This window comes from Mobula birostris, chromosome 11, assembly GCF_030028105.1.
Source record: "Mobula birostris isolate sMobBir1 chromosome 11, sMobBir1.hap1, whole genome shotgun sequence".
NCBI classification, from domain to species: Eukaryota; Metazoa; Chordata; class Chondrichthyes; order Myliobatiformes; family Myliobatidae; genus Mobula; species Mobula birostris.
This window is the reverse complement of record NC_092380.1, coordinates 60,781,098-61,006,603: the sequence shown is the minus strand read 5'-3', so window position 1 is coordinate 61,006,603 and position 225,506 is coordinate 60,781,098. Positions and strand designations below refer to the sequence as shown.

General features: G+C 42.6%; 3 protein-coding genes across 3 annotated transcripts; 1 reads left to right on the top strand and 2 right to left on the bottom strand.

Moving 5' to 3' along the window:
* Nucleotides 1-40,160: 40,160 nt before the first annotated feature.
* tssc4 (tumor suppressing subtransferable candidate 4) lies at nucleotides 40,161-60,485 on the bottom strand. Its single transcript, XM_072273125.1, has 3 exons — nucleotides 60,103-60,485; nucleotides 53,783-53,855; nucleotides 40,161-41,752 (listed from the first exon to the last, which is right to left on the bottom strand). Exon 3 carries the CDS (start codon nucleotides 41,671-41,673, stop codon nucleotides 40,621-40,623), a length of 1,053 nt encoding a protein of 350 aa, XP_072129226.1. The 5' UTR covers nucleotides 41,674-41,752; nucleotides 53,783-53,855; nucleotides 60,103-60,485; the 3' UTR covers nucleotides 40,161-40,620.
* A 168-nt stretch (nucleotides 60,486-60,653) lies between these two features.
* slc22a18 (solute carrier family 22 member 18) lies at nucleotides 60,654-220,569 on the top strand. Its single transcript, XM_072272304.1, has 10 exons — nucleotides 60,654-61,000; nucleotides 103,871-103,968; nucleotides 124,995-125,140; nucleotides 125,232-125,364; nucleotides 171,778-171,887; nucleotides 173,869-173,979; nucleotides 181,713-181,813; nucleotides 213,548-213,649; nucleotides 214,620-214,740; nucleotides 216,981-220,569. Exons 1-10 carry the CDS (start codon nucleotides 60,890-60,892, stop codon nucleotides 217,145-217,147), a joined length of 1,200 nt encoding a protein of 399 aa, XP_072128405.1. The 5' UTR covers nucleotides 60,654-60,889; the 3' UTR covers nucleotides 217,148-220,569.
* Nucleotides 220,570-223,286: 2,717 nt separating this feature from the next.
* Nucleotides 223,287-225,101, bottom strand: phlda2 (pleckstrin homology-like domain, family A, member 2). Its single transcript, XM_072273124.1, has 2 exons — nucleotides 224,528-225,101; nucleotides 223,287-223,610 (listed from the first exon to the last, which is right to left on the bottom strand). The coding sequence occupies exon 1, from the start codon at nucleotides 225,084-225,086 to the stop codon at nucleotides 224,541-224,543; it is 546 nt and encodes a 181-aa protein (XP_072129225.1). The 5' UTR covers nucleotides 225,087-225,101; the 3' UTR covers nucleotides 223,287-223,610; nucleotides 224,528-224,540.
* Between the last annotated feature and the right edge of the window lie 405 nt (nucleotides 225,102-225,506).

The following is a 225,506-nucleotide window of genomic DNA, read 5'->3' as shown; positions in this document are numbered from 1 at the left end:
AACCTGACGGGTAACTTTTTATACAGAAAGAGGCGAGTACCTGGAATGAACAGGCAGGTACAATTGCAATTTTTAAGAGGGATTTGGATAAGTGCTTGGAGGGGAGGATCTTGGTGGTTTATGGTCTGAATGTGGGCAACTTGGACTAGCGGGGAGGATGCAGTTGTCGGCATGGCCTATCTGTACTGAAGGGCCTGTTTCTGTGCTGTATAACTATGATAGGGAGCAAGATAGAAGTTCACATAATGCATGTAGAAACCAGTCAAACTATCGGTCTATTAAAATTGCTCAGTCAATACTCTCAAATAAATCCTCAAAAATAGATTTGTTGATCCACAAAATATTTGTTAGGTGTAGGAGATATAAATATCAAGTGTTTAGTAAGTTACTCTGGAGCTCTGAAAGCATATAACCTTAAAGGCCAATTTAGTCATATAACCACGCCCAGGTCTTCCTGCCACACCCAGGTTTCATCACCTTAGAAGCACAGGTATTGTTGTACTGTTTATTTTTGAACTTGTATCATAAATACACCTCATTATTTGTTAATTCATTTGTGGTAATATTACTTTGTGTGTGTGAGTTATATGTACTGTGTTGTGAACCTTAGTTTGGAGGAACATTGTTTCTGTGGTGGTATACATGCATACGGTTGAACAACAATGAACTGAAGTTGATAACAAAAAAATCTGCAGATGATGGAAATCCAAAGCAACTTAGACAAAGTCCTGGAGGAGCTCAGCAGGGCAGGCAGCATCCATGGAAGTGAACAAGCAGTCCATATTTTGATTCTTCAGGACTGGAAAGGAAGGGAGAAGACACCAGCATAAAAGGGTTGGGGAGGGGAAAGAGGATAACTATAAGACAATAAATGAAGCTAGGTGGATAGGAAAGGTAAAGGGCTGGAGAGGAAGGAATCTGATAGGAGAGAGGAACATAGGAGAGACGATAGGAGGAGAGGCACTGTGGGGTGTGATAGGCAGGTGAGAAGACGTAAGAGGCCAGAGTGGGAAATAGAAGAAGGGAGGAGGAGGGAAATTTTTTTTTAACCAGAACGAAAAAGCAATATTCATGCCATCAGGTTGAAGGCTACCAGACGGAATATAAGATGTTCCCCCACCCTTGGGGTAGCTACATCATAGAACAAGAGGAGGCCATAGGCCAACATGTCATAATAGAAATGGGAATCTGAATTGAAATGCTTGGCTACTGGAAAGTTCCACTTTTGGCAGAGGGAGTGGAGGTACTCGTCGATGCAGTCCCCCAATTTACAACAGGTCTCACCGATGTAGAGAAGGCCACATCAGGAGTACCAGACACAAGACAACTGCAGCAGGTTTGCAGGTGAAGTGTTGCCTCACCTGGAAAACATAAGTTTCATATAAGGTTAAATTAAATGCTAGATTATATCACCTCAAATCTGAGGGGAAATCTGTCTGTTTTGCATGTTTTCTAAAATTTAAGGACAGGAAATTTGGGCCTGGAGTACTACTCAGTATCGTGGATAAAGAATTAATTAAATGTCAGAAAACAGAGCAGGAATATGCTGGTCTTCCTTACTCCTGCAGGAGGTTGTGTGGTTAGACTTTAATTTGCCTTGTGGAAACTAAATGTAATGTTTACCTACTTTAACTGATCTTCAATAGAAATCCAATGGTTGTAAAGTGCTATAGGTTGTTACGTGAGATGGGTTCTTCCTTCTGTCACTTACTGATGCCACAGTGCACTGATGGCGGAGAGACTAAATAGTTAGGGGAGTGTGACAGGATGCCGGCAAGCAAATGCCATTCTCCTAAGTATCGCTGCAGTTGCATATATCTAAGCAAATACAGTATTCTATCACATTCCTGACTTACAGGCAGACGAAAGGCTTTGTTGTTCATTACTGAACAACAGCTTTGACCTGCTCTTGTAACCACAGTATTTATTTACCTTAGTCCAGTTGAGTTTTTGGTCAGAGCTGTTGATAGCAGAGGACTCGGGAATGGTACCAGCATTGAATGCCAAGGTTAGATTATCTTTTAAATGGAATTTATATGTCACAAGCCAGGCCAGCAATTATTGCTTGTACTTGGACACCACATTGATGCAGTTGGGTAGAGTGGTACAGTGGTGCAATGGTGCTGCTGATAGAGCCACTGTCCTAAGAACCATATAGCAATCCAGCATGGAAGCAGCTCCCACAGCCCTTGCAGTCTACACTGACTAGAGAATCCTCCCTGTTGTCTATATTCAGCCCATAACTCTCCAAGCCCTTCCCTCCATGTACCTACAGTATCTTTCCAGGTACTCATGTTACGTACCCCATAACTGGGTTGCCAAACCAGCAGAAATGGACCACTCGTTGGAGTCTGGACTACTGGGCACTAAAAGTTTTATTAAAGAAATAAGTAACACAGTACTCTAATCATAAGGATATAAATGCAACTGGTTAGCAATGATAATACACATACGTACACAGAACTAGGGTAATAGGAATCAACCAAGCTCTATCGCTGTCTAGGGGTAAAATGATCAGGTCTTAAGTGACGCAGAGTTCAGTTCAGCTTAGCACAGTTCGCAGTAATCGCTGTTGTGCCGTTGAGGAGAGAGACAGGGAGGGGGATGCAATTTGATTCAGGCAGACCTTTGATGTCTTCGCAGTTGGTTTTGGGCGGACCCTTTTATGTCTTCTATCCCGCTGTGGTCACCGACTGTGACCCCTCCGTTCCGGGTACGATCGTTCTTCTGTGGTGAACCCGGCACCCAGGCAAGGACAGACACACACACCAGGTTCCCACCAATCGTACCCTTACACCCTGTGAGCCTATGGTCGGTTCCCCCAAACCAGACCTCCAAACTTCCACCAACTTGTGGGGGCACACCGCTCTTTCCCAGGGTCTCGTGATCTCATGGTGTGTTGAGTGCCTAGCGAACCTGCTGTTTTTATCCCCCTACTGGGGTATCGCCTGTCCATCAAACTTCAAACAGTTCAGGTTCGAGGCAACCGGTCTGTCAATATTCTGAATTGTGTTTCTTTTCCATTAATCCCTCTCTCCTCTCTCATCAGCATTTTGAACATTTCTCCATTGTCTCTCGTATCTCTCTCATTAGTATCAATTGCCCGATAACTTGGTTTGGCGTCACACTCACGACAACCATAAAGAAGTTACCTCTCAACACTCTTTTAAATCCTTCCCCTCTCGTCTTGCATCTGCGCCCTCTCGTTTTGGACTCCCTGACCCTGGAGTACCTCCTGGTTACCGAGGTTCAGTTCAGTCCTCTGTTGCTGTCTGTGTGGAGTTTGTCTGCATGGGTTTCCTCCAGCTGCTCCAGTTTCGTCTCACATCCCAAAGGTATGCAGATTGGTAGATTAACTGGCCACTGTAAATCGCTCCTAGTGTGCGGGTAAGCAATAGAGCCTGGGGTGAGTTGATGGGAGTGTGAGGAGAATAAAATGGGATTTATGTAAGGTCAGTGTATATGAATGTTTTGTGATCAGCATAGACTCAATGGGCTGAAAAGCCGGTTTCTGTGACCCTGTTGCACTTAAGAAGATGACATTATCTGCCCTCTTGAACCACTACAGTCTTTATAGTGAAAGCACTCTCATGGTGTTGGGGAGAGGGATACAGGATTTAGATTTGCTGATGATCAAGGAAGCTCAATAACATCCAGGTCAGAACGGTGCAGCCTAGAAGGAAATCTGAAGCGGGTGGTTCTCCATGTGTCCCTCTCATTTGTTGGTGGTAAAGGCTGTGAACTTAGGAGGAGCCTAAGTCAGTGTCTGCAATTGTAATAGATAGATAGATAGTCATACGTTATTGATCTCATGGGAAATTGGGTTTCGTTACAGTTGCACCAACCAAGAATAGGCTATAAATATAGCAATATAAAACTATAAATAAATAGTAATATGTAAATTATGCCAGATGAAAATAAGTCCAGGACCAGCCTATTGGCTCAGGGTGTCTGACCCTCCAAGGGAGGAGTTGTAAAGTTTGATAGCCACAGGCAGGAATGACTTCCTATGATGCTCAGCATTGCATCTCAGTGGAATGAGTCTCTGGCTGAATGTACTCCTGTGCCCACCCAGTACATTATGTAGTGGATGGGAAACATTGTAATCTGCAAGTGTAAAGGTGGTGTTTGAGCAGCTTTGTCCTATATGGTGTCAATTCCCTGAAGTGCCGTTGGAGCTACATTCGCCCAGGTAAGTGGAAAACATCCCATTAAAGTCCTAATTGCTGCATTGTAATTGGTCAGGAGGTAAGTCACTCACTGCAGGATAAACAATCTCCGAACTATTCTTGTAGCCACAATATTTATGTATCCAGTCCATTTAATGCTAGGATTGTGGCAATCACAGGACATTGATAGTAAGCCAAAGGTAGGTAGACTTATTTCATTGCCTGGCAGGTTTGTGAAATGGATGATATTTGCTACTTGTCATTCTAAGCCTGAATGTTGTCTAGCTCTAGGTCGAGGTATAGATTGATTTAATTGCTGAAGAATTGCAAATGAAATTGGGCATGATGTAATATATCCCTTTTTAACCTTCTGATGTTTGGGAGGTCATAGATGAAGCAACTGAATATGGTTGGGCTAGGACACTGCCCTGAGGAACCTCTACTGTGATTTCCTGGGTCTAAAATGATTGATTTTCAACAACCACACCTGCCCTTCTTTGTGGGAGGTATATCTCTGAAAGACTTTGACGTCTTTTTCCCTTGATGCCCACTGACTTTAATTTTACTTGGGCTCTTTGATGCCACTCTTGGTCAGTTGATTCATAGCTGTCAATCTCAATTCACATCAGGAATTCAGTTGTTACTATGAAAATATCTAGAACTGAGTGATCTTACTAAAACTGGTTATTAGAAAGTAATGCCACTTGATAGCACTACAGTTATCCCTTTCCATCGGTAATCCCTTTCCATCATCAGGCTGATAATTGAGAATAGGTTGATTGAGCGGTAATTAACTGGATTGGATTTGCTGTACTCTTTGTGGTTAATATAGGCAAGTTTCCATATTGTAAGGTAGGAGCCAGTGCTGTAACAGAACTGGCACAGCTTGGGTAAAGTTACAATGAAATCTGGAGAGAAGACCCTCCGCACAACAACTAGGATGTTGTCTGTATCCGTGTCAGACAAATGTTGTGGAAAAGCTGGGCCATGCATATGTTTATATTAGGGAGTAGCATGTCATACTTTTGTTCCAATGTCTAGGCCTAAATGCTCAGGTACTCCTGATTTTTTTTGGATGTAGGCATAACTGGCAAGATCAGCTTTTATTATAAATTGTTAATGTCTTTAGGAAGTTCTAGAATTAGAATTTTATTTATTACATCCATCTCACAACATGAGGGAGTAAAGAATCTTCATGTTGCATCTCTGTCGCAATGTTCAAGCAATAAGGAAGGGAAATGTGGAGGATATTACCCAAACACTAAGATTGTATACATACAGTGGCATGCAGAAGTTTGGGCACCCCGGTCAAAATTTCTGTTACTGTGAATAGCTAAGCAAATAAAAGATGACCTGATTTCCAAAAGGCATAAAGTTAAAGATGACACATTTCATTAATATTTTCAAAATTACTTTTTTATTTCCTCCTTCTACAGTTTCAAAATAACAAAAAAGGAAAAGAGCCCGAAGCAAAAGTTTGGGCACCACGCATGGTCGGTACTTAGCAACACCCCTTTTGGCAAGTATCACAGCTTGTAAACACTTTCTGTAGCCAATTAAGAGTCTTTCAATTCTTGTTTGGAAGATTTTCACCCATTCTTCCTTGCAAAAGGTTTCTAGTTCTGTGAGACTCTTGGGCTGTCTTGCATGCACTGCTCTTTTGAGGTCTATCCACAGATTTTTGATGACGTTTAGGTCGGGGGGACTGTGAGGACCATGGCAAATCCTTCAGCTTGCGCCTCTCGAGGTAGTCCATTGTGGATTTTGAGGTGTGTTTAGGATCATAATCCTGTTGTAGAAGCCATCCTCTTTTCACCTTCAGCTTTTTTTTACAGATGGTGTGATGTTTGCTTCCTGAATTTGCTGGTATTTAATTGAATTCATTCTTCCCTCTACCAGTAAATGTTCCCCTTGCCACTGGCTGCAACACAAGCCCAAAGCATGATCGATCCACCCCCATGATTAACAGTTGGAGAGGTGTTCTTTTCATGAAATTCAACACCCTTTTTTTATTTCTCCAAACATACCTTTGCTCATTGTGGCCAAAAAGTTCTATTTTAACTTTATCAGTCCACAGGACTTGTTTCTAAAATGCATCGGGTTTGTTTAGATGTTCCTTTGCAAACTTCTGACGCTGAATTTTGTGGTGAGGAAGCTGGAAAGGTTTTCTTCTGATGACTGTTCCATGAAGATCATACTTGTGCAGGTGTCGCTCCACAGTAGAACAGTACACCACCACTCCAGAGTCTGCTAAATCTTCCTGAAGGTCTTTTGCAGTCAAACGGGGCTTTTGATTTGCCTTTCTAGCAATCCTACGAGCAATTCTCTTGGAAAGTTTTCTTGGTCTTCCAGACCTCAGCTTGACCTCCACCATTCCTGTTAACTGCCATTTCTTAATTACATTATGAACTGAGGAAACGGCTACCTGAAAACACTTTGTTATCTTCTTATAGCCTTCTCCTGCTTTGTGGGCATCATTTATTTTAATTTTCAGAGTGCTAGGCAGCTGCTTAGAGGAGCCCATGGCTGCTGATTGTTGGGACAAGGTTTGAGGAGTCAGGGTATTTATAAAGCTTTGAAATTTGCATCGTCTGTCCTTTCCTAACGATGATTGTGAACAAACCATAGCCCTAACAAGCTGAGACCTTGGTAAAAGTTATCTGAGAGCTCAAAGCTCTTGGGGTGCCCAAACTTTTGCATGGTGCTGCTTTCCCTTTTTTTTTCACTCTAAAATTGTACAAAACAAAAATAATACTCTAATCTTGCTTAAAATGTTGAAAATAATGTTTAATCTTTAACTTTGACTTTTGGAGATCAGTTCATCTTCTACTCACTTAACTATTCACAGTAACAGAAATTTTGACCGGGGTGCCCAAACTTTTGCATGCCACTGTAATTGTTTTGTATACATGTACGCCGTCCGATACAACGTACAGGCAGATATGCAATCAGAGAAATGTGTATTGATAAATCTGATGGCCTGGTGAAAGTAACTGCCCCGTGGCCTATTGGTCCTCGTCTTAACGCTGCGATACCGTTTGCCAGACAGTAGCAGCTGAAACAGTTTGTGTTTGGGGTGGCTGGAGTCCCTGATGATCCTCTGGGCCCTTTTTACACACTTGCTGCTGTAAATGTCCTGAATATAGGAAAATTCACATCCACAGATGCGCTGGGCTGTCTGCCCCACTCTCTGCAGTGCCCTGCGATGAAGGGTGATGCAGTTCCTGTACCAAGCAGTGTCATAGCCAGTCAGTATACTCTCGATAATGCCCCTGTAGAAAATCATGAGGGTTTGGAGACTCATCCCAAACTTGTTCAGCTGCCTGAGGTGCTTTTTCACCACACAGCTGATATGTACAGTCCAGGTGAGATCCTCAGTGATGTGTACACTGAGGAAACTACTCACCCGCTCAACTACAGTTCCATTGATGTCAATAGGGGCTAGCCTATCTCCATTCCGCCTGTCATCTGATCAACTCCTTCATTTTCTCAACATTGAGTTAGTCCTTATAAAGAAGGTATCCCCATAATGTTACTTGTAAGGAGTTCCATTATTTAGATTAGGCAACAATGAAGGAAGAGTGACATATTTGCAAATCAGGATAGTTTGAACTCCTGCCTTCTCTGTGCTGCTCTAAAATTCTTCTTGCTAACCTATCCTAATGATGCATCAGCTTCCCTCACAACCGGAACAGTGAGATCATTTGTGAACATTCAAGTCAATGAAGGAAAATCATGATAGTAATATCTTGAAGTGAATTCTGCCCAATTTATGTACATAATTTGGAGAGGAAATTGCAGTTGTGTCATGGTCCGGCCTGTGAAGTCCACATTCTGGTTCACGGTCCGGTCCATCGTTCCCTATTCCAGGTTTTCTCATTTTCCCCAGTTTCTGTTGAGGCAGCTGATTCTCATTTGGGCTGGCTTCATAAATAGCTTCAGGATTCAGCCTCTGGCCGCTGGACTATTCTCTTCCCTTCTGTATCCCTGTCAGTTGTCGTGGCAAGTTATCTTGGCAAGTAACCTTGGCGGTTACCACGGCAAGTAACCTGGGCGGTTACCACGGCAAGTTCCCTCGGCAGCCACCCCCACCCTGCGTTCAAGATAAGAGCCCGGCCCTGCGTCCTGGAAAGCATCCTGGCCCTGTGTCCTAGAAGGGTTCCGGTGGCTCTGAACCCCAAGAGGGAGTCCCTGCTCCAGGCCCAGTCCAAGTTCCCAAGAGCCCAGCCAGGCCCAGTCCAAGTACCCAAGAGCCCAGCCAAGCCCAGTCCAAGGGTCCCTGTCTGGTCTCTGGCTCGGAGTCCTAGTCCAGGCTTCTTGTTTCAAGTTCCTCGTCCAGGTACTATGCTCCCAGTCCAAGTCCTAGCCCAGGCCCAGTGTCCTTATCTCATCCAGGGTCTGTGTCCATGTCCAGCATTGTTTCCTCCTGACTTCCCTTGCCTTCTTGACACTCCTAGTCCGGTTCCTAGTATGTCAGTGTCTGTGCTTTGCATTTTGGTCTGCCACCAGTGCCCCCTTATGACAAGTTGATGACATTCCTGTCTACCTGCTACCTTTTTGTTTCCCAATGATCATGGTTTGAGTTTTGAAGAGTCTTTGAAACCTCAGCCATCTATTAATGTGCATAAATGCTGCCCTATAACAAGTTGATGACAACTGCCATAATTCTGATGATGATTGAAAGTTGCCGGTTTTCAAAAATCACATTGTTTTCACTTCTCTGCTTTCTCCTTCCTCTATGACCTCATTCAGCCTCTATCTGCCCCAGATCTCCACACCTTTCTAGTTTTGGTTTCTGGCCCATCCCCAAATTTAATCACTCCACTGCTATCTTTCCAGTATATTGATGGCTATACTTGCGCTTTTTCCTGCTCTCATACAGAACTCAAAACTAACTGCTTTCACTTTCTCTTGGTTCATCTCCAAAAGCCAACTCCAAGAAGACCACTATCTCTAAGGCCAGGTTAATGATTAACACCCATTACAAACCCACAGACTACTGCAATGATCTTAACTACACTTTCCCCTGTCCTTCATCTTGCAGTAACTCCATATTACTTCTCCTTATTTCTCACTCTGACTTGCTGAGTATTTCCTGCTTCTGTTTTAAGTAATACTGATTTCAGCCATGAATGGAGCTAACCAAGCAATCTGCAAGGTACAATGAATTCCAGATCTCTAATGTGCTTCCTTCTTCTCTTCTGAACTCTGAGCAGTGTTACACATTCAATAAACATAAGAATGGAAAGAATAACCTTCCTGCAAACAATTAACCTTAAATGGAAATTATCATGAATCTAACTCGGTTTATTGCAATTCAAGTTCAAAGTAAAATTTATTATCAGATAAATAATTACAGTTACTGTTTTATAGATTTGCTAAGTACGCCCACATGCAGCTCTGAGTTTCTTTTTCTGTGGGCATACTTAGCAAATCTATAAAACAGTAACTGTAAGCTGTAAACATCAGAATTTAAGCACCAGCGTTTTGTGGCATTCTATCACCAATACAAATTGCCAAGATCAGAGAACAACTCACTCCAACTGTGCATACCTTATACAGCCTTGAGAATCGTCTCCTTACAGGCAGCCATGGAACAAAGAAACCCAGCAGGACCCATTTAAAAATAAAAAGACCATCGAATACCCAATATTCAGAGGGGGGAAAAAACAAATTATGCAACCATGAAAGTAAGCAAATAGCATTCAGAATCAAAGTTTATGTAAGTGAATCCACAGACACAAAACAAGGCATCCCTGCAGCTGATTCAGGAGCAGGCCACAGCCTCAGTTCAGCGCTGAGCCGAATAAACATCATGGAGCTGCGAGCTGAACTGGCTCGTCCCTTGCTTCTGGCCCCAACACCCTGACTTTTTCAACCTAATCTGCTGCTTAGGTCATCTAAACCTCGAGTTGTTCGTTGTTCTTGAACCCAGGCCCTGCCGCTTCAATATACTGGTGCCCCGCTGCCTCAAATCGACCTGTACCCAACCTTTCCAATTTGGCCCTGCGCTTAAATTGATCAAACGTCAAGCTTTTCCTTGCTCCCGGGCCCAGGCTCTGCATCGACTCTTCCCCTCCTCAGTTCTGCCGCATCAAATCACCTCCAAGTCTGCTCCAGCAATGGCTAAACATTGACTCATTCCTTCCTCTCAGGGCCGGGCCCCACCACCTAAATTTGGCCCACCATGTCGTAACTGTAACGCACCTTCAAAACAAAAATGCTAAGTTGAGCAAGCTATTCAAGAGCTCAACTCTGAAAGGGAAATTACAGCGATCATTTACCAGAAAAAGTGTCATTAATAAAGCATTTAGTTGTTTCCTTTGTTTTGTTCTGACTAAAAGTGAATAACCAAAATCAGGAGGGGTGCATCCAGCATTATCAACTCAAGTTGAATTTAGGGTTGCTATGGCAATAAGCTGTTCACAAAGCATTCTGATATGGGCTATTACCGAGAAAGGAAAGAAGTGTAGTATTGAAAACCTGTGAAACTTGTGGTTGGTGCTGTACGAAACATTCAGCAGATCAGATAGCAGAGGGTGAAACAAATTAAATTCTCAACAGAACTAGGAATGGTTAAATGTTTCGAACTACTGAGAAGGGAAAGAAAAGGGAACAAAGGTAATGTCAATGCACTTTGGTGAGAGAAACCAAAAGCCAGACTATTACCTAAATAGAAAGGACCTGCCAGGAATTGAAGTGTAGAGGGGTCTAGGTGTTCTTGTACATGAGCCACAAGCTTGGCAGTGGTTAAGAAGCAAATGACATATTGGCTTTTATTACAAAAGCGTTACAATTTAGAAACATGAAAATTTTATTACAATTGTACAAAGCATTGGTGAGGCCACACCTAGAGTACTGTGCATACTTCAGTGTAGTCTCCCAGAACTCAAAGAACATTTGCAAGATCCAGTTTACCACATTATCATCCATATTATTAATATAAATGACAAGCAACGGACCTAGCAGTGATCACTGCACACCACCAGTTACAGGCCTCCACTCAGAGGCAATCATCTTCTACCATTCTATGGCTTCTCCTGGTAAGTCAATGTTAAATCCAAATTACTATTTCATCCTGAATGCCAGGTGATTTAACAATCTGGACTACCTTCCTATGTGGGACTTTATCAATGGCCTTGCTAAAGTCCATTTTAACAGCATCCACTGCCTTTCCATCATCAGCTTCCTGGTAACCTCATCGGAAAACAGGTTGGATCGTTAGGTTGGTTAGGCATGATCTACCATGCACAAACCCATGCTGACTAATCCTATTCCAACCCTGTCTATCCAAACACTTGTATGTCCTGTTCCTTTAACACCTTCAAATAATTTACCCACCAGTAACATCAGAATCTCTGGCCTATAATTTCCTGGCTTATTCTTAGAGCGTTTCATCAATGACGAAACAACATTAGCTATCCTCCAATCCTCTGGTACCTCACTTGTGGCTAAGGACATATCAATACTTGTGCTAGGGCCCCTGCAATTTCTGCACTAGCTTCCCACAAGGACCGAGGGGACACTTTGTTAGGCCCTGGGGACTTATCCACCCTAACTTGCCTCAAGGCAGCAAGCACTCCCACTTCTATTATCTGGATATGGTCCATCACTTCACTTTTTTTTAAAGTTGGCTGGTCTGTTGAGTAAATACGGATGGAAAAAATCCACTTAAGATCACTCTCCTTTCTGTCAGCTCCATACTTAGATGACCATGCTGATCTTCAAGTGGACTAATGTTGATCCTTGCTACCCTTTTGCTCTTGATAGATCTGAAGAAACCCTCAGTATTCTGTCTTCACCTTGTGTGCCAGAGCAACCTCGTGCTTTCTTTTTGCTTCCTGATTTCCTCCTTAAGTGTTCTGTTGCATCACTTATACTGCTCAAGCACCTCATTTGTTGCTTGCCGCCTATATCTGCTATACACCTCCTTCTTAACCAGGGCCTCAATATTCCTCAAAAACATAGGTTTCCTAAACCTGTAAGCCTTGTATTTTATTCTAATAGGAACATACAATCTCTGTACACTCAATATTTCACTTTTGAAGGCCTCCCACTTACCAAGCATCCGTTTGCCAGAAAACAACCTCTCCCAATCCACATTCTTTCTGCCAGGTCTTTTCTGATGCCTGCAAAATTGGCCTACCTCCAATTTTGAATCTCAATCCAAGGGTCAGGCATATCTTTCTCCATAACTATTGTGAAATTATGATCACTAGATGCGAAGTGTTCCCCTACACACTCTTCTGTCATGTGTCCTCTCTCTTCCCATAATAGGAAATCCAGTATTGCACTGTTTCTAGTTGGGACCTCTATATATCAAGTAAGGAAACTTTCTTGAACATATTTGACAAACTCTATCCCATCTAATTCTTTTACAGTATGAGAGTCCCAGTCAATATGTGGAAAGTTAAAATCACCATTTCTCTAAAGGTTATTCTGCTATCTCTCTACAAATTTTGTTCTCTAAATCTTGCTGACTACTTAGAGCTCTATAATATAAGCCCAATAATGTGGACATCCCTTTCTTATTCCTAATTTCCACCTATACAGTTTCTGTAGATGAACTCTGCAGTCTATCCTGCCTGAGAACTGCCATGACATTTTCCCTGACAAATAATGCCTCCTCTATAATGTCTAAAACAATGAAACCCTGGAACATTGAGCTGCCAGTCCTGCCCCTCCTGCAAACCATCTTGCTAATGGCTACAATATCATAATTTCACATGTTGAACCACACTCTAAGCTCATCTGCAATACACAAGAGACACAACCCAGAAGATTAGTCCCACCATGCTCACCTTTGTCTGCAGGCTTAACATCTACTTTTCTCACAACCACTCCACTAGCTGCCCTAGCACTCTAGTTTAAAGCTCCCCACTACACCCCACCCCTACCCTAAGTAGCACAGGCAAACCTTCCTGCAAGAATATCAGTCCCCTTCCAGTTCAGCTGCAAACAGTTCCATGTGTACAGGTCCATCATTCCCAAGAAGAGAACCCAATGATCCAAAAATCTGAAGCCCTCTTTTCTGCACAACTCCTTAGACACATGTTAAACTATATTCCTATTTCTAGCCCCATTTGGAGATGATTATGGGCAGCAATTGTGAGATCACCACCCTTAAGGTTCTATCCTTTAATTTCGCACCTAACTCTAGGAAAACACTTTGCAAGACCCCATTACCCTTCCTGACTATGTCATTTATATCAACGTGGACTACAACCTCTGGCTCCTCCCCCTCCCCTTAAGAATGTTGTGGACGTGATCCAAGTTGTACTTAAACTTCCATCTGGAAGGAAACATACTGTTCAGTAATCTTGTTCTTTTCCATATGATCTTCTGTCTGTTTGTTTCCCTGGTTGTCAAGCTGGTGGGTAGTGGGGACAAGCTCCCACTATCTGAAAGTGCTCCTCACGGCATGTGCCTCAAATAGCCTCTGACAACTAAGTCCAGCTCCTGGCCTTCTCGTGTGGCTGAGCCTCTAAGCCCGGCGAAACTGTTTCTACTGACAGGAGAAGGGGCGAAGGCGGATCCTGGCGCCTTAAAACCAGTGCTTTGGGTAGATGGAGCTCATCAGCCTGGGAAGGCAGGCCGTCTAAGAGAGGAAAAACTCTGATTTCAAACCTCTGCTGCCTTGTGGCCATACCCACTCATGGGAAAGGCTTCGGGAGTCATGGGAAAGGCTTCGGGAGCAAACCCTGAGGACAAATCCGGAGCTGGAGTCCCTAAGGCAGTCCGACGTTGCCTTCAACCTCGTTCCGGCAACTCCTGCGACAACACTGGTGCCAAGCTGTATCGGCCCTTGCCCTTCCCTTGGACAACATCGGTGTCATGGAGAGGGGAGATTTGCAGCATAGGCAACCACCAGTCTTCCATACAACCTTGCCCAGGCCTGCACCCTGAAGAGGACACTCCAGCGTCGCCTCACCATGACGGCACAACACGGAAAGCAGCAGTCTACCAGTTGTAAGCCTGCGCTCGATTGGCATAGAGCAAGGCACCAGGGGTTGCTTTCGACGGAGGGAGAGACCATCACGTCTCACTGGACAGCTACCGCCTGCCTGAAGCTGGGCAGCCCTCAGCCGATTAGGTGCTGCCCCTCCACGGTCCGCTCGCTCCACTGGGTGCGTGAGGCTTAGGGATACAAGTAGCCCGAACTGTGGACTGTAAATACTGCACCAGTCACAACAAGAAGACAAAGAAAGAAGCCAGCATTCAGACTAGGATGCTGGAATATACGGATCATGACAACTGGTATATCAGGTGACCTTCGGGAGATCAGTGACACACACAAGACAGCAGTGATTAACAATGAACTGTCGAGACTCCAAGTGGACATCACAACGCTCCAAGAGACACGTCTCGCAGAATCGAGAACTCCACGTGAGGGAGACTACACCTTCTGGCAGGGGAAGGGCTCAGACGAGACCAGAGAGCATGGTGTCGGCTTTGCCGCAAAGAACTCACTGCTGAAGATGGTAGAGCCTAGCGAGAAAGAGACGGAGCGGATTTTCTCGCTTCGACTCCACACATCCGACGGGCCTGTCAAACTTGTCAGCGTCTATGCCCCAACCCTATACTCTACACAAGACACAAAGAACAAGTTCTACAACCAGCTGTCAGTGATGATACAGGAGATCCCAAGTCAGGAACAGTTGCTGCTACTTGGTGACTTCAATGCCAGAGTGGGCGCTGACCACGACTCCTGGCCAAGCTGCCTGGGGCGGTATGGGATTGGCAGCATGAATGACAACGGGCAACGACTGCTTGAGCTTTGCACGCTCCATGAATTGTGTGTCACCAACACCTACTTCCAGACCAAAGTTCAGCACAGTGTCTTGGCTACATCCCCGCTCCAAACACTGGCACCAGCTAGACCTGATAATCACAAGACGCTGTCACCTGAGAAACGTGCTCACGACTCGCTCCTTTCAGAGTGCCAACTGTGACACGGATCACTCTCTGGCTTGCTGCAAGATCAGACTTCGGCTGAAGAAGATGCACTGTGCCAAGCCTCCAGGCAAGCAGCGCATCGATGCCAGTAAGACACAACACCCGGACAAAGCTGCGGAGTTCATCAAGTCACTGGAGGATGCTCTCCTTGCAGACCCACCAGAAGGAGATGCTCAGCAGAGATGGGACTCCCTCAGGGACTCCATCCACAGTACTGCACTCAAGGCCTTCGGGAAGAAACGGGGCAAGACACAGGACTAGTTTGAAGTGAGCTCAAGTAAGCTCACCGCTGACATTAAGGTGAAGCGTGTTGCACTACTAGAGCATAAACGCCACCCCACCCAGGCAACACTGCAAGTGCTAAGGACAGCAAGAAGCAAGGCCCAGGAAACAGCCAGACGCTGTGCAAATGACTACTGGCTACAACTACGCGAAAGCATTCAGTCATCATTTGACGCAGGCAACATCCGTGGAGTGTACGAGGGGATCAAGAAAGCCATCAGGCCAACCCAGGGCAAGACAGCACCATTGAAAACCATAACAGGAGAGACCATCAATGACAAAGGCAAGCGGATGGAGAAATGGGTGGAGCATTACTCTGAACTTTTCTCCAGAGAAAACACCATCTTGGACAGCGCGCTAGACGCTGTGGAATGCCTGCCTGTCATGGAGGAACTTGATGCATTGCCGACTGCCGAAGAGCTGAGTAAAGCCATCGACAGCCTGCCCACTGGGAAGGCACCAGGATTGGATGGCATTCCACCAGAGGCCATCAAATGCACAAAGGGCGACCTGCTAAACCACCTGCACGAACTACTGTGCCAGTGCTGGATAGAGGAGCAGTGCCGCAAGACATGGGAGACTGCAACATTGTCACCATATATATAAGAACAAAGGGGACAGAAGTGACTGTAACAACTACAGGGGAATCTCCTTGCTGAGCATCGTTGGGAAGGTCTTCGCCCACGTGGTCCTGAACAGACTGCAGAAAATAGCCGAAAGGGTATATCCTGAGTCTCAGTGTGGTTTCAGGTCAGAACACTCCACAATTGACATGATCTTCTCCCTTCGACAGCTACAAAAGAAATGCAGAGAGCAAAGACAACCACTCTATGTCACTTTCATTGACTTTACGGAGGCTTTCGACCTCATGAGCAGACACGGCCTGTTCAAAATCCTCACCAGGATTGGGTGTTCCCCGAGGCTCCTCAGGATAGTTCAGTCATTCCACACAGACATGAAGGGCGTCGTTCAGTTCGACGGCTCTTTTTCGGAGGCTTTCAGCATCCGCAGCAGTGTGAAGCAGGGCTGTGTGCTTGCCCCCACCCTGTACAGCATCTTCTTTGTAGTCATGCTGAAGCACGCCTTTGGAACATCAACTGATGGTGTCTAGCTCCACACCAGATCGGATGGGAGGCTGTTCAGACTGTCCCGGCTGAGGACGAAAACCAAGGTTCGTGAAGTACTCATCAAGGACATGTTGTTTGCAGACGATGTGGCACTGGCAACACACTCTGAAGAGCAACTGCAACGCCTCATGGACAGCTTCTCAAGAGCCTGCCAGGACTTCAGCTTGACCATCAGCCTGAAGAAGACCAACGTGTTGGGCCAAGGTGTTGAGCAACCCCCTGCCATTACCATCAACAACTACGAGCTGGAGGTAGTTCACAATTTTATGTACCTCGGCTCCATCATCACAAACAGCCTCTCCCTAGACCCCGAGGTCAACAGACAGATCGGACGAGCAGCCTCAACATTCGCAAGGCTGACAGAGTCTGGGAGAACAGAAAGTTGATGACACACACCAAGGTTGCAGTCTACAAGGCCTGTGTCCTCAGCACACTGCTTTACGGCAGCGAGACCTGGAGCCGCTACTCCAGACAAGAGCGGCGTCTCAATGCCTTCCACCTTCGCAGCCTGAGACGCATCCTGGACATCAAATGGGTTGACTGAGTCACCAACAATGAGGTCCTGGCCCGCGCCCAGATACCCAGCCTCTTCACCCTGCTCCAACAACGCCGTCTCCACTGGCTGGGCCACGTACACCGCATGTCAGATGGGAGGATCCCGAAAGCCCTGCTGTACGGGGAACTGGCCTCTGGCAAGAGAGCACAAGGGCAGCCCCATCTTCGTTTCAAAGATGTCTGCAAGAGACATGAAGTCGCTGAACATGAACATTGAGAGATGGAGGACATCACAAGCAATCGCTCTCACTGGAGGCTGGAACTACACAGAGGCCTAAAAAGAGGAGAAGAGAAGCAGAGGCTTGCTGCTGAAGAAAAGCGCACTCGTCGGAAAAACAGTACCAAGATGACACTGGAGGACAGTGCCTTCAAGTGCAGTCGCTGCAGCCGAGACTGTCACTCCTGTGTGGGCCTCTACAGCCACAACAGATGCTGCTCTATCAACACAGACTGAGGCAAGACTTTCCAGGCACAGATCCATGGTCTTGCGAGACTAACAGATGCCACAATGACACAATGACTATGAATCCCCTATCACTACTGGTTAGGGGAAAAAATAGACAGAAGGTCATATGGAAGAGAATCAAATTCCAAGGTTGTATGTTTCTTTCCAGGTAGAGCTTGTCAGCCAAGGTTGACAGCTCATCTGGGAGAAAGAAAACTTTGATACCAAACCTCCACTGCCATGCTGCTATACCCACTCTTAAGAAAGCCTCGGGAGTAAACCTGAGGAAAAATCTGGAGTTGGTGTCCCTCAAGCAGTGCTACATTGAGTTCAATGCTGACTGGCAGCTCCTGCGACGCCACTGGTGTAAAACTATATTGGTCTCTGCCGTTCCTCTGGGTGGAGAGCGGGAGCCTGCCACATGAGTAACAGCTTGCTCTTCATTTGGTCCTTCCCTGGGTTGCATACTAGCTTGTGTATCACATAGACAGCTAGGGCACAACATCCATGGCCAACCCCGACTAATGGAGGGCTTGGGACTGCTTGCCTCTTCTCTCCCCACCCCCTGAGTCAGACTCAGTGCCACAGAATGGACTGCTGTGGCTTTCCTTTGCTAGGTCACTCTCCCCAGCAGTATCCAAGACAATATAATTGTTATTGAGGGGAACAGCCAGAGGGGTACCCTACACTGGCTACCTATTCTCTTTCCCTCTCCTGACAGTCACCCAGTTTCTAATGTCCTGCACCTTAAATGTAACGAGATCCCTGTATCTTCTGTCAATCACCATTTCAGCCTCCCCGATGATCCAGAGCTCATCCAGCTCCAACTCCAGTTCTTTAACACGGTCTATAGGAAGCTGCCAATGGAAGCATTTCTTGCAAATATAATCAGGCATGCTGAAGGTCTCTCTCTCTTCCTGCTGTCCAATCATTCCCACTGCTCTGACTATGCATAAGAAAAAAAGAAAGAAGGAAGGAAAGAACAAACAAAAAAGGAGAGAATGAAGTAAATAAGGAAGGAAAGAAAGAAATCCAAAACTTAGCCACCTCCTCTCCTCGCTGAAGCCTCTTGAGCCAAAGCTTCACCTTCCCACTCTAACTGTGGCCCCTTCCAACAATCGCTGATCTGCTTAAACCAAATGTTTCAATGCCCCAGTCAAATGTCCAATAACCCAAATATCCCAAGCTCCAAAGAAAGTTCCCAACGTGATCTGCTTGCTTTCTTAAATCTGACACTTACTCACCACAAACAATAGCTCAAGTGATCTCAAACTCTACTCTGCATTCTAATTGGAAATAGAGGCCTAATGTACTCAATCTGTCCTCATTCCACAAAACTGTCATTCCAGAATGAGAAGTAACTTTTCTCGAAGTAACATATTGTACTATTATTTAAAACAGCTTTAATGTTGAAGCATTCTTATTCATGCATTATGCACATGACTTTTTTCAAAGTTTAGGCTTAAGTATAAATATTACATGTGTATTTGTGCTCCCAAAATGGATTTTCATCTCATGGCATTGAAAATGGCTAACAGACAAACACTTATGTCAGAATTCTGTTCATCGACTATAGCTCAGCATTTAACACTGTTATTTCCACAATCCTTATTGATAAGTTACAGAACCTGGGCCTCTGTGCCTCCCTCTGCAATTGTATCCTCAACTTCCTAACCCGAAGATCACAATCTGTGTGGATTGGTGATAATATCTCCTCCTCACTGATGATCAACACTGGTGCCCCTCAGGGGTGTGTGCTTAGCCCACTGCTCTACTCTCTATATACCCATGACTGTGTGGCTAGGCATAGCTCAAATACCACATATAAATTTGCTGATGATACAACCATTGTTGATAGAATCTCAGATGGAGATGAGAGGGCGTACAGGAGTGAGATATGCCAACTGATGGAATGGTATCGTGACAACAACCTTGCACTCATCATCAGTAAGATGAAAGAGCTGATTGTCAGTAAGACTAAAGGAAGGGTAAAACGAAGGAACACATACCAATCCTCATAGGGGGATCAGAAGTGGAAAGAGTGAGCAGTTTCATGTTCCTGGGTATCAAAATCTCTGAGGACCTAACCTGGTCCCAATATACCGATGCAGCTATAAAGAAGGCAAGATAGCAACTATACTTCATTAGGAGCTTGAAGAGATTTGGTATGTTAACAAATACACTCAAAAACTCCTATAGATGTACCGTGGAGAGCATTCTGACAGGCTGCATCACTGTCTGGTATGGAGGTGAGGGGCTACTGCACGAGACCGAAAAAAGCTGCAGAGGGTCATAAATTTAGTTAGCTCTGTCTTGGGTACTAGCCTACAAAGTACCCAGGACATCTTCAAGGAGTAGTGTCTCACAAGAATAGTATCCATTATTAAGGTACCCCAGCACACAGGGCATGCCCTTTTCTCATTGTTACCATCAAGTAGGAAGCTGTTCCTGAATCACTGAAGGCACACACTCAGTGATTCAGGAACAGCTTCTTTCCCCTCTGGACATTGAACCCATGAACACTACCTCACTTTTTTAATATATGTTATTTCTGTTTTTGCATGATCTTTAGTCTATTCAATATACATATACTGTTATTGATTTACTTATTTATTTTTACTTTTTTCCTTCTATATTATGTATTGCATTGAACTGCTGTTGCTAAGTTAATAAATTTCACAACACACGCAGTTGATAATAAAGCTGATTCAGTGTATTCATACTTGCAAGGGAAGATTGCTGCAACAAATTAAGCTAAAAGCATGTTGATAAAAGCTTAAAATACTTTTGGCTGATCCATGCTTGGCAGTTTTCATTGTGTTGATATAGGGCAGGGACTCTAGTGAAGCATAAGTAAGGAGAAGTGCATAATGAAAAAAACTGCAGATGCTTGAAATCTGAAAGAAGAAATGATAGATATAACCGATAATTACTATCTTTACTCGGTTACTTCCCGATCTTGAAGATAAACTGGGAAAGAGTGCGGATGTGGGCGGAAAGAGGGCACTGAGTATTCTGAAAAGAAGAATATGATTTTAAAATTTGAATCATTGCTAATTCATGAACCAAGTAAGCAATAGGGAAATGGGATGTGATGTAAATTAAGATATAGTCAGCAGAGTTTTGGATGAGCTGAAATTTATGGTGGTAAGGTAATAAACTATGGAACATTATAACAGCCAGTAACACAAGCCATTTATATCCAAGGTGCATCGGCACTAAAGGTGCATACTGTGACATAGACTTTAGCATGAAATGTTAAATAATTTTATGTTATTTATAACTGTGGAAATGTGCCATTTAACACATTTATATGATTTTCCTGGTTTAGTAAAATAGTGTTTCAGCAAGCCTGTCCTTTCAACGTTTCCACGTCTGATTAGTCTGAAGGAAAAAATATTAAACACATTTAAGATTATCTTTTGCTGCTGCAAATAGGTTAATTTCTCTCCATGCATGTGTTAATGTATTTTAAAGTGTGCTATGTGAAATATAATGCTAAATGCAAAGGAAATTTAAATGTCAACAATCCAATTGTTTGTCCAGGAATGGAAATTAGGGTTAAGACTTTGGGATCAGATGTGTTTTTATAAACTAAATCTTTGTCTGATTTAGCTGCAAAATTTACCCTCTTGTTAATGTAAGGAAACATTATAACATAGACTGAGAGGACTGTAGGTCTTTTGATTCTTAGGATTTATCCCAATTCCTGGATAACTGGGGTATTTAAATTTTAAAATATCGTTGCTTTGCTGGAGTACTCAACGAATGATCACATCAGCCAATTTTGTTTCACTTTCATTGGGTCAGCATCCTCAGCACTGTAGCTTGCTTTCCTGATGATAATTTCATCCTCTATGATCTATCCTAAATGTGCATAGTAAAGATCATTTTTGATCCATGTCTTATACATCTGCTTATACCTTATCAACCTTACATTCTATGCATAATTTGTGCTTACAAAATATTTACTTCTAACTGCCAATTCTTTTGAAGTAATGCTTGTTTACTTGTCATATTGTGAATTATTCCAACCATGGACTCTATTTGATTTGCACAAATATCAATAAAATAAATGCAATAATTTATATAAAATCCATTTCAGATGTTAATTAAGGGAGATATATTGGTCAGGCTAGGGAAAGAAGATGAGCGTACCTTGGAATATATGATGGCTTCTGACAATATAGTATTACCTTCATACTGCACTGATGGATCAAGTCTCTAGAGTAGATGTTGACTTTTTAGTCTAGGTGACCACACAGCCCTTCTATCAATAGATAATTTCAGTATTTGACAACCATACAACATTTCATATAAGGCCAGTCTACAATCCACAAGAACAGTTGCTCAGATCATATTGTTGGCTCAAGCAGCTATACCTTAATCCACCTAAAAGATTTACCTTGAAATTTCTTCCCAAGATCATTTTAACTCTTGACCTCTTTATAAAATACTCTTAAAACGTATCTCCCTGGCATACCACAGTGCAGAGGTTGCAATGCGTCACCTCTGGATACCCACCCGCTGTATACTGGCTAGGGAAGCTGATGAATATCAAGCTTTTGGAAATGTATCTAGAAGGAAAAAATCTCTCCCAGGTGGTACTCCATTTGTCCTCAGTGCAAAAGTGTTTGGAAAATCAGTACTACTTAGTAAGTTTAATAATTTCTTCAAAATGGATGTAAATGAGGGTGTTCGGACAGAAATTCTCCCAACATTTTGTCAATTAAGCACCATTTAGAAGAGAATGTTTTTAAAAATCCTGGCTATTTCCCGTTCCCCAATGATACCCTTGCACTCCTTGACATTTCCACCTCTCCCACCCCTACCCAAATTAACCCCCTGGCAAGCCCCTGTTTTTTTCTTATAAAACAGAAAACGTTGGCATGTGGGTACAATCTTCAGCTGGGTGTAATGCAACTATCATGATATCTGGTGTGGTTGCAGGTGCTTAGCTTGGACCATGTGTGGATTGGATCCAGTGTTCAGGCTCCCCAGATACATCCACTTGGGCAGAAGAACCTGCTTTTGATGTCACCCTATGTAAATTATCGGCTCTCTTTCATTGTTCTTTCTGCAGGTCAGAGTAGTTCAATTGACTGGTATCCCATCAACCAAGCTAAACATGAATTCCCTCAACTATCAGTGTGTACCATTTGCAAGATGTACTGCAATTACTGGCCTGGCAGTTCCAACAACATCACCTCTATCACCAACAGAGACAGGGACTTAGAACATAAGACGTATGAGCACAAAGAGGCCATTTGGCCCATTGAGTTGGCTCCAGCATTCAGTCATGTTTTACTCTCCTCAGCCCCACTCCCTGGCCTTCTCCTTGTAACCTTGGATGCCATGTTCAGTCAAGAACCTATCAAGCTCTGTGTTAAATGCACCTGACAACCTGGCCTCCACAGTTGCCAGTGGTAATAATTTCCACAAATTCACCACTCTCTAGCTAAAGAAGTTGCAGAGCCTGGGCCGCTGTAGCTCGCTCTGTAATTGGATTCTCGACTTCCTAACCAGAAGAACACAGTCTGTGCATATCCTCTTCACTGACAATCAACACTGGCTCACCTCAGTGGTGTGTGCTTAGCCCACTGCTCTACTCTCTATATACACATAACTGTGTGGCTAGGCATAGCTCAAACACCAGCTAACGATACAACCATTGTTAGTAGAATCTCAGGTAGTGACGAGAGGGCGTACAGGAGTGAGATATGTGAACTAGTGGAATAGTGCTGCAGCAAAACCTGGCACTTAACGTCAGTAAGACGAAAGAGCTGATTGTGGACTTCAGGAAAGGTAAGATGAAAGAACATGTACCAATCCTTATGGAGGGATCTGAAGTAGAGAGAGTGAGCAGCTTCAAGTTCCTGGGTGTCAAGGCCTCTGAGGATCTAACCTGGTCCCAGCTTATTGATGTAGTCATAAAGAAGGCAAGACAGCGGCTCTACTTTATTATAGTTATTATAGTTTGAAGAGATTTGACATGTCAACAAATACGTTCAAAAACTTCTATAGTTGTACCATGGAGAGCATTCTGACAGGCTGCATCACTGTCTGGTATGGAGGGGCTACCGCACAGGACCAAAAGAAGCTGCAGAAGGTCGTAAATCTAGTCAGCTCCATCTTGGGTACTAGCCTACAAAGTACCGAGGACACCTTAAGGGAGCGGTGATTTGGAAAGGCAGCGTCCATTATTAAAGACCTCCAGCACCCAGGGCATGCACTTTTCTCACTGTTACTATCAGGTCGGAGATACAGAAGCCTGAAGGCACACACTCAGCGATTCAAGAAAAGCTTCTTCCCCTCTGCCATCTGATTCCTAAATTGACTTTGAAGCTTTGGACACTACCTCAGTTTTTTTAATATACAGTACTGTACTTCTGTTTTTGCACTTTTTATTTATTCAATATAGGTAATTGATTTACTTAAGAAATTGAATATTCCAAAATTATCATCTAATGAACGTTCAAAGCCAGATGTACCTATTACAGTAGAGGAAATAAAGAATGCTATTTTTTCAATGAACTCAGGTAAAGCACCTGGCCCAGACAGATTTACAGTAGAATTTTTTAATTTTTTCTCTACTACACTGACTCCTTGGCTATGTTGTGTTTTTAGGAATGCAGTATCTATAGGTAAGTTACTACAATCTTTTTATCGAGTTTCTATTTCCCTAATTCTTAAAAAAGTTAAGGACCCCATTGAATGTGCATCTTATAGGCCTATATCTTTGCTGAATGTGGATTCTAAGATTTTTCTAAAATATTGGCAATAAAATTGGAGAATGTATTACCTCAAGTTATTTCTGCTGATCAGACTGGATTTATTAAAAATCATTACTCTTTTTTAATATTAGGAGATTAATGAATATTGTTTATATGCCTTCACCCAAAATTCCAGAATGTGTTATTTCATTGGATGCTGAGAAAGCTTTTGACAGAGCTGAATGGACATATTTATTTAATAGCCTTGAGAAATTTAATTTTAGTTTGATATTTATATCTTGGATTATACTGATATATCTTACCCCTTTGGCTTTGGTATTTACTAACAACCAAAAATCCCCTCTTTTTCATCTATTCCGTGGTACTAGGCAGGGCTGTCCTCTTAGTCCACTACTATTTGATATTGCTTTGGAACCGCTAGCTATTGACTCCCCTAATATATTAGGCATTACCCATGGAAATGAGACTCATAAATTATCACCATATGCAGATGATCTACTGTTATATATTTCTAACCCAGGAAAATCTATTCCAGCAGTATTAACTTTGCTTGCTCAGCTTAGTAGTCTTTCTGGTTATAATTTGAACCTAGGTAAGAGTGAATTTTTTCCATTAAATATGCAGATTCCCACTTACAAAAACTCTCTATTTGGAGTGACTACTTACTATTTTACTTACTGAGGAGTTAAAATTACTAAGAGACATAAGGATCTCTTCAATTTTAACCTTTTACCATTAATTAATCAGGTTAAACAACTGATTACTAAGTGGTCCCCATTGTCTCTATCATTGATTGGCCGAATCAATGCTGTTAAAATGATCATTTTACCTAAATTTTTATATTTATTTCAAATGATACCAATTTTTATTCCTAAGTCCTTCTTTGATACTATTGATTCTAAAATTTCCTCTTAAATGTGGCAAAATAAAAATCCCAGATTAAGTAAAAAATACTTACAGAAATCTAAGAAAGAAGGTGGTTTGGCATTGCCTAACCTAAGATTTTATCATTGGGCAATTAGTATTCGATATTTAATATTTTGGATGCAAGATTGGAATATAATTCCAAGCCCATATTGGGTAAACCTTGAAGGGCAATCTGTACAAGGGTTTTCTTTAGCTTCCATTTTAGGAACTTCACTTCCTGTTGTACTATCCAAATTGAACAAACAAACATTTAACCCTATAGTTAAACATACATTGCGAATATGGTTTCAATTTTGTAAATTTTTTGGCCTGAATGAATTTGTGTTATCAAGTCCTATTATATCTAATTTCTTTTTTCAACCCTCGGTAATGGACCAAGCCTTTTTGATATGGAAAATGAAAGGTATAATATGTTTTTGTGATTTATTTCTGGATAACTGTTTTATGTCTTTTGAGTAATTATCTAAGACTTTATCTAAGATTTGCCTAGATCTCATTTTTTTAGATATTTACAAATAAGAAATTTTTTAAATACTACGTTGCCTACCTTTCCGACTTCAAAACCTACAGGCATTATTGATAAAATTTTAGGTTTAAATCCTTTTCAGAAGGGATTGATAGCAATTATTTATGATATAATTATGAAATTACAGCCAGATATATCTGATAAAATTAAAAACGAATGGGAAAGGGAACTTCAACTTTCTCTACCTATAGAGAAATAGGATAAAATTTTCCAATTAGTTAGTACTTCTTCTATATGTGCTAAACATACATTAATACAATTTAAAGTAGTACATAGAGCCCATATGTCCAAAGATAAACTAGCTCGTTTTTATTCCCATATAAACCCTACTTGTGATAGATGTCACTCTGAGGTGGATTCTTTAACTCATATGTTTTGGTCCTGTCCTCTTTTGGAAAAATATTGGAAAGACATTTTTGATATTATTTCAACAGTTCTATGTTTTGATTTAAAACCCCATCCTATTACGGCAATTTTTGGATTGCCAATGGTAGAACACAGATCTTTGTCTTCTTCAGCCTGTCGGATGATAGCATTTGTTACTTTAATGGCTAGAAGATCTATTTTGTTGAACTGGAAGGAAATCAATCCTCCTACTACATTCCAATGGTTTTCTCAAACCATATTAAGTTTAAATTTAGAAAAAATTAGAAGTGATATTTTTGACCCTTTGGTTAAATTTGAAGAAACTTGGAAACCTTTTATGCAACGTTTTCATATGATGTAATCTGACCTTTCCGAATTTTTTTCTAACTTAAATTATATGAATAGAGGAGCAGAGTTGACGACATTACTGAATGTGTCTGATTCAAAATATTGGTCTAGCCCTGTTTTGTTCTGTTTTTTTGGGGGGGTTTTTCTCTTTTTCTTTTGGGGATTTTTTTTGTTTATATATACAAATGCTTGCATTTGTTCTTTTTATTTCTTTATTAATGACTAATTTCATTGAGTTTGGGAGTCTATTATTCCTATGTTGCTTAAAATCCTTTTTGTATATGCTGATGAAGATTATTCCAATCTCTTTGTACCAACTTTGTTATTGTGTTTATAATTTTGAAAATTAATTAAGAGATTTAAAAAGAAAGATTTACTTGTTTATTTACTATTATGTTTTATTTTATTTTTTTTTCTCTCTGCTAGATTATGTATTGCATTGAACTGCTGCTGCTAAGTTAACAAATTTCACGTCACATGCCGGTGATAATAATTCTTGTTCTGAAAGAAGTTTCTCTGCTTCTCTGTTTTCAGTGAATGCCCCTCTATCCTGAGGTTGTGCCCTCTTGTCCTAGACTCCCTCACCACAGGAAATATCCTTTCCACATCTACTCTGTCTAGGCCTTTCAGCATTCGAAAGTTTTCAAAGAGATCTCCCCTCATTCTTCTAAATTCCAGCGAGTACAGACTCAGAGCTATCAAATGTTCCTCATATGTTAACCCTTTCATTCCTGGAATAATCCTTATGAACCTCCTCAGGACCCTCTCCAATGCCATCACATCTTTTCTTAGATGTGAAACTCAAAACTGCTCACAATACTCAAGGTGAGTGTTGCCTTATAAAGCCTCAGCATCACACCCCTGCTCTTGTATTCAATTCCTCTTGAAATGAATGCTAACATCGCATTTGCCTTCCTCACCACTGACTTGACCTGCAAGTTAACCTTTAGGATGTTCTGCACTTCATGCTCCTCATCAGTCTACCATCCTTCCCTCCGTGCAATACAGCATTCACTAATTATCAACAGCCTCCCCTATCTCGCATCAAAAACTGAGAATGGACTCAACCAAATAAACAGGGTCCATGTGCGTACTGTCATACTGTGCAAAGGGATGTCTAATGAGATTGCTAACAGGGCTGCTCGGTCACTACCCACCACTGCGAGTGCTACATCACGCATTGTGTGACGTTCAAAAGATAATTTTTATAAAATCACAATCCCTTACAAAACCCCTTGCGCTGTCTCATGGAACCTCAGGTTTCCGTGGAACCCCGGTTGAGAAACCCTGCTATAGATGATAAAGTACTGTATTCAGACATCCCACCTCTCCCGGAAGTTCCAGGAGTCTCCTGCACATTGATAGCGGTTCCCTGACGCCCGCAAATTATATACAATATCCCAGAAATCGATTTTTTTGAGAGCGAGCAAGCGAGAGGGGGAGAGGGGGGGAGAGAGAGAGAGAGAGAGAGACGTAGTGAGAGAGTGACAGAGAGAGCATTCTGATTGGTCTCTCTTTGCTAAGTAGAACTATCAGCTTTCTCTGTGTGCGGGCTTTATAGTTGACCTCTCGCTCTCTCTTTCATTGTCCATCAGTTCAGTTTAGTTCCTGCAGTGCCATGGCAGAGTGTTCCAAAAAAAGAAAATATAAAACATACTTCACCCCAGACTAAAGTGTATCCCTGTCTAATAGGGGTCAAAAATAATGACAGTGTTGCTCACTGCACTATTTGTAGCAGTGACTTTTCTGTTGCCCATGGTGGGTTAAATGACTGTAAAAGACATGTTGAGGTGAGTTTAACAGGTGTCATTTGTTTATTAGCATAGCTAATGTTATTTAAACTAGCTGGCTGGCTGCTAAGGAGCTACTTTATTGATGTCTTACGTGTTGAGGCCAAACTCCCTGTAGTCTTGCTTAAAGTTGTAATAGAATTAAAAAAACTTCTCCATAATAATATAATACAATATAATTGTGAATCTTGTGAATCTGATGTCTTGCAAAATTAACAAGTTCATTGACACAGACTACTATGAGGTTGAGGATTCTGGCAAAATGCTCAAATCTGCCAAGCAAGCCACATCACAGTACAACAAAAGTTTGCAAAAGAAATAGAAAAGCTATTTGCATTAGCATTTAGCTATTAGCATTGAGACTGCCAACAAAATACTCAACAAGGAATATATATATATATATATATATATATATATATATATAATATGTGTGTGAGAATACTTTCAATGTGTGATCAAATAAATTGTTGTGTTCTTTCACAATCAAATGTCCTGTATACATACACTCTTGGAGGTCGATTGGGGGGGGGGGGTGCTACCTCCCTGAAATGAGTTGTTGCAGGGTGGGATGTCTGAGTATTACTCTTAATAATATTTCCTACCATCTCCACCCAGTTTAGTGTCTTTTTTTCTCTTCCAGTGGCTCATCCACTAGGATCTGCTGAGAGAGTACTCCACCTAGTGGCTAGAGTCCAATGAAATCAGGGACTCACTTTCCAAATGCCACCTATGATAACAATTAAGTAATCCTTTGGCTGCATGTCATTTTGTTAAAGAAGGGAGATTTTGTTGAAGTCATGCCAGTCACTCCTATGTTCTATTTTTGACTTACTGGAAAGTTGTTCTAGCCTGGTGTTTGCCACTCCCTTTTCAGTAGTGCTGCCAGGGGTTGAAAGAAGGCAGTCTAATTACAACACACATTTGTGAATGGACTTGAGCATTTCCTGAGTGCCACCCCACAGGCTCAAAGCTAAAAAAAAGTAGATTTGTTTTGGGAAATTGGAGGTGGGGCAGATTTAATGGAGAGGAATTGATTCCAAAGTGAAGATGGCTGGGAGTTTGAACAAGTGGCATAAGAGAGAGTTTGGGGAAATCAGTATTTGTAGTGGGTGGTAGTTGCATTGTCTAATCAGATTTTATTTGTAGAAAACCTGACCTGATATGTCTGCAGCGCTCGGGGGAGTACTGAGGAATGAGCAAAATCTAGATGTATAGATAATCAATGTACAGAGGGTAGAGAAGATGCAACACTGGGCCTCCTCTTAAGAGAATGAGGTAGGGCAAGTGATTGATGTATCAGTGGAGGAGCACATTGCTACCAGTCATCATAATAGTTCTAATAATTTTTAAATAGTTATGCAGAAATATAGGAATTTAACAGCTTAAATTGGAGCAGGGATACTTTTGGAGGCATTAGGTGGAGGTCAATTAGGTGAGAATATTGTAGGCAAAGGGACGTCTGCAATGTGGAAAGTTTTTTTAAAGTATGATATCCAGAGTCAGGGACAGCATGTTCCTGTTAGAGTGAAGGGTAAGGCTGGCAAGGGAATCTTGGCAGACAAGAGATATCAAGACTCTTGACAGAAAAAGGAGGAGGTATACATCAGATTTAGGGGTTAGGATCAAGTGAATACCTTGATTAGAAATATAGGAATACACTTAACAGGGAAATCAGGAGGGCAGGAAGAGGGCATGAGAAGCATCTATGGGCAAGTTTAAGGAAAATCCCAAGAGATGCTACAGGTATACTGCATGGATAGATAAGGATTGATTAGCGAGTCAGCATGGAATTGTGCATGGAAAATTGAGTCTCACAAATCTATTAAAGCTTGTTTAAAAATAAACAAGAAGCTTGATTAGGGAAAAGTATTGGACGCTGTCTTTGTGGACTTTAGCAAGGTCTTGTTGGAAAGACTAGTCTGGAAGGTTGGATCACATGGGATCCAGGGAGAGCCATAATTGACCTGATGGTAGGAGGCAGAGGGTGATGGTGGTAGGTTGTTTTTTTTTGGCCTGTGTCTGGTGTGGTACCATGGGGCTTCAGTGCCTATTGTTGTTTGAAATTTATCTAAATGATTTGGCTGAGAATATACAAAGCACGGTTACTAACTTTGCAGATGACACTAAAACAGGTGGCACCATAGACAGTGAAGGTGGTTACCAAAACTTACAGCAGATCAGGGAAGCAAGTGGGCTGAGAAAAGGCAAATGGCATTCAATTCAGATAAAGGCAAGGAGTCTAATTTTGGGAAGCCATGACAAGTTAGGACATTTACAGTGAACGGTTGTGCCTTGGGGAGTGTTGCAGAACAGAAGGACCTCCAAGTACAACCACATAGTTCCCTAAAAGTGGCAACACAGATAGATGAGGTGGTGAAAAAGCCATCAGGCATGCTGACCTTCATTAGTTAGGATGTGATGTGGCAGTCGTATAAGGTGTTGGTGAGTTCTTCCCTGGAGTATCATTTATTGTTTTAGTTGCCTTTTTATAGGAAAGGCACCATTAAGCTGGAAAGTGAGCAAGGAAAATTTACAAGAATTTTTGCCAGAAATTGAGGGGCAGGGAGGGGGTGGGCAGGCTTGGACTTCATTTCTCTGAGCATGGGAGACTGAGTTTATAGGGAAGTATAAAAACATGAGGGGCATAGGTAGGGTGAAAGCACACTGTCTTTTTCTCGGGAAAATAGAATCAAAATCTAGAGGGCACAGGATTAAGGTGGGAGGAGAAAGATTTAAAAGGGACTTTAGGTGTCGTTTCTCCACTCAAAGCGTGCAGAGGGAGGAAGTAATTGAGGTAGATACAATTACAACATTTAAAAGACATTTGGACAGGTACATGGATAGGTAAAGTTTAGAGGGATACATGCCAAACACAGAAAAATAGGGCTAACTTTGAAGGATATCTTGGTTGAACTGGACCAGACGGCCAATTTCCATGTTGTATTACTCAATGAGTCTATTTAGCACTCGTTCAACCTGTTTAGTGAGTGCATTATGACAATGCATGATCTGAAACAAGCTGAAACAGGAATCAGATTGTAGGATTATAGTAAAGATGATCCAAGATATAGAGACTGTACTGGCCTATTGCTTGAGAAATCTTAAATAAAAATTATTTGCTAAAAAGACTCAACAGTCCAAGCATTAGCTGTGGAAAGAAACGCAGATTTAATGTTTCAGGTCAAGAACCTTTCATCAGAATTAGGAAGGTGAGATAAGGATCAGTTTAATGTTGCAGACAGGTGGTGGTTGGAAGTACAAAGAGATTATCACTGATAAACTGAGGCCAGCTGGCATATTTACTATCACATGAAAACATTTACATGCTCTTCACCTTATTCTGCAACAACACCAGCATAGATCATCGTAAAAATGACTTAGTCTGCAGTTTTTTTTATCCTTTGCCATACTCAGAGTTGCATGGAAACCCTGACCCCACCATGTCAGAATAATCCCTCTTTACCCTCTTAGCCACATGAGCCATCCACCTTTTTGCAGCTACCATTGGACAGGAGGTACAGAAGCCTTCCATATCACCAGCTTCAGGAACAGCTACTTCTCTCCAACCATTCTGTTCTAGAACCCACCTGTACAATTCTAATCACTCGCTCAATAATATCAACACTATGACCACTTTGCACTACAATTGAATTTTTGTTCTAATTGTGTTCTATCCTGTATAATTTATGTTCAATTTATATAATTTTTGTAAATGTTATGCCTTTACATTTCCCTGTGAATCAGGTCCTCAAGTCCCAGCAGCATCCATATAAACTTTCTCTGCACTCTTTCAAGTTTGTTGATATCTTTTATGTAGGTGACCAGAAATGCACACAACACCGACCAACATCTTTTTCCTCCAAAAATAATTTATTCAGAAATATTACAAAATAAAATTGTTTACATAGAAAAAAAGATTCGTTGACTCTGAGTCCTTATTTAATAAATAGTTATTTACAATAAAATTATGTGTTGACTCAGTCCATATTCAAATGAAAGATGTTTACAATAAATCATTTGTTGACTCTCAAACCTTAGTCAAGAATTAAAACATTTACAATAAAAAATTATTAACAATAAAAAACCAGGCATTGACTCTAATTCCTTTACCAAAGTTCTTTAATGGTCTACACAATTTCAGCCACTCCTGGGGCACCAAGTTGATTCATCTATCCACACCACTGATGAGGGGTATCCTCCTCCCCAGCCAACCCCTCTCACTTCCGTGGGTGACAAACCTTAAACTGTGGTCCTTCCCCACCGGGCCTTTGCGGTGGCTGCATCAAGCTTGAGTGTATCCCTCAGCACATACTCCTGCAGGCGAGAATGAGCTAGTCGGCAGCATTCAGTCGCGGACATCTCCATGTGCTGGTAGACCACCAAGTTTCGGGCAGACCAAAGAATATCCTTCACCGAATTGATGATCTGCCAGCAACACTGGATGTTTGTCTGTGTGTGTGTCCCCGGGAACAGCCCGTAGATCACAGAGTGTTCGGTTACGCAGCTGCTGGGCATGAATCTTGACACCGTCCCTTCCATCCTCCTCCAAACCTTCTTCGTGAACCCACAGTGTGCAAAGAGGTGAGTCACCGACTCCACCTCATTACAGGCCTCCCGTGGGCAGCGAGGTGTGGAGACGACATTCCGGGCGTACAGGAGGGATCTGACTGGGAGGGCCCCTCTCACTGCCAGCCAGGCGAGGTCTTTGTGCCTGTTGGTGAGGTCTGGCGATGAGGCATTTTGCCAGATGTACTGGACAGTCTGCTCAGGGAACCACTCCACTGAGTCCATCTCGTCCTTCTCCTGCAGTGCCTGCAGGACATTAAGTGCCGACCACTGTCTAATTGCCTTGTGGTCAAAGGCCTTGGCCTGGCAGAACTTTTCTATGAAGGACAGGTATGGAGGCAACGACCAGCTGATGGGGGTGTTGCGCAGGGAAGGGGCCAGACCCATCCTTTATAGCCAGGGCGACAGGTAGAACCTGGGCACATAGTGGTACTTTGTGCCCACATATCTGGGATCCATGCACAACCTAATGCAGCCACACATGAAGCTGGCCATCAAGGTGAGGGCAACACCGGGGACGTACTTGCCCCCATTGTCTAGGGACTTGTGCATGACCGTCCATCTGACGCGCTCCATCTTGGATCCCCAGACGAATCTGAAGACAGCTCAGGTGATCCTGATTCAACTTCAACATAATATCCCAACTCCTGATTTATGAAGATCAATAGGCTGCAGTTCTCTTTATGACCCCATCTGTCTGTGATGTCACTTTCAAGGAATTCTGAATCTGTATTCTCAGGTCCCTCTGTTCCACAACTACTCACTGCTTAAATTTTACATTCTTTAAGGTTGTCGTAGCCAGGGGAGGTGGTGGGGGATAAGCTCCCACTACCTTTTAAATGCTCCTATTGAAGTGCATCTCAAATAGCCTCTGACAACCAAGTCCAGCTCCTGGCTTTAATTTGTAGCTTAGCTACTAAGCCCATTTCTACAGACAGGAGAAGGGGCAAAGATGGGTTACTGGCACCTGAAAACAAGTCGCTTCGGACCAATGGGGCTTTTCAACTGTTTTTAGTACCTCATCTAAGAGAAAGAAAACTCTGATCTCAAACCTCTGTTGCCTTGTAGCTATTAGCACTCATGGGGAAGACTTTGGGAGGAAACCCAAGGAAAAATCTGGAGATGGAGTCCCTAAGTCAGTACTAGGTTGAGCTCAATGCCAGCTAGCAACCCCTATAATGCTGCTGGTGCCAAATGGTATTGATCCCTGCCATTCATTTAGATTCATCAGCTGTATACCCTGCTGCATAGGCAACAACATACTCTCTAAAGTGTACTGGCATGGTTTGCATATCATGTAGCCATCTAAGATGCAATATCCATGGTCAACCCTGACCAATGAGGGGCCTCATAAGTCTTACAAAGACTTTTGTACTCCAAAGTGTAACACCTCATATTTGTCCGGATAGCCTCCAACCTAATGGCATGAACATTGATTTCTCAAACTTCCATTATTTTCTCTCCCTGCCCCTTCTCTTTTTCCTTTCCTGATTGAGTCCCATCTCACCCCTTCTCCCTCTGGTGCACTTCCACTTTCCCTTTCTTCCATGGTCCTCTGTCCTATCCACTCAGATTCTTTCTTCTTCAGCCTCCCCACTCCTCCACCCACCCATCTTCCTCCTCACTTAATTTCACCTATCACCTGCTAGCCTGTACTCCTATCCCTCACTCCACTTTCTTCTAGTCCTAATGAAGGGTCTTAAACTGAACCGTCAACTATTTATTTTCCTCCAGCATTGAGATTCTGCAGATGCTGGAAAACACCCGTTTTAAATTCCATCTGCCATTTTTACCCCACTTTCCCAGCTGTTCCATATCACTTTGCAAGCTTTGATTACCTTCCTCACTGTCCACTATGCCTCCAGTCTTGGTGTCATCTGCAAATTTGCTGATCCAGTTTACCACAGTATCATCTAGATTATTAAAGTAGAGGATAAACAACAGATCCAGAACCAAACCCTATGGCAAACCACTAGTCACAGACTTTCAGTAAGAAAAAAAACATATTCAGGCTGATCTAAAATGATTAGGGCCGGAAGTGTTTCAGATTTTGGAGTAAACAATGAGATAGCTTGGGATCACCATCATTTCCAACTCTGAATTTTGTCTTACACTTGATCATTAGCGGGGGCGACTGAGGTGACTTTAAACTAGAATGGTTGGGGGGTGGGAATCAAATTAAAGAGGCTAGGCGTGAGGAGGTTAGTTCACTACAGGGGGATGGGAACCAGTGCAGAGAGGCAGAGGGGTGTAAAGTGAGGGTAGAAACAAAAAGTACTATGGAGAAAAGTAAAAGTGGCAGGCCGACAAATCCAGGGCAAGCATTAAAAAGGGCCACTTTTCAGCATAATTGTATAAGGGCTAAGAGAGTTGTAAAAGAGCGCCTGAAGGCTTTGTGTGTCAATGCAAGGAGCATTCGTAATAAGGTGGATGAATTGAAAGTGCAGATTGTTATTAATGATTATGATATAGTTGGGATCACAGAGACATGGCTCCAGGGTGACCAGGGATGGGAGCTCGACGTTCAGGGATATTCAATATTCAGGAGGAATAGACATGAAGGAAGGGGAGGTGGGGTGGCGTTGCTGGTTAAAGAAGAGATTAACGCAATAGAAAGGAAGGACATAAGCCGGGAAGATGTGGAATCGATATGGGTGGAGCTGCGTAACACTAAGGGGCAGAAGACGCTGGTGGGAGTTGTGTACAGGCCACCTAACAGTAATAGTGAGGTCGGAGATGGTATTAAACAGGAAATTAGAAATGTGTGCAATAAAGGAACAGCAGTTATAATGGGTGACTTCAATCTACATGTAGATTGGGTGAACCAAATTGGTAAAGGTGCTAAGGAAGAGGATTTCTTGGAATGTATGCAGGATGGTTTTTTGAACCAACATGTCGAGGAACCAACTAGAGAGCAGGCTATTCTGGACTGGGTTTTGAGCAATGAGGAAGGGTTAATTAGCGATCTTGTCGTGAGAGGCCCCTTGGGTAAGAGTGACCATAATATGGTGGAATTCTTCATTAAGATGGAGAGTGACAGAGTTAATTCAGAAACAAAGGTTCTGAACTTAAAGAAGGGTAACTTTGAAGGTATGAGACGTGAATTAGCTAAGATAGACTGGCAAATGACACTTAAAGGATTGACGGTGGATATGCAATGGCAAGCATTTAAAGGTTGCATGGATGAACTGCAACAAATGTTCATCCCAGTTTGGCAAAAGAATAAATCAAGGAAGGTAGTGCACCCGTGGCTGACAAGAGAAATTAGGGATAGTATCAATTCCAAAGAAGCAGTATACAAATTAGCCAGAGAAAGTGGCTTACCTGAGGACTGGGAGAAATTCAGAGTTCAGCAGAGGAGGACAAAGGGCTTAATTAGGAAGGGGAAAAAAGATTATGAGAGAAAACTGGCAGGTAACATAAAAACGGACTGTAAAAGCTTTTATAGGTATGTAAAAAGGAAAAGACTGGTAAAGACAAATGTAGGTCCCCTGCAGGCAGAAACAGGTGAGTTGATTATGGGGAGCAAGGACATGGCAGACCAATTGAATAATTACTTTGGTTCTGTCTTCACTAAGGAGGACATAAATAATCTTCCAGAAATAGTAGGGGACAGAGGGTCCAGTGAGATGGAGGAACTGAGCGAAATACATGTTAGTAGGGAAGTGGTGTTAGGTAAATTGAAGGGATTGAAGGCAGATAAATCCCCAGGGCCAGATGGTCTGCATCCCAGGGTGCTTAAGGAAGTAGCCCAAGAAATAGTGGATGCATTAGTGATAATTTTTCAAAACTCGTTAGATTCTGGACTAGTTCCTGAGGATTGGAGGGTGGCTAATGTAACTCCACTTTTTAAAAAAGGAGGGAGAGAGAAACCAGGGAATTATAGACCGGTTAGCCTAACGTCGGTGGTGGGGAAACTGCTGGAGTCAGTTATCAAGGATGTGATAACAGCACATTTGGAAAGTGGTGAAATGATCGGACAAAGTCAGCATGGATTTGTGAAAGGAAAATCATGTCTGACGAATCTCATAGAATTTTTTGAGGATGTAACTAGTAGAGTGGATAGGGGAGAACCAGTGGATGTGGTATATTTGGATTTTCAGAAGGCTTTTGACAAGGTCCCACACAGGAGATTAGTGTGCAAACTTAAAGCACACGGTATTGGGGGTAAGGTATTGGTGTGGGTGGAGAGTTGGTTAGCAGACAGGAAGCAAAGAGTGGGAATAAACGGGACCTTTTCAGAATGGCAGGCGGTGACTAGTGGGGTACCCCAAGGCTCAGTGCTGGGACCCCAGTTGTTTACAATATATATTAATGACTTGGATGAGGGAATTAAATGCAGCATCTCCAAGTTTGCAGATGACACGAAGCTGGGTGGCAGTGTTAGCTGTGAGGAGGATGCTAAGAGGATGCAGGGTGACTTGGATAGGTTGGGTGAGTGGGCAAATTCATGGCAGATGCAATTTAATGTGGATAAATGTGAAGTTATCCACCTTGGTGGCAAAAATAGGAAAACAGATTATTATCTTAATGGTGGCCGATTAGGAAAAGGGGAGGTGCAACATGACCTGGATGTCATTATACACCAGTCATTGAAAGTGGGCATGCAGGTACAGCAGGCGGTGAAAAAGGCGAATGGTATGCTGGCATTTATAGCGAGAGGATTTGAGTACAGGAGCAGGGAGGTACTACTGCAGTTGTACAAGGCCTTGGTGAGACCACACCTGGAGTATTGTGTGCAGTTTTGGTCTCCTAATCTGAGGAAAGACATCCTTGCCATAGAGGGAGTACAAAGAAGGTTCACCAGATTGATTCCTGGGATGGCAGGACTTTCATATGAAGAAAGAATGGATGAACTGGGCTTGTACTCGTTGGAATTTAGAAGATTGAGGGGGGATCTGATTGAAACGTATAAGACCCTTAAGGGATTGGACAGGCTAGATGTAGGAAGATTGTTCCCGATGTTGGGGAAGTCCAGAACGAGGGGTCACAGTTTGAGGATAGAGGGGAAGCCTTTTAGGACCGAGATTAGGAAAAACTTCTTCACACAGAGAGTGGTGAATCTGTGGAATTCTCTGTCACAGGAAACAGTTGAGGCCAGTTCATTGGCTATATTTGAGTTAGATATGGCCCTTGTGGCTACGGGGGTCAGGGGGTATGGAGGGAAGGCTGGGGCGGTGTTCTGAGTTGGATGATCAGCCATGATCATAATAAATGGCGGTGCAGGCTCAAAGGGCCAAATGGCCCACTCCTGCACCTATTTTCTATGTTTCTATCACATATGCAGTGAAAATTATGACATACCATTAATATGATGAAAATATATCATCTGCAGGGTAACAAAAGCAGCACAGCATCAGGAGAATCCCTAAATCAGTTGTTGAACAACAAACAATAGGCTTTCAGTCTCCACCTACGATGTCATGCTTTGATTAAAAGGTTACATTACACTGTATTGGTATTTCACTTTTTTTTAGGTTTTATGTAAGGTATAAAAACCAGCAGAATTGTAGACTTGTTCTGGTGCTAGATTTTCATGAGCAATGATCTTTGTAAATTTATCAATACTTTGTGACTCATAAATGCTTTATCTTTAATTTTTTTTAAATCATGACAGATCTTTGCTTGTTCCATGATCAGCATACTGTTAAGTGGCATATATTCACTCCTGTGTTAATGAATGTATTCTTTCAATGCATGATCAAGATCTTCATTTTTTGCGTAATGCAGTGTTTTTCTTTTTTCCATTAACTTCTGTTCATTGCATATGTGAGGTTACTTCTCAGAACTGTCTGTGATGCAGAGACCTGAGCATTGTCAGGGAACCTTCCCAGTGCCTTGTGGTATTTTCCATTTGTGACGTCATATCAGCACTCAAAAAAAAATAAATCAGATTTTGGAGTTTCACATAGGGGGTACTCAACCTGTTCTACCACTGTCTTCTTCTGCTACGTCAAATTTACTATTACATCCTGAATGCCAAGTACTTGAACTTTCTACACCAGCCTCCCATGCGGGACTTTGTCAAAGCTCTTGCTTAAGTCAATGTAGACAACATCCACCATCTTCCCTTTATTAACATTCTTAGTAACCTCCTTGAAGACCTCTATAAGAATGGTTAGACATGATCTTTTCACAAAGCCATGTTGACTATCCCTAATCAGGTTGTCTATCCAAATATTTATATATCCAGTCCCTTATACCTTCCAATAATCTAGCCACAAATGACAACAGGCTCACTAGCTTATAATTTCCCGGTTTATTCCTAGAGCCCTTTTTAAACAACAGAACATTAGCTATCCTCCAGTCCTGCGGCACTTCACCTGTGGCTAAGACATTTTAAGTATCTCTGCCAGGGTTCTTGCAATTTCTGCATAAGCCTCCACAAGGTCAGAGCGGACATCTTGTTAGACCCTGGGGATTTATCCACCCTAACATGTCTCAAGAGACCAAGCACCTCCTCTTCAATAATTCAAATAAAATACATGAACCGACCATTGTTTTGCCTCAGTTCTATAGACTGGGTTTGTCACTCGAGTAAATAAAGATGCAAAAAATTCATTTTAGACCTCCCCCATCTCTTTCAGCTCCATGCATTGATGACCATGCTGATCTTCAAGTGGTCCAATTTTGTTCCTTGATATCATTTTGCTCTTACTATAGCTATAGAAGCCCATGGGATTCTTTATCATCTTGTCTGACAGAGCAATCCCATGTTCACTTTGTGCCCTCCTGATTTCTCTCTCGTGTTCTCTTGCACTCAAAGCATATCATTAAAGGTCCTAATGATTGCCCTATTCAGTAAGCTGCTTATTCATTGTTTAATTTTAGTTTTGTCAGACCCAATCAGCTCTAAATATCATTTATCTAAACATGGGGAAAGAGCTGAATTCCAGAGATGAGGTAATAATGACTTCTTCACAGTGCATTCAATCAAAAGCTACCTTCATGGTGTCTAGTAAAACTGAAATCGAACTACATCAGTGTGGAGAAATTCTCCAATAGGTGGATTCATAGGACAGCTTAGTACAAAGAAATATAAGATTGTTTGAGGCCACTCACAATCCCAGAACAATGGCATAGTGGTTCCTGAGGACAGCGCCTTGCTAATTCTACCCCCTTCATCAAAAATCATCAGCTGGGGGAAGTGGTGGAGGTTGAAAGATAGGAGGAGCACCATTGATTAACAATTTAATTGGATAAACTGTATATGAACTATGGTAAACTATCTCAAACCCTTTTATTGTCTACAGGTAAAAGTCAGTGTGATGGAAAACCCAAGTGAATTCTAAGCTCAGCACTTCTCAAGCATTACTGACTGCTTGATTAGAACCAAAAGCAATGAGAGGTGGACAATAAAAGTTGGTCATGTCACAAATACCTACTTGTGGATTAATTTTATTTGAAATTTTATCTACTAATAATTGATAAACAACAGAATCTCATGTTAGGACTTCATTCTTTTCGTCTGGGTTTCAAAATAACACTGCAGTTCTTGTCACTTGAAGCATAAAGTGTTTATACATAGTGTACATTTTACTTTTACTACAGTTCAGGATCATACATCATTTCCCTCCTTTCCATCACAAACCTGATCCATTTAGAACTTCTCCTGCCTCTCCCTCCCTCACCACCTCTACATCACACTCCAAACCCTCCCCAACCCCACAACATACACCTGTGAACACAAACATTAGTTAATTGTACAAAATTAATACTACCTTACTGGGAAACTTGGAGCATGGCCTAAAAGGTGACAGCCCTGTCAAAGGAATATTTAACTAAATATTGATTTTAAGATAATCCATTTAAAATCAAACATGTGGTTATTAGTCATCCTCGCTGTCTTTATTCAATTTCATTCGAATATTCTTCCGATTTCTCTTTCTTACATTGTGAAATATGACTGATTTTTGCTCCTTCTCTTCTGTTGGCATCTGTTTCCTGTCCTTTGACAGCTCAGCTGCATCTTTATCGTGCCACCAAGCTTCTGCATCCTGGACTTCACTGCAATCTGAAAGTGCTAGTTCTACTGAACTGAGTTCACCTCTCTTTTCTCTCTTCTTGATCACATCAACCTTTTTGCCAGGACTATCCCATTCTGTTACCTTTGGTTTTGATGGCTTTCTGAAAAGGATTTTACCAACACCACTGTCAGATTTTTGATTGAAACAGGAACTGGAGCTTTCATTGAAGTCTGTTAGGTCTTCAATTAGGTCTTGCTGCATGTCTGTATTTTTTTCTTTTTTTCGTTTTTTCAGAACACCCATGAACTCAAACGCCACTGCTGTATTTTTCTTATTGCTCATTTCTGGAACATCTTCCAAGCTGTATTTTGTCCAGCGTTCTGGATGCAGAAGAAAGTCTGGGACAGAGTGTGGCTTTTTACACAAGACAGTAGTCTGCTTTGCTCTGGCTGGTACCGTGACTATCATGCTCTCTGAAGGAGAACCTTCTGTCATCTTTCCCTGAGGAGCTTGATATGGTGGACGTTTGAATTCTCCTTCAATGATCTTCTTGTCCTTGGACTGAGAAGCATCAAATTTTACTGCATTCTCCAAGCCACTGAATATTCTGTGACTGCGTGAAGTGAACCCAGAACTAGTTCCCCGTAACTGAAACAGCTGCAATGGTGGACTATTTCCAGTGGTCAGAGAATAATCTGGCACGTAATCACATTGCGGTTCAACAAGTGAGTCATCCAGCTCCCAGACACCTGGATCAGATTCATCAACATGTGACATAGAATTAAGTGACTGTGGGTTATTTTCTGAATCAGTTTCACCAATGGATATTACATCATTGAACAATCTGGTTTCATAGTTCGGGTCTGTTAGAGGCAGGAGATCTGTGGAAACCAAATTGGTCTCCTCATCTGCCATTTTATTGCAACAATGGACTGTTGTCTTCTGTAGACACTGCAGCAAACAGGTGCTTCCAGATTTCCAGGGAGCTCAAAGCCTGGTAAGGAAAGAATACGGTATTGTAGATCAGTAGACGGATACTTTAAATACTGTTTACTAAGTACATACTTATGTATTAAAAATACAAATAATCAATTTTAAATCAAAGTATTAATTTAGTTGAAGCAGTGATCAATATTTATGTTTCAGATTTGTCTGATACATTCAATGTCAACAATCCCTCTAATTTTTTCACAGCTGCACTAACAAACCATTGCTCTGTGCAAGAATTTTTTACATGGCCTGCAAACTGTGTGGAACTTTAAATGCGGAGTATTTTTTTTGTCAGTCATGCAACATTCTCTTTTCCAAATTCAAAAATTGTTGCAACAACAACAGGGTCAAAAGCTTGCCATTCTCTTATCGTCAAGAAATCTATTACCCAAGTGATTACATACACGTTAAATAAATTGAATAATAAGGCGCAGTATCGGCATCAGAACTTATAGAGGCAAGCAGTTTGTCACTCCAATAGACAGCATCGCCAAGATACTGTGACCATAACTTGTTAACTTTTGCTTCCTCATACTGCAATGCTTCAATTATATTCAAATAGCTTTCTGAAGTAATTTACAAATAGTTGCCTGATCTTCTAAAACATCATTAAGGACAGTTAACAACAGGAATTCTGCAGATGCTGGAAATTCAAGCAACACACATCCAAGTTGCTGGTGAACGCAGCAGGCCAGGCAGCATCTCTAGGAAGAGGTACAGTCGACGTTTCAGGCCGAGACCCTTCGTCAGGACTAACTGAAGGAAGAGCTAGTAAGAGATTTGAAAGTGGGAGGGGGAGGAGGAGATCCAAAATGATAGGAGAAGGCAGGAGGGGGAGTGATGGAGCCAAGAGCTGGACAGGTGATAGGCAAAAGGGATACGAGAGGATCATGGGACAGGAGGTCCGGGGAGAAAGACAAGTGGGGGGGAACCCAGAGGATGGGCAAGGGGTATAGTCAGAGGGACAGAGGGAGAAAAAGGAGAGTGAGAGAAAGAATGTGTGTATAAAAATAAATAACGGATTGGGTACGAGGGGGAGGTGGGGCATTAGCGGAAGTTAGAGAAGTCGATGTTCATGCCATCAGGTTGGAGGCTACCCAGACGGAATATAAGGTGTTGTTCCTCCAACCTGAGTGTGGCTTCATCTTTACAGTAGAGGAGGCCGTGGATAGACATGTCAGAATGGGAATGGGATGTGGAATTAAAATGTGTGGTCTCTGGGAGATCCTGCTTTCTCTGGCGGACAGAGCATAGGTGTTCAGCAAAGCGGCCTCCCAGTCTGCGTCAGGTCTCGCCAATATATAGAAGGCCACATCGGGAGCACCGTACGCAGTATATCACCCCAGCCGACTCACAGGTGAAGTGTCACCTCACCTGGAAGGACTGTCTGGGGCCCTGAATGGTGGTAAGGGAGGAAGTGTAAGGGCATGTGTAGCACTTGTTCCGCTTACAAGGATAAGTGCCAGGAAGGAGATCAGTGGGGAGGGATGGGGGGGACGAATGGACAAGGGAGTTGCGTAGGGAGCGATCACTGCAGAAAGCGGAGGGGGGGGGAGGGAAAGATGTGCTTAGTGGTGGGATCCTGTTGGAGGTGGCGGAAGTTACGGAGAATAATATGTTGGACCCAGAGGCTGGTGGGATGGTAGATGAGGACCAGGGGAATCCTATTCCTAGTGGGGTGGTGGGAGGATGGAGTGAGAGCAGATGTACGTGAAATGGGGGAGGTGTGTTTGAGAGCAGAGTTGATAGTGGAGGAAGGGAAGCCCCTTTCTTTAAAAAAGGACATCTCCCTCGTCCTGGAATGAAAAGCCTCATCTTGAGAGCAGATGCGGCAGAGTCAGAGGAATTGTGAGAAGGGGATGGCATTTTTGCAAGAGACAGGGTGAGAAGAGGAATAGTCCAGATAGCTGTGAGAGTCAGTAAGCTTATAGTAGACATCAGTGGATCAGCTGTCTCCAAAGACAGAGACAGAAAGATCTAGAAAGGGGAGGGAGGTGTTGGAAATGGACCAGGTAAACTTGAGGGCAGGGTGAAAGTTGGAGGCAAAGTTAATAAAGTCAACAGCTCAGCATGCGTGCAGGAAGCAGCGCCAATGCAGTCGTCGATGTAGCGAAGGAAAAGTGGGGGACAGATACCAGAATAGGCACGGAACATAGATTGTTCCACAAAGCCAACAAAAAGGCAGGCATAGGTAGGACCCATACGGGTGCCCATAGCTACATCTTTAGTTTGGAGGAAGTGGGAGGAGCCAAAGGAGAAATTATTAACAGTAAGGACTAATTCCGCTAGACGGAGCAGAGTGGTGGTAGAGGGGAACTGATTAGGTCTGGAATCCAAAAAGAAGTGGAGAGCTTTGAGACCATCCTTGTAAGTGGAACAAGTGCTACACATTATCCTTGTAAGCGGAACAAGTGCTACACATGCCCTTACACTTCCTCCTTAACCACCATTCAAGGCCCCAGACAGTCCTTCCAGGTGAGGCGACACTTCACCTGTGAGTCGGCTGGGGTGATATACTGCATCCGGTGCTCCCGATGTGGCCTTCTATACATTGGCGAGTCCCGACGCAGACTGGGAGACTGCTTTGCTGAACACCTACGCTCTGTCCGCCAGAGAAAGCAGGATCTCCCAGTGGCCACACATTTTAATTCCACATCCCATTCCCATTGACATGTCTATCCACGGCCTCCTCTACTGTAAAGATGAAGCCACACTCAGGTTGGAGGAACACCACCTTATATTCCGTCTAGGTAGCCTCCAACCTGATGGCATGAACATTGACTTCTCTAACTTCCGCTAATGCCCCACCTCCCCCCCGTACCCCATCCGTTATTTATTTTTATACACACATTCTTTCTCTCACTCTCCTTTTTCTCCCTCTGTCCCTCTGACTATACCCCTTGCCCATCCTCTGGGTTCCCCCCCCATTTGTCTTTCTCCCCAGACCTCCTGTCCCATGATCCTCTCATATCCCCTTTGCCAATCACCTGTCCAGCTCTTGGCTCCATCCTCCCCCTCCTGTCTTCTCCTATCATTTTGGATCTCCCCCTCCCTCACCCACTTTCAAATCTCTTACAACTCTTCCTTCAGTTAGTCCTGACGAAGGGTCTCGGCCTGAAACGTCGACTGTACCTCTTCCTAGAGATTAAGGACAGTTAACTCTATTCGAGCAGTAGTTGCTGCTTGGAAGGTTACACTCATTAAATTGCTCTTTGCAATACTGGATCAAAACTTTAATTCCTCATTAAAGCAGTAATGGCAAATGTCTTGACAGCCATCTTACTTTGTTTATTGGTGAAAATGATACAGCGTCATATCCTGTGACATTATTAATTCTTCTAGCTTTCCTTTTCTAACAGATGGCCTGCTGAACATTGTATACACTGTTTGTAGCAGTGTTTCTACATCCTGCATAATAGATACTTTTTTTCCATACATTGTCTAATCCCGGGTCTTCTCTATTGCAATGCAATGTTGCTCAGACAAATGCTTTACTTCTCAAAGAATCGCAGCCACGCTGTTATTCCTTGCAAGCATTTCATTTAACCCGTCTCACATAATCATCACCATCTCTTGAAAATCAAGATTGTTGTTTATTTTTTAAATTACTTCAACAATGGTGATACTGTCACATGTAGTTTCAAAGTATCCATAAGCATAGTCTTATATATCTGGTCAAAACTTAAAATAAAAAATTAACATTTTCTCGGCTGAAATGTCTGTGCTTTCATCAGCAATTAGGGTAGGGAAAGCAGATTTCTGCAATCCTTCCATTATATGTTTCTGAAGCACAAAGCTGATATACCGAACAAATTAAAACACAACTGACAGACACAATGGCAAAAGTAAAATGTTTTGATGAGATGGCGTCAGCGTTCAGTGGGCCAGCAGCTTATCAACAATGAGCTACCGACTTCTATTCTGTGTTTATTGTTACAATTTGTATCTATGTTGTAACTGGAAACACTGTCAATTTAAAAATATGTTGAAGCCCTAAAATATTTCAAAGTAAAGGTTGTGGTACATTTATAATTTAGAAAGTTTATGGATTATATTCATTAACACATTAGTTACAGGTTATTTCATAATTATATGAGCATAATTTCAAAATTATATTAACATTCCAGCAACAAGGTTGTGTGTCCAGGGATACTTCAGTCGTGCAGCTGTTCACCCACACAGCTTAGAGGGAACAGTGGTGGGTGCCCACTATTTTGTCTCAATAAAGATCAGCAGACTGATAGCAATTTAGTGTAATAATATTAAATATAAGCCTGACCAATCATTAATTTGCCATTAACTTTACTCAAAGTATAACAAACTCACTTTCAATCTGAACAAATTGCAGTGAATCATTTGACTGTGATTCCAATTGAATATGGATAATTTACTTTTGAAAAGTAAAAATAATTTAGTATATTTGTATAAAAAAACTGTTTACAGATTGATGTACTAATCTGATTACCCAAATTTGATAGTACATACAAAAGTAATATCCATAATTTGGTTGTTAAACTTCCCCTATCCTCCAAGTCATTACTGTTATTTCAAAGAAGCCACGAATTTTTGCATGGGCTGAATTTTGATTTTCCCAGCCAAAGGCACTAGACAATTGTAACATACTGGCTGAGGTTACTAGCTCTCCATAAACTTGGGTGCAACATTGTTGTTTATAATCAGTGGTGTATGTTTATAAATTGTCAGGCAGTTAAAAAATTAAAGTTTTGTGAGTAAAAGTGTCTACTTATATGTTTCAGAGTTATCAATGTAACTGTTTAGGCTTGTTTCAGGGACACTGCAGATGCTAGAATGTGGAGCAACGAATACTCTGCTGGAGGAACTTAGTGAGTATCTCTAAGGGGAAAGGAATTGCTGGCATTTGGGTCAAAACTCTTCATTTCGACTCACATTTCAGTAAAAATTGAATATTGTGACCAGATTTTACTTTGCATATTGCTAGTTGTGGTTCCAGCATCAACAATAGAAACGTTTTTTTCAGGAAGGTAAGTAATGGTGAGAATTGAACATGTTCAAACTTAGCATAATTCTGGTACCAAGTATAAAACAACAGATGAAAGGTGTAATCTGTATTCCAACAACCTCATGAGCAACTTCTATTGCACACAATGCTTTAATCGCCTTGGATGAGATTCTTCTTCATTGCTTTTTGGTGAAAACAACCTACGACATGTAGGTTTACCATTAACTTGGTAAATAAAACAGATAAAATTGCACATTCTTCATGAATGAGACCTTCCTTTGGAGGATCAGCAGAGTTACATCAATATGCTGCACATAGCATCTCTAAGCCTTAAAGACAAGGTGAAGGAGAATCCCAGAAGATTATACAGCTACGTTAAGAGAAAAAGGATTGCAAGGGACAAAAGTGGTCCTCTGGAAGATCGGAATAGTAATCCGTATGCAGAGCCAATTAAGATGGGAGAGATCTTGAATGAATTTTTTGCATCTTTATTTACTCAGGAGACAGACACAGAGTCTATAGAAGTGAGGCAACACAGCATCAACTTCATGGACCCTATACAGAGTACAAAGGAGGTGTTTGCTGTCTTGAGGCAAATTAGGGTGACTAAATTGCTAGGGCCTGACAAGGTGTTCTCTCAGACCTGTGGGAGGCATGTGCAGAAATTGCTTGGGCCCTAGCAGAGGTATTTAAATCATCCTTAGCAACAAGTGAAGTACCAGAGGAATAGCCAATATTGTTCTGCTGTTTAAAGAAGGCTCTAAAAATAAACCAGGAAATTATAGGCTGGTGAGTCTGTCATCAGAAGTGGGAAAGTTACTGGAAGGTATTCTAAGGCATGGGTCCCCAACCTTTTTTGCATTGCTGACTGGTTTAATATTGACAATATTCTTGCAGACCGGCCGACCAGGGGGGTGGGGGGGGGGTAGGGTTGCCAACGGACAAGAGTAGCAGTCAAATGCGTTGTTTACCCAGAAAGACTACAATGACCATGAAGCCTTGCACGGGCACCAGTGTGCATGCACGTCGTGACCTGCCGATACCCACGCCCCCAGCAAATCCTTTTTGGCGATTCTGTTCGTGGGGGTGGGTGTTAATCACTACTGGAATATAGGCGATAATGGGGTAATACACTCAATTTTGTTTCTAAAAGGGTTTATCTAACGAATTTAATATTAAACACACAGCGCATATTTTCCTCGCATGAATACAGTGATAAGTCAATTATCAGGGGAGGACAGGGGAGCTTGAAGTAAGTGTTGAACGAACTTCCAGTAGAAGTGGTAGAGGCAGGTTCGATATTATCATTTAAAGAAAAATTGGATGGGTATATGAACAGGAAAGGAATGGAAGGTTATGGGCTGTGTGCAGGTCGGCGGGACTAGGTGAGAGTAGTGTTCGGCATGGACTAGAAGGGCCGAGATGGCCTGTTTCCGTGCTGTAATTGTTATACGGTCACTTATAAGTCAATAGCATCATAACATTTTAAGTAACATTTGGATATTAAACACACAGCGATATTTTCCCTGTATAAATATATAAAATCATTGCAACACACCAATATCGCTGAATCAGTGGGAGCCCTGGGCTTGTTTCCCTGCAACAACATGGTCCTATTGAGGGGTGATGGGAGACAGCAATACTCGAAGGGAGTTCCTTATGTCCAGTCTATTCCGCAGTTTAGTTTTCGTTGTATTCATTGCAGAAAACTCTGCTTCGCAGAAAAATGTCGGAAATGAAAGCAACGTTTTCAGTGCTTTCGTGGCTACCTCAGGATATTTAGCCTTGACTTTGATCCAAAATGCCGACAGCGATGTCAAACATACTTTTCAGCCCCTCATCATTTGCAAGCTCGAGGAGTTGATCTCCTTCCCACCCTGACACGGATGACGCGCGGGTCATGACCTTGCATGCGTAATGGCTGATCAGTGGCCGTGACAGGGAATGAGGAAAGGTGCGGTTGACTCATATCGTCAAATCACATCACTTCCTCGTGGCCCGGTAGCGCATGCTCTGCGGCCTGGTACCAGTCCACAGCCCGGTGGTTGGGGACCGCTGTTCTAAGGGACTGGATAAATGAGTATTTGGCTAGAAATGGACTGATTAAGGATAGTCAGCATGGCTTTGTGCGTGGTACATCATGTCTAACCAATCTTAATAGAGTTTTTTAAGGAAGTTACCAGGAAAGTGGATGAAGGCAAGGAGGTGGATGTTGCCTACATGGACTTTAGCAAGGAAATTGACAATTTCCCGCATGGGAGGTTGGTCAAGGAGGTTCAGTCCTCAGCATTCAGGATGAGGTAGTAAATTGGCTTTGACATTGGCTTTGTGGAAGAAGTCAGAGTAGTAGTAGTAGATGGTTGCCTCTCTGACTGGAGGCCTGTGACTAGTGGAGTGCCACAGGGATCAGTACTGGGTCTACATCAACGATCTGGATGATAATGTGGTTAACTGGATCAGCAAATTTGCAGATGACACCAAGGTTGGGGGTGTAGTGGACAGTAAGAAAGGTGATCATGGCTTGCAAAGGGATCTGGATCAAATGGAAAAATGGGTAGAAAAATGGCAGATGGAACTTGATGCAGACAAGTGTGAGATGTTGTACTGTAGGACCAACCAGGGTAGGTCTTACACAGTGAATGGTAGGACACTGAGGAGTGCTGTAGAGCAAAGGGATCTGAGAATACAGATCTATAATTCATTGAAAATGGTGTCACAAGTAGACAAGATCATAAAGAGGGCTTTTGGCACATTGGCCTTCATAAATCAAGCAAATATTGAGGATAGGAGATGGGATGTTATGCTGAAGTTGTATAAGACATTGGTGAGGCCTAATCTGGAGTATTGTGACAGTTTTGGTCACCTTTCTACAGGAAAGATGGAAATAAGACTGGAAGTGTACAGGGAAACTTTACAAGGGTGGTGCAGGGTCTGGAGGATTGAGTCATAAGGAAAGATTGAATTCATTAGAACTTCATTCCTTGGAGCGTAGAAGATTAAGGGGAAATTTGATAGAGGTATATAAAATTATGAGGAGTAAAGATAGGGTAAATGCAAGCAGGCTTTTTCCATGGAGGTTGGATGAGACTACCAGAGGTCAAAGGTTAAGGGTGAAAGGTTTAAGGGAATATGAGGGGGAAACATCTTCACTCTGAGGGTGGTGAGTGTGTGGAATGAGCTGCCTGCACAAGTGGTGCATGCAAACTTGATTTCAACATTTAAGATAAGTGTGGATAGGTACATGAATGATAGGGGTATGGCATGATATGGTCCCAATGCTGGTCACTGGGAGTAGGTAGCTTAAATGGTTCGCCGCAGACTAGAAGGGTCTGTTTCTGTGCTGTTCCTTTCTATGACTCTATTACAATGGCCAACATAGTAAATAATTCACTGTAATGACCCTCACTGACTATGAAAACTATCTGCAACCCATTGTGACTTGCATATAGGGATTAATCACCTGTTCATCAGCTTGGAGCCTCCTGAAATAAAGGAATCAATCTAGCCAGTGCAACACAAAATTGCACGAACCATGGAGATCTTGCAGAGAACTTATAAAACTTCTTAATACGTTTCTCCTGAATAACTCTGACTGCAATGTGCAGCCTGAAATTTCCCATTAAGTAATGTACTTTTGGACCGTCTTACTGAACATTTCACAATCTTCTGAAGCACTGGGTAGACTTAACACTCAAGCATGCAGGTACAGCACCTTTACGTGGACAAAGGTATATTGCCCCAGACAAAAGAGCAGGAGAAGGGGAGGACTCCAAGCCAGGCTAAAACACCAAAGCATCAAACAACTTCTACCTGTATCTTGTTAGCAAACATACAGTCACCGGAGAACAAAACTGAGAACCTAAGGGCAAGATTGCTGAACTGGAGGGAAAAGAGAAATTGCTGCGCTCTCTGTATCGTGGAAACATGGCTCACTCTGGACATGCTGGATATGTCAGTAAGACCCAAGGGCTTCTGATAAAACAGGATAGACCAGTCTGCTGATTCGGAGAAGGCAAAAAGTGGGGGTTCATGTCTGTGATTCATAATAACCTCTTTGTGGTGCTCAGATGCAGTGGTCTTATGGTGCTTTTGCTCCCCCAACCTGGAACATTTAACAATCAAGTGCCGACTAGTTTAATTATCAAGGGAGTTCTCTGTGATCCTGACCATAGTTTACATACCACCAACAGCCAACATTAAGCAGGTACTCAAGCAAACAAGAAACAACTTACCCCAATGCCTTTCAAACATTGTCAGGAACTTCAATCAGGCCTCTGAAATCTCTGCCCAAGACACTCGACCACTGCTATAGTATGATTAGGAATGCCTATTGTTGCATGCCTAAACCGTATTTTGGGAAATCGGATCACTTGGCAGTCCTCCTACCTGCATACAGGCAGAGGCTAAAGAGCAAGGCACCAGAGATAGGTTAACAAATACCTGGTCGCAGGAGGCATAGGAGCGGCAATGGGATTGCTTGGAATTGGTGAACTGGACAATGTTCAAGGACACAAAGGATCTGAATGAATACACCACAGTTGTCATGGACTTTATAAAAACTGTTGTAGACAAAATCATTTGGAGTCTTCCCCAACCAGAAATCCTGGATGAACCATGAGATCCAAAATCTGCAGAGGGCCAGGTCAGTGACATTCAGGTCTGGTGACCAAGTAAAATAAATACGAGAATTCTAGGTACAATCTCCAGAAAGCAATCTCATGTGTGAAGAAGCAATCCTGGACCAAACATGAATCACTAAAGGATGCTAGACAGCTGAGGCAGACCTTCAATGCTATCACTTCTTACATAGTGAAACCAAGTGACTTAGGTGACTAAAAAGTTTTGCTCCCAGATAAACTCAATGCCTTTTATGCTCACTTTGGTTGGCAAAACATGGAGGCACCTTCACAAACTCCCCACAACCCCTGATAACCCTGTGATTTCAGTCTCTAAGGCCATTGTGAGAGTATCTTTCAGGAGGGTGAACCCAAAGAAACCATTTGGCCAAGACAGGGTACCTGGTTGAGTACTAAAGACCTGTGCTGATCAACTGGCTGAGTGTTCACTGATATTTTTAACCAGTCTGATGTACCCACCTGCTTCAAGCAGACTTCAAAGATACTAATGTCCAAGAAGAATGTGGTAACCTGCCTCAATGACTATCATCCAGTAGCACTTATAACCACTGTAATGAGGTGTTTTGAGAGGTTGGTGATAAAACACATCAACTCCTAGCTGAGAAGTGCCTTGGATCTGCTCCAATTTGCCTACTGTTACAACAGGTTAACAGCATATGCCATTTTATTAGCTCTTCATTCAACCCTGGAACATCTGGACAACGAAGATACATATATCAGGATGCTCTTCAGCGACTAAAGGCTCTGCGTTCAACACTATTATACTCTCAAAACTAACCAATAAGCTTCAAGATCTTGCTTTCAATACCTCCTTGCACAACTGGATCCTCAATTTCCTCATTTGCAGACTCCAGTCAGTTCAGTGGCACAACAACATCTACTCCACAATCTCCATCAGTACAGAGGCACCACAAGGCTGTGTGCTTAGCCCCCTGCCTTGCTTGCTTTATACTTACAACTGTGAGGCTAAGCACAGCTCCAATGACCTATTTAAGTTTGCTGACAATGCCGCTGTTGTTGCTGAGTCAAATGTGGTGACAAGACAGCATATAGGAAGGAGATTGAAAATCTCCGTGAGTGGTGCCACAACAGCAACTCCTAACTCAATGTCAGCAAGACAAAGAGACTGATTATTGACTTCAGGAGGAGGAAAGCTGAGGTCCATGAGCCAGTCCTCACTGGGGGATCAGAGATAGATGGTCAGCAACTTTAAATTCCTCGGTGTTATCATCTCAGAGGATGTGTCCTGGGTCCAGCACGCAAGTGCAATTACAAAGAAAGTACAGCAGTGCCTCTACTTTCTTAGAAGTTTGAGATGATTTGGCATGTCATCGGAAACTTTAACAAACTTCTATACAGTAGATGTATGGTGGAGAGTATATTGACTGGTTGCATCACAGCCTGGTATGGAAACACCAATGTCCTTGAAGGAAAAAAACTACAAAAAGTAGTGGCTACGGCCTAATCCATCACAGGTAAAGCCCTGCCCACTACTGAGCACATCTACACGAAGTGCTGTTGCAGGAAAGTAGAATCCATCATCAGGGACTCCCAGCATCCAGGCCATGCTCTCTTCTCACTGCTACCATCAGGAAGGTACAGCAGCCTCAGGACTCACACCACCAGGTTCAGGAACAGTCATTACCCCTCAACCATCAGGCTCTTGAACCAGAGTAACTTCATTCGCCCCTTCAATGAACCGTTTCGATAACCTTTGGACTCACTTTCAAGGACTCTTCATCTCATGTTCTCAAAATTTATTATTTATTTATGATTATTATTTTTTATTTATCTTTGCATTTATATAAATCTGTTGTCTTTTGCATACTGGTTGTCGCCCTATTAGTGCAGTTTTTCATTGATTCCATTATGGTCATTGGATTTAATGACTATGTCTGCAAGAAAATGAATCTCAGGGTTGTATATGGTGACATGTATGTACTTTAATAATAAACTTACTTTTAACTTTGAGAATGGTGGCAAAGCAGGTTGGAGAATATGGTCTCCCATCCATGGCCTCACCTGTCTTGGTAGCCTGACCATCATGGTAGGTGTTACTGCCACTGACTGCAGCTGCCATAGGGGCAGCAATACACAAGGCAATGATATAACAAATGCAAGTTCTGCATTAACACTCTCTAAATCATCAAGGTCAGATTTTAGTGCCAAATAGAGTGGAGTAGCTTAATCATCAAACATATTATGTAAGTATGAAAGATGAAGCAATTCACACTGCATCAGAAAATTTTGCATTAGAGTCCCAATAAATGAATCTTCAAATATATCATTTATTGGAACGAAGTTGCCATTTTTGCCTGATGTTAAACAAAATATTTAAATCCATCAATTACCCTTTGGATATACAGTATTACAGCATTCTCCCCTCCAACATCCATCATTGGAGAGATCTACTTACCTTGTTCTGAGACTGGGCTAGTTTCCCTTCTTCTCGGTCTGTCAAAGCTACCAGGGTCGTGAGCTCACACACACTGCAAAAACAATGTCAGCAGCAATAAATCAATAATTTTTATTTGCTAATTTCCCTAAGACATAATTTGGACTGGCAAATATCCAAATAAATGTAAAGACATGAAAAAGGATCTAGTGCTTTCCCGGTATATATGACCCTTACAATTTGATTGTAAATAAGGTGGGAGAGTGGAAACCTGATTGGATGAGGACTAACCAATCAGGAGGGTCGGGCTATAGGGGTATAAATACCACCAGACATGCCTGGGCATCATCCTTGATGAAGATGGCACAGTTTGTTGTCATCGAAACGTTAGTTATAATCCATATCTGCCCAAGAAGAGTTTAAATGTAAAGACATGTTAAGTTTGAAACTGTTATTTACCACGGTGGTTTACGATGATATTTCACAACATCCATATTAATTATTTTTATAGATGAACTACATATGAGCATTAAACTCTTCCAGAACATGATTCCAAATGGCAAAGAGATCCTCAGTGTCTGGGCCTACCTTCCCCCCCCCCCCCCCCAATAAACATGATTAAAATTGATTCACCACTCTTAAGCTATTCCAATGTAATGTGGTGACCCACTTTCCAGCACACTCGAACCAGCTCACAAAACAGCGCGCACCAGCCCCAAAAAGGGCGCCAGGCCATCTTCACCAGCAGGGGGAAAAACCCGTGCGCGGAAAGGGTCTGCAAATATGCATTCCCTACAGCAGTCCTGCCCGGGGAGGGCAGGAACGGGAAGGCTTTAAAGGAGGCCGCAAAATTTGAATAAATCTCTTTTTTTGCAACTACAACTCACCAACTACGTGTCGTTATTCTAGCGCTGTGTGTAGCACACCATTAGTTGGTGACCCCGACGGCCCAAACGATATTTGGACCAGAGATGACTGACGCCGCATCTGCTTATGCAGTTTCATTAAAACTGCCAAGCTTCTGGACGCAGCGACCTTGCCTATGGTTCGAACAAGCAGAAGCCCAATTCCACATTCGGCAGATAACCTCGGATTCCACTTGTTACTACTACGTAGTGAGCTCCCTCGACCAGAAGACAGCTGCACAAGTTGAGGAGTTTATATAGTCGCCCCTGGAGGACGACAAATACACAGCATTCAAAGCCCTGCTCATAAGGACTTTTGGACTCTCACGGCATGAGCGAGCTGCCTGCTTACTGCACCTGGATGGTTTGGGAGACAGGCCGCCGTCAGAATTAATGAACGAAATGCTGGCCCTGGCTGAAGGACACAAACCCTGCCTCATGTTTGAGCAGGCGTTCCTAGAGCAACTGCCCGAGGACATATGCCTGCTGCTGTCCGACGCAGATTTCAGCGACCCCCGGGAGGTGGCGGCCTGGGCAGATGTGCCGTGGAGGCCAAGAAGGCATCCGTTGCACAGATCACCAAGCCGCGTGCCCAATGGCAGACCAGACCAGGCCCGGCAGCAGAGCCCACAAAACCCAGCGACGGGACTGAGGAGCCCAGCGAACAATGGTGCTTCTACCACCAGCGGTGGGGCACAGAGGCCCGTCGCTGTAGACTGCCCTGCAGATTCCCGGGAAACGCCAGGGCCAGCCGCCGCTGATGGTTACGGCAGCTGGCCATCAGGACAGCCTCCTGTATGTCTGGGACAAGCAGTCGAGACGCCACTTTTTGGTCGACACCGGAGCGGAGATCAGCGTTTTACCTCCAACGAGTTACGACACCCGCAACAGAGAACCGGGACCCACACTGAGGGCCGCAAATGGCAGCACAATACAGACCTACGGCACCCGCACGGTGCAGCTACAGTTCAGCTCCAGCCGGTTCACGTGGGACTTCACACTGGCTGCCGTAGCCCAACCACCCCTGGGGGCGGATCTTCTGCGAGCTCACAGCCTGCTGGTCAACCTGCAAGGGAAGTGAATAGTCCACGCCAAGACTTTTCAAGCGTTCTCCCTGGGTGAAGCCAAGTTGCCAGCCCCACACCTGGACTCCAGCACGCCGTCCGACGATGAACTCACCAGGGTCCTGGCAGATTTCCCATCAGTTCTGACACCGCAGTTCACGGCAGCCATGCCCAGACACGGAGTACAGCACCACATCTCGACGCAGGGACCACCCTTCCACACCCGTGCTCGAAGGCTCCCCCCGGACAAGCTTCGACTGGCGAAGGAGGAGTTCAAGAAGATGGAGGAATTGGGAATCATACGACAGTCCGACAGCCCACGGGCCTCCCCCCTGCACATGGTGCCCAAGGCAACGGGGGGGGCTGGAGACCACACAGCGACTACCGCAGGCTGAACGAGGCTACAACGCCAGACCGCTACCCTGTGCCGCATATTCAAGACTTTGCAGCAAACCTACATGGCGCAAGGATCTTTTCCAAGGTAGAACTCGTCTGGGGATACCATCAAATCCCGGTACATCCGGACGACATCCCCAAAACAGCACTCATCACCCCGTTCGGCCTTTTCGAATTCCTCCGAATGCCATTCCGCCTAAAGAATGTCGCACAGACGTACCAGCAGCTAATGGACGCGGTGGGACGCGACCTGGACTTTGCATTCACCTATTTGGACGACATCCTCATAGCCAGCAGTAGTCGTCAGGAGCATCTGTCCCACCTCCGTCAACTCTTCGCCCAACTGAGCGAATTCGGCCTTACAATCAACCCAGCCAAATGCCAGTTCGGATTTGACACCATCGACCTCCTGGGCCACAGGATTACTAAAGACGGGGCAACCCCTCTGCCCGCCAAGGTAGACGCGGTCTGCCACTTCCTCCGACCCAACACAACCAAAGGCCTGCAGGAATTCGTGGGTATGGTGAATTTCTACCACCGTTTCCACCCCTCAGCCGCCTGAATCATGCACCCCCTGTTCACCCTGATGTTGGATAAGGGCAAGGACAGTACCTGGGACGAAGAGGCCGCAGCCGCTTTCATTAAAACCAAAGACGCCTTGGCAAATGCCGCGATGCTAGTGCACCCCAGAACGGACATTCCTACTGCCCTCACGGTGCACACATCCAACACAGCAGTCGGTGGAGTGCTGAAACAACTCATTGAGGGTCGCTGGCAACCCCTGGCATTCTTCAACAAACACCTACGACCACCCGAACTCAAATACAGTGCTTTCGACCGGGAGCTATTGGCACTATACCCGGCAATCCGGCATTTCAGAAACATCTTAGAAGGTAGGCCCTTCACCGTGTTCACAGACCACAAACCGCTTACCTTTGCGTTCACTAAGGTATCCGACCCCTGGTCGTCCTGCCAGCAGCCACATCTGTCCTACATCTCCGAGTACACGACGGACATCCGGCGTGTCTCTGGAAAGGACAACGTCGTGGCGGACGCACTATCCAGACCTACCATACAGGCCCTGTCCCAGGGGGTGGACTATGCAGCACTGGCAGAGGCACAGCAGGCAGAAGCTGAGATCCCCAGTTACAGGACTGCAGTCTCTGGTTTGCAGCTCCAAGACCTCCCCGTAGGCCCAGGTGAGAGGACCATACTGTGTAACGTAGCTAGCGGCCAACCCGCCCTATCGTCCCGGCAGTCTGGCGGCAGAGAGTTTTCGAGTCCATTCACAACTTAGCACACCCCTCCATCAGGACAACCATCCAGCTGGTCCCCAACAGGTTTGTGTGGCATGGACTTCGTAAACAGGTCAGTGAATGGGCCAAAACATGCATGCAGTGCCAAATGGCCAAGGTGCAGCGGCACACCAAGGCTCCGCCGCAGCGGTTCGAACCCACCTGCCGGAGGTTCGACCACATTCATGTGGATATCGTGGGGCCCCTGCCAGTGTCACGTGGAGCGCGGTACCTCCTAACTATGATAGACCGGTTCACCAGATGGCCAGAGGCAGTCCCGCTCACCGACACCATCTCCGAATCCTGCGCCCGAGCACTGATCGCAACCTGGGTAGCCCGCTTCAGGGTACCGGCCCACATTACCTCCGACGGGCGCCCAGTTCACCTCCAGCCTGTGGTCGGCTACGGCCAGCCTTTTAGGAACACAGCTACACCACACAACTACCTACCACCCACCGTCGAACGGACTAGTGGAGCATTTCCACCGTCACCTGAAGTCGGCTCTCATGGCCCGCCTGGAGGGGCCTAACTGGGTGAACGAACTCCCTGGGTCCTGCTCGGAATCCGCACGGCACCCAAGAAGGATCTGCACACCTCGTCGGCCAAGTTGGTGTACGGTGCACCCCTGGTAGTCCCAGGAGAGTTCATACCAGCCCCAAGGGGGCAAGAGGAAGAACCCGCAGCAGCCCTGGACAGACTACGGGAGAGGCTCGGTAACCTGGCCTCCATACCCACTTCACAGCACGGACAGAGCCCGATCTGCGTACCCAAAGATCTGCAGAACTGTAAGTTTCTTTTTGTACGATGGGGCGGACACCGGGCACCGCTACAGTGGCCCTACAAGGGGCCGTTTAAGGTGATCAGGTACAACGGGTCCACGTTCGTGCTGGACATTGTGGGGAGAGAGGAGGTTTTCACGGTGGACCGACTCAAACCGGCCCACGTGGACTTGGCGCAGCCGGTCCGGGCTCAGGCACCGCGGCGCAGGGGCAGACCTCCCAAACAGAGGCCGATCCAGACTGTGGACACTGGGGGATGTATTGCCGGTTCTGGGGGTGGGGGGGATTATGTGGTGACCCACTTTCCAGCGCACTCGAACCGGCTCACAAAACAGCGTGCGCCAGCATAGTCTGCGAATATGCATTCCCCACAGCAGTCCCGCCCGGGGAGGGCAGGAACGGGAAAGCTTTAAAGGAGGCCGCAAAGTTTGAATAAGTCTCTTTTTTCGCAACTACAACTCACCGACTACGTGTTGTTATTCTAGTGCCATCTGTAGCACACCGCTACAATAGTTTACTTTACATCAAATGCTTTTAGATGGATTAAGTAATTTCTTCATTATTTTATCTAAGGTCAGACAATTCAGGTAACCCTTCCTATGTCAAATGGTGATGAGTGTACACAACTATTCTTTCAGCATATTAGGCACTATCAATGGTCTCAATACCTGCTTTCCTCACAGCCCCAGTAGTATTGCTGAATATTTGTATAATGTTTGATATCAATCAGATCACCTACAACACCAGAATTTAAATTGCTTATTGATCCCAAATTCCTAAGTGTTCAACTTAAGGCTTAGAGATTTGATTTATTGGTAGTACTATGTGTTACAAAGAACTGATAGATTTCCTGCCAGTTTCTGTAATGTTGTACTTCAGGTATTTAGCATACTTCATGATCTGTTTCTTTAACCCTCCACCCCCTCCCCTACCAAGATCATCAGGGGTTTGGAAATAATCTGAATTTGATGTCTTTATAAGGGATCAGCATGGGCTAAGGATCTTATCCACTGAACCTGCACCTGCTAAAAACTGTGAACTTTACTCAGTAGACTACTAAAGCTGGTTAATTAGATATCGTAATAGTAGGAAAATAATGTGTCAATGGCAAGGAGTAGGCAAAGCATTTGTATGAGAGAGTCACTCCAGAAAGATCAAGTTCTTTACTCAGTTAATAGACAGAGTTAAATTGTCAATGTTAACAGAATCTTTTCCTGTTACCCTTTCTTGCTTCATTTCCAGCTCTTCACTCTCCCCATACTCAGTCATGCAACATTTCATTTTCACTCTCCTGGATATATACTATCCCAATTTCACTTTAGTACTCCAACCATGTGCTTTGTTTATATGAGTTCAAAGCTATGTTGGCATTTTCCGAAGGAATAATTCATCTATTTGCAAAGCATTATAAACAAAAGCCAAACCGTTCCACATCTTTCTCATCAACTTTTAGCCCAAAATATAAGCCGAGGGCTAACCTCACAGGTATCATCGTCTATATATATGTACTTTTCTCCAAATTGTCTATTTGTTCACAAATTAATATATTAACAGGGAGAGGCGAACTGAAAGAATGCAGATTTGGGACTGAGTTGAACAAATAGAGAAAAGTACATATAGATGATAACTGTTGCCTGTGGGTGAGGTGAGGTTAGTCCTCGGCATATGCTTGGGGCTAGATGTTGATGAGAGGCGATAAGTGGAATGAGGAGTCTGATAGGAGGGGGGAAAGGGATGAAGGAGGGAAAGTGATGGGCAGATGAGGAGAAGGGAAGGGGTACGCGGGGAACCCGAATGGGGAATAGAAAAACAGAGAGCATGTAAAATGACGTTTGGTGACCCGTTTCTGGCGCCATTCCCTCTCCACCGCCCCACCGTCCCCCCCCCCCCCGCCAGACTCACAGATTCCGAGTGGTGGACAGGATGCTATTTAACTCTAAAAGGACTGCGGTTCTCTGTTCATTAAGTTGTGACTCCGGGTCCATGTCCCTCTGGTTTCAGTGTAGGCCGGGTTCCCAAGTACGGCTCAGCACCTTCCGTTACGGATCCTTCACCCGCGCTCACCGGAAACGACGGATCAGAGCGGCCAATTGCCTCTTAGCAACGGCGCTTTGGGAGTTGTAGTCCTATCCCTTCAGTCTCTAGCTCCTTACATCCATGTAACTGCAGCTCCCGTAATCCCTCTCCGACAGTCTTAAGGTCTCTCGGAACTCCGACGCTGTCATAACTTTGCTTTGTGGCGGGTCACGGCATTTGATGATATTGCCGACCCAGGACGGTTCCGTGGCTTTGACCTGGCGGTCAGTATTCCCTACCCAGCCAAATTGATAGATATTGACAGCTACCTGGACCAGTCAGAGCCAAGAAGCAAGATGGTGACCAATCAGAGCGGCGGTCTTTCTGAGTGGGCTCCGCCCCCTCCCGCAGAGCAGCAAGCGTTTGTTTGGTTCCGCCTCTGGCACCCAGCTTCGTGATTGGAGCTCGTCGGGGCGACTGAGGGGGCTAGCCAGCGGGCAACTGAGGGGGGTAGCCAGCGGCGCCACTGCATTTAAATCACAGAGAGCTGATTCTGGATTGCACTTTGATTCAGTGTCTCTTCGTTATGGGCGTGTGTCAGTGAGACCGCTAATAGAGTTGTGAAGTTGCCTGATTTTAATTCTATACTGTGCAGAGAGTCTGTGCCTTGGGGATGATGACCACTCCTGAGAAAGATGCCGGGGTGGGCTTCGTCATTCGTATAACTAACTTCAACATGGCTCTTTATTCCACTTGTTTATGGATTCAGAACGGAGTCATGCCGGTGAGTTATAAACTGAGGAAGAGTTTTTCTGATAAGTGATCTGTGATTAGCTGCAATACGGTGAATTGCGTTTCCTCGTTGCACAAAACGTGAGCCGGGACTGAAAATTCCTTATGCAAATTTATACTGTAACTAAAGTAATTTCAGTTTCATAAATTGGTCTCTTTTGACCCATTTCCAGAGTAAAAGCACATTGTATTCCGTCTGCTGTCTCTTGTTTCCGTTTCAAACGGCTAAGGTTGCACAGTTTGGAAAGGAAGCAGTACCTCAACTTTTCTACTTATTGTAAAGTACATAAGCATACCTTTTGTATTTAATCCCATTTAATTTGTCTTTACTGTGGTAGTTACAGATTCGTCTCCATGAGGACGGTTGCAAACCACTCATTTTTATTGTTTATTCTCATTGCTAGGTAGTGTAAGCATCTCCCTTGTAATGAATAAAACCAATCAGGTATTGTGGTGGAACGTTAATTATTCTAGATATAAGCTATTTATGCATATCAAAGGTTCATTATGTTTTCAAAGTGTGTTTGCAGAATACAACTCTTCTCCATATAGCCATAAAATACAGAAAACTGCGCTGTTGTGTAGGAGAGAAGGAGGGTGAAGAGAAATGCGGTAGTCGTGGGGGATTCCATAGTCAGGGGAACAGACAGGAGATTCTGTGAGCCTGACAGAGATACCCGCATGGTGTGTTGCCTCCCAGGTGCCAGGGTACGGGATGTCTCGGATCGGGTCCTGAATATTCTAAAGGGGGAGGGTGAGCAGCCAGTTCTCTTGGTACATGTTGGTACCAATGACATAGATAGGACAAAGGAGGAGGTCCTGAAGAGGGATTTTCAGGAGTTAGGAAGGAAGCTGAGAAGCAGGACCTCCAGGGTAGTAATCTCAGGATTGCTACCGGTGCCACGTGCTAGCGAGGGCAAGAGTAGTCGGATCAGGCAGATGAATGCGTGGCTGAGAGACTGGTGTAGGGGGCAGGGCTTCAGATTCTTGGATAATTGGGATCTCTTCTGGGGGAAGTATGACCTGTTCAAAAAGGACAGGTTACACCTGAACCCGAAGGGGACCAATATCCTGGCTGGAAAGTTTAATAGAGCTGTTAGGGAGGGTTTAAACTAATTTGGCAGGGGGATAGGAACCGGAATGATAGAGCGGAGGAAGGGGAAAACAGAAATAAATCTAAGATAGTGAGCAGTAAAGATGTCAGGAAAGATAGGCAGGTGATGGGGCAAATTTGTAGCCATTGGGATGAGTTGCAGTGCAATAAAGTTGCAGTGAAGTCAAAGCGAAAAGTATCAAATACTGGTCTTAAGGTGTTGTACTTAAATGCACGCAGCATAAGAAATAAGGTGGATGATCTTGTTGTACAGCTACTGATTGGCAGGTATGATATTGTGGCCATCACTGAGACCTGGCTAAAGGATGCATGTCTCTGGGAGCTGAACATCCAAGGATACACGGTGTATCGGAAGGATAGGAAAGTAGGCAGAGGGGGAGGCATGGCTTTATTGGTAAGAAATGATATTAAATCATTAGAAAGAGGTGATATAGGATCGGAAGGTGCAGAATCTTTATGGGTTGAGCTAAGGAATAGCAGGGGTAAAAGGACCCTGATGGCAGTTATTTCTAGGCCTCCAAACAGCTGCAGGGATGTGGACTACAAATTACAACTGGAAATAGAAAAGGCTTGTCAGAAGGGCAGTGTTATGATAATTGTGGGGGATTTTAACATGCGAGTAGATTGGAAAAATCAGGTTGGCACTGGATCTCAAGAGAGAGAATTTGTAGAATGTCTGCGAGATGGCTTTTTAGAACAGCTTGTTGTTGAGCCCACTAGGGGATCGGCTGTACTGGATTGGGTATTGTGTAATGAACCGGAGGTGATTAGAGAGATTGAGGTGAAGTAACCCTTAGGAGACAGTGATCATAACATGATTGAGTTCACTGTGAAATTTGAAAAAGAGAAGCCAAAATCTGATGTGTCAGTATTTCAGTGGAGTAAACGAAATTACAGTGGCATGAGAGAGGAACTGGCCAAAGTTGACTGGAAAGGGACACTGGCGGGAAAGATGGCAGAGCAGCAGTGGCTGGAGTTTATGCGAGAAATGAGGAATGTGCAAGACAGGTATATTCCAAAAAAGAAGAAATTTTCGAGTGGAAAAAGGATGCAACCGTGGTTGACAAGAGAAGTCAAAGCCAAAGTTAAAGCTAAGGAGAGGGCATACAAGGAAGCAAAAATTAGTGGGAAGACAGAGGATTGGGAAGTCTTTAAAACCTTACAAAAGGAAACCAAGAAGGTCATTAAGAGAGAAAAGATTAACTATGAAAGGAAACTAGCAAATAATATCGAAGAGGATACTAAAAGCTCTTTCAAGTATATAAAGAGTAAAAGACAGGTGAGAGTAGATATAGGACCGATAGAAAATGATACTGGAGAAATTGTAATGGGAGATGAGGAGATGGCAGAGGAACTGAACAAGTATTTTGCATCAGTCTTCACTGAGGAAGACAGCAGGATACCGGACACTCAAGGGTGGCAGGGAAGAGAAGTGTGCGCAGTCACAATTACGACAGAGAAAGTACTCAGGAAGCTGAATAGGCTAAAGGTCGATAAATCTCCTGGAACAGATGGAATGCACCCTCGTGTTCTGAAGGAAGTAGCTGTGGAGATTGCGGAGGCATTAGCGATGATCTTTCAAAAGTTGATAGATTCTGGCATGGTTCCAGAGGACTGGAAGATTGCAAATGTCACTCTGCTATTTAAGAAGGGGGCAAGGAAGCAAAAAGGAAATTATAGACTTGTTAGCTTGACGTCGGTGGTTGGGAAGTTGTTGGGTCGATTGTCAAGGATGAGGTTACAGAGTACCTGGAGGCATATGACAAGATAGGCAGAACTCAGCATGGATTCCTTCAAGGAAAATCCTGCCTGACAAACCTATTACAATTTTTTGAGGAAATTACCAGTAGGCTAGACAAGGGAGATGCAGTGGATGTTGTATGTTTGGATTTTCAGAAGGCCTTTGACAAGGTGCCACACGTGAGGCTGCTTAACAAGATAAGAGCCCGTGGAATTACAGGAAAGTTACATACGTGGATAGAGCGTTGGCTGATTGGCAGGAAACAGAGAGTGGGAATAAAGGGATCCTATTCTGGTTGGCTGCCGGTTACCAGTGGTGTTCCACAGGGATCAGTGTTGGGGCCGCTTCTTTTTACATTGTACATCAACGATTTGGATTATGGAATAGATGGCTTTGTGGCTAAGTTTGCTGATGATACGAAGATAGGTAGAGGGGCCGGTAGTGCTGAGGAAACGGAGAGTCTGCAGAGAGACTTGGATAGATTGGAAGAATGGGCAGAGAAGTGGCAAATGAAGTACAATGTTGGAAAGTGTATGGTTATGCACTTTGGCAGAAAAAATAAACGGGCAGACTATTATTTAAATGGGGAAAGAATTCAAAGTTCTGAGATGCAACGGGACTTGGGAGTCCTCGTACAGAATTCCCTTAAAGTTAACCTCCAGGTTGAGTCGGTAGTGAAGAAGGCAAATGCAATGTTGGCATTCATTTCTAGAGGAATAGAGTATAGGAGCAGGGATGTGATGTTGAGGCTGTATAAGGCGCTGGTGAGACCTCACTTGGAGTACTGTGGGCGGTTTTGGTCTCCTTATTTAAGAAAGGATGTGCTGACGTTGGAGAGGGTACAGAGAAGATTCACTAGAATGATTCCGGGAATGAGAGGGTTAACATATGAGGAACGTTTGTCCGCTCTTGGACTGTATTCTTTGGAATTTAGAAGAATGAGGGGAGACCTCATAGAAACATTTCGAATGTTAAAAGACATGGACAGAGTGCATGTGGCAAAGTTGTTTCCCATGATGGGGGAGTCTAGTACGAGAGGGCAGGACTTAAGGATTGAAGGGACAGAAATGCGAAAAAAGTTTTTTAGTCAGAGGGTGGTGAATCTATGGAATTTGTTGCCACGGGCAGCAGTGGAGGCCAAGTCATTGGGTGTCTTTAAGGCAGAGATTGATAGGTATCTGAGTAGCCAGGACATCAAAGGTTTTGGTGAGAAGGCGGGGCAGTGGGACTAAATAGGATAAAATGGATCAGCTCATGATAAAATGGCGGAGCAGACTCGATGGGCCGAATGGCCTACTTCTGCTCCTTTGTCTTATGGTCTTATGGTCTAAAACCATAGAAGTAACATGCACAAAATGCTGGAGGAACTCAGCAGGCCAAGCAGCAGTCAATGTTTTGGACTGAGACCCTTCATCGGGGGAGGAAGAAACAGAAAGTGAAAGGTGCAAGCGAGAGAAGGGAAGGAGTGAAGTAAAGAACTGGGAAGGTGACGGGTGAAAGAAATAAAGGGCTGGAGAAGGGGAATCTGACAGGAGCAGGTAGAAGACCATGGAAGAAAAGGAAAGGGGAGGAGCACCAGATGGACAGGTAAGGAGATGAGGTGAGAGAGGGAAACAGGAATGGTGAAAGGGAGGCAATTACCGGAAGTTTGAGAAATTGATGTTCATGCCATCAGTTTGGAGTCTACCCATTTGGAATATAAGGTATTGCTCCTCCAATCCAAGTGCGGCCTCATCGTGACAGTAGAGGAGGCCGTGGACTGACATGTCGGAATGGGAAGTAGAATTGATGGGTGAGCACCAGGCGCTCCTGTTTTTTTTGGCAGATGGAGCATAGGTGCTTGGTGAAGTAGTCTCCCAATCTATATTGGGTCTTACTGGTATAAGGAGGCCACACCGGGAGCATCAGATAGCATAGATGACCCCAACAGAATCATAAGTGAAATATCGCCTCATCTGGAAAGACTGTTTGGGGCCCTGAATAGTAGTGAGGGAGGAGGTGTAGGGACATCTGTAACACAAATTTTGCTTGCAAGGATAAGTGCCAGGAGGGGGATGAGTGGACAAGGGAATCTCGTGGGGAGTGATCCAAGTGGAATGTGGAGGGAGGGAAAGATGTACTTGCTGGTGGGATCCCGTTGGAGATTGTGGAAGTTAGGGAGAGTTATGTGATGGACGCGCAGGCTACTGGGGTGGTAAGTGAGGGCAAGAGGTACCCTATCCCTGGTGTGGTGGTGGGAGGATGCGGTGAGGGCAAACATGTGTGAAATGGAAAAGATGTGGGTGAGGGCAGCGTTGATGGTGGAGGAAAGAAACCTTATTTCTTTGGGGAAGGAGAACATCTCATTAGTTCTGGAAAGAAAAGTCTCATCCTGAGAGCAGATACAGTGAAGACAGAGGAACTGAGAGGAGGGGACGGCGTTTTTTTCACAAATGACAGAGTGAAAACAGGTATAGTCCAGAAAGCTATGAGAGTCAGTGGGTTTGTAAAAGATATCAGTAGATAAATTGTCTCCAGAGATAGACAGAGAGATCAAGAAAGAGGAGGGAGCTGTCAGAAATGGACTAGGTAAATTTGAGGGCAGGGTGGAAGTTGGAGGAAAAGTTGATGAAGTTGACTAACTCTGCATGGGTGCAGGAAGCAGCACTAATGCAGTCGTTGATGTAGCATAGAAAAAGTTGGGAAGCAATACTGGTATAGGCTTGGAACATAGACTATTCCACATAGCCAACAAAAAGGCAGGCATAGCTGGGATCAATGCGAGTGCTCATGGCTACACCTTTGGTTTGAAGGAAGTGGGAGGAGATGAAGGAGAAATTATTGAGAGGGAGGACCAGTTCCACCAGACGGAGGAGAGTGGTGGTGGACGGGAACAGGCTGTATCTGCTGTTCAGAAAAAAGCAGAGAGCTTTAAAGCCCTCATATAGGGAATATATAGAAACCTGATATCCCAAACTGTAGGATCGTATTGGGAAATGAAAGCCTGAAACGTTCATAACTTCAAGTACCTTGGATCATGGGTAACATCTGATGGCAAAGGTGAAACAGACATAGAAGCAAGAATAGCAATGGCAAGAACAGCATTTCGAGAAATGAGAAACATCCTCACGAACAAGAAAATAGCAACTGACATCCACCTTAGAACCCTCAGCTGCTACATTCTTCCTATATTGATGTATGGCTGCAAGTCATGGACCATCACAAATGCAATGGAGAAAAGAATCAATGCAGCAGAAATGTGGTTCCTCAGAAGAATGCTATGCATATCATATACGGACAGGATAATCGAGGAAGAAGTTCTACAGAGAGTGAAAACAAAACGTACATTACTTTAAAAAAATCAGAAAACAGCAATCAAAATTCTTTGGACACATCATGCAAAGAGAGACGTTAGAACATTTAGTTACAACCAGAAAGCTGGAAGGGAAAAGAAGCAGAGGCAGACAGAGAATGAAAATGATAGATGGAATAACATCATGGTTAGAAACAGGGAAGGCAACAACTACAATTCAGAGAGTCGGGGACCATGATGGATGGAGAGACATGATCGCCCATGCTGAATGGCAAGGCATCTGCATGATAGGGAATAGATGTCCATGGTGAAAATGAGCCAATTGAGGCCAGAGACGTTGAAGTCACTGAAAAGATCTAAAACATGTGAAGTGTCATGGATTTAGGTAGGAAGGGGCTGAACCGGGGAGATAATAGGAGTTGAGGTATGCAGATGCAAGTTTGGTGGGGCAGAAACAATGGGCCTACCTGGACAGATAGGTTTATGGATCTTGAGCCATAGAAGTAGTTGAAAGAAAGACATCAGTTTCTCTTCTCTTCCCCCCCCCCCACATGAAAAGAAACAAAATTATGCTGACCCCAACCCTTTCCTCTTACAAAAAACAACAGGGCACCCGCATGGAGAAACAATACAAGAGCATCAAGCCCCAAACCATCAGCCAATTGGCAACAAGGAAGAATGGGTGAGAATATGGGGAAAAAAAACATAGAATTGAAAAAGGTCAATATGGACTGCAGTTAGATTGAACTACAGTCCAATCCATCAATCTCAGAATTTCGATAACATTTCTGAGGGCATTTGTAAATCTATCTGCATTTTGCCTTGTTGCTTTTTGCGTATTTCTAAAGTAATTTCAACTGACAATGCTGGAGTCTGAAACATAAATAGAAATGCTGGAAATATTAATTTGTCTAGCAGCATATGTGGAAATAGAAAATGGTTAATGTTTCAGGTCAATCTCCTCAGAACTGAGAAGAATGGTGGGGGAAATGCAGACTCTGGTTGTGAGTGCAGTTTCCCTTTAAGAATAAGGAAGCGAGGAAAGCATGCTGGGCTGTAGGTAAAATTGAACCAGAGAGGCTTTAGACCCCTCCACCCCCGCCCCCCCCCCCACTCCTGATTATCATTCTGGTGAGCGTACAATCTCTGGAAAATAAAGCTGAAGACCTCCAAGCAAGATTGCTGCACCAGAGGGACATCAGGGACTTCTGTGTACTTTGCTTCATGAAAACTTTGCTACCTCCTACCATTTTGGATGCAGCACTGCAGCTGGATGGTTTCACCAATCACCATAAAGACAGGATAGCTCCGTCTTTTAAGGGCAGAGGGGGTGGAGTATGCTTTATAATTAACTCATCGTGGTTCACATACGTGGTGGTTCTGTCTTAATCCAGTTCACCTGACCTGGAACACCTAGTGGTCACATGTCATCTTTTTTTATCTGCCAAGGGAGTTTTCCACCACCATTCTGGTACCGGTGTACATTCCACCTCAGGCCAATGCCTAGCGGGCAATAGAAAAGCTGAACTCCATAATCTGCAGGCACAAAACTATGCACCCTGATTCCTTCACTATTATTGTGGGGGATTTCAGCCATGCCAGCCTGCAGTCTCTAAACAGCTACCACCAGCATATCACCTGTGGAACCAGAGGAGCTACCGCTCTGGAACACTATTTTATCATCACCAAGAATGCTTACTTTGCCATCCTTCACCCAGACTTTGTAAAGTCTGATCACCTGGCTGTACTTGTGCTCCCAGCCTATAGAGAGACTAAAGACTGAAGCACCAGAGGTGAGGACCAAGGAGGTATGGGCAAGGGAGGTGGAGGAGCAATTACAGGACTGGAGAATATTCAGGGATTCATCTTTGAGTCTGAATCAATACACCACAGTTGTCACTGACTTCTTCAACAGCTGTGTGGATGAGTGTGTGGTTTCAAGAACACATTGGACATACCCAAATCAAAAGCCATAGATGAACCATGAAATTTGTAGTTTGCTGAGGGCTAGATGTGTGGCTTTCAAGACTGGTGATCCAGAACTATACAAGAAGTCCAGATACAACCTACGGAAGGCTACCTTAGGAATGAAAAAAAGCAATTCTGATTGAGACTAGATGAGATCAGATGCAGGTCAGCTCTGGCAAGCCATTTCCTACAAAGCGAAACCAAACATTATAAATCGTGGTGACTGTTTACTCACTAATGAGCTCAACGCTTTTTATGCTTGCTTTGAAAGGGAGAATAAAACTACATTTATGCAAATCCCTACTGCATCTAATGACCCTGTGATCTCTGTCTCAGAGGCCGATGTCAGAGCATCTTTCAAGCAGGTGAATGCTTGCAAAGCATCGGGCCCTGGTAATGTACCTGGTAAGGCTCTGAAAATCTGTACCAACCAATATCATCTTCAATCTCTTATGCTGCAGTCAGAGGTTCCCACCAGCTTCAAAAGGGCGACAATCATACCAGTGCCCAAGAAGAACAAGGTGAGCTGCCTCAACAACTGTCACCCAGTGGCACTCAAGTCTGCTATGATGAAGCACTTTGAGAGGTTGGTCATGGCTAGTATCAGTTCCTGCCTAAGCAGGGACCTGGACCTATTGCAATTTGTGCAATTTGCCTATCACCACAACAGGTCTACAGCGAATACAATCTCACTGGCTCTCCACTTGGCTTTGGATCACCTATACAATAGTAATACTTAGATTAGCCTGCTGTTTATTGAATACAGCTGAGTGTTCAACACCATGATACATAGAACATAGAAAACATGCAGCATAATACAGGCCTTTTGGCTCACAATATTGTGCCAAAGATGTACTCACTTCAGAAATCTAAAAAGAGGGAATAAGATATACTTACACATTTATGTATTGGATTTACTAGGTTGAATAATCCCAAGAGATTCTGTAGATGCTGGAAATCCAGAGCATCTCACATACAAAATGCTGGGGGAACTCAGCAGTTCTGACAGCATCTATGGAAGTGACTAAACAGTCGATGTTTCAGCCTGAAACCCTTTATTAGGACTGGAAAGGAAGAGGGCAGATGCCAGAATAAGAAGGTAGAGGGAGAGAAAGGAGGACTAGCAAGAAAGTGATAGGTGAATCTAGGTGGGTAGGAAAGGTAAAGGGCTGGAGAAGGAGTCTGATAGGAGAGGAGAAAGGGAAGGAGGAGGGGAAATAGGGGGAGATGATAGGCAGGTGAGAAGTGGTAAGAGGCCAGACTGGTGAATAGAAGGAGAGGGGAAGAGAAAATTACAGGAAGGAGAAATCAATGTTAATGCCATCAATTTGAAGGCTACTCAGAATATATATTTTGCTTCTTCACCCTGAGAGTGACCTCATCATGGTAAAAGTGAAGGCCATAGACTGATATGTTGGAGTGGGAATGTGGTTAGGAATTAAAATGGTTGGTCCCTGGGAAATCCTACTTCTGGCAGATGGAGCAGAGGTATTTGACAGAGTGGTCTCACCAATATAGAATGTGGAATAATTGCTTGTTCAGAATTAATAAGCATAATAATAAGGACATTTATAGGGTGTGCACTTGTCAAGAAACAATACCGCATATATTGTTTGAATGTATGATACCCTCAGTTCTAATCAAAGAGCTCCAAAATCTGGCCGTCTTTACCCCTCCCTCTGCAACTGGATCCTTGACTTCTTCACTGGAAGACCACAGTCAGTGCCCAACCGAAATAACATTTCCACTTTGCTGGCAATCAACACTGGCACACCTCAAGGATGCGTGCTGCTCTACTCTCCCTACACCCACAATTGTGTGGCTTGGCACAGGCCAAACACTATCTGTAAACTTGCTGATGACAACTGTTGTTGGCTGAATTTCAGATAGTGATGAGGAGATGTACAGGAGCAAGATAGATCAGCTGGTTCAGTGGTGTTGCTTCAACAACCTTGCACAGTATGACCAGGGACCTCGGGGAAGGGTAAGCCAAGGGAATACACAGCAGTCCTGATAGAGGAATCAGAAGTGGAAAGGGTGAACAGTTTCAAGTTCCTGGGTGTCAACATCTCTACAACACTTTGATGCAATTACAAAGAAGGCAGACAGCAACTAAATTCCATTAGGAGTTTCAGGAGAATTAGTATGTTGCCAAACACACTTGAAAATTTCTACAGATGTGCTATGGAGAATATTCTAACTGGTTTCTTCACTGTCTGGTATGAAGGGGGCCACTACCCAGGACCGGAAAAGGCTGTAGAAGGTTGTAGACTCAGCCAGCATGGGCACTAGCCTCCCCAACATTCGGGACGTCTTCAAAAGGCAATGCCTCAGAAAGGTGGCAACCATCATTAAGGACCCCCATCACCTAGGACATACCCTCTTCTCATTGCTACCATCAAGGAGGTATAGGAGCCTGAAGAAAGACACACAACATTTCGAGAACAGCTACTTCACTCTGCCATCAGATTTCTGAATGGACAATGAACCCCTGAACAATTCCTCAGTATTTCCCCCTCTCTTTTTCACTACTTATTTAATTTATTTTTGTATATATTTCTTATTGTAATTTATAGGTTTCTTTAATTACTTGTGCATCACAATGTACTGCTGCCACAAACCAACAAATTTCAGAATGTGCCGGTGCTGTTAAACCTGATTCTGGTTCTGATCATTCTGAATGCCATGCACATTCTGATCTGTCTGCTTGCAGCCTCCCCCATTGTCATAATGAAGCCCACCATAAATTAGAAGAACAACATCTCATTAACTGTCCAGGCACTTTGCAACCTTAGGAATACAAATTGACTTTTTAATCTTGAGGTAAACAGTTTTCCCATTAATACGTTTAAATCCCTTTCTCTTTAAAATGTCTTGCTAACAGTCAGTACTCATGCGCTTTATCATCTGGTCTGTCTTAACCTATCTCCATATAAACTTTTGTCTTGCACCTCACTCCTTTCCTCCAAATTTGCTTTGTAAACTGTAAATCTTCCACTGTCTTCTCAATTCTAAGCAAGGATCTCTGGAACAAAATGTCCCTGTTTTTTCTTTCCTCAGATGCTGCTAGTTTGACTACTTTATTCTACCATTTTGATTTTTGTTACAAGTTTTCCCCAGGTTACTGGGTTGAGGCAAGTTCTAAATCTTCTGTGCATCAAGTGTGGAGTAATTCTAAGTGAGAACAAAAGGTTTGTTAACCAGAAATTCAACATGTAGCTCATTATTGTCCATATAGTATCAAATCATGCTTGACTAATCTTCTGGAATTTTTTGAGGATGTAACTGTGAAAATGGACATGGGAAAGCCAGTGGATGTAGTGTATCTGGACTTTCAGAAAGCCTTTGATAAGGTCCCACATAGGAGGTTAGTGTGCAAAATTAGAGCGAATGGTATTAGGGTTAGGGTACTGACATGGATAGAAAATTGGTTGACAGACAGGAAACAAAGAGTAGGGATTAATGGGGCCTTTTCAGAATGGCAGGCAGTGACTAGTGGGGTACCGCAAGGCTCGATGCTGGGACCGCAGCTATTTACGATATACATTAATGATTTAGATGAAGGGATTAAAAGTAACATTAGCAAATTTGCAGATGACACAAAGCTGGGTGGCAGTGTGAAATGTGTGGAGGGTGTTGAGATAATGCAGGGTGACTTGGACAGGCTGGGTGAGTGGGCAGAATCATGGCAGATGCAGTGTAATGTGGATAAGCGTGAGGTTAACCACTTTGGTGGCAAGAACAAGAAGGCAGATTACTATCTGAATGGTGTCAAGTTAGGAAAAGGGGAAGTACAACGAGATCTAGGTGTCCTTGTTCATCAGTCGCTGAAAGCAAGCATGCAGGTACAGCAGGCAGTGAAGAAAGCTAATGGCATGTTGGCCTTCATAACAAGGGGAGTTGAGTATAGGAGCAAAGAGGTCCTTCTGCAGTTGTACAGGGCCCTGGTGAGACCACACCTGGAGTATTGTGTACAGTTTTGGTCTCCAAATTTGAGGAAGGACATTCTTGCTATTGAGGGAGTGCAGCATAGGTTCACGAGGTTAATTCCCGGGATGACGGGACTGTCATATGTTGAAAGATTGGAGCAACTGTCCTTATATACACTGGAATTTAGAAGGATGAGAGGGGATCTGATTGAAACCTGTAAGATTATTAAGGGATTGGACACACTAGAGGCAGGAAACATGTTCCTGATGTTGGGGGAGTCCAGAACCAGAGGCCACAGTTTAAGAATAAGGGGTAGACCATTTAGAACGGAGTTGAGGAAAAACTTTTTCACACAGAGGGTTGTGGATCTGTGGAATGCTCTTCCTCAGAAGGCAGTGGAGGCCAGTTCTCTGGATTCTTTCAAGAAAGAGTTAGATAGAGCTCTTAAAGATAGCAGAGTCAAGGGATATGGGGAGAAGGCAGGAAAAGGGTACTGATTGTCCATGATCACAGTGAATGGCAGTGCTGGCTCGAAGGGCTGAATGGCCTACTCCTGCACCTATTGTCTATTGTCTAATTGTACTGTTTTAAGTATTTTCTTATGTACTCTTACTACTTTTTCAGCTGCTCTATTTGACACTGGGTGATGTGGTGGGGTGAGAATATGCTAACCATGGTCATTATGCTATAAGTGTTCAAACTTGTGTTGACAAACTGGTCCACTGTTGGATTTCAAGTATTTTGCTATGCCGTGGATGGCGAATATGAGTCAGGAGTAATCAATAATGCTGAGTCATAGCACAGCTGCCAACCTGTTTGATTTACAGCTGTTTGGAATGGAAGCCTTTCAAAACTTTTTTTGGGAAAGAAATCCCTTTTTGATGGTAATCTCTTTGGAAAGGCTTGGTTGGTCATTTTCAGAATTGAATCAATGTTGACTCCAATATAGATGTACACTGTTATAAAATTTTCTAAGCTGCTGTCTAGGCAAGACCAGCACACAGAGTCTGTGGCTGTTCCTTAAACATTCATGACTCTAAAATAAGGGTTATCCATATTTTTTGTTTCATAACAATGGGGATAATGTCTGGATAGTGCCAGGTCAAACACCATTGAACCACTGAAAGGTGAACTCGCTTCTGACAAAGTGTTGTAATTCTGGATGGCAGTGATAATTTTCCATTGGTCATTTACATAAAGTGTATTCATACACTTGCTTAGGTATGGTGTCCTTCTGTACAGACAACATCTGTTTCTGTAACAACAAAATTTCATCCTTGATTTGAACATTAAATTACATGCAGTTCATGCCTGATTCCTCGTATGTTAAGCATGGTAAATGCATCACTCATTTGTGAACAAGTTTCCTCAATGTTGCTATTTTATTATAACAGTAAAATTGGCCTACACTGCATTTTGGAAAAGGTGAACAGTTAGGGTCAGTGAGTTATTGATTGGCTTTATCTCAAATAATAATGAGGCAGCCCACAGAGAAGAAGTCATCACCCTAACACAGTAGTGTCAAGGAAGCAACCTCTTCCTCAAAGTTACAAAAACAAAGGAGCTGGCTGTGATGGAGATGGGCTAACCCCTATTGGCAACAATGGATCTAGGGCTGAGAGGGTGAACAGCTTTAAATTCCTTGGTATACACATCACCAAGGACTTCATTGGTCTGTAAATACTGGCTGTGTGGTGAAAAAAGCACAACAGTGCCTCTTTCACTTCAGATATTTGAAGAAGTTTGGCATGAGTCCCCAAATCTTAAGGATTTTCTACAGGGGCACAATTGAAAGCATCCTGACTGGCTGCATCACTGCTTGGTATGGGAACTGTACTTCCCTCAACCGCAGGACTCTGCAGAGAGTGGTGTGGACAGCCCAGCGCGTCTGTAGCTGTGAACTTCCCACTATTCGGGACAGCTCTGAGCACCTTTGTTCTCGGACAATTGACTCTGCTCCCCTCAACTGATTGATGCAAGATGACGCAATCTCCACTGTGTAGGAAAGGGGTCTAGTTCTGTCCTTCATCTTTATTAATTCTGTAAATACTGAGGCAAAACTGTTCTTCTAGGTGACCAGTTTTCCCTTGAATATCTATGATTTGGAGAAAAGATCAGGGATCTTTCCTCCAAATCATCAAGGGCTGCCATGATGTCAAGAGCAGCTGTTAATTCAAATGAGTAACTCAAATTCTTTCGCCCACAGTTTTACGCAATTCAAGTTTTGATTCTTATCTGTTGAGTTATGCATGCCTGATATTTGTGCTGCTTAAAGTACTAAACGGATATCTAAATTCATAATGAGGTATAATGGAATGTATAATGAATACTGAGGGAATTCCAGGTTTATTTTTCTCTAACATAGATACTGACATTTAATGGCCAGCTTGCTTTCCCTTTTCACTAATAAAACATGTCATTAGGAAATTGAAATAGATTCAGCATTTACTGATGAGTTGAATGAAATGTTATCCAATAATGTCAAAAGATAATTTGCAGTGGAATTCAATAGAGTGATTATGCAGAAATGTTTTGCCTCATGTTCATGTTGATAGCATCAGTGATAGTCTTTTGCTGCCTGGAAGCATTTGCATGAGATGAGCTTCAGTAAGTTTGAATACTTTTTGGCTCAGGTGTCCTAGGTAGTAGATTCAGCCTAGTACATCACAGGTGAAGCCCTCCCAACTGTTGAGCACATCTACATGAAACACTGTCATAGGAAAGCAGCAACCATCATCAGAGATCCCCACCACCCAGGTCCTGCTCTTTTCTTGCTGCTGCCATCAGGTAGAAGCTACAAGAGCCCCTGGACTCGCACCACCGGGTTCAAGAACAGTTACTACCCCTTAACCATCAGGCCCTTGAATAAAAGGGGATAACTACACTCACTTGCCCCATCATCAAAATGTTCCTACACAAATTATCTCTCCTTAAGGGCTCTTTATCTCATGTTCTCATTATTTATTGCTATTTATTTATATATGCATGTACACAGTTTGTCTTCTGCACTCTGGTTGGTCTATCAGCTGATCCTTAAAATCTTGAGAATTTTTGGTGGTATTGTTCCAGGGCTTTCGGATGCCTACTCCAGGTGGTTCATTATTCAGCTCCATATTCTAATGTAGGAAGGACAGCTGCTCCATAGACCAAAAGATTGAGGTGCATCAGTGTTGATTGTCAGTGAGGAGGAGATGCTATTTTCAATGAGGAAGTCAAGGACTCAGTGGCAGCTCACCCTGCTCTTCTTGGGCACTGGTATGATTGTCGCCTTTTTGAAGTAGGTGGTAAATTCTGACTGCAACAGTGAGAGATTGAAGATGTCCTTGAACACTTGTGGGTGGGTTTACACAGGTTTCAGTGCCCTACCAGGTACACCGTTGGGGCCTGACATCTTGTAAGAGTTTACCCTCGTGAAATATGTTCTGACAGTGGCCTCTGAGATGGAGATCACAGGTCACAAATGCAACAGGATTTGCACAGGTGTAGATTTATTCTCCCTTTCAAAGCGTACATAAAAGGTATTGAGCTAATCTGGAAGTGAAGCATCACAGCCATTCATGAATTTAGGTTTCCCCTTGTATGGAAATAATGGCCTGCAAACCTTGCCAGAGCTGACATACCTCCTATTCTGTCTCTGACCTCAATTGGAATTGTTATTTTGCTCATAAAGTAGCCTTCCATAGGTCATACCAGTACTACTTGTATAGTTCTGGATCACCAGTCTTGAATGACACAGATTCAGCCCTCAGCAGACGACAAATCTCCGGGTTCATCCATGACTTTTGGTTTGGCTTTGTCTGGTATGTTTTCGAAGGCACACACTCACCCACACAGATGTTGATGAAGTCGGTGACGACAGTGGCATAATCGTACAAATTCGAAGATCAATTCCTGAATATTGATCATACCTTAACCATACTTTTGTGATCCTCACTTCTTGCCTGTGTGCCAGAAGTAGAACAGCCATGTGATTGGACTTGCCAAGTTGCAGGCTTGGGATGCATGGTAAATGTTCTAGATGGTGGTGTAATAGCGGTAAAGTGTGTTTGCGTATGGGATATGTTGATAGTTGGTAGTTTCTTCAAGCTTGCCTGGTTGAAATCCCCAGCAGTGATCGGGAAGGCATCAGGGTGTGCTTTATCGTGACGGCTGATTATTGCTTAACTGCTCTAGTGTCTGCCAGACATTGGCCGGGGGTGCAGTGTACACTGCTGCCAGGATGACGGTGGAAAATGCCCTCAACAGATAAAATGAAGGACACATAACAATGAAATGTTCCAAGTCGGGCGTAGTTTCAAGTGACCACAAAATGTATGTGATACTCAAACTACTTTCCTTTCTGTGTCCCATTGGGTACGTATTAGGATTAGGAATTTAAGAGGCAAGGCAGAGCAAGCTTGTGGAGCTCACATTTAATAAGATCCTGGCTGATCTGATTGTAACCACAGCAATGCGTTCCCAACATTACAGAAGCATACCTTCTGACCATTGCATTCCATTCTCTTGGCAATAAAAATTTTGTTAGCTTACCTAATTACCTAATTACTTGCAGTACCTGTAAATCACGTACTGGGGGGAGGAGACTCAACTCTGCAGTCTCTCCCCATTTTGACAATCTCCCATTTTCCCACATTATACTTCAATTGACAGATCTTTGCCCATGCAATTTATTTCCTCATCCCTTCTGTAGCCTTCTTGCATCTTCACAACTTAATTTTCTATTTAGCTTTGTGTCATCTACAACCTTAGCAGTCATGCCATAAGATATAAGAGAATTAGACCATTTGGCTCATCGAGTCTGCTCCGCAACTGATAAGGTTCCGAAGTGTCCACTCTCCCACAATTTTAGTGGTATGACTGCTGCCCCAGAAAAGCATAGGACATGGACTTTCTTACTGCACTAACAGTAGCAATTTTCTGTCAGTATACAATAGGTTTCAATAGGTACATTTACTGTCCAAGAAATGTATACAATATACATCCTGAAATTATTTTTCTTCGCAAACATCCATGAGAAGTGTGTCCCAAAGAATGAATAACAGTAAGCAGTCACTTCAGCCATGCAGTACAGATAAATATGCAGATATTGCTAACGAGGCATGGAAACCAGAAATTCAGGACAGCTGAAGGCAGGTTAAATTTAAAAAAAATAAAAGATGAGTACACCAGAGGTCATTAGAAATTAGTAGTTAGTAGAAGTAGGAAGCAACTGGAAATGTAAGTTGAATTCAAAATATTCAGCATATAAATCATGCAATCATCCTAGTACAGAGGAATCTTCAGAGTGAACAGCAAATACTTTCTATTTTGAATTTGGTATAGAGTAAATGACCCATAATACCATTAAAATAACTTAACGCTTGAAGACTCGTACAGCCAGATTTGGAAACAGCTTCTTTCCATCTGTGATAAGACTGCTGAACGGATCCTGACCCAGATCTGGGCCATACCCTCAAAATATCCAGACCTGCCTCTCGGTTTTTTTGCACTACCTTACTTTCCATTTTTCTATTTTCTATTTGTGATTTATAATTTAAGTTTTTAATATTTACTATCGATTTGTAATCCAGGGAGCGGGAAGTGCAGAATCAAATATCGCTGTGATGATTGTACGTTCTAGTAGCAATTGTTTGGTGACAATAAAGTATAATGTATAATCCCCAATTCATTTTAGGCACTTGACAAACAAAACACAATGCCTGAGTTGAAATGTAACTATGCTTACTTCAAGTTACTAATTAAATGATAGTGAACTGAGTGTAATGTTATTAGATTGAATACCCATGGGTATCAATAATAATATTAATAAAATAATGTAAAATAAAATGCTACTGTGTGCCTACTGCCCTCGCAGTGCATAAGTACAAAACCATGCAGCAAGTCAAATACCTTCTGAAAAATCACCTGAGTCTGAAGCTTTCTTCAGGGTTTTTAATGAGATCTTACTTGTGAAAAAAAACTGCTGTTTCAAGGGCATATAAAGCAAGGATGGAGATGTGTGGCTTCCCACCATGAGCTTCAGATTGAATCCAAATTAACCCGTGCAGGAAATGATACATTTGTTTTAAAAAAACAGCTTATGTACAGGATGTGATGCTCATACAAGACAAACTTGCATACAAAATGAACAGCGCTTCTGGAAGCCAGAAAACTCCCTGCCTGGTGTCCATAGGATGTCAAGCTTAACTACTGAAACTAAAAGTCAAATGATAATATCGTTAAGTCTTTGGCAAAAGAAGGATAGTCTTGGAGACTGGCCATGAAAACAGTCTTGGTACACAGTCTTTAACGTCGGTGGTACACAGTTTCACTTTGAAAATACTGGCCTTTGGTGACATTCCTGGTGGAGATCAGCAAGAATGCTGGGCCATTTAACCATGAGGAGAGTGTGAGCTGATTGGCTTGGTACCCTCATGTGGCATGATCAGCCAGGTTGAGATCAGTGGGATCTTAGTTCTATTGGCTGTTCTGGGTTGTGGATATTGGCTTACATTGGTCAAGGATATTATGTTGCAGTTGTATAAGTCATTAGTGCAGTTGTACTTGGAATACTGTGCATGATTTTGGGTCCTGCAGATGAAGACATGGGTGAAATGGAAAGAGTGCAGAGTAAATTTGAGGATTCTACTAGGACTAGAGGCCCTGACTAATAGTGAAAGGTTGGTGAGGCATACCTTTACTCCTTTGAACACAGGAGAATGAGAACATAGAACATAGGCCCTTCGGCCCACAATGCTGTGCCGACCCTCAAACCCTGCCTCCCATATAACCCCCCACCTTAAATTCTTCCATATACCTGTCTAGTAGTCTCTTAAACTTCACTAGTGTATCTGCCTCCACCACTGACTCAGGCAGTGCATTCCACGCACCAACCACTCGTGAGTAAAGAAAAAACCTTCCTCTAATATCCCCCTTGAACTTCCCACCCCTTACCTTAAAGCCGTGTCCTCTTGTATTGAGCAGTGGTGCTCTGGGGAAGAGGCGCTGGCTATCCACTCTATCTATTCCTCTTATTATCTTGTACACCTCTATCATGTCTCCTCTCATCCTACTTCTCTCCAAAGAGTAAAGCCCTAGCTCCCTTAATCTCTGATCATAATGGAAACTCCCTAAACCAGGCAGCATTCTGGTAAATTTCCTCTGTACCCTTTCCAATGCTTCCACATCCTTCCTATATTGAGACGACCAGAACGGGACACAGTACTCCAAGTGTGGCCTAACCAGAGTTTTATAGAGCTGCATCATTACATCGCGACTCTTAAACTCTATCCCTTGACTTATGAAAGCTAACACCCCATAAGCTTTCTTAACTACCCTATCCACCTGTGAGGCAACTTTCAGGGATCTGTGGACATGTACCCCCAGATCCCTCTGCTCCTCCACACTACCAAGTATCCTGCCATTTACTTTGTACCCTGCCTTGGAGTTTGTCCTTCCAAAGTGTACCACCTCACACTTCTCCGGGTTGAACTCCATCTGCTACGTCTCAGCCCATTTCTGCATCCTAGCAACGTCTCTCTGCAATCTTTGACAATCCTCTACACTATCCACAACACCACCAACCTTTGTGTTGTCTGCAAACTTGCCAACCCACCCTTCTATCCCCACATCCAGGTTGTTAATAAAAATCACAAAAAGTAGAGGTCCCAGAACAGATCCTTGTGGGACACCACTAGTCACAATCCTCCAATCTGAATGTACTCCCACCACCATGACCCTCTGCCTTCTGCAGGCAAGCCAATTCTGAATCCACCTGGCCAAACTTCCCTGTATCCCATGCCTTCTGACTTTCTGAATAAGCCTACTGTGTGGAACCTTGTCAAATGCCTTACTAAAATCCATATAGATCACATCCACTGCACTACCCTCATCTATATGCCTGGTCACCTCCTCAAAGAACTCTATCAGGCTTGTTAGACACGATCTGCCCTTCACAAAGCCATGCTGACTGTCCCTGATCAGACCATGATTCTGTAAATGCCCAGAGATCCTATCTCTAAGAATCTTTTCCAACAGCTTTCCCACCACAGACGTAAGGTTCACTGGTCTATAATTACCCGGACTATCCCTACTACCTTCTTTGAATAAGGGGACAACATTCACCTCCCTCCAATCCTCCGGTACTATTCCCGTGGACAACGAGGACATAAGGATCTTAGCCAGAGGCTCAGCAATCTTTTCCCTTGCCTCGTGGAGCAGCCTGGGGAATATTCCGTCAGGCCCTGGGGCCTTATCTGTCCTAATGTATTTTAACAACTTCAACACCTCCTCTCCCTTAATATCAACATGCTCCAGAACATCAACCTCACTCATATTGGCCTCACCATCATCAAGTTCCCTCTCATTGGTGAATACCGAAGAGAAGTATTCATTGAGGACCTCGCTCACTTCCACAGCCTCGAGGCACATCTTCCCACCTTCATCTCTAATCAGTCCTACCTTCACTCCTGTCATCCTTTTTTTCTTCACATAATTGAAGAATGCCTTGGGGTTTTCCTTTACCCTACTCGCCAAGGCCTTCTCATGCCCCCTTCTTGCTCTTCTCAGCCCCTTCTTAAGCTCCTTTCTTGCTTCCCTATATTCCTTAATAGACCCATCTGATCCTTGCTTCCTAAACCTCACGTATGCTGCCTTCTTCCACCTGACTAGATTTTCCATCTCACTTGTCACCCATGGTTCCTTCACCCTACCATTCTTTATCTTCCTCACCAGGACAAATTTATCCCTAACATACTGCAAGAGATCTCTAAACATCGACCACATGTCATAGTACATTTTCCTGCAAAAACATCATCCCAATTCACACCCGCAATTTCTAGCCTTATAGCCTCATAATTTGCCCTTCCCCAATTAAAAAATTTTCCTATCCTCTCTGATTCTGTCCTTTTCCATGATAATGCTAAAGGCCAGGGAGCGGTGGTCACTGTCCCCCAGATGCTCACCCACTGAGAGATCTGTGACCTGACCTGGTTCATTACCAAGTACTAGATCTAGTACGGCATTCCCCCTAGGTGGCCTGTCCACATACTGTGACAGGAATCCGTCCTGGACACACTTAACAAACTCTGCCCTGTCTAAACCGTTGGAACTAATCAGGTGCCAATCAATATTAGGGAAGTTAAAGTCACCCATGATAACAACCCTGTTATTTTTACACCTTTCAAAATCTGCCTCCCAATCTGCTCCTCTGTATCTCTGCTGCTACCAGGGGGCCTATAGAATACCCCCAGTAGAGTAACTGCTCCCTTCCTGTTCCTGACTTCCACCCATACTGACTCAAAAGAGGATCCTGCTACATTACCCACCCTTTCTGTAGCTGTAATAGTATCCCTGACCAGTAATGCCACCCCTCCTCTCCTTTTTCCGCCCTCTCTATCCCTCTTAAAGCACTGAAATCCAGGAATATTGAGAATCCATTCCTGCCCTGGTGCCAGCCAAGTCTCTGTAATGGCCACTACATCACAATTCCATGTATGTATCCAAGCTCTCAGTTCATCACCTTTGTTCCTGATGCTTCTTGCATTGAGGTACACACACTTCAGCCCTTCTACCTTACTGTCTTTACACCGTTTATTCTGCTTCTCTTTCCTCAAAGCCTCTCTATATGTTAGATCTGGCTTTACTCCATGCACTTCTTTCACTGCTCTATCGCTCTGGGTCCCATCCCCCTTGCAAATTAGTTTAAACCCTCCCGAACCATGGTAGCAAACCTACCTGCAAGGATATTGCTCCCCCTCGAGTTCAGGTGCAACCCATCCAATCTGTACAGGTCCCACCTTCCCCAGAAGAGATCCCAATGATCCAAAATTCTAATACCCTGTTCCCTGCACCAACTCCTCAGCCACGCATTCAACTGCCATCTCCTCCAATTCTTACCATCACTGTCACGTAGCACTGGCAGCAATCCTGAGAATGCCACCTTGAGGTCCTGTTCTTCAGCCTTCTGCCTAGTTCCCGAAACTCACAATTCAGGACCTCATTCCTCTTCCTGCCTATGTCGTTGGTCCCTACATGTATCACGACTTCTGGTTGCTTTCCCTCTCGTACCAGGATGTCGTGCACCCGGTCAGAGACATCCCGGACCCTGGCACCCGGGAGGCAACAAACCATGCGGGTGTCCTTCTCACGTCCACAAAATCTCCTGTCTGCTCCCCTGACTATAGAGTCTCCAATGACGACAGCTCTCCTCTTCTCCGTCCCACCCTTCTACACCATCGGGTCAGACTCAGTGCTGGAGGCCCTGCCACCGTGGCTCACACCTGGTCGGTCATCCCCACCAACAGTATCCAGGACGGTAAACTTATTATTCAGGGGAATGGCTACAGGGGTGCTCTGCACTACCTGTCTGCTCACCTTCGTTTTCCCCCCTCTGACTGTCACCCAACGACCTGCTTCCGACAGCCTAGGTGTGACTACCTCCCTGTAGCTCTCATCTATGACTACCTCATTCTCCCTTATGAGTCGAAGGTCATCCAGCTCCTTCTCTAGATTCCTTACACGGTGTTCCAGATCGCCCAGCCGTATGCACTTCTGGGAGATGTGACTCTGCGGGAGAGGGGAGTTCCCCCAAGACTGCCACATCTCACATGAGAGGCACATCACCGTCTCAGGAGACATTGTAAAAACTAACTGCGAGCAAGCTTGTCCTCTGCCTCTTCTCGTCAAAGCCTCTTGAGTCAAAGCTCCACTCCTTCACTGGCCACTTTCCACAGGCCGCTTCGCTTGAGCTATCCCTCTATTTATCTGTTTGAGCTTTTCAAAATGCTTGGTCACCTGACCTCGACTGCCCAATCAGCCGCTTTCTGCTGAGTCAACCTTATAAAATGTTTAAAAGTTTGGGAGGCATTGACAAAGTTTCTCTTCCCCAGATTCAAGATTCAAATGTACATTGAAACCTACAGTATAATGTGTTATTTCCATTGTCAACCAACACACCTGAGGGTGTGCTAGGGGTGGCATGCAAGTGTCACCACGCGTTTCAGTATAGCCTGCCCGCAATGCTCAGAACAACAACACAGAATGTAACAAGAGCAAAACCAGCCCCGTTCCTTCCCCCTCACCCATGCACATACACAGTCTTCCAACCCCAAGACAGATCAGTTTCAACCTCCAGTGGAGTGAGGAGTCCGAAACTAGTGGGTATAGATAAGGGGCAAGAGAGGAAAGAGGTAAAGGGGACTTGACTGGCAGCTTTTTCATGCAGAGGATGGTGAAAATATGAAACAAGCCTCCAGAGTAAGTGATTGAGGCAGTGTCATTTAAGAAGCCCCCCCCAGATATGTACATGGAGGGGAGGGGCCAGGAAAGATGTGGGCTGAATGCAGGAAATTGGGACTAGCTAGGTGAAGAATATGGTCAGCATGGACTTGTACAGGCCCTTCGGTCCAACAGGGTGTTGTTCTATAACTCTATTTAGCAAGAATTGTCCCTTTAACTCTGTACCCAATAATTATTTTTAAAAAACAATAACAAACATCCTTTAATTTTATAAGATTGAAGTGCAATATGGTAGTTTTAATATTCTTTATTACTTAGAGTACCCTGGATTTTGCCGCCATCAATGAAGGAACAATGTTATTGGTGTCTCTCAGTCTCTTGGGAAGCTGTGACAATCCACTGTTTATACACAGTATATCTTGTGGTCTGGTGCCCTCTACAGTGGATCTGTAGCATGTACAAAATGACAGAAAACTGGCTTTTGCAATTAATCTATCCTACATTCTAGCAGAGCCACCTCTGTAGCTGGAGAGGAGTAAAACATTTTTGTCATTCCCTCTTATAATACAACACTACCAGACTTACTTTTCAAGTGCCAAGACTGATTTGCTTTCAAGACACTTTTTGTAGTCCACTTTCATGAAATCATCTCTCAGCTTCCAGCCTTAGCCAAATTTAAAACCTATATTTTAATCTTTTGAACTTTCCAAAAATGTGCTGAAACAAACGTAACCAGAAAAGTGGTACTAATGTTCTCTGTCCTGCTTCATTCCCTAAATGCAAACCTGAATTGCTTTGCACTCCTGTTGGGCTTGCTAACTGCTGGCTGAAACATTCTGCTAAATGCAATTGTGTGATTCTGTGTCCTCTGTACAAATGTCTCTGTCAATATAAAAAAAAGTTGAAATTCACTATTACTATCCTAGTTCAACTTTTTTTCAGAAATTTGTTTACACGTTTGGCTCCTGCCTCTCTTAGACTGTTGAGCCCAATAGTACACTCCTACTGTGTAACTGCCGCAGTTTTTTCATGTCAATCTATTTCTTCACTTGATGAACCTTCCAACATAATGTATCATACCGCCAAGCAGTGACTGTTTCACCAATATTGCCACTCTGTATCTTGTCTGTAAACCGCATACATGAAAAGTTTAAGGACATTTCCATAATAGCTGTAACAAACTTCCACATAACGTATCAGTGTCCTCAGTGCATTTGCCTTATTCATTAAGACTTGCATTTAGATGTCTGCCATTAAAAGCAAAGGAATACTTAATTTCCTAATCTTATTCCTATAGGTCTCTAAAAATCTCAAGGTTGCATACAGTATACATACAGTACTTTGAACTTTGAAATCTTGTAAGTTTTCTACTCTACCAGTTTCTGCCCCTGCTTTTCTTAAATTTTGCTCATTTTCCACCCCCTCCTAACTACCACCTGCCACAGCACTAACAAATCTACCTTGGGACTATTGTTTCTGGCCTTTTAGGGTATAACCTGGTCAGCCTCTACAATTGCCACTTTCTCCAGATCCATACTGTTTTGATGCTCTCAATAGTCTGTTCTTCTGTCTGGTAGTTGCTTGGTCCTCCTCTGGCTGCATAAACAAGCTATAGGATGAGCATTTTCTGAAATGTCCAAATCTTCAAAGTTTGAGTTCCTCTAGCTCGCACCACTTCCTTGACCCCACGTTATCCAGGATACTGACCAGCTCAGGAGTACCTACGTACCATAGGTTTATGTGTTCCACAAGTCCAAGGTGCTATGCCATTCATCTGTTTATTATTAGGTTAAATCACAAAGTGGAAATCAGAACATCACCTCTTTTCTGTGATTACACTGAAAAGTCTCACTCACCAGATTGCCATGTTTCGTACTCTTGACAGATCTGTGCTATTTGCAAAAATGATAGTGCGTCTAGAGGAAAAAAAAATCTGTAGCGAAAGGGAATAGAAATAGTGCAAATAAAACTAGTGATAGTAAAATTCTTTAAGAATATGACCCCACATTTAGAAAATTAACTTTTTGTTCAAGAAAGGTTAGCTTGCACTACCCCATCCCCACTTTTTCTTAAGTTAGTAAACAACTCATGGACAGCTCTAAAATTTCACTTGTTAAATGTATCATGGTGAAAGTCATAAACCAGAACAAACTGGACAGTAACCTACAGGCTTCCATATTCAATTACACATATAGAAACTACAGGAACTTGTAGTTTATTGTACTGCATAAAATGCAATATAACCCCAAAACTGAGCCAATGTTTCAAATGAATAAATTGTTGTTTTTCTGTTTGCTCATCTACCAATAAATAAAGTGGCTAAATAGAATTGCCTGCCATCTGTTCACCTTTAATAAAGAATTGGAGAAGCACAGAAGAAGTGCATGAGAACAGCACAAGTATCCAGTACAGATTACAAATTTGCTTTTGCTGTATCCAGTGTTGTCATTTGTTTCCTTCTGACATGTGGAATAAATGAAGTTGGCTGAGCAGTGGCTTCTGTAACAGTGGGAAAGACCAAAGGAAGCCATGCCGGATCATCAGCCCAACACTTCTGAGTGAACATGGTGTGAATACTTCAGTCTTTTTATTCTGGTGCTCCCCATAAATGTCTCGCTGTTGCGAGGATGAAGAAGCTGATGTACTCTCCTCCCGTTAGCTGTGGAATTATCAGCCACTATTGAAGACTGTTTATGGAAAGCTGTAGAACTCTGTCTTGCCTGCTGATAGTGAGATCCCATGCTGTGTATGTTGCAGGCCGTTTGGCCTGCTTAACGTACATGCTTCACAAGGCCAGCACGTAATTTTTGGGTATGGTTCGTGCTGCTTCCAGCATGGCCTTCTGCTGTAATTATTCAACCTGACTTGATTATCTGGCTTGGCGATGATGTTAGAGTGTGGAGTACGCCGGATTATGTCGTTACAGAACAGAATGGAAATATTTCTTCTACTGTGATGGTCCACAGTGATCAGTTTTGATCTGGCAAATTTGTTCATGAGAAAAGAAGTAGTAACTGCACCTCCTGAGACAATTGTAGATTGAAGCTTCGTTATAAAATTTGAGCATATAATGTGGGTTAATACCTTTCTGTTGCATTACAAGAGGATTCCTCATTTCAATGGAATATTAGATCAAGTTTACCAATAAAATATCCTGAGGAAGTGAAAAGCTTTGCTTAATAACAAGTAATTACCTAACAGACCTTGTTTTAATCTGTGGTTCTATTTTATTTCTAGTCTTGTGCAAATATGAGCACTCAATAAAAAAAAAAGCTGTCATTTAAGCCGCACCAAGTTCTTCCTTTTGGTCCCAGATAAACTTTCAATGGTCTCAGTTAGCACCATATGGCCACACTTGTGCCTTCTGTCCCATTCCCCTGGGGTTGTTCACATCTCAGCACACCTCTGCCTGCTATGGAATTGCTTTTCCCTGATTCTGGTGAAAATGATTAATCTGGGGCATTAATCTGAGTCTCTTTCAGGAGGTGCTATCTGACCTGCTATGTATTTCCTGCATTTTCTACTTTTATTTTGTAGTTAATGCATGATCTAGGAACGTTCAGGACATTCTTAGACAAACTTAGACAAGGAATTGGGAAGGTTGAAAGTGAGTCTGGTGCTGCAGCTGGATAACAGCGTGTAGTTTTCCTTTCCAAGGGCCTATTCAAATCCGTCCCCATGTATTCATAATGAGTGCCTCCTAATGGATCTCCTGACTACCACCTTGAGTAGTTTCTGACTACCTTTTGCTAACCCAAATCTTTCATCTTATGCACTTGCCTGTTTCAAAATGTTAGAGAAGTTAACTTCATTGCATTGTTGAACTAGCATCTTATTCAGTTATCATCAGTCTTTCTTGTCTGAATGCTTTCTACTTACTAGACTGTGTTGGGTGGACTAGGAAGTGGGTAAAGAGAGGAAAATCTTTAAACTGACAGGAAGGAGTGAGAAATTGTGAGCTGGGCTAAAAGAGTAGAAAATGAGAGACTTGAAGGCTCAATCAGTTAGTGTTCATGGGTTTAATGTCCATTCAGAACTGGGATGGCAAAGGGGAAGAAGCTGTTCCCGAACTGTTAGGTGTGTCTTCTGTGTCTGCTTCCTGATGGTAGCAATGAGAGCAAGGCATGACCTGCATGATGGGGGTCCTTAATGATAGACGCCACCTTTTTGAGGCATCACTCCTTGATACTACGGAGGCTAGTGCTCACGATGGGGCTTTCTAAGTTTAAAACTCTCTGCAGAATATTTCAATTCTGTGCAGGAGCAACCTCCTCCACTCCCTCCCAATACCAGACGGTGATGCAGCCAGTTAGAATGCTCTCCACAATACATTTGTAGGAATTTGCAAGTGTTTTTGGCGATATACCAAATTTCCTCAATATAGCCGCTGTTGTGCCGCCTTTGTAGCTGCATTGATATGTTGGGTCTAGGTTAGATCTTCAGATATTGACACCCATGAATTTGAAATTGCTCACTCTTTCCACTTCTGAGGACTGGTGTGTATTCCTTCGTCTTAGCCTTCCTGAAGCCCACAATCAGTTATTTGGTCTGACTGACGTTGAGTGCAAGGTTGTTTCTGTGATACCATTCAATTAGCTGATATATCTTTCTCCTGTGTGTCCTCTCATTACCATCTGAAATTCTGCCAACAATAGTTGTACCATCAACAAATTTACAGATGGCATTTGAGTTGAGCCTAGCCGCAGAGTCACAGTCAAATTTTGTGAGAAGCTTCCCTTCGATTTCCAGCTGGCCTCCAAGTATCTCTCACTAGTGAAGGCAAAAAATGGTTTGACTTGGCTACAGAAGCTCAGAAATTTATCGATGGCCTCCCTGTTACTTCGAGTCCCTCAGATTCGGCCTGATTACTTCTACTGGAGGAGAAGTACCTTTTTTGTTTTTTTTTCCTGATCTTTCTTTCTTAGGTCAGTAAATTTTTTTTCTCATGGTTCTTGCAGGTAGGTCACTGGATAAATTCTGTTTACTTGTTTTTATATTTTTTCTTAAACACTAGTTCATATCTTTTATTTTGGATTGTTGCCTTGAGTTAAGCTTAATAAATTTTGGTGGAATTGTTTTTCTTTTCACTATGTGTAACTTTAGTTTGCAGTGCTAAAAGTTTTTTGGTTTTTAATTCGTACAAGATGGAGCTGATGATGATGTTGAGAGACAGGAAGTTGGGTTATGAGACTTTTTTTGAAGAGCTTGCTGCTGTTTTTCAGTAGCTTTCTTGTCGTGCGGTCTGCGGGGGTGGGGAGGGAACCCTAATGCCAATATTATTCATAGAACCTTTTAGATATTTGTATTATTCAGGACGTAATTCTGTCCTGTTTCTCTTGTTTTATACTTTTGCCCCAGAGCTGTTACTCGAATTTCTGACAATGCTTATGCTTACTATCCTCTGTCTTTTTTTTAAAAGGACAGTGGTTAGTCCGTTGAATTTTGTAAGCTGGAATATTAAGGGATTGAATCATCCTGTTAAAAGAAGGAAGGTGTTTTCACATCTTAGACAGCTTAATGCAGCAATTGCTTTTTTGCAAGAAACACACATTCGTAGTTCGGCTAACCTTTGTCTCATGTCAAGATGGGTGGGGCAGCACTTCATTCTGCTTTTCATGCTAAAGCCAGGGGGTCTCAAATTTTATAAATCAAAATGTTCCCTTTGAGCTTCATAACAAAGTATCTGATACAAATGGTCGTTTTATTATTGTCTCGGGGAAATTATATAACACACTGGTAGTCTTGGCTAACGTATACACTCCCAATTCAGATGATGTGGAGTTTTTTTGATTTTTTTTTTCTCTTTGTTGCCTGAGCTGAGTTCATATTCTCTTATATTGGGCGGTGATTTTAATTGTCGGATAGATCCAGTTTTGGATCGATCATCTTCTATTCCTAGACTACCAAGTAAATCTGCTTTATCAATTCAGTCTTTCCTTTCCAATTATGGTATCTCCGATGTATGGCGTTTTCTTTATCCAAATGAGAGAGATTACTCTTTTTTTTCACATGTTCATCACACTTTTACTAGAATTGATTATTTTAATTGATAATCAGCTGATTCCATCTGTTCGCTTTTGTGACTATCAGAGTATATTGATTTCAGATCTCGCCCCAGTCACGCTGTCTATAATTCTTCCTGGTTTCCCCCAAATGAATAAGCATTGGCGCTTTAATCTGACCCTGCTGTCGGATAATGATTTTGTAAAATTTATTGAGGACTAGATAGTATTTTTTCTAAAATACTAACACATCATCTGAAACCTCAAGTCAGGTTGTTTGGCGCGCTATGAAAGCATATTTAAGGGGTCAAATAATTTCATACACTGTGAATTTAAAAAGAATGACCCATAAAGAGCAATTAGATCTGGTCAATCAAATTAATGCAACAGATCAACTATATGCCCAGACCAAAAATCTGGAGTTGTATGAGAAACGAGTGGAACTTCAAACTCAGTTTAACCTTATTTCCATTCACCTAACTGTACACCAACTTTTGGAAAGTAAGAGCCGGTTTTATGTCCATGGTGATAAATCCGGTAAATTTTTAGTTAACCAACTAAGACGCTCTAAAGCTAAACAACATATTACAAAAATTCAAATGGGAAATGAGAACATTACATTGAATCATTCTGAAATTAATGACACATTCAAGAATTACTATTCTCAACTCTATACTTCTGAATCTTTAAATGATAATATTTCTGTCGAGCATTTTTTAAATAGTTTAAATATTCCTATGCTTTCTCCTGATTTCAAAGCAAAATTGAATGAGCCATTATCATTGGAGGAAATATCCTCAGCTATTTCTGCATTGCAGTCTGGTAAATCTCCTGGACCTGATGAGTTTTCAGCAGAATTTTATAAATCATTTTCCTCACTGCTTTTGCCTCAACTAATTTTAGTTTTATCTGACTTGTTTAAACAAGGTGAGTTTCTAGCTTCACTTAATAAGGCATGTATCATTCTTTTAGTGAAAAAAGGTAAAAATCCATCAGAGTGTTCTTCGTACGGGTGGATTTCTTTGCTAAATTTTGATGTTAAAATTTTGGCTAAAGTTTTGGCCCGTAGATTGGAGAACATTCTACCCTCAATTATTTCTGAAGACCAAACTGGTTTTATTAAAAATAATCTCCCTTTTTTTAAAATACGGCATCTATTTAATATCTTATACTCACCTTCAGCTGGGATTCCTGAATGTGTCATTTCTCTAGACGTGGAGAAAGCATTCGATCGTGCGGAGTGGTATTATATTTTTGCGGTTTTAGAAAAATTTGATTTTGGACGAAGTTTTATTACGTGGATTAAATTATTATATTCACACCCCACTGCTTCTGTCTTGGCCAACTCTCAGCAATCCCAACCTTTCAACCTTAAACATGGCACCTGGCAAGGGTGCCCTTTAAGTCCCTTATTTTTTGATCTGGCCATAGATCCATTGGCGATTGCATTTTGTGGCTGTGCTGAATTGATGGGGATGGGGGGGGGGTTGGTGTTGAGCACAAAGTCTCTCTTTATGCTGATGATCTTTTACTTTTTATATCAAATCTGACTACCTCCTTATCCCCAATGTTTTCACTCCTTAATAAATTTAGCCAGTTTTCCAGATACAAACTTAATTTAGATAGGAGTGAACTCTTTCCAATAAACAGAGAAGCACAAATATTAGAATTTCATAACCTCCCTTTTAAAGTAATAAATAATCAATTTACTTACCTTGGCATTACAATAACAAGGAATTATAAACGTCTTTTTGGATAAAATTTCACTAATCTTTTAAATCATACAAAACAAAGTCTAATACTGTGATCACCCCTGTCCATGTCTCTAATAGGTCGAATTAATGTTAAAATGTACTAACGTTTGTACATCCTTCCTAAATTTTTATACTTATTTCAATCTTTACTAATTTTTATTTCTAAAGGTTTTTTTGACTCGTTAGATTCTATTATTTCATCCTATCTATGGAAGGGCAAACGTCCCAGACTAAATAAAGGTCACCTTTAAAAACTTAAAAGGGTAAATGGTATGGCCTTGCCCAATTTTCATTTATATTACTGGGCAGCCAACAAATGTTGTTTCATCTTTTGGTCTTACTTTTATAATCAGTGTAACTGCCTAATATGGGTGGCAATGGAGTTGAACTCTTATAAGAATCTCTCCATTCCCTCTCTTTTTGAATCCGTACTTCCTTGCCATCTGCCTAAATCAATTGTTAATCCTGTCATCAGACACACTCTGAGAATATGGGCTCAGTTCAGAAAATATAATGGTCTTCGCGGTTTCTCTCTCTAGTCCTACTCTACATAATCATTTTTTTTCAGCCTTCTCTGCAAGATTTCACATTTCAAGACTGGCACAAAAAGGGCATTAGGTGCTTTGAAGATCTTTAATTTATAGACAATCACTTTGCAACTTTTGAACAACTGTCTGTAAAGTTCAATCTACCTAACACTCATTTCTTTAGATACCTCCAAAATATCAACCCTTTAATACCAAACTTTCCTGAGGTACCCGATTTAAAAAATGTTGTGGATTTGTTTCTTCATATGAACCCATTGGGTAAAGGTTTAATATCCACTATTCGAGATATGTTTGCGATTTTGAGGCAAGCCGCTTTTGACAAAATTAAAACTGCCTGGAAGCATGATTTAAATCTTTCTCTGTCTGACGAGGTTTGGGATTCAATTCTCAAGTCAGTTAATTCAACTTCTTTATGTGCTCACCACTGCCTTTTACAGTTCAAAGTTGTACATGGGGCTCATATGTCTAAAACTAAATTATCGCGGTTCTATCCTGATATTAGTCCCTGTTGTGACAAGTGTAAAGGGGGCGAGGCTTCGCTTATTCATATGTACTGGGTTTGTCCTAACTTGGAGAAATTCTGGAGAGATTTTTTAAACTTTATCCCATATACTTAATTGGTATTTGGATCCTAACCCTCTGATTGCTCTTTTCAGTACCTCGGGAGAAGTTGATACGCATCTGAGTCCGGCTAAGTGTTGTACATTGTCTTTTGCCTCTCCTTTGGCCAAACGTGCAGTCCTTAGGTGGAGAGATGTTGCCCCACCAACTCATGCTCAATGGCTCAGAGACATTGTGTCCCGTTTAGACCTTGAAAAGATTCATTATTCACTTCTTAATTTGGACATAAAGTTCCAAAAGGTGTGGGGACCTTTTCTTGAATATTTTCATAATTCCCATTTAGATTAAGGGTTTATCCCTTTTTTTTTGCATTTAAATCCCTTACTTCCAGCTTTTTTCGGTTAAGACTTACGGTTTTTTTTAATGTCTAAACATATTATAGGTCAGGTAGTAGGCAATATACATTTTAATAAATACAGCTCTGTGGTGATAAAAGTTCTGATTAACTTTTCTACATATCGTAAGGTTGGCTTGGAGTTGGGTAGTGGGAGGATGGGGTGGTTACTAACTTTATACGTTTCTACTATCGGTGCTTTTTCTTAACTGTTGTGAACTGTACATTTGATATGTTTGCTTTGCACTGTATAAATCTTTTTTACTTTGCATTGTAAAAACTTATTTTAAAAAATTAATTTAAAAAAATTTGTGAGAAGAAGGTAAGTAAAGGAAAAGACAAGAGGAAACGTATTCAGACAAATGCACAAAGAAAATAAAAATTAAAATGGAGGCACAGGAACAAACATGTCAATGGGAATTTACAGTAATTCTAAAGTTGAGGAAGGACTTGGGAGGAAACATCCTGAAACAAACTAAACAGCAGTTTTGGAGTGCTGCCACAATTAGCGAGCCTGTTTATTCTCCTACACAATTTGCAACCAATGGTTCACATTCTTTGTGCTAAGAGTGCATAATTTCCCCATATGGTACCGTTATAGTGCTCGGCTTTCAGTGCAAACAGATTTTTAGCCCCTGGTTCCTGTAGTTTGTTAACCAGGTCAGCAGTTCAAGTGCTGCATGTGGTCCAAGTTGAGGGAAACCTAAACATAGACAAGAATTCCCTGATTTTGTAGCTTCTGAAATGATATAATCTAAACTTGCATATAAAGAATGAGTGCAAATTTGAGTCAACGCTTCAAAGAAACCAGATAAACCATAACTAAAATTCTTTTGGTTTTCATCTTTAATGCTGGTGTGAGGTAGAATAGAGTTAGCTAAGTTCATCCTGATATCACAAAGCTGTTTCACTCCAGCAAATGATCTGAAAACTCCGATGAGAGCAAGAAGTCAAACAAAGCAAATGCTGGGGGAGGAGATTGTGCAGAAGATTAGCTTGAAGAATATGTGGAACACACAGAGCTTTTTGCGAGGCATGTTTTTAATCACTTTCAATCTCCACCAGACCTCATCCCACTACCTAACGCAGCAGAATCACAGAACGGTTTCACCATGGAATGATGCCATTTAGCCCAAATAATTAATGCCAAATATGTGAAGGGGCAATCTTGCTCATATGTCCGCACCCCGGTTCTCTCCTTGCAGTTTTGTAAATTATTTCTTGTCAGATACTTACCTAGTTCTCTTTTGAATCTACCTCCAAAACTGCCCCTGCCAGTATATTCCAGAACCCAATCACTCATTGCATGAATACATTTTGTCATAATCTTGCTTTTGGGTTCTTTAGTCAATCACCATTCTACAGTACTGTGCAAAAGTCTTAGGCACATATATATTGCTAGGGAGCCTAAAACTTTTGCACAGTACTGTAGTAATTTTATGTATTGCACTGTACTGTTGTTGCCAAAAATGTTCATGACATATATGAGTGAAGATATGGGTCTCTGTTATGCACTGCTGAGAGTGGGAAGTGGACAGGGAGAGGGTAATCGTGGTTGGGAAAAGGGGAAGGGAAAGGGGAGAGAACAGGAAACACCAAAGAGACATTCTGTAATGATCAATAAGCCAATTGTTTGGAATCAAATGACCTTGTTTGGTGTCTCGGGGCTAGGTGTATATGTGCCCAGCCCCTCCTCCTCAGCTTGCTGTCCAACTTCACTCCAGTGGTGCTCCATCCTCACCACTCCCAACACTCTTTGTTCCTGCCAAATTTATGTACACACTCTCCGCTCCACAGTGACAAGTATGGTACTGTGCAAAAATCTTGGGCACCCGAGTACTTATTAGTTTCTTTCTACTTGGTGTCTATATCCTGGTGATTTTAAATACCATGACCACTTTCTCTTACCGCCTCTTCATTACAACAATCCCAGCTTCCCTGGTCTATCCACATTACCAATGTCTTCCATCCCAAAATCATTTTGATAAACATCTTCTGAACTTCCAGTAATAGCTCCCCCCCCTTCACCATTCCCCATCCTCATTTTCCTTTCTCACCTTATCTCCTTGCCTCCGCCCATCTCATCACCTCCCTCTGGTGCTTCTCACCCTTCCCTTTCTTCCATGGCATTCTGTCCTCTCCTATCAGATTCTCCCTTCAAAAGCCCTTTATCTCTTTCACCAATCGACTTCCCTCCCCCTCCCCTGGTTTCACCTGTCACCTACTACTATGTCCTCCCCTTCCCCCATCCTCTTACTCTGACTTCTAATCTCTTTTCTCCAGTCCTGCTGAAGGGTCTCAACCTGAAACGTCAACTCTCTGCTCTTTTCCATTGATGCTGCCTGGCCTGCTGAGTTCCTCCAGCATTTTGTGTGTGTTACTTTGATTTCCAGCATCTGCAGATTTTCTCTTGTTTGTGAAACATCTTTGTAAATACCTTACTGTTTTTGTAAAATGCGGCACCCAGAGCTGGTCACTATATTTAATTTGTGGCCAGACCAATGTTTAATAAAAGTTCATTATACATTTTTTCTTTTGTACTCTATGGCTTTATTTGGCTTTATTTATAAAGACTGACTCTATTTGTATATTGTGTTATCAATGTAAACTTGCATTCCTCTTCATACTCATTCATTCTTATCCTGATTCCTCATAAGTTTGAGTATGTTTCTGCTCAACAATTGCTCAATAAATTTATTACTGGAAGTCCTATTCTTTATGCCTCTCAGTTTGGGACATACCTAGAAGCAGAACATTTGCTCTAAATTACTCAATTCATTATTTTAAATACCCCCTCCATTCATTTTTTTAAATAGATCTATCAAGTCACTTCTCAATCTTTTCAGGGAGATGTTTCGCAATTGTCTTATTAAGAGTTGACAGAGCAGAGAGAACAGGAACAGAATGGGGGGGGGTCTCTGCTACTTGAAAAGAGAGGAACGAAAGACGGCATTTAGCATAAAACAGCTACTGTTATACACAAAAGATGAGAAAATTCCATAGATAAGGGGCAGCCAATTAGAAAATACTATTTAATACTGTGGTAAAATTAGCCAATGAGAAAATACTAGCCACTTAATGAAAGAACAAAGCTTCCAGAATTATATTTGGAATAGCTACTAGAGGCATATTAAACTTTCATATATAAAGGTTGCTTAAAATAGAAGCAGATGATTGATTGTAAAACTGCAAAGAAAATAACAACTAAAATTAAACAGTCTGAACCAGCAATCCCCCCCTCCACCTTTAATTCTAAATCACGCGTTTAGAATCATTACATCTGAAAATTCAGAGGCAGAAAATCTTTTAGTATTCATGTTACAAAATTGTCAAATAAAAACTACTTGGGTTATGCAATAGCATAGAGTATATATTCTTCAAAGTATTCATAAGATTGTCATAGTTAGGCAGATTAGTAGGCACACTTCCACAAGTTTGAACTATTTTATTAATGATTGCTTTTAAAGAAGTAAAAAAAGATGTAAATTATGATAAGACTTATTGATATGATTAATATGAGTAACGACAGCTTCCATGAATTGAATAAATCCTATCATAGAAATCTTATCCATCAAGTTGATGTATTTTAGTTGCTTCTTTACAAATATAATCAGCCAAATTAGTGATGACTTCTGACTTGGGTATGTAAGTACAATGCCTATAATCGCACATGTTCTTCCCCCACCCTTAACTGCTAAGAGAACATCTAATGCCGTATGATTTTGAAGAACCATTTTATACTGCCAGATAGCAACCATTTCTATTGTTACCTTTCCCAAGGCTTCAGCAGTGTCATTGGTTACCCTTTCTGAAGGCTGATTTATACTTCTGCATTAACTCGACGCCGTAACCTACGCAAGTGACCTACGCGCGTTGTGAGCATTTATACTTGTGCATTGGTGTGTCTGCGTCACTCTGCAATTCGCGCACTTCACGCATGCGCACCCACCTGCCCATGCAAGGCTTCATGGTCATGGTAGTCTTTCTGGGGTAAACAAGTTTAAAGCGAGCGTCTTTTTTTGTAAAAGCGAAATGTGTCCTCCATAATTTCGGAGGTCTGTAAAGCTTTATGGAAAGCATTGCAGCCAGAGTTCCTTCCCTGCCCTTAAGTCACCCAATGGGAAGCTATTGCAGCGTAGGAGGAAATACGATGCTCCCAGGCGGACCAGTACCAGCTGTTGTGTTCTGCGTTGCCGCGACGCATAGTTACATTTTGGGGGAGGTGCGTGTCAGGCTACAGCGCAGGGTTCTGCGTAGGCTCTACGTAGGGTTCGCGGCGACGCCATACCTATGGCGTCGAGTTGATGCAGAAGTATAAATCAGCCTTAAGGCTGCAGCAACAGTTTTAATCTCTCTTTCAGTCCATAAAATGGGAAGACAATTGATGCAAAATGATGTCCTTTTGAAATGTGTCATTTACTTCTAGACTCATTGGAGATAAAGGTAAGGTGTGTGTATGTTTCATGGCAGGAGAAACGTACCCTAAATAGCAAGATCCTAACCAATTGCATGGAAGAGGGGAGTAGGTTCAATTTCTGCACATAAAGTACATATTGTTCTATGAATGTAGACCATTTCGTATTACTTGGCAGGAGCTTTGTTGGATTGTGATATTTTTGCTCATCAATAATACAAGTATACATTATGAATCAACTCAACTGGCAGATTATGATTAGGGGAAATTGAAAAAAAAGCAAATAATAATACAATAAACTTCACAATGTCCAGTAGTTGTCAACTTGCCTGAAATCTACTGGCTGGTTAGTGATTTGTTTACTGTAGCTCAGCAGCATAAGCAGTGTGACAGAGGTTACTGACACATTAACCACTGCACTATTGTCTTTGTCAGGTACCACTTAATAGCTCACTTGCAACGACTGACAAGTATCCACTTTTACCTTCCACTTGCACTGCTGAGTTGATAATTAACAGCCCTTGATAAGGACCTTCCTGTCGAGTTCACAGTGGTTCCTTATGCAGTTTCTTAATCAGGTCCCACTTGCCAAGAATCAGGGTATGTCCTCCTTCTGCCTGGTGTTCCCAAGCAGCAGAAAGCTGTTGAGAAGCAAACTGTACAGCTTGGGTTAATTTCACACAACAGTTGACCAAACTCTCTGCCATAATGTGTATATCACCCTCTGTGAGGTCGAGGACTACCAGCAGTGAGATAGAATGCACTGTTACCATCTTGAATAGACTTGGTTAAGTTTTATTGGTTGGGTGCTCTGATGCTACCTAAGACTGTAGGAAGAGCCTAGGCCATGGTACACCTTCCTCATGATACTTAGTCAGTTGTTATTTGATTATCAGTTGGCATAAATCCAGATAAACATTCCCAGGGAAATGTATTTCTGGGTGAGAGTTGAAGTGACATAGCATTCCCCATCTAGGGATATAGTCCTTGATCAGAGTTTTTGCTGTGTGTGTGTTGCTGTCACTTTCCTTGCTGGAATAGTTTACACCCATCTTGAAAACTTGTCCATTATTACCAGTACATCTGAGTATCCTTGGCACTTTGGTAAAGAAATGTAGTCTACTTATAAATGTAAAACTGGACCAACCGGGTCAGGAGCACCTAATTGGTGTAGCTTTCCACTACTCCAGGATCTATTTTCTGGAATGTCATGCATCTTTAAACATTTGTGGAGCTTGTGTCCTGAATTTTGGGTTTCACCATATTGGGTGAATGTCAATCATCTTTTGCAATGCAATGTGTCCTAGGGTGTGTGTTTGCTGTGCCAGATAAGGAAGCAACTTATTTGGAACTACTAGGCTCTGACTAGTGCCATATGTACATACTCCATCATTGTTTAACTTCTCCCCATTCTCCATCCACTGCCATTTTTCCTCTGGAGAGCATTAAACCTGGATATCTTGTATGCTTGTGATACAAAGCTCAACTTTGTTTCCATAAATTCAGTTGTCTGGTTCACTGTATATATTCTTGGTGTTCCTTTTATTTTTTTTTGTGCTGCCTTTTTTGCAATTTCATCTCCACAGCTTTCCATTGAAGTCATCTTGGAGTGACTTTTTATTTTAATACAGCAACTTCTGATGGTAGTTGTATAGCATCCATAAGTTCTGGTACTAGTTGGCCATTCTTGACTAGGAGTCCTTACTGCTGTAAGAAATCCTCTGTCTTCATAGGTTTCCAAAATCATGAAAAAAATCCAAAAGCATATCAAGAATCAGTGTAGATATTAGCTGATCTTCCTTCCGCCAACTTACAGGCTTCAGTCAAATCAGTGTATAGAATCAGATCTTTGGCAGAGTAATAGCCAACAAGATATTGTCATTCTCCATGTTCTTCAGTTAAAACTGCCGTCATGTGTTTCTCATTGATATACAGGGTAAATGACTTGCCTATATCAGGTATTCTTAGAAGCACGCTATGTCATCTTTAAAGTTTGAAACGCTTTCAGTTGCTCTTCATTAAGAGTCACAGGGTCATTCGAGCAGTTGCTGTCCTTCAGCAGATTGAATAGTTGTGCAATAGTTGATGGATATGCCACTAGCTTATCAATACATTGACAACAATGGTGCTATCTTTAGTCCTGTGTGTCTTCACGCCTTTGGTCTTTATTGGAGCAATCAGTAACATAGCTGTTAATCTTTTTGTTTCATCACTGTCATCCCCACCTGAGTCGCGAGCGACTGCTATACAGTCCATGCCATGTCCATCCAGTAGCTCCTTGGAGTTCAGGTAATGTCGCTGTTCTGGGAGTCTGCCCAATATAGGCCGTAATTCTCCCAAGTTCCGATGGTGGCACTTTATAGGGAAACTTGTCAATGTGAGATGTAATATGGAACTTCAGAAGTAGGTGTTTGCCTGGGCGGAGCATCAACAGTTGTGTCACTAGTGGGACTGCACACTTGAATTCACAGTTGTGCTTTCTTGTATTGCTTCATTGTGTTCCTAAGCCCCAAATAATGCATTTTGATTGAATTAAAAACACAAGATTCTGTAGATGTTTGAAATCCAGAGCAACACATACAAACAAGTTTCTCCAATATTTTGTGTGTGTGACTTCAATTGAATTACCGTCTTGTTCTTTCGCTCGTTCAGTTAAAGCAAATTTCCCTCTTTGGACTTTTTACCATCACTGTCATGCTGTTTTGTAGTTTGTTGCAAGTTTCACGTGTTTTTTTTTGACTAGTAAAAGACATTACTCATCACGTTAACTCTTTCACTCACACACATTTGATCAAACCGGCCACACAGTCTTATCTCTAAGTCAGATGCAACCATTTTCTGGATCCTAACACATGCTTTCTTATTCTTAATAAACTTAACATTATTGGTATCTTTCAGATTTTTTCATTAGTTTTATCAAACAGATGTTTCATTCTGGTAAGAATTCTTAGGACTTTTCACAACTTTGGCCATCATTTTGATTTTGATCTTAAACCATGCGTACTTCTTATTACTTTGACCGTGATCTCGAAATATCAATAGTTTGCAGCGAAAATTTTAACAGGTTGTTGTGAAACTCAAATTAAATTCTTTTTTTCCCCAAGCTCCGCTGGCTTGCACGTATTTAAGTTGTTTTACGCACTCTACTAGCTTATAGAAATTTTTTTATTAATCTGTGCTCCTCTGCTTACGCAAATTTAGTTTTTGATGCTCTACCAGTTTGTATATTTAGTATGTGCTCTCCCGGTTTTGCATATAGCTCTACCGGGTTATGTTTCTATTTTACAGATACTGTATGCTTTTTTACACAGCAGCAGAGCGATCCTCAATCATGATTTCCATCCAATGATGTAGAAGCCAAAATTAGTTTTCTCTCAGACAATTTGGGATATAAAGAGGAAGTTCTTGCCCCTTTTGTTTAGGTGTGATTCCTCCAAGCTCTAAATCTTTGCAATCATGTTAGCTGGCTAGGCCAATTGTTGGTTTCTGCTTTAAATCCAAGTTTCTTGGATGAGTCATAAAACATGTTGCTTCATTATCATTTTATTAAGAGTTGATAGAATAAAGAGAATAGGAACAGAACAGTGTCAGGGGGTCACTGCTACCTGAAAAGAGAGGAACTAAAGATGACGATTAACATGAAACAGCTACTTTTATACCCAAAAGGTAAGAAAATTCCGTAGATGAAAGACAACCAATTAGAAAATGCTTATTTGATTGACTAATGAGAAAATGTTAAACAAGAGAAATCCAAGCATCACACACAAAATGCTGGAGGAACTTAGCAGGCCAGGCAGCATCTATGGAAAAGAGTAAACCATCGATGTTTCGGACTGAGAACCTTAATCAGGTCTGGAGAAGATGAGAAGTCAGAGTAAGAAGGTGGGGGGAGGGGAGGAAGAAATAGAAGGTGATAGGTGAAACTAAGAGAGGGGGAGAGGTGAAGTAAAGAGCTAGGAAGTCGCTTTGTGAAAGAGATAGAAGGCTAGAGAAGGGGGAATCTTACAGGAGAGGACAGAAAACCATGGAAGAAAGAAAAGGAGGAGAGGAGCACCAGAGGGAGGTGATGGGCAGGTAAGGAAATGAGGTGAGAGAGAGAATGGGAATAGTAAAGGAGAAGTGGTGGGGGGGCATTACCAGAGTTCAAAAAATCGATGTTCATGCCATTGTGTACCCAGACTGAATATAAGGTGTTGCTCTTCCAACCTGAGTGTGGCTTCATCGCAGCAGTAGAAGAGGCCTTGAACTGACATCTCAGAATGAGAATGGGAAGTGGAATTAAAATGGGTGTCCACGAGGAGATCCCACTTTTTCTGGCCTACAGAGAACAGGTGCTCTATGACAATCTACGTCTGATCTCACCAATATACAGGAGGCCACATCGGAGCACTGGATACAGCAGGTGACCCCAACAGACTCTCAGGTGAAGTCCTGTTGAAAGGTCTCGGCCTGAAATGTTGACTGTACCTCTTCCTAGAGATCCTACCTGGCCTGCTGCGTTCACCAGCAACTTTGATGTATGTTGCTATCACCTGGAAGGACTGTTTGGGGCCCTGTATGGTAGTGAGGGAGGAGGTGTAGGGGCAGGTGTGGCACTTGTTCTGCTTACAAGGATAAGTGCCGGGAGGGAGATCCGTGTGGAGAGAAAATACTCGCCACTTAATGAAAGAGCAAAGCTTCCAGAATTATTATTTGTGTAGCAACTAGAGGCATATTAAACTGTTACGTATACAAAGACTACTTAAATACAAGCAGATAATTAACTGTTAAACAACAAAGAAAATGACAATTAAAGTTAAACAGTCAGACCCAACAATGCCGATATTAAATTTCATTTTCTGTTTATATGCCAATTATCTAGATTAGATATCTACAGTAACAGATGCCTCTGAGTGTTCAAACACCTTTGTCACAAAGTAATTCACACAAATAGTCTAAAAGCTTCTGGGGGCAGAAATCTCAGACACCTAAAGTTAATGTTGTCAGGGCTGTCTCTGAGTACACGATTATTGTAAATACACAAACTATTGATTGCTTATATCTTTAACCATGTTTGATGTGCTAAGTGACAATGTCTGTCTGGTCTGCCAGCTGCATCTCGGTCACAATGCTGCAAATAACTTAGTCATGTTGCCTGGTTTGATGGAAGCCGATTAACACAACACCATTGCCTTAAAGTTTGGCTATTGCATATGCAATTTCTTAGTCTGGGAAGCAGCCTGTACTTTTAACTTCAATTTACTGCTTGCAATTTACACAAAGAAATTAAGGCTAATTGCAAGCTTTGTGAACTTATTTACATTTACTTTAAGAACTGAAGCCTGGTTCTCATTTGCTATATTCACATTACTCTAGAATACTCTCTAACACTTATATTAAAATTCATTTGCTGTTTATATGCCAATGATCCAGATCTATTTGTCATTTTGTATTTTGTCCCTTTTTTAACTACAAGCCCCAATTTAGTCAATTGAAAATTTTAGCATTGTACTTCTGATTCCTGGTGTCAAATTATTTAAACAAATGAATTTACTGCAAGGCACTATATTCCACGCAACACACTTAAAAGTTGCTGGTGAATGCAGCAGGCCAGGCAGCATCTCTAGGAAGAGGTACAGTCGACGTTTTGGGCCGAGACCCTTCGTCCACTCCTGTTTGGTATCAATTATTGGTACTGTCTGATACTTTTAAAGTACTGCTGTGTGTTCTGCTGTTAATTGCATCCTGAATTTAAAGAATTTTCTTTATGTTGGATGTGGCAGAGATAATTTGATGGATTTACCTCCACTTTCAGTGATCAATATTACACTGGCAGCAATGTTTCTATTTAAAAAATGTGGAGGGAACAGCGTCTATCAGAGCTCTTGTCTGTTTCAAACAGTACACAGTATTATCCCAGATTCTAACAGTTAATGTTTTGTCCCCAGTATTTGTCGAAGAAGTTGGGGATGGATGCGATCATGTTTGGTTATCTACAGACAGCGTTTGCTATTATCCAGCTTCTGGGTGGACCTCTGTTTGGCAGGTAAGTATTTTGGTCCAGGAAGTGAGGTTGTCCAGGGTAAATTTCAGCTTAGCTGCTATTCCGCAAGAATTTAAAGAGAACAATGCTCATTAACTCCAACTTCAAAGGCACATAAAGATATAGAAGTACAACACGGAAACAGGCCCTTTGTCACATCTAGTCCATGCCAAACCATTTAAACTGCTTAGTTCCACTGAACTCCACCCGGACCATAGCTGTCCATACCCTTCCCATTTGTATACCTATCCAAACATCTCTTAAACATTGAAATTGAGCTTGCACGTACCACTTGCAATGGCAACACATTCCATACTCTAACAACCCTTTGAGTGAAGAAGTTCCCCATCATGTTCTGCTTAAACATTTCACCTTCCACCCTTAACCTATGACCTCTAGTTGTAGTCCCACCTACCCTTGATAGAAAAAGCATGCTTGTATTTACCCTATCTCTATCCCTCATAATCTTGTATATCTCTGTCAAACCTCCCCTCAATCTTCTATGTTCTAAGGAATAAAGTCCTAACCTAGTCAGTCTTTCCTTATAATTCAGATCCATCAGACCAAGCACCATTCTTGTGAATTTTCTCTGTATTCTATCAGCCTTATTTACATTTTTCCTGTAGGCAGGTGACCAAAACTGTCCACAATACTCCAAGTTAGACCTCACCAGTATCTTGTACAACTTGAACATAACATCTCAGTACTTTGATTTATGAAGCCCAATGTGCCAAAAGCTATCTTTACAACCCAACCTACGTGCGTCGCCACATCTGATGAATTATGGACCTGTATTCCCAAATCCTTCTGTTCCACTGCATTCCACAGTCCCTAACTGTTCAGTGCATAAGGCCTACCCTACTTGATCCGACCGAAGTGCAACACCTTGCATTAAATTCCATCTGCCATTTTTCAGCCCACTTTTCCAGCTGGTGCAGATCCCGCTGCAAGCTCTGGTAGTCTTCCTCACTGTCCACTGCATCCCCAATCGTGGTGATATCCGCATTATCATCCAGATCATTGATATAGATGACAAATAACAGCAGACCTAGCACCAATCCCTGCGACACTCCACTCCACGGGCCTCCAGTCAAAGAGGTAATCATCTACTACCGCTCTCTGGTTTCTCCCACAAGGCTAACGTCTAGTCCAATTTACTACCTCATCTTGAATGCCAAGTGACTAAACCTTTCTGATGAAACTCCCATGCAGGACCTTGCCAAAGTCCATGCAGACAACATCCACTGCCTTGCCTCCATCTACTTTCCTGGTAACTTCCTCAAAAAAACTCTGTAAGATTTGATAGACATGACCTACCATGCATGAAGCAATGCTGACTATTCCTAATCAGGCTGCCTGTCAAAATACTCATATATTGGGTCCCTAAGATACCTTCCAATAACTTTCCCAATACTATAGGCTCACTGGCCTATAGCTTCCTGGTTTATTTTTTAGAGGACTTTCTTAAACAGCAGAAAACTTGTTCATGTTGCCTTTTATTCTGACAAGCACATTAAAACTTTGTACTCGAAATTTCTCTTCTGAAGGTCTCCCACCTACCAAGTACACCTTTGCCTGAAAACAGTCTGTTCCAATCCACACTTGCAGTCCCTTTCTGATACCACCAAAATTGGCCTTTCTCCAATTTAGGTCTGGTATGCAGGTTGAGATTCTATCTTTTTCCATATTTACTTTGAAACTAATGGCATTATGATCACTAGATGCAGAGTGTTCCACTACACAAACTTCTGTCACCTGCCCTGTCTCATTCCCTAATAGGAGATCAAGTATTGAACCCTCTCTCATTGGTACTTCTATGAACTGATTAAGGAAATATGGGAATTCAATATGCATGTAGATTGGGTAAATCAGGTTGGTGCTGCACTACAGGAGGTGGAATTTCTTGTGTGCCTACGAGATCTATAGAGCAGCTCGTGGCTGAACCCACTAGAGGATCAGCTATTCTGGAATGGTTGTTGTGTAATCAACCATAATTGATTAGAGAGCTTAAGGTAAAAGAGCCCTGAGAACAAGTAATCATAATATGACTGAATTTGCCCTGAAATTTGAGAAGCTAAAGTCAGATGTATCAGTACTACAGTGGAGTAAAGGCAATTACAGAGGCCTGAGGGAGGAGTTGGCCAGAATTGATTGGAAAAGAACACTAGCAAAGATGACGGCAGAGCAGCAATTGCTGGAATTTCTGGAAGCAATTTGGAAGGCATAGGATATACTGTACATCTCAAAGAGAAAGAAATATTCTGAAGGGAAGATGACACAGCCATAGCTAACAAGAGAAGTCAAAGCCAACGTAAAAGCCAAAGTGAGGGCATATAATAAAGCAAAAATTAGTGGGAAGTTTGAGGATTGGGAAACTTTTAAAAACCAACAGAAGGCAACTAAAAAAGTCATTAAGAAGGTAAAGTTAGCCAATAATATTAAAAAGGATAACCAAAGTTTCTTCAGATACATAAAATGTTAAAGAGAGGCGAGAGTAGATATTGGACCGCTGGGAAATGATGCTGGGGAGATAGTAATGGGGGCAAAGAAAAGGCCAATGAACTGAATCAGTATTTTGTATCAGTCTTCACTGTGGAAGACATTAGCAGTGGTGGAAGTTCCAGAAGTGAAGGTTTATGAAGTGTGTGAAGTTACCGTAACTAAAGAGAAGGTTCATAGGAAATTGGAATGTCTGAAGGTAAAAAGGTCACCTAGACTAGATGGTATGCACCCCAGAGTTTTGAAAAAGGTGGCTGAGGAGATCATGGTGGCATTACTGATGATGTTTCAAAAATCATTAGATTCTGGAATGGTTCCAGAAGACTGTCACCCCACTCTTCATGAAGGGAGAGAGGCAGAAGAAAGGAAACTATAGGCCAGTTAGTCTGACCTCAGTGGTTGGGAATATGTTGGAGTTGATTATTAAGGATGAGGTCTCAGGGTACTTGGAAGCACATGATAAAATAGGCCGTAGTCAGCAGATTTCCTCAAGGGAAAAATCTTGCCTGTCAAATCTGTTGGAATTTTTTGAAGAAATGACATGTAGGATAGACAAAGGAGAATTGGTTGATGAGGTATACTTTGATTTTCAGAAGGCCCAAGGTTCCACACCTGAACCTGTTTAACAAGCTACGAGCCCATGGTATTACAGGAAAGATTCTAGCATGGATAAATCAGTGTCTGATTGGCAGGAGGCAAGAAGTGAGAATAAAGGGAGCCTTTTCTGGTTGGCTACCAGAGACTAGTGGTGTTCCACAGGGGTCTGTGTTGGGACAGATTCTTTTTGTGTTATATGTCAATGATTTGGATGATGGAATTGATAGCTTTATTGCAACGTTTGCACATGATATGAAGATAGGTGGAGGAGTAGGTAGTTTTGAGGAAGTAGGCTACAGAAGGACTTGGACAGATTAGGAGAATGGGCAAAGAAATGGCAGGTGGAATATAGTGTTGGGAAGTGCATGGTCATGCACTTTGGTTGAAGAAATGAAAGGACTGAATATTTTCTAAATGGAGAGAAATACAAAATGAGATGCAAAGGGACTTGGGAATCCCTGTGCAGGATTCCCTTACAGTTAGTTTGCAGGTTGGGTCTGTGGTAAGGAGCCAAATGAAACGTTAGCATTAATTTCAAGAGGGCTAGAACATAAAAGCAAGGATGTAATGTTGAAGCTTTATAAAGCACCGATGAGGCCTCACTTGGAGTATTGTGAGCAGATATGGGCCCCTTAGAAAGGATGTGCTGAAACTAGAGAGGGTTCAAAGGAGGTCCATGAAAATGATTCCAAGATTGAATAATGATATGAAGAGTGTCAGATGGCTCTTGGGTCTGTATTTACTAGAATTCAGAAGAATGAGGAGTGACATTGAAACCTATTGAATGGTGAAAGACCTTGATAGAGTGCATGTGGAGAAGATGTTTCCTCTGGTGGGAGAGTTTAAGACCAGAGGACACAGCCTCAGAGTAGTTGGGCATCTTTTTAGGACGGAGATGAGGAGGAATTTCTTTAGCCAGAGAATGAATGTGGAATTCTTTGCCATAGGCTTCTGTAGAGGCCAAATCTTTATGTATATTTAAGGCAGAAGTAGATAGAGACTTGATTGGTCAGAGCATGAAGGAATATGGGGAGATGGCAGGAGATTGAGGCTGAGAGGAAATTGTAGAGCAGAGACAATGGGCCAAATGGCCTAATTCTGCTCCTATATCTTATGGTCTCATGGAAACTTTCCTGAACAGATTTGACAAACTCTGTCCCATCTAGTCCTTTTACAGTGTGGAAGTCTTAGTCAAAATGTGGATAGTTAAGATCACCTACTGTAACAACCTTGTGTTTCTTGCAACAGTCTGCGATCTCTACAAATTTGTCCTCTTCTTATTCCTCAGTTCCACCCATACAACCTCAATAGATGAGTTCTCCAGTCTGTCCTAACTGAGCACTGTCGTGACTAGTACCTCCACCCTTTCCCCTTTAATCCCTTTCACTCTGTCACACCTAAAACAACGGAACCCCAGAATATTGAGCTGCCCGTCCTGCCACTTCTGCAACCAAGTCTCACTAATGGCTACAATAACATAATTTCATGTGTTGATCCATGCTCCTAAGCTCATCTGTCTTTCCTACAATACTTCTTGCAGCTCTGAACACTAGTCTCACCATGCTGAACCTTTATAATCCTGACTTTGCCTGAGGTCTTAACAACATCTGTCTCCACAACTTCTTTACTATCTGTTCTGGGACTCTAGTTCCCATCACCCTGCAATCCCCACCTTGCAGCACCGACAAAACTTCCCGCTAGCATATTAGACCCCTTCCAGGTCAGGTTCAACCCATCCCTTCTGTACAGGTTGCACCTTACCTTGATTCCAATGATCCAAAAGTCTGTCACCCTCTCTCCTACACCATCTCCTTAACCATGTGTATGATCTTCCTGTTTCTGGCTTCATTAGCACATGGCACGAGTAACAGTCCTGAGATCACAACCCTAGATATCCTGTCCTTTAACTTTGCATCTAACTCCCTGAACTGACTTTGAAGAACCTCGACACTCTTCATACCTATGTCATTGGTACCTATGGTACAAAAATTCAAAACCCAGAGGTACAAAGGGATTTGGGAGGCCTTGTGCAGAGTTCCCTAGGTTAATCTGCAGGTTTAATGGGGTGGTGAGGAAGGGTAATGCAATGTTAGCATTCATTTGATGACGGCTAGAATGTAGAGGACTAGGATGTAAAGCTGAGGCTGTATAAGGCCTAGTGAGATAAGGGGCCCAAATCTGCTCACAACACTCCAAGTGAGGCCTCACCATTGCTTAATAAAGTCTCGACATTACATCCTTGCTTTTGAATTCTAGTCCTCTTGAAATGAATGCTAATATTTGCCTTCCTCACCACAGACTTGACCTGCAAATTAATCTGTAGGGAATCCTGCACAAAGACTCACAAGTCCCTTTGTGCCTCAGCTTTTTGTACTCTTTTCCATTTTGAAAATGGTCAGCCCTTTTATTTCTTCTACTGAAGTGCATGACCATACACTTCCTGACACTGTATTCCATCTGCCATTTCTTTGTCCATTCTCCTAATCTGTCTGTCCTTCTGTAGCATACTTCTTCAAAACTTCCCTTCCACTATCTTCATATCGTCTGCAAACTTTGCAACAAATCCATCAATCCCATCATCCAAATCATTGACATATAATGTAAAAAGAATCGGTCCCAACAGAGACCCCTGTGGAACACTACTAGTTACCGGCAGCCAACCAGAAAGGGCTCCCTTTATTCCCACTCTTGCCTCCTGCCACTCAGCCAGTGCTTTATCCATGCTAGGATCTTTTCTGTAATACCATAGGCTCATAGCTTGTTAAACAGCCTCATGTAGCACCTTGTCAAAGGCCTTCTGAAAATCCAAGTACACAACATCAGCCAATTCTCCTTCGTCTATCCTGCTTGTTATTTCTTCAAAGAATTCCAACAGATTTGTCGAACAAGATCCTCCCTTAAGAAAACCATGCTGATTATGGCCTATTTTTATCATGTGCCTCCATGTACCCTGAGACCTCATCCTTAATAATCGACTCCAGCATCTTCCCAACCACTGGGGTCAGACTAACTGGCCTATAATTTCCTTTCTTCTGTCTCTCTCCCTTGTAGATTGGAGTGACATTTGCAATTTTCCAGTCTTTCAGACCATTCCAGAATCTAATGATTCTTGAAAGATTTACTTATGGCAACTTCACACATTTCATGACACCTGACTCTTGGAACTTCTACTATACTGCTGGTGTCTTCCACAGTGAAGTCTGATGCAAAATACTTATTCAGTCTGTCCACCATTTCCTTGCCCCCATTACTACCTCCCCAGTATTGATTTTCAGCAGTCCTGTATCCACTCACACTTCTCTTTTACACTTCATGTAACTGAAGAAACTTTTGGTATCCTCTTTAACATTATCAGCTAGCTTACTTTCATATTCCAGCTTTATCTTTTTAATGACTTTTTTAGTTGCCTTCTGTTGGTTTTTAAAAGCTTCACAATCCTCTAACTTCCCACTAATTTTTGCTCTATTATATTCCCTCACTTTGGTTTTTATGCTGGCCTTGACTTCTCTTGTTAGCCATGTCATCTTCCTGTTAGAATATTTCTTCCTGTTTGGGATGTATATATCCTGTGCCTTCCAAATTGCTTCTAGAAATTCCAGCCATTACTGCTCTGCCGTCGTCCCTACCAGTGTTCTTTTCCGATCATTTCTGGCCAACTCCTCTCTCATGCCTCTGTAATTCCCTTTACTCCACTGTAGTACTGATACATCTGACTTTAGCTTCTCATTCTCAAATTTCAGGGTGAATTCAATCATATTATGATCACTTCTCCTAAAGGTTCTTTTACTTTAAACTCTCTAATCAATTCTGGTTTGTTGCATAACACCCAATCCAGAATAGCTAGTGGGCTCAACCATGAGCTGCTCCGATAAGCTATCTCATAGGCACTCGAGAAATTCCCTCTTAGAAATTAGCTCTATCCATAATGATTCAACACCTTATGACCCATGTCACCTCTTTCTAATGACTTGATTTCGTTTTTTTTATCAACAGAACAACACCAACCCCTCTGCCTGCCTGTCCTTTCGATACAATGTGTATCCTTGGACATTATGCTCCCAGCTATAAGCTTCTTTCAGCCATGATTCAGTGATGCCTACAACATCATACAACAATGCTACCTTATTCCAGATACTGCGTTCATTCAAATGTAACACCTTCAGTCCTGTATTCACCCCTTTCAGCTGTGTCCACCTTTTACATTGGAACTCATCCTCTGACTGCAGTTTTGCCTTATCAACAGCCACTCCTCACTACACATGGCCTCTGTTTGTAAACCAACTACTTCATCTTCAGCACTACTATCTGCCTTTCCTATGATATTTCTTGCTTTGAAATGTACGCAGCTCAGGACACTGGTTGTACATGCTCAACCTTTTGATTCCTGACTTTGCCTGAGGTCTTATCAACATCTGCTTCCGCAACCTCTCCACTAACTGTTCTGGAAATCTGGTTCCCATCCCCCTGCAGCCCTGGTTTAAACCCCACTGTGCAGCATTAATAAACCTTCCCACTAGGATATTAGTCCCCCTCCAGTTCAGGTGCAAACTGTCCCTTCTGTACAGGTCCCACCTTCCCTGGAAGAGAGCCCAATGATCCAAAAATCTTATGCCCTCCTTCCTACACCAACTTCTTAGCCACATACTAAACTGTATAATCTTCCTGGTTCTGGCCTCACTTGCACGTGGCACGAGTAGCAATCCTGAGATCACAATCCTGGAGATCCACTCCTTTAACTTGGCACATAACTCTGTGAACTCCATCTGCAGAACTTTGTCACTCGACTTGCCCATGCCATTTGTACCTATATGGATCATGACTCCTGGCTGTTCACCCTCCTACTTAAGAATTTTGAGGACTCGATTCAAGATAACCTGGACCCTGGCACTCAGGAGGCTACATACCATCTGGGAAGCTCGTTCTCGCCCAAAGAAGCTCCTGTCCGTTCCCCTAACTAACGAATCCCCTATCACCACAGCATTCCTCTTCTGCCCCTTTCCCTTCTGAGTTAGAGGCTGACACAGTGCTAGAGACCCAACCACTGTGACTTTCCCCTGCTAGGTCATCCCCCCGACAGTATCCAGAGTGATATACCTATTGTTCAGGGGGATGGCCACAGGGGTACTCTACGCTGGCAGCTTAACCCCTTTCCCCTTCCTGGCCCAGTTTCCTGTGTCCTGCACTTTGGATGCAAGTAACTACCTCTCTTTATGTCCTATCTATCACCCCCTCAGCCTCACGAATGAATCAGAGTTCAACCAATTCCAGTTCCAACCCCCTCTCACAGTTGTAGTCATCAGGGACACTGGACACTGCCTTCCCACATCCAGCAAGAGGAGCATTCATCTATACTGCCTGGCACCTCTACTATCCTAGCTGAGCAGGTATAAAGATGGGAAGGAAAAAAACTTAGGCTTTTTTTTTCCTTTTGCTTTCCCTGATTGAAGCTTCTCTTCACTAAATCCTCAAAGCTAAAGCCTCAAGATCACCACTCTGACTCTGTCCTGTCAGAAGATAGCCACTGGTGAGGCCTCACTTGGAGTATTGTGAGCAGTTCTGGACCCCTTATTTAAGAAAGGATGTGCTGACATTGGATAGGGTTTAGTGGAGGTTCTGAAAAATGATTCCGGGAATGAAAGGGTTATCATATGCCTTTAGAATACTTCCTCTTTTTTGGGATGTACCTATCCTGTTCCTTCCAAATTGCTCCCAGAAACTCCAACCATTGCTACTCTGCCATCATCCCTGCTAGTGTCCCATTCCAATCAACTTTGGCCAGCACCTCTCTCATGCCCCTTTAATTCCCCTTATTCCACTGTAGTGCTGATACATCTGATTTTAGCTTCCCTCTCTCAAATTGCTGGGTGAATTCTATCAAGTTATGATCACTGTTTCCTAAGGGTTCCATTACCTTCAGCTCCCTAATCAAATCCAATTTATTATACAACATCCAATCCAGATCTATTGGGCTCAAACACAAACAAGAGAAAATCTGCAGATACAGAAAATCCGAAAAACACAGACAAAATGCTGGAGGATCTCAGGAGGCCAGGCAGCATCTATGGAAAAGAGTACAGTCGACTTTTCGGGCAGAGACTGGTACTCCTCATTTTTTTTTTCTCCAGTCCTGATGAAGGGTCTTGGCCTGAAATGTCAACTGTATTCTTTTCCATAGTTACTGCCTGGCCTGCTGATTTCCTCCAGTATTTTCCTGTGGGCTCAAACCCAAGCTGCTCCAAAAAGCCATCTCGGCTGTATTCCACAGATTCTCTCTCTTGAGATCCAATATCAACTTGATTTTTCCAATCTATCTGCATATTGAAACTCCACATGACCAAGGTAACATTGCCTTTTTGACATGCTTTTTCTCTCTCCAGGAGTAGTTTGAAGAGCACATCCTGACTACTGTTAGGAGGCCTGTAAATAACTCCTATCCGTGTCGTCTTAACCCTGCAGTTTCTTAACTCAACCAACAAGGATTCTGCATCGTCTGATCCTATCTCACCTCTTCCTGAAGATTTTATTTCATTTTTTTTACCAGCAGAGCCATTCCTCCTCCTCTGCCTGCCTACCTGCCTGTCCTTTCAATAGATTGTGTATCCTTGGCTATTAAACTCTGAACTAAGATGGTCTTTCAGCCATGACATGTCCTTGTGACAGTTCCTTTCACCTCTAAGAACATTAGCACCTAAACAAATAGACATCTATGTAGTAGCAGGAGGATTTGGAATAGCCTCTTTCATCTCAATGAAGGCAAGCTCACCGGCTTCTCCGATATTTACCTGCCTTGTTACTGTAATTAATCAAGGTTGTTGCTATTTTTGATACGACCACAAAATATGACACCCTCTGGCATTCTGATTTTCAGTTTAATGCTGTTGGCCCCTTATATTTTAATGTGACCTTAAATGACTGTCCCTCTACAAGAACTAGTGCTTTTACCTCTTCTCCCCATCCAACCCAAATACAGAGAAGTACAAACTAAGCAGACTTCATGAAAAAACAGTGCAGTCCAACAATTTAGCCACCAGGCATTTGCTTCCTTTCTAACTTCCATGGGATTTGATTTTTCCAAACCCTTGATTTTTACATTTTGATTCTATTTTGAACAGTCTGCACAAGAAGCAATTATCACATCACCTCTGATTCTTCCTTTAGTTCGCTAGCTTATACAGGGAGATACTTGTTTGATTTGCTGGTGCAGTTCTACTAGTATCTACGTGCTAGTGATGAGATCTAGAATCATAGAAACATGTAGCACAGAAAAGACCTCACTTTAAGGAATCTTTAATGATTTTGTAAAAGGCTGTATCTGATGTATTAGATTTTCCTCCTTGGCTTCATCAGAGGCTCAGTAAAGAGTTGGAACATGAGTGGTTTTAGAGCAGTAGTAATCCATCAGCTCCTTATGCAGGATGCCAGGTCAGCTGTCTGACTTGTATTTTGATACCTGTCTGCCCATGCTAATGAAAGCTGTGTCTCAGCTAACATTCATGTCCTTCAGCCCGGCTCTGCATCCTGTCAATGTACCACTGCAACCTACAACAACCCTGTACGCTATCCACAACTCCAAATACCTTCGTGTCATCAGCAAATTTTAAAAAATCATGAAGAGCAGGGGATCCAGAACAGATCCCTGTGGAACACCACTGGCAGCCGACCTCCAGGCAGAATATTCTCTGCTTACCACCACCTTTTGCCTTCTATGGGCAAGCCAGTTCTGCACCCACATAGCCAGGTCTCCGTGGATGCCTGGCCTCCTGACTTTCTGAATGAGCTTACCATGGGGAATCGTCAATCCATATACGCCACATTTACTTCTCTGCCTTCGTCAATGTCACATTTGTCACATCCGAAAATAGTTCATTCAGGCTCATGAAGCATGACCTTCCCCTGACGATGCCATGCTGACCAGCCCTCATGAGACTGCTTTTCCATATACTTGTAAATTCTGTCTCTAAGAATCTGCTCCAATTATTTTCCCACCACTGAAGTAATATTCACTGGTATATAATTCCCAGGGTTGCTCCTATTCCTTTTTTGAACAAAGGAGTAATACTTGCCACCCTCCAATCATCTGGTATTACATCTGTGGCCAATGAGGATGCAAAGATCATTGTCAAGGGTACAGCAATCTCTTCCCTTACTTCCTTTAGTAACCTGGGATATGTCCCATCTGACCCCGGAGATTTATATATCCCAATGTTTTTCAAAAGTTCTAGCACATTCTCCTTATCATCAACATGTTCAAGCAAGTCAGCCTGTCCTCACAATTGTCAAAGTCCCTCTCGCTGGTGAATACTGAAGAAAAGTATTAAGGACCTCACCTTTTGGTCATAATTCTAGTCCATCAACCTTTCCTGGATTTAACTGCTCCATCACTGTGTGCTTGCCTTGGGATATCAAGCTAACATTTCCTTGTTTTCCTTCCTTTTCCCCAGTTGTGGAATTTTCTGTTTTCAGCACCCTGTCGCGCTGACCTGACACAGATCTTGGGGTTAAACTTCTGACATCCTCTTGTGTAGGGACATACAATTTATTGCACAGAATGAGTCATTCATTAATGATATGTGGTTTGTAAAATTCCCTGTGATGATGGTTTCTTCATCACAGGTTAGTTAGAAAAACCTGAACTAAAACGTGGTTACTGTTGCCATGTGAACAAAGTCACCAGAGAGACATAGTTGGTACATATGAAAAGTAGCCTTTTATTTGATACACACATTCACAAATAAGCTAGCAGACTTTTGGAGGAGGAGAGGGAGAGTGACTGACTGACTGACTTTCAGAGCAAGGGATCTGCCTGACCCAACACTATACGGTATTTTATATTCTAGATCAAAGAGCAATTCAGGCTAAAGTCAAAAGACAATTCCATATTTACAATGCTTCCTTTGAACTAAATGTAACAGTTTCAACTGTCTGGATCTTCCCACCATCATGTTCACAACTATATTACAGACCCCCAGATACACAAGTAACAATTTTAAATCAGCATTGTCTGTTCTTACAATTAACTTGGTTCATGGTTCTTAGGAGCCCATTGTTCAAAGCTGCATTTATTCCACAATTCATATTCGAATCTGAAGACTAGTGACTGGAGTCAGCTAAGTTAGTTGTTACATGTGCTAACCCCAAAAGTTACTCTAACAGTTATGATTTTTGTTTTAACTTGTTTTGCATTACTACTGAAAGAAACAATCCATTTACACTAATCACATACAGCATGTGTTACCTTCAAATTGTATCATAAAGATTGAAATTTCTCATTGGTAACCAATGAGAGTTTCAAATTTTTATTTTTGCCACCGTTTCATCCATCACCTTTCTACCCCCCCCCCCCAATAAAAAGAGAATGCATTTGATTCACAATAGAGGAGCTAGGGAGAGGAGTGGGAATTAAACAGTACAATTAAAATAGGTAAAGATGAGGCTGTAAATAGGAAAGAGCAAAAATCGATTAAGTCTAGATAAAGCTGGAGTGTAGAGAAAGCAAAAACTCTGACCACATTATTGTATAACTCCTTGGAAGTGTGGGTGCTGATTAATGGCTAGAAAATTGAGCAAAGCAAAAATCTGATAACAAAAATCAGATGTCAGTGGGGTGAGAAGTGCAGGGGGTAGGTACAATGGAGCATTGTCAAGATGAAAATGTCAAGATGAATATGAATATTTTTCTCAGAGTTAATAAGGAATGATCAGGAAGGGTTTGTTAAAAGCAAATCAAATCTTGTTTTTCTCATTGAATTGTAAATACGAAATTCCAAGAAGTCTGTAATAAAGTACTGTACTAGGAAACAATGTACTGTCAAAGAGAGAGTGGCATACTATAGAAATAAGATATTGGCTACTTATAACTGAGGTGATAAGTCCAGATTACCTCCAGAAAGCCATGACTGCAAATATAATCAAGGGCAAAGTCAATACACTACTGTATTAGACTCTTATTTCCTAAACAATCCGTGAAAACAGAATTATGTGAGAAAGTGTTGTAGAGATTTTAATTAGAGGAGCAGGTTTGAGGTGCCTTACTCTTGCTTCTATTTCTTATACATAATTTCTCAAGGAGAACCATTCAGAAAATTAGTAGATGATCTCCCTCTTTTTCTCCCTCTGTCCCTCTGAATATTTCCCTTGCCCATCCTCTGGGTTCCCCCCTCCCCTGTCTTTCATCCCGGACCTCCTGTCCCATGATCCTCTCGTATCCCTTTTGCCAATCACCTATCCAGCTCTTGGCTCCATCCCTCCCCCTCCTGTCTTCTCCTATCATTTTGGATCTCCCCCTCCCCCTCTCACTATCAAATCTCTTACTAGCTCTTCCTTCAGTTAGTCCTGACGAAGGGTCTCGGCCCGAAACGTCGACTGCACCTCTTCCTAGAGACGCTGCCTGGCCTGCTGCGTTCGCCAACAACTTTGATGTGTGTTGCTTGAATTTCCAGCATCTGCAGAATTCCTGTTGTTTTAGTAGATGATCTTGTGAGTGAAGATATGTATTTAGTCTGTTCCCTCAACAATTAGCATCAGCTTTGATTTTGCTGAGTGGAGCCTGCTGGATGCAATCACTGCTAAAACATTCAATTATACTGCGCTGACTTAAGGACAAATCTGGACTGAGGAATGCGAGGTCAAGAGCTTCTTGCATGATGTCAGGGCCTAGTGATGGAATCAGGTCATGTGGGCAGACTAGGCCAGAGCAAGGTGTCCCTTAAACCAGTTTAGAAAAAGGTTCCCCTTTTTCCCCACCTTCCCTTTGTACCCCATCCGTTATTTATTTATTTATTTATATTATTTTTATTTTTAAATTTTCTCTCTCTCTCTCTTTTTCTCCCTCTGTCCCTTTCAGTATACTCCTCGCCCATCCTCTGGGCTTCCCTCCCCCTTTCTTTCTCCCTTGGCCTCCCGTCCCATGGTCCTCTCCCTTCCCCAGCCTCGTATCCTTTTTGCCAATCAACTTTCCAGCTCTTAGCTCCATCCGACCCCCTCCTGTCTTCTCCATATCATTTTGGATTTCCCTCTCTCCCTCCCACTTTCAAATCTCTTACTATCTCTTCTTTCAGTTAGTCCTGATGAAGGATCTTGGCCCGAAACATCGACTGTACCTCTTCCTATGGATGCTGCCTGGCCTGCTGTGTTTACCAGCATTTTTTGTGTGTGTTGCTTGAATTTCCAGCATCTGCAGATTTCCTCGTGTTTGCATTAGAAAAAGGTCTATTAGATGGCAAATCCACATCCCAACTTTGCCATGTACCAAACTCACAATTTTTTTCAATAGTTCTGAATGACCCTGACATCTGGGATTTGGTCCTAATCTTTGTTGATGTGCTTGTGGAGTTTGGGCATTCTCTCCATGACCACTGGGTGCTTCACTTTACATGTTGGGAGGTTAGTAGATGGCTGTAAATCAGGGGTCCCCAACCTTTTTTGCACCGCGGACCAGTTTAATATTGACAATATTCTTGCGGACCAGTCGACCGGGGTGGGTGTTCAAGTAGGGTTAAACTCACCTCAACATGTCTTTTACAGTTAGGGTTGCCAACTTTCTCACTCCCAAATAAGGGACAAAAGTAGCAGTCAAATCCTGGGACACTTGTGTTTACCCCGAGTAAGACTACCATGACCACAAAGCTTTACGCAGGCACCTGTGTGCACATGCGTGACGTGTGCATGTGTGTACGTGCCAATTTTTTTTCCACAGATCTGTTTTGGCTTAATCTTCCCGACTATACTGTACATACATTATTTCTACTTTATATAGGCTGTGTATTTATCATATCATTCCTGCTTTTACTATATGTTAGTGTTATTTTAGGTTTTATGTTATTTGGTATGATTTGGTAGGCTTTTTTGGGGTCTGGGAACACAAAAGTTTTTCCCATATAAATTAATGGTAATTGCTTCTTCGCTTTACGCCATTTCCGCACAAAAGGTTTCAAAGGAAAGCTCTACCTTAGCGGGGGAGATATGAAACAAGGGCTGTCCCTATTGGAACAAACCAATTTAGCCCAATATATGGGATGTCCTGGCAAATATGGGACAGTTGGCAACCCTATGTCCAAGTTCAACAGTGCGTGACAGGGAATGAGGAAAGGTGCAGCTGACTCATATCATTTCCTCGCAGCCCGGTAGCACATGCTTTGCGGCCCAGTGGTTGGGGACCACTGCTGTAAGTTACACCTTGTGTAAAGTGGCAAAAGAATTGAATGGGATGTGAAAGAGCCAGATGGGTATCATGGTAATGTAGCGGTTATCTTAACCTGGTAAAGGACTGCAAGTTAAAAAGAAACCAGTATTAGATTTCAGGTTTACTCTGAGTCTGTTTTTAATATTTTGTTTATGGGCAAAGGAACTTTGCGGAAGGAAGGAACTTTATGTCTGGTATTTAATAACATTTAATATATTATTTACAATGTCCAGCTGATACAATATAGTCCAATTTGCACTACCATTCAACACATTTCTGGTTTGTTATGAATGGAAATTGGTACCTACTGTACATGAAATAGAATGCAGGGAATGAACAATATTGAACTCTCCACCCTGATGGATGCTCATCAAGTTTTCCTTTGAAAGAAAGGTGTATTATGTTCTCGCTAGAGTGTATCTGTTGAAACTAATGGTGAAAAGTATTCAACAGAATTGAGTATGCACACTGAGCCAAAGTATTAGGTACTCTGCACACCGAAGTATTTCAAAGCAAAAGACATGACACAGTTTAAAGTTCTTGCAGAGTTTATCAAAAAGTTCTGACTTAAGTCTTTGAAGGCACTTATACAGGAGGTGCCGTTGTATGGCTTCTTAATTCCTTATCTGGAGAGAGAAAAAAAAGTAAAGAAATGAGGTAAATCTCTTACTAGCCCTTCTTTCAATTAGTCCTGACGAAGGGTCTCGGCCCGAAATGTCGACTGTACCTCTTCCTAGAGATGCTGCCTGGCCTGCTGCGTTCACCAGCAACTTTGATGTATGTTGCTTAAAGAAATGAGGTTATGGGGTTGTCTTTGGGCACATGATTGCCAGTACTTTGATGTTAAAGCAATTGCATTTGATGCTAAGATTATTGTTTTTCTCTCAAAAATCTGATAATTTAGATATTAACCTCTTTTAATGCTTGGGTGGTTAAGATGCCATTTGTAGCTCCTTGGTGTTCAAGTGGTTCTTTAGCCTGTGATATTTACTGTAAATTCACACTATAACTTCACTTGATTGGCATGATCTGGAGTTGATCTTTTGGATATCCATCCTGATGGTTTGATTCTTGCAGAAACATTGCTGTAATTTTTTTCAGGTAGAAAAGACATTCATTTTAAATATTTTCATAGTGATGGAAAATTACAGCTTTATTTAAATGTTGCGCTTTTGTTGCATCTGGAATGTGCTTATATTTCAGCTACATTGTTAACCACAGATATCAGGTGATTTGTACAACTGCTGTACACAGTGTTTTCCCTGGTTGTCCATTGGTTATCGATGGTGTCTTAATTTGTAGCCAGAAAGGAATCTTTTTTTTTCTCTCTCTTGCTTCTGCATTTAACTCTACACCGTGACTCTGTCTTGCCTCCCTTTGCCCAGTCCCTTCTACCTACATCCATGATACCACCCATGCCCGGCACCATTTTGATGGGCAGAGGAGCAGCTATGGGATTGCTTCGAGCAGGTGGACCGGGCCATGTTCAAGGACTCATCAGAGGACCTGAATGAATATGCCACAGTTGTCACGGACTTTATCGAAACCTCATGGATAAGTATGTCCCCACAAAATCATTCAGTCTTCTCCAACCAGAAGCCTGGATAAATCAAGAGATTTGAAATCTGCTGAGGGCTAGATTAATGGAGCTCAGGACTAGTGATCCAGGAAAGTACAAGAGGTTCAGATATGTCCTCCAGAAAGCCATCTCACATGCAAAGTGGCAATTCCAGACTAAACTTTCTTTTCAAATCTTCTTATTGTTATTATTATCCAAAATTAACAAGAGTACATCGAAATAGGCAGCACTTACAATGTCTCAAGAGAAAAAAAACATTATTTTAAAGATTGAAAAAAATTTTGGTGATTATATAAAAAAAAAGAAAAAAAATCCCTACTAAAGCAAAGAAAAGTGAGGGGGGAAAAAACCCATTAGGTGTTCAACCCCGGCGCCATTCATCATACAAAAAGCTTCTAAAGGTAAACATCAAACCGCCAGCAAGAAAAAAAAATGTACCAAAGATTTACAATTAGATTATGGAAGAAATCTATCAATTAACTCAAATGATTGTAACCAGCAAATTAACCCTATCTTTTCTCAAAATCAAACATAGGTTCAATGGTTTGACTTCTAATTTTCTCCAAACTAAGACATAGCATCACTTGAGAGCACCATTGTGACAAAATGGGAGCCAACGTATCCTTCCACTTCAACAAAATGGCCCTTTCCAGACTAAACTTGAACCTCAGAGAGGCGCTCAACAACTGTGGTGGGGCTTGAATGCCATCACCTCCGACAGAGCAAAACCAAGCAACATAAATGACAATGGGATTTTGCTCCTAGGTTAGCTCAATGCCTTTTGTTTGACTGATAGAACATGGAGGCACCTTCATAAAACACATAGCCCCCAACTACTCTGTATCTCAGTCTCTGAGGCTGATGTAAGAGCATCCTTCAGCAGAGCAAATCCACATCTGGCCCAGGTGGCTTAGCTGGTCAAGTGGCTGGAAAGTTTACGGACATCTTCAGCCTCTCACTTCAAAACTTTTCACTAAACTCCAATACCTGGGCCTTAATACTTCCCTGTGCAGCTGAATTCTCTATCTCCACACTGTCAGACCCCAGTTAGGACAGTTTGGCAACAACTAACTATCAACATGGGTGCACCACAAGGCTGTGTGCTTAGCCTTCTGCTTTATAGTTCAAGTTTAATTGTCATTCGACCATGTGTGTACAGTATACCCATGAATACTGCCAAATGAAACAATGTTACTCTGGGACCAAGGTGTAAAATGCAGTACCAACAGTCACACAGCACAAAGCACCTATAAGATATCAGTCAATACGGTCACACAAAAAATATAATCCAAGACCCTGAGTCCATGAATGTTGCAGAAATTTGCCACCGAACCCAATACAGCTTGTCTTCTGTAGAGTGAACACTGGGGGGGCAGCACTGAGTCCAGCTTGGATGCCACACTACACTGCCTCTGGTGGAGTGCACCATCTCTGACACCTCTCTCCTGGGCAACTTTAAACAGCTGCCACCGCACTTCGAGGCCTGGTCCTCGCTATAACCGAGGCCACGCAGTTGTCCTACCATCCACCAGGAAATTAGTGAATCAGACTTTCAGCATTCCACATTAACAATGTCCAACAGGGGCTTGCGATCACAAGAAAAATGACTTAAGATGATCACTCGCTGTTAGACTGCACACCTCCTTTGTGTACCGACACCTCGCTGATGCAGGCAGCAGCACAATCCGCACCATCCAACTCCTTGAGTTTCTCTGCCAACGAGCAACTCGCTGATGGGGTACATCCGCAGAACTTTAAGTTCTTAATGTCCAACAGGATCTTGCCATCATAAAAAGTGCGTTTTTTAAAAAAAAAACTTGACCCCGTAGAAGCTGCTGCGATTGAATGCACTGCCATCTTACCATAGGATCTCGTCTTACAGGATCTTACTGATTGTGTGGCTGAGTACAGCTCCAATGCTGCATTTAAGTTTGCTGATGACACCACTGTTGTTGGCCAAATCAAAGGTGGTGACAAATCTGCATAAGGGAGGGAGATTGAAAATCTGGTTGGGTGTTACCACAACAACAACCTCTCACTCAATGTTGGCAAAACCAAGGAGCTGATTTTTGACTGCAGGTGGAAGCAGCTGGAGGTTCATGAGCCAGTCCTCATCAGGGGATTGGAGGTGGAAAGGGTCAGTAGCTTTTAATTCCTTGGTGTTATCATATCAGAAGGTCTGTCCTGGGACCAGTATTTAAGTGCCATTACAAAGAAGGCATGACAGATCCTCCACTTTCTTAGAAGTTTGCAATCATTCAGCATGTCAGCAAAAACTTCTGTATGTGGAGAGTATCCTCACTGGTTGTATCACAGCCTGGTATGGAAACACCAGTGCCCAGGAGCGGGAAAGATTGTAGAACAGCTCCTCACAGGCAAAACCCTCTCCACCACTGAGCACAGTTACAGGGAGTGCTGCCACAGGAAAGCAGCATCCGTCATCAAGGACAAATGACGATAGGAGCGGTATGGTGTTCCATCTTCCGGTGCCGTCTATAAGGAGTTGGTGTGTTCCCCACGTAACCACGTGGGTTTCCAGAGATGTACGGGTTAATAAGTTATTTAGTCACATGTGTTTTAACGGGTGGTGGAGCTGAAAGGGCCTGTTACCATGCTCTATCTCTAAATAATTAAAATACTCCCACGCTCCAGGCCACCTCCTCGTTTCAGTACTACCATCGTGCAGGAGGTACAGGTGCCTCAACTCTCACACCACCAGCAGCATTATTATTTTTTCATTTTTATTTTGGAGATCAAAGCACAGAACAGGCCCTTCTGGCCCAGCAACCCACCTGTCAACACTAGCCTGAAAACAGGACAATTTACAATGGCCAATTAACCTACTAACCGGTTCATCTTTGGACTGTGTGAGTAAGCCAGACCACCCAAAGGAAACCCACTCGTTCAAGCGGCGGGTACACAACTCCTTACAGACAGCATTGAATTTGAAATCCAGTGTCCCGAGCAGTGAAAGCATCACACTAATCACCATGTTACTGTGGCACCCTCCTGAACCAGCGTAGATAACTTCACTCACCACAACTCTGGACTGATTTGAGGGACTACAAATTCACTTTCAAGGAGTATTTACAACTCCTGTTCTCATTATTCTTTTATTTATACAATTTGTCTTTTGCACATTGCTTGTTTTTCAGTCTTTGTTTATGTATAGTTTTTTCATAAATTCTATTGTATTTACTTACATATAAATACCTGCAAGAAAATTAGTCTCAAGGTAGTATTCAGTAACAAATACATACATTGATCATAAATTTACTTTGACCTTACAGTTTCCTAGCCCCAACTGCCTCATCTTCACCATCTAGTCTTTATACACCTCCATTCACCATCAGGAAAACTTTAGGATGCTCTGGTTCTTTCTCAGAGAAAGACTCAAGAAGTGCCCCTCCAGTAACCCACATTCACCAGTCCTGATGCAGAGTCTTGACGCAAAACATCCACCATCCTTTGCCTCCATGGATGCTACATAACCCACTGAGTTCCTGTAGTGAATTTTTTTTTTTTTGCCTCAGATTCCAGCATCTCCTCTGGATGCTAAATAAATTTGGCTTGTCACGATCGCCCATTTCTATTGATGCACCATGGAACACTTTCTATTTGGATACAAAACAGCTTAGTATTAAAACTGGTCTGCAAGTGACTGCAAAGAGCTGTGTACAGTCATGGAGACCAGCTTCCCCTCCATGGACTCTGTGTTTCTCACTACCTCAGTAAAGCAGCCAACATAATCAAAAACCCCGACTACCCTCTCTTCTCCCCTCTTCCATTGGGCAGAAGATACAAAAGCCTGAAAGCACATACTTCCAGGCTTAAGGACAGCTTCTACCCTGCTATTATTAGATATTGTACCTCTGTACAATTTTTGTACCCTATTATAATAAGATGGACTCTTGACCTCACAACGTACTTTGTTATGATCTTGCATCTTATTGTTTACCTGCACTTCACTTTCTCTACAGCTGTTACACGTTATTCTGCATTATTATTGTTTACTTATTCTAGTTCAGTGTCCTGTGCAATGACTTGATCTGCATGAACAGTATACAAGACAAGCTTTTCACAGTATCTCGATATGTGTGACAATATTATTCCAATTCCAATCTTGCGTTCCCAGCAATCTTTGAAATTGTATTTCGATTCTTCTATCGACAGATTTGGTGACTTGTTTGGAGCCCGAGCTGCCCTCTCACTGGCATACCTCTCCTCTGGCCTTACCAGCATGATAATGGGACTTTCAACAAATGTGTCGCTGCTTTTCCTATCTCGATTGCCCTCCGTATTCATGCATGGAATGCAAGGTACAGTGTGGTATGTTTTTCCTCCCATTTTTCTGCTCAACTCTCTAGTGCCCAATTTTAAAATGTATTCTTTCCTTTTAACCCCTCCCAGCTGCTCAGATGGTTGTGACTGACCTCTCCTCAGAGTCGGAAAGGACTGGAAAACTGGGGAAGCTTGGTCTCTCGTATGGTGTGGGAATGATCGTTGGTTCTTCAGCTGGTGGCTTTCTGATATCTAAATTTGGGTAAGAACATACTCAGGGTCTCCAGGCCTCCCACAAAAGTCAACCTAACAGGCAAAATTCAAAGTGAAGTTTATTATCAGAGTACGTACGTGTCAACACATACAGCTCTGAGAATCTTTTTCTGCGGGTATACTTATGTACTTGGGTAATCATCATTACTCTTTTCAGCAAACTAGCAAAGAGCTCCTCTATTGGCTAACTGGATGGGTGTTCCAAGTTGTGCCGAGTTAACAGAATAAAAGGTTTTATCTCCTGCATCCTACTGGAACCTGCAAAAATGCAAATCAGGTACATTTAGTTGTACAGTGCACGCAAACTGTGCTTGGCCACTCATTATGTACCTGAGGAGAATGACCTTGTAGTGACGATCTCCTGGGGGAAAAAATACTTGCCTCGACTAGGACTGCTATTCAGCATGACACAGCTGCTTGAGAAGGGAACGGAAAAAATTTGGAGGTCAACCTTGACTTTTTAAAAATAAAGCTGAAGATTGCGTCTCTATTTTAATGAAGCAGTGGTTAAATTTTAGCACGTACTGTTGTAGCTGTACTAACTTGATGGGAAATTTCCAACTTCAATTGCAAATCATTCACTATAACTGATTGTTGACTTTTTGATGGGATGCATTTCATGAATAATTGTGCCAACGTGCACTTTAGCCTGAATCATGTTTGTTAGCTGATTTTCTGAATGAGGACAAATTAGCAGTGGAAGAGTCACAACACCTGGCTCCCTCCTTAACTGGTGTGCACACATTGGAGTAGACCAGATAACAGCCATGTTGATCCAACTCTTTTCTGTATCCACTAAATTCACCTTCTAATGAGCCATAACTGGAGATTACACATGACATGCTTGCTCTATACATAAGCATTTTAGTTTTCAGTTATAAAAACTTTGCCCAAGTTAATAAATTCGCTCATTTTGGTTGAACTGCCTTTTTAACGAATCCAATCTTACATAATACTTTTGTATCTTAAACAATTTAATTTTTTGTTACAAAGCACTTCTAACACATTTAAATGTACAAATTGGTTAAATAGAACATAGAATAGTACAGCGCAGTACAGGCCCTTTGGCCCACAATGTTGTGCCGACCCTCAAACCCTGCCTCCCATATAACCCCCCACCTTAAATTCCTCCATATACCTGTCTAGTAGTCCCTTAAACTTCACGAGTGTATCTGCCTCCACCACTGACTCAGGCAGTGCATTCCATGCACCAACCACTCTCTGAGTAAAAAACCTTCCTCTAATATCCCCCTTGAACTTCCCACCCCTTACCTTAAAGCCATGTCCTCTTGTATGAGCAGTGGTGCCCTGGGGAAGAGGCGCTGGCTATCCACTCTATCTATTCCTCTTAATATCTTGTACACTTCTATCATGTCTCTTCTCATCCTCCTTCTCTCCAAAGAGTAAAGCCCTAGCTCCCTTAATCTCTAATCATAATGCATACTCTCTAAACCAGGTAGCATCCTGGTAAAGCTCCTGTGTACCCTTTCCAATGCTTCCACATCCTTCCTATAGTGAGGTGACCAGAACTGGACACAGTACTCCAAGTGTCGCCTAACCAGAGTTTTATAGGACTGCATCATTACATCGTGACTCTTAAACTCTATCCCTGGACTTATGAAAGCTAACCCCTCATAAGCTTTCTTAACTACCCTATCTACCTGAGAGGCAACTTTCAGGGATCTGTGGGCAGGTACCCCCAGATCCCTCTGCTCCTCCACACTACCAAGTATCCTGCCATTTACTTTCTACTCTGCCTTGGAGTTTGTCCTTCCAAAGTGTACCACCTCACACTTCTCCGGGTTGAACTCCATCTGCCACTTCTCAGCCCACTTCTGCATCCTATCAATGTCCCTCTGCAATCTTTGACAATCCCCTGCACTATCTACAACACCACCAGCTTTTGTGTCATCTGCAAACTTACCAACCCACCCTTCTACCCCCACATCCAGGTCATTAATAAAAATCACAAAAAGTAGAGGTCCCAGAACAGATCCTTGTGGGACACCACTAGTCACAATCCTCCAATCCGAATGTACTCCCTCCACCACGACCCTCTGCTTTCTGCAGGCAAGCCGATTCTGAATCCACCTGGCCAAACTTCCCTGGATCCCATGCCTTCTGACTTTCTGAATAAGCCTACCGTGTGGAACCTTGTCGAATGCCTTACTAAAATCCACATAGATCACATCCACTGCACTACCCTCATCTATATGCCTGGTCACCTCCTCAAAGAACTCTATCAGGCTTGTTAGACACGATCTGCCCTTCACAAAGCCATGCTGACTGTCCCTGATCAGACCATGATACTCTAAATGCCCATAGATCCAATCTCTAAGAATCTTTTCCAACAGCTTTCCCACCACAGGTGTAAGGCTCACTGGTCTATAATTACCTGGACTATCCCTACTACCTTTTTTGAACAAGGGGACAACATTCACCTCCCTCCAATCCTCTGGTACCATTCCCGTGGACAACGAGGACATAAAGATCCTAGCCAGGGGCTCAGCAATCTCTTCCCTCGCCTCATGGAGCAGCCTGGGGAATATTCTGTCAGGTCCTGGGGACTTACCCGTCCTAATGTATTTTAACAACTCCAACACCTCTCCCTTAATATCAACATACTCCGGAACATCAACCTCACTCATATTGTCCTCACCATCATCAAGTTCCCTCTCATTGGTGAATACCGAAGAGAAGTATTCATTGAGGACCTCGCTCACTTCCACAGCCTCCAGGCACATCTTCCCACCTTTATCTCTAATCGGTCCTACCTTCACTCCTGTCATCCTTCACATAATTGAAGAATGCCTTGGGTTTTTCCTTTACCCTACTCGCCAAGGCCTTCTCATGCCCTCTTCTTGCTCTTCTCAGCCCCTTCTTAAGCTCCTTTCTTGCTTCCCTATGTTCCTCAATAGACCCATCTGATCCTTGCTTCCTAAACCTCATGTATGCTGCCTTCTTCCACCTGACTAGATTCTCCACCTCACTTGTCACCCATGGTTCCTTCACTCTACCATTCTTTATCTTCCTCACCGGGACAAATTTATCCCTAACATCCCACAAGAGATCTCTAAACATCGACCACATGTCCATAGTACATTTCCCTGCAAAAACATCATCCCAATTCACACCCGCAAGTTCTAGCCTTATAGCCTTATAATTTGCCCTTCCTCAATTAAAAATTTTCCTATCCCCTCTGATTCTATCCTTTACCATGGTAATGCTAAAGGCCAGGGAGCAGTGGTCACTGTCCCCCAGATGCTCACCCACTGAGAGATCTGTGACCTGACCCGGTTCATTACCAAGTACTAGAACTAGTACGGCATTCCCCCTAGTCGGCCTGTCCACATACTGTGACAGGAATCCGTCCTGGACACACTTAACAAACTCTGCCCCATCTAAACCCTTGGAATTAATCAGGTGCCAATCAATATTAGGGAAGTTAAAGTCACCCATGATAACAACCCTGTTATTTTTGCACCTTTCCAAAATCTGCCTCCCAATCTGCTCCTCTGTATCTCTGCTGCTACCTGGGGGCCTATAGAATACCCCCAACAAAGTAACTGCTCCCTTCCTGTTCCTGACTTCCACCCATACTAACTCAAAAGAGGATCCTGCTGCATTACCCATCCTTTCTGTAGCTGTAATAGTATCCGTGACCAGAAATGCCACCCCTCCTCCCCTTTTGCCCCCTGTCTATCCCTTTTAAAGCACTGAAATCCAGGAATATTGAGAATCCATTCCTGCCCTGGCGCCAGCCAAGTCTCTGTAATGGCCATTACATCATAATTCCATGTATGTATCCAAGCTCTCAGTTCATCACCTTTGTTCCTGATGCTTCTTGCATTGAGATACACACACTTCAGCTCTTCTACCTTACTACCTTTACACCGTTTATTCTGCTTCTCTTTCCTCAAAGCCTCTCTATATGTTGGATCTGGCTTTACTCCATGCATTTCTTTCACTGCTCTATTGCTCCGGGTCCCATCCCCCTTGCAAACTAGTTTAAAACCTCCCAAACCATGCTAGCAAACCTACCTGCAAGGATATTGCTCCCCCTCGAGTTCAGGTGCAACCCATCCAATCTGTACAGGCCCCACCTTCCCCAGAAGAGATCCCAATGATCCAAAAATCTAAAACCCTGCTCCCTGCACCAACTCCTCAGCCACGCATTCAACTGCCATCTCCTCCAATTCTTACCATCACTGTCACGTAGCACTGACAGCAATCTTGAGAACGCCACCCTTGAGGTCCTGTTCTTCAGCCTTCTGCCTAGTTCTCAAAACTCACACTTCAGGACCTCATCCCTTTTCCTGCCTATGTCATTGCTACCAACATGTATCACAACTTCTGGTTGCTTTCCCTCTCGTATCAGGATGTCGTGCACCCGGTCAGAGACATCCCGGACCCTGGCACCCGGGAGGCAACAAACCATGTGGGTGCCCTTCTCACGTCCACAAAATCTCCTGTCTGCTCGCCTGACTATAGCGTCTCCAATGACAACAGCTCTTGTCTTCTCTGTCCCACCCTTCTGCACCACCGGGTCAGACTCGGTGCTGGAGGCCCTGCCACCGTGGCTCACACCTGGTCGGTCATCCCCACCAACAGTATCCAGGATGGCAAACTTATTAAGCTAATAAACATTCAGATTTAAACTACAGTGGATTCCGGTTAACTGGGACACATCAGGACAAGTACATTTTGGCCTAATTAAGCAGCTGCCCCAATTACCCGAAGTTTCATGGAAATAATTTAAAAGATACTTCAAAAACCACAGTTTACCTGAGTAACAAATTATGTACTTATATGAAATACAGAACAAATTAGAACACTACCAAAACAACTACAGTACTATAAAACTGTATTAGTTCCTAATAGTTGTTGACAGATGAATTAATTTTTGTATGCTGAGATGTTCTTTTGATTGGCTGTAATTGAAGAAAATTAGCGCAGACACTTTTTGCCATTAGTGGACTGCTTTTATACAATTATTTTGTCAATTGCATCCTCCAAATCTTCATTTTCATTGTTACATTTAAGATGATTGTTGATACCTTCATACTCTTCGTTGCTCCTAACTTGTTGAAGTAGTGAAATCATTTCTGGCATATCCAAGCCTGAATGCTTGAAACTGCAGTGGCCAAAACGGTTCTGAATCGTCTTGCTGCTTATTACTCACCTACTAGTGACAAAAAAAACATTGCATTTTGAACACAAGCATTATATTTTTAAAGATTAAAAAAGATTTAAAAACAAAGTGCTGATGACAAAACAGCAGAGAAATTCATTGGATAAGTTTGTGATAAGTTTGTCACTGATGAAAATCTAATACCAGAACAAGTCTACAATGCTGATGGGTTTTATACCTCACATAAAAGTTATAAAAAGTAAAATACAAATACAGTGTACTATAACCTTTTAATCAAAACATGGTATTATAGGCCGAGACTGAAAGCCTGTCGTTGTTTGTTGTTGTTCAACAGCTGATTCAGGTATTCTCCCAATTCTACTGTGCTGCTTTTGTTTCCCCGCATGCATTATATTTTCATTATATTAATGGTACATAATAATTATTACTAGTAAGTTCATATGTGTGATGAACATGTATAAGACAAAGATTCCTTACTGGTACTACATAAATTCAGAGTCAGAAATGATGGCGATACCAAGCTATCTCATTATATATTCGGAAATCCAAAACAAATCTGAAACACTTCTGGCCCCAAGCATTTTGGATAAAGTGCACTCAACCTGTATATTATATTTCTTACGTGAAAATATTGTACCTTTGTTACTCAGAATGGTCCAGTTTAAGACAAAAAGTACATCAATGTTGAAAAACCGTGTTGAATAGAGATAGTTATCTCTCCTGTGCTCCCAATTACTATTGCACTGGTAGTCGACCACTTTGATCAGTTATCTTCCTCGGTCACTATGTTTGAATTTTACTGTGTGCTGTACTCATTTTTTTGATGAATAATTTTATTTCAAGGTTCTTACAATGTCGGTGATGATGTTCTGAGTTTGGTACTTTCAAGGATACGGTCCTGGCTAGTACCTTATTTTTATCTTGCAATGTATGTGTGAAACAGCAGAGGGCAGCAAAGGGCTAACAGTAGATGGGGGAGACAAATGAGCCAGAGCTATGGATCACCCTTTGTGCCTGGCTGAACTCCAAGGCAGGGGAAGAGAGTGAGCCTACGTCTTCTCAGATTAGCTAGATCAGCCTTGAAGTTTAACACCTGTTCATGGCTGCTTCTTTGTTCTGTACTACACCAGAATTACTACTTAGTTCAAAAGAAGTCTGTTGAGTTGATTTTGGAAAAAGCATTTGAAATTTACGGAATGTTTTTCTTAACCTCAAGAAGTCCAACAGCACTTTAACTATGTGCTTTTAACATACAATTGGTATACATCTGTTTTAATGATGCTTAGGGATAGATTTTGACAAAGACTAGTGCCAAGATCAGGGACATCTCCTGAAGGTCACAGTTCCCTTAAAGTTGCCTCACAGGTAGATAGGGTAGTTAAAAAAGCTTATGGGGTGTTAGCTTTCATAAATTGAGGGATAGAGTTTATTAAGAGTCGCGAGGTAATGATGCAGCTCTATAAAACTCTGGTTAGGCCACACTTGGAGTACTGTGTCCAACTCTGGTCACCTCACTATAGGAAGGATGTGGAAGCATTGGAAAGGGTACAGAAGACATTTACTAGGATGCTGCCCGGTTTAGAGAGTACGGATTATGATCAGAGATTAAGGGAGCTAGGGCTTTACTCTTTGGAGAGAAGGAGGATGAGAGGAGACATGATAGAGGTGTACAAGATAATAAGAGGAATAGATAGAGTGGATAGCCAGCGCCTCTTCCCCAGGGCACCACTGCTCAATACAAGAGGACATGGCTTTAAGGTAAAGGGTGGGAAGTTCAAGGGGGATATTAGAGGAAGGTTTTTTACTCAGACAGTGATTGGTGCGTGGAATGCACTGCCTGAGTCAGTGGTGGAGGCAGATAAACTAGTAAAATTTAAGAGACTACTAGACAGGTATATGGAGGAATTTAAGGTGGGGAGTTATATGGGAAGCAGGGTTTGAGGGTCGGCATAACAATGTGGGCCGAAGGGCCTGTACAGTGCTGTACTATTCTCTGTTCTAAGGGAGAATATAAGGAGCGAGATAGAAAGTTGAAAAGCAAGACCTCAAGGGTTGTAATCTCTGGATTGCTTCCTGTGCATGCACCGTTGAGGTTAAGAAGAAGATTATTTGGCAGGTGAATGCGTGGCTAAAGAATTGGTGCTGGAGTTGGGGCTTCAGATTTGTAGATCATTGGGATATCTTCTGGGGAAGGTATAACATGTCAAAAAAGCAAGGGTTACACCTGAATTTGAGGGATGGGGCGGAATTTGTTAGGTGTGTCTAGAAAGGATTCTCGACTCAATATGTAGACAAACCAATTAGATTTGATGATTGGCAATGAACTAGGCCAGGTTCAGATCTGTCAGTGGGAGAACATTTCAGAGACAGTGGCCACAGCTCCCTGGCCTTTACTATAGCCTTGCAGATATATAGGAGCAAATGGTATGGGGGAAATATTGAATTGCAGAAGGACGAATTATAATGCTATTTGGCAGGAACTGGGCAACCGATATACTCAGGGAAATGCACAACAAAAATGTGGATGCTGTCTGGGGAGAACTTGCTTGGGGTTCTGGATAGGGTTGTCCCATTGAAGCAGGGAAAGAATCATGGGGTGAAGGAACCATGGTTGAATGAGATACGGAACATCTAGTCAAGAGTAAAAAAAGAAGCTTATTTAAGATTTAGGAAATAAGGATCATACTAAAGAGTTACAGAGTAGCCAGGAAGGAGTTGAAGATTGGACAGGAGGGCTATAAGGAAGCATGAGAAGGTCTTGGTGAGTAGGATTAAAAAAAAAACCCAAGGGGTTCTACATGTATGTGAGGAACAGGAGGATGGCCAGAGTGAGGGTAGGATCCATTAGGGGTAGTTGTAGCAATGTGCCTGGAGATGAAGGATGAAGGGGAGATCCTGAATGAATGCCTTGTTTTATTATTCACCAGTGAGATGGACTTTGATGATTGTGAGGACAGCATAAAAACAGGCTGATATGCTTGAATATGTTGATATTCAGAAAGAGAATGTGTTGGAACTTTTGGAAAACATTAGTATAGATACCTGGGTCCAGACAGGATATACCCCAGGTTACAACAGGAAGTCAGAGAAGAGATTGCTGCACCCTTGGCAATGATCTTTGTATCCTCACTGGCTTCAGGAGGAGATGATGGTTAGTGGCCAATGTTATTCCTTTGTTCAAGAAAGGGAGTAGGGATAACCCGGGGAATTATAGACCAGTGAGTCTTCATTGGTGGGCAAATTATTGGTGAGGGTTCTTAGATCCAGGATTTATGAGTATTTAGGGAAACATAGTCTGATTAGGGATAGTAAGGGTGACATTGTGAGGGCAGGTCATGCCTCACAAGCCTGATTGATTACTTTTGAGGATGTGACAAAGCATGTTGATGAAGATAGAGCTGTGGATATGGTATGTATGACTTTTAGTTAGGCGTTTATAAGGTTCCCCATCATAGGCTCATTCAGAAAATGAGGAAGTATGGGTTCCAGGGAAGCGTCGCTGTGCGGATATCGAATCGGCTTGCCCATAGAAGGCAGAGGATGGTTGCAGACGGAGCATACTCTGCTGGAGGTTGGTGACAAATGGTGTTCCAATGGGATCTGTTCTGAGACCCCCCACTCTTTGTGATGTTATAAATGACTTGGACGAGGAAGTGGAAGGGTGGATTAGTACGTTTGCAGATAACAGAGGTTGTGGATAGTCTGCAGGGTTGTAGGTTGCAACGTGACATTGACATGATGCAGAACTGGGTTGAGAAGTGGCAGATGGAGTTCAACCCTGAAAAGTGTGAAGTGATTCATTTTGGAAGTTTAAAAGTCAAGGTAGAATACAGGGTTAATAGCAGGATACCTGGCAGTGTGGAGAATGGAAAGATCTTGGGGTCCACATGCATAGATCCCTCAAAGTTGCTGCACCATTTAAGAATTGTGTTGGCTTTCATTTGTTGTGGAATTAAGTTCAAGAGCAGTGATGTCATGTTAAAGCTCAAAAGTACCCTGGTTAGACCACACTGAACTGTCCCCACAACCTGTGGACTCACATTCAAGGACTTTTCCTCTCATTTTGTCAATATTTATTGCTTATTTATTTATTACTTTCTTTTGTAATTGCTCAGTATATGGGCTTTTGCACACTGGTTGTTTGTTCGTACTGCTGGGTGTGGTCCTTCGTTGATACTATCGTGTTTCTTGGATATACTGGCTGTGCCCAGAAGAAAAAGAATTTCAGGGTTGTATATAGTGACATGTATGTATTTTGATAATAAATTTACTTTATGCTTTGAACTTAGAATATGGTGTTCAGTTCTGGTTGCTTTATGATAGGAAAGATGTGGAAGCTTTAGGGTGCAGAGGAGATTTACGTTGCCTGCACAGGGCAAGTCTTATGAAGACAGGTTGAACAAGCTAGGGTTTTTCTCCTTGGAACGAAGGAGGAAGACGGGTGATTTGCTAGAGGTGTACAAGATGATAAGATGCACCGAAGAAGTGGAAAATCAGAGATATTTTCCCAGGGCAGAAATGGCTCATACAAGATGGCATAATTTTAAGGTGATTTGAGGAAAGTATAGAGGGGACATCAGAGGCAAGTTCTTTATACAGAGAGTGGTGGGTGCATACAATGCCCTCCCAGGGCTGATGCTAGAGGGAGATACACTAGATGCATTTAAGAATCTCTTAGATAAGCACTTGGATGATAGAAAAATTGAAGTTTATATAGGTCAAGGGTAGATTAATTTTAGAATAGACTAAAAGGTCAGCACAACATCATGGGCCAAAGGGTCTGTATTGTGCTGCAATGTTCTATTTTCTCAAAAGGAGCAGAATTAGGCCATTCAGCCCATTGAGTCTGTTCTGCCATTCCGTCATCGCTGATTTATTATCCCTTTCAACCCCATTCTCCTGCCTTTGCCTCATTACCTTTGATACCTTGACTAATCAAGAACCTATCAACCTCTGGTTTAAACATACCCATTGACTTGGTCTCCACAGCAGTCTATGGCAGCAAATTCCACAGATTCACCGCCCTCTGGCTAAAGAAATTCTTCCACATTTCTGTTCCAATGGGACGTCCTTCTACTTTGAGGCTGTGTCCCCTGCTCCTAGACTCCCTCACTATAGGAAACCTCTCCGTCCATTCTATCTAGATCTTCCAGTATTCGATAGGATTCAATGAGACCTCTCCCCCCATTCTTCTAAACTCCAGCAAACACAGGCCCAGAGCCATCAACCTCTCCTCGTACGTTATCCCTGCCATTCCCGGGATCATTCTCATGAACCGACCCTGGGCCGTCTCCAATATCAGCAAATCCTTTAGGGACCCAAACCTGCTCACAATACTCTTAAGTGTAGTCTGACCAATCAGTGCCGTGTAAAGCCTCAGCATTACACCCTTACTTTTATATTCTAGTCCTCTCAAAATGAATGCCAACAATGTATTTGCCTTCCTTACCACCGACTCGACCTACAAATTAAGTTTCAGGGAATTCTGCACGAGGACGCCCAAGTCCCTATGCACCTCTGATTTCTGAATTTGCCCTGTTTGGAAAGTAGTCTATCCTTTATTCCTTCTATCAAAGTGCATGACCATACACTTCCCTACACTGTATTCCGTCTGACTTTTTTTGCTGATTCTCCTACTCTGTCTATCTCCTTCTGCAGACGCCCTGCTTCCTCAGTATGACCTACCTCTCCACCTATCCTTGTATCATCCACGAACTTAGTTATAAATCCATCAATTTCATCATCCAAATCATTGACATACAGTATAGTCATCATAGTCATAGTCATACTTTATTGATCCTGGGGGAAATTGGTTTTCGTTACAGTTGCACCATAAATAATAAATAGTAATAGAACCATAAATAGTTAAATAGTAATATGTAAATTATGCCAGTAAATTATGAAATAAGTCCAGGACCAGCTTATTGGCTCAAGGTGTCTGACCCTCCAAGGCAGGAGTTGTAAAGTGTGATGGCATAGGCAGGAATGACTTCCTATGACGCTCTGTGCTGCGTCTCGGTGGAATGAGTCTCTGGCTGAATGTACTCCTGTGCCCACCCAGTACATTATGTAGTGGATGGGAGACATTGACCAAGATGGCATGCAACTTAGACAGCATCCTCTTTTCAGACACCACCATGAGAGAGTCCATTTCCATCCCTACAACATCACTGGCCTTACGAATGAGTTTGTTGATTCTGTTGGTGTCTGCTACCCTCAGCCTGCTGCCCCAGCACACAACAGCAAACATGATAGCACTGGCCACCACAGACTCGTAGAACATCCTCAGCATCGTCCGGCAGATGTTAAAGGACCTCAGTTTCCTCAGGAAATTGAGATGGCTCTGACCCTTCTTGTAGACAGCCTCAGTGTTCTTTGACCAGTCCAGTTTATTGTCAATTCGTATCCCCAGGTATTTGTAATCCTCCACCATGTCCACACTGACCCCCTGGATGGAAACAGGGGTCACCGGTACCTTAGCTCTCCTCAGGTCTACCACCAGCTCCTTAGTCTTTTTCACATTAAACTGCAGATAATTCTGCTCACACCATGTGACAAAGTTTCCTACCGTAGACCTGTACTCAACCTCACCTCCCTTGTTGATGCATCCAACTATGGCAGAGTCAGCAGAAAACTTCTGAAGATGACAAGACTCTGTGCAGTAGTTGAAGTCTGAGGTGTAAATGGTGAAGAGAAAGGGAGACAAGACAGTCCCCTGTGGAGCCCCAGTGCTGCTGATCACTCTGTCGGACACATAGTGTTGCAAGCACACGTACTGTGTGATCTGCCAGTCAGGTAATCAAGAATCCATGACACCAGGGAAACATCCACCTGCATTGCTGTCAGCTTCTCCCCCAGCAGAGCAGGGTGGATGGTTTTGAACGCACTGGAGAAGTCAAAAAACATGACCCTCACAGTGCTCGCTGGCTTGTCCAGGTGGGCATAGACACGGTTCAGCAGGTAGACGATGGCATCCTCTACTCCTAGTCGGGGCTGGTAGGCGAACTGGAGGGGATCTAAGTGTGGCCTGACCATAGGCCGGGGCAGCTCCAGAACAAGTCTCTCCAGGGTCTTCATGATGTGGGAGGTCAATGCCACCGGTCTGTAGTCATTGAGGCCGCTGGGGCGCGGCGTCTTCGGCACAGGTACAAGGCAGGACGTCTTCCACAGTACAGGAACCCTCCGGAGCCTCAGGCTCATGTTGAATACATGGCGAAGTACTCCACATAGCTGAAGGGCACAGGCTTTGAGCACCCTGGTACTGACACCATCCGGTCCTGCAGCCTTGCTTGGGTTGAGACGTTTCAGCTGTCTTCTCACCTGTTCAGCTGTGAAGCCCACCATGGTGGTTTCATGTGGGGGAGGGGTATAGTCATGAGAGCAGGGTGGGGGACTGTGAGGAGGGGTAGGAGGAGAGAGTGGAATATGTGTTGTTTGGGGGCCGACAACAGATGACTCGTGGAGGATGGGCAGGGGTCACAATGTCAAATCTGTTAAAGAACAGGTTAAGTTCGTTGGCCCTGTCCACAATGCCTTCATCTCCTCTGCTAGTTTGCCGAAACCCAGTGATGGTCCTCATCCCACTCCAGACCTCTCTCATGTTGTTCTGCTGGAGTTTCCGCTCAAGCTTCCTCCTGTACCTGTCTTAACCTCCCTGATCCTGGCTTTCAGGTCCCTCTGTATTGCCCTCAGCTCCTCTCTGTTTCCATCTCTAAACGCCCTCTTTTTAGCGTTCAGGATGTCCTTAATGTCCTTTGTCACCCATGGCTTGTTATTTGAATAACAAAGGACAGTTCTTGTCTTAACATTGCAGTCCACACAGAAGTTAATGTAATCAGTGATGCACTCTGTGAGCCCATCAATATCCTCTCCACGTGGCTCACAGAGTGCCTGCCAGTCTGTCACCTCAAAACAACCCTGGAGCGCCTCGTAGACCTCCTCCGACCATTTCCTCACTGTCCTCGAGGTTGCAGGTTTACTCTTCACCGAGGCACGTAGCAGGGTTTTAGATGCACCAGGTTGTGATCTGACCTTCCCAGTGGGGGGAGGGGAGAGGAGCTGTATGCATCCTTAAAGTTAGCGTACATCAAATCCAGAGTCCTCTCCCCTCTGGTTGTACAGCTCACATACTGCGTGAAGTTGGGCAGTGTTCTAGCCATGGTAACCTGGTTGAAGTCACCCGAGATGGTAATGAGGGCACTCTGGTGCTGGGTTTGTAATCTAGCTATGACGGTGTAAATGATGTTACACACAGACGTCGGGTTGGCAGAGGGAGGGATGTACACAACAACCACAATTGCATGCGAGATTTCCCTTGGCAAATAATATGGCTGGAGTCCAACAGCAAAAAGTTCAATATCCGGGCTACAGACATGTTCCTTGATCGTAATATGCCCAGGATTGCCCCATCTGTTGTTTACCAGAACCGCCAGCCCCCTCCTTTGCGAAATGAAGTGACTCCAACCCCGAGCCCTGTGGAGCATCATTATACACCGGCAGCCAACTAGAAAAGGCCCCCTTTATTCCCACTCGGTGCATCCGATTGTCTATCCATGCTCCCTAGCAATAGTAACTACACTCATTTCTGGTCCATGACACACTCAAATTTCTGGTGTCTTCCACAGTGAAGACTGATGCAAAATACCTATTAAGTTTGTCTGCCATTTCTTTGTCCCCATTATTATCACTGCAGTGAAATTTTCCAGCAGTCCAATATCCACTCTCACCATTCATTTATTCTTTATATATCTGGAAAAAAAACTTTTGGTATCATCTTTTATATTATTTGCTAGCTTCCTTCATATTTCACCTTTCATCTCCTTGTTTCTTTTTTTGTAGTTTCCTTCTGTTGATTTTTTTAAAGCTTCCCAATCCTCTACTTCCTGCTAATTTTTGCTATATTATATGCTCTCTCTTTTCCTTTTCATCTGTCTTTGACATTCCTAGTGTCCTCTTCTAATCAATTTAGCCAGCTCCTCTCTCATGCATCTGTAGTTCCCTTTACTCCACTGTAATAATGATACATCTGATTTTTAGCTTCTCCCTCTCAAACTGCAGGGTAAATCCTATCATATTATCATCCCTGCTTCCTAAGGGTTCCGTATCTTATCAAACCTGGTTCATTACATAATATCCAATCCAAAATTGCTTTTTCCCTAGTGGGTTCAACCACAAGCTGCTCCAAAAAGCTATCTTATGCTAAAATTCCTTCTCCTGGGATCCATCATCAACCTGATTTCCCCACTGTATCAATTTGCCGATGACACAACTATTGTTGGCAGAATTCCAGGTGGTGATGAGACGCACAGGAGCGAGGTAGGTCAGCTGGTCGAGTGGTGCTGCAGCAACAATCTTGCACTTAACATCCGAAAGACAAAAGTCAAGGGAACACACGCTAGTCCTCATCGAGGGATCAGAAGTGGCAAGAGTGAGCAGTTTCAAGTTCCTGGGTATCAACATCTCTGAGGATCTATCCTGGGCCCAATATATTGATGCAATTACAAAGAAGGCATGATAGCGGCTAATTTTCAACAGGAGTTTGAGGAGAATTGGTATGTCACCAAAGTCACATGCAACTTTCTACAGATGTACTGTGGAGAGCATTCTAACTGGTTGCATTACCACCTGATGGGGGGGGGGTGGTGGGGAGCAATGCATAAGATCAGAGCTGTAAGCTCAGTCAGCCCCATCATGGACACTAGCCTCCCTAGCATCCAGGACAGCTTCAAAAGGTGAAGCCTCAGAAAGGTGGCATCCATCATTAAGGTCCCCATCATCCAGTACATGGGCTCTTCTCTTTGCTACCATCAGGGAGGAAGTACAGGAGCCTGAAGACACACACTCAACATTTCAGGAACAACCTCTTCTCCTGGCATCAGATTCCCGAATGGACAATGTACCCATGAACAAATACCTCAGTATTTTTTCTTCTCTTTTTCCACTACTTATTTTTTTTGTTGTTTTCATTATGCATTGCAATGTACTGCTGCTGCAAAACAACAAATTTCACGACATATGCCAGCGATATTAAACTGAATTCTGATTCTATCTGCACATTGAAATCTCCCTGACTATCATAGTATTGTCCTTTACACATGCCTTTTCCATCTTCTTTTGCAATTTGTACCCCACATTCTGGCTGCTGTTTGCATTAGGGTCACAGAGTCATAGAACACAACAGCACAGAAACAGGCCCTTCAGCCCATCTAGTCCATGCCAACCTATTTGCCTAGTCCTATCAACCTGCACCTGGACCATAGCCCTCCAAACCTCCCATCCATGTACCTACCCAAACTTTCCTGAAATGTTGAAATAGAACCCACATCCACCACTTCAGCTGGCAACTTGTTCCACACTCTCACCATCCTCTGAGTGAAGAAGTACCCCATCATGTTCCCCTTAAATGATTCACCTTTCACCCTGAAATCATGACATTTAGGTTTAGTCTCGCTCAACTTCAGTGGAAAAAGCCTGCTTGCATTTATGCTATCTATACCCCTCATAATTTTGTATACTTCTATCACATCATTCGTCTAGGCTCTAGGAAATAGTCCTAACCTATTCAACCTTTCCCTATGACTCAGGTCCGTAAGTCCTGACAACAGCCTTGTAAATCCTCTCTGCATGCTTTTGATCTTATTGACATCTTTCCTGTAAGTAGGTAACCAAAACAGCACAAAATACTCAAAATCAGACCTCACCAACATATTACACAACTTCAACATAACATCCCAAGCCTGCACTCAATACTTTGATTTATGAAGGCCAATGTACCAAATGTTTTCTTTATAACCCTATTTACCTTTGATGCCACTTTCAAGGAATTGTGGATCTGTATTCCCAGATCCCTCTGTTCTATTGCGCTCATCAGTGCCTTACTGTTCACCGTATGTCCTATCCTGCTTGGTCTTCCCAAAGTGCAATACCTCACACTTGTCTGCATTAAATTCCAGCTGCCGTTTTTCGGCCCATTTTTCCAGCTGGTCCAGATCCTGCTGCAAGCTTTGATGGTCTTCCTCACCGTTCACTACACACCCAATCTCAATGTCATCCACAAATTTACTGATCCAGTTTGTCATTCAGATCATTAATACAGATGACAAACAACAATGGACCCAACATCAAATCTTGTGGCAGTCCACTAGTTACTATCCTCCAGTTAGAGAAACAACCATCTACTATCACTCTCCGGCTTCTTCTGTGAAACCAATGTCAAATCCAGTTTACTACCTCATCTTGAATGCTGAGCAACTGAACCTTCTTGATCAGCTCCCTTACAGAACCTTGCCAAATGCCTTTATTGAGTCCATGTGGACTACATCCACAGCCTTTCCTTCATCAACTTTCCTGGTAACTTTATTGAGAAACTCTGTGAGATTGGTTAGACCTGGCCTAACAAACACAAAGCCATGTTGACTATCCCTAACCTCTTCCTGTCTGTCCAAATACTTATATACCTGGTCCCATAGAATACCTTCCAATAACTTTCCCACTACTCATGTCAGGCTAACCAGTTTATAGTTTTCTAGCTTATTCATAGAACCTTTCTTAAACTACAGAACTACATTGACTATCGTCCAAGCCTCCCATAGTGTCTGAGGGAACACCTTGTCAGGCCTTGGGGATTTACCTACCCTAATTTGCCTCAAGACAGCAAACACCTTCTCTGTAATCTGTATAGGGCCCATGTCCTCTCTGCTGCTTTGCCTCACTTCAATAGATCTGTGTTCATCTCCCAAATAAATACTGATGTAAAAAATTAACCTAAGATCTCCTCATCTCTTTCGGTTCCATGTCCACTGTAATCTTCCAGAGGACCAATTTTGCCCCTTGCAATCCTTTTACCCTTCATACATCTGTAGAGGTTCCTTGGGAATTTCCTTCATTTTGTCTGCTGGAGCAACCTCATTCTTTCTTTTAGCCCTCCTGGTTTCCTCCTTAATTGTCCTCTTGCATTCCTTGTATTTCTCAAATGCCTCATTTGTTCCTTCCTGCTATGTATCTCCTTCTTTTACTTAACCAGGGCCTCAATGACTCTCGAGGTTCCCTAAACCTCTTACCTGTGTCTTTTATTCTGATAGAAACATACAAATCTTTACTCTCAGAATTTCACTTTTGAAGGCCTCGCTCTTACCCAATTTCTTTGCCAGAAAACAACCTGTCCCAGTTCACACTTCCCAGATCCTTTCTGATACCATCTCCAATTTAGAATCTTAACTCTACCCATAGGATTCTACATCTTCTAATCCTATGTCACCTCGTTGTGAGGGTTTGATTTAATTTTATACCAAAAGAGCTACTTCACCCCCTCTGCATACCCGCCTGTCCTTTTGATACAAGGTGTATCCTTGGAGGTTCAGCTCCCAACTGCTTTCTTCTCTCAGCCACAACTCACTGATGTTCACAACTTCATACCTGTCAGTCTCTAAGTGTGCTACAAGATCATCTGCCTTATTCTGTATACTGTGGGCATTCAAATATAACATCTTCAATCCTGTACTCATTACACAGCTCCAATCTACTAATTAAATTTGCTGACAACACTACACTGATTGGCCTAATCTCAAATAATAATGAGGCAGCCTACAGAGAGGAAGTCATCACCCTGACATGGTGGTGTCAAGAAAACAACCATTCCCTCAACGTCGCAAAAACAAAGGGGTTGTGGACTACAGGAGGAATGGCGAAGGGCTAGCCACCATTGACATCAATGGATGTGGGGTTGAGAGGGTGAACAAATTTAAGTTCCTCAGTATCCACATCACCAAGGATTTCATATGGTCGGTACATACTGGCTATGTGGTGAAAAAGGCACAACAGCACCTCTTTCACCTCAGAAGTTTGGTATCTGCCCCCACATCCTAAGAATTTTCTACAGGGACACAATTGAGAGCATCTGACTGTTGCTTTACTGCCTGGTATGGGAACTGCACTTCCCTCAATCGCAGGACTCTGCAGAGAGTGGTGCAGACAGCCCAGCACACCTGTAGATGTGAACTTCCCACTATTCAAGACATTTACAAAGACAGGTGTGTAAAAAGGGCCCGAAGGATCACTGGGGACCCGAGTCACCCCAACCACAAACTGTTCCAGCTGCTGTCATCTGGGAAGCGGTACCGCAGCATAAAAGCCAGGACCAATGGGCTCCGAAACAACTTCTTCCACCAGGCCATCAGACTGATTGATTCGTGCTGATACAATTGTATTTCTGTTATATTGACTATCCTGTTGTACATATTATTTACTATAAATTACCATGATTGCACATTGCACATTTAGGCAGAGATGTAACAAAGATTTATATGAAGGATGTAAGTAATGAAGTCAATTCAATTCATTTCCTTTTCAATTTTGCCCCCACATTATTTGAAGTTAATTCTTGTTACTTTCTAAACTTTGTCTTTTTATTTATTCTGGAGATTCCTGCACCCTCCTTCCCTTTTTATTTATCCTCACTTTTCTAAACTGTTGAGACTATCATTTAGTTTAAAGACACATTTCAACCCACCCCACTGGCTGCAATTTTACCTTATCATCTGTCTATCATTCCTCACAGTCTCATAACATATTGCACCTACTTAACAGCTGCCTATCGCCTGCCCCATCACTCCAGTTCCCATCTCCCTGTCAAATAAGTTTAATCCTCCCAAACAGCTCTAGCAAACCTGCCTGCAAGGATGTTGGCCCCCTCTTGGGTTCAGGTGCTACCCATCCTGACGAAGGGTCTCGGCCTGAAACGTCAACTGCACCTCTTCCTAGAGATGCTGCCTGGCCTGCTGCGTTCACCAGCAACTTTTATGTGTGTTGCTTTAGTACAGGTCATACCTTCCCTAGAAGAGATCCAATGATTCAGAAATCTGAAACCCTGCTTCCTGCACCAATTCCTCGTGTTCTATGAGTCTCCTCTTTGCAATAATACCATCATTGAAATCCTCCCAAGAGGGTTTAATGTCTCATCTTTCAAAAAAAAACAATGCATTACATTTCGCTCTCGAGTCTCCAGACTGGGACTTATGCCCACAGCTTCTGATTCAGAGGTAAGAACTGTACCACTAAGCCATGAAGATAAGTAAAGGAGCTATCTGTGCGTAGGAATTGTATACTCAGACATTGACTATAAATCTCATGGGGGTTATTGCAGCTTATCTGATTCATGCAGTCTCTGAGCTGGGTCCATGACAAGAATCATACTGTCTGTACTATTATAATGAGTAGGCTTGCATCAAAGGAGCCTTCACCTACTTGCTGACTGGATCTTTTCCCTAGATGTGCTGACTCTTTCTTAGGAGCAGCGATTTGCTGCTGATGACTCATTGAATTAATATGCAAGACTAGGTAAGGATTTTGCTATGGAAGTAGGGGTGTGCTATTTGCTTCCTCAAACCGACTCTTCCATTCATTTTGTTCTGAGAAATTTCAGTGAAAATGTGGGAAGAACAAAATGTGATAAATGTAATGATCAGTGCAGACGCAGAAGGCTGAAGGTCCAGCTTCCTTTCTCTGTATGCTTCTGCATTTCTACCAAGACCATGGCTGGTCTTTTCCACCCAATTGTCATGCCGTTAGATTCCTTTACCATGCAAAAGTCTCTTTGGTCTTTGGGATAAATACATTTTTATCTTATGAATGCTCTCAATGGTTTTCTGTCCACTGCCCTCTGGATGGAGATTTTTCAAAGATTTGCAGTTCTCTGAGTAAAGGAATTTCTCTTCACAACAGGCCTGAATGGCAGTCCCCATATTAAAGGCCATTCCTACCCCCAACGCATGCACTCATACTAGCATTCACAGACACTCCTAAAATAGGAAAAGGCAAAATGCTGGAATACATAGCAGCTCAGGCAATGTCAGTGAGGGAGAAGCCAAGTCAGTGTTTAGTTCTTGATTCTCTAGGGAGAGTCTACATTACCCTGCCTCTCAGAATCTTTTACATTTCCAACAGATCAACTTCAATTTTTCCAAACTGCAGCACATATTAGTCCACCCTTCTCCACCTCTTCCATAGGGTGATCTCCTTTTGTGAGAGTATGGTGCACTACATCTGAGGTTTGTACTGCAAATCCTTTTGGTGGTATGGAGAACGTATTTCACCCAACGGTGTTACAAAAGAATATCCTGTATTTTGTTCCAGCATCAACTGGTGGTATAAGTCCAGGCCTCTCCCGCCCACCCAGATCAAAAAGTGAATATTATCCTCAGAGGATGGTACGGAAGACAGAGGTTTTATTCATGTGTTTCTGGCAACAGTACTGAGAAAAAATAGCTTTTCTTTTGCAATGTGATCCATGTAGACCAAATTAGATCCAGTATCCTGGAAAATTTATAACAAGGGCTATGACTAGGGCTTTATTACTTGGGGAAATAAATGCAAGGGCTGGTTTGAGAGTGAGGAAAGGTTGGTTAGTTTAAGGAAGCAAAGATAACCATTTAGATATAGTTCCAGGCCACAGTGTACAGATCAGTTTGGATTACAACAAGCAGAGAGTGACAGGAAGGAGTAGAAAGTTCAATGAAATTTGTGACATTGCCATTACACAATGTCCTCTGGCCCTGATGATTGCTGCGTTGGAGTCACAGATGGAGGTCGCATGAGGTCATGCTACTTCCCTGCAATCCCACACTGATCCAGCTGGAAGCCCAGTTTTTGCAATACGAGTTATTTGAATCTCTAAAAGAGTAGAGAGATTCTATCAGTGAGCAGATTGATGTCTTGCTGAGTGGGGTGTTGTGAGTGGATAGCTGCCCCCATTCAGGTGAGTGGTTGTAGTGCTCCAGGAGTGGCGTATTTGAGCAGCTAATTGTTCCTGCACAGATTGCTGTCCTATATGAGCAGAGAGGAGCAGTGTAAGCAGAACACTGCTCTGTAGGAGCAGAGATGTAGTATGTGGGAACTGCTGTCTCTTTGGTAGGAGCAATGACACCATCTCCCACCCCATCTCCAATTGCACTCATGCATACTCTTCTGCGTGGATTTTGCAGAGAGCAGTCCCTGAACAGAAAAAGTGAAGACAGCAAGGACTGGACACTGATGTTTAGGATCCATCAGTTTTGTATCTAGAGATTGAAATGATAGCAGAGTGGTCAGGTTGCCAGCAAGCTGTGTGGCTTCAGCAGTTTACTCCCCAGTCCCTAGAGGCCTCTGTTTTCCTTTCTCAGGTCGGGCAACATGGTCGCCTGTGCCCCATGTCCATGATTGTTCACTCGGTGGCTGTGGGTATCAGTTTGAACCTGGTCAATCTACGGCTAGAATTTCTCTGGAATCTCACGGACACCTATGAAGTCTCACGGAAAACAGGAGCACCCTTCCAGCATGCAGTCAGGAGACACTGCAGTGTAGCTCTAACCCATGTAGAAGTACTCCATATGAATAGAGAAAGGACTCCTTTCTCCCCCCACCCCCAACCTTCTTTTTGTGACTTCTGCGCGTTTCCTTTCCAGCCCTGATGAAGGGTCTTGGCCCAAAACGTGCTCAGTTTATTTCCATCCTTAGATGCTATCTGATTTGCTGAGTGCCTTCAGCATTTTGTTCGTGTTGCTAAAGTACCTACTGTTATGGTTTGGATTTTTTCAATGATTTCAAGTTCCCTGGCCCCATCGTCTTATTTGCACCATGGATGTCCAGTCCCTATATACCTCCGTCCCCCACCAGGAAGGTCTCAAAGCTCTCTGTTTCTTTTTGGATTCCAGACTCAACCAGTTTCCCCCTACCACCACTCTCCTTCGTCTAGCGGAATTGGTCTTTACTCTTAATAATTTCTCCTTTGGCTCCTCCCACTTCCTTCAAACTAAAGGTGTAGCCATGGGCACCTGTGTGGGTCCCAGCTATGCCTGCCTTTTTCTTGGCTATGTGGAACAGTCCATGTTCCGTGCCTATACTGGTATCCGTCCCCCACTTTTCCTTTGCTACATCGACGACTGCATTGGCGCTGCATCCTGCACGCATGCTAAGCTTGTTGACTTCATCAACTTTGCCTCCAACTTCCACCCTGCCCTCAAACTCAAACTTACCTGGTCCATTTCTGACATCTCCCTCACCTTCCTGATCTCTCTATCTCTGGAAACAGCTTATCAACTGGTGTCTACTATAAGCCCACGGACTCTCACAGCTACCTGGACTATTCCTCTTCTCACCCTGTTGCTTGTAAAAGTGCCATCCCCTTCTCTCAATTCCTCCATCTCTGCTGCATCTGCTCTCAGAATGAGGCTTTTCATTCCAGGACGAAGGAGATGTCTTCCTTTTTTAAAGAAAGGGGCTTCCCTTCCTCCACCATCAACTCTGCCCTCAAACACATCTCTCCCATTTCATGCACATCTGCTCTCACCCCTTCCTCCTGCCACCCCACTAGAGATAGGGTTCCTCTTGTCCTCACCTACCACCCCACTAGCCTCCATGCCCAACATATAATTCTCCGTAACTTCCGCCATCTCCAACGGGATCCCACCGCCAAGCACATCTTTCCCTCCTCCCCACTTTCTGCTTTCTGCAGGGATTGCTCCCTATGTGACTCCCTTCCCTCCCATCCCTTCCCACTGATTTCCCTCCCGGTACTTATCCTTGTAAGTGGAACAAGTGCTACACCTACCCTTACACTTCCTCCCTCACCACCACTCAGGGCCCCAGACAGTCCTTCCAGGTGAGGCGACACTTCACCTGTGAGTCGGCTGGGGTGACATACTGTATCCGGTGCTCCCAATGCGGCCTTCTATATATTGGCGAGACCCAACGCAGATTGGGAGACCACTGAACACCTACGCTCTGTCCGCCAGAGAAAGCAGGATCTCCCAGTGGCCACACATCTTAATTCCACGTCCCATTCCCATTCTGATATGTCTATCCATGGCCTCCTCTACTGTAAAGATGAAGCCACACTCAGGTTGGAGGAACAACACCTTATATTCCGTCTGGGTAGCCTCCAACCTGACGGCATGAACATTGATTTCTCTAACTTCCGTTAACACCCCTCCTCCCCTTCTTACCCCATCCCTTATTTATTTATTTATCTCTCCTCTCTCTCCCCCCCCTTCTCTCTTTCTCTCTCTATCCCTCTCACAATAACTCCTTGCCTGCTCTCCATCTTCATCTGGTGCTCCCTTCCCCCTTTCTTTCTCCCTAGGCCTCCCATCCCATGATCCTCTCCCTTCTCCAGCCTTGTATCCCTTTTGCCAATCAACTTTCCAGCCCTTGGCTTCATCCCCCACCCCTCCTGTCTTCTATCTTTTCGGATCTCCCCCTCCCCCTCCCACTTTCAAATCTCTTACTATCTCTTTTTTCCGTTAGTCCTGACGAAGGGCCTTGACCTGAGACATCGACTGTACCTCTTCCTATAGATGCTGCCTGGCCTGCTGTGTTCCACCAGCATTTTGTGTGTGTTACTGTTATGTTTTTAAGGTTTTTAACTACTTGAGTTATTTTGCAATAAATGATTAAATACTGTTGAAATGAGTTTCAATTAAGGGAATTGCACAAGATGACTGATACTGGTGCTGACATTACTGCGTGCTCTGCCTTGCCTGCCTTGAAAATGTTGTCAGCAGAGACTCTGTCAAAGCCCCCATTGAATTAATGTTTGGCTTCATTCAGGTTGTGGGCAGCACGGGCAGGGCTGGGATTCATCACCTTTTTCAGGGTTGTTTTCACAGTCAACCAGATTGCTTTGTCTCTGGAATTGCAGTCAAGGCAAGACTAGATATAGACACCACATATGAAGGACGCTTGTCTGATGGGTATTCACACATATCCAGTGTTGTCATCATCATTGTTGCCAAGACTAGCTATTTTGAACATTTCAGGTTTACTGGATTTAAATTTCCTGGCTCTTAGGTAGTTGTCCAGTAAAACAACCTGGTGTTTGTAACTGAACAAAACAACGAGGCAACACTTGTCCAATCAGGCAGTATCTGTGGAAAGAGAAATAGTTAATGTTTTAAGTCAAAGACACTTAATCACTCTCTAACTTCCTTTTTTAACAGCTCACTGTTACTTCAGTATATCACAGACATTCCTTTTGTCTCATCTGTCCTTCTACGTAACACCATCTTCTTGGCAACTAAAAACTGACTTTATCCCCCTTTCCCAGTTTTTGATCTCCAGTATCAACTCTTTTTGAGCTGATTCCAGGATCTTTTTTTGCATATTCCAACATCTTCAGGTTTTTCCCCAAATATTTTATTCAGTAATTAAATGATGAAGTAAACCATTCATGATAGTTCAAACAACACACACAAAAGTTGCTGGTGAACGCAGCAGGCCAGGCAGCATCTCTAGGAAGAGGTACAGTCAACATTTCGGGCCGAGACTCTTCGTCAGGACTAACTGAAAGAAGAGCTAGTAAGAGATTTGAAAGAGGGAGGGGGAGATCCAAAATGATAGGAGAAGACAGGAGGGGGAGGGATGGAGCCAAGAACTGGACAGGTGATTGGCAAAAGGGATATGAAAGGATCATGGGACAGGAGGCCCAGGGAGAAAGAAAAGGAGGGGGGAAAGGCCAGAGGATGGGCAAGGAGTATAGTGAGAGGGACAGAGAGAGAAAAAGGAGAGAGAGAAAAAGAATGTGTGTATATAAATAAATAACGGATGGGGTACAAGGGGGAGGTGGGGCATTAGCGGAAGTTAGAGAAGTCAATGTTCATGCCATCAGGTTGGAGGTTACCCAGACGGAATATAAGGTGTTGTTCCACCAACCTGAATGTGGCCCCGATGTGGCCTTCTATACATTGGTGAGACCCGACGCAGACTGGGAGATCGTTTCGCTGAACACCAACGCTCTGTCTGCCGGAGAAGGCAGGATCTCCCAGTGGCCACACATTTTAATTCCACGTCCCATTCCCATTCTGATATGTCTATCCATGGCCTCCTCTACTGTAAAGATGAAGCCACACTCAGGTTGGGAGAGCAACAACCTGTATTCTGTCTGGGTAGCCTCCAACCTGATGGCATGAACGTCAATTTCTCAAACTTCCAGTAATTACCACCCCTCTCCTTCAACATTCCCCATTCCCATTCCCCTTTCTCACTTTATCTCCTTACCTGCCCATCACCTCCCTCTTTCCCTTTCTTCCATGGCCTTCTGTCCTTTCTTATCAGATTCCTCCTTCTCCAGTCCTTTATCTCTTTCACCAATCAACGTCCTAGCTCTTGGCTTCACCCCCTCCCCCCTCCCAGTTTCACCTATCACTTAATACCTTGTATTACTTCCTCCCCAGCCCCCACCCACCTTACTCTGACTTCTCATATCTGTTTCCCAGCCCTGATGAAGGGGCTCAGCACGAAATGTCAGCTGTTTACTCTTTTCCATAGATGCTGCCTGGGCTGCTGAGTTCCTCCGGCATTTTGTGTGTACTACACAGATGTGATTATATCTGTACTGTACCTTTTCCACAGCAGTGTAAGTTTGTGTGATGAGCTCCATTTCATGTTGATGAAGGCAGGAATGAACATGGCAATTATACTTATTTCTACCCTTTCTTCTGGCAGTTCATCCCACATATCCTCCATCCTCTGTACAAAAAAAAACACCTTGGCCTTCAAGTTCCCTTTAAATCTTTCCCCTCTTGCCTTAAGTCTGTACCCTCTAGTTTTAGATCACCCTGAGCCATGGGAAAAGACCTTTAATATTGTCAGCCGCCTTTGCTCCAGAATAAACAGCCCCAGTCTCTTTATGACTCAAACCCTCCATTCCCAACAATATCCATGTGAAACTTTTCTGCATCCTCTTAATCATATTCTTCCTATCCAAGAGGAAAGAGAAAATAAGTGGTCTCGTTCAGGGTATATGCTGATACTAAAGAACTAAGTTTAAGAAGTGGACCTCAGGAGTTGTAATTAATTAACTATTACCATGATAATTGCTCATTTAAAAAAGGGATCATGAGATTAGGGATTTTTTAAAAAGGGGTTTCTTTTCACTAAATCACTGGCACGAACATGAATGTTAAATAAAAACAGAAAACGGTGGAATTATTCAGTAGGTCAGAAGATATCTCAGTAAAGAGAAACAGCTTTACTGATTCAGATTCATGACCCTTCCTCCGAGCTAGGGAAAAGAGAACCCAAGTTAGTTTTCATTTGCAGTTACCGGTTGTGAATGCTTGGGAGATTGGTTTGGGTTAATTTGGTTCTTTTTGTAACAAATGTGAGACCCCGCTGGCTTCCTTGACTGCATAAATCTAGGGAATACACACTCCAGTCCCGCCAAACCCCCATGTATGAGCCTACTCTCAAAATCCCATCCCTGATCACTATGTATCCACATAGGACAGACAACAACCCATTAACTTCTGAACTGACCTTTGTGAAACTGGTTGCCACAGGCCATCGGTGGTTGGCGGCGTTGTCTGCCTATGATTTCAGCCTGAAGTACCGACCAGGGAGTCAGAACATTGATGCCGATCGTTGGCCTGACACACACATGAAGGGCTGGACAGGGACGGAGCGTGGGAGAGCGTTCCTGCCCCGGACTCAAAGCCATGTGCCAGTTTTCCATCACAGGGAAGGCAGAGGAAAGGCAAGGGCAGGATGGAGCGGTAGATCAATTGGGAGCTTCTGATGAGGCCATTCCACAAGCTTATTACAACCTGACTGCTCTGAAGACAAAGCAGTTGCCAGAATTGAGTCCTGGGGAAGTGGCAGCTGCTTAGCGAGATGACCCATGCATTGGTACTGTTTGTTCAGCAGTTGTGAAAGGGGACATGACCCAAGCAGACAAGGTGAAACACTCTGCGATGTCTTTGCTGCTGAGCAGATGGCCTAGGTTGGAGTTGAGGAACCAGATTCTATACCGGTTGGCGTCACCTCCAGACTGGCCTCGGCGTCTTCCTCCATATACATCGAAGGCACAACTTGCAATACTCTTCGAAGTCCAGCTTCATTCACGGCCAATAGAACCAATCTCTGAGCAATCCATAGGTCTTGTCAACCTCCAAGTGGCCGGAATCATCATGAAGTGACTTCAACACAATCCTCCAATACTTCTCAGGCAGGACCAGCTGTAAAGTTAAGTTGTGGATTTCCTACTTGTTTGGTATACAAATGGTGATGACCACGTCATAAAGATTATCCCAGGTAGTTTCCACACCTTGTGCAGAATGAGCACATCTTGGCCAGAGCATTGACTAGGTTTCCAAAATTGGTTTAAGTCCCAAATGTAAAGGAGTATATTCCTATTCCTGATAACTATGTATCAACCACAGCTGTAAAGATGTGCGTTTTTGCTTGTCATGAAACTTTGTCGTTTTGGTGGTATATACTAATGTTGATTAAGCTGTAAAAACATTAGAAATCAACTCTTACAGAAGAGCAGAGTTGGAGATCAAAATCACGTCGATTCCATTTAGAAAGCAGGTCAGATATGGGCATGAAAGGGATATTGTATTTAGTGATTTCAGTAAGTTTTACAATTGCACTCTCTGTTCTGCAACAACAGTCATTTGACTAACACAAGGCTGCCTTTAAGTAGACCAGACTGGTTTGGACATGTCCCATCGTGCCTTTAGACTTCCTCCCTTTTGTTAGATTTAGTATCCATGTTGATGTTTCCATAGTGACATTATCCCAAAATATTTCCCTTGATACCAGAACGTGCCTCAGGTGATAAAGGGAAATCAAAGATGTTGTGGGAGGTCCAAGCAATGATGTAGAAAACAACAGTTATATATACCGGGCTAAATGTTTAAAGGTCGCGTTGCAAGGGAATAATAAATAAAAATATTCATACCCAGAGGTCAACCTTGATTTGTCATTTACTCAGTAGGTCATGTCAATACACGACAAGAAGCTCATAGTTACGGGTGTATTCCTTTTTTCTATTTGCCCCGAGTTGATACATCTTAGTCTGAGTGTCTGAGGGGTAGGGGTGAAGGATATGGTGGTTAGGAGGTGGGTTTCAGGTGGGACATTGAGCTTCACTCATGAAGAATTAGATGAGGTACCCAAGATGCAGAGACCCCAAGCAGAGTTGGAAGTGGAACAAAACAAAACCAGAACACTACTCAAATCTTCTGCCTCCAGATTGAGAGGCAATATTTCTCACTCTTTAAGTTCTTCTAGTTCAACTCTCTTAGCTGAATCTTTTCCTTTTATACCATTTGAAATTTCTATTGAATGGTAACGAGCAGTTTGAATTTAGAAGAACAACATAAAAAGGGAACAAGAAGCAATGTTCCAAAGTTCAAAGTAAGTTTATTATCGAAGTATATATGTATACAGTATGTCACCGTTTACAAACCTGAGATTCATTTTCTTGTGGGCATACTCAGTAAATTGAATAACCATAATAGAATCAGTGAAAGACTGCACCAACAGGGCAGGTAACCAATGTGCAAAAGACAGCAAATTGCAAATACAAAAAGAAAGAAAAAGAAATAAACAAGTAATAAAATTGATAACATGAGATGAAGAGTTCTTGAAAGTGAGTCCATTGGTTATGGGAACAGTTCAGTGATGGGCAAGTAAAGTTATCCTCTCTGGTTCAAGAGCCATCTGGTTAATGTACTGGGTGCTCCACTCCCTGCAGTGAGCGATTATGTAGGTTAATGGTTATCAATAGTTTAAATGCTGAAAGCATTCAGAAAGTTGGGCCATACTTGTGGACCAAATGAAAAAGAATTAATATTCTGATTGCTGACTAAGGAGCACTCTGGTCTATCCATTAACCTGAAATGTTTACTTTGTTTCTTGGAGAGATGTGCTTAAGCCCTAGGGTTAATTTCAGGATAATAACTGGCTCTACATGTTTTTAAAATCCATTCACACAGCGTGCGGGTGTCACTGAAAAGGCCGGCATTTAGTTTCCATTATCGACTGCTCCTGAGAAGGTGATGTTGAGCACTCTCTTGAGCTCTTTGCTTGATTGAAATGTGGGATTGCTTTCCTATGCAGGCAAAATGATGCAAGTGCTCCTACAGTGCAAACAGGTAAAGAGCTCCAGGATTTTACCTCTTTGACAAAGGAACAGAAATAAATCTCCAAGACAGGAGTAGTCATCCCACCTGCCTCTTCTGAATGTCTTTCCAGGTGGTAACCAATGAGCTTTTGAGAGATGCTTATATATATATATAAAAAAAAGTGCATTTTGTAGATTGTGTCATTCCTTCAGTGAACTTCATGGGTGTAGTAATGATAATTGGAATTAGCATGCACACAGGAATAGGCCAGTTATCCTTTCAAGTCTGTTCCTGCATGCAGTGAAGTCATAGCTCCTCTATAAATAACATTACATCCTTTTGATTATTTTCCCCATATAAATCTTTTATCTCTGGTTGACCAAACAAAGATTCCATTTCACGTTAAGTATTTTTTAGCCTTGCTCGTGAAAGGCCCATCTCAAGTTTTTAAGCTATGCCCCTTAATTCTGGAGTCATGATCCAGAAGAAATACTTTCTTTTGGTAGAAGAGGTTGTGGTGGTGAAGGAGTACAAATACTTGGGTGTTCACCTTGACAACAGAGTTGACTGGAAAACCAGCACGAAGGCTGTTTACAAGAAGGGGATGAGCAGACTCTATTTTCTAAGGAAGCTGAGGTCCTTCAATGTGTGCAGCAGGATTTTGGAGATCTTTTACCAGTCTGGTGTAGCGAGTGCAGTCTTCTATGTTGCTTTATGTTTGGGGAGCACCATCTATGCTGGTAATGCAAAAAGACTAAATAAGCTTATCAAAAGGGCTGCATCTGTCCTCGGCTACAACCCAGACTCTTTTGAGTTAGTGGTGGAAAGAAGGTCACTAAACAAACAGTTATCCATTATGGACAATCTGGCACATCTTCTCCATGACCTACTGAATAAGCAACGGAACGCCCTTTTGAACAAGCTCATTCAGCTCCGCTGTCACAAGGATTGTTACAGAAAACCTGTCCTACCAAATGCAATAATCATATACATCAGTTTATCCCTGTGCGACAGGAGAACACAAGTCATAGTACAATAGTCTCTGCTTTATTATTTTGTACATTATTATTGCACAGTGTTGCACATTGATACATTATTGTATACTATTATTCTGTATGCTAGTTAAGTCTGCACACTGCTAAGTGTGTTTTAAATGCTGATGTAACAAAAGAATTTCCCATTCAGTATCAATAAAGTATTTATTATTATTCATTTCCCTCTACTCTGTTACATTCCCTATATAGGGAAAAGACTCTAGTTTATGTAATATATTTGTAAATTAATCCTTTGAGTCTGGAATCAGTCTGATAAATCCTTGCCATGCTCCAACCAAGCTGAGTATATTCCTCCAGAACTACGTGCATTATTTTGGGTTTATTCTAACCAGAATTTGCTATAACTAAGCATTTATTCCAAACTTTTCTGACCACAATTATTCAAATTTCCTCAGTCATTTCTTGATTGACAGATCAGTAAGTGGCTGATTTGAAATGAATTACGTAGTAGCAGAGAACAGGACATTTATACGTATGCTTTGGATAATTGCCATGTGTTACAGAGAACTTAGCTATTGGTAAGTTACATATAAAGAGAATTAGAATTATATTTCACAGGCTATAAGCATAACTTGAAAGGTGTATAAATGGCAATTTCATAGGAATGAGGATGTCTGTGAGCTGATCAGAAATTGCAGAGTTGACAGGTTTCTTTCAGTATGTGCTATCAGCTGATTCCTAGTCACACAAGGTCACTGCTAATAGGGAGATTAGTGCTGAACAGGCCTCGGGGAAAGTTCAGAGGAATGTCACACAGTCTATAAAGTATTTCTATGTCACCGAGGGCATGCTTGGGTTGAATTCACTGAGCAGGAAATTAATATAAGCCATTCTTCCCATTATGTTTACACCCCTTTTCTTTCTCCAGAAACCATAATTTCTAACTCAACTGGCCTTTATATAAATCTAGCCAATGAGTGTCAAAATGGTGGAATGTGGCATTGCTTTTCAAGGTGACTTCTCTAAGATTCATACGTTTAGCTCCAGAATTAGAATTTCTTCTTTGGTCCAGCTTGATGTTGTCCTTGTTTGATGCTGATATGCAGGCCTTCTAGTTACCACAGCCACTGGATCACAAGCAGGAGGAGGAGGAGGAACCTAGTTTTCATTCTTTCTTCAATCAGTAGCATTGACACCAATTAAATCAATCATGCTGCCGTGCAGTTTGAGTTAAATTAATCCAGGATATGTAAATTGTTATCTGTGCAGTAATCGCCAGACTGGAATTACTACCTTTAAGGACATGGGAGGAGACATTGGGATATAGAAAGAACTGGAGCAAAGGGGAGAATTTGGAAACTCTGCTCAGATGTTACTCAATATCAGAACTGAACTAGGGCTGCTGGAGGTGTGAGGCGGCAGCACTGCCTGCTGTACCATCACACATTTGTTTTTTGCCTTTGTGGATCAGCCTTATACTGATTAATGTTGTTATTTCATTAGGGGTCAAATGACATTTATTATTTAATTAGGAAACATAGGAAGGAGCCATTCAGCTCATCAACTCCCACCACCACTGTAGAGCAAGCCTGGCAATCCCATTACCCCATCTTCATAACTCTGAAAAGTTTTACTTCTAATATTTATCCATTTCTTTTTTGAAAGCTACCACTGAATCATATTCCACTACAACCTGATAGAGCATATTCTGGTCAGAACCAGCCATTGTATTTGGGGACAAACCTATTAAAACTGTGTACCTTGGTCTTTAACCCACCTAATAATAGGAACAGCTTCTCTCTTATTAATTGGCTTTCTACTCTTTCATCAAATCTACTTTCAAGTCATTGATCTGAAATGTTAAATCTTTTCTTTCTGGCAGCTGAATGTTTCCTGAATTTTTCTACTTTTTCAGACTGCCAGCATAATTTTCTTCGAGATTCACAAACACAAGAAAATCTACAGATGCTGGAAATCCAAAGGAACACGCACAAAATGTAAGAGGAACCTCCAGCATTTTGCTTCAGATTGCCTTTTTTTGCTTCAGCTATATTAAACAGCTTCTGTTCTCAGGCTAATAACCCTAGATTTTCTAGTCTGTTCTTGCAGTTGTCCCTCATTACTGGAATCATTCTGGAAAATCTTTTTTGCACTGCCGTTTGGACCTTCCCATCCTTTTTAGAATGTAGTGACTAGAACTGGGCGCACAACTTCTGATGTTCCGTAACAAATGTTTGATCATCATAATCCCCTTGCTTTTGTTACTTGTTTGCCAAGCCTGGGATTCGATGTGCTTTTGATCTCTACTAGAAATTCCTTCACTGTTCATTCAACACTTTGAAATCTTCCCCTAAATCTTACCCTACGCTCCCAGATCCAGGTCATTACAGACTCAACACTCCAATGCGTTCATTGCTGTATTGGGAGGCTTCAACGATGTTTCTTTATTGACAGTCATACCCATCTTCGATCAGTTTGTCAAGTGTGATACGAGAGAAAATAAAACATCGGCTCTCTTGTATGTAAATGTTACAGCTCCACAGCTCCCCCCTCCCCCCCACTTGGAAGATCAGATCACAGCCTGTCTCACCTCATGCCCTTGTATAAGCCCGAAGTACAGCGATAGCTAGCTACCACTAAGATAGTAAAGAAGTGGTCTCCAGAAGCCATCGAGGCCTTGAAGGGCTGCTTTAAGGTTACTGATTGGAATGTGCCTTGTGAACCATATGGGGAGAACATTAATAGACTTGCTGATTGCATTACTGGCTCCTTCAACTTCTGTGTCAACTGTAATGCCATCAAGGACTGTTTGCTGCTTCCCTGACAACAAACCGTGGGTCACCAGTCATCTAAAGGCTCTTCTCAACCACAAAAGGAGAGCCTTTAGATCAGGAGACCGGGAGGAATTGAAACATGTGAAGAGGGAGCTAAAGGTGAAGATCAAGGTGGCTAAAGAGGAATACAGGAGAAAGCTGGAGAACAAGCTTGGGCAAAGTAGCACATGGGAGGTGTGGAGAGGCATGAAGAACATCACTGGCTTCAATCAGCCCAGCTGTAGAGCCTTGAAATGCAACTGTGAATGGGCAAATGAGTTAAACCAATTCTTCAATAGGTTTGACAACTGCCCTTATGTTCACACCCCCCTCAGCACACCAGTCAGGTGCCAAGGCACCCAATGCCCCCTCAACACCAATGCCTCCCCTCCTCCATATGGATGAACAACACCAGCTACTACTGTCTACATCCCCTCCTTGCCCTGCACCTACCATCCACACTTTCACATACCAACTGCTATTGTCCCGATCTTCACTTCCCCCACCCCTGGCCTTGCATCAACTCCTCAGTCATCATGGACTCACCCTCACTACTGAGCAGGTGAGAAGGGCTCTGGGGAAACTCCGACACAGCAAAGCATTGGGACCAGATGGTGTGAAACCCCAGGTCCTGAAGGAATATGCTGAGTTGCTGTGTGGAGTTCTCCAGCACATTTTCAATCTGAGTCTCTGCCTGGAAAGGGTCCCAACTGTTTGGAAAACATCATGTCCCAGTACCCAAGAAGGGCCATCCAAAAGTCTTGAATTACTACCGTCCAGTGGCCTTGACCTCACACATCATGAACACCCTAGAGAGGTTGGTCTTGTCTCACCTCTGACCCCTGGTCAGATCAGCCCTCGATCCTCTGCCTACCAGGAGCACATTGGAGTCAATGATGCTGTCATCTATCTGCTGAACGGAGCCTATTCCCATTTGGATAAGCAGAGCAGCACTGTGAGGATCATGATTTTTGATTTCTCAAGTGTCTTCAATATCATACAGCCCTTGTCGCTGGGGGAAAAGCTCCATTTAATGCAGGTTGGCACCTGCAATGTATCCTGGATAATGGACTACCTGACTGGCAGACCACAGTTGTGCAGCTTCAGAGCTGTGGACTGTGTTGGCTCCCTTCCTATTTACCCTGTATACCTTGGACTTTGGATACAACACTGAGACATGTCACCTGCAGAAATTCTCCGATAACTCAGCAATAGTTGGGTGTATAAAGGAAGGATGCATACTGGGCCCTGGTGGAGGACTTTGCCAAATGGTGCAAGCTGAATCATCTGCAACTTAACATCAGAAAGACAAAGAAGATGGTGATAGAGTTTAGGAAGACTAAGCCTGCACTGCTCCCTGTTACTATTGATGGATGTGGTGAGGATGTGGATATGGTGAGGACCTACAAGTACCTGGGGTGCACCTGGATGACAAACTTGAGTGAAGCACCAACACAGAGGCTGTGTACAAGAAGGACCAGAGTTGCTTCTACTTCCTGAGGAGACTGAGGATCTTTGGAGTATACAGGTCTCTCCTTCACATGTTCTACCAGCGTGCTGTTGCCAGAACAGTCTTCTATATGGTGGTATGCCGGGGCAATGGCATCAACAGGGGTGATGCCAACAGGCTCAGTAAACTGACTTGAAAGGCTGGCACTGTCATAGGAGTCAAACTGGACACACTGGAGGCTGTGGTAGAACAGAAAATCCTGGCAATTGTAGACATTGTTTCTCTCCCTCTGCATGCCACCTTGGCTGAACAGAGGAGCACTTTTAGTAATAGACTAAGACAACTGCACTGCTCCAAAGTGCACTATATGAGCTCATTCTTACCCTCAGCCATTAGGCTCTATAATGAGTCAACCTATAGCTGGGGAAGTGATGATGCCCTCCTGTTAAACTGCTGAGGTAACTAATTTTTTATTCTTTCTTATTTCTCTTCTAATATTTGTATATCTAGGAATTTGTAATGCTACTGTGACACTATAATTTCCTTTGGGATCAATAAAGTATCTATCTAATACGAATCAAAAATAACGGAAATCCCAATGCACCATTGTCTATCTCCTTCCATTATGAAAATCTACTGTGGCTGTTTCTGCCTATGCTGTTACTCACAGTTTTTAGCTTGAGTTTTGCAGATTGGCTTTTTATGTTGAATTTTATAAAAATCCTTTTGAAAAAGACTGTACTTTTTGTAATCTATTGTATGATGTTCAGAAGCCCTCTGTAACCTTGTCCAAAAATGCAGTCAGATTAGTCAAACATTATTTGCCTAAAAATAGTTATTAACTCAGCAAACTGCGATTACATTTCTTTTTCTCTGTGATTATTATTTTGAAAAGCTTCCCCACCTATGAAGTTATGCTGACTGGCTAAGCTTGTCCTTGCATCTCTTTTTGAACACGAATGTAACTCTTGCCTTCGTATTGCCTTCTGATAATCCCACTATTACAAGCTTGGAAGATATGGGCCAGCCCGTGTGCAATCATCTCCACCTGAGCAACTTAAAATGCATCCTATGTTGTCCAGATGACATCCATATTACCTCTGTGTAATACTTCATCAATTTTTGTACCTGCAATCACTTCTATTGGGATCTTTACCTATAGTAAAAACAGGTACAAAGTGCTCATTAGGAATTGGCCATTGTCTGCACTTCCATGCTTGTATCACCCTTTTCTGTCTTATTGCCTCCACTTATTTTCTTGTTACTAGTGAACTGTGTAAATGTTCAATGAAGACTTCTGTGTCACTTTTGATTGCTGCAAATCTATTCTTTCTATTCTCTCTTCATCCTTATTTCATTTCTATTTTCCCCATGCAACAAATAACAATATGATGTGTTTAATATGCTCCTTCTTCAATTTTATCATGCTCTTTGTTTCTCATGTCATTCAGGAGAACTAGCTCTGGGTGACCTACCTTCCCCCTTATGGACAGACACTTAAACTTTATCTGAAGCCATCTGGCCATTATTCACTTACAATTCTGCCTGTCAGCCTTTGATTCCAGTTTTTTCACGTTAGATCCCTTTCATCCAACTGATGATCTGAAATGATAGGAGAAGACAGGAGGGGCAGGGATGGAGCCAAGAGCTGGACAACACTTTATATTCCATCTAGGTAGCCTCCAACCTGATGGCTTGAACATTGACTTCTCAAACTTCTGCTAATGCCCCACCTCCCCCTCGTACCCCATCCGTTATTTATTTATATACACACATTCTTTCTCTCTCTCCCCTTTTTCTCCCTCTGTACCTCTCACTATACCCCTTGCCCATCCTCTGGGTTCCCCCTCTCCCCCTTTTCTTTCTCCCTGGGCCTCCTGTCCCATGATCCTCTCATATCCCTTTTGCCAATCACCTGTCCAGCTCTTGGCTCCATCCCTCCCTCTCCTATCATTTCCGATCTCCCCCTCCCCCTCCAACTTTCAAATCCCTTACTCACTCTTCCTTCAGTTAGTCCTGACGAAGGGTCTCAGCCTGAAACGTCGACTGTACCTCTTCCTAGAGATGCTGCCTGGCCTGCTGCGTTCACCAGCAACTTTGATGTTTGTTACTATGTGTGAGTATGTTTTTTTAACACAGAGAGTAATGGGTGCCTAGAATGCACAGCCAGTGGTGGTAGAGGAGGTAAAGACATCTAAGTGGTTTGTAGGTAGACACATGAATGTGTAGAGAATGGGGTGATATGGACATTATGTAGGCAGAAGGGATGAGTTTAGTTGGGTGTATGATTATTAATTTGGCACAACATCATGGGCCTTTTCCTGTACTGTTCTACATTCTAATTCTGGGTTATCGTTTTCCCCTTTCCATTATTGATCAGAAGCTTATGATTACTGTTCCCTAAGTGACGACATGACCTACCTTAGAACTGGATTCCACAATGCCGGCTTCTTCATTTTTACCAAAACATAAACTGATCAAGAAAGCTTGAACAACATACAAAATGTTGGAGGAACTCAGCAGGTCAGGCAGCAACTAAACTTGAACATCGTGTTCAAGATTTTCAGCATCTGCAGAATGTCTTTGTGTTTATGATCAAGAAAGCCCTCCTGAATACACCTAAATTTCCTCCACTTCTTTGCTCTTTTAAATTCGTCGAAATCAATACTGGGATTATTAGAGTCACCATTATCATCGCTCTACACATCTTGCATCTCTTAATAGTTCTCTGCAGATTTCCCCACTTCAACCTGTCCTCACTTTAGGGCTGAAATGTAATCTGGTTGTTGATCTCAGAAAAAAAGACTCGGGAATTCAAATTGAAACACAATGCTGGAAATACTCAGTAGGTGAGGGAATATCTGTGGGTAGATAAACAGAATTAACATCCCATGGGCGTGACCTTGCCACAGAAATAAGAAGAGTTAGAAATAAAACTAATTTTATTTTACAGAGAAGGGAAAGAGTAGGCAATAATGGATAAAAGGGTGGAGACCAAGAATGAATGATGACACAAATGGTGACAGAGTCAGTTTAAAAAAAAGGTGGTAACGATTTGGTAATGACATGATGTGCCCAGGGGAGATGTAAAAATGAAAGCAAAGAAACAAAAGCACTGGAATCATGAGATACAATTCTGCAGAAGCTGGAAATCTGACATGAAGATAGAACACAGGTAAATGCTCAGTAGATCAGACAGTATCTGTTGATAGAGAAACAGAGTTAACATTTCAACCAGTTCAGATACAAATGGGTTCCAGTTAAGGAACTGAACTTGAGTATGGGGCATTCTATCTCAACATCTTAATTGGTGGTTCCCGTCTGGGCCTTGATCTTATTTATTTCTCTGGATTATTTATTGATTGAGATACAGTGTGGAAAAGGCCCTTCCAGCCCTTCGAGCCACGCTGCCCAGCAATCCCCCAGTTTAATCCTAGTTTAATCGTGGGACAATTTACAATTACCAGTTAACCTACCGACCGTCTTCGAACTGTGGGAGGAAACCAGAGCACCTGGAAGAAACCCGCACCCAGAGAACGTATAAACTTCCTACAGGCATCGGCTGGAATTGAACCCTGGTCCCCGGTTCTGTAAAACGTTGTGCTAACCACTGTGCCACCCCTATTGTTGCTTGTGGCGTTGATGTTTCAAAATCAACAGTGAAAATTTGCATGAAATCATGTAAAGCCATGTGCATTTAGAACATGGAGCATAGAACAGTACAGCCAGGAACAGGCCCTGTGGTACATAACATTGGGCCAAAACAATCAAATTGGTAATTAAGTGGCTAACTAAACTAACTTCCCTTTACCTACACAATGCTGTTTCGATTTTCCTCTACCACCAACCCCAGGCAGTGCATTCCAGCACTACCACTCACTGTGTACAGTAAAAAAGCACTTACTGCTCACATCTCCTTTGAAATTACCCCCTCCCACCTTGAATGCATACCCTTTAGCATTAGACGCTTAACACCTGGGAAAAAGATATGGTCTGGCTACTCTATCTATGCCTCTCATAATCTTATAAATCTATATCAGATCTCCCCTCCACCACTCCAGAGAAAACAACTCAAATTTGTCCAATCTCTTGTTATAACACGTGCCATCTAATCCAGGCAACATTCTGTTAAACTTTTTATACACCTTCTCCAAAGCTTCGACGTCCTTCCTATAATGGGACAACCAGAAGTGTATGTAATACTCCAGAGGTGGCCTAACTAGAGTTTTATAAAGCTGTAACATAACTTCCTGACTCCTGAACTCAGTGGCTCAGCTAATAAAAGCAAGCATGCCATATGCCATCTTAGCCACACAATCAACCTGCCTAGGTACTTTTAGGGAGCTTTGAACTTGGACCCGAAGATCCCTCTGCTTATCCAACACTGTTAAAGGTCTTGTCTTTACATTTGACCTACCGAGGTGCAACACTTCACATTTGGCCGGGGTAACCTCCATTCATTCCTCTGCCCATATCTACAATGGATCTATATCCAGTTGTATTCTTTGCCAGTCTTTTATACTATCCACAACACCGCCAGTCTTCAGATCATCTGCAGACTTACTTACGTTACTTAGTAATGTAGGACCATTGGATTTGATGAGAATGACCATGGAGCACTGAATGCTCAACCTGGAAGGCTGAGAGATTGTGCTGGATGGGAGTGAGAGGACAGAGATGGGAAATAGCCTAGGTTATTTTTGTTGAAACAGGTAAAGTACTTCTTCCTGGCTCAATAATTTTTTACTGTCCGATTAGCTTCTCCTCAAATGAACAAGCAACTGATGCTGTGGTTGTGCTCAGCTGAGCACTGAGAAGTGCAACATATTGTATATCAAAGGATGCTCATTTATATTTTATAAGACCTGTCAACTGATGTAGTTAGGTCCTGTGGCTGTTCAGCGTTCCTCCTGGAAAAGGCGGAGGCAGCTCCCCACCATCATTATAACATTCACTATCTACCATGCAGTTGTTTCCAAATTTTCCTTTTTGTAGGTCAAAATTCGCAGATGACATTAGGTGAGATAATGCTTATGGAATACTGTAATGAGGAAAGGAATTAAAAACTTAGAGCTGTGGTGATACTTGGGAAAAGTTTGGGAGTGAAAGTCAATGCAGTACTTCAAGAATGCAGAGATATATGATCACGTATTTTGTGTTAAAGGGCTTGGAATTTAGAGGTAATGTGTATATATATCAGATATAATATATTCAGATATAAGGATACAAGAAAGGATGAAGAAGGAAGTTTCTTGAAAGTATAAGGACAAATTAAAAGCATGTTATATTTTATAAGTAGGAGCACAGAAAATTAAAACAAATAGGAGAAGATAAATTTCTGTAAGGTAATAGACGATGTGAAGCCCCTTAAGAACCCTAGAAAGTGTACACTTTAGATTCGTCACATCGCTACTAGAGATGAAAAGTTGTTGTCAGGTGAGATGTTGGGACTAAAAATCAGCTCAGAAGAAGCTTAAAGGAGATTTTTAGAATCATAGTGATTCCCTTCCATGTGGAAAGAATGATAGGTGTCATTGGTTGAAGGTTCTCATTAAAGATGTGCAGATCACATAAATATTTATTCAGAGATTTGGAACACTGAATTCTTTGATTTGGACTGAATGAGGCAGGGATATTGCATCTTTTTTTAAAGAAAAAGTGGATAATTATTTAAACTGTTGGAAAATACAGAACTGTGGGAGAATGAGAAGTGGTATTAGTTTTGGATCGCAATGATAAATACTTGACAGAGACTGGTATAGTGTACGATCTCAATCTGTGCTAAAAACCTTACCAGGGAAGCTTGAAATATGTGATTTTAATTTGAAATAGCACAGGCGGGCATAAGTACAATTGAATGAAAACATAACTTGTTTGTGTTCAAAATACAGTTAATTTTAGATACGGTTTATATTTGCACCATGTGATGTGCTTGTGGCATTGGAGGTATTAGGATAGGAGTCGCAGTTGGTTTTGACTGCTGAGCGGCTCATAGTGCATTCTATGTTTGTTTGGACTTGCACTGTGTCAGATGGCTAATGGCTTGTTGTCAGGTTTGTGGAAGCTGGGAGGTGGAGGGTGGAAGAGTGGTATATCCTGAACATGTAATGCTGTGCTTAGCCTGCACATAATTAGCTGCAGGAGGTTAATGTCAATATCAAACCACTTCCTGGCACTTGCACACTAAACAGCAGGAGTATTTTTAAATGGTAGGAAACTGGCAAAATGAACTGTTTACCCTACGTGTGGTGTTTTGATATTAAAAAAAATCCTCCTACGCCTGATGTTTCCTTCCTGAATATAACTTCTTCAGAAAATAAAAATATTCTTCTCTCATATGTTTCCTCTGTCATTGCTTGCTGGAGAATCTTGCTGATACCATGCCCAAGTAAACTTTCTTTACATAAAACTCAGAAACTGGTAGTGGCCCATTCCACCATGGGAGGAGGAGGACTGGTGAAACAAGTGACTTCTCAATAAATTTATTATGATTATATGTAGTTGGTCTAAATCTTACTTTATCAAAATATGTGGATGAGTTTCTGCTTTCTCTGTTTGGAAGTTAATATATTGGTAACCATTATTTATCATAAGCCACTTTTTCTGAAAATATCTTAGTGACAAATGTCCTAATTTTTGGTATCAAACTGAAGAAACAGGAACCCAAAAAAATGAAAATTTTCAATATTACGAGCAACAATGATGGCTTAAGATATACAGACAACTTTCATAGTTCCTTCAATTCCACTGAGCATCTTCCATGCCAACATTTTTCTCATATTCATTTGAAAACTCATGACATGAAAATTCTTGGCTATTGAATACAGAAGCAGAAACAGAACAATAAAATATTCTATTGCTACCACGATAAGAAAGTAAAACGAAAAAGTTGAAAATTCTGATGACAAGATGCTAAATATTTAAAGTATTTCCATTTATTTTCCAGGGATCATTTTGAGCTATGTCCCTGCACTTGATAATGATGAGAAATGAGTCAGTAGAAATCTAGAGAAGTGGTTGTTGAAAGGAGATACTTTTTTTTGTTGCTCTCTGAATTGATGTAACTAATTTAAATCCTGATAGGTAGTGAATACAATGATGTATTGGAACATCTGCTATCAACCTTTCATGCCAGCAATTGGACAAGACACCTATATTGAGTCTGTTGTTGAATAAGTAATGAACTAAAACTATGCTTTGTCTTACAATCAATATGTTTACCAGTTTTTTTCTGTGTAACTAAGTGATTAAGCTGTAGAGGAACAATCTTGGAGAGTGTTGGCAGCAGTGGAAGGGAAGCAGGGAACAATATTTCTGATCAAGATGCATAGAATCGTGCATTTTGTTTCCAGCAGTTCAGTGTGTGGTAAGCGAACTCAAATAACAATGGTATTCCACAACCAAATAGCAAAGAGCAAGAGTTCGGCTTTCATCAGATTTCAGAAGGTGATTTCTGTAGTCATGGGTGAAGAGACAAGTAAACAGAGTGATTATTTAGAGCATCCATGAATTTGTGAGAACCTCTAAGTACAGGTGAGAGGTGCAACATGCGGTCAATTAAAAATGCAACTTCTGATGGAACTTTGCCATAAATTTCATTTTGAGCGCTGTTTTCAGAATGGAAAAGTCACTAACTTGAGTGCCAAAGCCACTGTCGTTTGGTCGTTTTTCTCACTTGTTTGTTGAACTTTGCTGTGTACCAATATTTTCTGCATTTGCCTACCACATTTAACAAAATAATTAATTGACAGCAACTTGCCTTACATCATGCATGTCTTTGACATCTCTCTATACAAATGTAATTCTTCTTTCTTTAAAAAAATCATATAAGGTAAATGGAGAATGCAACCTAACAGGTGTATGTAACAAGACATCTTTAATTATCTTAATGTTAAAGTGTATATCTTTCTTTCCCAAGTCTATTTTAGCTTATTACACATGGGCTTCTATTACAATTTTATAAGGAGTTATAGTGTACCGTGTTCCTCATTTTTGAGAAGGTGCAGAAACTCTTGTGTTCCTACATGGAGTTATACTGAATTCCTAAGGACAGGAGATAATGCAGGTGCCGAAATCCCGAACAAAAACAGAATTCTGGAAGAACTCAGCAGGTCAAGCAGCATTTGTGGAGATGTAATTTGACCCTGCATCAAGGTTGAGAGGGAGCAGAAAAGATTGCTAGCATGTTGTACTAAGTAGGTGTGTCGGATAGAACCTGGTAGGTGGAACCAGATAGAGAGAGGGCTATGGGACAGTGTAGGTAGGTGATAGGTGGAGCGACTTTGCGAAGGGGATGATGAGCAGATGGAGCTAGGTGGGGGAGGGGATGTGAAGGGTGAACAAAACTATGTGGATAGGCAAGTGTGTGTAGGTAAAGACAGGCTTTCCTGAAATTAGAAAATGTTACATTTATAGCTTTGGGTTGTAAGCTACCAAAACAGATTATGAGATGCTGTTCTTCCAATTTGCCTTGGCCTTTCCATGGCAATGGAGAATGCCAAGGACAGGCAAGTCTGTGTGAGAGTGGGAAGGATGGTCAAAGTAACATGTAACCAGAAGTTCAAGATGGCCAATGTGGACATGGTGCTCTGCCTAGTCTATGCTTGGTTTCACCCATGTAGGGGAGCCCACATGACAAACACAATGTTTGAAAAAGTGCACGCTCCCTCATCACACCTGGAAGAGCTATTTATTGTCCCTGGATAGTGGTGAGGAACGAGATGGGAGAACTGGTGTGTTAAAGGAAAATGCCGAGAGAAAGAGAAAAGATTGGGGAGGAATGAGTAAACCTGAGAGTGAACCCCTGCAGAAAGGGGAAGAGGAGAAGATGTTACTGGTGATGGGATTGCATTGGAGCTAGTGGAAGTGGCAGAAGATGGTGTTTAGATGGGGAGTCTGGTGGGGTGAAAGATGAACACCAAGGGAGTTCTACTGCTGTTCTGCTTGGGAGAGGGTGGTGAAAACAGATGTGCTGGAAATGAAGGAAATACAGGTGAAGGCTCCATTGATTAAAGCCCTGCTCCCAGGACAGTTCAGAAACCCCAGAGCAGAAGATCTCATCTTGAGAACAGAAGACCTACTTGGAGAAATTGAGAGAAAGGGGATGGCATCTTTAGGAGGAAGAGTGGGAACAGCTATAGTAGAGACCTTCCCCCCCCGCTCCCCACAAACCTGGTACCATTAACCTATCATCCCCTCCGCACCTGTCTCCACCTATCACCTGTCAGACTCTACCCCATTCTCCTGCTATATATTGGCAATAGTTCCAGTTCCCCCCTCAGTCCTTTTGGGGGTTCTCAACCCCAAAAATTGATGCTAGTTGACCTATTGAGTTCTTCCAGCAATCTGTCTTTGTTCTGAATTGGCTTGAGGAGTTACAAAGATTTCTGTGACCCTGGGGTGAGTAGAGGTATAATTACAGACTCAAGAAAGTTGTGTTTATAATTAACCGGGCGTATCCAGATGTAATTAACCAGCGCCCCACCCCTAAATAAAGTTTGGTGATCTACACTGAAAATTACAGTCAATGGAAGAGGATGGGAATTACCTTGACTTGGTGGTATTCACAATTATAATATCTACCGATACTACTCTCCAGAGAGGGCTGTGATAAATAAGCACTGCCTAAGTAGCAGAGTTAGTACCTTCAAAAGAGAAGGTGAAGTACTGTATAAATTGTCTCATGTTGTTATCTGACTGCTGTAAAATCAGAGAGGTGGTTAAGTTTAACAGAAAGTGATTGCAGGGGTGTTGATCTACAGCTAACCCTGCCCTTTGAATGTAGTGTAGCTAATTCTGTCTGGATGACAGTCACATTCCACTAGTGACACTGTATTGTTAGCTAGATTGTAGAGGAGGCCTAGTGTAATGAAAGGCTAGCATCATTTGAAGCTGTAAGATGAACCTTGGTTGAGCAGGTGTAAGGTGGAGAGAAGTCCTGTATCATCAGATACGACATGGTGGCCATACCATGGAAAAGGATGGCTTACATATGCTAATCCCAGTGAAGAGATGATACTGACTATCATTAGGAGGCCTTCGAATGAAGGTATAACCAATAGCATTAATGGCGCCATCAATATCATTATCCTCAAAACGTAAACAACAGGAATTCTGCAGATGCTGGAAATTCAAGCAACACACATCAAAGTTGCTGGTGAACGCAGCAGGCCAGGCAGCATCTCTAGGAAGAGGTACAGTCGACGTTTCTGACGAAGGGTCTCGACGTCCTGACGAAGGGTCTCGGCCTGAAACATCGACTGTACCTCTTCCTAGAGATGCTGCCTGGCCTGCTGCGTTCACCAGCAACTTTGATGTGAATAACAGTATCCTACTGCTCACATCGCACTTCTCCCGCAGCCACCCTCTTCATCTCCAGATACCTGGTCAGAAGGCAGTGGAGACCAGAGATCAAAGTAAGCAGTTAATTCCAAATGATCAGTGGATGCTGTAAGATGTTTGTGGAGTGCACAAGTGGTCAAGGTCAGCAAGTACATTTTCAAATGCATTATCTTTCCCTGAGTACTTTTAGCTTCAGGCACTGTTCAATTCACCACACCCATATCATTCACCTCATGATGGTTGCTATCCAAACAAGTCATGCTTGGCGTTCATTTAGTCTATCACACCCTCATACTCAGCAATCAATACATACCCACATCTCACAATGAATTCTATACTGTAAAATGTTCAACCATTTATTTTGCATATTCATCCACACAGAGACAGAGGTCATTGGGCCCATTGAATGTGTGGCAACTCTCTGAACATTCCCAATGAATCACATTTCCCCATTTATTTCCTTCTTTTCTCTCGTATGCACATAAACTCCACCCAAGTGATTTGTAAACCACACATTCCTTGTTGGACAAGGTGTTGCTCAAATAGTCACAGCGTGAGATTGAGTGTGCTTCCATACGCTCAGCCCTGTGAAGAGGCAAGCCACCCAACATCGGGCAGACAGTGGCAACACGTACTAGTATCCTACCACTAACAGCACATCCACCTCTCCAGAACACAGACTCCCTTTTGATTCATAACCTGCAGGTGAGAGAAGTATATGATCTTCTTTCACCATAACCTTGCACATTCTTCCTTTAGTAAAAGCACCCAGGAGCTGCAATCAAGCTCAAGGCAGTCCCTCTATTAAATTACTACAGCACAGCAGAAGACCATTTGGCCAATGAGTCTGTGCTGGCTCCAACTAGTGCCGATCCTTCAGTCCCCGTTCTTTGCATATTTCCTGTTATTGCACATAAGCATACAAGTGATAACCCAGTTCCCGTTGAAAGCTCTGATTCTGTTTCTACCACCCTAATAGATAAAGAGTTCAAATTCATAGCTCGTCACTGTACAAAAAGAAATATTCACATCCTCCTTAAAATATTTTGCTCAAAACTTTATATCTGTGGTTGAACCATTTGCTAATGGGAACTACTTCTCTTTATTTGCCATATCCAATCCAGTCATGATTAATAAGGCTTCTCTGTTTCCCCTCTTTCTGGGTTGTCGATAAAATATCGACTTTCGCTGGTGTACAAGTTCATAGTTAGCAACAACCTTTCAATAACTCACCTAAGTTAAGAGTTATGTGTGTGAGCACAGAATGTGTTTCAGCAAATAATACAACCAAATAAAATGTCACATCCAAATTTTTGTGTATTCTTACCTGTCACATACCTAGATGTTTCTGTGGAATCAATACTACTGTGGTTATAGCACATGATAAGACATTGAAGCAAGCAAATCGGTTTAATTGTGTACTAGACATTGAACTCTGAACTGAAGGTTTAAATCTATTATTTTAAAAACCAGAGACTCCTGATTAAACTTTATATTGCATTTGCGTTAATGCAATTGCCTTAACACAAGAGCATCAAGTGTACAAGCAATATATTTTGCCTTCAGATCACATTCAGTTTTTGAGTTGTCATGAAGACAAAAATATATAAATTGAATCCTTAGTTGCAAGAAACAAAGGATCAAAGGTCCTTTTGCACATAATGTTCTAACCAATCTTGATAGATGCTTTGCTTGATATTTAATTAATGACAGGTGTAGAATGGAAATTTATAAGCCCACGTTGTTGATTTAACATCTGTTACGTCCTTCAGGGAGTCGTTTGCAGCCTACGTTGCAGCAGCAGGATCTGTTCTGAACAGCATTGTAGTGATGAAATATATACCGGAAGATACCAAATCTGTGATACGAAAAAGCAAACCAGGTCAGTTGAGGCTTATGTGTGTCTCAGTACAGTCCAGCCATGACCAGCAGATCCTGTGATAACCTGTCCTATTTCTGAACTATACAGTATTTTATGGTTTAAACTTTTCTTGCCTTTGTCTTCCTGACCAGAAAATTTTGACTTCACGTGCATCAGATGTCGTAGACATTGCATCAAATCATTGGATGTTATGGAAATCCATTTGACCAGTCATACCTGTGCTGCCTCTTTAAAAGAGCTGTTAAATTTAATTCCAGTCCCTATTTCATCCCCATATACTTGCAAATTCATACACTTAATATGTGTCCAGTTGCCATTAGAAAGTTCCTGTGGAATTCAGTCCCAGCGTCGTGTTAGGTAGTACATTCCAGCTTCTGACAACACCCTCTGTGGGAAAAAAACTTTATTTCCGTTCTAATATTTTTGCCGTTTATTTTAAACTTTTAACGTTTGGTTATCAACCCACTTGCCAGAGTAAACATTTTTCATACGTACTCTATCGTGGAGGTCTATTGAAACAAGATATGCAGCATTCAGCCTCTGTCAAGGCTGTACTTGTCGGCATCCATCCTCAGGAACTGTCCAAAAATGTTGACTGGTGCAGCCAAAAATATGATTACTGTCCAATTTTTCCTTCCACCCCTAAGCTATACCACGGTCAAATGCAATGATCCTTTGATTTGGATCAGTGACCTCAGCAAAGAATGGGATGTAAACCTAAGATATTTTCTCATATATGGCAGTTTGAAAAGCTCTCCCAAATGGTGGATGCTGAGTCAGCTGAAACTTTTCAGAATCTGAATCAGAATCAGAATTAAGTTCAATATCACTGCGATAGGTCATGAAATTTGTTGTTTTGCAGCAGCAGTACATCGTAATACATAATAATAAAACAACTATAAATTCCAAACAAATGTTTATTAAAAACTTAATTAAATAAGTAGTTTAAAAAGATGGCAAAATCAGAAAAATGGATAGTGAGGTAGTGTAGATGGTTCATTGTCCTTCAGAAATCTGATGATAGAGAGAAAGAAGCTGTTCCTAAAATGTTGAGTGTGGGTCTTCAGGCTCCTCTACCACCTCCTCAATGAGAAGAGGCAGATGCTGGGTAATGGGCGACCTTAATGATGGATGCCACCTTTCTGAGGCTTTGATGCTGGAGAAGCTTGGCCCGTTGTGGAGCTGGCTGAGTTTACAACTTTCTGTAGCTGTTTCCAGTCCTGTGCAGTGGCCTCTCCATACCAGACAGTGGTGCAACCAGCTGGAAGACTCCCCACGACACGTATGTAGAAGCCTGCATGACGTACCACATATCCTCAAACTGAAGTCGGCAGATATTTGTTAAGTAAAGCTTTTAAAGGATAGTGCACAAAGATGAGTTATAAGAGGTGTTACAGATCAGCATAATATACTTGATAACAGAGTAACTTCAGAGCATGCATGGTCTTCTGCTATAACTTAGTTTGTATAGCTCAGTAGTGTGTCAGCACTTTTATGTGCCAAGTCACTGGAAAAGTCATTTTTTAAAATATCAATAAGCAACTGTGTGGATGATTCTTGAGCAGGAATGTGAGCAAATGAGTGCCGTGAGGTGATATAAAAATCTGGTTGGTTCACCAAGGGAGTTTGGGCATTGTCAGTCCAGTCCCAAGAGGCACATTTACAAATTTGAATTACTTTGGTAGTTTCATTCAGAGAGATTATATGGAAAAAATGTGTCTGAGATCCTGCTGTCCCTAATATTCCAGCAGTGTATCTAATAAAGCCATTGGCAACTCTCCCAGAGGATTTGTGGGTGAAGACATTAAAGGACATAGAATAGAATATCCTAAATTTACTCAGTGGATTTTGCTGATAGAGAAGAAAAAGAGGAAACCAACCAAAGGATGAATGGTTAAAAAAAAATACACTAGTGAGATCATTTGTGTGAAACACAGAGCATACAAATCGATGAGCAATGATATGCTTATTTCATTTCTAGAAATGGCTTCCAGTAGGAACATCTTCAATGTGAAAAAAATTTTCAAACTGTTGAGCATCCCTGGAGCCACAGAAATACTTGCCATTAAAGCCATCACTGGACTGCCAATGGGTAAGTCACCTTTCATTACCTCTTTAAATATGAAAGAGACAGCTGCTGGGTAATTGCTCAATGTAAATTATTATTATTGTCTCTGTTCTTGCAATGGGTAAATGACTTCATATTTTTATGTATATATAACAGACAGATCTATGTGAAATAAACTACCATATACTGTTTTAATAAATGCTAATCATATTATAGTTCTTTGTTTCTCCCTTCCCGAGGATAAAGCTCAGCTAGTTCTGTTCATTACTTCAAATAAGTGATATATGTAAGTCCAAACGTTTGAGTATTGGTGCTAAGAATGAGGAATGGTGTATCTGTGTCCTACTATTCCTGGGTTGATGGCGTTAGGCGATGTTCTTAATCAGCAAGTTTGATCTAACAGATTTGTCTATAACATCAGGAGTTGGATTGGCTGACATCAGATTAGGAACCAAAATGTGGCATAAATCTATGAGAATTGAGATAAAGAGCATGGTAAACTCAACAAAAAGAAATTTGAAGATGAATGCAGAGTTTGGGCAGCTATTTGCAGCAGTGGACAGAAGTTTACTTCACAGAAAGAAGGATAATCAAAAGAAATGATTGGCACAGCCAAATATAATATGTAAAAATAAACAGATTTGAGGCAACATTTACTGGTTAAAAATTAATAAAGATTTATATAAAGATGCATTTATGTGCATTTTTGAAGTGCAGAAGTACGTGGGAAAAATATGACAGATTTTCTATGCAGTTTGGAAAAGGGTCAGTAAATCAAATACTGAAGTTTTTAATTCATTGAATCCAAGCATAATCAAATGAAATATTAGTCAGAAGCCATTCAACCACCATTAGAGCAGCACAACTAGTATACCTTCCCAAGTACTACTTAACTAGTAGAAAACAATTTGGTCCATCAAGTTCATGTTAGCTCCTGGCAATGCAATTACGTCTCTCCTTATTATCCTGCATACATACTACTTATGGGGTTGAGAGGGATAATAAATCAGCCATGATGGAATAGCGGAGCAGATTCGATGGGCCAAATGGCGTGATTCTGCTTCTATGTCTTATGGTCTTATTTTTTCTCCCATTCTCATTATCGCCTCTGTGATTCTTTTGCCACCTGTCTCCCAGAGCAGCACATTTTTCAGATGTGCTGCTATTGAAGAGTCTTAATGTGCCATTCTCCACGTTGAGCCCTCATGGGCAAGGGATAGGAATGTTGTTAATTCTATCAAGCATTCTGAGAATGCCTTTAAAGCAATTTCTCTATCAAGCTAGAAATTTCTCACAGAGTATGGAGTGCTCGTTTCAGAAGTTTGATGTCAGGCATGTGAGCAATGTGGCCTGCCCAAACAGGCTGTCTAGATGCCTTCCAGGTGAGTTGACACTTCACTTGTGAGTCTGCCAGTTTGTCTACATATCCGGTGCTCTTGGTATCGCCTCCTGTGCATTGGAGAGACCTGATACAGATTGGGAGGTGCTTCATCAAGCATCTTTGCTCTGTTTGCCACAAAAGATGGGCTTTTCCTGTGGCCACCCATATTAATTCTACTTCCCATTCTCATTCCTACTTGTCGATCCATGGCCTCCTAGATTGCCAAGATTAAGACAACACTCAGTTGGAGAAACAATATCTCATATCCCATCTGGGTATCCTCCAACCTGAGAACATGAGCATCAATTTCTCTAACCTCTGGTTATTTCTTCTCCTCCTCTCTTTTCCATTTCCCACTCTGGTTCCCCTCTTATCCATTCCCTTCACCTTCCCATCCCCTCCCTCTGGTGCCCCTTCTCCTGCCCTTTCTCCCATGGTCCACTCTCCTCTTCTATCAGGATCCTTCTTCAGCCCTTTACCTTTTCTACCTATCACCTCCCAGCTTCTCACAGTACCCTCCCTCGTCCCACACCCACCTATTTTCCCTTCCATCAGGCTTCACCCTTCACCTTCTAGCTTGTACTCCTACCCCTCCTTATTCTGGCTTCTTCCTCCTTCCTTTCCACTCCTGACGTCTTGGCCCCAGACATCGACAGTTTATTCCTCTCCATAGATGCTGCCTGACCTGCTGAGTTCCTCCAGAATTCTGTGTGTGTTGCTAAAAGATAAAAACTGCACACTTGACACTTAGCTCATTGTCCACTTAGAACAGTCGCCCTAGTCCCTTTGCATATTTTTGAGATATGGCACCTCCAAATTGCAACTAATGCAACAACCAGACAACTGCATGTAACGTGGTTCCTGTTTTATACCAAAGTATTACATTTACAACCAGTGTATCGGAAAATATACAATGATCTGACATTCAGCAAGGTGATAGTTCAGCACTTGTAACTGTCAGAGGAATGGTCAGCAAAAACTTGATGGGCTGAAGGTCCTATTTCCATGGTGTATCTCTTGATGAATGGTTGGGGGAGATTTTGGCTAAAGATTGAGATAATCAGTGTGACGTCACAGCCAATTCATCATCTGCATTCTTCAGATGGGTTCACTTACAAAGGCATTTTTGGATTCTGCTTAGTTACTCATGTAATTAAATAATTTTCATCTTGGTGCATAGCAGATTTAGGTGTGGGGTTAGTGTGGTTAGAAACCTTGCCTAATATAATATGTCATTTATTCTTGCAGGTCTAAGAGCAATACAAATAGCAATTTTTCTAGTTTCGTTGATGGGAGGAGATGTAAATGGAAAAAGAGGGTCTGATAAGACCAGTGGTGTTAGCACACTTCCAGTCCTTACAGTGTAGGTTTGCACAAGGAATAGTCACCCACCTCTTTGCACACTACAGTTGGTAAAATGGTGTGGAGGAGGATGTAAGGGACCCTGACTCGGTTCGTCCCCAACAGCTGTGCAACGGAGGACTCTCTGAACTACAAGTTGTATCCAGGGTCACACACTTAGACAGCTATCAGGTGTTTCTGGAAGCTCATCAACTCAGTGAAAGATGCCCTTTGACCTGCCGAAAACTTGTTGGTCCTCCTGCGCTGCGGGATGTCTGTAAGAGAATGCTGCTAACTAGCATATCCCAAGCTGCGGTAGTACATGCTGATGAGGGATGCTAAGGCTCTGTGGGGAAGGACCACGTTCTAGGGACCATAGATGGAAGAGCTGAGTTGGGTGGGGAAGCACCTCTAACAGCGAAAGTGTATGCACCCTTGGCGGGGGGGGGGGGCACATCAGTGGCTATGGTGCTCGCGTTTTACTTTTCCTTTTAAAAAGAGTTCACTGCTGAATGTTTTGACTATGAATGCAGAAGTTTTGCACTGTTACTTCCTTTTTTTTATTATTGTGAACAAAGGTTAGGTTTGAAATTAAAAGAGCAAAGGGTAATCTCTGAGTTTACTGGAGCGATGATAATTGTGCTGCAGTTCACATCCAAGCCCTTTGAAACGCAAAGATGAAAATGTTATAAGAAGTAAGGAAATGTCAAAAAAAACTTGCATTTTTCTTGCTTGTTAGCATTTGCAATTCTATTTGGGAAGTACCATTAGCAAATTTTGTGTGGCCTCAATGCAGTCCTGTAAGATTGCAAGACAGTTAGCACAACACTTCACAGTGCCAGCTGTAAGATCGGGGATCAGTTCCCGCCACCGTCCGTAACAAGTTTGTACCTTCTCCCCAAGACCGCGTGGGTTTCCTCTGGGTGCTCCAGTTTCCTCCCACATTCCGAAGATGTATGGTTAGGGTTAGTGAGTTGTGGGCACACTATGTTGGCGCTGGAAGCATAGCAACGCTTCCAAGCTGATTTTATTTGATGCAAACACACATTTCACTAAACCTTTCAACATACATATGACAAGTAAATCTTTAATTTCTAAATATTTCATCTTTAGATCCAAATTTATTACATTTAAATAGCTACAGTGCCTCATAGTTTGCAGTTTCTTGGTTTACTGGCATAGTAGACAGCAGCAATAGTCTGACATGGAGCAGCACTGGAACAGGCTCGCTGGCCCACCAGGTCTGTGTGAACATGATGCCTAGTTAAACTGATCTCATCCACCTCCTCATGGTCCCCCTTTCCTTGCCTGTTGATGTGTCTAAGTGCCTCTTAAATGTTAAAGGGAATACCCTTACTAAATGCTGCAAACCCCAAAAAAAATCCTCATGATAATCTTGTATTAGCTTCTCCTCATTCTATTCCTCCTCTTGCCTCCCTTTATCACCCCCAAAGTTATAGCGAATCTGAGAAATGAGTGCTCACCCATCCTGCCCTCATTGACGTTAGTTTACACGCAAAGGCTCAAGGGATAGTGATCAAGAGCAGGGAGTTGAGTCATATTTTCCATTTTCCTGGGCTGGCCACACTGGTCATCTAACCTGAGACTGGATCTAGTCTGTGATTCATCTGTGTGTGGAATGACTTGTCATCCCACAAGAATAAGATCAATCCTATTCCTTTCCATTGAAGCATGATGCAGCTGCTACAGAAGCTGCAGACAATTTGGGGCCTTTCAGCCACCTACGGGCTGAGGGATTGGAGCCTGTGTGAAGAAACCTCTCCAACTTATTACTCACATGTGGGGGAACCTGATCTTGCTGATAGAATGTACGCTTTGTGAGCAAATACCTCTTGTATCACAAGAGGTGACATACAAAATTACTGAATTAATTTGAGCTGGACGGCTGGTCTTGTTTCGAGCAGACAAAGATGCAGCTCTCTCCGGTAAGACTCGCGGTGGTGGCTTGTGTGTTTACATCAATATGGAATGGTGCGAGAACTCTGTGCTGGTCTCCAATTACTGCTCATCGCTAGAGGAGTTTGTGGCTGTTAGATGCAGACCATTTTATTTACCACAGGAATTCACCACTGTCCTTATAGTCGGTGTCTACATTCCCCCCAGCGCTAATGCTAAGGAGGCGCTCTGTGAACAGTATGGGGCTATTAGCGAACTGCAGAACGCACACCCTGATGGACTGTTTATTGTCACCGGAGATTTTAACCACGCGAACCTTAATTCAGTGCTTCCCAGATCCCATCAGAACATGGACTTTGCAACGAGAGGGAAGAACACGTTGGACCTTGTTTACACAAACATTCCTGACGCATATCGGGCAGAACTCCGCCCCGACCCTGGTTACTCAGTCCACGTCTCTGTTATGCTAATCCCAGCACATAGACCGCTCATCAGGCACTCCAGACCAGTTCGGAAGCAGGTGAAAACCTAGCCAGCAGGAGCCTTCTCTGCTCTTCAAGACTGCTTTGAGCACACTGACTGGCACATGTCCAGGGAGGCTGCAACCAATGGCGACTCTACCAACTTAGAGTAGTACAGCATCAGTGACTAGCTACATCAGCAAATGCATCAATGACTTCACTGTGGCCAAGACCATCACTACACGTGCTAACCAGAAGCCATGGACGACCGCGGAGGTGTGTGCGCTGCTGAGGACCCATGACTCTGCCTTCAGAGCAGGCGACAAGGTAGCCCTCACAACAGTGAGGGCCAAACTGTCCCAGACCATCAGAGAGGCAAAGCGTGCACACGCTCAGTGAATCCACAGCCACTTCCAGGACACTGGCGACGCGTGGCGCATATGGAAGGGCATTCAGGGCATCACCAACTAGAAGACAACACCACCTGCCTGTGCTGGTGATGCCTCCCTCCCAGATGCGTTGAACAACTTCTACGCTTGCTTTGAGACAGAAAATGATGTGGTGGCAAGGAAGACCACCCCTCCTCCAAATGACCAGGTGCTGTGTCTTATCGTGGCCGATGTGAGGAGAATCCTGTGCAGGGTCAACCCATGGAAGGCTGCTGGACCAGACAATATTCCTGGCAGAGTGCTTAGAGGATGTGCAGACCAGCTAGCAGAGATTCTCACTGACATCTTCAACACCTCCCTGAGCTGCGCTGTCGTTCCTATGTGCTTCAAGGCTGCCACCATTGTCCCCGTGCCGAAGAAGTCTTCAGTGTCCTGCCTCAACGACTACTGTCCCGTTGCACTCACATCCATCATCATGAAGTGTTTCGAGAGGCTCATAATGAGGTACATCAAGACCCTGCTGTCCCCCTCACTGGACCCCCTGCAGTTCGCATACCCTCCCAACTGTTCAACAGATGACGCCATTGCCATCACCCTCCACCTGGCCCTAACCCACCTGGACAAAAAAGACACATAAGTTCGAATACTGTTCATAGACTTCAGCTCAGCATTCAACACAATCATTCTTCAGAAACTGATTGGAAAACTGAGCCTACTGGGCCTGAACACCTCCCTCTGCAACTGGATCCTAGACTTCCTGACTGGGAGACCTCAGTCAGTCCGGATTGGAAGCAGCAAATCCAACACCATCACACTGAGCACGGGGGCCCCCCAGGGCTGTGTGCTCAGTCCACTGCTGTTCACTCTGCTGACCCACGACTGTGCTGCAACACACAGCTCGAATCACATCATCAAGTTCGCTGATGACACGACCGTGGTGGGTCTCATCAGCAAGAATGATGAGTCAGCATACAGAGAGGAGGTGCAGCAGCTAACAGACTGGTGCAGAGCCAACAACCTGCCTCTAATGTGAACAAAACAAAGGAGATGGTTGTTGACTTCAGGAGGACACGGAGCGACCACTCTCCACTGAACATCGACAACTCCTCCGTAGAGATCTTTAGGAGCACCAAATTTCTTGGTGTTCACCTGGCGGAGAATCTCACCTGCCCTCTCAACACCAGCTTCATAGCAAAGGAAGCGTCTCTACTTTCTGTGAAGGCTGGGAAAAGTCCATCTCCCACCCCCCATCCTCACCACGTTCTACAGAGGTTGTATTGAGAGCATCCTGAGCAGCTGCATCACTGCCTGGTTCGGGAATTGCACCATCTCGGAATGCAAGACCCTGCAGTGGATAATGAGGTCAGCTGAGAAGATCATCAGCGTCTCTCTTCCCGCCATTACAGACATTTATACCACACGCTGCATCTGCAAAGCAAACAGCATTATGAAGGACCCCACACACCCCTCATACAAGCTCTTCTCCCTCCTGCCATCTGGCAAAAGGCACCGAAGCATTCAGGCTCTCACCACCAGACTATGTAACAGTTTCTTCCCCCAAGCCATCAGACTCCTCAATACCCAGAGCCTGGACTGACACCAACCTACTGCCCTCTACTGTGCCTATTCTCTTGTTTATTATTTATTGTAATGCCTGCACTGTTTTGTGCACTTTATGCAGTCCTGGATAGGTCTGTAGTCTAGTGTAGTTTTTGTGTTGTTTGATGTAGTTCAGTGTAGTTTTTGTATTGTTTCATGTAGCACCATGGTCCTGAAAAACATCGTCTCGTTTTTACTGTGTACTGTACCAGCAGTTATGGTCAAAATGACAATAAAAAGTGACTTGACTTGAAAAGTGTTATGAATAAGGTATATTTGGAGGGAAAAATAGTGCTATTCCTAGTTCACAGCCATTTTGCATACTGAAAACTAGGTGTGATAGATAAATAAAAGCAGGAGCTTGCAAACTTGCCAAGGTCATTCTCAAGCCCCAGAACATCAATCAATATAAAAATTTAAAATTAATTCATGCCTCTTACCTATCTCTTGTGTTTTTCAGTAACAATTTGTGATTAAGCATCTATGTTGGTGGCACACAAACTCCCTGTTAAATCAGTCAAAAATTATCTAGTTAACATAAATTTAAGGACTGCCTCCATCTCACACTTTGATTAAATAGAGAACTTGTTCAATTTGATTATACAAAGCTTGTTAAAAACGTTGTAGAATCTCGCATGATCTGATTATCCCTATCCTTGTCTGTTGCAGGAGTGTTCCAGAGTATGTTTTCAGTTGTTGGTATGGATTATTTCAAACTGGAAGCAGAGGACAATGGCTACCTCATGGCTTACGTTGGTGTTCTGCAAATGGCAAGTGACATTATGTGGCTGTGCTGAGCGTTACTGGCGATAACTGTAAATATTGGAAGAAATTGCTATTCACGTATACTTTGGCACAATATATAAATAATACTGTATTTAAAATAACACAGGCAAAATGCTGGGGGATCTCAGCAGGTCAAGCAGAATCTATGGAAATGAATAGATAGTCGACGTTTCGGGTCGGGACTCTTCTTCAGGACTGGAAAGGAAAGGGGAAGATGCCAGAATAAAAAGGTGGTGGGGGAGGAGGAGGGGCTAGCTGGAAGGTGATAGGTGAAGTCAGGTGGGTGGGAAAGGTCTTGGGCTGGAGAAGAAGGAATCAGAGAGGAGAGGAGAGTGGCCATAGGAGAATGGACAAGAGAATCTCAGAAGCAGTCATCTCTGCGGAAAGTGGAGATGGAGGGGAGAGGTAAAGATATATATTTATAATGTCATTATTAAGCAAGTATAGGTTGCATTGCATTAGACAAATTTTCCTTTCTTCACCACTGACCAACATATGACTGGAAAATTGGATTGCAGCTTGATATATATGTTAAGGATTTGAAGTATGATACCTCAGTTAACATGCGTAGAAAGATCTTTATTGTTAGTCAAGCCTAGTCCGTAGAGCAGGATCTTAGGACCTTTTTGCAATCATGAAGTAGTCACTATAAAACATGCAAGACTGTTAGATGCAAACACAATATTAATTTGCAATGTCATGAAAGAAGAAAAATATTAAGATATATGATTGCATTAAAAGTGGATTGATCATTAATTAACTAAACAACCAAGATAATCTAGATCATTATAAATTCAAATGTCAGTTTAGTATTCACAGATATCTCTCTTAGTCAGGGGCGTATCTACGGAAAATAGCGCCTGTGGCAAGCACTGAAATTGCACCCCTGCCCAAACATCTGACACCCATCTTTTAGAAAACTTTACCATAATATCAGCTGAAAAATACAAGTCAGTCTCGTTAATCTTTTAATTAACAAATTATGGCACTACATGAAAATTATAACTGCACCTTCCTCACTGATACAAATTGGTCTATGATGTGATCAAAGTCAGTTTTTTCAGTTTCTTCTCTTTCTGCACTCAGCAGAGCAAGATCACAGAGTCTGCTTTGACCCATGGAGGCTCTCAAATACGAAAGTATTAGTTTTAACTTGCTGAATGATCTCTCACAGCTGGTGATGGAAACTGCGATGGTTAGCAGTATCTGAATAACAATGCGAAGATTGAGGAAGATGCTCTCATCTCTATACTAAACAATAAATTCAGGAAGCTCTTTGGGTCTTGATATTTTTATGTTGACCCGCCTTGATAGCAACATTCTGCAATCCAAAATTTCTTCATATAGCTGCTGTCCATCAACATCAGAGCTGTACAATTCGCCCAAATTTTCATACTTCTTCTTTAGGTCGTTACAGTCGGCACCATAACACAGTCCCTTGACATCGAGAAGGAACCCAAACTTGGCATCAGAGTCATGCAAACGAGCGAATCTTTCGTCCATTTCTCTGTGAAGACGGTCGAGTGTTCCCTTCATGACTGTTTCCATTTCCTCCTTAGCTGTTAACCCAGCGTCTCTCGAGTTCTCATCAGCCTTTCGTTTCTGATGTCTTTCAAATTCAATATTCAAATGACAGAGACCAACTCCTTCTTCGAGTGAATCACTGACTAACACTTCTCTTTCATCATAAAAATGATCTCAGATGGCTTTCAAATCCAGGGCAGCATCGTGGAAGTTCATGCTAGCATCCTGTAGCCATTTTTGAATACTGTCAATGAGAATGAGTACTTTGTTCCAAAATCCTAGCAAAATCAGAAAATCGTAACTCAACATGCTATTGTACAGCTGCCTTACATCACTTCTTGTTTCACTGGTCTTGTTTTCATCGTCTGTCATGTCCTGGAGAACATGAAGTATCTCCTCAAGGTACTTGTTGACGGGCTTCACTGCTTCTGTCCTTGCACTCCACCTGGTTTCGGACTCTGACTTAACAACCACAGGCCCGGCGTTTTTGAGCTTTTCCCAGTGCTGTGTTGAATGAGAGAAAAACATGTAGAGAGCTTCGATGGTTCCAAAAAACGTGACCGTCGTTGTATCCTGCTTGGCTGCATGTACACCCACCAAGTTGAGTGAGTGACTGTCGCAATTCACAAACACTGCTAGGTCGTTTTTCTCACTTATTCTTTGATGAACACCACTTCTGTGTCCAGCCATCACAGCAGCATTGTCATAGCACTGTGACCGACAATCTTGTAGCTCCATTTTGTCCTTCTCTAGCTGTTTCAAGATGTCTTCAACCAAGCTCTCAGCATCCTTCTGGCTTATCAGGATAAAACCAAGGAAGGACTCTCTAACATGGACTGTTTTCCTCTCAAAATCAACTTCCACATCCCTCACTACTTCTGACATCTGCTCATGGTGTGCCAAATCAGGAGTCGAGTTGAACATGAGACAATAATACTTGGCTTTACGAATGCTTCTCAGTAAACTCTGGTGAACAGTGGATGCCATCACATGGATGAATTTGTGCTGGACACCTGGTGAAAGATAAGACATGGATCCAGGATGACTTTCCAAATGAGTGAGGTGTTCTTTTATGACAGGGTCAAAGATGACCAGTAGTTTCAGTAAGCCAAGGAAATTTCCCACATTGGAGTCATTGCCTAGCTGAAGTGACTCCCTGTGTCCTCGCAAAGCCAGGTTTTGAGTCGCAAGGAATTTTATGCAGTGAAGGATTCTCATCAAGATATCACGCCGCTTCTGCTTTTCCTTCTCAATCTGTGACTGAAATACCGTGTTAATAACTCCTCTGTTTCCAACTAAATTTCTTTCCATTTCTTTCCACTATGTGAAGCATTCCCAATGATTCTTGGCATTTTTGCCATTCTTGACAGTTCGAGGCTCTTTGACACCTTCCAGTTCACTAGGTTCAGTGTCGTCAGGTTCAATCTCGTCAGGTAAAAACTCATCAATAAACTCAACATCACCACCACCACCATCGTCTTCCCCTCCTGTCGTGTCCACGTTCTCTGTGGCAGCCTCACTCTTAATCTCATCATACTCGGATTTATCTGACTTGATTTTCTCCTCGGCTTGTGATGCATTTGTACTTGATCCACCTTTGGATTCTAACAAACTTGTAGCAGGTGCAGGCGACTCCATGGAACGTGTCGAACTATTTGTTCCAGGCTTTTCAAAGAAGGGCATGAAGAACTTGCTCGACTTCTTGGCTTCCTCCGCCTCCAACTTTCATCTCTTTCGTCCTTCAGCTCCACTTTCCTTCCTCGTGAAGAAACGTTTCATGGTCTTCTTACACAATGCTCTAAAATAAGGCCATCCTAGTGCTTCTCACCCATGATAATCAAAGATAGGTCAGACATCTGAAGAAAATTATTTTTTCTCTATCCGAAGATAGCTTGTCTGACTTTAATAGAAACTGCTCATTGGCGCCCAGGGCACGTGCCATACCTTAGATACGCCACTGCTCTTAGTGGTGTTTTATTTGATAACGGTCAAACTTATATTCCATGCCCCAAGCTTATAATAAAGATTTAATTTGATTAAGTATCATAATCTAATCAGTTGTAAATTTCCAGTTTTTCCCTTGTGGGGTGCACCCAGGATCAGTTTTAGCTTATCACTCTGCTGTAGGAACATTAACAACGAACAAACTTTGTGACCAATTCTCCTGTGCAGTTCCAAAGCTAAATGTAAAGAGGCTTGATCTTGATCAGTTATCAGTTATGTGAGTTTACCCACTTTGGCAGGAAAATTAGAAAAGCAAATATTTTGTGAGAGATTGATTCTCAAGACCATTATTTTCATTGAGAACAAATCATTAGAAACTTACCTGCATTTCAGACATCCACCACTCTCTGAGTAAAAAAGATTTGCCCCTCACAACCCCCTCTTACCTTCAATGCATGCCCTCTGGTATTAGACATTTCAGCCCTGGGAAACATATTCTCTGTTCACTCTATCTATGCCTCTCATAATCTTGTAAACCTCTATCCGATCTCCCCTCAGCCTCCAGCGCTCAAGAGTAAACAACCCAAGTTTATCCAGTCTCTGGTGATAGCACATGGCCTCTAGTCCTGGCAGCATCCTGGTAAACCTCTTTTGCACCCTCTCCAAAGCTTGTACATCCTGTATCTGCAACTGATCTATATCACACTGTATTCTTTGCCCGGTCTTCTACACTATCCTCACCTCCACCAATCTCAGTATCACCCATAAACTTACTAACCCACCCACCTACATTTTCATCCAAGTTATTTATATACACCACAAACAGCAAAGGTCCCAGTACAGATCCCTGCAGAACACCACTAATTACAGATCTCCAAAAATAAGTCCCTTCAACCACTACATTCTGTTGTCTATACACAAGCCAGTTCTAAATCCAAGCAGCCAATTCTCCACGGACCCCACGCATCTATTCTTCTCGATTAGCCTCCCATGAGGGGCTTTCTCAAATGCCTTACTAAAATCCAGACAGACAGCATTCACTGCCCTACCCTCATCAATCTCTCTCATCACTTTGTCAAAAAACTCAATCAGGTTGGTAAGGCACAACCTACCACACATGAAGCCATACTGGCTCTCCCCAATTAGGCCTTGACTTTCCAATGGTTCGTATATCCTATCCCTACAATTTTATTTTCCAGCAATTTCTCTACAGCTGAAGTGAGACTCACCCAGTCTCCAGGAATTTCCCTTGTTCCTTAGCCACTTTACATATCTGGAACATGTACAGATCTGTTCTCCAGATCTTTAGGAAGGAAGGATATATTTGCAGTAGTGTAAGTGGGGCAGTGGTACACCATTTCAATGCCTGGGATTGGTCTATTATTTGTTTTCTAACTAATTCTATAATTTTAATCTGCTGTTGATTCTAAATTACTTATTCTGTTTCATGCAAAGTGTAACATATTCTCTACTATTACAGCATGGTTTAAATCCACAGCTTTTAGGAGAATTGAAATTTGGTACATTTTTTTCTCTTTGTCTCTGTAACAGTCTCTTTTTCTCTCCATCATCCTCTGTCTATCCATCTTACTCTTTTTCTGGAAATATGTAAATGTTATTTCCCCAATTTTACTTTGTACTGGAGTGGCCCGCACTGTCCAGAGGCTGCTCCAATAGAAACATACATGAAATGCTGGAGGAACTCAGCAGGTCAGGCAGCATCTATGGAAATAAACGGGCACTTGATGTTTTGGGCCAAGACCTTTCTTCAGGGCTCCCTATAGAAGCCTGCTTCTACTTGCCCAGAGTAAACTTCCCTTAAAAAAAAAGGAGCGAGAGAGAAACCGAGGAATTATAGACCGGTTAGCCTAACGTCAGTGGTGGGGAAACTGCTGGAGTCAGTTATCAAGGATGTGATAACAGCACATTTGGAAAGCGGTGGAATGATCGGACAAAGTCAGCATGGATTTGTGAAAGGAAAATCATGTCTGACGAATCTCATAGAATTTTTTGAGGATGTAACTAGTAGAGTGGATAGGGGAGAACCAGTGGATGTGGTATATTTGGATTTTCAGAAGGCTTTTGACAAGGTCCCACACAGGAGATTAGTGTGCAAACTTAAAGCACACGGTATTGGGGGTAAGGTATTGGTGTGGGTGGAGAGTTGGTTAGCAGACAGGAAGCAAAGAGTGGGAATAAACGGGACCTTTTCAGAATGGCAGGCGGTGACTAGTGGGGTACCGCAAGGCTCAGTGCTGGGACCCCAGTTGTTTACAATATATATTAATGACTTGGATGAGGGAATTAAATGCAGCATCTCCAAGTTTGCGGATGACACGAAGCTGGGTGGCAGTGTTAGCTGTGAGGAGGATGCAGGGTGACTTGGATAGGTTGGGTGAGTGGGCAAATTTATGGCAGATGCAATTTAATATGGATAAATGTGAAGTTATCCACTTTGGTGGCAAAAATAGGAAAACAGATTATTATCTGAATGGTGGCCGATTAGGAAAAGGGGAGGTGCAACGAGACCTGGGTGTCATTATACACCAGTCATTGAAAGTGGGCATGCAGGTACAGCAGGCGGTGAAAAAGGCGAATGGTATGCTGGCATTTATAGCGAGAGGATTCGAGTACAGGAGCAGGGAGGTATTACTGCAGTTGTACAAGGCCTTGGTGAGACCGCACCTGGAGTATTGTGTGCAGTTTTGGTCCCCTAATCTGAGGAAAGACATCCTTGCCATAGAGGGAGTACAAAGAAGGTTCACCAGATTGATTCCTGGGATGGCAGGACTTTCATATGAAGAAAGACTGGATGAACTGGGCTTGTACTCGTTGGAATTTAGAAGATTGAGGGGGGATCTGATTGAAACGTGTAAGATCCTAAAGGGATTGGACAGGCTAGATGCAGGAAGATTGTTCCCGATGTTGGGGAAGTCCAGAACGAGGGGCCACAGTTTGAGGATAGAGGGGAAGCCTTTTAGGGCCGAGATTAGGAAAAACTTCTTCACACAGAGTGGTGAATCTGTGGAATTCTCTGCCACAGGAAACAGTTGAGGCCAGTTCATTGGCTATATTTAAGAGGGAGTTAGATATGGCCCTTGTGGCTATGGGGGTCAGGGGGTGTGGGGGGAAGGCTGGGGCGGGATTCTGAGTTGGATGATCAGCCATGATCATAATAAATGGCGGTGCAGGCTCGAAGGGCCAAATGGCCTACTCCTGCACCTATCTTCTATGTTTCTATGTTTCTAAGCAAACCTTCATTCCTTCATTGACTGCCAAGAAACCCCGATCTCCCCAATAAACATATACCGGCCAAACTTGAGAAAAATGATCATGGCCCCTGATCCACACTGTGAACTGGCATTTCAGGCTTTCTCCCTCTACTCATTAGTCCTTCAACACATTACTCCTTCAACATAAACCTCCCTGATCCTTTTGTTTATGTGATTCTTCCCAAATCTGGTCACCCCTGACCTTAGACATCACTCTGCATTGGACCTTACCAAATTTAATTTTCTCTGATGGTTTGCAAGAAGTGCTCTCTGACAATTTGAACCTCTTTGATTTGAAGAATAACCCCTTTGTTTTAGTTTCCATTCCAGAAGAAAGAGTCTATCCCTGCCAAACCCTGCCTAATCTTTGTAAGTTATCCTCATCGTTTAACCATCTGTTTCCCCCTCCCCCGTATCACTTAGGCTGCAAGTATCCACCACTTGTTCTATGCCCCCCCCCCCCCACTACCTCAGTGTCCTGAATGGCCAATGAATTTTTCTTGAATTCCAGGGCTTGGAATTGAAGTACTCCATACTGAATCTGACCAGAGTTCTGCACAACACCAACATAACTCCCACCCCTTTCTTATTTCATCCTCTCCCTGAACCCCAGGGTAATTCAGTGTTCCATTTTGCAAGTAACTCCATTTGAATGACATCAGTGAAATTGGAACTGCTCCTCTTTTCCACCTGTGTTGCCCAGAACCAATTGTGATCTGCATTACTCTTGTCGTAATCCTGTAGGCATTCAAATTTACCCTGCTGCTGATCTCTGTGGCATGTGATTTTTATAAATGACCTGGATGAGGAAGCGGAGGGATGGGTTAGTAAATTTGCTGATGACACAAAAGTTTGGGGGTGTTGTGGATAGTGTGGAGGGCTGTCAGAGGTTACAGCGGGACATCAATAGGAGGCAAAACTGGGTTGAGAAGTGGCAGATGGAGTTTAACCTAGATAAGTGTGAGGTGGTTCATTTTGGTAGGTCAAATATGATGGCAGAATATAGTATTAATGGTAAGACTCTTGGCAGTGTGGAGGATCAGAGGGATCTTGGGGTCCGAGTCCATAGCACGCTCAAAGCAGCTGTGCAGATTGACTCTGTGGTTAAGAAGACATATGATGTATTGGCCTTCATCGATCGTGGAATTGAATTTAGGAACCGAGGGGTAATGTTGCAGCTATAGGACCCTGGTCAGACCCCACTTGAAGTACTGTGCTCAGTTCAGGTTGCCTCAATACAGGAGGGATGTGGAAACTGTAGAAAGGGTGCAGAGGAGATTTACAAGGATGTTGTCTGGATTGGGGAGCGTGCCTTATGAAAACAGGTTGAGTGAGCTCAGCCTTTTCTCCTTGGAGCGACAGAGGATGAGAGGTGACCTGATAGAGGTGTATAAGATGATGAGAGGCATTGATCATGTGGATAGTCAGAGGCTTTTTCCCAGGGCTGAAATGGCTGCTGCAAGCAGGCACAAGTTTAAGGTGCTGGGGAGTAGGTACAGAGGAGATGTCAGGGGTAAGTTTTTTACGCAGAGAGTGATGAGTGCGTGGAACGGGCTGCTGGCAGCAGTGGTAGAGGCGGATGCGATAAGGTCTTTTAAGAGACTTTTCATAGGTACATGGAGCTTAGAAAAATAGAGGGCTATGGGTAACCCTAGTAATTTCTAAGGTAAGGACATGTTCAGCATAACTTTGTGGGCCGAAGGGCCTGTATTGTGCTGTAGGTTTTCTATGTTTCTATGTTATTTGACATGGCACTTTGGGACTACTGCTTCCTGCATCTGCCATCCGTTTTTGCTGCCTCTCTGTGACATTGAGTTAATACTTGTTTGCTTTGTTCCACAAATCCTGTCACTGTAGATGGTCCAGTTGATGTTCAGGTGACCTTCTGATGGCCATGCTGATTTCATGCTTACTCATCAGTAAGATCTCTATGCTGATCTAGTAACAGAATTCCTTTTTATTTTTTAAATGACCTGCCATTGTGTGCGAAGTGAAGAACTAGAGTAAATAAGAATCCATAACAATAGAAGCCACGATCTCATAAAATATTTGTTTGAAGATGGAATGAGATATGTCGTTCTATATCTCTGAAGAAACAGTATAGTATCAGAGAAGAAGTGCATTTTAAATGTCCTTTGCAGACTTGTGTGAGAAAAGTGGAGGTTCTAGTGCCCTACAACACTGGAGGAGAGTTTGACGGACATTATAGGGTAAAGATTGTGGTGGGGGGGGGTCGCTGAGTGGCAGGCAAGAAGAAGAAAGCAGTGTTGCTTTTAACACTCTTGAAAGAGTCCTTTAGTCTAGATGTGCTCTGGTTTGATAGTACAACAGAGAGAGAAACTGGAATTTTGGGAAAAAAACTAGATTCGTGAAAGTAGGATCATGTAAAAGTACTTCAAGGAAGGGTTGCTTACCTTGGCATCGTGTGCTTTGGAAGATTCAGTTTCCGTGTCAAAGGATTGGCACACACAACAGGGGTTAACTTCGGGCCTTGGTGCCAAGGAACACTTCCACTTCACATATTTGAAACTTAGGGAAACATTCACTATAAGACAAAGAACAAACTTCGTTCTTGTCACAGGAGAAACAGTGCTTATTCACTTCATTTAGATAAATACTAACTCATAAGACGGAGTAGATTTTTGAATAACCAAGAGGACAATACTACTGATTGAAATCTCTCTCTCTCTCTCTATCTCTATCTATCTATATATATGTGACAGGAAAGAGAAACTATGAATTATTTCTGCCTGCCATAAGCAATTCTTACTTTTTGTGCATCACATTGCATACACTCCCCAATCTAGTAGCCAGAAATACATAAAATCAAAACTTGACCATTTACAGAAAAAACAATGCTAGGAAATTCCTCTCTGAGGTGGTTCTTCTACCATCAATGTAGGACTCCTGTGTGTTCTTTATGTATGGACCTGAGGTTCTTAATACCGCCTCTTATACTTTTCCACTTTGAGAGCTGTTGTGAGCCAAGAATCCCCGAGAGTTAACAGGATGTTGCATTTTATCAAGGAGACTTTCAGCACGTCTGTGAATCTTTTCCTCTGTGCTTCTTTCACAGCTTTACCAATACCAATCCAGATGACCACTAGATCTGATAAGCCTTACACATTCATTCCACTGTGAACCTGTTGCAGCAGTAGGGAAATAGCAGCATGTCCAGGTCCTTGCTCAGACAGGAGTCAATTCAAGCCATGACCGACCTCTGGAAGCACTTCATTATGGTAGATAATGTAGAGGTAGCCCACTCTGCTCTTTTTCAACGCTGGTACAATTGCTGACGTGGTAACCTCCAACAACAGAATTGAGAAATTGAAGTTCAGTACCGACTGGGTACTGGAAACATGCTAAACAGAGAAACAGGTCTGTTGGAGCCTGATGTATTGTGAGAGTTCACTCTCTTGAAGGACGTTCTGACATCGGCCTCTGAGACAGATCACGTGATCATCAGATGCTGTGGGAATTTGCACAGGGGTAGTGTTATTCTCCTTTTCAAAGCGAGTTTAAAAGGCATTGTGCTCATCAGAGAGTAAAGCATCACTGCCATTTATGCTGTTTGCTTTGCCTTCTAGGAAGTAATGGTATGCAAACCCTACCACAGCTGTCATGTAGCTGATTGTGTCTCTAGCTTCACTCAGAATTGCCTTTTCGCTTTCACAATACCCTTCTCTAAGTAATACCCATGTAGAATTCTGGATTGCTGGTCTTGAATGCCACAGATCTAGCCCTCAGCAGACCATGATTCAATTTGGCTTCTGGTTTGGGTAAACTCAGTGTTTTCTTGAAGGTACGCACTGATTCATGCAGATCTTAATGCAGTCAGTGACAGGTGTGGCATAGTCATTCAGATTGAAAGTTGGATCCCTGAATATAGTCCTGTCCACTGATTCAAAACAATCCTATAAATGCTTCTTTGACCATACCTTTGCAGTTCTTAGCACTGGTGCTGTGGTTCTCAGACTCTGTACATATGCCAGGAGGTAAACTACAGCCAGGTGATTGGTCTAGCAAGACTGCAGACACGGAATAGCACGGTGAGTGTTCTTGATGGTGGTATTACAGGATAAAGTGTCTTGGCTCCTCCGATTCCACAGCTGAAATGCTGGTGGTAGTGGGTCAAAGACTTCTTCAAACTGGTCTGGTTGGTCTTTCCCTCATCATGGTTGGGAAAGGATCAGGTGCAATGTCACAGTGGTCATCTCCTCCCATGCCAGCTTGCTGTGTGCCAGGTGCAGAATGTGCACCACTACCAGAATTACGGTGGAGAACTCTCTCAGCAGGTAAAATGGGCAACAGTTGACCGCCAGGTTTTCCAGATCAGGGGAGCAGGACTGAGACAGAACCACCACAACGTGTTCATCATGAAGCAAACACTGTCACTCTGTGTTTGCCTGATGCTGTCATCTGGTCCCTGCAGTGGATGGTGAAGCTCTCAAGCTGGAGTGCTGTATCCATTGGGAATGAGCCATGTCTCTGTTAAGCAAAGTACACAACAGCCTCTGAAGCTCCTCTGGTACTACTTGCTCAATTTTATTTTCCAGAGGCTGCATATTAGCTAAAAAGATGGTAGGGAAGTGTTGGGGGTTGGAGGTTGGGGTCCTTAAACCCTATGCTTCAGTTTTACCTGGAGTACTCCCAATCAGACATATTTCCTGAGCTTCCAGCTGCTCCACTTGCTGCTTGGATGGTCTGGATTTCCAAGTCTGCCAGTTCTTAAGATTGCTAGTTCACTTAACTATGTTGAAATAATGTTACTTCCTGCAGTCCCTGTGGCTGCAAACTTCAACTGTAGTGATTTCGGTAGGAGCATTTGGTGATTCCCTCAGGGACTGCAATCAAGAAGTCACCCTTTATCAGTGCTGTTTTTTTCAGCGTCAATAAAGACAGGTAGGGGGACATGGAATTTCAGTCAAAGGTTCTGTTCACAGAGAACATAGAGTTACTAAAAAGGGATTATGCAGGCTGGAGAAATGCAAAGTCTCTCCTGGACTTCCTGTTGGATCAGTGGGAAGTAATCAATCAAAGAGAATGTCAGAGCATTCTTCATCCTCAAGGGATCAAGACAGAGTCAGAGGGAATTGTGCAAAGGGTAGATGTAGATGTGCCATTGAAGTCAAAACTATTGCAGTGCGCCAATGGCTTTTGGGTCCACCTGGCGAAGGAAGCCATTGGGAAAAAAAACTAGAGGAAGTTTTTTTTTAATGTGGGCAAAGGTCTTGCTCTAAGTAAGAACTGGAATTCAATTATGAATAAGGTGGGACAGCAGAAACTGATTGGATGAGGACTAACCAATCAGGAGGGACAGACAATGGGGATACATACAGCACTGGACTAGAGATGCCCAGGCATCATCACTGAGGAAGATAACAAGAGTTTCTCATTGAATCGTTGGTTAAAATTGATACCTGTACCTGACTGGAAGCCTGTGAAGAGTTTATTTGTCACCTGATCAGTTTTCTATCCCATTCACCCTCAAGTCTGACCTCCTGAATGTGCTGGAGATCTGGTTTGGAGGGGGCAAGGTGCTCAACAAAAATTGGCTTGAGTGTGTAGACAAGGTTAAAGCAAAATTTGGACCATAGAAGCAGTTCTTCCTCTGGATGGTAGGCAAGGACTTCATCATTTGGTGTGAGGAGCTCTCAGCGATGCTGTACTTGGTGCAGATGTGGCCCATACACATTCCTCTGCTTGGCAGTCACTCAAGCTATTTCCCATCCCAACTGGGGATCCATGATGGAATGGATTCTATTTGGTCATGATGCATAAGTCTTCAGATAATGGGAGAAGAGTGCCCAGCATTCTCCTTGTTCTGAATGTCACCTTGGTGCTTGCATGTTTCAGTTCTACAACCCAGCCACACACAAAACTGTCACTGTGTGCTGAGATCTTACCTGACCCAAGTGTTCTGAAGGATGGACCTGGCCTTGTTGCTGTGTAGTGTTCCGTTCAGTTGGACCACGCCGTAATACCTGTCCTTTGTGAAAAAGGTTTTTGAGAAAAACACCTTTGACCATATGTGATCATAAATTTGGTGGCACATTCTAAATTGCAGGAGTACATGCTGAAGGATGCACTGAAACTTGGTGTGGCTCATACAGGGGTTTTTGTAGGGAAGGTTTGTAATCCAAGGTTCTTCTGTTGCTAGATATTGAGCTAAGCCCTGTGTAGAAGCCCCTCAAACACTTGAAGATTTTATTATCCCAAGAGGCTACATGAGTGGCAATGGGTCTCTGTACACTAAAATAGGTAGGACCAATAGCACTATGAATGTATGGACGCTATAAGTGTAAAGAAAACCATGTGCTGTGTTTGCATTTCTTGGAATATATTTTATTTGTAAATTCATTTTTGAAAGAAAAATCATCTGATAAAGATGATAATTCCTGTCTCCTTGACAAACATTCAACTTGTTCTTCCCAATGAAAAACATATTATCCAGTCATGCATTGTAAAGGAAATAGTGGCAGCATTTGATGATTTAAAACAAATGAATACTGGTTGCTTTCGACATTCTCTAAATGTATTCTAATTAAAAATGTGGAAAGCTTTCTCTGAGGAACATGTGCATGGCTAAACTATGACATTAATCAGCAGGGTCATTCAAATCATATGTGCAGTTCTGCTGTCTGTGATGCCAGTAGGTGCGTGTACGTGACAAATAAAATCATTGAATGATTATGATTACAAAGTCACCACCTGCACCCTAGGATCTTGCTGTCACTTCAATAGGGCAGTGTTGCTGCATTATGGATACTCCCTGTGAATCAGAGCTGCAACTCCTTTCTGCAGATCTGACAGACCCACTCATTTAATGGTCGTCATTCAAAAAAAGAATTGGTGATATTTACTTTTGTCGTCTTCTATTAATATAGATCTATGATTTTAGGGACATGTATATACGGTATTTCTGCACTATTTTTGAGTTGCTTCAGAAGAAATATGTTCTTGTGAAACATCTTGGAATATTTAAATAAAGTTAGGGAAGTTGGAGAATAAAACTAGAAAAAAAATCATTGGCTAATGCAGCATTTTTCTTTTTCAGTGATTGTTTCACAGATAAGCTAATACCTGTCACTGCTTAACATACCTGCAAAACCTGGCTCATCCTTTATGAACAATGCATTTTTTGTGTGACACATTTTTTGATTTATGATTCATACAGGTCTTAAATATACCATACCATTCAGCTTCTTGTGAAGGCAAATGCAGCCATGTGTCATGTATTCCACGTTTTTACCTACACAGATGTATATGAATACAATTGACAAACATCTAAAATAAAAAGTGACAAGCTACCATTTTGCACATCAGATTGAATAGTTCCAGTAGAATACATTAATATGTTCCTCCCTTTCAGACATTAATAGTATTTGCTGTGTTCTTCCACAATTATCTGTTTTATATTTAACTTACTATTTTTTTCATAATGATTTTCTTGCAACCTTTGTATTTTATCTAAGGATGATTTTAATTATTTTGGAAACGAGATAGCATTAAGGAAAACCAAGTTGTAAGGTGAATGTGTCATTCAGAGTCACAGTGACTCTACACATACTTTCTCACCTGGTCTATCAGATCATTGCTGTAGTCACCAAGTCAAGTTTTTACTGAGGTTGCTGCTGCTTTTTGCAGGATGTCACGCGTTTTCCCTTTTAGCTCATCTGTACTCTTGTTAACTTCACTGCCAAAGCTATCTTACCTGATGTACTGGGCATTGTTTTACATTGAAGAAGTGGGCTACAGATGGAGTGCTCTGGGTTGAAGTTCAGCTACCTGAGCAGGTATCCCTGAAAGGGCTGGGAGAAGTAAGTGAAAGTGAGGTAAAATAATTACTTTTGAAGAGCTCCTTTTTTTTTTAGGTAAGAAGTGAGCTAGTGGGACAATGGTTATGTTAAGAATTCCAGAATAGCTGGGCCTGGTTGCTGAGACCTCTAACAGTTTGCAGAATTAAGGATGTTCAGCTAGTCCGTCCTTTGAGAGAAGCAATGGAGGACGCAAGATGATTTATTTTCTGTTAGAAATAGACATCCTTCATATCAGTGGTTTCTTCAAAATGCTAACTCTAAAGACCTTTTATGGATTCCGGGTAACTGAATCAACCCTTGGATCACACAAATCCTAATTCATTCATTGCTATTGTTGCTCTAGAAACCTATATCTTTAACTGTGTATTTATTGAGATAGAATGCAGAAAGGGCCCTTCTGGCCTTTTGAACAGCATCCCCCCCTCCCTCCAGTAACCCCCAAATTAACAGGACAATTTACAATGACGTACCAACTGGTACGGCTTTGGACTGTGGGTGGAAACCAGAATATCGAGAGGAAACCATTGTTTTTTTTTCAATAACCTCTCTCTATCCTCCACAACATTGACAGGCTCAGCTTCACAGTTGTGGGGTTTTCAGGATTTCATTTTCCTTCACTAAATGGATGATTCGTTAGTCATTATCTCTACTTTTTCCAACAACCTTCCGATATCTAGTTGGTCTGTGCAAACAATCGGAGATAGGTGTACATAGACCACATACACCTTCTGTATGGTTTCCACATAAACTTCTCTTTAGCGAGTCGAGTGGAAGGTTTAGCTGAATTTCTTCCCCAGAGAACCAAGCTGTTGGCTAATATGGGTGACCTGGCAGTGTGATTTATTCACTAAAGTCATAAAATCTCTTTAGCTGTCTTGCCACTCTTACTGAAACATTTTTCCTGTTCAGAATATCTTGGTTAGTTGATTATTCAACATCAATTTTTCTCTTGAACTTTTGATAACATGTAGCATTAAATCTTCAAAGAAGTTTTGAATTGCAAAAATCCAAACTAGCTGCGTGCTTAATTCTAACACAATGTCTTTCATACATTAGCTGCCATTTGTGATACTGCACTTAACCTGAAATACCTGTATTGCTTCTCTTTCAAAGTGATTAATGCTTTGTCACCTATAAACTGGAGTGAGAATGCAAATTGAGTAGCAATAAAATAGCTAAGATTGCAACCGTGGGAAAGATATGACTTTAAAAGTGCCCAAAGGGAAAAGAAACCACCTGCTGCAAATGTACTTGTATGCATATTATTGTTACATGTTCAACGGATATAGCTGGGCTGGTCCCATTTGTAAATTGTGGTTTCTCAATTACGTTTGGTGGACAGAGTATTCAAAGTTGCTGCAGGCATCAGGAAGTGGAAAGAGCAACCTTAACTGCCACTCATTCAACAGGAAAGGATCAGGCATCGCACCCAGTCATGCTATTGAGAGAACTGTCTCAAGCTGAATATAATGTGGAGACATAAAATACTACAGATGTTGGAATCTGGAGCAACAAATATAATGCTAAGGGAGCTCAGCAAATCAAGCAGCATCTGTGGGAGGAAATGCAGTGAACATGAAATCCTGATGAAGCATCTTGACCTGGAATGTTGACCAACCATTTCATGCCTGACCTGCTGAGTTCCTCCAGCAGTTTGTTTGAATGGAATGTATATAGGCCTAAGAATATGCCCAAAAGTATTCTTCTGAGTGTTTGAGGTTCAATTCTACCATCTCAGCATTATGATCAGAAGGCAACACAAGGGACGACAGAAACTGGAATCTGGAATCAAACTGCTGGAGGAACTCAACCAGTCAGGCTACTTCTGTGGGGGGAAATGCATAATTGGCATGTTAGGTCGAAACCTTTCATCTCAATTGAGGGGAGGTAGCCAGTATAAGGAGGTAAGAGGAGAGGAGTAAAGCAATGCCTGGCAAGTGATAGGTGGATCCAGTAAGGAGTGGATGAGTGGTAAATAGAGTCAAGTTGGGGAGAGAGAAGGTTGGGGACGGTGACAAAGTGTAGTACATGCCCTTCAGCCCACAATGTTGTGCTGACCCTTTAACCTACCCCAAGATCAATCTACCCCTTCCCTCCCACATAGCCCTCCATTTTTCTTTCATCCATGTGCTTAGAAACATAGAAAACCTACAGCACATACAGGTCCTTCGGCCCACAATGCTGTGAGAACATGTACTTACTTCAGAAATTACCTAGGGTTACCCATAGCCCTCTATTTTTCTAAGCTCCGTGTACCTATCCAAAAGTCTCTTAAAAGACCCAATTCTATTCGCTTTCTCCACCGTCGCCTACAACCCATTTCACGCACTCACCACTCGCTGCGTAAAAAAAACTTAACCCTGACATCTCTGTACCTACTTCCACTCCTTAAAACTGTGCCCTCGTGTTAGCCATTTCAGCCCTGGGAAAAAGCCTCTGACCATCCACATGATCAATGCCTTTCATCATCTTATACACCTCTATCAGGTCATCTCTCATCCTCCGTCGCTTCAAGGAGAAAAGGTCAAGTTCACTCAACCTATTTGCATGAGACATCCTCCCCAATCCAGGCAACATCCTTGTAAATCTCCTCTGCACCCTTTCTATAGTTTCCATATCCTTCCTGTAATGAGGTGGCTAGAACTGAGCACAGTACTCCAAGTGGGGTCTGACCAGGGTCCTATATAGCTGTAAAATTACCTCTCAGCTCTTAAACTCAGTCCCATGGTTGGTGAAGTTAATACACCATATGCCACCTTAACCGCACAGCCAACTTGTGCAGCAGCTTTGAGTGTCCTATGGACTCAGATTCCAAGATCCCTCTGATCCTCCACACTGCCAAGAGTCTTACCACTAATACTATATTCTGCAATCATATTTGACTTACCAAAATGAACTACCTCACGCTTATCTGGGTTGAGCTCCATTTGCCACTTCTCAGCCCAATTTCGCATCCTATCGATGTTCCGCTGTAACCTCTGACAGCCCTCCACACTATCCACAACACCCCCAACTTTTGTGTCATCAGCAAATTTACTAACCCATCCCTCCACTTTCTCATCCAAGTCATTTATAAAAATCACAAAGAGTAAGGGTCCCAGAACAGATCCCTGAGGCGCATCACTGGTGACCGACCTCCATGCAGAATATGACCCATCTACAACTACTCTTTGTCTTCTGTGGGCAAGCCAACTCTGGATCCACAAAGCAAGGTCCCCTTGGATCCCATGCCTCCTTATTTTCTCAATAAGCCTTGCATGGGGTACCTTATCAAATGTCTTGCTGAAATCCATATACACTACATCTACTGCTCTACCTTCATCAATATGTTTAGTCACATCCTCAAAAAATTCAATCAGGCTCATGACCTGCCTTTGACAAAGCCATGCTGACTGTTCCTAATCGTATTATGCCTCTCATTTAAGAGACTCTTAGACTATTATCTAACAGTCTCTTAAATGTCCCCAATGTATCTGTCATCATTCCTGGTAGTACATTCCATGCACCTGCCACTCTGTGTTTTTTTTAAAAAAAACAACCTACCACTGACATCCCTCTATACTTTCCTCCAAACACCTTAAAATTATACTCCCTCAGATGTTGGCAAGTGATAGGTGAAGGCAGCAAGGGCTGCAGATTGTGGATTTGATTTATTTAAAAAAGGACAGATGAAGAGGAATCTGCTGCCCTTCCGTTCCTTTCTCTCTCCTATCTGCACAGGTCCTCTCAGGCGCACCCTTTATTCAAAACTCCTGATGTAGACCTCAGTCTCCCAGTTTCTTCTCTGTTCCCCACCATCTCAATTTGCCCATTTCCCACTTACCCCTCCCACCAGGTCCCTTTCCCCTCCTGTTTCCATCCTGCCTGCCATACCTCCTCGTCAGGTTCATCTACACCTTTCTTTCTTATCACCTCACCACTCTATACTGATTATTTCCCTTTTGCCCTTTCAGTCTAGATCAGCGGTTCCCAACCTTTTTTATGCCTTGGACCCAAGGGTCTGTAGACTCCAGGTTAGGAACACTTGCATTAGAAGAAGGGTCCCTACCTGAAATGTCAACCATGCTTTTCCCTCCACAGATGCTACCTAGCCTGCTGAGTTCCTCCAGCAGCTCAAAAATCTTGGCAAAATAGCAATTTTGAAGCTGATTGATTAATGCATACATTGTGCAAATATGTGTGGATGCTTGCACTTAACTGCTGCATTGCTTCATAAACTTAGCACACTGATTTCTGCAACTATTTATTAAATGCCTCTCTTTACCAACTCTTGTTCTGACCTAGACTCAATGAAGATTTTTGGTTTATCATTCCCTGACTACACTTCCGGATTGATAGATTGCTGCACAGTTAATAGCTGAGGTTTTGGGTTGATGTGAAATACGGCAATCAATGAAGAGCATGATATTTCCACAAAATCCTGGCCAATACAGTAGTGTAGTGGTTAGTGTGATGCAGTTACAGTTTGGGGACTCACAGTTCAATTCCGACACTGTACATTCTCCCTGTGAACATGTGGGTTTCTTCCAGGTGCTCTGGCTTCCTCCCACATACCAAAGATATACTGGTTAGTAGGTTAATTGTTCATTGTAAATCGTCCTGTGATTAGGTTTAGGTTAAGGTTAAGTAGGTGGGTTGCTGAGCGATGTGGCTGGTTGAGCTGGAAGGGCCTGTTCTGTGCTGAATCTCTCAATAAAATAAAACATTATTTTCTTAGCCTGCACCCACTGGAAAAACAAACTGTCATTTATCTTATTGATGTTTATGGGCCTTTGCTCAATGTGAATTGCAGAGAATTGCACATCGTATTTTGCACAGTTATTCCATTCAACACTCAATTCCTATTGCACTTTATGCATTTTATAGTAATTTATCTTCTGCTGAAACCACCCCTGACTCTTTTCTATCTAACCTCTTTATATAGTTCAATTCATTCTACCTCATTTTTTTCTATCCAACTACACCTGGTGCTTATCTTTGGGCAAAAAGGTTTCCTTTGAAGCCCTTATGTATGAGTATCTATCTTTTATTTATAGCCCTGGTTTCTGGTCATCTTTCAAGGCGTATCACCTCTCAATGGTAAAGGGACCAATCTGTTCACAATCTGATTTGTTACTTAGCTTAACCATTTAACAGAGGTTTCCCCAAGAAATGAGCACTATTTTGTTTGCTTTTACATGGAAAAAATGCTGATTGGGGATGGATTCCTCCTTGTAGGATTCCATACAGGAAGCATAGCTGCACATCAGCAATACAAGGCATTTAAGGAAATGGGGTTTTAAACTCCCAATACCGACTATCTTGCTGGCAAACGTGCAGTCTCTGGTGAATCAAATCGATGATCTCAGAGCTAGAGTGCTGAATCAGAGGGACATTAGGACTGCGTGTGTCCTTTGTTTCACAGAATCCTGGTTAACCTCTTCCATACCAGATGCAGCGATTCAGATCAACAGGTTTACTATACACTGTCAGGATAGATCTATAGATTCTCTCAAAAGTAGAGGGGAAGGAGTATGCCTCATGATCAACTCTTCTTGGTGCACAAGTATACAAGTATATCAGTGCTGTCCTAATTCTGCTCGCCAGACCTGAAATATCTAGCAGTTAAGTGCCTTCCTTTTTACCTACTACGGGAGATTTCCAGGATCATTTTGATAGCAGTATACATTCTACCTCAGGCCAATGTCAATCAGGCTTTAGATGATCTGAGCAATGGGATCAACATGCACAAAACAGCACACTCTAACACTTTCACCGTTGTTTTTTGGGGGGGGGGGTTTAACCAAGCCAGTCTGAAAAATCGCTAAGCAATTACCATCAACAGATCACTTGCAATACTAAAGGAAACAACACTGTTTCGTCACTGTCAAGAATACCTACCATTGACCTTTTGCAAGTGAATTGGCAAAACAAAGTTGAGCAGGTTAAACACAATATTGACTTTTGGAAAACCCTTCCAATTTCTTTGGTGGGGAGGGTTAACGCAATCAAAATGATTGTACTGCCACGATTTCTTCATCTTTTCTGGTCAATTCCATGTTTTATTCCTCTGCATATTTTAAGCAATTAGATTCAATTATTATGCCCTTCATTTGGAATTATAAAGCCATTAGAATTACTAAAAAAAACTTGTCAAAGCCCAAGGAAGCAGGTGGTTTTGCCCTACGGAACATTAAAATATATTACTGAGCTGCTCACCTATCCATTCTTGCATGGTGGAAAAAAGGCCCACCCTCTACCTCAGACTCGTGCCCAGCATGGTTACTCATAGAGCGAAGGCTTTGTAAGAAGACTTCCTTACCAGTTCTCCTTAGTAGCCCCACTGCAGTTAATAAGTCACATTTTAGTAACAGCTTCGTGGTTGGCAGCACTATAAGAATTTGGAAGCAGATTCAACTGCACATTATTGACACTCCGATTTGTGACAATCATTCCTTTTTGCCTGGCCTGAATGATACTGTTTTTTTTCTACCTGGAAACAGAGAGGCATCTGTAATGTAGGTGACCTATATATTAATGGAAACTTTGCCTCATTTGTGCAGTTACAAGCAGTTTACAATATCCCTGCATCTAGTTTTATTAGATATTTACAAATTCGAGATTATGTTAGGAAGTATATACCTAACTTCGAAGTTTTAGACAAACATGAGTCCCTGGATGCAATAAATAAATTTGATCCTGTTACTCGTAGTGCGGTATCCTGTTTTTACCAGATCCTACATAATGGAGCTCGGGTGAATACTGCAGATTTTAAACAGGCATGGGTGGATGAATTGGGTATAGAACTGACAGAGGAGGTCTGGGATGAGTGTTTAAAGAGTATACATGATTGTTTGGTCAATGTCAGACACAGACTTATACAGTTTAAAACAATACATAGGCTCCATTATTCCAAAGAAAAGTTGCACAGTTTCTACCCTGATGTTTCACCAGTTTGTAATAGATGTAAATCTGTGAACAGTAACTTGTCACATTCATTCTGGTCATGTTGTAAGCTTTATGCATACTGGAAAAGTATTTTTCACTGTGTCTCTGAGGCTTTTGGGAAGTGGTGGGAACCAGACTTGCTCATAGCCATCCTTGGAGCAACAAGCTCCCTATCCTCAGCCAATATGTATGAAAAAATGGCTGTATTATTTGGAAAGGTGATTGCTAAGAAGTTAATCCTGCAAATGTGGAAAATGGACTCTATGCCTACGTACGATCTGTGGCTGAGAGAACTGGCAAATACTTTTACATTTGGAGAGACAGAGACTATGTAATGAGGACAGAGGGGACATCTTTGAAAGGATATGGGGCCCTCTATTGGACTTTCTCACGGGGTGAGGACTGAGGTTTTTTGGTGTGGTAGACCTCTGCTGTGTATGTTTACTTTTGCCTTCATATTTTTCTCCCTTTTGCTGCTCAATATTTAATTTGATTTTGTTAAGGCTGTGGTTTTGTGGATATGCTGTTTTTTTGTTTGTAATAAAAAAATAAAAAAGAATATTAAAAAAGATGCCTACCATGCTATTCCATGCCCTCACTTCAGGAAGTCTGATCACCTGGTTGACTTCTACTCCCTGAGTATAGGCAGAGACTGAAGTCTGTAGCACCAGTAGTGAGGACCAAGAAGGTATGGACAAAGGAAGCACAGGAGCGCTTACAGGACTGCTTTTAATCGGTGGACTAGTCTGTATTCAGGGATTCATCTTTGAATCTGGATGAGTATGCTGCAGTTGTTACCGACTTCATTAAAACCTGTGTGGATGAGTGTGTGCCCACAAAGACTTACTGTACATTCCCAAACCAAAAGCCGTGGATGAACCAGGAGGTACATGGTCTGATGAAGGTCAAATCTGTGGTATTCAAGTCTGGCAACCCAGGCCTGTATCAGAAAACCAGATATGATTTGCGGAGGGTAAAGAGACAATTTCAAATGAGGTTGGAGGTGACCTCGGATGTACAACAACTCTGGCAGGGTTTGCAAGACATTACTTCTTACAAAGCGAAACCCAGTAGCATGAATGGCAGTGATGTTTCACTACCAGATGAACTCAATGCCTTCTATGCCCACTTTGAAAGGGAGAATACAACTACAGCTGTGAAGATCCCTGCTGCACCTGATGACCCCATGATCTCTGTCTCAGAGGCCAATGTTAAGCTGTCTTTAAAGAGAGTGAACCCTCACAAGGTGGAAGGCACACCACCTTGTCATTATCTAGGATTCTGCCAACAGCAGTTGTCATCGGTGAATTTATAGTCAGTATTCATTCGTGCATGATTCTCAAATACCAGAGTCATTTGAGAAACAATTGGAATGTATTGTTTATTGCCGGGGAACTGAATGCACTGTTTAAAGATAAGGAGTTGCTTACTTAAGACAGAAAAGAGGTTTTTTTCCATTTGTGAATTCACATTCTCGGAGGTTCACCGAAGTTTGTGGATATCTTTTAAAGGACAGGGGGATAGATATTTGATAAACAATGGCTGGATTGTTAAAAGGTTACTGTAGGTAGACAAGAGTGTGGAATGGAGATTACAGTCAGCTCTGATCATATTAAATGACAGAGCAGGCATGAGGGTCTGCGTGGTTTTCTCCTGCCTTTAACTTGTATGTCTGTCACCAGTGCCGCCCCCCCAGGACCGAAGACCCTTTCTCCCATCTTCAGAATATTTGATCCATCTGGACCTCTCCTTTCAGCCTCTTGCTCTCTTTAGATTTATTCATCACTGCAGATATGATATTGACCATCTTACCTTTTACACTGTCCACACACAGTTCGGCATACACACGGTCCAACGACGTGCTTTCAGTTGTTCCATGGGTGCCTTGGTGCGGAGACCACACCCTTGAAAAGCCCAATTGTAACATTTCACAGCTAGCAAGGCTGGGTCAGGACTTCTCAGCTGTGAAATCTATGAGGCTTTTTAATAGTTTTCAAATGCCTCTGATATTACCTTGTGAGGCAGTCAATCAGGGTGCCTCTTATGGCAGGTCCCTGAATGTATATTTGGCAGCTCTTCTCACCTCAAATCATTCAGTCAATTTACAGACAGCAGAAAGAGCCAAGTTTATTAAAAACATGCAGAAACATCTTGGGTAATCAAAAATGTTGCACTAAAGCAAAGTAATTTTTTTAAGGATACCACTCTATAGAGTGTACCAACAGAGCACACTGACAGTGAGGTGCCATTTTGTCCATAATTCCTGAACTACTGTATCTGAATTCTGGTAATTCAACCCAACCCAATGTGTGCTGGCAAAACTCAGCAATGCATAAACCATTACATTTATTAAGCAGGTAAATAAGTAATACCTCAAAGTAACGTATTAGAGCCTTTACTGTTATCTCTTCGGTTGGTTGTCTGTTGTATCCGATGATAAAAGAGAAACCTATATAGGAGAGATTTTGAGGTGAAAGATCTCTTGCACTTGATCAGTTCCACTCTCTCGACCTTGGAAGTCTGGTTTCAGCGGTACGAGTAGCCATCACAAATGGGGTCTTCCCTAGTTGCAGCGGATGACCATGACTTCTTCTGTGCCTGTCACACCCTTCACTCTAAATGAAGCGTCATTACAGAACCTCCTTCCTGGCTACTGGATCTCACTGTTGATCTCATTCACCCAGTCTGCCAGAGCTGACTTTTCATGCTAGTTTAAGCATATCCCTTTCTCACCAGGGTTTGAGACCTGACTGTTGAAGCTGTGTATATACTGAGTGTGGCTGCTGTCACATGCAGACAGCTACTTGGAGCCACAGGTGAGATGAGTATCCAATGGGAACCAAGGGTGAGTAAACTACCCCAAAATGGACATTGCAAGGCCCTTCATCAGAGCTGCTACCCCTTCCTATGCACCTCCTACTCTTTGTTTTACCTATATAGATGAGAAAAAACGAAGTACCCTTTCCTGTTTGAGCTTGCAATGTAATGATGGTTGTTGAAGCATAATTAATCAGTTTTTATATGTTTTCCAAGTCCAAAGTAAATTTATTATCTATGTATACACCATATGCTCCCTTGAGATTTATTTTCTAGAAGGCATTTACAGGAAAAAAAGAAACAACAGGAATTATGAAAACTATACATAAACCATGACTGACAAACATCCAATGTGCCAAAGAAGACAAAATGAACAAATAATAAAAGAGTAAATAAATAATACTGTGGTAATGAGTTGTAGATCAGTTGTGGAGTCAGCTCAGCATTGAGGTGAATAAAGTTATCTACACTGGTTCAGAAACCTGATCGTTTAGGGCAATAACTCTTTCTGAATCTGGTGGGGTGAGACCTAATGTTCCTGTACCTCAGCAGTGAGAAGACAGCATGGCCTGGATGGTGGGGGCCCTTGATGATAGATGATGATTTACATAGAAACATGGAAAGTAGGTGCAAGAGTAGGCCATTCGGCCCTTTGAGCCTGCACCACCATTCAGTATGATCATAGCTGATCATCCAACTCAGAACCCTGTACCTGCCTTCTCTCCATACCCCCTGATCCCTTTAGCCACAAGGGCCATATCTAACTTTCTCTTAAGTATAGCCAATGAACTGGCCTCAACTGTTTCCTGTGGCAGAGAATTCCGCAGATTCACCACTGAAGAAGTTTTTCCTCATCTTGGTCCTAAAAGGCTTCCCCTTTATCCTTGAACTGTGACCCCTCATTCTGGACTTCCCCAACATTGGGAACAATCTTCCTGCATCTAGCCTGTCCAATCCCTTTAGGATTTTATACAGATTTTATTTCTTATGGCAGCGCTCCTTGTAGAAGTGCTCAGTGATGGAGAGGACTTTGCCTGTGATGGACTAGGCTGTATCCCCACTTTTTGTCGCTATTTCCATTGCTGTTTCCATACCAGGCTGTTATACAACCAATCAGGATACTGTCCACTGTACATCTTAAGAAGTTTATCAAAGTTTTAGATGACATGCCAAATTTACATAAGCTTCTAAGAAAGACTTTGTGATGGCACTTCCATGCTGGTCCCTGGTCAGATCCTCTGATATGGTGCCCTAATGAGGACTGGCTCATGGACCTCTGGCTTCTTCCTCCTGAGTGAAAATCCAGCCCTTTGGTTTTGCTGGCATTGAGTGAGAGGTTGTTGTTGTGGCACCATTCAACCAGATTTTCAGTCTCTCTCCTACATGCCAATTTGTCACCAGCTTTGATATGGCCAGCAAACTTACATATGGCAGTGGAGTTCTACTTATCAAGCAGCCTCGTGGTGCGCCTGTGCGGATGGTGATTGTTGAAGAGATGTTGTTGCCCACTCATACTGACTAGGTCTGCAAGTGAGGAAATCAAGAATCCGGTTGTACAGGGAGGTATCAAGGCCTAGGTCTGGGAGTTTAGTAATTAGTTTCAAGGGGATAATAGTGTTGAATGCTAAGCTGTAGTCAATAAAGAACTCGAGTGCAGTGGTAGCCGGAGTGCTCTGAAACGCGTTCGGCACCTCTTTAAGCAAATAGCCAAAATAAACAAGCTAATTAATTAGGGTGATTTGAGTCTCTCAGAAACTGCTGATCTCCTGGGATTTTTACACACAACATACTCTGGAGTTTACAAAGAATGGTGCCAAAAACAAAAAAGAATCCAGCAAGTGGATTTAACACGATGTTTTCGCTCACGGAACAGCCACTCGCCCAAGCAAGAGGTTAAGGAGATCAGTAAACACCCCAGACAATTGATCAGCACAGGTCTTTAGTACGTGGTGTCTGTGCCAAATGCGTTCCATAGGTTTACCCTCCTGAACGATGCTTTCACGTCAGCTTCAGAGACTGACATCACAGCGTCATCAGGGGTTGTGGGAGTTCATGAAGGTGCCTCCATGTATTGATGGTCAAAGAGAGAATAAAAGGCATTGAACTCATCTGGGAGCAAAGCCTTGTTGTAGAAGGTGATAACATCCTTCTGTGATTCACGTTTGGTCCAGAATTGCCACTTCACATGCGAGATGGCTTTCCAGAGGTCATACCTGGACCACTGGTACTTCCCCGATCACCAATCCTGAACACCACTGATCTAGCCCTCAGGAGATTACAGATCTCTTGATTTTTCCAGGGCTTCTTGTTGGAGAAGACCTTGATGTTATAGATACACACTTGTCCACAGGTGTCTTTAGAAAGTCCATAACAACCGTGGCCCTCTGATGAGTCTTTGAACATGGTCTGGTCTACCATCTTGAAGCAGTCTTGCAGTTGCTCCTCTGCCTCCCGTGACCACCCCTTTGATGTCCTTACCTCTAGTGCCTTGCTCTTTAGCATCTACCTATTTGCAGATAGGAGGGGGACAGCCAGATGATCAGATTGCTGAAATGAGGTCCCGGATGGAATGGTAGGCAGACAAGTGTAGCAGTGGTCAATTGTGGTGAGTCTTCTGGTGCTGCAGCTGATGTGCTGATGGTAGTTGGGCAGTGATTTCTCAAGCTAACCTGACTGAAGTTGCAAGCAAGGACATGAAAGGTATCAGGGTAAACTGTTTCTTGTTTGTTAATCATAGCACTCAAGATATCACTTAACACCTGCCTTTGGTTGTATGTAAATTGCAGTCAGGATCACAGTGGAGAACTCTCTTGGTAAATAGAATGGCCAGCACTTAATCACTGGATGTTCCAGGTCAGGAGAACAAGAGTGAAACAAGACCACTATATCCAAGCACCGCAATGAGTTTATTATGATGCAGACACCGCCACCCCTACTCATTCCTGATGCTGTTGTCCAATCTATCCGGTGGTTGACAATTCCCTGGGTTGGAGCGTGGTGTTGGGGGTGAGCCACATCTCAGTGAAACAAAACACAGCCAACACATAAAAGTTGCTGGTGAACACAGCAGGCCAGGCAGCATCTCTAGAAAGAGGTGCAGTCGACGTTTCAGGCCGAGACCCTTCGTCAGGACTAACTGAAGGAAGAGTTAGTAAGAGATTTGAAAGTGGGAGGGGGAGGGGGAGATCCAGAGAAAACAGGATCTCCCAGTGGCCACACATTTTAATTCCACATCCCATTCCCATTCTGACATGTCTATCCACGGCCTCCTCTACTGTAAAGATGAAGCCACACTCAGGTTGGAGGAACAACACCTTATATTCCGTCTGGGTAGCCTCCAACCTGACGGCATGAACATTGACTTCTCTAACTTCCGCTAATGCCCCACCTCCTCCTCGTACCCCATCCGTTATTTATTTATATACACACATTCTTTCTCTCACTCTCCTTTTTCTCCCTCTGTCCCTCTGACTATACCCCTTGCCCATCCTCTGGGTTTTTCCCCCCTCCCCCTTTTCCTTCTCCCTGGGCCTCCTGTCCCATGATCCTCTCATATCCCTTTCGCCAATCACCTGTCCAGCTCTTGGCTCCATCCCTCCCCCGCCCGTCTTCTCCTATCAGTTTGGATCTCCCCCTCCCCCTCCAACTTTCAAATCTCTTACTCACTCTTCCTTCAGTTAGTCCTGACAAAGGGTCTCGGCCTGAAACGTCGACTGCACCTCTTCCTAGAGATGCTGCCTGGCCTGCTGCGTTCACCAGCAATTTTTATGTGTGTTGCTTGAATTTCCAGCATCTGCAGAATTCCTGTTGTTTGCGTTTTTAAAATCCTTCATTACTCTCTGATACATCAATCTTGCCCTTAGGTCCTGTATGCTGATCTGCAGCCTCATTTAAAGTCCACTCCTTCTTCCGCACTTTCTATGGCAGACACGGACATCCGGCCACTTCTAGCACCGTACCGACATTCGTAGGATGTCAACTTCATAAGATCATAAAATTGTCGATGCATTTAAGCGGTTCAGAAGTCCAAGGGAAATTGCAGGCTGCAGATTGCGGAGATAACAGTTCAGAAAATGTGTATCTACTATTTTTGTGAGCTGCCTGCAAAATGTCACCATATTTCACTAGCACCATTTTGGATTTGCATCTTGGATTTTCCCTTGATTCCTCTTCCTTTCTCCCAACCTCTGTCTCCCTTCCTTCTCTGTGTGTGTCTCTCTCTCTTTCTGCCTGTCGCCATCTCTCTCTGCGCCCTCGTCCATCTCCTCCCTGTCTTCCATCACCCTCTCCTCTTCTTAAAATCTTTCTTGGCTTTAAACTGACAACATTGTTGTGAAAAGAGTAGTGATAGAGTCTGTCTCTCAAACTGTCCAAGATACTCACTCCAGTAAATCACATAACATACAATAATTTTAAATGTAGTCAGTGTTATTTGTTAATTTGCAGCATGTGGGAATTGGTGATAAGCTCAGCATTTATTTATTGTCCATCCCTAATTATCACGAGAAGATTTTGCTTGGTGATGAGCTGCTACTCCCGCTATTCTGCAGGTATTTGCCACATTGGGGAATCTAATCCGGGATTTTGACAGCACAATTGTAAAAGGACAATAGTTTATTTTCAAGATAAAATGGTGTGCTGTTTGGTTGGGTGCTGGTTGTTGTTGTTCCTCTCCACACCTGGTGGCACATCGAGTGCCCCCTTGCCGTTTCTTTAGCATTTGTCTGTTTTTTACAAGGCTGAATTGCTAGCTCGACGCTCAGACCAGCACGGATGGAAAGCCTGCAAGGAGCCGGCCAGATTCAAATCCAAGCCCACTTGCCTCAGAATTCTGGTGCAATTGTCACTACATCACTAGCTGGCTTATTTTTGGTGTTGGTGGATGGCTTGTAAATATGGGACCGATGCTGTAGTCATTGGAAATTCCAACATTAGGATAGTTCTACCTGTTTCATAGGGTAGTTGCTTTTCACAGTCATTTCAAACTGCTTCCTTCCTCTTTTGTCTAATGATAATCATCTCAGATTCCTGCAAGGCAAATGAACAGGACACACTATGTGCATGACAACAGCAGACGAGAGGCGGCTGGTTAAGCTGCACATAGCCTGGTTTTCATTCCTGATTTCAAGCACTTTTTTTTTAACATATTCAGCCCACTGCTGAGGAACTCCTATAGAGCCTGTAGGAACGGTGTTTGGGAATTTTCAATGCTTTCTTCCAAAGCTTATGAGAATAACGTTCTTTGAGTTTGTACTTCCAACAAAAGGCTTCTCTTATTCTTTTAGTACATTCAAGTAACTTATATTCATATTATGACTCAGATACAATTTCCAGAAAAGCTCCACTGAACAATTAAAAATCATTATCCTTCCTGATCTTTCCCATAATACAAGAGCACAGTCCAAATAAACTGTTGCTTGTTTCACAGCCATTGCATGTGCAATATAAGTTGAATTATTGCTTTGCTGCATTGAAATTGGCTCAGCATATTAATGCAATCGTGAAGAAGGCACACCAGTGGCTGTACTTTGTTAGGAGTTTGAGGAAATTTGGTGCGTCATCACAGGCTTGCAAACTTCTACAGATGTACAATGGAGAGCATTCTTACTGGTCGCATCACAGCTTGGTATACGCAGGATCACAAGCGGCTGCTGAGGGCTGTAGATTCAGCCAGTTACATGAAGGGCACAATACTTCCCTGCCATCAAGGACATCTTCAAAAGACGGTGCCTCAAAAAACGACATACATCATAAAGACCCTCACCATCGGGGAGGAGGAGGTACAGGAACCTGAAAACCTACACTCAACATTTTAGGAACCACTTCTTCCCTCTGCCATAGATTTCCAAACATTCCACGAACACTGCCTTATCATTTGTCTTTGCACTATTTATTTTTGCATAGTAATTTTCATGCTTGGCACTGTACTGCTGTTGCTAAACCTTGCCGTTTCAGTGATATTATGTCAGTGATAAGCTGATTCTGATTCTAACTCATGGCAGCCCCTGCCTACAAACTGGAATCTCCCTCACTTTGTCTCCGTCCCAGTCCCAGTCCCACAGCAGGTGTTGTGCTAGTCTGAAGAGAGCTGGTTCCCGCACTGTGCAAAGCGCATGGCCCTGTAACAAGAGGTCACTGAAGGCACCTGTCTCATATTTCCTTGCGCAGCTAGAATTTGAGCTCATTGACGCCAAACAAAAGAAGTATGCAGTGGTGAGTGAGAAAGGAAGCCAACTCCCTGTTTTGTGAATGAAGCAAGTAGACTGACTCTGTCATTAGTAAATGATTGAACCACAGAAGCATCCACCCTTCAGCGGAGCCTTGTGAGTCCAAGTAAAAGTGAATACCAGCTTCGCATACAGTCAGTCTCATAAATTCTGAGTACAGTCAAGTCCACAGATATTTCCTTGGGCAGTGTTCTTCTATATAACATTTTGGACAATACAGTAGTGAACAAATGTAGTGCAGTTAGAACTGGTTTCTGGTATGTTTGCACGTCCTTCAGCACTGTCTGTGACAAATATCGAGTGCAGAAACTGCAGTCATACTGCTTCAAATTGGCAGTAGTCAAAGCTGTTGGCACAGTAGCATAGTGGTTAGCACGATGCTTTACAGTACTAGTAACAGGCTGGCTGGTGGCGTAGTGGCATCAGCGCTGGACTTCGGGGCGAGAGGTCCTGAGTTCAAATCCAGCCGGCTCCCAGTAAGAGCAGGTGATCTTTTAAAAAAAAACTCACCCGGCAGAAGGTAATGGCTTAATGCCTCGTACGCGATTTCCCAGGCGTGGAAGGAAATCGTCTGCTAACTGGAAATAATTCCGATATGACATACCATACCAACATGGGTACAATTCCCGACGCTACCTGTAAGGAGTTTGTACGTTCTCTCTCTGATCGCATAGGTTTCCTCTGGGTGCTCCAGTTTCCTCCCACAGTCCAAAGACCTACCAGTTGGTAGGTTACTTGGTCATTGTAAATTGTCCCATGATTAAGCTAAGGTTAAATCAGGGGTTGCTGGCAGTGTGGCTTGAAGGGCCTATTCCATGCTGTATCTGAATAAATGAATAAAATAAACCCCATGATATCAAAGAGGAAATTAATATTGTCTACGGTACACTGAGTCACGGAGTCCTGTCAGTCCTGACGTCAAGCACCTTAGTAACAATAATTTTGCCTCTAGTGCAGGGGTTCCCAACCTGAGGTCTACGAACCCCTCAATTAATTGTAAGGCTCCATGCGACAAAGGTAGAGAACCCCTGCTCTAGTGCTTTCATAACATGAAAGTGGGGAATCTTATCCCATTGGTCCAGGTCGGATTCAATCTGATAATAGAGCCCATAGAAAAATCCCCTTGTCTGTTACACATGCCAAAGTTAAAGTGATGTCATTTATTGGTTTTTTTCAAATTTCTCTAGATTATGCAAGTGCTGTTAGTTGGATGGGTGACTAAGCGAGTAGGAGAACACACCCTACTTCCCTGGTGCGTCCTGGTGATTTCTCTAGTAGGTTTAGCCACGGTAAGTGCTGATCTAGTTCCTTTCCATTATACCGAATGGACTTCTTCAAACTTTCTATTCACAGCAAGCACTACAAGAAAATGAGTGCTCAAGGGTTTAGAGTTCAGTCATCTAGTGAGTCATCTGCTGTGTTACTAAATCACTGCACACATGTTCTAAGTAGGATGCCACAGATATTAAAGAAAAAGTCACATACCAGTTTTTTTTATTAAATGCCTCACTCTCTGGCTACTCTTTGAGATTAACCTTCACTTTTTGGAGATTTGAGGCCAACCCTAGATGGGTTGAATCCTCAGAATCTTGCAATATAGAGAGTAAAATATTTTAACTGCTGTTAAAATAGAGATTTAAATAAAAGTTTTTGCCTATCATTTCAATAATGTCCTCCCCCACAAGCCAAACGACATCACTGTGGCAGCTGTGCTTATGTCTGCGGCTTAACAGCAGGATGTAGCTGGTAGCCTGAGGCTCATGTGAGGGAGCGGGGTCATAGGCTCAAAGGTCAAGGATCTTGTCAATCTTTAAACATTCTCAAGGTGGATTGAAAGCAGAGGGCCTGAATTGCTTTCACAGTTCAGGAAGGCTACAAATAAGGAAATGGAAGTGCAGTGAGACCGGATGCCTTTGAAGTCCTTTGACTGCTTCACTGGTGGTTTTTGGTTTTCATGCCGAAAGCTGTGATGATCACTCACAGCTGAAAAAGACTTCAGGGATTTCCTCTCACAACACACAAAATGTTTGAGGAACTCAGTGGGTCAGGCAGCATCAATGGAGGGAAACAATTGACATTTCAGTTTGAGATCCTTCGTGGAAAGAAAGAGAGGAGAATTCGATAAGAAAGGGTTGGGGGGGGAGGGATGGAGCAAGAGCTGGCAGGCGATTGGTAAGTCAAGTACGTTCTTATAATGCTATTTCTTTGGTTTTATTCCTCTCTGTTCTAAAATTAATAGTTTCCATCTATTTTCGCCAGGCATTGATGAGCAGCATCCTCCATTTCCACCTAATTTGCATTCCCATGTCCTTAGGAATGACTGGATTCTACCTGACCACAGATAGTATCTTAACCAAAATTGTTCCTCCCTCAGACACTGGTAAGTGAAAAAAATAACACTGTAATTATTAACTTTTACTACCATCGAACTTCTCCTTTTAAACCCTTATCCTTGCTCATGACACATTGTGGATTGCAATGTGCAGTCATTTATCAGAGCCTGTCAAGGTGGAAGGTGCAATGTTTAGTTGCTCAGACCCCTCACTAAGTTAACTGATAGAGATGGTGATATTCTTCCATTTGCCCCGAGCTCCCTTGATACAGTATACAGAGGGATGAAATGTCACTTTCAGGCCTTAACTTTCAGAAAGGAGTTGGAAAAACATATGAAAAGGAAGAATGTGCAGGGTTTTAAGAAAAATATCATGGTAGTGACACTAATTAGTTCTTTCAAAGAACAAATATGGAGTTTTAGAGGAATGTGGGACAAATATAAGGAAATGGAATTAGTTTGGTTGGCGCCATGGACAAGGTGTTTCTGTGCTGTATTATATCTGTGATGCTATAATTGATACAGAACACTGGCTTAACAGCCTGAATGTCCTCTTTCAAGCTGCATAGATCCATAATTCTGCTCCATATCATTACTCATCGAGCCTTGCTCATGTAGTAGGAAAGGTCAAAATCAATCGCTCTTACAAAATCCCCTCATCGCCCTCCTCCCTCAGTGAAATAGTTTGCCTAGTCTATTTGCCTTGTCCCATACATGATAAATAGGCCCTTGAATAAGGTTCAGACAGCAGCCAGTCTCTTTTCCTGAGGCTGCAACTCTCGAGATTTTAATCACATCAAAACCCAGCCTGCAGAATTCTCTTAATCATTTTGCCTTGACACTTCAGCCACTCTATCTGCAGCCCACATTAATGCATCATGAAGCTTTTGCATATTATCTTGTAAATGAAACTTTTTAAAAACAGCTTTTGATTCACCACATCCCTGTCTGGTGCTTTTTCATCCCTGTTTAAGATCCAGTGTCTTTTACGCCAAATGTGGTCCCTTGAGATATCGTCATGAGAACACAGGAACAGGCTCTTTGGCCCACAATGTTATGCCGAACCAATTCAATTAATAATCAAATGGTCAATTAAACTAATCCCCTCCACCTACACAATATTCATATCCTTCCATTTTCCTCACATCTATGTGCCTAACTAAACATCCCTTAAAAGTCTGTAATGTATCTGCCTCTACCACCACACCAAGCAGCACATTCTATGTTTCTATGTTTCTATGTTTCTATTCCAGGCACCCACAAATCTCTGTGTAAAAAAAAAACTTGCCCCTCACATCTCCTTTGAAATTACCCCCCTCAGTTTAAAATCATGCCCTCTGGGGAAAAGATACTGTCTGTCTACTCCATGTATGCCTCTCATCATCTTAGAAACCTCCCATTTCGCTGCTCCAGATAAAATAAACTAAGTTTGTCCAACTTCTCAAGATAGCACCAGCCCTCTAGTCCAGGCAACATCCTGGTAAACCTTTTCTGCACCTGTCCCAAGCCTCAACATCCTTCCTATAATGGTGCAACCAGAGCTGTATGTAAAACTCCAGATGTTGCCTAACTAGAATTTTATAAAGCTGCAAATGTAACTACACCTCAGAATCCCCACCTGATTTTTCTCCAGTTTATATGTTGTTGAAGTTCAGAGAGAGTTGCCCTGTTCTTCTTCAGAGATGACTGATATCATTCAATAGAAATAAATTTTAATTAGGATGCCATTGACCCAGTTGTAATTGAAAGGAAAGAATGGGTCTAACCCTAGGTTGGGATGAACTAGCTCATAGAGAAGGTTAAGTTCCAAGGTTTAAACAAAGTTACTTTTGTCTGAATAACAGCCATATGGTGTGTTGTAAAGGCTGAGGACGTTGGGCTGTTGTTACTGCTGTCCAAACCCATATGCCCTTTGGAGAGATGGCCTGCAGAAGACAGGTTGTACTGTACTAACAAAGAAATATGGGCAGTAGGATGTTGAGTTATTGCTGCTGATGGTATTGAACTACATAGACTGAGCTAGGTTTCTGTATCAGTGAGAGATTTTGATGAGTGGTCAGGCTTGGTTACTGTGATGTCAGGAGATTTAGAAATAGGTAGGGGAGCTTTTTCTTGTGCTTCTGGAAAGTTGATCTGGCTGAACTATATGGGGTTAAACTTTTTATAAATGACTTGGATTATTAATTCATGTCAATGTATAGATAGATTTGGACTTTATGGATTACCTCTGTTGAACTCTTTTCATTTTCCTGTATTCATTATTTGATTGTGAATTTCTCTTTCTGTAGGTGCGATGCTTGGGTTGAATATGTCCGTACACTCTCTCATCCGTTCAATAGCTCCCACTATTGGAGGCTTCCTACTTCAATTATATGGGTACCCATCTTTCGGATACCTGCAGTTCACAGTCAGTTTGCTAGTCTTTCTCTACATATTTAAAAGAAGTTCCAATTGAAATGCTGGAGTGTTATCAACTCTAGGAAGAGTCTTAAGCCTTACAGAATGGTCAGTTCCAGAATCTCAATTGTTTAAGAGAATCTAATTAGTAATCTAATTTGTGAATAATTTCAACACTCGGTGGATCAGTAGTTTAGTACCAGAGAGAAGAGGAAGAATTATGATAGTGGACGTACAGCACATCCACTATCATTGATCATTGATCAAATCAAATCATTGACTTGAGTTGTGAAGATCAATGCTGAAGATTTCTATGGTTTTTGCTAATCAGATGTATTAATGACTTTGGTGTTCAGGTGATACATGCAGGAAGTCTATAACAAAAAAACATGAAGAATATCATACAGAACAGAAGCTGCTAATGTTTTCACATAGTTAATAGAGCTGAGAGATAATTAATTCTCCAGCTGGGCAGTAGCCATATGGTTGCCGTTGTGCTGCAACTTTATCTCCTGCTCCTCTTCATGTTGGGCAATTTGTGGGCATTGAGGTTGATTTGTTTCCCCTCCAGTAATGTGAATTTGAAGCATAATAAGAGGCCAATGTGGAACTGAAAGGAGGCACACAATTAGGTAAGCAGCTAACTGGGCTGGGAGTCAGTGCTCCTCCCCTGCTGAATGCACTGAGTTTTTGAATGCTTCTGATTCGTAAAGCTATTCTCAGTTTTTTTTATGGGTTATTCTAAACTTGGCCATACTTCATCATTTCCAGAGTGCTACGGAATTTTAAGAGTATTGCTGATTTTGCCACGATTATCAACATTTTCCCTCCTCTCTATCTTTCGCTTTTTGACAGCATTATGTATTTTATCCAAAATTTCATTGCTTAGACCTGTGCTCTTTTCATTTTGGAATGATAAGGGGTGATCTTATTGAAACAGATAAGGATGGGGAATAGAATTGACAGATACAGAAGGATCTTTCCAGTAATCTCTCCCCTTCAGCCCGTAGAATGATTGCATTTCTTACTTTAATGGCGAAAAGATGTATTTTACAACATTGGAAGGAGATTAATGCTCCAACTACATTCTTTTGGTTTTCCCAGACGATACTATGTTTAAATTTGGAGAAAATTAGAAGTAATCTTTATGATTCTTCAGTTAAATTTGAACAGACTTGGAGATCTTTTATTCAACATTTTCATTTAATGTAACTTTTTTTCTTTCTCTGGCCATATCTACATTCCCTTCTTGCTTTTTAACTGTTTTTAATGGAGGTCGGGTTTGAGGAAGTGATTGTTTTAAGTTGTTTAACTCTACTTGATACCTAGTTAGCCCATTGCTTTGCTTTGCTTTTTAGACTAGTTGCACGGTGGCATTTTTTTTGGGTTATTTTTTCCTTTTCCTTGTTGACATGTTTGAAAATTAGTATACTATTATATTACCTTGTTATTTTACATCTAAACTACACTGTTTGCACTAACTTTTTTTTGTGTATTAATATCTCTTGTAAAGTTATATTGCAACTGTGTATCAGTGCCTATATGGTTTACCTTTTGTGTAATTCAATAAAAAGATTTAAAAAGAAAAGAAAGATACAAAAGGATCTGTATCTGTTTAAAGCAATTGTCTGAAAATTGTGTTTTCCATGAGCCCCTGTGCTTGCCCAGAGCTGTCTAACAGAGCAATGTGGCAACTCTGATCTTGCTTTATCACTATGGGCGGAAATAGCTAATACAAGGGGGCGTAATTTTAAGGTGGTTTGAGGAAAGTCTAGGAGGGATGTCAGAGGTAAATTCTTTACACAGAGAGTGGTGGGTGCATAGAACACACTGCCAGGGCTGATGGTAGGGGCAGATACATTATGGGCATTTAAGAAATTCTTTGATAGGCACATGGATGATAGAAAAATTAAGGGCTATGTAGGAGGGAAGTGTTAGGTTGATCTTAGAGTAGGTTAGAAGGTTGGCACAACATCATGGGCTGAGAGGCCTGTACTATACTGTTATGTTCTATGTTCTTAACATTACTGCTCTAACTACTAGTTTTGGAGAGAAAGAAAGGGAACAGAACTCATCATATGTTTATGCTTCTGCCACATGCTCCATACACACCCACTCCTTCCCTGAAACTCAGGGAAGATCAGTCTTGAAAGTTTGGAAAGCAAGGGAACAATTGACAAGTCCCGGTTCAGGAAATCTCAGCCAAATGGCTCGCAGTGACCTACTGCTGTTACTGGTTTTCTGTGCTGTATTTGGTGTTTTATTGATAGTCTTCATAATCTAACAGGTTCTTGCAGCCTTGGTTTCCCTATGAAATTCAGACAGTAGCATGGAAAATGTCTAGTCACATCCAGATGCAGAAGAGAACACTAAGCCAGAGCTTAATGATATACAGGAAGAGGGCTGGACGGCCCTTTACTGAGGACACTTACACATAATTGATTGAGCCAAATGATCTTGGGCAGATCCATAGCTTTGAAGATAACTAGATTCAATTGTAACTGTAAAAGAAAACACTCATTTGCAAGGGTTAAGGAAATTACACATAAACAGTTCCACACAAGAAATAATTGTTAGATGACCTGAAGAATTGTGGGACAGGGTATTTGGTGTCTTGGACAGGCGATGTTGGTGAAGGTGAACAAGGAGATGGACGTACTAATAATAGAACTAAGAAGTGGTAAAGGGAGCAGAATGATATATGAAGGGGAAGATGTACAGTATATTTGCATTTTGGGTCATGTTGTAGATGATTGAATTAATGGAGATTTCTGATAACTCACAGGCTGACAAAAACAGATTCAGTAATATTGTGAAACCAGCAACAGGCTGAAAGCAGAAAGGGAATAGACATGGTTATAGGATCTGTTCATGTGGCAAAGACTTGTTCCAATCAGATAAATGCTGTGGCATTACAAAGTTTCAAAAAAAAAGGCTGGGAAAAGAATTGACTATCTGAATGTGCTCAAGCAATGGGACATATTAATCCAGCTGGGATGTGTTGTTGCACCCATCCCCATCCTGAGGTTTAAATTTAAGCCTGATTAACCCTGTGTATTTCTGGTGATGTGACTTTATTGATCTTTGACAGTTGTAGAAATGTGCCACAGTAAACAGTGAATTTAAGTCAATATGCTGAATTTTCCCTCCATTTCATTGTCATTTTCTATATATCCTTTTTGATCATTATCTTGTGATGTAAATTATAAGTCTTACATTTTTGTATCCATTGTAAAATAGAAGAATAAAGAACTGAATAAGGGTGTCAGACAACCTTTTAGCTCCTAAAGTGTCTTGCAAATGGCACACAAATGATTCAGGAAACATCCACCCTTCCCATAATTTTATGTTTTATTTCCAGTGATCACAAACTCCAAGACTGAATACTGAATTTTCTTTAAAGAAATATTTCAACTAAAAAGAATGCTGTTGTTCTTTCTCAGCCTTGGCAATATGACTATTCTTCATCTGTAAACTTAAACAACGAAAGTAATAAATTTAATAAAAATGGAACATGCCCACAGCTGTACGGATGCTTCCCTCTCTTTATCTCAGGTCTTTGTCCAGTAAGGCTGCAACAGGGGCTTGTTTCAGTGTCTGCTACTTGAGAGTTATCTGGGGTGTTATACTGTATGGCCGTCACATCTGAACTCGAATCACATTGGTGCTTTTTCCAATGTTTGTCTTGCAACACAGTCAGAGGCTCAAAATTCAAAGTTCTAAGTAAGTTTATTATCAAAGTACATATATGTCCCATATACAACCCCGAGATTTGTTTTAGTCACCCAATAACCATAATAGAATCAATGAAAGATTGCACCCAACAGGGCAGACTACCTGTGTGCAAAAGACAACAAACTGAAAAAATACTAATAAAGAAGTAAGCAATAAATATCAAGAACATGAGATGAAGAGTTAATGAAATTGTGCCTCATTTTTGTGAGTAGAGCTTCAGACTTTGGTATATGTATATCCCGGGTGTGTACCTTTCCCTGGGTAGGAGGAATTTGGAGGAAGTTATGTGTGGCAGATCTGATGTAGAATGTGGTGTAAGGAAGTTGAGGCAGCAAGTGCTGCTGCTGACCCCTGCCCACTGCCTGCTTCCCCAAGCTGCCAAGACCATTGTGATTGTGGGGACTGAAAGACTGAGCTTCCTGGGTCTAGAGGACGCCGAGGAAATCAGCAGGGTGCCAGTATTGTCTCTTCAGGGTGCAGCACTACACAACATGCCGCCGCTCTCTGTGACACCCCCCCCATTAGTTTGTTCCCTCAATCACTGACCCAGCCTAGCCTAGTGCAGCCACCTGCTGCCGTCCCTGCTCCACATTACCTGAGCGGTTGGTGACCTTACATGCCAGAGAGTGCGTGTAGCTTCGTGTGCTGCTGCCAGCTACAACCAGGACCTAATGGAAGATGAGACTCCTCTCCCAGCGCCCATTGAACTTCTCACGTGGGACACAGTGGCATTTCTTCTTCACGGTTCTCCCTTAATACCTATTGAAACCAACTCCTAACCACAACCACGGCAGGTACTATTCACTGAACAGTTGTCAATTATGTGTCAACTTGTTATTATCTTTCTACATTGATATATACTAGTTTTCACTTTGTAAACTTTGCATAATTACTTTAAAAATTGCCAACCCCTAATTGAAAAATTACCTGTGCACTAGAAGTAGATGAAATTAGATGCACAACTATTAAAAAGCTTTTCAGAAAATACCCCACAATAATGTTTTAAGTTGGATTGTAGAAAATAAATTTTCCTGCTTGGCATTATATTACCGTATCCAATTGCTTTATCTCGTGGATCATTGACCAACATGGTGGCAATGGGTGAAAGGATGTAAATTTAGAGTAAGAAAAACAGAAACGGACGAATAAACACAAACTCCAGTGTCAAAGGAGCAAGCAAACCAAGGGCTAGTGTTGAGTTAGTACCTTCTGTTTACTTCATATAAATAGAAAGATTATTTGATGACTTTTATAAGGCTGATTCAGCTGAAAGGTCAGGAAGGTTAAACATTTGGTGTCAGAAATTTTGGTCAGATACCTTAGTCTGTACTTATACCCTTTTTTTAAAGTTTACAGTAGCCTGTTTTGTTGGCACATTGGCAGAGAAAGCAAAGGAAATGCCATTGGTTGTGTCAAACATGTCTGTTGACTGCAGGACACCATTTCATTCTGCCCTGCATTTAGGGTGCATCTCTGTTTAAAAGCATTAAAACAAATTGAACAATGTTGCCCCTAGTTACATTATTATAGCAGAATAGGAAAATAGCAAATCGAAGTACTCAAATATTGCAGGAATGTATAAGATCAGTTTGGTCATCTATGAGGATTTCCTTATAATTTAGAAATAAGCTAGAGAAAGTTTTATTATTAGTCATGTTCTGCTGTAAGATACCACGACGCCCTTACATTCAAGAGTGCTGCAATGCAAGAGTTCTCTGGACTGTAAATTACAAAAGAATTTATGTGGGTTGAACATAGACAGCAGCACTCATCCGTCCCAAATATTACAGCAGTCGGGTGTCACAATGTCTCATTCATACTTGAGAAATTTTGAAGTTTTCACTCTCCTGCTGTAGACTTCAGTAAAGACTGGTTTGGATGCTGGAATTGTGTCAGTACTCTGAATGAGCAAAGTTCCCATTTGGAACCTTTGACCTCAGCTGGAAACTACATATGGAATTGAGAGGTCCATATTTTAAACTTTGTCTCAAAATTTGCAGAGTGCTGGGTGGTACCTCTTCGTGATTATCATCTACATGAATGAGCGAAAGGAACTATATAGTCAGTTATTGCTCCCAGAAGGTTAGTAACCAATTCCGTGCATGTCCAGTCTGTGGTCAGAGACCTCAAAGTTCCATACGCCTGGCCACGTAACTCTCAACACCCAAACAGTGCAATCTGAGCCATGCTCATTTGCCAATGCGTCAGGATTGAATTTTTTTGGGTTTGCAGGATTGAAAGTACTCTTTACTGGCTATCTAATCTCCTTTTAGGCAAGGATGGCACATACTCCTCCCTGTCTAGTTTATGTGATCCAAACCTACCAATGTAGGTGCCACCTCCTCGGGGCAATTACAGATCGAGAATAAATTCTGTCTTTGCCAGTGATAACTATCCCTTATGAAATAAATCAAAAATCTAAACCCACCTTATGCAAATACAAAGACTAAAGAGACAGCAGATTGAGGTTCATTTTTTATAAAAAAAACTTTAATAAATATGCAAATTTAGATTACAAAATAATTTATAAGATGACGGTGCACGATAAATGTTCTTGGATTCTGCAATAAGTAAATAAATAAAGCAGATTTCCAGTCAGCCCCACAGGTTCACTTGGGCCAGGTGTCAGGTCCTGAATGTCTGTGGCTGATTACAGCAGCTCGGGTCCTTCTGGCTGAAGCAGCAGCGGACGAAACTGAAGTCACTTCAAATGGCTCTCAATCTCCTGGGTGTCTTCATCCACTTGTTCACTCACTGATGTTTCTTCCACAACCAACATGACCAACCTAGACAAGGAGCATAGTCGATTAGTGACCAAAATATTTTCTAACAGTCAGTGTCACAGCTTAATTTAAAGTGTTAGGAATCGGTAGCTTTTACACTAGGGGAAATCTCACAGAATTTTGTCAAGTCCCGAGATGAAAAAGTTTAACTTTTACGTTTGGGACTTTCATTCTAAACCTAGAATGTTCAAGACCATTCATTTCTTTCATCTATGTTACCTATCCCCAGGGCACTGACTCATACTGTTGAGTCATTCACATAAGGGAGTGGGCAGACACTTCTCTGTAGATCTAATCGTTTACAGGAATGAATCCAGGTAGCGAAGCTCTTCAGGCGTGGGCGAAGCTCCAGAGTTCAACACGAAGCTGCACTTACCCAACACCCAGATACCACCCACACATTCCGCCAGGTGTGGTAAAAAAACCACCCAACAATCCCGCCTCATCGTGCTGCCACGTTATACTATCCTGGCGAATATCAGCTTGCCCCACCCGGGATGTGCGCTGAACATCATTATCAGATAGGTTCTGAACCCAAAGTAAGAACTGACTTCCCGTTTAATTTCACCAGCCGCAAGCAGATGACAGAAAACGGGAGGCACTGACCCCCATCCCGGGATGGGTACTCGAAAGCCCGCTTTATCATAATCCCGGGGTTTTCTGCTCCCAGGAATTCCAGCAGAACTTCTAAAACTTTTGAGACCGTCTAGAAAAATCCTCCAGCTTTCTCTGCACCGGCCTATGACTTGGACTTCCCACCATGCGGCAAGATAGGAGGGTGGGTGGGTGGGTGTGTGTGTGTGTGTGTATAATGGGAAGCACCGACCCTATCCCGGATGGATAACTTTAATGCCGGCTTTCCCCGATCCCACGTTCGAATTAACAAGGCGACCGTGGGTAACGCGAGGCTACGTCCTTACCTGTGGAGTACGCCTAGGGAGCCCTTCCCAACAGCTTCTCCTGCTGGCCCACACTGAGCATTTCTGCGTCCTGTCGCGATCTGAAGCTCTGGATGGCTTTCTTGTTCTTGAACTCAATGAGAGCCATGGTGATGGCCGCGTTCCAGCTGCCTTCCGCCAGGCACCTGAAGTCCATCTCTTTGTTGTCGGTGGTGACCACGGTGAAGTAGATGTATTTGCCCGTCCTTTCCACGCAGTCCACCGTCCGGATCTCCTGCAGGCTCAGGTCCTTGCTCCGGGACCGCTTCTGGGAGTCCGGGTAGAGCCGGAGGCAGTCTTGGGTCAGCACGCAGTACTTCTTCTTCCAGAGCTGGAGCAGGCTATCGCCCCTCTTCTCCAGCACGCCTTCCTTCATCACCTGGGTGCCATCCGCTGTCTTCCTCATCTTAACAACTTTAAGTTGTAGCCTTGCCGTAAAGAAGCTAGAACCGGCTCTTTGGCTTTTCCCACAGCTACCGCTCTCAGACTCAGGGCGCTGGCCCGCTCCTCGGGAGATAAAGGCTCCCGGCGCCCCTCCCATTTCCTGTCTCGCTCAGCTGATGTCACCCAGCCTTTGAACAGGAGCTGGAGGAGGGGAGGTTGTAATCAGACTCCGCCACTCCTTACAGTAAAAAGGATTCGTTTCTTCCCAAAGGATCTGATACAAGCCGTGTCTCTCTTTGCTCAAATCCTGTTGGCCCCACCAAGCGAAAAGGCTGCGGCCCCCGCCTACCAGTGAAAGATCCGCTGTTTGGAAAAGGCGGATTTTTCTTTAGAGGGTGCCGTCGCCGAGTTCTGGTTTGTGTAATCCATGGGGAGGGGATGACCAGACCCGGCACCATGCAACCCTGCCGAAGATCGAGCGTTGCTGACCCCACCCCTCAGGATGAGCTGGTGGTGGCAGGGTGAAATATTTCAATATACTGGATGACATATTTAAAACAATTTGGAAAAAAAACCT

Coding starts and splice junctions, on each gene's coding strand:
- tssc4 (XM_072273125.1), bottom strand. CDS start 41,673: ATGGCAGATGAGGAGACCAATTTGGTTTCCACAGATCTCCTGCCTCTA.
- slc22a18 (XM_072272304.1), top strand. CDS start 60,890: ATGATGACCACTCCTGAGAAAGATGCCGGGGTGGGCTTCGTCATTCGT. Junction 103,969..124,994: donor GGTGGACCTCTGTTTGGCAG/GTAAGTATTTTG, acceptor TTCTATCGACAG/ATTTGGTGACTTGTTTGGAG. Junction 181,814..213,547: donor ACGTTGGTGTTCTGCAAATG/GCAAGTGACATT, acceptor AAATTTCTCTAG/ATTATGCAAGTGCTGTTAGT.
- phlda2 (XM_072273124.1), bottom strand. CDS start 225,086: ATGGGAGGGGCGCCGGGAGCCTTTATCTCCCGAGGAGCGGGCCAGCGC.